Raw genomic sequence first — 288,358 nt, 5'->3', positions numbered from 1 at the left:
CTGAAGAGAAGTGATGACAAGCATTGATAATACAAAGCTAACAGGCTAAAGCTAGAATATTTTACCTTGTTAGGAAGTCTCAAAGGATTATGAGTTAAGTATCAAAAACAATATGAATTTCACATATTTCAGCACTTCAACAGCTGCTGTACAGATTTCACAAAAAAATCAGCTACATCCTACACACTGTTGATAGTAAGTGTGGACTAAATGTAGTGACTTAAAAATAACCTTTACTGAACCAAAAATTCTATCTACTGCACCCTTAGTCTATTTCCAGAGTCAGGGGAGTGTCATTTCTTATCATAAAAAAATAATAAATCTGAACTCAAATACTGTTTTGGAAATCCATCATTCAGTTCCAATATTTTTAGTTAGTATATCTGTTATAATACAATACAACAACAAGGCAAAGAAATGTTAAAGTTATTAAATAGTTATTAAATTGTGCATGTTAGTTTTACAGGTAAAGCAACACTTTTTGTGAGATTAATAGTTAAAATTACAAAATCAGTTTTTTCTTATATGAACTAAAATGATAGCTTTTTCCTAGTAAGTTTTTAGGGGTAAAAACCGTTTGGTGAAATAAATCTTATTTTCCATGTTCCAGTATTTATTCTTTATTTTATTTTCCGGTATGCAGTTTTTCAAAATAGTTTAGATTACTTAGACATAATACTTTAGAATTTGTATTTAGTTAGTTAGAGAAATCATTAGATCTACTGATGTGTTTTTTATAATTTTTATACTTTTTATACTTCTACTTCAGTGGCAATCAAAGTAGAAGAAGTTTTTGTCAATCAAAAAAAAAGTGGTAAAAAAAAAGAGGGAGGGGAGGGGGAAAAAAAAAAAAAAAAGCAACAAGCTGGTCAGAAATTAACCTAACAAAAAGGAAACATTTTCTACTGAGATAACACAAGCTCAGTTTTACAAGTCATCCTGATTTTCGCTGAGGTAGAGTTATTTTTCTTTGTAGAGGCTTGTATGATGTTGTGTTTTGAATTTTTGATGAAAATAATGCTGGTAACACATAAGGTTTTTGGTTGTTGCACAGCAGTGCTCACACAGCATCAAGTACTTTTTTGTTTCTCATGCTGCACCACCAGTTAGGAAGCTGGGGGTGCACAAGTAGCTGCGAGGCGACACAGAAAGGACAGCTGACCCAAACTGGCCAGAGGGACATCCCATACCATATAGCATCATGCTCAGCAATAAAACTGGGATAAAGAAGGACAGAGAATGTTTTAAGTGATGACTTTTGTCTTCCAGAGAAACCACTAGGCTTGATGAGCCTGGCTTTCCTGGAAATGGTTGAATATTTGCCTGCCTGTGAAAGGCGTGAAATTCCATGCTTTGATTTGCTTGTGTGTGCAGATTTCTCTTTACACAGTAAACTGTTTTTACCTCAACCTACAAGTTTTCTCACTTTTACTATTTTCTCTCCCATCCCACTAGGGTGGGATAAGTGAGTGGCTATGTGGTGCTGAGCTGCCTACCAGGATTAAACCACAACAAAAGTGGAAATCAAGATATAGTAACATTTGAAGCAGCCAGTATATTTGGAAACTGTATGAGGGTCATGGTATTCATGCAAATATGCAAATACAGTGACTAGAATGAGTGGTTGTCTTGGTTTCAGATAGGATAGAGTTAATTTTCCTCCTCGTAGCTGGTATGGTACTCTGTTTTGGATTTAGGATGAGAATAATGTTGATAACACACTAATGTTTTAATTGTAGTAGAGCAGTACTTACAACAGGAACACCTGCAGTACACTGATGACATCATCGTATGGGGTGACACAGCAGAAGAAGTTTGTGAGAAAGGAAAGAAAATAATCCAAATGCTTCTGAAGGATAGTTCTGACATAAAATAAAGTCAAAGGACCTGCAAAGGAGATCCAGTTATTAAGAATAAAATGGCAAGATGGATGTCATCAAATCCCAATGGATGTGATCAACAAAAGAACAGCTATGTCTCTACCAACTAGCAAAAAACAAACAAACAAACAAACAAAAAGAACTTTCTTAGGTGTCATGAGTTTTTGGAGAATGTACATTCCAAATTACAGTCTGATTGTAAACCCACTCTATCGAATAACCTGTAAGAAGAACAATTTCAAATGGGGCCCCAAGCAATGACAAGCCTTTGAACAACTTAAACAGGAGATGGTTCATGTAGTAGACTTACGCCAATCAGAGTAGGGCAAGATGTAAAGAATGTGCTCTGCACTGCAGCTGGGGAGATTGGCCCCACTTGGAGCCTCTGGCAGAAAGAGCCTGGGGAAACTCGAGGTCAGTCCCTAGAGTTTAGGATTTGGGGACACAGAGGATCTGAGGCCCACTACACACCAACCAAAAAAGTTATTGGAAGCATACGAAGGGTTTTGATCTGCTTCAGAAGTGGTTGGGACTGAAGCACAGCTCCTCCTGGCACCCCAACTGCTGATGCTGGGCTGGATGTTTAAAGGAAGGACCCCTTTTACACATCATGCAACTAATGCTATGTGGAGTAATTGGGTTGTACTGATTACTCAGTGGACTCAAATAGGAAACTCCAGTAGCCCAGGAAGCTTGGAAGTGATTGTGGATTGGCCAGAAGGCAAATAATTTTGGGGTATCACCAGAGGAGGAGGTGACACGTACTGAAGAAGCCCCACTGTATAACAAGCTACCAGAAAATGAGAAGCAATATGCCCTGCTCACTGATGGGTCGTGTTTTGGGTCGTTTATGGGAAAGTATCAGAGGTGGAAGGCTGCTGTGTTACAAGCTGCAGAAACTGCTGAAGGAGAAGGTGAATCGAGTCAGTTTGCAGAAGTGAAAGCCATCCCGACGGCTTTAGATATTGCTGAACCAGAAAAGTGGACAGTTCTCTATCTCTATACTGATTCATAGTAACAGTTGACCTGTGGGTATGGTTATAGCAATAGAAGCAGAGCAACTGGCAGTGCACAGGCAAACACATCTGTGCTGCTGCATTGTGTTAAGATATTGCCACCTGGGTAGAGAACCTGGTTGTAAAAGTACATCATAAAGATGCTCATGTACCCGAGTCGGGCCACTGAACATCAAAACAACCAGCAGGTAGATCACGTGGCTAAGACTGAAATGGCTCAGGTGGATCTGGACTGGCAACATAAGGGTGAAATATTTATAGCTCGATGCACCCATGACACCTTAGGCCATCAAGGTAACATATAGATGGGCTCATGACCTAGGGGTGGACCTGACCATGGACACTGTTGAACAGGTTATTCACGACTGTGAAACATGTGCTGCAATCAAGCAAGCCAAGCAGTTAAAGCCTCTCTGGTATGGAGGATGATGGCTGAAATGTCAATATGGGGAGGCCTGGCAAATTGATTATATCACACTCCCTCAACCTGCAACAACAAGTGCCACATACTTACAATGGTGGAAGCAACCACCGGATGGCTGGAAACTTATCCTGTGTCCCTAATGCGCAGAACACTCTCCTGGGCCTTGAAAAGCAAGTCCTATGGTGACATGGCACCCCAGAAAGAATTGAGTCAGACAATGGGACTCATTTCCAAAACAACCTCATAGACACTTGGGCCAAAGAGCATCGTATTGAGTGGGTGTATCACATCCCCTGTCGTGCACCAGCCTCTGTGAAAATTGAGCTATACAATGGACTGCTAAAGACTACAGTGAAGGTAATGGGTGCTGGAGCATTCAGACATTGGGGTACACATTTAGCAAAGGCTACCTGGTTAGTCAACACAAGGTGATCTGTCATCCGAGACAAACCTGCCCAATCAAACTTGTTACGTACTGTAGATGGGGATAAAGTCCCTGCAGCGCACGTAAAAAAAAAAAAAAAAAAAAAAAAAAAAAAAAAACATGCTGAGGAAGGCATTCTGGGCTGTTCCTGCCTCAGGCAAAGGCAAATCCATTCATGGGATTGCTTTTGCTCAGGGACCTGGGTGCACTTGCTGTTTAATGCAGAAGAATGGTGAAGTCCAATGTGTACCTCAAAGGGATTTAATGTTGTTTGAGAATAGCCCATGATTTGAATTGTACTACATTAATTACTATACAATACTGTATGTCTTCACTACTATGATTGCTATATGTCTGTTGTGGTTTAGCCCGGCTGGCAGCCAAACACCACACAGCCGTTCGCTCACCCTCCCCCCTCCCTCTCCGGGATGGGGGAGAGAAACGGGAAAGTGAAGCCTGTGAGTTGAGATAAGGACAGTTTATTAAGACAGGGAAAATAATAACAATAATAATAATAATAATAATAATAATAATAATAGTAATAATGTGTACAAAGTGATGCACAATGCAATTGCTGACCACCCGTTGACCGATGCCCAGCCTATCCCCGAGCAGCCGGCCCCCCCACCCCGGCTAGCCACCCCTATATATTGTTCAGCATGACGTCAGATGGTATGGAATACCCCTTTGGCCAGTTTGGGTCAGCTGTCCTGGGTCTGTCCCCTCCCAGCTCCTGCTGCACCCCCAGCCTGCTCGCTAGCAGGACAGAGCGAGAAGCTGAAAAGTCCTTGGCTTGGTGTAAGCATTGCTCTACAACAATTAAAACATCGGCATGTTATCAGCGCTCTTCTCATCCTAATCCAAAACATAGCACCCTGCCAGCTACTAGGAGGAAAATTAACTCTGTCCTACCTGAAACCAGGACAATGTCCTATTAATGGTATCACAGTAACAGCCATGCAGATAATGACAAATGAATTTTGATAGAATTGGACAAGCATAGAGATGTGACGATGTGTGTGCTTCAACGTGTGATGATCCAACATCACACACCATCTCTTCTGCCCTGAAAGACTGTCTGTTGTGACAGATGGAGCCCAAAGTCAGTCACAGACTAAACAAACATTTTATATACATACATGAAAGGTGGTGATTAATTGGGATATATTGGAAAATATGGGACCTGAACATGACAAAAATGGTATGGAATGGGGTGGATATTGTCCTGGTTTTGGCTAGGATAGAGTTAATTTTCTTCCTAGTAGCTGGTATGGTGCTCTGTTTTGGATTTAGGATGAGAAGAATGTTGGTAACACGTTTTAATGATGATAACATGTTTTAATTGTTGTAGAGCAGTGCTTACAGTAAGCCAAGGACTTTTGAGCTTCTCACACCACCCTGCCAGTGAGGAGATTGGGGGTGCATGAAGAGTTGGAGAGGACAGAACCGGGACAGCTGACCCAAACTGGCCAAAGGGGTATTCCATACCATATGACATCATGTTGAACGATTAATATGGGGGGGCTGGCTGGGGTGGGTGGAACCACTGCTCAGGGATGGGATGGACATCATTCAGCAAGTGGTGAGCAATTGCATTGTGTATCATTTGTTTTCTACACATCATTAGTAGTACTATTATCACTATTACTATTTTCTTTCTTTTCTGTCCTAGTAAATTGTCTTTATCTCAACAAACAAGCTTTTACTTTTTTTCTGATTCTCTCCCTGTCCCACTTTCTGGGGGAGGGTGAGTGAATGTCTATGTGGTGCTTAGCTGCCTGACAGGTTAAACCACAACAGTGCCCATAAAAATACATCGCTAAAATGTTTTGGAAATGTTAAAAGTGTTGGTTTTGTTTGTTTGTTTGTTTGTTTGTTTTTGTTTTTGGTGTTTTTTGTTTGTTTTTGGTAGTGGTATGGTGTTTTTTGTTTGATGGTCTGTTTTGTTGTTGTGTTTTGTTTTTTTGTTTGTCTGTTTTTCATAGCACAGATGGAGCTATAATGTCCCTCTTTCCATCTCACCTCTGTCTGGAGCAAGGACATTATCAGAGGAGGCTGAAGGGAGGCCTCATGGCGGCCTACAGATTCCTCACGAGGGCGGAGCGGAGGGGCAGGCACTGATCTCTGCTCTCCAGTGACCAGCAACAGGACACAAGACAACAGTATGGAGCTGTACCCGGAGAGGGGAGGTTCGGCCCAGATATCAGGAAAAGGTTCTTCACTGAGAGGGTGGTTGGGCACTGGAACAGACTCTCCAGGGAAGTGGTCATGGCACCAAGCCTGACAGAGTTCAAGAAGTATTTGGACAGCAATCTCACACATATGGTCTGATTTTGGGGTGATCTTGTGCAGAGCCACGAGTTGGGCTTGATGATTCTTGTGGGTCCCTCCCTTCCAACTCAGGATATTCTCTGATTCTATGATTAGAAAATGCATGGACACTCAGCCATGATCCATTCCTTAATCCAGTGTTCATACTGGTGGACATAGTCCTCCAAAACCTTCTTTCTTCTTTTTTTCTTTTTTTTTTTTTTTTTGACAAATTATAATTAAAGTCTGCTAAATTGATATTAACAGAGATAGCTTTAACAAACAGTTCTACCAATTATCGGTTGCATTGAAGTCCCTAACATTTGATCTTAGTCTCATACAATAAACACACCTTTTACTAACATCTGTTTATGGAACTAAAGTTGCCACACCTGGTTCTCTGACAGATACATGATAACAGAGAGAATGCCAGTGAAAGACTTTTCACATACTGATATGGATGAAGTCTGGGGCCATATGGATCTAAACCCAAATGTTGTGAGTAAGGATGGAAGTAACTGATCACAGAGATTCAAAATTCTCCGCTTCACCCAGCTTTTTTCTTTCTGTCAGCTATGCTGTATATTTAGACTTTAATCACATTTTAATAATTTGTTATACATATATCTTTTGAATCACTACCTTAATTTACTTTTTTTTTTTTTGAGGAGTATTTAATAACTCTAGGTTGTTTTTTTTTGACGTCTACTATTTCACACCTCTTATACAGAGTTGTTTCTGCCTCCAACTTTTTCTTTTAATTTGTTTTTAGAAAATTAAAAAAAAAAAAAAGTTTGTGATACCCCTCAAGATGTATGCTTTCTCTCAATATAATGTTATTAATAAATTACTTACACCACATAACCATTGAATTGGTTGGAACTCCGGAAAAATTTTGGCTTTAACTAAGTATGAACAGATTGCAGCATTAAATACTGTCATGTGGAGGTACATATTATTATTTTTTAAAACTTTATCTAGTACAGTATTAGCCTGGACTATCTAACACCTTCTAAGGAAGTGCTTGGGCATGGACAGTGTTTAGACTTGTTGGGCTTTGTGGGTCCGGAACCATATCCACAGAGTTTGTATGTTGTTTCCTTGTTCTGGGAAGTAGAAGAGTACAGCCATGTCATGCCAGTTGACCTTAGGCATGACCCACTTAAGTTGACTGGTATAGAGGTTGCTCATAAATCTATGCAATGCCAGAGGTAGGAAGATTTACCTGAGGGATTTTCATTTTGACCCATTTTCAATTCTTGGTGCAAGATCTACCCGTGGTATACTGGGTACCAAAAACAGGAGACGACATTCCAAAAGCAGCTTCTTCACTACCAAGTAGAAGGGAATAAATGCATTTTCTCATTATGATTACTGTGAGCTTTAGGTCTTATAGCTTTCCAAATCCAAAGAACATAGACATTCATGAACATTTTCATTAGACCTTGAAAAGATCCTGGAAAGAGGTGTGAAATCAGTATTACAATTTGAGTACACCATTAATCCTAAATAAGGTCTCTTATGACAGCCTTTTAGGATATTTATAGAAATTTAGTAGTAATTCAAATGAGGTCCAGCAGATAAAAGGATATGTCTTAAATCCCTTTAAAGTCTGTAAAAAGTCATATATAAATCTTAGGATTGTAGGATAATTCAGATTGGAATGACCTCAGGAGGTTATTAAACCCCAACTTCTACTAAAAGTAGAGTCAGTTTGAAGTCAAACCAGACTACTCAGGTAACTTAAATGAGAATTATTTCGGACTTGTTTCTCAGTTCTGTTCCTCTCCATTTCCAGAAACATTTAAAATGGTCTCGAAGCAAGAAAAAATTTTTCCATTTACTGAAAGCATTATGGTGTTTTTTTTGTTTGTTTGTTTTGTTTTGTTTTGTTTTTTAAATAAGTCGTTCTAAATAGAACAGAATAGAATAGTTTCATTTAGAAGGGACCTACAAAGGCAATCTAGTCCAACTGTCAAGGGCTGACCCAAAGTTGAAACATATAACTAAAAGCATTATCCAAATGTGCCTTGAACACTGTCAGGCATGGGCTACCAACCACCTCTCTAGAAACCCTGTTCCAGTGTCAAACTACTCCCTCGGTAGAGAAGTTTTGCCTAAAGTCCAGTCTGAACCTCCCCTGCCACAGGTTTGAGCTGTTGCCACATGCTCTGTCACTTTATACCAGGGAGAAAAGGTGAGCACCTCCTACTCCATTTCACTTCCTCAGGAATTTGTAGATAGCAATGAGGTCACCCTTCAACTCCCTTTTCTCCAACCGTAACAAACCCAGTGGCCTCAGCTGCTCCTCGGAGGACATGTCTTCCAGCCCTTTAACCAGCTTTGTTTCCTTCCTCTGGACACATTCAAGTATCTTAGTAACCGTTTTTGTGTTGTGGAGCCCGGAACTGCACATAATACTCCAGGTGAAGCCACACCAATGCTGAATATAGTGGGATAATCACTCCTTTTGACTGGCTGGCTATGCTGTGCTTAATGCACTCCAGAATACGGTTTACACTCTGGCCCACCAGGGCACATTGCTGACTCATGACCTCATCTTGCTATTAACATACTCCGAAAAGCCTTTTTTGTTACCTGGTGCATCACTGGCCAGTTTTAAATCTAGCTGAGCTTTGGCTTTTCAGGTTTTCTTCCTGCACACATGAACTGCAGCTCTTTAATCTTCCTATGCTTAGAGAGATTATCCACTTTCTTTTTCTGCCTGAGTTCCTGGAAGAATTCACTGTTCTGCCAAGGTGCTCTTCTGCCCCACTTTCACGACTTAGAACACAATGGTGTTGACTGCTTCTGTGTTTTTAAAAGATAGTTCTTAAAAAGTAATATTTTAACCTGATACTCCTGCTATTTTAACCTAAATTAAAAGCAAAATTATATCTGAAATACAAAAGCAAATTTCAGCTGCAAGGTTCATTCTCGTTGTCATTACGCTATGTTTTCTAAATCCAAATTAATTTATTTTCAGTCTCAACCACTTATTGGAGTGTCACAATTTTGATATGTTTATGGTCTTATCTCTTAGGGATATATTAATTAAAAAAAAAAAAAAGTAAATAATTTTCAAACAAGAAAAGAGATCTAGAGGAAATCTCAACCTACTTGGTTGGGGTACTTGGTACTAGCACTTCAATAACTGAAAGATAGATTAAAAATATACAACGAAAGACTAATTCTGAATATCTTCTTGGATACATGGAATACAGCCAGAATCCTTTCAGAGACATGTGGCTCCATCCTCGAAATGTATTGTGCACTGCTGTCAAGGACAACTGGAGATTCTGTATTATTTGCAAATATGTATTTTTACTTGTAATGGAAAAAAAAAAAAAACATATCAAGAAACTGTGATTCAAATAAAATCTTTTGATTTTTCACATAAAGCTTCAGCTTTAATAGTATTATCTTGTGATATTGTTCTTTTAGATATATATGTATATATTTATATAAAATATAGATAAATATATAGTATTTCTATATCCATATATATCTATAAATATATATTCATATATATATAAATAGATATATATATTGTTTTATTTTTTCTAAAAAGTTTAGTCCTGTTTTGTGTGGATTTAGGCAGATCCAATAGGGCTGCAAAGTCAAACTGGACATTGATTTTCAACATCATTCTTAGAATCACCTGCACTCTATGATGGGCTTTCTGACTGGAAGATGCTCAAGAAAGTTGTGTAGAAGCCAAAACTAATGATAAAATCCAATGTGGAGTAAACCCTTGAAGGTAAAATTTAGAAAAAAATATTCCTTTAATCTTCCACTGGCCTCAACCAAAAGGTTCTTGTTCAGATTGGAAATAAAAGCTATTTACCACAAACCATTATGAACACATTTTTTGAGCTTTCTGCGGGCAATAGAAGTTTATTCAGCAGAATCATGATATATCACAGATGCTGTTTATTCTGTAAATGTAAGAAGATTCGGGAACAGCAAAATAATATATCTTTGATATTATTTCAGTACAACAGAATAATCTTGAGGATCTTGACAGGAGTTTAAAAGATTATTTAAATCCAATAACATTATTTAATGACATAATATTCAATTCAATACTCAGTAATATTTAATTCGATGGTTAATGTCATAGAAATTAAAAACAGTGTCCCAGTACAGGTTTTAAAGATGAGTAAACTCAGGCAAATCAAGGCTAAGAGATTTGCCCCAAATCACACAGCAAAGTAATGGGAGGGTAAAAATATAAAATAAAATAAAATAAAATAACAAAATAAAATTAAAATTAAATTAAATTAAATTAAATTAAATTAAAAGTCCCAAATCTGAATTACCACTTCAACTGTGTTATAATCAATTGGATTAACTTAAAAGGAACTTTTTTAGGGTTGAAAAAGGAAAAAGCTCATTTTGAGCCACACTGTCTCTAGAGAAAATACACAAAAATTTTCTCTTTCTCGCCCTCAAGATCTAACACAAAAACAGCAGAAGTACAGGAGCCCTGAGTTCACTGTACAGGCTGATCTCTTTGGGCAGCCACAGATTACCTCTAACAAACCAAAATGGACCAAAGAGCATAGCATATTAGTGACCACTCTTTTCCTCTATCTTCTTTCGTTCTTGTGCTCACCCAAGACCAGCACTCAGTAAAAAAGATTTTAAGGTACAGTTTGATACAGACAAAAGCGAATAATTATTTACCTTGTTATTTACCTGCTATTGGTAGTTGCATGAGACTACTGAAGTTTGCAGAACTTCATGGCTCAAGACAACTACATTCACTGTAGACATTAGCTAATCTCTCAGTCATGCCATTTTTGTGTATGTGGCAGAGGGGTCAGAATTAGATGATCTTTAAAGGTTCCCTCCAACACAAACCATTCTGTGATTTTATGTCCCTGTTGTAGCTTCCCTGCTATGCATTTTGTTTGTCATCACAAGTACAATAGAACATGGCAGTGAATAATCTGTCCTGAGTTTATAAAAAAATCTGTGGGACTCCCCTGCTGGCTAAGGAACAGGAGATCTTCAGATATAGCTTTATTTTGCTGCCACAGATTTCCTCCAAGATGCTGTGCACTCAGCTATGGATACTTTCAAAGTATGGATAAGGAATTTATTTTTCCTGTAATACAAATTATCATCCTCCTTATGTCAGAGGTACACAGAAATCTTCCCCAGAAATGAGAAGGCTGTCTTGTAGCCCACCATGTATGAATTTTTGCAGCAAGAAGGCAAGGTCAAGGCAGCACGGAACAAAGTGGTTTGGGCTTGAAGGCACTAGGAAGGCACGGTAAAGGCACTGTGTACTAGCATTAATTACTATGGTTCTGGTCATCATACAGTCTGCAGGGAAGACTTGAATGAGGTCCTTCGTTTCCCTGCCAGGGAAGCCAGTTGTCTCACTCATGAGTAGAATCTGAATGTCAGCTGACATATCAGAATATGGGTGACTGGGGCTTGGGTTTGAAAGAAAACTGGAACGTCCATTAGTATAAATATAGAGCAGCTGTGCAATCAGTTGTAGGGTAGGTTAAATTCACTATAAAAATAGCAATTGTGTAAGTTTCTGCAATTTTATCTCCCTATCTCCCTCCTTTTCGTACTGAAATAAGAAAAGGTCTGAAGAATACACCAAAACGCAAACTCCCAGAGCAACTGCTTAAACTGAAATATAAGGTTCACTGGGTAGAAAAGGCAAATAATTTGTGTATGACTGGATCTTTCAAGGCAAATTGCAGATATTTTCTTTGAGGAAGAAAAATCTCAAAGAAAAGTATTGAAATAAAATTAATGAGATTAAGCTGCTGAAAAAACAGTGGTATTTAAAACACTGTTGAAATAAAAGTTCAGCCATAATAAATGAAAGAATAATTTCTTATGTTTATGTCTTATAGTTTGCATCTGTTTCTGTCTAATTGAGTAGATTAAAAAATATATCATTGTGTTTAGAAGCTCAGCAAAAATTTTAGGATAGCTGTGTAAAAGCAGGTTCATCTTTTGGCTGCTTAACCTAAAACATAGTTAAAAAACAACCATTCCTCAAGCTGTGCATATGCATTTCTAACCCATTCACAAGCATTCATAAATTGGAGTGAATGAAAATAACACAGAAGACCTCTCATGTTTTCAACTTCAACAGGATTTTTGGAAAAGTGACAGGGAATTATTCCATCACAGACCAAAAGAATATTCACCAGGAAAAGATTCTTCTGCTTTCTTTCTCCTCACAAACACTGTTATATATCAACTTTTATTACGTTATATTCCTAGGGTTACCAATTCATCCAGAATTTAGGTCTCATAATCACAAGTTTCATCAGCCTTAAAGCTAGCAAATGAGTTAACGTTTTATAAGAGAAACATTATTTACATATTCACATTTTTATTTATTTTATTTTTAATAATGGACTGGATGATGTCATGAAAACTGCACTGTTGAGACTAATCATATCTTGGCAGGAGTATAAGATAAAGATGTCTCAGCAATACTTATTAATATTTTGAATGACTATTCTCCATAGCTAAAATGTTGAAAATGTGAAGGCTGAATTTATAAGTAGAAATACAAAGGAAAAACATATATACTCCTTTAATATAAATCAATATTTTTGACAGATGACTTGGAATTGTTACTAATTAAAGTTTCCCCAGTGAAGGCAGCATACTCCAGATGGATGTAAGTTCAGATGGAAAAGAAACAAATAAAAGAGGATTGCAATAGGATGCTTCAGAAAGGTAATTACATAAACTTTGTGAGCTGAAAGCCAAATCAGATGATATAACATCATCCAATACTAGCAGCTCTTAGCACCTAACTCCAAAGTGTCAGCTGTGAAATAAACTTTACAGTCTAATTTTCCTTCTCTCTTTTTTTCTTTTTCTTTCTCTTTCTCTTTTTCTTTTTCTTTCTCTTTTTCTATTTCTTTTTCTTTTTCTTTTTCTTTTTCTTTTTCTTTTTCTTTTTCTTTTTCTTTTTCTTTTTCTTTTTCTTTTTCTTTTTCTTTTTCTTTTTCTTTTTTTTCTTTTTTTTTTTTTTTTTTGATACTAACACTTCATCTACCACCTCTAATAAAAGGATAACTCTTCAAACAAAGCACAAGGTATGACTAAGCCCAGTATTACTGCTAGTGACAGTGGCTCATCTGCAAAATTGGATCCAGATCAGAAAAGAGCAATGGGGTCTTTACAACTCAAAGGAATACAATGGCATTGCAGCGGGATAGGATGACTGAATGACTGACTGTCTCTGGCATCATTACCAGCTGGTACAAAGAAGGGTGTGGTCCCTGATAGGTCTAGTTCTAGGATGTTGATTTCTGGGCCTTATTCTGCTTTGAGGTGATCAAAATGATTTTCAAAACTGTTTTCCACCTTTACTTTCTGTCATAATTTTTACTTTACCACTTCTTTACTGAGCAGGATGTAGTGATCTTACTGCAATAGTAAAAAATATATATATATATATAATAATAATCGATATAAGCAAATTAATGAATTGCTAGTTTAGAAACTTAGAGTAAATAATAAATATTAAAAAAAAAAAAACCTATCCTACGTTAGTATTATCCTCATGTTCTCATATATCAAATCCAACAGTATTTCTAAAGAAAATGAAGAGCATATAATGTTTGCTGGTGTTAATATCACTGTAATACACTTTTAAATTTATCCACTTGTACTTTGGCCACTAGATTGTTAAAACTGCACCAAAGCTAATAGTAAACTCTTGTAACATACACAAGGAGGTTGTTTCTGTTCCAAAGTCATAGAGTCTGCCTAATTTTCATGAGAAGTGTCTGGTGCTGGCTGTATTTGTAAATAAAGTACTGTGGTAGCATTTCATTCTTACCAAATTTGGAAATTACAGTGTTTCTTCCTGCAGAGTGACTAGGGCTGCTCAGGTAAGAAGCAATCCACTCTTATGAAGTGATTTCCCCTTATAAAGTCATTTAATAGTGTTGAAAAAGATAGTGGTATCCATCACTATGTGGATTAAAACCAGCTATTTCTAAGTTTTCTTTTCATTCAGGTTAGAAAAGAACACCTTTAGACATTCTTGTTTTCATTAGCTAGGAGAAGTCTGTTTACTGCCAGCCAACCTTACAGTAACTATGCTACATTTGTCAAACCCAACCTTAATCTCTTATTCAATGGCTATTCCAGAAACGTACTCATATCTCTTACAGTGGCATGAAGAAAATCTAATCCATGATGATGGGAATTAATGTGAAGTATGAGAAAGTTCAGTACATTAGCTATAAGGAACAACAAAATAAAGTATTTTACAGTGGTGTGTCGCTAGTAACTAAAATTAATGGTTGATGTAAATAGTTGTGTCAATAGCTGGTGTATCTATATCACTAAAGAGACACAAGAAGTAGCACTACGAATATCAAATTTTTGTAAATTTTTCAAAATGTCATCTACAAAGAAGTTGATGATGGGCAATACCACTGTTTCTTTTTAGTACAGGTGTCATTAGTGTTTTGAGTTCACTGTCATTGTGCAGGTGCACTGAAATGTGTACAGTACACCTTCAGTATGACACTCCAACACCATACAACTTGCTTCCACAGCACCAGTATTTGAAAGGATATAGCTTCTAGACATGGACGGTTTTCTGTTTTAGAGTAGATTCTGTTTCTCTCACTGGCATAGCATGATAAAGGACATGTGTGACTCCATCACGCCTGACCGCCTTTCTTAAAATATACAGAAATGTAGTGGCATCCTGGGGGGGGGGGGGGGGGGGGGGGGGGGGGGGTGGTGTCAATAAATTGGCAAAGAGTAATTTAAGTATTGACTTATTTGGACAAAGTGTCTAGAATTGCATCCACAACGTAAGCACATCCAAAACTAATAAAAACCCTGCTCTAATAGGTAGCTGTGAGGATTTGCACTGTCTGGTTTAACATACTTTGATTTTTTTCTTGTTGCAGCTCTGAAGCTCCAATCTTTTTCCTGTTGCAGTTCTGAAGCCCAAGAAGAGATTTTGCCTTCAAAATCCCTACAGTCTCACTCCCTTAGCTAGAGAACAACATACTTTGTCCCTAGAGAAGTCCCTGCCTGCAGCATTATATATTGCACAGTGCAGAACACATCATTGGCAATGGATGATCATAATAAAGGCATTTGACTTGTGAATGTGGCAGCTAGATAGGTAAAAAACTGACTCTGCCGGGAAAAGGGCAAATTCCAAAATGTTCTGTGTTAAACTTTCTGGCTGTGTAGGTTGACCAGCCTGCAGATCCCACATACGCTTGAGCCAGAAGGCTCTGATGAATGAGAATTTGGGAGCAAGCTTGAGGGGGAAAGAATGAAGTGTTTTCAAAAGTATTCCAGATGGCTTAGGATCTACAAGACAAATCATTTTGAAAGTCAGAGTAGTCAGGTGAAAATCCCCCACAACCCTCTTACTGCTGGAGACATAGTTATGTGTGCATATATACACATTTACTCTACATCTTTGGCATTGTTGCTCATTGTTCACATTGAGAAATACTTTTTTCTTAATATTATGCATAATAATGAATGAGACACAGCTATGTTACTGACTGAGCTTTGAATTGAAAACTGACAGGTGTGCTCATGTGGGACAATACAAATTCTAAAGGCAAGAGAAAAGGACAATGAAGTTAGGAACAAAAAGGAGAAATACTTATAAAAAAAATAATTGAGGTCAGATTGGGGTCTGCTTAACTTTACATTCACCTTTATAAAGAACATTCTAGCCATAGGCAGAATAGTATTTGTAACACTGATACCTCACCTCTCCTCTTAGAGTTATCCTTTAGAGGGATGTGTAAAAAATATATAAAGCAACTGAGCAGCATCTCTGTAAACTGTTGTCTTGAAAAGTAAATAAATAAAAAAACAGAGTTTAAATATATTATGAAAGGCACTGTGACCCAGTAAAAATGGAAACTAGAGGTGAAATCCACAACATAGAATTGGATCTCTGCATCTGAGTTAGTGCATCTTGAGTTCACTAATAATTTGTGGGGAGAATCAGACAATTGGAATAAGTTGTTCCTTCTTAAAATAAAATCAATGTTGCCCTGTGTAGCTTGTTTGTTTGCTTAACTGTTGATAAAGATAGTCTTATGGACCAACTAAGAGCCAAAATAGGAAAGACAAATCTTTAAATACATCTTTAAATTCATTTGAAGAACAAGACCTCAATTATTACAGGAGTGAATGACAAAAAAAAGCTGAAAGCTAGGAAAACATGAATGAATGGCAAAGCTGAACACATAAGCCTGAAACAACATACCTAGTACGAGAAGCAAACAAACAATAAATCAGTGAATTTAGAGAAATTTATTTGAAATATGACAAATTTAGTCTAACTGTATTTTGGGTTATATTTGTTACTGTTGAGGTAAGGTTATAGCACTTTCTCAATGTGTTTTGCTGGTTTTTTTTTTGTTTGATTTTTGTTGTTGTTGTTGTTTTACATTTGAGATGTGTTTTTTTATGTGTTAAGCCAATTCTTGTGTCCATGTGCAAAATAAGATGAAGTTTGGCTTTTTTCAGTGTTTGAAATTGCCTTGTTTTTTCTTATATCTACAGAGCTATTCCAACACAGGTTTTCTAAGGACTCCTCTACAACCTTAAAACAGGAAGAAGGATCACAGGTAGAAAAGTGACTAAGTAGAACAAAAAAAAAAAAATCAAATGCAAAATTAAGCATTACAGAAATCTGTTCACAGTCAGAACACCATAAGAAAGGGATATTACTGATGTATTTTAAATAAATTATTCTAAAAACTCAAAAGGGATAGAGCAGATATATGGAAAGACATCTGTTTACATGGAAATTTAAATTTAGATTTTGATCACAGAATCACAGAATTGTAGGGGTTGGAAGGGACCTCAAAAGATCATCAGGTCCAACCCCCCTGCCAAAGCAGGCTCCTTAGAGCAGGCTGCCCAGGTAGGCGTCCAGACAGGCCTTGAATATCTCCAGAGAAGGAGACTCCACAACCTCCCTGGGCAGCCTGTTCCAGTGCTCCGTCACTCTCACCGTAAAGAAGTTCTTTCTCATGTTGGTGCGGAACTTCCTGTGCTCCATCTTGTGGCCATTGCCCTTTGTCCTGTCCCCACAAACCACTGAAAAGAGGTTGGCCAAATCCCTCTGTCTCCCACACCTCAGGTATTTATACACATTGATGAGATCCCCTCTCAGTCTCCTTTTCTCCAGGCTGAACAGACCCAGGTCTCTCAGCCTTTCTTCACAGGGAAGATGCTCCAGGCCCTGTATCATCTTTGTGGCCCTCCGCTGGACTCTTTCCAGGAGACCCCTATCTTTTTTGTACTGGGGAGCCCAGAACTGGACACAGTACTCCAGGTGAGGCCTGACCAGGGCAGAGTAGAGGGGGAGGATCACCTCCCTTGACCTGCTGGCCACGTTCCTTTTAATGCACGCCAGGATCCCATTGGCCCTCTTGGCCACGAGGGCACACTGCTGGCTCATGGTCAACCTGTCGTCCACCAGGACCCCCAGGTCCTTCTCCTCAGAGCTCCTCGCCAGCAGGTCATCCCCCAGCCTGTACTGATACGTCCGGTTGTTCCTTCCCAGGTGCAGGACTCTACACTTGCTCTTATTAAACCTAATTTGGTTTCTTCCTGCCCATCTCTCCAGCTAGTCCAGGTCTCGCTGAATGGCAGCACAGCCTTCTGGCATGTCAGCCACTCAGCTTTGTGTCATCGGCGTATTTGCTGAGGGCAGACACTATTCCCTCATCAAGGTCGTCGATGAAGATGTTGAACAAGACTGGACCCAGCACCGACCCCTGGGGAACACTGCTAGTCACAGGTCTCCACCCGGACTCTGCGCCACCGATCACCACCCTCTGAGCTCAGCCAGTCAGCCAGTTCTCAACCCACCTTACTGTCCACTCCTCTATCCCACGCTTTCTCAGCTTTGCTAGCAGGATGTCATGGGAGACAGTATCGAAAGCCTTGCTAAAGTCAAGGTAGATGACATCCACTGCTCTCCCCCCATCTACCAAGCTGGTGATGCCATCATAGAAGGCAACGAGGTTGGTCGAACACGACTTCGCCTTGGTGAATCCATGCTGACTACTCCTCATAACATTCTTCTCTTCCAATTGCTTGGAGATGGCATCCAGAACAAACTGTTCCAACACCTTTCCAGGGACAGAGGTGAGACTGACTGGCCTATAGTTTCCCGGATCCTCCTTCTTGCCCTTCTTGAAGACCGGAGTGACAATGGCTATCCTCCAGTCTTCAGGCACCTCTCCTGTTCTCCAGGACCTTTCAAAGATGATAGAGAGCGGTTCGGCGATCACCTCTGCCAACTCCCTTAGCACACGTGGATGCATCCCATCGGGACCCATGGATTTGTGTGCGTTGAGCCCACTCAGACGCTCCTGAACCACTCTCTCGTCAACCAGGGGGGAGCCCTCCATTTCCCAGACCCTTTCTCCTCCCGCCAGGGTCGAGGAGTCCCGGGGCGGGAGTCCTTGAAGCAAAGACTGAAGCAAAGAAAGCATTCGGTATCTCCGCCTTCTCGGCATCTCCCGTTACCAGGACACCCCCCTCATTCAGCAAGGGACCCACATTATCCCTAGTCTTCCTTTTACTGTTTACATACTTAAAATAACCCTTCTTATTATCTTTTATCTCTTTTGCGAGCCTCATCTCTAGGTGGGCTTTAGCCTTCCTCATCGCATCCCTGCAGGCCCTAACAACACTTCTATACTCCTCCCAAGAGGACAGGCCCTTTTTCCACATTTCATAGACCTTCCTCTTCCTTTTGATCTTATCGATGAGCTCCTTGCTCATCCATGCAGGTTTCCTGCCCCCCTTCCCCGATTTCCTACTCTTAGGGATGCACCGATGCTTGGAGGAAGTGCTGTTTAAATGTTGCCCAGCTCTCACAAGCACCCTTGCCTTCTAGCAACCTAGCCCATGAGATACTCCCAAGCAGGTCCCAGAAGAGGTCAAAGTTGGCTCTCTGAAATTCCAGGGTAGCAATCTGGCTTTTAGCCTTACTTCTTCCACCAAGTTCCATCTTGAACTCCACCATCTCATGGTCGCTGCATCCCAAGCTGCCCCCAACCTTCACATCCCTAACAAGCCCATCCCTGTTGGTAAGGACAAGGTCCAGAAGCACCCCCCGCCTCATCAGCTCCTCCACCACCTGCGTCAGAAAATTGTCTTCAACGCATTGTACGAACCGTTTGGACTGCGCGTGCCTGGCCGAGTTGCTTACTCAACAGATGTCTGGACAATTGAAGTCCCCTATGAGACCAGCACCCATGATCATGAGGCTACTACCAGCTGCTTGTAGAAGGCCTCATCGACCTCCTCTTCCTGATCTGGTGACCTGTAGTACACCCCCACAACAGTGTCCCCCATACCAGCCCACCCCTTAATTCTCACCCACAAGCTCTCCACTTGTCCTTCACCCTCCCCCAGGTGGAGCTGGGTACACTCTAATTGCTCCCTCACATAAATGGCAACCCCACCTCCCCCACTTCCCCAGCCTGTCTTTCCTAAAAAGGACATAGCCCTCCATGACAGCGTTCCAGTTATGCGAGCTGTCCCACCACGTCTCTGTGATTGCAACGAGATCGTGGCCCTGCGACCGAACACAGATCTCGAGCTCATCCTGTTTATTTCCCATGCTCCGCGCATTGGTATACAGGCACTTTAGGGAAGCAGCAGGCACAGTTACCCCTGGAGGGATGCAAGAAGAAGATTCTGGATGGGGTATCGGGATCATTACCTTCTCTTGAGGAGCCCTCAGACAATCCTGTGGGACAACTCAGAGGTTTTTCCCTACTATCTTCAACAGTGACAGCAGTGACAACTTCCCCCAGCCCTTCTCTGTCACTTTTAGCTCCCCTCCCTTCCCCTGTCGAATCTAGTTTAAATCAATCCTAGTTATATATATATAACTATATATATAGTTATATTGTTATATAACTAGGATATATTTTATATATATATATATATATATAACTATATACCTAGTTTGATATATGATTGCTATGAACTTTACATGTAAGGACTACTTTTCAAAAGTTAAATCCAAGTTGAATAATTCTTACTGACCAGAAGAATCTGTATGTGATACAGTGATGCACATGAAAGTGAACAATGGAAAACAAAGAGGTACTTGGGGGAAAACTGGACAAGCCCTCAAACAAGGCTATCTTTGTTGGCAAAGTACAGACAAGAGCACTTAGCAGGCACGCATTTGTGTGTGCTTTTTTATATAAATGCTTGAAAGGAAAGCATAATCTAAGAGTGGATATGCCATACTAAATCCTTTATTAACTCTCCTAGGTAATAACAACCTTAATGTTTCACACAAGCAGATACCTTTCAGACTCATGCAGGGAAATAGGCTTTCCTGCATCACATCATCCATCACAGTCCATATCTATCAGATGATAAATTGCTCTCACCAAAAGGGCTTCTATTGTTGATTAAATGTGTGATGTGCATATTACAGCAGTTTGTAGTATTTAAAAGCGAGAAATGGTATGTTTTCTGGTTTCTTTCCTCATTCTCTTTAGAAATAATGAACCTATTCTTGAAGTACTATTTTCTACCTTCATTTTGAATCCTCAAAGATACTGTGCCAGCTTCTCTAGCCAGTTACATTATAGTAGCAAATTGAGGTTGCTGTCACAGTGACACAGAGGACAGAAATCTAGTAAAGAGTAGGAAGCTATCTTTCAAAAGTCAAAAGGTCCTATGATTTATAGCAATACAAGATATGTCCTTACAGAAACTAACTTTGCTTTTCAGGTGCCTTTTTCTAACAAGATGAAACTAAAAAGCATAAAGGTGAAATTGAGTTAAAGATTAATTCTTTATGCAAATGCCACATTTTACTTTCAAATTCATAAGTACAATTATCCATCATGTTCCAGAAAAAAAAAAAAAAAAAAGTGGTGATAACTGAAAAAGCAGATAATGGATAAGTACTATAGCGGACCAATTATAGTGAATGCTAAAAATTACTTCTTTACAAACTCATTCTCAGCCCCTTCTGTTCTTTTGATTTATGTGTCATATGACTTTTTAATCTCTAGATTTTTATTTTATTTATTTATTTATTTTAAATACTGCACTAAAAAGCTTACATTTAATGGTTGGGAATAGACTTGGCTTTCTTTCTGTACAAGGCAGATCGTATCTTCCCCAAAGAATTTTTTATGGTAGTTCTTTGCAAAAGATATTGCTTGCCCTCTGTGGATACCTACAACCTAACATGTTCATCCATATTAGTCTTGATGCTATACAAGAAGATTCTCATTAAAGGTACAGGCAGTAACTGTTTGCTTTTTCCTCCAAACGTAGTACCAATGACACAACATATCCAAACTATCTAGCAAAATTATGATATTTTTGTGAAGTTAAAAGAGAAAGAGATGAAGGAAAGATTTTGGTTGAAAGGATGAGTAGTATCTTTCAAAACCTGCTGGAACAAACAACTGTCTTAACCTGTTTTAGTGCAGAACTTACAGAAGCATATAAAGTTAACATCATGTACTAAAATCCAGTACTGAGGTCAAAAGGCTGAGCTACAATCAAGTTTAAAACAGCTGACCATATAAAACAAGGCTCCACATATCTTTGCTAATATGTCTTTCTACACACTAGTTGTAAGAACATCTTACAAAGTTCTAAAGAATTTCTTTTTCCCTTTTAAATACATTTAATTAACAATTCTAAAGAATTTCTTTTTCCCTTTTAAATACATTTAATTAACAAAATTTAAAATTAGAACTTATTGTATAGATATGGTCACAGATATGTCTTCCGGTTTCCTACTAAAAAGAAAGAAAAATATTCCAAGTTAATTAATGGCATGTGTGTTATGTCCTGTGTATTTTACCAAGTTATCTTCTCATATGACCTAGCATATCATGAGGAAAAGTGTTTTCATTCTTATACTTCATTCACCTTCTGACATTAGTAAGAATATCCTTACTGTTCCTTTATGACTATCTGCAACATATCCTCAGACTATAGAATTTAAAATGATTGCAGAAAGAGGAGGCTTCACATCAAGGCTCTCTGGGTCTGTTGTCAATGCCTTCCCATAGTAGATAGACACAAGTTTCTCAAGATCTCACTCCTACAGCACAGTCTGCCCACTGCACCAGCAGTTATTACTGAAGCAGTCCTTACAACTAGGTTAGTGTATTCACAAAACCAGCAGACATCTAGGTGGTCTAAATTTCCCTGCTTGAACAAGGAGGTTGAACCAAATGGCCTCCAAAGGTTCCTTCCATTCTCAACTATTTTCTCATTCTGTGATTCAGAGATCTGTTATGTGAGTATTCACCAGGAGCAAAGGTTTCAGATAAAAACAAAGTTTAAAAGCTATCATTGTTTTCTGTGAAAAATGTCTGTCTGTTTTGTTTGTTTGTTTTTTTAAGGTCACAAGCAATGCCTTTCATGAGAATTCTATGGAAAGGAGGAAAAAAAAAAGAAAAAAAACACTAATATAATTAGAACAAGAAATATTTTATTGAGTAGATGATTTTGTAATGGCCTTTCTATTCTTGAATGGAGTTATAACCCACAATCATCAAAACATTTCCATTAAGAAGAGTAGTAGATTTCAGTGATTTCAGTTACAAGTGAGAAATATCTACAGTTTGTAATGGTCAAAAGTTATGATTATATGTCTGAGCAAATCAGAACTCTTAAAACAAAAACAGAAACAAAACAAAACAAAACAAAAATCTCATTACATCTGGACAAAGTGGGATACATTTTTGACTGAGTTGTTGTGAAGAACACTGCCTCTTTAACATTCTAGGGCAAACTTTCTAATTATTCAGAAGAGTGATATTAACTAGGTAGAGTCCAAGTCATACAAGTTACATGATGTCACTATGGCATTAAAGTTCCCTATCGTGTTCTTGGCATGATTCTGAACTTCTCTGTTCTTTCCTTTTGCAACTTCTCATGAATTATCATGCAGGTATAGGCAGCATCTGATTAAGAAAAAAAAAAAAAAACAGTGTAATCACAGAGTCATTGAGTCACAGTCACAGAGTGGTTAAGGTTGGAAAGAACCTCTGGAGATCATTTAGTCCAATCCCCCTGCTCAAGCAGGGTCACCCAGAACACATTGCACGGGATGGCATCCCGGCAGGTTTTGAATATCTCCAGAGAAGAAGACTCCACAGCATCTCTGGGCAATCTGTTTCAGTGCTCTATCATCCCCACAGTAAACAAATGTTTCCTCATATTCAGATGTAACTTCCTGTGTTTTAGTGTGTGTCCATCCTATCCTATCACCATTATATGCTGTGTAGGCTTTTTTAATGTACATATTGAAATCTAGAGAAAAAGCAAAACCAATTCAGGACAGGGAAGTTGCAGCTAGAGAGAAAACATATCACATACTCATTTGGTGCAATATTCTCTATACACAGTGTAGTACTTATTTATATTTTCAGTGCTGAAAAGATTTAAAGGCCAGTCAGTGCAAAGAAACCCATTTGCTTTATGTCTAAAATATTTTGAATGTTTACAGTTGTACCATGAAAGCAGGTGCATCTGTAATTATATTATGACTCTTTTTCTACCTTCTTAGGATTTATTTTGATGAGTAAAAATTATTATTTCATAATTAAGTAGTGTAGGGGAAACAACAACAAAAATCTTATGAAAATAATTTCTAACATCACAGAGAAATCTCTATATGACAATATTTGAAAAAACTAATTTTCAATACAAATATTCAGTATTTCTTATTCTGCTTGCTTTCTCTCTATTGTGTTACTGAAAGCTTGCAAGTAGTGAGAAAGAGGAAGGAAAAATTAAAATCAATAAACCAGAAATTAATGCATGACTCTTTCACTCTTCCGTTTCTTAGTGAGATCTGATTTCAGAATTAAGAACATTTCTGTCAATTAATTGTTTCATTAGATGTCTTGACCAGCTCTGTCACTTATATAGCCTTATACACTACTTTCCAAAAATATATATAGGACAGGTCCTTTGGTCAAAAAGCTCAAAATCAAGCAAGTAAAGGATGTACAATAGCTGTCCTGCCAGCACTATATTTCACTAATTAGGGAGACCCAAGAATTAGACTACACTGAAGATGGGAGAAGTCAGAAGTAATCACTGGCATTGACTTTGGTAGAGACTCCATCAAAATGCTCTCACTGGGAATCACACATACTACATCACACCAAGGTTTTAAGACTTACATCTGGGTTAATCTTGATATGCAGTATTGCTCTTTGAAGCCATAGGGGCTCTGAAAAGTCAAAAGCACTCTTTGAAAGAGCCATTAGGGCTCTATTAAACAAGAAACTAACAGAGAGAGATGTAATAATAATTTGTTGTTGTTGTTGTTGTGATTTTTTTCTTTCTTTTTATTTTTGGGTGGCTTTTTGTTGTTGTTTTCCCTTGACATCTTTGTTTCAGAATGTTTTCAGGTAACACTATCTAGTAAATACAATATTGAAAAAACATGAAGGAAAGGAAGAAAAAAAAAAAAGCTTCTGACCTTTTTCTAGTATTTAATGCTGTTGCAAATGAAAAAGGTGAACTAGTTCCAGATAACAGTTCCAGAAACTGTTCTCTCATATAAAAGCAGCTTTGGGGGGCGGGGGAGAAGGGGAGGGGGGGAAGGTGAGGGGGGTGGTGTTTGTTTGTTTGTTTTGTTTCAATGAAATAGCTGGGAACTAAGTATTATTTTTTTTCCAAATAAATAGCGGAAACCCTCTTGTAAAGGGGTGTTGTGGGGAACTGGATGGCTTTTAAATACTGTCTGAATAGCTGAATCATTATCTTGGTTGCTAATGGTTGATAAGTCAGTTCTACAATCCTCATAGAAGAAAAACAGAAAAGAAGATAATTCACTTCTGAACCCACCCCTCCTACTTAAACTCTGAAAATAAAGCTGAGTTTTAGAAGTGACGTCTTTCCTGTTCTCTTGTGGGATAGAATAGGAAAGGAGAGGGAGAGAGAAAGACATGCAACAGTCTACAAAAGGCATCTGTCTTTCTCAAATTGTGATTGTAGTGGCCTTGTGTGTTTTAGCCTGGCATTAGCCTATCATCCTGTTTGCTATATGGATTATGCTTTTATAGTACCATGAAGTCTCAGCGTTGCCCCTACTTAATATTATGAGTCTCCTACACCCTTTCACTTCCACTCTCTTTCCTAAAGTGATATACCTGTTTATAACACTAGGATTGTCCTGGTTTCAGTTAGGACAGAGTTAATTTTCCTCCTAGTAGCTGGTAAGGTGCTATGTTTTGGATTAGGATGAGAAGAGCGCTGATAACATGCTGATGTTTTAGTTGTTGTGGAGCAGTGCTTACACCACGCCAAGGACTTTTCAGCTTCTCACTCTGTCCTGCTAGCAAGCAGGCTAGGGATGCAGCAGGAGCTGGGAGGGGAAGGTTACAGAAAGGTTTTCAAATTATTTATATCTCATCAACTCTTTTTCCCATCTTTGTAAATAAGGTCAGTTCTAGACATACTAATTTACAGTCTGAGTCTAAGAACAGAGATTTATTTGTTTTAAATAATCTGAACTCTCTTTCCAGTCAAACAATAGTGTTTATTTTAGGTCTCAATGCCTTTTTCTGCTAACACCGAAAGCACATTTATACAAACCAATGTTTCAAAATAATATGGAGACTACCCTTCAGTGCTGGAGGGAAAGTCCCCCAGTGCTGATGGGAAAGGCCTTCTTTTGGAAATAATCTGATTCCTAAGTGATATGTTTCCCTGAGAACTGATAAGAAATTCCTCCCAATTAATACTTATCACTGCTTTAGATGGCAGTGCAGGGTGAGGGAAAGATAATATCATCTTGGAGCTCGAAACTCCTCATTTTGAGGTTAACCGTGATAAACTCTTAACAAAAAGTTAGTTTTGAGTAAAAGCTGAACTGTTCACTGCTATAAGACATTTTTAATGAGCTAACTGTTCACTGCTATAAGAATTTTGAAATCATAAGTTGAAAAAGAAGTAAAATTTTCACTGCTATGCAAACTTAAACAGAAAATGTCACCATAAATAGCTAGGTTTTAAGCTTCTCTTGGGCTCCAGCTGCCTACAGCTCTGCCCTGCTCGGCCATGGCCCTTGCCCAGACAGGCCCGTGCACTGGCACATGTCCTGGCCCAGCCTCTGCCCAGCCCTGTCCCCAGGCAGGTATATAGTGACAGAGAGCTGGGGCTGCCCAGGTGCCCGTCTGCCTGCTCCTGTGGTAGAGCCTCCTTCCAGGGTGGTAGGACGTGACGGGCCGCCAGGGCACCTGAGCCCTGCCATTGGGAGCCCCTGATGCTACCGGTCCTAAGGAGTCTTAGCCCCTTCCGGGCCTTGGCAGTGAGATATGTATTCCTGCTATGTCCAATATGCAGGATGAATCAATAGAAACTAATAGGAAATTTCAGGTCTTCTTTATATATGATCCAAAGAGGAAAATAGATATTTTTCTTACATTTGTGAGCAACCATACCAGTTGAATAGAAGGAGACAGTTTTAAAGAGAATTGGAATCTCCAGAAAATCTTCCATCCGTCTGAAGAGCCACATGACAGTTAAAAGAGCAAATGTAGGCCTTCCTATTTTTCAATTTTTGTCCCTAGTACATCCCAGAAGTTTTTTCCTTGATTTTAGCTGTCATTTTTGCTGTAATCAGTTCTTTATTTTTATATAAGAACACAGATCATTTTGATGGCATGAAATTTTTTACAGAATAATCCAGTGGGTATTATTTGTGAATAATATCCTATATTCATGACAGTGAAAGATCAGGACTTCACTTATAAACTGATACCCCCAAACCCAAGCAACCAAAAAAAATCATTCTTTGAAAATTTTATTTTCATTCTTTGAAATAGACGAGTCTGAATGTAATGCTTCATGGACACAATGGGTACAACAAAATACCCATTCATATTTTTAACATTCCTAATGAGTAGAATCTTCTGCATTAACCTTTCCCCATCACTGGCTTGAAAAGCTATCTAAACTAGGCCAGGGAAGAAGTACAGAGTTTAGCTTCAAATCTCTGGTGAACTATTTCAAGGAGTGCTAATTATAATGCAATAGTGAGAGCAGGAGCTGCTCATTGCTGCTGAAGCTCAAGTCAGCATTTGTAAATGGTTCACTCTGTCTATCTGCTGTCTATCTGCACTACAAAGATCTCCCTTTTAATGTACTAAAGTCTAACAGATAACAAATGTCTTACTCTTTTCTTACATTAACTGTTAAATGCATGTAGTCCTGTTTGCTTTGTCCACACAGCTAGTTTAAAAGGCACTCCATATTCTCATTATAGCTGCATGAATACCTGATTCATCAACATGAAGGGAAACACAAAAACAAATGTTCCTACAGACACCTAGGAATACTCTATCCCTACAACATCATTAACCAACCACATCATTGGTCTGGTTCAGATTTCTGTCTCCTTTCTTTCTACATCCCTATTTTTATGTCTCTCACATATACTGTTGATTCAAGTTAAAAGACAGATTAAAATTGTTTATTTTATATATGATTTGCTCCCAAGAAATAAAAGATTCATTTAACTTTTAAAGGTATCTGAAAAAATTAACCGTGGAGTCCAAGTTCAATAAGGCTTAGTTAAAAGGAAAACTAATTACTGAAGATTTTATAGTTAATGGCAATAACATCAAAAGTATCATTCTAGAGGAGCTAGAAAGGAAAAAAAAAAAAAAAGGCATGCTGATCTTTAGGCAGTATCGCTCAATGACTAAGTGTTGTTTGATATTCATTAAATGGGGAGGTAGCTTATAATCTTTAACTGATGAATGATTAAACAAACACTGAAGTGGTAGATTAAATTTAGGATGATTGGAAAAACTTTTAACCAGAGGCAAGTCAAATCACTAGAAAGTAAATTGAATGATCTTGGGGAAAAAAATTACTTGAATTGTCATTATATAAGGGATTTCATTAATCTGTTTGTTCTTGGCTTTGTTTTACACATATTATTTTTCTGTCAAAATATGATGTATTAAATAACAGTCATCTGTAAAATATTATGGAATAAAATAATTTAAAGTTTACTCTAGTGTTGCTTTCATTAGCTGCTAGACAGAAATGAACAATCTCTGTTATCTTCTTAAAAGTCATTGGTCACCACAGATACTTTGTGAGTTTCTCTTATATATGTCCCAAGTTACCTGGCAAACATATAGAGTCTTTATGAGAAGGAATGACTGCAGAGTTTTGATTGCCATGGTTATTATGCTTTTAGTACAACATTCTCCTGGGATATAGAAGAAGAGGTCCTTAGTTGCCAAACTTCAATATAGGTTTATGACATGCATCATAACATAATTCATAATGTTGAAGAAGAAAAAAAAATAGGGGGTAGGGGGAGCTATGTGTATGATGGCTGAATGAAAGAAGTTTGAAGGTATACATCCCTTAAAAGTATGAAGAGAAAAGAACTAAGAATAAAATTGAGATTTCAGAAGTTCCTGATTTTGACCTATTTTCATTAAATCCTTTATTTGTAATCTCAATGGGAATAAAAGAAAAACAATATTGAGCACTTAAGAGTACCGTATGGTAAGTGGCATGGAGAAAACAGTCAATGTAGAAAACGTCTGTCTTTTCTAATCAAATATTGAATATTGAATAAAACTGTCTGATTTCAGGTTTAAAACAAGAAAAAGTATGATTTCTTCATACAATAAAAAGTTACATTTATAGCACGGGATGTTGAGGAAGCAAATTCTTTATGACTGGACAAACTCATGGCAGAAAATCCATGACTACTAAACAAAACACCTCTCTCTTCAAACTCTCTCCAGTCATATTCTGGCAGACTGAAAATTAAGAATCAGAGATGATTTGAATTCTCACAGTCAGAAATATGAAGGAACTTCTACTCTCTGTGTCCATAAAATTTAAGTTGATTGAAGACTTAGGGAAAAAAAAAAAAAAAAAAAAGACTTTATCCTATTCTTTTCAAATAATCTATTCTGGAACACAGTAGGTTTTTGTGGCCTCAAAGACTGATCTTTCTATTTATGCTTTAAGAGTATCCATCAGAAAGTAGTTCTGCCCCAGACATGTAATAATAATGTAATTAAAATGGCTAGTGCCCTTGTAATACACATCATGTAATTCACGTTTTAATTTTATGATCGCATATTTTATCTGATACAACCTGGCCAAGAGAATATAATTACACCATCAATACAATTTCCACTTAGGCCTTTGAACTTGCAAGAAGGAGAATGATCTAGATGTGCTCGTATTAGGATACGTATTTAAAATAGCATAGTGAACTAATAGAATCAGATGAACTAAAGAAAGTGCATGTGTTGGGAAGTTTTACTATGCTGATATAACTATAGATAAACGACTAACTTCAGATGTTACTGAAGATGTGCAGTTGTTAAAGGAGTCAAAATTTCATCTGGGATGAATTTTCTGATGAATCAGTTTGGTTTTTTTTTTTTAATTTAAAACATTTCTTCAAAACAAAATCAATTATGAAAATCTTCTGTAGGAGTACAGGCAGCATTGATTCCAAGGTCTTCCTAGTTTCATGCCAACTCATATGCCAAAGAGGAAGAACTAGCCAATTCTGCTAAATAGAAAAGGACTGATCCATGACCCTAAAATCAAGTGTCAAGAACTGATTTTCATCCATGTTCGTTAAATCTAGTCTTGTGTAAAGCAAATTGGCCATGTTTGTACTGCAAAGCACTCTGCCTTGAATCTTCCTTTGGCCCTTTGTGCTATATCTGAGAAAATTATTTATTTTGTGAAAATGTGGGGGGGGGTCTGTGAGTTGCTTGAATGTACAAAGATGTTGAGAGAAATCATGAGTACTGTTCAAGGGTGAAAAAGGCAAGACTGGTGACATTTTCTTGGTATTGCCTTGTGAGATCTGTGTCAGGGCCATGACTGTGTCATTTGGTTCTGCAACTCTTCCCCTCTCCTCAGTTTCTGTCTGCCTGTGCTAAGGACAGCTCTGCAACAGTTCAGCTGAGTAACCTGGGATCAAAGTGCTGGGAAGCTGTCAGAATACAAGCCTTGGAGGCCTGTGTCATTGGTGTTTGCCTTAGCAAACATCAATTCTATCAGTCTCCCTTCATAAAACAGATATTCCAGAGATCTGATTATTTTCATGGCCCTCCACTGGACCTACTCTAAGAGGACTATGTCTCTCTTGTGCTCGGGCCTCAGAGATGGACACAGCACTCCAGATGGGGTCTCATGAGAGCAGAGTAGAGGGAGAGAATCACCTCCCTCCACTTTGACTTCAAGAGGGTTCCCTTGACTTCACGGGCTCCCTCTTCAAGCATGTCAGCGTCCCTCTGGATGGCATCCCTTCCCTTTAGAATACCAGCTGCACTGGTCAGCTCAGTGTTGGCTTGGTGAACTCAGAAATCAACATCTATTTTAAACATCACACCTTTTTAGGTAGTAAAGTAAAAATAACAGTAGTGTAAGTACCAGTAAATTATCACATCCCAGGTACCTTAGTGTCATTAAAAGCCATTCTGTGAGGGATACTGTTTGCAGTAGATGGGAAGTACTTGAAATTTGACAAGGGGAAGTGCTGCCTTTCAACCTTTGCTCAGGCTATAACTTTTTGTAGAATGAACCTACTGTTTACTGCTGGTTCTGAGTCAATATTGTATTCCTCTGTGGTTAATTAGCTGGTTGTAGATGTATACTCCAGGACTAAGCAAGTCTGCAGAAGTAGATGGAGAAAAACCTGTGGCTCTCAAATCTGAAGGCCAAAATGAGGTTCATTCACAATTTTATTATTCTACTGTATCTGTTCGATTTTTTTCACTGTGAATCATGTATGACAGTAGAGGATTTCTCTGTTTAAGAACAACCAGCTATGTGGTATGAAGAATTTTGACCTGTTCATGAAAATTTTAGCACAAATAAATAGTGTCACAGTACCAGTGAGAGGCCAGGAGATACAGGCCATTTCTGGCATAGATTTTTATTATTCATAATTTATTTGTGAAACAATGTTTCCTTCTCAAATAAGAAAAAAACTTTATAGCTGGTTATTTCAGAGGCCCCACAAAAGAATTGTGAAAAACTCCTCAGGTTTCCAGTTTTCCAGAACAATTTTTATTCTATGTGGTGAATGCCTTTTGGTTCAGAATAATGCCAGTGTCAAATATTAGAAGTTCTAGAGTTTAGGAAATTGTTGTTCCGTGCTCTGATAAACTATGCCTAAAAGAAAAAAAAAAAAAAAAAAAAGAAAAAAAGACTATGAGAAACAACTAGTCTTACCACAATTCTCTATAACAACTAATACTTTTGAGTATTTCATTTGACTTTGAAAATTACAGTTTCTCAGGAAGAGATGGGCCATGTATACCAGGATTTCTCTTTATCATGTGATGTGTAAACTTCTCCAGTTCCCCCACAACTGAAACAACTAAAATAATTTATCTCTTAGTTACAAAGTTTCAAACAAAGAGCATAAAAGATGCGGTACAGGGATCTTCTGTATTGTTCTTCTGTGTTCAATTAAACACAGTTTCAAGATCCATTAAATATTTTTCAACCCTATTGATTTCTTGTTCCACCTCATTCCCCCTTCCCCCCTCCTCCCCCCCCCCTTCCTCCCCCCCCAGTAGAGTTGTAGACAATTTCAAAAGTTCTGTATATAAATTGCATTACATTTATAGATTTGCTTCTCTCAATGACTTTTTGTGAAATCCTTTGAAATAGCCTATACAAAACTTAGATTTTAAACCACTGAATATCAAGCCAATATTCACAGGAGACAATGGTAATGTACTCCATAAACATCTTTTTACAGATTTTGCTGCTTTCCTGAGAATGGGACCTTTCACATAAAAATAAATTCTCACACCCTTTGGCTGTGGAAATAGCCTTCATTTCCTAAATCAATAGATTTCTGTCTTGTTCACTCTGCAGTCAAGACAGACCAAGCAATGTAACACCTACAGAGGTGTGAATGTCTTTCATCTGAATAGGATCTTAACTTCAAAGTCAGTCTTTGACTCTTTAAATGCATATGGCTCAATTTTCTGTTTGTTACAAACTGCAGACAGTGACCAAAATCACAGTTTAGCTTCCAGTTATTCTTGTTCCAGCAGCAGTAAACCTCATACAGCTCACTTCCCAATGTACTTGCAGGGAACCACAGGTGGCAGGTCCTGGTACAGTCTTGTCACCTCGATAAGCAGCCAAGGGAGCAGTTTTCTGCACAGCTTGTGCTGCAACTGCAGTATGGCCAATTTGGAAGAGAGAGAGTGAGCTCCTTCCACCTCTGTGCTGTGCAGTTCTGTTGAAGGAATTACAGCCTTGCTAGGTACACAAGACAATTCAACAAATAGATTTCAGTTGGTCAAACCTGTTTTTTTTTTTACACACAGCATCTGTCACACACACAGGATATTATGCAAGCTTACTTAAAACAAATAACAACGTGTATTTTATAGTTTTGCACAGGTGAGTGGATACTGAACCTAACTAAACTGTATGCAAATGAATTTAGCCCTTCATTCTGTACAGTTCTTAATCACAGCCATTATTATAAGCATATTTTCAGTGTTTGAGACTCACTGACCTCTCATGGAAAGAATTGACAAGCACTCAATACCAGGAAACAACCTGCCCCTCATGAATTATAATGATAAACATCCTCCACTCTACCATGGTGGAAACATTGATCAAAATATTTTTGCTTATGTTTCACACTTAAGATAAACATCATTTGTATTGGTTTTCCTGTAAAAGAAGAGAGGCTATATTGACAGACATGTGAGTGTCTAATATTATTGGAAGACATTTTTGAAAGTATACTATGCACTTAAGATTTTTAATGTAAAAATGCTTGAGACAAAACTAAGTGTAGTATTAAAACTGTAAGGTAAGTATCTGAGAACACTGTAAAATACAATAAAGCTGAAGTTGTCACCTGGATTACAAGTGATGCAGATAAGTATCTGAACTGTGATGCAACACCTCAAAATTTAGCTTATGCTTATTCTGTATGAGTGCTTAGGTCCCCTTTATTCCCATTTTCCAGGACTGTTCACATCTTGTGGATCTTAAATTCTTCAGGCATCACAGATTAACCTATAGTTCCCTTAACAAGTGACCCAGGCAGATACAGGGGAGTGCACCCCACTCAGAAGAAAGGCATTTACCTCCACATTGCCATCCACATAAGTCAGTTTTAATAAAGCCTGTCAGAGATGTCTGAGAGGTTAGATGTTGTTAAATATTTCCCATACAGGATGTGGGAAATATGAGCACAGTTTTGTTCAGCCTCACGAGCACGTAATCCCGAAGGACCACCGGTCTGTGGACTATTCTTAGAAAAGTTGTCAAGAGTGATCTTTTGGTCAGGATAGACATTTTTGTAACTATGAAACGTGCTATGTGCTTTTCAACTTTTTCAGATTTTACATAGCAAAAGCAGTATAAAGCAATGTAAAGAAACCTTAGAGTAGGACTACAACTTTTTTTTTTTTTTTTAAATGTGTGGCTTAAATAAAAGTCCATATTTCTCATATCATATTTTTGGGTGGTTTCTTAACATCACTACCAAGCAGTCTAAGAAAGTCCTCAAAGGATAACACCTACTAACTAAACTCATTAGCTTGATTAGCCATGGTTACAAGCCATTTCAAGAAATAGTCCTTGCATAGAGAATGTAGAGATTAGGAGAACAAGGTTGTAGGCGAACAAAGTTGTATGAATACAAACTGATACTCACAGAATATAGGCATAAATCTTCATCAAAAAAATAAATTCTCCAAAATTTTGTGCCTGTGAATTAACCATGGTGGCAGAAAAAGCATTCTTCCAATTAACGATCTGAACAGATTGAGACTTTGCATATGTAAAACTTAGTATCAAATATTGTGTCCCATGATAGTAACAGAAATCACCTTCACATAAAATTATGCTTTCAACTATATGAAGGTATTTTTTGTTTCAAGTACTTCATTGTAGATGCCTGCTTTTTTTTTTTTTTTTTTTCTGAAAAATAGCTTTTGCTACTGTGGTGGGTTGACTGGAGCTGACTGGCAGATGCTCTCTCATTCCCCCTCCTCAACAGGAGGGGAGGAGAGAATAGGATGAAAAAGCTCATGGGTTGAGACAAAGACAGGGAGGTCACATACGAGTTACCATAATGGGCAAAAGAGGCTCAGCTTGGGGAAAAATAATTGAATTGAATTGAATTGAATTTATTGCCAGTTAAATGTAGAGTAGGTTGGCAAAAAAAAAAAAAAAAAAAAAAAAGATAAAACTAAGAACATCTTCCCTCCACACCCCTTCTTCCCCTTCCCAGGCTCAGCTTGATGAGCCCATCATTTATCATTGCCAGCTCCTCTGCCTCCTCCCACAATAAGGGGTGTGGAGAGGTGTCAGTCCATAGCTGCTCCTCTCTGCTGCTCCTTCCTCCCCACTTCCCCTTACTCCAGCATGGGCTCCTCTCCATGAGCCACGGTTGCTGCCAGCATCATGATCCTGCACATGCCCTCCATGAGCTGCAGCTTCCTTCAGGGTACATCAACCTGCACTGGTATGGGGTCTTCCACAGGGTGCCGGGGGACAGCCTGCTTCACCAGGGGCCTCTCCACAGGCCACAGGGGAACTTCTGCTCTGGCACCTGGAGCACCTCCTGCCCTCCTTCTGCACTGAGCTTGGTGTCTGCAGGGCTGGTTCTCTCACTTTGCTTCCCTGCACACCTCTCTCTCACACATTGCCACACTGTTTTTTTGCCCTTTCTCAAATGGGTTTCCCCTAAGTGCCCCAGGGTGGCTGCCAGGCCCAGCTGGGCCCTGCAATGGGGTCACTGGAGCCATCTGGAACCAGCTATGTCCTGCACAGGGCAGCTCCAGCCTCACCTCACAGAGGCACTACCCTGCTGCCAACACCTGGGCATCTGCACTCCATACAGTTACGAAAGCATCTGATGCCTCCTTCTTGAAAAACAGAAGATAGTTTCTAATGAACATTTTTACTTCTTCAGTAAAAAAAAAAAAAAAAAAAAAATCCCCCCAAAAAGTGAGTTGTTTTCACACTACAGTAAAACTGTAAAACTTTTCTCCTTCCTTTCATTCTAATGCTCCCAAGATTTTTTTTTTTTTTACCATTTGTGAAAATAAAAAGCAGATATGTCTATGTCAGTGATTAAAATAACCATAAAATTATGACTTTAAAATCCTATGCATTCTATTCTGTATTCTGCAAATGTTTCTAATTAGCTTGCTGGCTAAAGCGATAAGGTATTTATTAACAAAAGATAGGATTTTCTGCTGCTTTGTTTTCCTATTTTTGAAGTCAAATTCTTTGGAACAGTGACAGACATAAATAGATGTAGGGCATAATCATAAGCACAAATATCATAGTCATTGGAATACGTGGATGTCAAAATGTATATGAATTTTAATAAAATTCACAGAAGAAAAAGCCATTAGATGTGGTTATATGGAAGGATGCCACCTCTGATTTTATCTGCAGACATCATAATTCTAATAGCACATAACATTTTTTTTTTTCCTCTCAGCACAAGAATAATTAATAGATTAGGACTAAATAGAAAATGAAGAGTACCTCGTGGTCTCTTTATTCCTGTAACACCTATAACTCCAAAAGTAAGCCATCTTTATAAGACTTAGCTCAGGTACACAGTGTTTTGCCATCTGTGTAATTAATACAACTAATTTCAATTAGAGAACGGCCACAAAAATAACTCCATTCTCAGGAATGGGAAGGAGGAAGAGCAAAGCATAAGGAACAGACAAGCAGAGACTAATGAAAACTGAAATTTAGAAATGGGAAGTTATTCACCCATATATCTCCTCCTATGCCAAGTGCTGTATTTCAGACTGGTTTTTAAGGTGAAGAGCTGCAGTAGTTGACCTTGAAAACCTGAAGAAAAGTAACATCAGTTTTCCCTTCAACCAGTGCCAGATAGGATTAGTTCCTAATTGCAGATAAAGTGAGGATGTTCTCTTGGCTGCAATATTTGCAGTGAGCCATTTATTTGGGAAGAGATTATATTATTTGTTCTGTGTTTAGTGCTTCTCAAAGAGTGTACAGAAGAACTGTAGTCTATAAATAAAGCCACTTCAGTAACAACATGGCTAATTAATAGCAATCCATTTTGTCATTTATACTATATAAAATTAAACTTTTCTTTCATGAGCCAGATGCCCTGTTCTGTAATCACTCAGAGCAAAAGGGTTTTACACTTTTAAACTTCAATGCCTAAGTTCCAGATGATCACCCTTGTATGACTTCAACATCTGTGCACTCCAACTGGTTTCAAATGCCTTTTTAAAAATGTTGTGGATTTTGTTGTTGTTGTTAATGTTGTTGTTTCTTAACTGTAGTTATTTGATTGGAGTTGTTGAGGAAATTTAGCAGCAAGCTTATGCTGCTAGTTTTAGTTCCACTTTACATTAAAAGTAGCCTCCTTGTTCATTCAAGCAAACCTGCACCACTAGATTGATTATAAATTGGATTCATGACAGTAGTTGCTGTTTTACTGGCAATGTAGAAGAGCTAGAAAGGCACAAAGGGCAAGATTTACAAAGTGGACTTAGATGTGTAGTTGTCTTGTTAGCTGCCAGTGGCAATCACAAAATCCAACTTATCTGCCACCAACAGTCCTAAATATCTGTTCAAGCAGCAAATGACTGAACAGATTTTATGCTTAATATACAGTGAAGTTTGAGAGTGATTTACAAAACAGCCATTCTTATTATTTCACTTACCTACACACTCTGATTCAGTAGGCATGCTCAGAGTTTCTGACTGCATAAGTGTGGTGGTTTTTACCTTGCTGGGTAGCTGAACTCCACCACAACCACTCTCTCACTCCTCCTCTTTAGGAGAAGAGGAGAAGAAGTATGCTGGAAAGAAAAAAAAAAAAAAACTCATGGTTTGAGATAAGAGTAATTTAATTAAATGCAAAAGGAAGAAGGAGAAAAAAAAAACACACACACACACAAAAAGCCACATGGAAGCATGGAGACAGAGAAAATAAGTTACTCTCTACTTCCCATCAACGACCGATGTTTGACCATGTCCCAGGAAGCAGGGCCTCAATATGCATAGCAGTTGTTTGGGAGGACAGACATCTTCATAACGAGAGCCCCCCTCTCCTTCCCCTTTTCCACCTTTTACTGCTGAGTGTGACATCATAGAGCATGGAATATCCCTTAGGTTTGTTTAGGTCAGCTTCTCTGGTGATGTCCCCTCCCCACCTCTTGCCCACCCCCAGCCTGCTGGCGCTTGGGAGGTTGGAGGGAGTTCTGATGCTGTGCCAGCACTGCTCAGCAATAGACACAACACTGGTGTGACACCAGTGCTGTTCTAGCTACAAGTGCACAGCGCTGTATGTGCTGCTGCAGGGAAAGTTAACTCCATCCCAGCCAGACCCAGCACAATGAGTAATGCCAAGAAACTATGTCTCAGTAAGTAATTAGGAACTGTATATGAAATATGGAAGATCAGATGAAATTCCTTTAATCTTGAGTAAGAATTTGTTCAGTTTCCTCCTCAACCTTCCTTGTAGGTAAGGTAGCATAGGCAGCAAGTTATTTCTTCCTACTCTGGTCTGCTTCACGTATGTTAAAACACTTGTTTCACTAGAAAATAACGACGACTCCATGGACATATGTGTAGAATGATCACCAGAGCTCTAGTTCCTCATTAACATCCTCATCACTGCAGAGAAGTTTAACAAGAGAGACTTTCCCACACTATAATATGACTCAAAGAGACACCTAGAGTCAACTAATGCATGAAAGCATGCTTCACACAGCTGAAATTAAGATTAAGATTAATAGACTATGGGAAAACAAATGTTATTTAGGAAAAACATCTGGCACAACTATCTAGTGTCCAAAGAAGGAATACTGTTATGCAGCCAGAAAGACTTCTCTCTCAGCTACACACCTAGTTACCAGAGTAATAAGACTTTGTCCATGGTGTTTCTTAGTAGTCAGTTTAGTTGACTCCCTAGGGTGTTTACTGATTTACTTGAGTGTCATATCTAGGTCTCTGCCTCATAAAGCACGTATACCTACGCATTTACGGACCTTGTACTTGTATTCTTATAGATATATCATCAGGGCCCTGAGAGTGCTACCAGGCCCCACTGCCCCTGCCCAGCCTCTTCTGATCCCCTCCCTCTTCCCACAGGACCAAAAGCTGTTACAGCCCAGTCCTGGACTGTCAGTCCCTGCCTCAACTGTGTGCCTGGCATGGTGGTCTCCAGCCCTGTCTATAACCCTGCCTCCTGGAAGGACCTTGGCTCTACTCAGCAGGTAGCTTATCTCCTGGATGGACCCTCAGACAGACACCTCCTTTTGTCCCAAGCTCGAGTCCAAGGCTGCCCCAAGCCCTAGCTCATCACTTGCCATGCCTGGAACTGTTGAGGGTCTCATCGTCAGCACTGCCCACCCTGTGCAGGCCCTGGGAGGCTGTCCTCTCAGAGAGGGCAGAGCTGTGATGGGGTCACCCCCGGTTGGCTTATATAGTCCACGAGCTTAATTCACAGTTTTGTATTTGACTAAGTACATGAGCATGATATTGTGGTAGTAACCTAAGACTAAATTCCTGCTGGAAGTATAGATCCAGCTGCCTCCTGAGTAGTAAGTCTAACAAAGTTCTTTAGAGAGGTCAAAACAAACCCAAGTGAACCCAAGCTTGGGGATAGAGAGTAACTGGAAGCAGTTGTTTGATCTCCAAATGAGATTGGAGAATAGCTTATGGGAACAATTCACCTATAGAGAGTATGTCTACAAACCCTCATGTGGAAGAAAAGTAAGCAGAAGACTTAGTCTTGAACCGACAGAGAAAAGCTTGGTCTTCAAAGGGGATTTTTTGCATATTTCTGAAACATATTTCTAAAAGGTAGAAAGTTATAGGCTACTCTTAGAGTATATGGAAAAGTGTCTGTTATAATCCCTTACTTCTTAGGTATCTAAGTGTGAAACCAAAAGTTTTAAAGAAATCACTGACAACCAAAATTATCTTTCCAACCTTTTTTCACTGTAAAGAGCATTTTTGCACAAAATTTGTATAAACATTAATTTTGAACTCTATTTTGAATGTGGAGCTACATATCCATGGCCTGGGTTTCAGGGATTATGAGCCCTGTGCTAACATCAAGAACCATAGAGCCACAATGAGTTTCCTTTTCTTTGGATAGCTGTCACTGAAGCTTAGCAGCCAATTTGGAAAACATCTTGCTTTTTGTTTGGTTGGTTTTGAGTTATGTCATGTATGACATTAAAAGAGCTCTCTTGACATAATAAATTGTTTTGACCATTTTGACCTACTGCATATATATTTCATGAATGGTGCAGTCTTTACAATAAAGGCAGAACTGACTGTTAGACAGCAGCTGCTTCCTCTATAAAGTATTTGTTTGTCCCTTGAATAAATGATTTAAATCAAGATATTCACTGAATGACGCAACAACAATCTCACAAACTCCGTAGCAATCTCACTCAAATGACTGGAAGTATCAGAAAACACCTAGATAGAAAAATATTACCTGTGGGCTACAGTTTCAGATGTACTCAGGTATATGCCCAAGTATCAAGTTTCTACTGCACTGCCTGTAATTAGTGCCACCTGCTTCTGCTTAGAGTCATGTTTCTGCTGGCAGACATGCAAAGTCAGTGCTGCATTCAGCATCAATAAGCTGCTCAGTGATCAGCTCAACATGAAGCATAGAGGATCCTCCAAAGCACTTTTGCTGGAGTGACCTAAATCAATAGCAGGTATTGAATACATCTCAAGACAGAGCCATCCTAAAGGACTGCTGAACAGCCAATTGGGTTACCACAGAAAAAGTTAAATATCTAAAATAGTCTATGTACTGTTTTGGAGCTTAGAAGGAAACACAGCCATATAATTGTAAAAACAAGGAAAGATTCCTGCCTAACAGGAGCTAGACATGTAGCACTGTCTGCAGGAGACCCACAGCAAAACAACCCAAAACTCCCTCATCTGCACTCGCAGAATGGAGGGGGACCAATAGCACCAGAGAGTGGAAGCTGGCAACAGCAAGGACCACCAGGAGGAAGAGTTTTCCCCCAAAGCCTGAGGTACCCTTACAGAACCGCTTCACCCCTCTACTGACTGAAAAGAAAAGACCTGTTGCAGGGGGAGTGGGGCTGAGTAAGACAGTTGTGCTCCCTGCACGACAACCAGTCCAAATAAGAAAAGGGAATGGGTGATAGTGGTAGGTGACTCGCTTCTGAGAGGTATGGAGGCACCTATCTACTGACCTGATCCACTCCCAAGAGAAGTTTGCTGCTTACTGGAAGGCCCACATCAGGGATGTCATGAAGAGACTACAAAGCTTTGTAAAGTCTAACGACTATTATCCACAGCTGTTGTTTCACATAATGCAGCCAGGAGCAGTCTGAGGAATATCAAGAGATATTACAGAGCCCTGGGAGCAGCAGTAAAAGACTCAGGAGTGCAGGTAGTTTTTTTCATCAGTCCTCCCAGTCAAAGGGAAGGGGATTGAAAGTGTCAAGCAGGGGTTCAGCTACTTACACCACGGTACTTGCTTTGAGAAACCTGGTCCACTGGGGACTGCTAGGGTCCTTCTGCCAGAGAAGGGGAAGAGCATCTTTGGTCATAGGCTTGCCAAGCTGGTAAAGAGGGCTTTAAACTAGAGTTGCCAGGGAAGGGGAACTTCAACCCATCTTGTTCATCCCAGTTTGATGCCAGTGTCAGTGATGGATGCCTAGAGCCTGAAGAAAGGTCATGGGTCAGCAGGAGAGTTCTACAATACCAAGGGTAAGGTAAGGTGGGCCAGGGCAATCCCTAGCACAAATACTAGCTGGGCAGAGAATGGACTGAGAGCAGCCCTGATGAGAAAGATTTGGGGATGTCACTTGATGAGAAGCTCAATATGAGCCAGCAATGTGTGTTTGCAGATCAGAAACCAACTGTATCCTGGGCTGCTGTATTGGGTCTACGTGGCAAGGTTTTGGTAGTGGGGGGCTGCAGGGGTGGCCTCTGTGAGAAGAATCCAGGAGCTGTCCCGTGTTTGATAAGGGCCAGTTTCAGCCAGCTCCAAAAGGTCCTGAAACTGCCCAGAGCCAGGCCAGTAAGTGACGTTGTTTGTGCCTCTGTGAGAGCAGAGTTAAGAAAGGGAAAAAAACTTCTGCACAACAGCATCTGGGAGACTGAGGAGTGAGAAACAGCCTTGCAGATACCAAGGTCAGTGCAGAAGGAGGGCAGGAGGTGGTTCAGGTGCTGGAGCAGAATTTCCCCTGTGGCCTGTGGAGAGGACCATGGTGAAGCAGTTTTTCCCCCTGCAGCCCATGGAGTATCAGGGCACCTCTCCTGTGAAGACAGGCTGACGGAGTTGGGGTTGTTCAGCCTGAGGAAGAGAAGGCTCCAGGGAGACCTCAGAGCGGCTTTCCAGTACCTAAAGGGGGCCTACAAGAAAGCAGGAGAGGGACTCTTTATCAGGGAATCTAGTGGTGGGACAAAGGGGTAATGGCTTTAAACTAAAAGAGGGTAGATTTAGATTAGATATAACGAAGAAATTCTTTACTCTGAGGGTGGTGAGGCCCTGGATCAGGCAGCCCAGGGAAGCTGTGAATACCCCATTCCTGGAAGTGTTCAAGGCCAGGTTGGATGGGGCTTTGAGCAACCTGGTCTAGAGGAAGGTGTTCCTGCCCATGTCAGGGGGGCTGGAATTGTATGATCTTTAAGGTCCCTTCCAATTGAAACCATTCTATGATTCTGTGGTTCTGTGCTATGAAAGGTCTGTTCTTTCCTGCAGCTCAGCACTGCCTTGCCTAAGGCAGGTCCCTCTTCAGTCATCTTCTGAAAAGTCTTGGCTACAATATGTACCTTGCAGCAGCAAGGCACTCAGGAACTGGGCATTGGAAAGCCAAAATGCCTTTAAAGACCTGGACTGACAATATTATTTCCCTTAAATTTCTTGCTTTCTTCAGATATGCAGTTCAGTGTATTCTGGATTTCATCTGGGAGCATAGGAAATTTCCATGTCCTTTGAAGTATCTGATGTCTGATACCTTTGATACAAATGCCCTAAAATGTTTCATAAATACACTTGATGACTTCCATTATGACTTCCATTTGTCATAAATTGCACTCAGCTTGACAAATGGAATAGCTGCTTATTCAAAATGTTTTAAAAGTCACTATCATTCTACTTGGTTTTGCAATTAAGACACGTATACAGATCTTTTGTTTCAAAGCTATTCCCTTACTACTCAAATATGAAACTTTTTAATGTATATTCTGATATTAAACCATACTCCTGGACATTGTGTCCTTCTAGTTAGGTAAAGGGAACAGAGTGGTCATTTTTCATATGTATTGCTATTTGTTTGAAGATCTCCTGGAAGTTTCCAGGCAATAAAGAAACCAATGAGCCTTATTTTCTGACAGATCCACAGGTTTAGGGGCTTTGCTTTTTTAAAAGAAAGGCTTGTCCTTTGATTTAAAAAAAAAAATATATATATAATCATACTTTTTTTCTACTCTATTCTGAATACTGATTCCAATATATGCGATGAAGAATTCAGATGGGACAGAAACTCGCAAATTGCTAAAATGTTTCATTTAAACCTTGTATTTTAACAGAGCACTCCTTAAAGATATTCAGGAACTGCTGGCCAACCTATAGCTACACCATATTATGAACCATTGTAGAAGGCAGGGAAAGGTTTAGGAGTTGCTATACACTAATAAAGTCATGGGATGCACAAGTTTCCAGAAAGGATATGGACCAGAAAGAAATGCTGGTCTCCAAGGAAGTCTTAAAATAGTCTTAAGTTACCAGATGTCCTCCATGAATCCTGGATGTTTAAAACTCCTCTAGGAGTCTATTTTGTTTGGTTGTTTGTTTTTTAAACTGTGAACCGGTTCAATTACTGTGAAGAAAGCCCTTGGGTTGCTAACTATCTGATAATGATACTACCTACCTGATAGGTCATTCTTTGTTTCTGGGCTTTTTATCCCATCCTCAGTGTATGGTATGGTGAGATAATTATCTCTGTTAAAAATTATTTGCAGTATTGACAATCACAAATTGAGAAACAGTTTGCCTCAAAACTGGATGCAAATATATTAGTTTAAAGAGACAGAAAATACCAAAAGAGGGAGTGGAGGAGTGGCAAATTTGACCAGGCACCATTCAGTTGTTAATGCTGTATTAAATAGCACTCTCAGGTATTAAATTCTGGCAACCAAAGTGTGTATGTGTAAGTTAATTGTGATCTTTAATGTGAACAAATATAAACTAGACAAGGCCTAAGTTCAAAAATAGATCATTGATATCTATCTTGAGCTGGCAGAAAATGGCATCTGTAAATCTTGTATTTCAGTTGACTTAGCATGATACCTTTCTTAGTATCAAAATAAAATGAGCTTTGTGTGCTACTTGGCTTTTTAGGCATTTGGACATTTTTTTCCCCTGGTTTTATTTTGTCCCCAGAAAAAAAAAAATAATAATAATATTGTGTCTGTGAGTGTCTCCATATGAATTAAGTCAGACTGAAAGAACAAATCAAGGACTTTGAAACAGCAGCAGTCTCTCCTGAAAATGACAGGACCTGGGGACATATAACTCTCTAAAGACATACAGTCATCTTTAAGCACTGCACAAAATTCTTTGATGATTGTTCACTGCAGTTATATACTTGATATGATGACTAAAAGGAATGATTTGGTGAATGGAAGAATAGACTTGCTAAATAGAATGATAATGTCAGAAAATCATAAATTCTAAGACAGAACATCTAAAATTGACTAGAAAGTTATTTGGCATGCTTCCTAGTACCATAGGATATATTAAGGAAATTAAAACAGAGAGGGTAATTCATAAAATAGGGTGGGAATTTAAAACAAAAATCACTGAATGGTTTGGATGCTTGATAGTGTGAAATCAACATAAATTATTTAAACACAGGAACTGCACCAAACCTTTCAAATTTAGGGGTCTGTTGTGGGTGTTTCCAGAGCATTAAATAAAACTTTACCTTCTCAATAAATTGAAATATTACTAGAGCTGCATTTATTATCTGTATGTTTTCACTTCCACGTGATTATACTCTTTAAAGCAAAATAACAAACAGGACAATTTGCTGTGTCAAGACAATGAAGTCTTAATGTCCAATTTTTTATTTATTTATTTATTTATTTATTGGTGTAAGGTATAGCAATCTTTACTAATGTTAATAGCCAGCTTAGAGGCTTAAAATAAGCATGCACCCTAAGGATATGCATTAAAGAGCAAACTCATGCATTTTTTACCCTGAAGAAAGTACTAGGTTTGTGGGTCACTGATTCAGTGAAACTGAGATAGAAGCAGATGACCTGAACATCAACTCTTGCAATAGTTAGAGAGTGAGGTTAAAGGGGACCTCTACAACACTATTATATACAAAATGATTTAAGAAAATTCTGCTTCCTGAAGCTGTTGGCATTCAATGACTCTCCCATACCAGGGCATTCTTCCTTCCTGAAAAGCTGGAGTTTTAGTCTCTAGGAATGGCTCAGACCTACTTCTTTTTTTTTTTTTTTTTTTAAAATTACTTCTGCCTGAAGGCTGGTTAAAAAGTCTAACAAGAGGGAACAACTTCCACATTGCTGCCAAAAATATTAATTGACTATTTATGGCTGAAGTGAGCAATGGGGCCTTCATGTCCCGGGCGTGCTTCCCACAGCACTCTGCTGTTTCTGGGGGCAAGAGCAGTGTTTTATTCACAAGTGTTTCCAGACTTCTTCAGGTTCCAGTGAGGATAAAGTTAAAAGCATTTCTTTTTGCCCCCTTTCCACTTGGGAAATTGACATTTCTTCCTTTGTCCATTAACTTCTTCAAGTTTCTGAAAATATGACCACAAGCTCTCCTCCCATTCCCTTATGGCCTCACATCATATGTGAGAAAAGATGTTGGTGGCCTTGGGAGATATTCCTTCCTTAATAACTCTGCTGCAGGGGCAGAAAGGTAACAAATAAAATGCAGATCTAGCCATAACTGTTTTAGGTTCCTAGAGCCTCTAAATCAAGACACATAATGATCTGGGCAATGCTTTTTAAGTAAAATGAAAATTGGCCACTTACTCATTATTATCTTCAGTTCTTCAGAGGGGAAAAATGGCAGGAAAATGAGTGAAACAAAACCTTGCTGTCTTTTTCTGATCACGGCATCATGATACCAGGAGTGCTAATTTACCTTCTCACAGTAAAAAAAAAAAAAAAAAAAAAAAAAAAGGTTCAGGTAGCATTTCAGAAGTCCTCATCTCAGAAGATCTCTCTGAAGAACTGCTAGAACTGAGAATCGTAAGTCCTGGAGTACAGTCATCAGGTAATTAGTTATTGACAGAGCTTTTTACACTGGAAAAGGTGAAACTCTGATGGTTATGAAGAATTGAAGGAATAGTCTTGGATAACTATAAAATAAAAGAGAAAAAAAAATAATAATAAAAACTAAATAGTTCATTCTGGTAGTTCCAAAACACTGTTTTTCATTTGTGTAGAAATGAAATGACTTTGATGAATAGAAGCATCCCTAAGAAATCTAATTAGGCAATCTAGTCTCATCTTTCCTCCTCACCTAATTCAGAACAAGTCTTTTGACCAATTTTTCTCCTTGTCTCAATGATTTCTTTTAGTATTAGTCTGTTAACTATTTTATATGAAGTAAACCAGTTTCAAAGTAAGATATGCAAAGAATTCAGTATCTCTTGCAGCCCAACTGGTAATTGCTGCAAGGAAGCAGAAGGCTTGAGAAACTGAGGCAGAAATGTCGGATTTGTACTGTCTTCAATATCCCATTTTAATAAGGTAACTATTTGGTTGAAATTGGAAAGAGAAATCAGCTCCATATTTCTAGACTAGCGTGGGATCTATACCATTAAAACTTAGATCTAAACTTTTGATGGTGCTAGAAACGCCTGAAAAAAATAAATGAGACGTACAACATTACCTTTAAAATTAGCTGATGATCAAGAAACAAAGTTTGCAGTCAACCTGAATTGGCCCTTTTTTCTCTTTCATTCTCATTAAGACTTTCTGAAAAATTTACCACAAATGTAACTTATATCACCAGAGTCACCATTCTTGTTTCATAGAGAAAAAAAAAATAAAATCCATTATTTTCCTTTAAACGTTTGACATATTTTAAATCTGACATTTTTAGATCAATTTTATTAAATATTGATATCCTTTTAATTTGTTTTACCATTGGAAAGTTCAAACCAATAGGCCTTATATTTGGACTAGAAAATAGTGAATCTTATGGTCCTTCTCAGTTTCTTTAAGTAGTGAATTCCATTATTTTATTCTAAGCTCCAAAATTATGATGACTCACTGTCTTTCTCATGTGGTTAGGTAGTTAAATTCTGAAGGTCAGAGTAACCCAGGCCTTGCTCAGTCAGAGGCTGGAAAACACTAGATGAAACATTAAATGTGACTCAGTGTTCCTTCTATCAGGAGTTAGTGCCAAGAGCAAAACGGTGGGTGTAGGTACTTACTGTGTTCAGGCTTCAGTAATCTTCATCATGATAATTAATTCATGAGCTAAGGAAGGTATATATGATTAAGGTCATTTCATCACCAAACAACCAGTGAAAAGTCTCTTAGTTCTGGTGTTTGAGTATAGGTTGCTATTTATAACTCTAGGTTCAGAGGGGGTCCTAGAAACTAAAGGCTGTTTTGATGATTTGTGCAACATGTCTTCAGATGAAGAAGCAAATATGATGGAAAGCTCCCTAGGGGCTTTATTCTGCCTGCAGGCCTAACCTCTGTCTTACCTGGATTTAGTTTCAATTAACTCTTCGTCAGCTATGTGCTGATCTCAGTCAGGCACCAGACCAATCAGCAGCCTTCATAATCTCTGACAAATAAACCAGTCTTTCTTTCATATTTGGTTGCTAATGGTGAATATCCTGATTCAGCATTATTTTGCATTTTTGCAGTTATTTATGTTCCATCTCAGTGTCTATGGAAAGGTGCTTTCTCTAATTTGAACATATTTGCTTTTTTTTGTTGTTTGTTTGTTTTCCAGTCACAGTGAATGGATCTCTAGACATTTGATTTATATGTTTTTATGGTCTACATTGGTTTACTTTCTGCCTTTCTTTAGGTTCGCTAGGCAACTTCTAAATCAGTGTATCCCCAAGACATGTAAATCATTTATTACCTGTACAGTCAGCAACTAAATCTATATTTATTATTGTAAAAAGATTTGTCCCAGGTGACTAACTTAAATGCAATCATAAAAAAGTGTTTATCCAGAACAAGGTACTTCTTAGAGTTTATTTGAAACCTGCCTGGAGCGGACCTGACACAAGGAAGTTCTTTAAATGTTTCCTCTAGCCATGAACTGATATTAAAATACATTTCATTTATTATCATCTGAAAGCCAGATTCTGCTTTACTATTGTATGGTTGTTTGGTATGTCAGAAACTGTGATAAAAGGTACTGGCTAGGTAGAAGCTATCTGCCAAGTTATTCAGCATCTTATTCAAGAGTGTGATGATGAGACAGACAAAAAAAAAAAAAATAAAGCCTATTATTCTGATAAGGAGGGCTTCTAAGGGCACCTTGGTGATCCAGACTTATTCCCATTGCTTAATGGAGTGGAGCTTAATGGAGAACCTAAAAAGGTATTCATAGCGAAGGAGAGAGTTATATCTCAGAAATTACCTCAGAAGTCCTTGAATACACCGTAGGAATATCCTAAAAAAACTAAGTGGTATCCAGTTTCTCCTTACATATCAAGTATGATCCAGGGAAGTTTTTGAGCTAGTTGCAGAGGCCTATCATACAGAAGTCAGTCCTTAGAAAAGTCAGAATAGAAGACGGAAATAACATCTCTCCATCCAACACCTTATTTTAGTATGTAGTCTAAGGTATTTCTTCCCTCCAAACAATATGTCCTTTTCTCTATACTCATTGTATAAGTCAACTTATTACTATCATAGTACACTACATTGTACTATCAAACTAGTATTGCAATAATTGCAATTATTATATATAAATAATTGCATATATATAAATAATTGCAATAATTGCAAAAATGCTAATGAATTCCAAGTGTATTTGTTATGGCTGGAAATAAAAATTTTCTCCTCCTTAGGTATTGCAGAAGAAAAGATTGTGAACTAAGTTCTTTGTTGGCTTTTAACATAATAGTGAGGATATAAGGAAAACCTATAGCAAGCACTGAATTTTATGGATTGTCTCAGAATTCATGCAGACCAGGTGACACCTTGGATGCCTGGAGAAGGTGCCTTGAGGAGGATCCCCACTGATATCCTATTAAACAGTCATTTTCTAAGTAGCCTATAATGATTTAATGCACTTCTATTTTAAGGGGAAAGAAAGAATCAGTAAAGCTTCAAGTTGTATGTTCCTTGTTACAATTATAGTGTTCTCATAAGCAAGGAGGAAAAAATAAAATTAAATAAAAACAAGGATTCTATTACTAAAAGTTGCAGAGCAGAAACTAGCTACTGAAGAACTATGGATATAGTTTCTTTTCTAGACTTGGTAGTGTTCAGTATTTTCATTAATTATCAGGACAGTGGAACAAAGTGATGACAAAATGTTAAAGTGACATTGATCAGGCAGGGAACTCAGGCCCTTTGGAAGACAACCTCAGAATGCAAAATTATCTCTGCAGTTTTCCACGATCACCAGTTGTAAAGTCCTGACATTAATGGTAACACAAAATGGACAGAACTTAGTAGGCAGCCAAGCAAACAAGAGCAAGATTGCACCAAGAGGTAGCTCACGAGCACTAGTTGCAATTGAAAGGCCTCTGCTGGGTATTAGACGTTCATTTCACAACAACACTTAGGAAAAATTTAGAGTAGTTAGAAAGAATTGAAATGAGACAATCAAAATCATAAAAAAAAAAATAGAAAATTCAGATGTGAGGACAGGTTAAAGGTATTTTGCCTTTGATTAGTTTAGAGAAGACAGCAATTGAATCTTCCAATATAAAAGGTTGCTATTAATGAGTGATCAATAGTTTTTTATGTCCCCTGAGTGCCGCACATTAAGTATTCAACTTAATTTCCAGCAATGGAAATTTTGAATAGATCAGAAAACACACTTCTAACTATAAGGATAGTTAAAAGTCAGAACAGTCTGTTTAATGGGCTGCAGAAACAGTATAATTTCAAGCTTTAAAAGAAGACATACCAGCTTCTGTCAGAAACAGTCTGGCTGTATTTTTGTTGTCTCAAAAAAAAAAGGTCTTTTTTTTTTTTTTTGTTCTCCATCCCTTTGTTTTAACATTTTTAGAAGATTTGTACTTAGCAGGTAACATTTGCTTTTATGTTTAAGGTTGATTTTCCACAAGCCCATGATGATTTTTCAGGATAGAAACATCACATCCAGTTTATCCAATAATCTGGAAGCTATTAGGCTTATAGAAAATTCCTATTTTACTCACCTGTTCTTGATAATGCAGTATTCATGAAGCCAATGTTGTAAACCAGGTTTCTACTATGGGTAATCACTAAAACACAGAAAGATTCTAAACAAAAAAATAGTAAAGTAAAGCATAAAAATGATAAAGAAAAATAAATTGTAGAAAAGAAGGCAGAAATTACTAATTACAACATTTATTGATCAGGGTACAGGTTTCAACAGAAAGAATGAATGGGTAAACTATGATTTTGTAATATTAGAAGCAGTGAATCTTAATGTAAAAACAATACAGGAATTAGTGCAAAAGCTTTAGAAAAAAATAAAATAAAAAAAATAAAACCCCTATAAAAACTGAAGAGTGAAAGATTTTGAAACACGACCTGAGGATGAGTTATGATGTAGCCGAAATGTCATGTGGCTAGAAAGTTATCAACAGAAGCTAAAGTCCATGTCCAAGAAAGAAACAAAGAAGTTTTAGAACAGAATACAATTCTATATTAAATCATGAGTCATGCTGAAGACACAGGAAGAAGATGCAGAGAGAGAAGAAATTATATTTGAGTTTTACATGATGAAAGGACCAAGACAATACAGTACCAGAAGGAAAGAAAAAAAAAATTTAAAAAGTTCTTACAAATGCAGGAGAACAGCAGAAGACAGAAGACTATGCCCCAAGATAAAGCAGGAGATCAGAGCTTCATGGCCACAGAAAAAGAATATGCCATATCCACCTGTTGGAAACAGTTTATCAATGTATTGCTTATACTGAAGTGAATAGGAATTGAGCAACAAAACTTCCCAATATCAGCTTAGTTGCACAATAAGAAAACTCAGCTGATCTTGTTAGTTCAGGAGAGTTAATATTATTATTTTGTCCCAGAAAATGTCCATGCTGCCTCTTTTATTTTCTACCAGAGAAATGAAATAATTTCATTAGCTAGTTTACTTTTGACTGTGGTTTGAATATTTTTCACTTATTTCTATTTTTTAAATGAAATTTGAGCTCATTTTTTGAGCTCAACTTTTCTTATTTTGCAATAAAAATTGCATGGAAAATAACAGAGATTGGACTTATTTACTTAACTATATTTTGTTGAAATGCAGTCTCTGTGATATTTTCTTCTCAGACAGATAACTGCTTGTTTAAGTTTCTGTGCTATCACAGACCCAACTTTCATTTTATCATGTCACTACTATTGCATTTTAAGGAACTGTATCTAAGTTTTAGCATCCATCATTCTTTTATTGTTTTGGAAAAGAAACTATATACAGAGTCTAAATTTTCACTTCATCACGAGGAAAACAGAACAAACTTAATAAAGAAACATGATCCTCTGAGACAGCTACTACAATCTGCAGAAGAGAAGGAAACTAAGCAAAATATATATATACAACTACCTTTGTGTGTCCAACGTGAAAATCACAGTATATTTCTACATAAGAAAAGTGCTCAGCATTCTCTGGAACATGAAATGTCTTCAGTTAAGCAGCAAAAAATCTAATTGCTTTTGAGTTTTAAAAAACTTGTTTTCTGCAGAAATACTTACACTTTTCCCAATAAAAAGTCTTATAAAAAGTCCACAAGGGCACCTGCAATGGAGCACAGCTTTTAATCTATACAAGCTGAGTTCATCATTTTAACTTGATGTTAGAAGAGTATCACCAAGTTATACAAGCTCAGGTCCAGGCAATAATTTAAACCTCTTTGAAACAAATAAAAATCAACTGGAAAAGTGTAATAGCATATCAGTCCCATTGTTGCTTTTTTATATATAGGTGTCTTCTGTCAACCTGAATTTTAATCTTTCCATGTTCTGAATATTTCCATTTTATAATTTAATACCACTGAAATTCAATATGTAAATGAAAGGTTTTAGCCACAGGAGAAAAGATGAAGCCAGTCAAATGGGGACTTAAAGCTTCAGGGAAAGAACCAGAAAGATTACACTTCATGCTTCTATAGGGCCTTACATGTTCAAAGTGCTGTATGAACATTCATTAGTGGAAAAAATCTCCTTTCATCCTCCCATGCTAATTAGTGATAGAAGTAGCAAAATGTTAGTAGTGCTAATGTGCATATACACTGTACAATATTGTACTCTACCATGTATTAATTAGCATGAGAGTAAGAGAGAAAACTTTTACTGGAAATATTCCAGGAGAGCACAAGCAGCAGGAGAGAAAAAACTGTTCCAAATTATTTTTCTTTTATATCTTGTTACCTTCAAGTAAAATAAGTAAATCTAAAGAAAATAGAAGATCTGAATAGAAAATAGGAGAAAATATGCAATGTTCTGATTTTGGTTTGTTCTTTTTATTTAGTTGGTTAATTTATTGTCATAATGAAAAGGGGAGTTTTTTTTTTTTTTTTTTTTTTTAACGATGAGTCCTCATACATCCTCATTCACCTTGTTTCCTGTATTCAAAGTAACCATCAGAGTAACCGTCTGCTGTTTGAACCTCAGTTAAATATTATTGGTAAGTCATCTTCCGTTATAACCCTGTTTGTTCCCCATAGAGAGCTTGTAATTCACACAAATTGAGCACTGTGACTTTCTCAGATGCTGTGCAGGGTGAAGATCTCTAAAATGTTTCCTGGATTCTCTCTCTTCCTTGAAGCAGTCATTAACTGGAATTTTAATGTGATTTTCCACTGCTTTTTTTTACTTTAGATTATATTTTCAAAACAGAAAAATATTTTTGTTTGAACCATTGTTTCCCAGTAATTTACTTTATCAATGAGAAATGAAAAAATTTGTAGTACTTTTAAGAATAATTTCTGTTCATTTCCATGATTAAAATCTTATTTTCTGATTTGTTTTGTTTTGTTTTGTTTTTTCCCCATTCTACTGGTAATTTATGAGGAAGAAAAATGGAACTACATTCTGGTGGAGTGAAGGTAAATAAGGCTTCTTTTTTTCCTATAGGTATATAAAGCTAAAGTTTAATGTTAGAGTTTTTTTGTTTTGTTTTGTTTTGTTTTTCAAATTCTACCAGAAAAGCTCAGTTTAAATACTTAAAAAAAAAAAAAAACAACAAATTATCAGTGCTCAAGGTAAATATTCTAAATAATACCAAATATTTTGTTTCAAAGCAAGCATCTTCATTAAATAAAAATATCAGTTTCTGTACATCAGTCTTATATCCTTCAAAACCACGTGCAGAAGAAACAGATAAATTTTTAAGTAAAGTGAATGTTTAATCCAATAGGAGGTGGCCTTTTTCCCCACCATCTTCTCTGAGGTTTGAAATCTTTATCATATGGGATACTATTAAAAATGTAACTCACATCAGGTTCTGAAGTTTTTACTCACATGCGGAAGGACAAAATATTCTAGCAAAAGTCAGAGAAGAATGCAGCCATGTGGAAAATCTTATTATCACATATGATTTAAAAAAACATGGACAAGGACTTAATAAAATAGGGTAATAATTTGTTTGTTCACCCACAGATGCAAGGGTATACCTAACATTACAAATTGATTCCGTGAACTAATATACTGCAGATATTAGTTATGCATATTTTTTCTCACTGATTTGTCAGAAGGCTTCCTCTCTCTGACAAAGTAACTTTTCCACCCCTCCCCTCCCTTCCCCTCCCTTCCCTTCCCCTCTCTCCCTCTCCCTCTCCCTCTCCTACTTCTCTCTCCCTCTCCCTCTTCCTCTCACTCTATTTCCATAGTAATTCAATATCAAAAAGGTTAATTGTTGTTAACTGGATTGGTACATTTTTTTTCCATAACTAGCTCATAATCCATCATCATCAGCTATCCAAACAACATAAATATGTGGTATATATTGGACAACTGAAGAGGTAACAAGCACACTTAGTGACTAAAGCCCCAGTATGTATATATAATATTATACAAACAATTGATAAATAGTAGTTATCACTAATAATGGATCAATATATCCACGCATTTTAAATAACTGAGTTTAGGATGAACGTCTCTGTTCTGTAATGAGTCTCCAGAACATGGAGATAGCACTGGTAGTTTTCTAGGATTTTTTTCTTTTTTTCCTGCTAATTATCTGTCTTTCCCAAGGGACCCAAAAATTCATCTCCAATGTAGAAAAATATTGGATTACATAGCAGAACAATATGATGAATTTAAAATGTAATTTTCAGCTTTCTATCACACAATAGCATGCACAATTTTCCTTCACTTGATAGAAAAAAAAAAAAAAGTTCCTGTAGGGATACATTTAGACTTGCAGGTGGCAAATATTGAAACATGTTTGAATGCAGAAGAAAAATTTCAATTCCAAAAAAAAAAAAAAGCTCCCCCCCCCCCAAATACTCTTCATAAGTCTTTTTTTTCTATATAAGTACTTGAAATTTTGAATTATTTCTGAGCATATTTTATTCTGAGAGTTTTAAAACTAATTATAACCCTCTAAACTCTCAGGTTTTAAAAGTGTTGCTGAATTTTCTGCTTGCAAAATGTACTGGAATAATGCACTGAGCTATTCTACTACTGTAGCAGAGTCATATTTTGTACACAAGTAATATTATTTATTTACAACATTTCAGTCACTATGTCAACAGTGAACTTTGGAGACAGGAAGACAGCAAAACAAGCAGATGAACATATTTAGAGGACATAATCTTCATTTATATCATATATCACACATTCACTTGTATCTTATTGATATTGCTAGTAAGACAAATATCCAAATCATTCTCTTGAGACCCCACCTAGAGTACTGTGTTCAGCTCTGGGGACTGCAACACAAGAGAGACCTTTATTAGAGCAGGTCCAGAGGAGTACTACAAGGATAATCATAGAATCATGGAATCATAGAATCGTAGAATCATAAAGGCTGGAAAAGACCTCCAATATCATCTGGTCCGACTGTCCCCCAACCACCAATATTATGCACTAAACCATGCCCCTAAGTACCACATCCAGTCTTTCCTTAAACACCCCCAGGGACAGGGACTCCACTCTTTCTGAGAAGAAATGTCTCCTACTTTCCAACCTAAACCTCCCCTGGTGCAACTTGAGGCCATTTCATCTAGTCTTATTGCTAGTTATCTACGAGAACAGGCCAACCCCCCAGCTCCCCACACCTTCCTTTCAGGTAGTTGTAGAGAGCAATAAGGTCTCCCCTGAGCTTCCTCTTCTCCAGACTAAACAACCCCAGTTCCTTCAGCTGTTCCTCACAGGACTTGTGTTCCAGGCCCTTCACCAGCTTTATAGCCCTTCTCTGGACATGTTCCAGGGCCTTGATGTCATTCTGGTTGTGAAGGGCCCAAAACTGAACACAGTACTTGAGGTGCATCCTCACCAGAGCAGAGTACAGGGGGACGATCACCTCCCTGTTCCTGATGGCTACACTATTCCTGATACAAGCCAGGATGACGTTGGCCTTCTTGGCCACGTGAGCACACCGCTGGCTCACATTCAGGTGAGTGTCAACCAACACTTCCAGATCCCTCTCTTCTGCACAGCTTTCAAGCCAGTCTGCCCCAAGGCTGTAGCATTCCAAGGAGCTCTTGTGACCATTATCAGAGGGCTGGAGTACCTCCTGTATGAAGATAGGCTGAGGGAGTTGGGGGTTGTTCATCCTGGAGAAGGCTCCAGAGAGGCCTAAGAGCAGCCTTCCTGTACCTAAAGGGGACCTACAGGAATGCTGGGGATGGACTCTTTGTCAGGGAGTGTAGTGACAGGACAAGGGGTAACAGTTTTAAACTACAAGAGAGTAGTTTTAAATTACGTATTTGGAAGAAATTCTTTACCATGAGGGTGGTGAGGTACTGGAACAGGTTACCCAGAGAAGCTGTGGATGCCCCATCCTTGTAAGTGTTCAAGGCCAGGTTGGATGGGGCTTTGAGCAACCTGGACTAGTGGGAGGGGTCTTTAAGGTCCCTTCCAACCCAAATCACTCTGTGATTCTATGATTTTAAGACTTTCTTAAATGAAAGAGAACATTTAAACTTTTCAGATCGAAATTAGGTGAAACACTGAAGATTTCTTCCTTGTTCGTATGTTTAAATGAGATTAATGTACAATGTAACTCTGTTGTGGAGATTGTTTGTTTGTTTCATTTTTTTGTACTTTAATAACATTTTCTCAAAACTATGTAATAATAAAATAGATGTATTTTGTTCTCTGGCATCTTCAGAGAGGTTTATTTAAATATATATCTATATACATATACTGTGAAAACATGGATACTCTTTTAAGAAGATTCAGGAGACACATATAAGACCTCAGGACCTCATGTTACCATCAGTCTTACTGCCTGAAGTCTTAAAAACTGGAAATTTATATTTTTAAGGTGGTGTTACTTTCATTGCTTCCACATTGGCTTTGTTTAGACTACAATGCTTTTTCTACATGGATTATTCTCTAAAATCCTAGAGTTAAAAAAAAAATACAAGGCATGGGTAAACAGAACAGATGACATCTAAAACAAGTATCACCCATAACAAATAGTCTGACAGGATATCTACTGTATAATAATATCATAAAAATCCACACATTTTTTTCTAAGAAAGTTATTGAGATCTGGTAACATCATCCTGTGGATCTCCACATCTGGAATAATGTCAGTGAAAAAAATAATATATATATATATATAGAGAGAGAGAGAGAGAGAGAGAGAGAGAGAGAGAGAGAGAGAAATCACTGGTGTATTTTCTATTACTGGAGAGGTTAGCTAGCAGTAACTTTACTCCAATTCTGTGCTGTGCATTGTGCCAGAGTTTTTCTGTTCTATTTATTAAGCTGGTGACACAGGCAATGTTAACTATGGAATGGCAATTCTGTTTGCAATTAAAGCTGTTTTTTCCAGTCTGAAAAGCCAAGCTGAGAAAGTGGCGGCACACTGGTCATCTCTCAGTAATCTTCCATCCAAACTTCCAAGATGAATGCAAGGGACAAGGGGAACTTTTCAACTAAGAGTCATTGAACACACTGCTGAAATTGAAAAGCAGATTCTGTTCAGGATAGGTCTTATAATCACCTTTTAAGCTGGGATCTGGCAGGTCCAAAATCCTGAGGTTTAACTAAAGAGCAGTGGTGATGAAAAACACTCGTAAAGGTAGTGATGGGGATGGGGGGCACTCAAAAGAACAAGGACACAAAGGTCTTGCCAACAAAATATTTCATATCTTTATATCATGTTTCTATGTCCTGTCATACCATATGCAACTCTGCAGAGAAATAAGACATTGCTCAGGACCCACTCAAGCCATCCATTTCAAGCAGGAACAGTACTTTATTTAGATTTGTAGAAAACATGTAAATAAAGATATTTGGATGACATCTAGCACATTCCATGGTCCAAAGGCAAGGTCCACTGGACATATTCAACAGGTGGAGCTGATGTTGGCAATACAAGCATGCAATCAGCCCAGCATTTTACCATCTGCCCTGATATGAACAGCTGAAACATAAAGGTCTAATCACAACAACAACAAAATCCTTCCTGCTTTTCTTATATTTTGCTCTTTCTTCAGAAGACCAGTTCTTTCATGTACTGTTGAAACCCAACCTCACTGCAGTTCATTACTACTTACATCTTTATTAGTAATTTATATCTGACTGAGGTACAGTCTGAAGTAAAGACATATGAACATCCATCCCATCCTGTGGTTAGCTTGCTTTCAAGCATGGCTGTAGTTTGTTCCAGATAACCATCTCCTGAACCCTGTTCAAGAGATAGAACAAGCCAGGGACACTTTCTAATCGGCAAACAGTAGATCCTGTGGTAAGACATGAGTTTAGTTGAACAGATATAAACTGTATTGTACAAGGACCACAAAACAGAATGTGGTGGCTTGTGATAATCTGTTGCAACTATAGGAAGGTGTGTGTTTTTTCTTTTCCCCCCAAAAAAAAGATTATGAATCCCCTTCTAATAAGAGGATTGTGTGTTACATTTAGCTGTGCAGTAACTAAATTTCGAAGTCATTACTAACCATTTCAATTCTGTTCCAAACAGTTCTATGTCATGCTTGAAAATTTGCTTTAAGTCTTCCAAAGAACCTCCAAATACTACATAATGGTGTCTTATTCCTACCCCCCCACCCCCCCATGAGCCATCCCACCATCAATATTATATATAACATTTGTACAATACCTACAGAAACTGCTTACATGGAAATTTAATACTATGACAGTATCATATTTTTAACTATGTTTTACTATAATTTTGCTGCTGGAAACCTCAGAGGAATGGTATCACTGTGAGATGGTGCAGCTCCTTGTGGAACATCACTGACCTCTCTTTGAAACTTCACTTTGAGGACTTCTGTGTTAAGTGACCACCAGGAGCATAATTAACAATTTCACTTAGTAGTACTCTCCTAATCTGAAAGCCAAATCAGATTTGTATTCCAATGTAATGCTTCCAAAACAATATATCAAAGTGAAATATTCCTTGGTCATCTTCCAGTGAGCTGCTAACTGCTAGTTGCCTCCGAAAAGTGGAAATCAGCATCAGAGAACTCTCAATGGAGGGAAAAAAAAAACGATAACAACAACAAACAGAAATACCATAGCTCATGGTCTGTGAGGATATTTTCTCTACTTATCTACACTTACCTTTCTTTCTTACTGTATCAAAGCTATTTTCAAATGTTTTAAAGAATGGTCAAAGAACTAGAGAGAGATGAAGATCCCCTGAATCTAACAATTCACTATTTTTCAGTGACCTCTAGACCTTAGTCCTCAAAAAAAATCATGTTAAGATCAACAGACTAGATTCACCAGGTGTTGATTTGGCAGTACTACATCATTTCACACCAACTGACATCTGTTGCATTACATTTTGCGAAGTGTTGCTATAAAGTTTGGTTGCACATTAGTCCTAATGTTGAATAGGCAGTTTTTCGTCCTGTATAACAAACTGTTATCTGCTTGTATTTTTCTTTTTTTCTTACATAATAGCTGGGCAAATCAGAAACTGCATCTGCTCTATCATTTAGCAACAGCTTTTGAATTTGCTACAGTCCCTAGAGGATTTGGGGTCTTCTAAACTAATCAAGGATTTATGAGACATAAATACTATACTATGTCTCTGTTATTATCTGTCTTTATTATTATCTGTCTGTGACAGATGACATTTTTCCCCACTAATGATCCTGGCTAGTCTAAGAATTGAAGAACATTGCTGGATGAAAAATAGATATTGTAATAAATTGCCTGAAGGGAGTTATACCAAAGAGAGAAATTAGGGAGGATATTCTCCATGCGCGGTCATACAACTGTAAATTATACATGTGCTTAGGTATTGTGATTTTGATGGTTCATTTTTTTTGAATATTATTTGGATCTCAATTAATATGAAAATATACATATATTATTAACTTTGTTAATTGCACTGAATACCATGTTGTGCAGAATATCTAAGGAAAAATAGGAAAGGAAAGGAAATAAGGAAAAAAATAAAGAGTTTAAATTAATAATAATTAAGGAAAACAAAACAAAACAAAAACAAACAAACAAAAAACCACTGGCATGAATGAGGTTGCAGTGGTTTATATCAACTGAGAATCTACCACAGAACTGAGATGCAGCTAATGGTTGTGAAGTGCAGTTCCTTTGGTAAATCATAGAAGAAAAAATGTGATATTTTAGGAGCAATATAGTAAGAGACAACTTATGCATGCATGACATTAATGGCATAAGACTTTAAGCTTTGAAGTATTGCTTTTCCCTGCTTCCATACCAATGCATTTTTATTTTTATTTTTATTTTATTTTACTGATGTCTTAGATGGGTATCTGTTCTTTCATCTCCTTTATTTATGTAAGATGTTTTTTTCCTTTTTCTCCTTTACACATTTTGTTTGTTCGCCTTGATATTTTTAGGGTCTGCACATTTATACTGGCAATAGGTTTTGTTTGTTAGGATGAGTCATGCCCACCCTCTTTCATATAAGTGCACAAGCAGAACAGAAATGTCCTTTATATCTTCAGAGCAGGAAGGCATTCTTTTGGTAGCATGCAATTTCTTTCACCTTACAGAGCCCTTATCACAGGTGTACAATAAACAAGAGCTACTTTTGACTCCTGTACAGGTGGGTTTTGTTTGGTTTTGTTTCATTTTGTTAATCCCAAAGGAGACTGTCTTTAGGCTCATGATTATTTATGACCTCTGGACTAATGCTGTTAAAACTGTTGGGTTCTTTAATGTGTAGGAAAATATATACTTATTTAATCTTATATATTTATTCCTTCCTTCTCAGACTGAGACATGTTAATATTCAGTACATGACCATACATTGTTTTATAGACATTGTGTTATATATCTTCACTGGGAAATTTACCTTTCAGGATTTTTGGAATAGCATGGAATTTTTTATTTTTTTATTTTTATTTTTTATTTATATTTTATTTATATTTTATTTATTTATTTTTTTTGCTTTTCTTTTTATAGATATATTTATAAATAAAACTTCATGTTAAAATTGTAGCTATTTACTAGAACTAGAAAATTGAACTAGAAAGCATAAAGGATATTTTTAATTATATTTGGATAATTAAATCAGCATAACCACAGTAAACATAGCTTTTGTTTTTTTATTTTATTATTATTATTTTTTTTTAATTTCAGTCCTGGTCACAACATTTAAGATAAAATTTTTGTTCCACTTTCCGCTCCCACACTTCACTCAATTTTTCTTCTTAAATTGGATTAAAATCTCTTGAGTGGAAGTAATTACCTTGATTCTTTGAAAAGGTCTCTGAAATAGAGTGGAAGAAACTATATTCATGCTTATCTGTCCTTTGTTGTGAAATCTGCAAATCATTTTTCAGAGAGGATATGAAAAGAGGAGGAGGAGATGAGGAGGGAAACAAACAAAAATGTCAGAGAATATACATATACTTCTATCTGTATTTTATTTTATCTTATTTTTTACCTTCATGGTCACAACACCAAAACTATAATTACTTTAAATTTTCTGTAATTTGCAATCTTTTAGTTTTAGTTTTTAGTCCTTGTAGTTTATATACACTGCTGTTTGTGAGGTAAACTCACAAGGACACCATCCTCAGCTAGTGTAAATCACCACAACCACACAGTGGAAGTACAAAGTTTGGAAAAAATTATGTTTTGAATGTTCACTGTCCCAGGCATATACTGAAATCACAGGCATACACTGAAATGTAGCTTACAGCCTTCTTATCATCTCCAGATTTTTCCATTGGTTTTAACTGAACTGAAGAGTCCAAACTCACATAAATTGTGTATGGAAAGATCAAGAGAGAGAGATGTTGAAGGAAAGGCAAATGTATAAAGCATATGCATCAGTTCAATGCACTAAAGTGATGTGATGAATACTTTATAAGACTAATTTATAAGTGTGTCCAGACTCCCTCAGTGTGCATTGCTTAAGTTCAAAGTTTGCACATCCTGCATGGCACATTCAGTTTGGATGAACATTTTGAAGTGTTTAGTCTCATACCTAGTGATGGAATGTGCTCCTCATGGACATTTTGCAAAGTAAATGAACCCACATGGTAAGGTACACAAAAAAAATCTTTCTATAATCTTCCAAACTGTGTTGGTTCATTTCCTTCACTTCTCCTTCTCTTTGTTTATAATCCTAATACATAAAACAAAATGAAACAAAACAAAGTCCACTTGGTAACAATATTACTACTAATTCACTTGAAAAAGTTGCAGATCTCATGTACAGCTAATGTAGGGCAAAATAGAGTAACTCAGTTATGATGACTACATCAGATTATCTATTGCAATGTTTACCTCCATTGCCTTTATGAATCATCATCTCCTGCACAGTAAGAAGGAAAATGGAGATGAGTTACATTCTTCAATAAGTGACAATGAGAGCATTTATCTGTATTGCAGAGTGACACCTCCAAAAGCATACCTTAAATACAGCTCCCATAGAAATGGCATATTCTACCCTCAGAGGAAGCTATGCTTCCTCATCCACAAATTGCCCCAACAAAAAGCATAACTGGTGCTTGAAAACATACAGGTACAAAACCTTAAGCAGGCATGAAATTCTTAAGTGAACTGGTTATATTAATTTTCAGAACAAAAAGAATTAACTATATGTTGAGAAGGATTCTTGACTTCTCAAGCAATGGTTAGCTGATTCATAACTATTGTCTTTACAAATGCAGAAAATTAATAAAGTTAAGGACAGAAAATATAATGAAAAACTCTCACAAGTCTTTGAGGCTGCACCCAACACCTGACTTTATCTCTAGACAAGTGGTGAAGATAAAAAGGACCATGAAAACTAAGAGACTATCAATAAAGGTAAGTAACATGTTTACAAAAACATGATCCGCCTCACTAACAATACATTCTATAAACAAGAACAGCCAACAAAAGTTTTCTCTTTTATGCATTGAAGAATATATTGTCCTAAATCTTTCCAAATCCAATACGCTCTTAAAATTTATTTTAGATGTTCTTTTTCTCCTCTCCTCTCCTCTCCTCCCCTCTCCTCTCCACTCCTCCTTCTCTAAACTTGGACCTATTGAAAAATTACTTTAATTTAACTTTCTACTCAAATTACTTTCCAAAGTTTTCATGCCTTAGTTAAGGATTTGCTGTAAATTCTGCCAGGAATTTTTTATCTTAGGAAAACCCCAAACAACAATTTATCTTTTTTACATTATTAAAAAGTTTAACAGTTTTTTTGATTGTTTGTTTTTTTTGTTGTTGTTTTTATTTGTTAGTTTTTTGTCTATTTGCACAATATGTTCAACCAGATTTGGCTATATAGTACCTTTTCTAGGGAGGTATCAAAGAATTAAAGGTTTAATGGCCTGAAGATTATAATCTCAACCTCATGTAATTAAAATACATAAATATATTTAGTTGTTGATCTGCATTGTTTCTTTCATAAAGCATATGGATATTTACCCAGACAAAATAAATAAATACATGAATCAGATCAAAGATGATGAATTTCCTGGATCATTTAAAGAATGCAAACATGATAGCTATACCAGCTGCTGTATCTTTTAATAATAACATAGATCTTTCTTGGCTCTTTCTTCACTTTTTTTTTTTTTTTTTTAAATGAATAGCATTCCAATACAGATGTGTGTAGTTACTTAGGAAATGTGACATGATACTCTGGTCAGGTGATTTTAATCACAGAATCACCGTCTAGCTAACACAGATTTAATTGAAGGTTTAGCTAAATGAGCAGTACCAGAATATATATCCTTCACTAGCAAGGGTGAACCTACAGTCAGTATAGCTGTGATGCTCTAAGAGTATAAGAAAAGTAATTTTTGTGGGGAAAGAAATAACAGACAAGAGGTAAACATAAGGAGATTTGTTACCAAATTAATGTTGTGATTATGAGTACCAAAAGCCTGTGCAGAGGTACTATTTTTGATGGTAGTTTTTGGCTATTTTTTGTATGCTATGAGAATATAGAACTAAGATGCTAAAGCTCAAACAGAGCAAAGGCGTGGATTGGGCCCTCATGCCTGTGTAGAGTAATGTGATTGCCAACATACAGCTTCAGATCTCAGTTCTGTCTCAGCCTTGGGAGCTGACAATAGTGAAGACCCTGTAATCGTTTTGGACCTATGAAAATTCAAAGTAACTACAAATTCAGGCATCTGAAAAACTGTAGATCTGAGAATATCCCCTAGAAAAGGTTGTACTTTCTGTTTCTAGTATTGAGGGAAGTAACAATACTTCCTGTTTCCTCAAGGTGAGGATAAAAATCATGCAGCAGAATGTTTTGAAGTTCTTAGCTCTTTGGAGGAGAATGGCTTTTTCTGTAGAACAATTATGCTACACTATTAGCACAATATATAGATTAAAATACATGAGGCAGGTACATATTCAAGGACATAGCATATGCATGATGGAGTAAAAGACAAAAGTCACTGTAACACAAAGAACTTAGTAAAGGTGAGCCTCTTAAAATCTTTCAGATCTGGGGGATGTGGGGAGGAAGGCCTATTTTATAACAAAAGGTCACTTCAGTATAGCAGTTTACAGCTGTTATGTTAAGTAATCTGTTTTGCCCTCTGTATTTCTTTCATACTTTCCATTCAATGTCTTTAGCACTGAAAAACAAGTAAAAGGAAATGTTTTTACATTGGAATGTTGAACAACTGGGTTTCCATTCTTTTTCTGACAAAAATATATATTGTATGCAAAAATAGATCTATTATTAACACATATATTTATACAGTGTGCACATGTATACATATATGGAATATTTATGTTGAATTACGAAATAGCTAAAATAATGATATATTAACTTGATTAATAAGAATATGACACGGTAAATTTTATAAAGTTTAAAAACCGTACACACGATTCAACAAACTTTTAAATATTATTTCATAGTTAGATATTTCCCCCCTCACATCAACTCGGATGACCATCTAGTGCATTTTTTTAAATTATACATACTTTAGAAGAAATAAATGGATGTAAGAATACTTTTAAAAGCAAAATAAGAAAATTCTCCCTTGAATCCCTGTCTTCCACGTCAGTCACACTTTGCTATTTTTGTTAGTATCCGATTAAAAGCAACTACAAGAGGGTTAATGTTTTCATGGAGCTTTATGTCAGTGCTCCCATGTGATCACTATGGGGGTGACCCTTTCATTTACTTATTTACTTTATAATTTCTTTCTTCAAACTGATTTTTTTTTTTTTTTCCTGGGAGAGGGGAAGCTGATGGTTATATTATGATGTTTTCAGCATTTTTGCAGGCAAGGACATTTCTGCAATTTCATCTTGAATAAAGGGAGAAAAAAAAAAGGAAGAAATAACATAAAAAGTCTTTCTCAAGGTATTTCCTGAGATATTTTACATGTTATAGTTTACTATCCTAAGAATTTTAAAGCTGAATCTAATTTGGAAAATGGAAATAGTATTTTATAGGGAAAATTTCACAATACAGCCATGTCTGTTTCTCATAAAGAATGATGGCTGTCCAGGTAGATATGCTATTCTTTTAAAAATTGATTAATTGCTTTTGAGATTAATCAGAATATCTGATACTAAATATGCATGAAAGAGTACGTCTGGCTGTTTTTTTATTACTGACTTCACTTAGCAGACCTGGACATGATTAAGAAGGCTGTTTCAACTCCATGTTTTAATGGGATGAAAGACCGGGAAATATTTCCAGCAAGGACTAAACAGCCCCTGAAGCACATTTTCACAGATTATAATACAAAGTAAAATTAATTTAATCTTCTGATCTGACCTCTTTCTTGACATCAAATGAAGTATTTCCCTGAATTAGTTCTTGCATGAATTAAGCATATATTTTAGGGAAAAAACAATAAATCTTTCTCATTCTGATTTTAACACTTCAGGAAATAGTGGATTTAATAGATTGATTGGCAAGTTGTCCTAGCAACAGCATGCAGTTCACACATACCGGTTTTATAATCTTTATTTTTCTAGTTTCAAATTTAAGTCTTCTGTGTTATGAAAACCCTGGTAAACTGAACACCTTATGGGATGCAGGGGAAGAACATTTGGGGCAACACAAGTTTCATCATGGGATGTATAGGGCAGGAACAAAAAAAAAAAAAAACAGGTGGGAAAATACAGGAGTATAAAAAGCTGTCTGGTTGTTTCACCTGTATAACTATACCCTTCTCCTGATCAGCACAATCTGTACTATTTTATTGCTATATTGCATTTACTGATTATTGTTGAGGGATTCTCTTCTGTGTATATTTGCATATGGGGTCCTGGTTGCCAGCAGCTGGGCTAGGACCATGGTCCAGAGCACCTGCGTGCCAAGTGAGTGAAACCACATGCCAGCCCCAGAGAGGGACCTCAGACGACAGGGACCTGTGTGTCTGTGGGGCCAGCAGCTGGTGCAAGTACGGGTGTGCAGTTGAGTAAACAGCAAGCTGGATGAGGCAGCAGCCTCAGGGGTTCGTTTTTCCACATGCTGGGGAGACTGGGACCCAGGGTAGCTACTGGGCAGAGTGAGTGTATGAGCCCAGCCGATCCATGTGGCACGTTTGTGTGTGTGTGTGTGTGTGTGTATTCTCAGAGGCCAACATCCATCCTGCTCAGCCAGAGAGGAACAGGATTAGTCCATTGGTGCTGTTCACATTGATGTGAGTGCTCTGTCCATCTGTGCTGTCTGTGGCTGGCGATTTATACACAGTGTATACCTGTGCTCTGTCTGTGTGTGCCTGTTGGGAACAAGCTCAGCCTCACAAATGATTGGACCCAAGGGCATAGAGCTGCTGTGCAACCTCACTAAGATTTTGCAACTCTTATCAGGTATGTCTACTGCTCCACTGGAAACTCATTTCCTGCAAACCCATCCAATGCGAACCCAAGTCTTCTCAGAGCCATGACTTTACAGGACAAAGCTCTCCATACTGTGGGAATGAAGTGTATTCACAAATACTTTGCTGAGAGATAGTAACATGGATATTTTTCTGGATGAGTATTCATTCATCTGCTTACACCTGCCCTTTCCCTCCTTCAGCAATTTGTGTATCATTTGAAGACTGTATCAGTAATTATTTTTCCCCAAGACATTCATAACTGTGTTAAGTAGCTCAGAGCCAAAAATTGATCCCTGTGAATTAATTTCCATATGCACTTAACAGTGAATCTTGTTTTTAATTACACTGACATATTTTTAATAGACTTTATGTACACTGTGCATTTTTTTATTGTTTTCCTTATTTATCAAGACTCTGTGCCATATCAAGGCAGTGATAGAAATCCAAGAATATTACACCAATGGTACTTTTATAAGTCAAAATTTTATATGTCAAAAAATCAAACCAAAACTCAAGTTACTTTGACAAGATCTGTTATACAGAAACCTGTGTTAATTTGCTTTAATTAAATTACTCTCTTTTAATTCTTTGTAAGTTGAGTCCCATATTAAGTGCTTCAGTATTTTTCTTCAGGCTGATTTTAAGATGACAGGCTTAATATTAAATGGATTATTCTATTTGTTTTTTAAATATTGGCACTACATTCATTTTTCTTACAGATGTTTCCTGAATGTCCTCCATGTTTCAATACTTCTGAAAATCAACCTTGACAGTGTAGAGAACTCCTCTGACACTTTCGTTATAAGTCTTTGATGCAAATTGCATGGGCATGCTGATGGTCCATCCAAGTGAAAGGAGAAAGAGCTTAGCATTCTTTAGGGTAACTTTGGTAATGGATTTTTTTTTTTAATCAACTATGTTGATTTTAAAAAGACTGTATTATCTGGATATTTTGCAAGAGAGAACAGAAATAATGAAATAATATTTTTACTTTGACAAATGACTATTATTGTGAATTCATTATAATTTATTTTATTCCATGTACAAACACAAAGCAGCCATGACCCAAGCATACAATCAGCCACATATTTTCCTCTTTGATTTGCTATCCTGGAAATTTTGGATCCATGATGTAGGACAGTGTGTCAGGCATCTCCACCATGATGGGCCAGAAGGCCTCCTCAAGGTTCGCAGTCCCCCTAGCCCACAGCTAACACATAGCAGAGAAAGGCACAGAAATGTTAATTTCACTAAGCAGCTAAAGGGATGTAATTGCATTCAGCTCATTAATTATTTCTTTACTTTTACATTCTGGTTGGTCAAATGTGCACTAGAACAAAACTGAAAAAGTGCTGAATCTACGAACAAAATCTACTCAGCGGACACTAACTTTTTTTTCTCGCCACCTTAGAACTGAAGTATGCATTACTGCTACTTACAGAGTGGAAAGACAGCTCAACTGCATTGATTCCAGTTACCCTGACTGTATGTAGGCAAAGTAATACTAGTTATTATTCTGAGATGCGAATTTCTTATTGTGTTGATCAGAGGAAGTACACATACTAATCCCAAGTGATTAAGCTGCATATTTGAAATGATAAAAGAGGGATAAAGAAAAAGGGGATAAAAGAGAAGAGACAGACAGGGACTTACGTGTATTCTAGATTTAGAAGCTATTTTTTGTTTGCTATCTTCCAATAAATAAAAAATATTAAAATATGCATTTTCCTTTTTAATTTTATAGATTAGAGGATTCACTTTATGTTAGTTTTTAATCTTAACCAGAAATTTGTCTTTGTAAAATTTACAGCTATTATTAAAAGATTAGATGATTTGGAATGTGGGTAAAATACATCATTTGGTCAAATTTGACTGTTTCCTTTCAATGGTAACTAAGTTGTGCAGTTACAGTTACAATATTCCTGATAGCAATGATCTTATAAACAACCTAATTACAAACTGTTTACTAAAATATTATATAATAATATTCAAGCAAAATCCATCTAAAAATTCAAATGCATCACTAAGATTTTCACAGTATTTCAAATCCCTTTTTCTATTCAGATTTTTAAGTTTTTAATTTCTATGTATACAGAATTGGTATGTCTGTGTTTTGTGACTAATTGCATCTGCAAAACTCATGTCTGCTGATTGTTTAAACCTGTCATCAGTTGTGCAATCAGATAACTAGAGGAGTTAAATAACCAGTTTACACGCAATTCCAAAACACTGCAGGTATAAGAGGGGAAAAAAATATATAATGTTATCATTAATGAGCTATTACCAAAGTCTGTGGCTGTGCTTTGGACTTCTAAAACAGGTATAATTCTGTAACAGTGACAATTCTTACTTCAAATATTTTGGATGCTTAGGCAGTTCTGTTTGTCTGGTGCAAAGAACTCTGTGCACTGAAAGTGGCTATTGATACCAAAGAGGATTCTGAATGATGTGATGTTTGAATTGTCATCTGTTCTCTCTGTTGACTGTCTGACCATGAATTATATGAATATTTTGCTTGTGGTTGTTGATATCTTTTTCTTGCCTTTCCCTTAGGAGAACATGACTAATGGCAGTTGTTTTATGATGTAGAAGCTCTTTTAGGATATGCTGTTCAAGATATTAACCCTGACTGCACATGGTAAGTGGCCCACACAATAGGCTAACTTCGTATTTCCAGGAGCCCCTATATATTAGTTTAAATTTTCAACATCAAAAGCAATTTGTGTTCAGATCACTAGGTATAACAGTGACAGCATGCTGTGCTCTAAACATAAAACTCTGAGGATGAGAAGAAAAGAAAGATCTAGGTGGTGTTTCCCCAAGGACTTGCTGATTTGGTGACAAATTTTACCTTTTGACTGATACATCTCAGGCTGTTTTTCATTTAATTTAATTTAGCAGAACACACATTTTCCCTTTTCATATTTCAAATGGCTTGTGTTTTCCCTGGATACCTTTTATGTCAGAATCTCATACCAAAGATAAGGTCTCTGTTTAATGCATAAGTGCAAAAAATTTGGCTATTTGGAATTCTTTGAATCTTAAGTTTTGAAGGATTTTTGTCAGATGTTTTGTCAGATACTCAGAATATAATTCTGTCCCATGTTTGTTTTTGTCCCAAGTCTCATGTCTGGGTTGGAAAGGACCTTAAAGACCATCTAATTCCAACCCCCTTGCCATGGGCAGGGACACCTTCCACTAGATCAGATTGCTCAAAGCCCAGTGGATATTTTTTTATCCAAAATACTTTTGGATATTTAACTCCCCAAATGTCCAAAACAGATAATAGTAATAAATTTTTACTTTTTATTTAGTTAGAAACCTCACAGATTGGAAAGAAAAATCAGCAAGAATATATATATATATGTGTGTGTGTGTATAAATTATCACGGTAGGACACTTATTTAGATAAGCATCTACACCTTTAAAGACAGCATTTACCTTAATACTTTCAATGTAAACCTAAGAGATCTGAAAACTGCTGTCGCAGGAATGATACTTCAGGTGGAACCCAGAAGCAAAGACGGCATTTAATCACTAGTATGAGAGTCACATATATATATTGACAACTTCTTACCCTCAAAGAAGAATTCATATGAGCCATAGTGTTCCATCATGTCAAAAATATTGATCTACCGTTAGGAATTTAAAACATAGTTTTTATTTAACTTCTCCATTTAACTTCTAATACGTGTTAAAAACAAATGTGTTTATATGGCGGGGGGAGGGAAGAAGAAGGTAACGGGAGAGAGGGAGATGGGCTAAAAGGAAATTGCTTGGATGTACTCATTTGATGTATAGCACATGTAACAGAGGATTTTATGAGCTGCAATTACCTGTACGTCTCATGAGAGATATTCTTCTTTTGTTCTAGCCATCTGTCCTGGTTTCAGGTAGGACAGAGTTAATTTTCCTCCTAGTAGCTGGCAGGGTGCTATGTTTTGGATTAGGATGAGAAGAGCGCTGATAACATGCTGATGTTTTAATTGTTGTAGAGCAATGCTTACACCAAGCCAAGGACTTTTCAGCTTCTCGCTCTGTCCTGCTAGCGAGCAGGCTGGGGGTGCAGCAGGAGCTGGGAGGGGACAGACCCAGGACAGCTGACCCAAACTGGCCAAAGGGGTATTCCATACCATCTGACGTCATGCTGAACAATATATAGGGGTGGCTAGCCGGGGTGGGGGGGCCGGCTGCTCGGGGATAGGCTGGGCATCGGTCAGCGGGTGGTGAGCAATTGCATTGTGCATCACTTTGTACACATTATTACTATTATTATTATTATTATTATTATTATTATTATTGTTATTATTTTCCCTGTCTTAATAAACTGTCCTTATCTCAACTCACAGGCTTCACTTTCCCGTTTCTCTCCCCCATCCCGGAGAGGGAGGGGGGAGGGTGAGCGAACGGCTGTGTGGTGTTTGGCTGCCAGCCGGGCTAAACCACAACACCATCACAGTCAAACGTGAAATGTGTGGCACCCTTTTAGTCTTAACACTACCACTGAACCAGGTAGGAAGATCGTATCATGAATTGTCATAAAACATTATACTCTGCATTATTATTATTACATTTTATCTACAATTGTACAAACAATGATATAGTTCACATTAATTTATACTATTGACGTATTGATAAAATTTACCTAGTGTCATGGCACAAAGTTAATTGGACATTTAGCTATAGACCAAATTCGGTGCAAGCAATGGCAGAAGTTTTCCAGGTTAACTCAACCCTCCTGGAGTCAGAGGTTTGTCCATTCTCTAATGTTCCCTTACTGGGGCTTAAAAACAGCATATATGAGACAGATTCTGATGTAATCTGTAGTGATGTAGTCACTTCTGATGTGACTACTTTGTTCTGCTGCTATTTAGCTTCTATTAAAAACAAAAAACAAACAAACACAAACTAATACTCTTGTGAAATAGACATCTGAATGAGAACCAACAAGGCCAATATAGGGTTAATCTAAGGAAGGATGTAATCAGAAAAGTTTCCAAATATTTGAACTAAGAATGCAGGCACTTGTACAAGAATCATAGCTAGACCAGAACAAATAATAATAGTCCCAGATGGGTGGTCCCAATAACATTTGTGAGAGGTTATCTCAGATACTCAGTATATAAATCACTCAGAGATCCACTCTCCCACATGCGTAGTCTTTGCTGTGGTCATTATAGCAATTAAAAGCTGATATAATGCATGTCCAGATTATCTACAGAATAACTAGATAATAACTGACATTCCCGTAGAAGCATAGAGGTAGACCTAGTTGTAAAGCTTAGGCTAGAAGTGAGGTAAATATCAATGCAGTTAGTTTGCTCTGAAAATAAAATAAAGCTGCTAGATGATAGATGCTGTTATTTGCTAAACAATCAGATTCCATAGTCTTCATCTGGTTCAGTATCACTGGAAAAGGGAATAGAAAAACCTCCCTGTGGGGTGCTAATACGAAGTGTTCAGTCTTTTAACCAGTCTCTCTCTTTAAAGCAGAATTTATGGTGATAAGGTTTTACCTCCATTTCCTGGGAAGGTTGGTAACCTAATCAAATGTCATTTGAGAAACATCCTGTATTTTTAAAGCTCATGGAATCTCAGCTAGGAAGGAGAAATGCCGATTAGATCTCGTAGTTATAAATATCTTCCATGTCTGAAGTGATGATTAGCTTGACTGAGAAGGATTGGCATTAACTCAATGGGCAGGGCAGAGTTCCTTGCTCCCTTCCTCTCTTTTTCTTTCCATTTCTGTTTTATTTCTCATTTTGACCTCTGGATCAGTATTTGCTGTGGTTTAACCTGGCAGGCAGCTAAGCACCACACAGCCATTTATTTGCTCACTCCCCCCAACCCTCAGTAGGATGTGGGAGAGAATAGGGAAAAGAGGGGAAAAAAAAGAGAGGGGGGGGTGAGAGAGAAGGTAAAACTGTCTAAAAAAGGTAAAGACAGTTTAGTAGGACAGAAAAGAAGGGAAAATAAATAATAATTATGATAAAAGTTTGTACAAGACATGTGATGCACAATGCAATTGTCCATTACCTGCTGACTGATGCCCAGACAGACCCTGAGCAGTTATGTTTAGCAACAGGCAAGGATTGAACACTGGGAATAAGTTCTTTACTGTGTGGGTGACTGACCTCCAGAGGTCCTGTCCAGGCCATACTATTCAGTGGTTCTGTGAACATGTAGATGTAGTAGGATTTCGTTGCATCTTGACTTTGCCAAAAGACATCTTCCCTTTCTGGGAGCGCATTCAGTACTGTGAATGAATTCAGCATGAGCCTGTCACTTTGAACCGCCTTGGAGAAAAGCAGTCATCTTAATCTCCCAACTGATGAAGTCTGTTACTAGGAGGAAGAAGATGAGTCAGTATCCCAGCTGATGCTAAAGATTCAGTCTTCAGAAGGATTACAGCAAGGTCTTCAATATGCTTTCTTTCAGATCTGTCATAATAGATGAAGCTAGTAAAGAACAGCTTTATGAGACTGACACATTGACACAAGAGTATAAACCTGCAGTTTATTTTATTATTTCATTATTTTAATTAACAGAATCTTACTGAAGTCAGAGGGAACAAGACACGGACTTTCGCCGTAAGGAAGAACTTTACTGAAGAAAGTGAGTGCTTTTTGTCTTGTAGAGCTAGTAGATTTTGCTGTTAGGTTTTCTTCAGCAAGGTTTCACGTGGATGTGAACTTCACTAAAGATAAAGCACCCCTCCCTTCTGTGTTTACAGGGAGCATTTCCTATCAGGTACAGCAATGGTTTTAAGAAGTGCACAAATAACAGCTGTGCACCAGCTCCTTTCATCCAGATGTCAAAAAGTCATTCTAAAAAGAGCTTTGCATACCGCTTGTAATACAGTTGAGTCTTTACTAGAAAATCAGAGCTGAAAGGACCTATGCCCCCTACACAATTTCACAAACCACCTCCCTTCAACCATAACCAGAAAATATTAATTTGATCAGATAGGCATAGAATGTTTTTAGTAGATTCTAGACAAATAAATTCACTTCCAGCCACAAATTTAACTTACATATACACCCTATAAATTTGATAAAATCATTACTAATCAGAGTTATATAACATAGGCTAAAGAAATATGACAGGATGAAATTATATGATTAATGAATTCCCTTACAGTAAGATTTGATTCAGAAAGGGGGGAAAAAAAATCCACCATATTTTGCTGCCTCATGTTGCACTGAAAAATAATCACTTTCCTAATGTTTTTGGTCCAAAGAAAATGAATGCCATAGGTTTTACAATGTTTCAAACGCAGCCATCAATAAGAACAATGTCGAGGGCCATAATCAGTAAGTTTACAAGGCTGCAGTCATAAGCCATCTGGAAATACATTTTGATTTAATCAGCTTTCCCATTTTTCAGGTAAAATAGAACACTTTTGGATCATATTCAAGCAATGAAGATACAGTAATAAAATGGCTTAGTAAGGTTTGCACAGTCTTCACAATTTTAATTCAAGATGGTATTTTAGCAAAGATTAACATTTGTTTTACCCCATCTTGTGTACTCCATTCCTCCCACTTTTTTGATATGGCAATGAAAACCGTTCTCTCCCTGCTTAGGACTGGTTTATGAAATCCATGTCTCTGTGGATACTCTGCAGCAAGTTAAATGAGCGAAATATGCCTATGTGATAAAACTAATTTTTGCTGAAATTACATTCTGCTACAGCAAAAATACATTTCACAAGGTATAACACTATGGAATGATCTTCAGCATTTTATGAAAAGGGAAAAAAAAATTATTTTATATTATTTATTTTTTTCTAGTGTAGCATTTCATCTTTCTTGATCATAATTGCCCTGGTCCAGTGCTTGAGGTATTGAGTATCTAACAAAACTGAGCATCTGGCTAACTAAACAGCATGAGAAGCTGCAGCTGGGACAACCACCGAGAATTGGATTCAGGTTTGTACAGTCATGTCACAGAGATGCTTGTTTGCATTTCTAGTAATGTATAAAGATAATTCTTTACAAGTGAAACCTAAATGTGTTTCACGTATTTTTGCTTACCTTTAAAGTCCATGTGCCTTAGATAAAGCTGTGGGAACAGAGATAAAATTTGTGTATCTGAAATACTGAGGATGTTTGTTATGCCAAAGCAATACTTTCATTAACAGATACAATAACTCTTCCTCTTCCTCTTTGTCTCAGGCACTTCCTCTTGGAGAGTCAAAGGAAGCTCAAAATGGTTGACCCATATGTATATGTATCCGTGTATCCTTCCTCTTGTCTATGTACAGTTCTATCCTGCCTTTGCAAAAAGTCATTAGAAATCAAACTATTTTGTGGAAATACCATATATACATTATTTGCTAAACAAGCTGCATCTTTGCATGACTGAGTGTGTTTTTCTATGTCATAGCTCTACACGGTCCCACTAAACAGTTCCTAGAAGAATTTCACAGAATGTACGACGGCGATATGGTCAAGGAACCTCTAGTTTGAAGTCTAATTCTTCGATTTTATCACATTTGAATGTAATTCAGCATTTTATTTACCTGCAGTCATACAGTGATTTGGATTGGATAATGTTACTATTAGGCACGTTGCCCACATTTAGTTATACAGATAGTGGTAACCAATTACATTACTAGCAAGACATCAAGAAGATACAGTGGAAACTACTTTGTCAAATCTACAGGGACTTAATTAAACCTCTGTACTCCAACTTCTGCAGTCCTCTAAATGAGGAGGAGTTGCTGGCTATGTAGTTATTGCTCTATGTGAAATAAGGAGTAAATGAAAACACAACAACGTACTTTTTAAATTAACCAGAATATTACATAGGAAAGACAGTTAAAATCTTTTCAAATATCCCTTTCTGCAGGAAAATTGCTCTGGTTACCATACGGATATTGTTGACATTGAAGAAATGATGAATTCACTCCGTCAATATGTAGTTTGAGGTAAAGATAATGGAGAACAATGGTATGACGCAGTTTCTTTCAGATGTCTTCAGGCTGATGACATATTCTTCCATTTCCCAGTTGTTCAAGCAGTTCAAAATTTCAAAGTCAAAACTGAAACAGTTTCCCACGGTTTACCAGCATCCGAACTAAGGCATTTATTGATATATTTCTATATTTACTTGTGTTCTGATGTTCATCAAATACTATTTATGAATAGTCCAGAATCTTCTTTGATTCTCTATTTCAACTCTTCCATTTTCTTTGGACTGTGGTTCTAAGAAACATACTTCAGAAACTTGCCTCTTATCTCTCTCAGTACCTCATATCACAATGTCTTTGAAAATGTTTTTGACCTGGGTTTTGATTCTGTTAATGCTAAGATCATAGAATCATAGAATCAGAGAATATCCCGAGTTGGAAGGGACCCATAAGGATCATCAGGTCCAACTCCTGGCACCACACAGGTCTACCCAAAAGTTTAGACCATGTGACTAAGTGCACAGTCCAATCGCTTCTTAAATTCAGACAGGCTTGGTGCAGTGACTACTTTGCTGGGGAGCCTGTTCCAGTGTGCGACCACCCTCTCGGTGAAGAACCTCTTCCTGATGTCCAGCCTAAACTTCCCCTGCCTCAGCTTAACACCGTTCCTGCGGGTCCTGTCACTGGTGATAACAGAGAATAGATCACCTGCCTCTCCACTCCCCCTTGCGAGGAAGTTGTAGACTGCGATGAGGTCCCCCCTCAGCCTCCTCTTCTCCAGGCTGAACAGGCCCAGTGACCTCAGCCACTCTTCATATGTCTTCCCCTATAGGCCCTTCACCATCTTTGTTGCCCTCCTCTGGACACTCTCCAACAGCTTAATGTCCTTTTTGTACTGTGGTGCCCAGAACTGCACACAGTACTCGAGGTGAGGCCGCACCAGTGCAGAGTAGAGTGGGACAATCACTTCCCTCGACCGACTAGCACTGTTGTGCTTGATGCATCCCAGGATATGGTTGGCCGTCCTGGCTGTCAGGGCACACTGCTGGTTCACATTCAGCTTGCTGTCAACCACAATGCCCAGGTCTCTCCCTGCAGGGCTGCCCTCTATCGTCTCATCACCTAGTCTGTACATATAGCCAGGGTTGCCCTGTCCCAGGTGCAGGACCCGGCACTTGCTTTTGTTAAACTTCATGCTGTTGGTGATTGTCCAGATCTCTCTGCAAGGCCTTTCCACCCTCATCCGAGTCCACAACTCCTCCAAGTTTGGTGTCGTCGGCAAATTTGCTCAAAACACCTTCTAGTCCTACATCCAAATCATTTATAAAAACATTGAAGAGGACTGGCCCTAAAATGGAGCCTTGAGGGACCCCACTAGTGACCATCCGCCAGCCAGATGTGGCCCCATTTACCACAACCCTTTGAGCCCTGCGTGTCAGCCAATTACTCACCCACAGATTTTCCCTCCACAGTTACTGCTTTTACATTTCTCCTAAAGACTCTTCTGTCTCCTTTTCATTCACTTCATTGGTATCTTTGGTTCTAGATGGTTTACACCATGGATTGCTTCCTTGTCTCTAGTTCCTTTCTTCTAACACTTTATTTTTCTCCACTATTTTTTGAATCAATCATATTCACAATTATCCTCCTAATATTTGGCTTCACATTCCTGTTTCATGCTGCAGATATTCTGAGGAAAAGGCTGCAAAAAAAGGTGAGAGTTGAAATGATTTCTCCCTGCTGAGGCCACGTGGGACTGAGAGAAGTGCCAACATCTTAATATGATAGTTTAGAGCCCATAGGTCAAAGGACTGAAGAACAGGAGACTAACATCCTTTCTCAACATATGTTGCTACACCCTGCCCTCTAAAATCAATTTTTTATAGCACAGAACTACCTGGTGAGGACACAGCCTCCAGCACACTCAGCCTCATCATACTTATACCTGCTGAGGTAGGTTCCTCAGCACTCAGAAGTTCTGGAATGTGCTTTACTTCAAATTCTCTTCCTCCTCCTGTTCTCCGCTTTAATAAGGAAATTAAACCTACAATTTGTGAAACAATGGCCGAAGGGAAAGTTAACATAATGTGTTGATGACAGTCATGCTTCCCTTGGGACAGAGTGTACTGAGAGAATTCCTTTTTCCTCTATTCCAGTCTTTCCACTTATTTCAACTACCTTGGCAAAAATCTGTTCTATTCCCCTAAATGCAAAACACAAAGTTCGGTGAAATTTTGAAGTGGAAAATTAGAAACATGTAAATTGATTTTTTTTTTTCATGTGGCTCAGAATTGTACTGCCTAAGTAGTGTTCTTGGTGTCCAAATTTATCAAGATTAAAAAAAAAAAAGTGAATTTCTCTATCATTAACAAATATCTGCAGCATGTAATATGTAGTACAACAAAATCTCAAGCTTCGTTCCATTAAAGGTACAGATGAATCTTAACACTGTGGAAAATGGTTTAATTTCTTCTTAATAAATACGAAGTTTCTTGCAACTCAACTTTTTCTGATTTATCTAGTTTGGCTTTTACTGAAGACAATTTTTTGGAATATATGCAACATGAATTTGATTCTGGGCAGAGGTTCGTATGGTTAAACTACAGCATTCTTTAGAAAGAAATCTAATCCAAGCGAGGAATGAACATCTCAGCTTTTTCTGATCTTTATTTGTACAAGGCAAGTGCCAACCTTCACAGACATCAGATTGCATTAGAACAGGAATAGTTTCTGAAGGCAATGAATTTTCACCTCAATATATTCAATGAAACTCCTGTTTATCTTTGCAACCTGAAAATCCTGTTAGGATGAATCCCATCAGAGGTCCAGTACAATGTAAAATGTAGTTCACTTGTGATGCAGAAAGGAGTTCAAGTTGCAGTAGAACGCCTCATAGATCACTAGCATTTTCTTTTTCCTTTTCATTTTTACTTTTTTTATTTTCATTGTTAAATTTGGCTCCATCTTGCTGTATTTATCTTATTTACAAATGGCAAAAACTTGGTCAGGAAGTTTTGCCTTTATTCCTTGGAGGCTGGAATTCTCAGGATATGGCTAAAGCACGTTATACATTAAGAATAAATGTATTCTTAAAATTAAGCTGGTGCTTATTTTCTATGCTTAATGAAAATAAATTAAGCATATACTTAAGTATTTGTTGGGATTGAAGTCTGCTTGCTGAGTTAGAGGATAGATTTTTTTTTTTGGATTAGTTTTTAACAGTCCTCTTAATACAAAACACAGATGGAGCATTCAAATGTCCTGATTGCTCACATGCCCTCATGATCTGTAGCCAGGATCTGGTATGGATTTTTTTTAGTTTAGTCAAAACAGGACTTCATCTGTAAAGCACCAGATGGAAGGAAGGGAAAGGATCCAAGTTTTTATTTTTTTATTTTTTTTTTCCTGAACAGATGTTGTTGAGATGATTGAGCTACACAGCCACAAATTGAACCAAAAGTGGATAAAGAAATACATACAAACATATGTTGATATTTGGTATATGGTTCATGACTACAGTCATCTATCGCTGCCATGAATATCCACCACTTATATGATGGAGATGACGAGATTTTTGAGATTACTATTCCTGAACAATTTAATTGTGTGTACACAGTCAAGAGAAAAGCTAACGATACTTCAATAACCATGAGCACAGGACCAAGAAACCGGTCAAGAGCAAGCAGTAAATTATGTGGAATAGAATTTTAATAAAAGGAAGGGAAGGTGATCACATGTGGCTGAGATTCAGAGATTGCAGTTTGGGGCAATAATCTCATTGAAAAACGTCAAGTGGGATATTTAAATGCACAGAAAAATAATTGTGTGGGACGCGATTTACTCTTGAGTTAGGAAGTGAAAGTTTTCTAAATTCTCCACATATGATGAACTTATAAAAATAGGATCGCAGAGTCTACTGATCTCATGATTACTTCTCCTCGTAAAGTAATTCTAATTTTGTGGTGTTTTATATTTATTATTCTCTGCATCTTATAAATAAATAAATAAATAAAAAGATTTGATAGTAGTTCCTTTGAGGTAAACTGCAAATGAGATATATTTCATTTTTATTTATTATTTTTTTTTGTAAAACTCTACAGTTAAATTAACTATATGACAAACTTTCAAAAAACTACTAATTACAGCTTATTAAAGCTTGTTCTACGTAGTAACTTCCCTGTTAGAATTCAGTGATTATGAACGAAGGGGATCCCATCAGGCACCTGTTTTACACTTGAAAGCTCAGAATTATTGCTCTACAGTAATACTTTGTGTTATATAACATAAATAAATGAAGGAAATATATAGCAATATTTCTGTTATCTTGCCTGGAAAGACCAGAAATGGAATTTTTAATTTGGATGGGGTGGTTTGTTGTCACTATGTAAGTATCCATGGGCTTAAAGAAATTATATAATATGTAAAGTATCTACATTGAAATAGTATTTACCCTTTTTTAAAACAATGCTTCCAGATCTTTGAATGAAAAGAATTAAACTTCAAAATTTTATGCTATATGTATTAAAAAACTTCTTCTAGTACCATCTAGCTCATATTTGACTGACTATATGGAATAAAATTATCTTCATTTTTTTTTGAGTTATGAACAGACCACAGCAACAGAAAATTTTAACAGTCTGTGAAAAGAAGTAAAAGTAATTTATGTATTTATTTATTTATTTGTTAATTTTGGAGGAAAAAAAACATAAGGAAAGTCATGCTAAATACTGAAGCACTGAAGCATCAATGAGTCATTTATTTTTGTTCGTGGACAAAAAACTTTCTAACTAAAACAGTGAACACCAAAAATGCCTAGAAAAGGTTTTGTGAGGAAGACTGCAGATAAACAGATGATATTTAAAAAAAAAAAAAAAAGTTCAAATTTTCTTATTTGACCAACTTCATATACATTGATTTTATGGGGACAGATATTTTACCAGGATTTTTGGAGTACTTTATGGACAATCAATCAGAAAATTATTTTTAAATGCTATAATTTATTTTATAAAAGTAATAAACCCACACACTACAGCTTTCTTTGAACAATGAAAAGTAAAAGACATTGCTTCCATCTTGGCATGTATGTACTTTTGGATTCCACCAAAACCTCTCTATGTCTAGCAATTTCTTAAGAGTTCCTACCTTTGCCTTGACAAGATTCCAGAAACAAAGGTAAGAGGGAAAGATGACAACATAAAAATTTTGTGGAAATTATAGTAGCCAGGAAAATCAATTTTAAGTATTTAAATCAACCCAAAGTACAATTTCTTTATTTTAAAAATAGATTTCAAGACTGTCTCTAGCAAACACACCTAAAAAAGGACTCAAGAAAGAGCAGAAAAGTAAGGATGGCCTAGAGAAAGCTATTTGGGTATGAAGGAGTTAGAAGCCCTAACTTTATCAGCATTAAAACAAGGAGATTGGATGAATTCATTTCAGAAGTATGAAAGGGAAGGGTACATGGCAACATGGAAAATAAGAAGAATATAAGGAAAGAAGGAAGATGCAAAGCACTTTGCTTAAAAAGTCGGACCATATAACCTTGTATACCTCTAGCAGGCATGTAACATGCCCAAAAAAAGATAATCAGAGAATTACAGAATAATGGAGGTTGTAAGGGATCTCTGGAAGTCATCTCATTAAACCTCCAAGGAGAAAAAAAAATACAGAAAGTACAAGGAAATCCTCGGAAATAACTACAAAAAATGACAAGAGGATACAAAGGGGAATAGACAGGCAACTACAGGATGAGGAAATGGATAAACATGTTGATAGCGATAAATGTATCAAAAACAATGTAATGGGATAGAAGCCAATCCAGAACAGATTTCTGGTTAAGAGCTAAACAGTAAGCCATTCAAGGAGAAACAGGAGAAACAGAACAAGAAGCTTCCAATGTAGTTACCATAAATTGTCTAAATAGTTTCATAATATTCCCAGAAAACATTATGATCTACAGAGAACAAGGCTGGATTCACTTCACAAGATGAAATGCTCCTTTAATTTAGCATTTATCATGAGAGCAAGTAATATTCCAGTCAATTTTCAAAGGTTGGAAGACTTGGAGTCAACAGGATTTTTGTGTTCTAGCTTTAAGAAAGAGAGACAAAGCAAAACACTTATAAAACCTTAACAAGATTTAATTCCACTTTTGTGAACTCCAGTCAAGCTTATGTGCATAAACACTAGGCATTAATCATATGCTGGTAAGCCAAAGAGTTCTGGTTTGAAGTCCTCCATGGAGTTCAGCAGTAGAGTTGCCTCCTTTTTAAGATCTGGATTTAAATTTTCATCTGGTATCATAACCACTTGCATTCCTGCTGCCAGTGCTCCTTTGACTCCTAGTGGTGAATCTTCAAACACAAGACACTGAGAAACAAAGGGGTGAGGGGAAAGAAGTGAAAAAATAATGTTATTACAAACTTTGTATATTCTATTTTAAAAAAAGAAAATGATACTGAATAAAAATTGGTAGGAAAGTGAACTTCAATTTGTAGCCTAGACATCCCTAATCAGAACAAGGGTAAACCTAGCAACTAGAACATCTGCATGGTAATTAATTTTAAATTCATTTCAATTTAAAAAGGCATCTACACGCATACTTAAATCCCAACAACTGGTTATCCAGATGCTCCTAAGCGAATCCTTTTCTGGTAATAGGTTTAAGCACAAGCTTAAAGTAAAGTGTGTGCTTAAATACCTTTATAAGCAGGCAACATAACTCTATAACTTTATAACCTGTAAAATTGCAAAAGTACTGCTTTCACTTGCAGGTGTGACATTTCTTATGCATATGAGAGTGGAGAAGACTACAGTACCCAGGTCAATATTAGGACCCTAGGTAAGTAAGACAGAAGTTATGTGACAAAAGAGTGCTCTTGAATTCATGTTCTAGTTTCTTAGTTCCAAAGCAATGCTGACAAAGAAAATCTGCAATTATATTGGACTGTTACTCTTAGAGAAGAGGCAGTATAGTCAGGTAAAAGTTCCATATCTTAAAATAGTCAAAATCATTCAAGATTGCAGTACGGAATCAAAGTTGTTAAAAATAATGAATACATTGTATGTGTAAATTTTGCAGTTTAACAGTACAATATTCAATAATAAATATATAACACAGTATTTTGAAAATTGAAATGCTATACTATTTTTTTAAAAAATTCAACTCTTCTTCAGTGTTTCAGCATTTCATACTAATCTGGTTAAATTACTGTTAGTTTTGATTATTGTTTTTTTTTTTCTGAAAAAAGCAAGCACTTAAAATCTAGTATTTTGTAAGCCAATCTAAAAGTACCTTTCACCGTTTTGTTTTGATTACTACATCAACTGTAAAAATAGAAATGTTGTAAAAAAAAATAACCAAAGTAACAGAAATGAACCATCCTACCTCTTTATACCATGCATATGGTATGCATTATCTATGTAGGTAAACATATATAAAATACACAAAGACTGGAAAAACTTTGAAGAAAACAACCAAAGGTATATTCTTAGGGAAACAAATTACACATATTTATTGGAAAATAATATCTATGGTTGATTTAAGGAAAAAATCATGAGCTCAGTCAACTACTTAATAAACTTCCACAGTTATAATAGTAAAATTCATTCAAAGTAAATATAACAAAGATACAATCCCACCTTCAGTAGTGTTTGTTTTGCCTAATTCATGGTTCATTAAGAAAAATTAGAAAGCTACTTCAACACCTGACTTAGAATTAGACTTTGACCCATACTCCTTCTTATCCCTCCCACTGCTGCAGTAATTTTATAGGGTTATCTGTTTAGATCTCAAAAATATAAATATATACGAATAACTGAAGTGATGAAAAGTTTGCCCTTTCAACTTTTTTGCATATATCTGAATAATACTTCAGCTTTTGCAATTGGCCAGTGTATCACTTAATAGAACTTTTCCATACCTTGTGGCTAGGGTACATTTCAGGAAAACCTAAACATTTTCCAGACATGAAATATCACATTGAAGAATTGAAGTAATTGAATTAAATTGAAATATGTTTACATATTTTAAATTGTGTTACAATGGCAGAGTCATCTTTATTTTTTTTTAATTGGTAATTAGTAACACTGAACATAAAGTTTTTCCTTTCAACAAAAGTTGTAAGAAAGACAGCATTAAGCATGCAAGGTAAGATAATCCAATAGTTTTGCAGTAGTATTAGCTGAGGACCATAGTAAGTACATGAAATAGGCCAAATGACTTTAACACCATTTAAAACACACTTAAAACAATTTCACAAACACACACATTTCAACTGGATTGTCAACATTCATACAAAGTCAGGTGGATCATCTAGTCTGAACTTCTGTATAATAGACAACAATTCTTCTGGAGTTCATTCCTGTATAAAATAGAGCATCTCTTCTTGATGTTAAGTGGTCCTGAGTTTGAATTTTTGGTCATGGACAATACAAAGCAACCTTTAGTGTCCAAGCATCCAAGAATTCTGACCTATGCTGACATACGGTTTCTAACAGTTCTGCAATTTAGACTGCATCTATTATCAATATTATTAGCAGCGCTACTACTAATAATACAAAAATCACTGTCATAAGTAATTTCAGTAATTCAATACAGACTTTGGGATGATAAGTACAATGTTCCCTACACTCTTCAGACATTGCAACTCTGCCTTATCATAAATTCCTCTCTCATCCATTAGGCTCTTCTCTGTAGTCATTACCAAAGTATCAAATCCCTTCCTACATAATCAGGATGGTTTTCTTATCCTTTTCTTCACAATACAATAGATTGTGGCAACTAATACTTGCTGGGTGAGAGCAATGAATTACTAAACTTAATTTAACTTTTGACTGAATCCAGATTTGGTGCACTGGGAGAACATACATCAGTACACTGCATCTTTTAGGCTCCTTAAAACATTCTTTGACCAGAAAAGATTAAAGATGCACGAAGTTTAGCTGTTCTGGCTGTGCTCTCACAAAACCAAGCTGCAACCTCTAAAAACTTTTTTATGATCAAAGAAAACATTTTTGCAAGACATATTAAATAGATGCACTATATATATCTATATTGCATATCTATGACCTGTAACCAGAGACTGGAATAGAAAAAAGGAAGCAAACCCTTTCTGCTTCCTTTTCTTTTTAAAATATTTGTCCTCGCCCATCAAGATGTCAGCAACTATTTGGAGTCAGTGACGGAAAAGCAAAATGTGCCTTCTACCTTGCTTTTCATAAAGCAAACCTTAACTAATGAATTTCAATGAGCCAATGGAACCAAACCAATCTCTCTTGTGTTAATTTCCTTTATACAGTCTCTAAATTCCTTCTTTTCCTACTCCAGTTTGATCAATGTGATATTTTTAACTGTTGATCAGTATTTGTACTACAAATATGTAATCCTGGAACAACTGTTGTTAGGACTGAAGTACAGTTCTGCCTAAAGGTTTTCTTCTTAAGAACAGATTAGCTTGTGACCTCAAGCACACTATGCATTCTCAAACAGTAAACGAAGCCCTGACAGGCTCTCCGTTTTGAAGACTAAGCTTAAATGTTGCACAGAACAGCATTATCAAGGCTTTTCAGAAACTTTCTAATCCAGTCCATACAAAGAAATATACTTCACTGCTCTGACTTGAAAGACCTAATTGACTTCCATGATGTCAGTAAGCTTAGTGTATGAGAGGAGACGATGATTATGGAACGCAATATGCATAATGAAAAGCTTAACTAATTCCCTGGAACTAGAAGCAATTAAAACTCTTAATTACCAAAGAAACCAGGCAAATGACCCATAATTATAGTGGCTTTAATGTTACAGGAAATAAGTGTACTAGGTCTTCCTCCTGTCCTCCTTGCTACTGACACTTATTGTCAACAGCACAGCAACATTTTTAATGGATGACGGAAGGTTTGCAGAGGTCATGTACAAAATGGATGTGTTAACTTTGCTGTACAGAGATGTTATAAACTGCTCACTGTCCTGGCCCACCCACATACTAAATTTAGAGATATGAAAGCAGCCAAGTTCTTCCCCATTTTGCATAAATATTGCAACATCAGCATCACTCCAACTGAGACAGATGAGATTTATACAGACCTCAGCTGAGATTCTGGCTCCTTTTCTGCATTATTTCTATAACTTGTGTCACTGATCAATACTACTGCTATGACATTTCTCAAAAGGTCATACTAATATTGGACAGTTTTCACTTTGGAATGAACTAGATACTTTAAAAAGTAAAGTACTAAAGCACACTAATTTATATTTCACTCTGTAGATCTAGAGTAAAGAAGAATGAATCACTTAACCTAAGAAAGAAATATTAAAATCACTGCAGCACCTCATTACCTCATATGCCTAGATGAAATTTAAGAATATAAGAAAACAACTGCTAGTTAGGCCTTTGGAATGCACAGCAGGTCCTGTCCAACCTATGTACTGTAAAATGGATGGAATAATTATATAGCTAACAGGGATATCCTTAAGTGTTAATACGATTAGTGATAACCAAAAAGTCTGGAAGGATAGAAGATTAAAATCAGTTTTGAAATTAAGATTTTGGAAAGCCTGTGTGTATAATATACGTGGGAAGTGCTTAGCGAACACATAACCTTGATCACCTATGACATTATTGTATCAATTCTAAAATAGAATTACAGATGAGACTAAAGATGGCATAATTTATAGACATATAACATTTTTTTGCAAATTAAACACTACCATCTACTGTTTTATAAAGAAAGAATGAAAAAAAAAACCTCTTAAAAATGGTAAATAAAGCCTAAAATTATTTTATATTTTGTTAGAATATAACAATATAATATAACTCCTGTTGAATCAAAACAAAAAGCATAAACAGTGGAATTCTGAGGTTTCAGATAGGAGTTCTAAAGAGGGCTGGTCAGACCTTTGAGAAGTTATCCCTACATTCATTCTCCAGCTTCTGAATAGGATCAGTCTCTTTCTGTGCTTGGTGAGAAGGAACAGTAGAAGATTATTGTATTTCCTTTATTCAAATGAGGCAGAGGTACTTGGTATCAGAATGCAATATATTATGTTTGAGGCTTCTTATGGATCACAAACGATACTTCTGTAATTTCACTGGTTATCAGCATTGATTTTTCTCCATGATCAAATCAACAGCATAAAAGCACGACACATTATTTGTAAAATTTGCACTCTGGAAACATTTAGCAGCCTTAAACATTAATTTATGTATACATGCACAATACAGTCTTCTATAAACATTTAAGGTTTAATTAAAATTCCATTGTATCATTAAAAAAAACAACTATTAACCTCAGTGGGCATCAAAGTCAGCCCCAAAACAGGCCTTGGGAAGAAATCCCCCAACTGCAGCTAGCCCACACTGCTTTCAGAAGTATTTTGTTCATCTCTGCTAACTTGAAGATGATCAGGCCTTTCATTCCTACCAATAATTTGTTCTGTTGAATGCCAAATACTTTCTTCAAAGAAGACAGTTCATAATCTGTGTCTATAATTAAAAACTAAGTAGCATCTATGAAATTATTAGTCTGAAGGATTATACTACTGTCATTCTGTTTCTGTTTTGTTCAACAACTTTTATCTCCTTTTCTTACTGACTCTTTTTTTTCAGATTTCCAGTGCAATTCCGCTACTGACCAACTGTTGCTAGTGTGAGTGATGTAGGAATTTTCAAGAACCATAATGTAATTCAGAATGCAATGCAGACCCATCTACATCCCTTACAAAATGTTGGGAGGCTGAAAAGATGCTGTTTATCATTTATGGTTGGTGGTGAAAATTCACAAAAAGAGAGAGGAAATACCAACACCTTCACCAACATATTACAACAGAACTGGTGGGCTATTATTTAGGAAACTTGGCTTTCAATTTTTCTTACTCTTTGATATACAAAGTACCTAGGAACAAGGGGAAATGTATTTCTGGGTGACCTATTTACCAGCAGACTTACTTAAACATTATTGAATAAATGCATTTTAAGCAGCCACAGTATTTGCAATTTTGGCCTCCTACTGTGTTAACCTTCTAAAGAATTAACAAAAAAATAAGAAAATTACTTGATTAATGTTTTGCTCCTGATCTTTGGACTTACACTTTTTCCAGAAATCATTGGGAAGTCTCAGCAGCAACAACGAATTACACTTCATTTTATTTGAAGGACGTGTGCCAATTTGACCAGCCAGGGATAACAGAGTCATATTAAATATGCTATGTAAGAAAGACATGCAGCTTATAGCCCCCCAAAGTCAGTTCTATTAAGAAAAATAAGCCAAGATGTTTTTAAGTGATAAAACAAATGAACAAACAAGCTGGAAAGTTATAATCAAATAAATTAAGAGCCAGTGTATCTGGAATACTAACTATCAGCCACCATTCTGTATGATTCATATTAAGAACTGTTTGGAAATTATATGCACACTTGCTTTTTAATTCAGACTTTTAACTCACTAGTGTTAGTACCATGCAGGTCAGTACAAAAATCAACTTGTTTACTAGAAGGCTTACAAGTTAAAACTAAAAATCAATAGTAGGATTTAAACAAAACCACCACCACAACAAAGGATTACATCTGCACATTACTAGGTAACTCTGCATTTCCAGCTCTCGCAAAAATGCCACTCCACATTTAAGCACATATCAGCAGCTACTGCCTCCCAAACCAGTTCAGAGGAAGTTATCTTAAGGTGGGCCAGAAGGCGTAAAACAGTTTGGATGGGGTAGAACGAGAAGAAATTTTAAATATCTTGCTTGTTTTCAAGACTCAATCAAGTGAAAGAAAGTGCCTCTGTGAGTGACAGTTGGATCCAGACACAGCGGCTCTGTGAAGCAAGGAGAAGGTCACATTTACATGCGGGGTTATTCTGATCATTCCGGATGGCTGGAGCATTCTTTTTATAGAGGATTGTGTGTTTAGAGGACAGCACACTGGGAACTTTGTATGGCAATTGTGTTACAGGCCTCAGGAAATTCCCAGGCGTTTCTGAAACAGTGTCCCAATTATCCCAGCAGCAGAAATCTAACTCAATCAACTGCAACTTGGATTAGCAATAGAAGAGTATTGTTCTTTTATTTTATGGAGGACACAAGGCAAATACTCAAGATGCTCTCTACTGAAGCTACTCATACAGCGTAATATGTTGGTTTTGTTTGCTTGTTTGTTTTAATGTCACTTATCTCTAAAAGTAGCCTGAAAATGGAATTTTGTGCAATGAAATAGTTAATCTGTGCTGCCTTTCCTTCCACACAGAAGTATATTTACTAAAACCACCAACTTTCTTGACAGGTAACATGCAACACATGCGTGTAACTGCATCTCAAATGCAAAGCTCAGAGTCATAGAATCATTTACACTGGAAGGGATCTCTTGAGGCTGTTCAGTCACGGTTCCTGCTCAAAGCACGTCCTGCTAGAGCAGGCTGCTCAGGGGGTTGACTGGTTGAGCGCTGAGAGCCTCCAAGGATGGAGACTCCACATACTTTCTGGGCAATCTGTTCCCCATTTCCCCACCCTATGGTGAAAATCGTTTTCCTAGTATATAGTGCAAACTTCCCATGTTCCAGCTTGTGCCTGTTGCCCACTGTACTATCACTCTGCAGTCTTGCCCCAACTCGAGCAAATATGTCAGAGATATAAACCAGGTACATTCAATGGAGAAGTCATTTTGACAAATCCAAATTCTAAGTCTCAAGCTGAAACTGGAAGCAGGTATCAAAAGTATTTCCTGAATAAATGCAACGACCTTTTGTCCCAGTGAATGCCTACAAACTCATGGCTGCTGCACAGCAAGCTGCTAATGGCAGCTACCCGGCCTGTTTCTGTACCTGGACAACACCACTTGCCTACAATAAACCTAGCAGGAGCTGCAGCAGGCAGCATTGAGCAATCCGATTTTTTCAAGGTAAATACTTCTTGGCATTAATTTATTCTCATTCCATAATTTCTCCTTGATCGGTGTTATCTTCCTGCAGAGAAAGACCAGCTTGCATACTGAAATGTACCTTCACGCTATTTAATTATCATCTATAAAGTTTAATAACATTGACAGAAGTGTTAATGACAGATGTTTACCACATACACTTCAGGCATAAAGTCATTTTCTAATTTATTCAATAAAGAAAGGAAGTGTGAGAAGAGGTATTCACCATTCACCTTTAAGCAGGTTTTCACTGGGAGTGAAAAAAAGTCATGGAAAAGGTCTTTTTTAAAAAAAAAATCAGAACAACCTTTGCATTGAACCATACACTATGCAGTGCCACTGGTCTAGAGTGACTTGGCGAAATGTACCTTTGTTACATTTTAGTTCTTCATAATTGGGAAAAACAACTCTCTTTCAAATTTCAAACAGCTGCAAGTTACCCTTCAGAGAATATTTCAGCCTAATAGCATAAAGCTTCAACCATGAAGCCACAAACTAGTACCTTTAAATAAACTAAACAAAACTTCAATGATAACTACATACACATCTCAACTACAGGAAGCAAATACTTACATTAAAAATGGCAATTGTCTGTTCTGAATATATATTTTCGAAGACAAAGGTGGACAATAAAGTACAAAAATAAAACGAGTTAGAAAAATATTAACTCCTAATTTGTTGAATTCCAGTAAACATCTGAATTTAACCTTAAAGACCTTCTGTTGGAAATTGGATTTTTTAACTTTTTGAAGAAAAAATGAAGCCAAGTTTTAATGACATTGCCTGGAAGAATAACATGATAGCACTGCCTTCACAACAAACAAGAGAATGAAACCAGGAAATCAAAAGTTGTTGTTGGTTTTTTGTTGTTGTTGTTGTTGTTTGTTTTTTCTCTAGCACAAACAAAAACAAGAAACAACTCCTAAAGTCTTAATGCAGTATGTTGGAGAGAGTCACACCTCACAAGAGGGACAAAGAAATAGAAGAAACAGAGAAAAGGAGTAAACTTAAGATAATTAGCACTAGGAAAATCCCTTAGAATCTCAAATAAACACACTATGTTGAAAAAGGAATAAATTAGCATCAAACAGAGGTATAAATATGTCAAGCTTCATCTTTGGAAACAATAGTATGAACTGACTCGGGGTCATCTGGGGGATGTTTGCTAAAACAGAATTATTTTAGTGTTCTCTTTTAAACTCATTGATATTCTAACTACTACTTCCACTAAAATATGAACTTGCAAATAGTAATAATATTAACAGTATTTTTTTTATTAAAAAATAGTCTGTTACCTCTATGCAAAGGATAATATACGCTTCAGTTAAACTTATTTCTACCATACAAAATTAAATTTCACGTACATGTTGAAGACAAAAGCAAAGGTGAACACGTTAGACAATATTTTCTTATTCTGGTTCCTAACCTGTTCCAAAGAGGTAGTTCTAAAAGTAGCTGAGTCAAACTAATGGTTTGTTGCCAATGAAAGGTAGAAATGTTCCTTCCTTCTCTATTTTAATCTCTTGGTAATAACCAGGACGTTTGCATCTGTTTCCAAGTGATGAATGTTGTGCCTGTATGCCCTACTCCACATGAACTCTGTACCCTTACAGAGAATTACTTTCATGTTAAGCTCATGAACTTGAGAACAACCACATATCTGGGAGGGAATAGGAAGACTGAAGTGGAATGCAAGTCATGCTTTTTGGGCTGTGTTTAACTCACAGAGAGGTTCATCATATCCTTCCAAACCAGTCCTGGCATGCCTTCCATTTGCCTAAAGCACTCCATATGTGTAAAAGCACAAAACAACTGTATGAAATTTTGCAGAACCTGCTCTTTCAACACAAGCCCAACTCTAGGTATGGTATTACGGTTACAAAAGTCACAATTCCAGAATTCATTTTGCCATAGCAATCTAAAAATATCACATCTGAAATGAAATGCCACATTGCATTGATAATCAGATTTATTTAAGCAACTGCCCTCAAGATGTTTTCTCAACCTCTTAGTTAGCAAAGCTGTTCTGATTGTGCAGGCAAACAAAGCTCAGAACACTCTGAACTCAAAATTTCTTAGCACATATTCTCTATCTGAGAAACTATTCCTGTGTGCTAAATACAGTATTTTGAAAAAACAAACAAAACAAAACAAAAAACAACCAACAATAAAAAACATGAAAATTGCACAGCAAGATCCACTGGATCAATATAGTTATTATTGGGAAAAATGTACTAGTCATAGAAGAGTTATAAAGAAAAAGTCAAAATAAATTTTTAAGGGTTCAGTAGAGAAATAGCATCATTCACATTAATCTCTACCTTGTTTTTATCAGCTTACTTTGTTTATTTTAGAGAAGCAATAATTACCCAGGTATTTCAAGCTATGAGAACTGTAAGATGCAAAACTAATGAATATCAAGCAGTCTCATGTGAATCAATCTTCCAAACAGACTAGTTCTCTGTTTTTTTAATACTGTAAACTCCAAGTTCAGATGTTTCTATAAATATGAAAATTAATCCACTCTTAAAAAAAATTAACATGTAGAAAACTATTTCACAGAACCATAGAATGGTTTGGGTTGGAAGGGGCCTTAAAGACCATCTAGTTCCAACCCCCCTGCCATGGGCAGGGACACCTCCCACCAGACCAGGTTGCCCAAAGCCCCATTCAGCCTGGCCTTAAACACTGCCAGGGATGGGGCATCCACAGCTTCTCTGGGTAACCTGTTCTATTTAAGTCTTAATCTTGTATTGCAATATATTTCAAAATACTTAGAATCATAGAATCATAGAATATCCTGAGTTGGAAGGGACCCATAAGGATCATCAAGTCTTCTGTCAAACTTCCCTAATAATATAATCTAGCTATTTAAAATACTGCATAGACACATTTTTAAATACATTCACAATCCATAGTTATCAATCAGTGCCTGTTTTTCTATTAAACTAGTTCTATCATGTAAAAGAATACTACTTGCTGTCTAAACCAGTGGCTATCAGTACTTATTTTGACTCAAGCGTGCTTAAGGGCAGGATAACAGGTCATTTTCAGTGAAAGGAATAATAGACATAAGAAGTAAGTGAACCTTGCAGAAAAAAAAATAAATAGAAGAACATGCTTCTTTAACTCTGTGTGTGCATGCATGTGTATAAATATATGGTCTATAGAATATCTCTACAGTCTTTATACATATTTGGCATAAGGCTTATTCAATTTAATATATATTAGATCAGTAATTGACACAGCAATGACATTGGCTTGACACTAACATTAGTTTGGGAATACTAACCACTATGTTTGTCACACACCTTCTACTGTAAGTTAACTTCTTTTTGGTAATCATTTTTTTCAAAGAAGTAAGTTTATTGTTATCTGGTTTTTCATGATTTTTTTTTCATATCATTTTTATTTAAGAATCTGCTCACCTGTATACTTCAATCAGAAACAACATCCAGAATAAAACCTGACAGATGGCAGACTAATTTAAAAGGGAAACTACCACCTATCTGTCTGTAAATTGACCTCTCATGGGCAAAGTCCTCAAAACACTGTGACAGGCCATATGTTTTAGTGAAAACTACTTGCTCATCCAAAACAATAATGATTTTATATTGAAAGCAAGAATCACTAGTTAATGAATCAACTGATCTGAAGTATCCTACGTTTGCTGACCCTTAACAGTTTGAGCGAGCCTTTGGAAAAGACGTGAGGGTTAACTTATCAATCCATTTGTCTGTAATTGCTGAAATTGAAACACATGGAGAAAATAAACACATGCAACATATACCTCACGCAGACTAACAGAGAATCACAGAATGGCTGAGGTTGGAAGGGAGCTCTGGAGCTCATCTGGTCCAGCCCCCCTGCTCAAGATGAGTCACCTGAAGCTGGCTGACCAGGACCATGTCCAGGCAGCTTTTGAAGATCTCCAAGGTAGGAGACTCCACACCCTCTCTGGGCAACCTGTGCCAGCGCTCCGCCACCTGCACAGCACAGAAGTGCTGCCTGATGTTCAGACTGAACCTCCTGTGTTCCTGTTTGTGCCCACTGCCTCTTGTCCTGGCACTGGGCGCCTCTGAGCTGAGCCTGGCTCTGCCCTCTCAGCACCCTCCCTTCAGGTCCCTCCTGAGCCTTCTCTTTTCCAGGCTGAACAGTCCCAGCTCTCTCAGCCTTTCTCCATAGGAGATATGATCCAGTCCCTTCATCATCTTTGTGGCCTTATGTTGGACTCTCTCCAGTATGCCCATGTCTGTCCTGTACTGGGGAGCCTAGGATGGGACACGGGACTCCAGGACAGTGCTGAGTAGAGGGGAAGGCTCACCTCCCTCAGCCTGCTGGCAGCACTCCTCCTAATGCAGCTCAGGATACTACCAGCCTTCTTCCCACAAAGCTTTGTTACTGGCTCCTGGTCATCTTGGTGTCCACCAGCTATCAAGAATATATATTTTTTGAGAGTATGGGATGAATTTACTTTTCTTTCCTGTTCAGAAATGTACAGCCACACTCACTGGTATAAAGACAGATGGCACTGAAAAGGAACTTCTAAATTTAAAGGTTTGAATTACAAATGTGCAAAAAATACAGTCAAAACATATAGCTAAGTGACTGTTAGAGAACCTAGGATGAGAAGACAGAACATTCCATTAGGAAATGTCTCAATCACCCCAGCACTAATATACACACTTATTTACACACTTTGCATTTCTTCACACTTAAGTCAAAGGTAAATTCTGTACAAATGCTTGCAGTCAACTTACAAACAAGCACCTCCAAGAGAGTTTATGTACGTATAACATACTTATATTTTGGGGGAGAAAAAAGCTAAGAAAGATAAATACTCTGTAAGCACAACCCCCCACCCCCACCACACTTTCAAAAATCAAATCACGTGTATTTATATGTTAGCAAGACTACCATAGCATACCACAAACAGTGATTTTACATTGTTCTAACCACCACAACACATGACCTGAAAGAAACTGCCTCTATTACAGCAACACAAGCAGTTCTGAAATAGACGCTGCCACATGTATTGCCACAAATTCTTCTGGATAAATTGACAGGCAGATAAGTGGTATGAGCAGCATTTTGCTGATAACTTGGAAGCTTCAGCTCCTAGACAGCATACAAGGATTCCCTGGGGAAACCAGACTGCAGCAGGTATGTCAAGGTGACAAAGTATCACTGCCACACAATCCATTGAAAGTTATGTTCTGGTGACCAAGTAAAAAGTGCTGTGACTACAAAAAAAAAAAAAAAAAAAAAAAGGAGGACAGGCTGTCAGTTGAAGAAGTGAAAGACAAGTAGTGTTTTCTCTATATAATATTTTTAAAATTTGCATTATGATTTCAACTACTTCTAGTGAGATACAGGTAAGATTCATTACTGAATACACATGATTTATAAATCAGATGGTAAATATAATGTCTGAACAGTGAGGACTGAAATTTCTCTTCCATACAGATTGCCTTGGGGATATATGTTCTGGGTTTTCAGGTCTTGAAGGTGTAGCTAAACACATCTGGTTTTGTATTCCTAAAATGTTTTTCAGTCCTAATGTTAGCAAGGAAAACAATGTAAGAAAGTCATTAAAGTTTCTGTTTTCTCCACTGATCCTGCATTTGTAGATAAAAATGTTTCAATACTTTCAAAGCCATAAAGAACAGCTTCCTATTTGACAAGTAAAGTAGTAGTGTAACAAGTAGTTCTATGGAATACAGAGATAATGGGTTAAAACAAGAAAGAAACAATTACTCTATCTAAAATTACATTTCTAATATTCTCAGCCATGTAATTTTAACTTTGTTACCAAAATAAACGTGAAGAAAATCTTACAGTATCAAGTGACACTTTGTCATTTAGAGTTTCTTCAGATTTCCAGCATCTTGCATTTGGATGGAGAGCAAAGATGTTGCGCATGACACCCTAACTGCTTTCTCAATCAGATATTCATGTGCTAAGCAGTGGCAGTTTTATCTTTCCAAATCCACATAGAGCAATGCCAACGAAAGCTCTTCGCTCCCATGTGTTCTCCCATTTCCCTATCAACTAAAGTCTTTATCCCTGCTTTGGGTGCCTTCATAACTCTCCTCCTTGGAGAAAAGGAACATAATTTAGGCAGACAGTTTTTAATTAATAAAAACCCTCCCTTCCAACTCTTCTGTGGTTACAATACATTATGCCACTAGCAAGTCCAAAGAGCATTTATGGAGCATTAATGGTTAAAATTCACAAATATGTTTCTACAGAGAGAAATCTGTACATGTTCATATACACAAATACATATATATACGCACACAAATATAGACTTTAGGTTATGCAATAAAATGCTTGCCTTTGCACACAGAAAGGAGCATGGTAGGAGTGACGATGGCAGGTGGGGAAGCCTGAATCCCACCTTGCCCCAGCTCCTCCCAGGCCCATTAGAGGAGACATTAGTCCACTGGAGGCTCATCCCCAGGCATCCTGACAGGAGCAGGGAGGCTGAAAGGCAGGAGAGCCCAGCAGAGGCAGTGGAGCTCCTGACCCAGTCCTGGGGCCAGGCAAGACCCCCATAAGGTGCCACTGGGAGAAGCACTCCCTGGGCAGACGTGGGCAAGTGACAGCCATGGGTCAGGATGCCATGTGGGAAAAGTGCATGAAAGGGGACAGCGGTGTGTGCAGGGGACGGTCAGTTGGTGTGCCTGGCCGTGCCTGCACTGGCCAGCACAGCCTCTCCTGCCTCCTCAGTAAACTCCTTTTCTCTTGTTTTTTCCTGGTCCAGGGCTCCCTATTCAGTGTTTGTGTGTAGATTTCAGTGCCGTCCCTGCCAAGAGACCCAGGGGTCTGAGGCCTGCGTGCCCATGGTGTGGCACCTGGAGCGAGCAGGCATGCAGGAGAGCACTAGAGAACAGCACACCAGATGGGTCAGCAAGTCAGCAAGGTGGCACACGGGCCTGGCACATCTCCAGGGGCCATCTGGGAGACCCACCTGTGTGTGTGTGTGAGGGACTCTCTGCAGCAGGCAACAGGGAGGCACAAGGACCCAGGCCCACTGTACAGATTGCATCTAAACCCAGCTACTGGAGGGATATGTCCATGGTGTGGGTGAGAGAAGGAGAAAGGCAAAGACAGAGAGAAGATTTGCACTGGAGGCTGGACTGGAGCTCTGACACTGCAGGCTTATCCGTCCAGGTGCCAGCAACCAGGATTTAGGGCCAGCTCAGTGCCTAAATTCAGCTGCTGGAGGGAGTGTGATCCATATTGCATATATGTATATATTTTGCACTTTCTGATCAGCCAGAGAGGGGAACAGGATGAGACTGTTGGTAATTTTTGAGTTTGTGTAAGTACTGGGTGTTTCTGTAGTGATGTTTTATGGGGCTGGCACAGGTGTGTGTGTTCATGTCTATTGTATATGCGCATGTGCTTGTGCTACTGCAGGAAATATATGCTCAGCCTCGCTGCTGGTTCGATGTGGAGCCATGGAGCTATGGCAGCCTTCCTTCTATCGGGATGCTGGATTTGACACATTTATTACATGCATTTACATATGTAGCATATAGTTTAAAATCCATAAGAATCCACAAGATCAACACAGATGTAGGTTTGAAAATGTAGATTTACGTTGTCTAAAATTCATAAGCTTATTGATACTAGCAAAAGCTTTTGAAGTCAACAGGTTTGGCACTTCACTGTCTGCACCATAAACACATATACTTGTTGAAAAATCGCACCATTTTATGTTCTTCCTAATTAAGGTGATTTTTGTTTGTGATCTCCATAAAAAAAAAAGAGGCAAATGGTGCGGAAGACCCATTAATAAAGGCACTTGCAAATAAATGAGAATACTGAGCTCTTTGCTGTATTTTTAAAGAAATACAAAAAAAGGTGTTTGGTTGGTTGGTTTGTTTTTGTCAGGCAGCACAAGCTTTTAATATCTCTAGTCATTCAGACCTTCGATTGAGATTTATTAACCTGTCAAACAAAAACAATTTTACAACATATACAATTGTAGTTCATTTCAGAACATTTACTGTTCTGTAAACAGAAAATCCAGATTTTCCTTAAGCAATCTGTTCCTTTTCTTCTCCTTGAAGTGAGAAGGAAGACATGTTAGAGAAAGAAATTGTAAATGAAGCAGAAGCACAAAGAAGTAATCATGAACCTATATATGTTAAGGTATTTAAACAGATTAATATTTGAAATTAAAACAAACGTTTGCAGTGACTACCTCAAAAAGAAACACAAACAAAAACAAACAAACAAGAAAACCTTTGTTGTCAATAACTTACATCTAACAAAACAGAGGCAAAGAAATGAGAAACTGTTCGAATTAATATCTAAATATCAGAATACTTAAAGGAGGATGGCCTCTGCCCAGGAGATGATGTAGAAGACCCCCATGTTTAGACAATACTGATGGGTGTGGAAGAGGAAACAGAACAGGGCCACAGCTCGTTGTTCACTTTGTGTATTTTGTGCTATGAAATTCCATAACCATGAGACAAAGCTAAAAGAAGTGTCAGGTTTCTCAGTGCTCTCCAAATACTTAAACACAGAACAAAACACCACCACCAAGGAAATCTAAATAACTGTGGAAGGTCACTTGGCTCATAATTTAAGTTAATCTGTTGAGCAGAAGCTTGAGTACAAAATTCCATTGCAGTATTGTATTACAATCCTCAAATACTCAAGAACGTATTTGAAAAGTTAATCAGTCATTAAAATTACACAAGAAGAAAACTGAAGGACAATGACAAACTTCAGAAAGTCCAGCGAGGGGCCTCCATGACAGGTTGGGGATGTAGTACTTGCCATATGAGGCAACAATGATGGAGAACCAGGTTTGTTCAGCCCAGAGAAAGAGAGGGCTTCAAGAGGAGCTACCAGCAGCTGCCCCATCTCTCTGAGGACATTTCTGAGAAGATGGAGACAGGCTCTTTACCAAGGTGCACGGTATGAATGTGAGATGATGGTGATAAACAGAAATAGGAGAGGTTCTGACTAGATATAAGAGGAAAAAAAAGCCACAGCAAGGATTAAGCACTGGAAAATGTTGACCAGAGAAGCTGTGTAATCTTCGCTTTTGGAAGTTTTCAAGACATGACTGGACAAGCCTGGAGTAACCTGGTCTGAATTCAGTATTGACCTACTATCAGAGGCATGGACTAGTTACTTTGCAAGGTGTCTTCAAACTATAATGACTCTAGTTAATACAATGTATTAAGTATCCTTCCACATTCCTCTGCTTAAGTTTTCAGCCCCTCAGAGAATTAAGATTTTTCCTAGAATATTATCAGTACACTTGATACTGGCCTCTCGTATCTGCTGCATATTAGAGCAAATATTACCTAAGAGAAGGCCTGCTTGCCAGACTGAAGGGAAATGTTTTGTTTCTTGTACACTCAATTTCCTGGCATCTCTGCAATACAAAGGAAAATCAATACATATCTGAATGAGTGAAAGATTTTTCTAGTATAGTCCTACCAGAAACTATGATGATTCCATGTTAATATAATCAATATTATCTTTAGACATCTTTTGGTCTCTTAGTCTATGTTTTGACTATGAGGAAATCCCATTTCCTGAGTCAGGGGGTGGGAAAGCAGTGACAGTAATGTGATGTTCCTGGATGGGAACAAATAGAGCAAGAGTTGATTCAACAGAACTGCAATAGAAAATATGGGAGAAGACAATGCAGATCTACTGTAGATCTACTATACCAAGGAAACTAGGATGGAACAGTTCAAATAGCTTTGGCAAATGTTTAGAAAGGTGTGGGTTTATTAAAAGACTGAAATGGGACTAAAATACCTACATGGAACATCTACACCTGAACTGCTTATCTAGTCCACCCTTATGTAGGGAAATGTGTGATCCTAGGGAATGGATTACTGTTGTTTGAGAATAGGGCCTAATCTGGCAGTTTGGCAGAGGGGAGGCAGCGAGAGCTCCATTCCCCCTGATCCAAATAGTGAGGCTGAGCATGTATTCCCAGTAGGCACACACGAACACAAACATACACATCTGGTCACACAGATCAACAGCTACACTCAGCACTCCTATGAACAGAAACACCAACAGCCTCATCCTATTACCTTCTCTCACAGCTCAGGATAAATTTCTGGTAGTGGGCATATGCATATATATACACAGTGTGGACCCTCCAGTTGCTGGGCTCAGACACTATCTAGCAGCTGCTCCTGGATCCCTGTCTCTGCAAATGCTTGCTGTGGTGATTTCACACCAATAGTTGGTGAAGTTCTACCACACCGCTCTCTCACTCCCCATCCTCAAAGGGAGAGAGGGAAAAATATTACTTTAAAAAAAAAAAAAAAAAGATTGTGGTTTGAGATAATGACAGGGAGATCACTCACCAGTTACCATCAGGGGCAGAACAGACTTAGCATTACAGAGATTAATGTAATTTATTGCCAAATATCAACAGACTAGAGCAGCAAGAACTAAAACCAAAAAATTTCCCTCCTCCCCATCCACCCTCTTCTACCTCCATGACCTTAGCAGTGTAGGTGAATGGGGGCTGCGGTCAGTCCCTAACGTTTCACCTCCGCCGCTCCTTCACGGTCACTCTCTGCCCCGGCTCCACGTGGGGTCCCTCCCACGGGATGCCGTCCTTCCCAAACTGATCCTGCGGGGGCTGCCCACAGGCAGCAGCTCTTCAAGAACTGCTCCAATATGGGTCCGTACCATGGGTTCATCCATCATGAGCAAACTGCTCCAGCATGGGTCCCCCATGGGCAGCAGCTCCCCTCAGACTCCCTGCTCCTGTGTGGGCTCCTCTCCACGGGCCACAGAGGAACTTCTGCTGCGTGCCTGGAGTACCTCCTGCCCTCTTGCTGTGCTGACCTTGGGGGCTGTGGACTGTTTCTCTCCCACGTTCTCACTCTTCTCTCCCAGCTGCTGTCACACAGCAGTTTTTTTTTTTTTTTCCTTTCTTCAATCTGCTCTCCCAGAGGCCCACCCAGCGTCGCTCCCTGGCTTGGCTCTGGCCAGCAGCAGGTCCCTTTTGGAGCTGGCTGGAGCTGGCTCTGGTCTGACATGGGGCAGCTGCTGGGCTCTGCTCACAGAAGCCACCCTTGCAACCTTCTGTTACCCTCCACAGAAGCCCAACACACTTGCTCCTGGTCAGAAAAAACCCCAAGGTTTTAGTCCCAACTCCAGCTGCTGATACTGACTGTCCAAACACACAAATGCGTGCACACACAAACTTCTAAGTCTTGCCCTTAAAGATCCTGAGGCCCCACAATCTCTTTGGTGGTTCATTGGGACTACCTGTTCCATCTGGTCGTACCCCTGGAGACACGTACTCATATCTGGCTCCCAGGCCACTTCACCTATCTATGGACTCATCCAGCTTGCTCTTCACAAGCGCTCAGACACTCACGTGCACACCCGCACTCACTCCAGCCTCTGGCTCCACAGACACACAGCCCCTATGACCAGAGGTCCTTTTCTGGGATGGGCGTGTGGTTTCACTCACTTGGGTCTCTCCAACCAAGGGCACTTGGCATACAAGTGCTCTGGCCCACAGTCCCAGACCAGCTGATGGTACCCAGAGCCATGCTTGCTGGGGTTGCTGGCACTCAGATCTCCTTACACGCACACAGAGACTAGAGTCTACTCTCTATAGGAGCTAGGAAAATAATTAATCAACAAAATTTACAATTATAATAGGGCATGGCCAGATAAGTATACTAATCACTATACTACCTACACAACAAGCATTTTTAACCCCCTACCCTTTCATTTTTCCACATTTGTTCCTCCCCATATCACCTGGATTCATCCTTCTCCATACCTTCTGTTCTCCTATACATCCCATAGTAAATCTTGGACAATCTATAGAGGTTCTTCCCCTCCATCCAGTAATATGTCCCATACCCCAGGCAGCTACTCCCTCTGTGCATGAAAGATGCACCTGCAGCTGAGGCTTTCCTGGGACAGCCTTGGAAAAGCCCAGACAGTGTGCCCCTACAAGTCCTTAATCTGGGTTCTTGTCCACCTTTGGGTCCTTGTGCTCCTCTGGTCTTGTGGAGACGGGCCTCTGATGGACTCAGGGCTCCTATGATGGGCTAGGAAGTTGGCTGACAGGGTGTGATTTGGGATCCCCCACCTGGCGTTGCCTTTCTGTGCTCTTTCCTGGGTCTGCAGTTGAGCTTTTATCAGATAACTGGACAAATGCATCCTGGGGTAGTTATTCCTTATGGTCCATCCAATTCTATCCAAGTTTCTGTATCACATGCTGCTTGATTCCTAACGTGCAAGACCAGGAATCCAAGCAGTTTCTTTCACAGGTCTTTATAACTAAGTCCTTGCATACTATATACTATGCTAAATATAGAAATCAACAGGAGAAAGAGATGCTCAAATCAGACATCCTATTTTTTTTCTTTCCTTTCCATGCTGCTATTATTCCAATGTTCAGTCTGATCCTAAAGCAATACAGCACAGCATGTCACAAGCATTATTATGTCTTCGTACCGCAGAGTAACCGAAATCCTTTTATTAAAATACAGCATTCTGTGATGGATTTCTTCATCCTTGGAGTGACATTGAGCCTGAAGCTCTTACTAGCAATCACTTTACACAAAGCCAGATCACATACTCAACTGTAAGTTGAGAAGCTAAGGAGTCAATTTACAGATTTTTTAAAAATGGTGTGAAAGCTGGTGAGACTGAATTGCTCCTGCAAAGAATGGATATATGTGAAAATTTGAGAGAAGCTAGGCTAAAAATATTTTTTGAGTAATTGACTTTTCAAACTTTTTATTCACTCTTCATTAATATTTTATCATTAAAACAGAATCAGTCCCTTAAAACAGAGAAACAAGAAGATAGTTATTCAACTGAATATTAATCACTGTAAGGAAATTTAAGGCTTTCATATACTAACACCATAGCTGTAAAGAATAGCTGTAGATAGGCTTAAAACAAAGTATCAGTAAAAGTCTTCCACCAGCTTACTCAAAGATCAGACATACCTGACCTTCAACTGCTTGTTACGATGATATGAAAAAATAAAAATAAAAGTGACAGGAGAGAGAAAGAAATGTAATAAATTGTCCAAATGTCTTGGACTTACTAGTTAAGGCAAGGCAGAATAGAAGATGGAACTCTGACATCAGTATTTCTTGAGAAAACCTTTCTGCTTTGAGAGACATGCCAAAGCACACATTTGCAGCTGGCTCTTCTTTCCACTATCTTCATGAGATTTTTTATTTAGAAGTGTAACATCCTAAATGTTTTAAGAGCTTCTGCTGTAATGTTAGCCCTGTCACATTATCTACCAATCCTCCTGAGAAAGAATGCTTAGCCTCAAAGAAGTCAATGCTTTTACTATTTCACCATATACATCATTAACTTACCTAGTGTTTCTTGACTCTTCATCTACACTCCCTAAAAATGTTTGGGAAATCATTAAGGACAGACGGGCTACTGCACACTATTAACTCTTCATAATTTATAATGAAGCTATCTAGAATATAGATTACTTAATGCAGTCACAAATTCAAGTTTTCATTTTCACCTTCATGGCCCTATGTTATCTTACTCACAATTACTGTATGTCTTGCTTTTATCTCCTTCTACTCCCTAGCCATCCTCTATCTTTTCACTTAATTGTGAAAACCTCTTTCTCCTACTTCCAGCTGTGTACCTTATATCATGTTGACCTCTGTGTCGTGTACAATCTCCATGCATACATTCTTCAGCCTTCTTCAGCAGTATCTTTAAAAATACTCTCTTTCAGAAATCATTGGTACATTCTCTTCTTCCTGCCCTTCCTATTGCTGAACTATTAACTGAAATTTGTCTTGCTTAAACCACTTTTCCTCCTAGCTGGACCAGGGCAGCAGAGAATACATCTGAAAGCCAATGCAGAACTGGCTGATTCAGTTCTTAACTCTGGTCAAAATGACCTGTGTTAACTCCTTAACCCTGAGGAAAATTGAGGGACAATACTTGCTCGTCATCTAAAACAGGAACTTGAAAACTTGTTCACTAAAAAAATCCATAGTGTTCATAAAACAAATGTCAATCACTGTATTGTGTGTGGCAGGGAGTGAGTAGCTACAAGGTATGTCTGTACTTCTTGTAGTACTACATGGTTATATCATAGCACTTTGCCACTTGTCCAGGTCAGACTTCTTATCTATCATCCAGCCTACATGCATTTGATTTCCTTTCTTCCCCAGGGGTTAGTGCGTACTTAAAGATCAATATGATGTACACAGTGAGCAGCCATAGCACACACTTATCAGGAAACTTGGAGCATTTCAGGTATAGTAATGGTCATAGTATGAGAGAGTCATAGCACTATTGCTGACTCCTGGAACACCTGACTGTAGGTCTCAGTCAACCAGACCTCAAACATCTGCTCCATACAATATAATTCTTCATGGAAACTAAAAAAAATCTGCAAGCACTGCTTTTGCTGAAGCTTAAGAAAAGACACATCTTCTCAATGAAAAATTTTTGACTGAAAAATTAAAAATTCACAACTGGATGCAGTCTTCAAAGGATATATCATAGCTAGTTTTAAAGCTGTAAATGCATTCTACCTAAAATACACAATCATTCTTTGTCAAATAAAAGGTTCTGTTGGCCTTCTCTTGGGAAAACTGCATTATTGAAAGTGCAAAGCAATAAGATATGTTACGTACTATTACACTTTTTGCCCATGGCACTTTTTTTTGAATTGGTAATATTTTGAGTCTGTAAGAACTCTGAAGCTCAGGACAACAGGTTGAAATCTTTTGCTTCTGCTCTTCAGTCTGAAGCTGCAGAATGCAGTAATACGTTCTGGAGACAGAAACTGAATGGACTACTCTGACCAGACCATCTATTCAGGAGAAAAAGGACAATTTCCTAACAGAGGAAAACATTTTCTGTAAATTACAACATTTTCAGTAATGGATGAAATCTCATCTGCTAGTTAGCAAGACCCTGGTGCTCTGAAGCAACTTAACTATCAAGTAATAAAGTTACTAATATTAAAAAAACATTTCTTATAAAATGCTACTATTATAGAAAGTAATTGTATACACATTTTAAAAGAATTCTGGTGTTACCTGCGGAATTATGAACTAGTAAGCCATGCCTGCATAGTTAGTAAAATATGATGATGATGACACAAGGTTATGTAGGTTAGCTAGGATGAGAAATGACTGTAAGAAACTTAAGAGTGACATGGTGCTCCACTGGGCAGGCAAATGGCAAATGAAATAAAATGGTCAAGAAATCTAAGTAATACACATTAGCTGGAAAGAAATAAATCACATGCACATCTTGAACATGTACTGGACATCACTGTAGACAGTTCAATGAAACATCAGTGCGTGATAATAATAAGTATACAAGATGCTAAAAAAAAAAGGAGGGTAAATAATATGGGTGATAGTGTATATATTCATATACATATACAGAATCATAGAATTGTTAAGGTTGGAAAAGACCTGCAAAGTCATCTGGTCCAACCATCACCCTACCACCAATATCACCCACCCACTAAACCATGTCCCTAAGCACCATGTCCAGTCTTTCCTTTAACAACCCCAGAGATGGTGATTCCACCACCTCCCTGGGCAACCTGTTTCAATGCCTGACTATTCCTTCTAAGAAATGTCTCCTAATTTCCAACCTGAACCTCCCCTGGTGCAACTTGAGGCCATTTCCTCTCACCAGTTATCTGTGAGAAGAGGCTGATCCCCAGCTCCCCACCACTTCCTTGCAGGTAGTTGTAGAGAGCAATAAGGTCTCCCCTGAGCTTCCTCTTCTCCAGACTAAACAACCCCAGTGCCCTGAGCCGCTCCTCATAAGACTTGTGTTCCAGACCCTTCACCAGCTTCATAGCCCTTCTCTGGATATGTTCCAGGGCCTCGATGTCCTTCTGGTACTGAGGGGCCCAAAACAGAACAGAGCACTCGACGTGCGGCCTCACCAGAGCAGAGTACAGGGGGACAATCACCTCCCTGGTCCTGCTGGCTATGCTATTCCTGATAAAAGCCAGGATGATGCTGGCCTTCTTGGCCACCTGGCACACTGCTGACACCACATATAGTGGTATCTCATCTGGAATACTCTATGTACTCTAGGCCACAGGCATTATTCTGTAATAAAATTCATTTGATAGGAAGGGTCTGTGGAAGAAATGCAATCAAAACGCTTGTGGGGAAGAAAAAACACAAACAAAAAAACACATAAGAAAACAAAGGTAACCCATTTGGATGGTGAAAGCCTGAACAAACTGTAAAGTGTTTTCATTTGAGGAGCAAGAAATAAAGAGGAATGTGACAAGTACTTATAATACTGTGGCAGATCAACCAGTTCTTATCTTTCTAACTCTAACATAAAAAGCTGACATTCAAGGAAGTTAAAGGGTGAGGAATTCAGAACAGAGCATATGCAAAAGATTTACAGAATTCATTGTCTCAGGTAGTCACCAGTATCAAGAAAATAAACAAATACTGTGAAATGGTTATTAAAAAACTTTTTTTCCTCCATTAAAAACAGCCTTAAGTTACTTGGTATGGGAATAATGGAATTTAATTAACCTTCTCTACCTAAGAGAGGATTATTATTAAGCCTCTGGTATTATCTGTCATCAGAGATGGTACAGAACACAATGGACTCTGAATCTGAGCAGGAAGTGCAATTCCAATGTTTAGCACTGTTTTGACAATAAAGAAAAGTTATCCTTTGTGGAACGGGAGGACAGAATTTCTACCACTACTTGGAATTGTTTGCTACTTTAAATCAGAACTACTTCAGGTCTGCTTGGACCATTTCTGTCTTGGCTTTGAATCATGCTATTACTCTAAGATAAAGAGATGCTGGAATGGAAGTGTTAAACATGCTCTTTTAGCTGATGAACCTGTCACTTCTTCAGCGCTTCCATGTGCTACAAGGAAGAAATCACAATAATAATAATAATCTACCACAATAATAATAATAATAATAAATCCCAAATATTGCTTTGTGGAGTACACTCTGTAATCATCTTCTAAGTGCACTTATTTTGTGATATAGCCATCAGCCTGAGCAAATACTTTGCCCTGTTTAGACTATTAATAATTTGTCAGTGTTAATTGATGGTCCTGTATGTAGGTTTTCTGCAACCATGCCAAAAAAACACTGACTCTTTACCACAGAACAGAATACGCAGAATCCTGCGAAAAATACCACCTCTCAGAACTACATCTCAACAAAGAGCAAGAAAGTAACTTAAACAAAAAATAAAAGAACCAAATAGATGAACCCTCCCCCGCCTTAGTGCATTAAAACAACACATGCTTAGACCTTAGTCTTTCAAAGGTTTCCAGAGGTCTCCCCATGATAATAATTTTCAAAGAAGCAACCAAAAAATACTGCTAACAATGCAATTCCTTGTTTCAGTCTTCATTCTTTGTTCCAAAACTGTGAAAAAGCATTGTTACAACAAGCTCTGGGATGATTACAAAGGTAACCTGGGACACGGAGAGGATCAGCGCACTAGATCTTTTTCAAAGAGGATTTATTCATGCTTACTATAATGCAAGAGACATTAAAAAACATTTTTGTGAAAATTCTTGTTAATTAAAATCCAATTATTCAATGACTGCTCTTTTTGGCATCTCCAGAAAATGCCCAAGGTCTTGAAAGAAAGAAAAGATAACTCAGTGAGCAATTTATCATAAAAGAAGGATTCCCCCCCCCCTTTTTTTTTTTTAACTTCTTACCATGCATAATTAATATGTGATAATACCCATAATGAGTTCCCTAAAACAATTAGTAATGCATCTTCAGTGACCTGCTGATCTGAACATAATGCTTTTAGGATTTGGAGGTGTACCAGTCTCTTTGTGCTTACACACTCACCTCACATAGAAGCAAAGAAGGCTGCAGAACATAATTTATTATTCTGCATCACATTTCATCAAGTCCCTTAGCAGCTACTTGATACATTATTGAGACAAATGCAAGGAAAAAAAATATTCCTGCATCCCCACCCCCCAAGTAGGGTACCCCGAAGACTAAGAACCAATTATAATCTTTCTTTCTTCTTCCAGTTAGACACATTAAGAGAAAGTAAACTTTGACCAGGTTATTTTTTGTATGGAATTTCAATGACTTTTTTCATCTCCATAAGACAAATACATCCATAAATAAACATACAGTGCAGTAACAAGGGCAATGTCTGGAACACTTAAGAGCTAAATTACTTTCAAGCCATGCAACATCTCATTTTTCTTCCACAAATATATAATGAAGACTGCCAGCTTGGGGGAGGGGGATGGAGGGGCACACGCATGCATATACAAGCACACACGCCTCAGGAGCAGAGGGAGGAAAAAAATTAACTGCATGACCTGAGAGCCTGATAATTGACACAAACAAACAACAACAAGAAGAACAGCTTCAAAACTGTCTCCTTCCTTTAATTGTCTTGTAAATATAAAATAAAGGCCTATTATGGACTTAGGGAAAAGGTGCATGTATACAACAGATCTTCAGAAGTCCTGCATTGTTAGGTACAGTGAAATATCTAGTGTTTCTAGTATCTATCTTTGTATAGCCACATCCATTACACTTACGAAGCTGGAAGATGAGGTTCGTAATCACAGACTTCATCTTCTAGCCTGGGAGAGGCAAATAAGGGCTACATGGTTAGACTATTTAGAAGCTAAGGAAGGTGAAGGATTCAGACAATAGACTGTCCAGCACCATACTGCAAGAAAAGTACATTCCACTAGACTGCTGTGACCTTTGCACCCCAAGTTGGAATACTACTAAAGGCTTAAAAGACGGAGATTTTAATACAGAAAAACCTACACTATTCAATACCTATTTAAATTGCCTTCCTTCTGACACCATAATTTGTAGACAAGATGAGCATTATTTTTTTTTTAAATCAGAGATAAGACTGAAATTGGTCTTTTGTTTGTTTATTGCCTTTTTTGATTACCAGATACCGGTTTTAGAATTAATGTCCACCCCACCAGGGAGATATCAACACAATTTACAAGAAGAAAGCAGTGTGAGGGATTGGGAGAAAATAAAAGTTTCAGGACTAAACTTTTGCTAAATTTACTGTATGACCCAAATGTTTCCAATTCAGGTGGAAACAGTTAAAGACCTGCTGCTCCACCTGGACTGTCACAAGTCCATGGGGCCAGATGGGATCTACCCAAGGGTGCTGCCGGAGTTGGCAGATGTGATTGCTGGGCCACTTTCCATCATCTATCAGCGGTCATGGTCATCTGGAGAGGTCCCAGATGGCTGGAGACTTACTAATGTGATGCCAACAATAAGAAGGGCTGTAAGGAGGACCTGAGGAACTATAGGCCTGTCAGCCTGACCTCGGTGCCAGGAAAAGTGATGGAACAGGTCCATCTTGAATGAAACCACATAGCATATGAAGGACAGCCAGGGGATCAGGCCTAGTCAGCATGGGTTCATGAAAGGCAAGTGCTGCCTGACCAAACACATCTCCTTCTATGACCAGGTGACCCACCTGGTGGATGAGGGAAAGCCTGTTGATGGAGTCTACCTAGACTTCAGCAAGGCCTTTGACAGTCTCCCACAGTATTCTCCTGGAGAAGCTGGCAGTTCATGGCTTGGACAGGTACACTCTGCTGGATAAAAAACTGGCTGGACAGCCAGGCCCAGAAAGTAGTGGTGAATGGAGTGAAATCCAGCTGGTGACCGGTCACCAGTGGCGTCCCCCAGGGGTCGGTGTTGGGGAACAACACTGACCCCTGGGAAACATCCTCTTTAATATCTTTATTGATTATTTGGATGAGGGAATTGAGTGAACCCTCAGTAAGCTTGCAGACGACACCGAGTTGGTGGGAAGTGTTGATCTGCCAGAGGGTGGGAAGGCCCTGCAGAGGGACCAGGACAGGTTGGAGCAATGGGCAGAGGCCAATGGGATGAGGTTCAACATGACTAAGTGCCAGGTCCTGCACTTTAGTCACAACAACCCCATGCAACACTACAGGCTTGGGGCAGATTAGCTGGAAAGCTGTGCAGAGGAAACGGATCCGAAGGTATTGGTTGATGCTCGCCTGAACATGAGCCGGCTGTGCGCCCAGGTGACCAAGAAGGCCAATGGCATCCTGGCTTGTATCAGGAATAGTGTAGCCAGCAGGACCAGGGAGTTTGTGAACATATGAGAAAACAGAGATGATTTCAGTGGATCTTCCCGAGAATGGGAGGATTACATGTTTCTAAAAGATTATAGGAAAAATAGTGAATTACACATGTGCCTAGAGCCTGTGATAAATAGAATAAGGAGTAAGTTTTAATGGAGAATCTTTCTTTAATGTTTTTAAGGGAAAATGCAGGACTTCATGATGAAGAAGTTGTTACATATGTATCATTTCTACTAATCAAACTTTACTAACATCCAGTAACTTCTCTTGTATCTCACTCACTGATATTCAATGCTACCTTATAGGCTGAGTTCATGCTACAAAATTCATAGCTAAGCTAAGAAACATGCAATAGGCTGGCTAAAGTTAAAAGGTGATTTTGTGCCCGCACACTTCTAGTTCTGGCCACCAAGTATTAGACACATTTGCTTTTTAGAGTGCTTGGAGATATGCTCAAATGTATTATTTATTCACAATTCATTCCTTTGAATTTCTAGAGTGTCTGAAAACAACAGCTTTTCCAACAGGGAAAAAAAATAAAATCATCCTGTTTATTATTTTGCACTGTCCCATAATAGCAGGAATTCAAGAGCTATGTCAGCAACGCATCCTAAGTACTGGAATCACACCTTGCTCAAATGCAGTCTAGAAATGTCTTCAGACCCACTGCAGAGCAAGAAAAGTAAAAGCTTTATGAATTAAGGAAAAAGTTTTAGTCAAGAACCTTCCGGAGAAAACAACAGCTGGTGTATACTGTGGTAACCAGGACAGTTCCCAGGGAAACCTATGAACTGGAAGTCTGAACTCATCAGGTTGAACAGTGTTCAAAAGGCTATTTTTCCCATTTTTTTTGAGGAAATATTCTATACTGTGGACAAGATAAGGGCAACCCTCTCCTCTGGTCTGCTTCAGAAGAAACCTTTAGTCCCAAGTTGCTACTAAATTGTCTATGGAGCCAATTTTTCTTCATGTTCTAGGAGTGAGACCTGGAACAACTTTTCCAATTATGCTTTGCAAAAGATTAACTGGAAGGGATGTATAGTTCCTGACAAACAGACATTGGCTGCTCAGATGATGCAATTTTAGACATGTTTCTCAAAAAAAAACTATAAAGTTAGAAAGGGAGACTCCTAACGTGTTTGGCACCTCACCTTGGTTAGAAGGCAGGCAAGTGAAAATATCTGGATCTCAAGTCAACTGATATACCCTTTCAGTTTCCATTTACTATCATCACTTAAGGGTATATCTGCATGGAACAACCAAACTAATTTGGATACACAAATACAATGACATACTTCATCCATCTCCCAGTCACCCTACATAAACTAACAGTAAAATCTGTCATACGTAATCTTAAATTGTCAAGGGAGTGAACTCCGCTTTTGCTGTAAACCTGAGTCAACAAAGTTACAGCGTTTCCAAGCCCTCATGCAGAGGTTGGTGGATTTACAGCCTTGAAACAGTTACCCAGTAGACCCACCATGGTCCAGGGGTGCCATCCCCACCACACAATACACCTTCCAAGGGAGGGTTTTCTCTGCTTCACATGGAAGTTGGCCACTATACAGCACAGGATAAAAGGATAAGGGGGATATTGAGAAAGCAAAACCTTGCGTGTAAGAGACTCCAAAGGAGAACTCTGAGAATATTGTGAGGAAACAACCTCTGAAAAAGCACAACAAGTAAACACACGCACTAGAAATACCCATAAGGTTAGAATCTAGCCACCCCATACCTTCAACAAGGGTATACTAACTGCCTCGCTATGCAGGAATCGGCATCAACAAATCAGATGACACAGGCTCTAACTCATTAACAGCTTCATCTGAATTCATTAATGAATGGTAACTACATCAGTACAGACAAGAAAGTCAAAGAGCTTCAGAAGAAAAGGCCCAAATTCTGCCTTTTACTCAAAAATGTACCAGCAGCTTGAAAGGGTAGTGGAATGAGTAGTGGAACAACATTCTCCCCTCTTACTCCACAAGTGGCCGCTGGCACAAGCAGCATTTGCTTCTGTACAGCACGCAACGCACATTGAACAATGGTCATCTACTACAAATGCCACTTCATTTGTGCCACTGACTGCAGCTTAATGCTTTGAAAATTGGGTGTACTATGACCATTATAATCACAGGTTCTATCACTGGAAAAAGCACATACTTAGCAATATGCTAAAATAACTGATAAAAAGTGAGTCCAAGGAGACAAGACAGCAGAGTATGGGTATGTCACAATAGTTTAAAGCGTATGAAAGTGTTTTAGATGAGGAAAAACTGGTAATGTAGGCCTATTCAAAGAAAGGTCTAGAGCCAAGGTTAAAGAGACAGCTATTCATGTACATTTGAACTACGTTGAAAAATGTCCATGTATTTTTGCATTTAAAGCTTTTGTTAGTTCTAAAATAAAATGTCTGATTTGCAAATTGTAAACATTCAAGAAAAAGTAAATGCCAATTTATTTAAAAAATGGAAAAGGGGCAGATTATGATGACTAAATTACATGACTTCAACAGCAGGTATCCCAATTTACAGCTCAATACACCATCTAGAATGACTGTTCGTGCCTTTGTAATTTCTGTACCTTACTTAGAGTTCTCCTAATAAATTCAATCTCCAGCTATACATAAGAAATAACAAAAACACCACTAATAAAATAACTAGTTATCTGAAAACCATAATGACTGAAATACATATACTACATGCACACAGTAGAAATGGTGAAGTTAATGGAAAAATAAAGGAGAAAAATTTAAATAATAATCATTTTTTTAAAAAAATCATAGAATCACAGAATGGTTAGGGTTGGAAGGGACCTTGAAGACCATCTAATTCCACCCCCCCCTGCCACGGGCAGGGACACCTCCCACTAGATCAGATTGCTCAAAGCCCCATCCAATCTGGTCTTAAACACTTCCAGGGATGGGGCACCCACAGCTTCTCTGGGCAACCTGTTCCAGTGCCTCATAACTTCCATTGTAAAAAAATCCAAATATCTAATCTAAATCTACCTTCTTGTAGTTTAAAGCCATTACCCCTTGTCCTATTACTATACTCCCTGACAAAGAGTCCTTTTTCAGCTTTCTTGTAGGCCTGCTTTAAGTACTGAAAGGGTGCAATGAGGTCTCTCTGGAAGCCTTCTCTTATTCAGGCTGAACAACCCCAGCTCTCTCAGCCTGTCTTTGTAGGAGAGGTGCTCCAGCCCTTTGATCATCTTTGTGGCCCTCCTCTGAACTCATTCTAATATGTCCATGTCCTTTATTGTGCTGGGGGCCCGAGAGCTGAATGCAAAACTCCAGGTGCAGTCTCACGAGAGCAGAGCAGAGGGGGAGAATCAACTCCCTTGACCTGCTGGCCACACTTCTTTTGGTGAAGCCCAGGATATGGTTGGCTTTCTGGGCTGCAAGTGCACATTGCTGGCTCATCACATTGAGCTTCTCATCAACCAACACCAAGTCCTTTTCCTCCATCCATTCTCTACACAGTTCATATTTGTGCTTGGGATCATCCCAGCCCAGGTGCAGGACCTTGCATTTGGCCTTGCTGAACATCATGGAGTTCGTATAGGCCCACCTCTCCAGGTCCCTCTTGATAGCATCCCATCCCTCCAGCATGTCAACCACCCCACACAGCTTGGTGTCCTTGGCAAACTTGCTGAGGGTGCACTCAATCCCAGTGTTATGTCAACAACAAAGATGTTAAATAGCGCCAGTCCCAATACCAAGCCTTGAGAGGAACACCTCTTGTTACTGATCTCCACCTGGACACTGAGCCATTGACTGCCAATTCTTTGAGTGTAACCATCCAGACAAATGCTTACCCACAGAGTGGTCCACCCTCATCCACAGAGATGGTATATCTTATATGTAGCTTATAGCATCGGGGACAGTGTCAAATGCTTTGCAGAAGTCCAGGCAGATGATGTCAGCTGCACTTCCCCTACCCACCAATGCTGTAATCCCATTGTAGAAGGCTACCAGATTTATCAGGCACAGTCTGCCCTTAGTGAAGCCATGTTGACTTCACTGATGAAAGGATAAGAAATAAAATTTTGGTTTTTAACATACTTTTACACAAGCTCAGAGTAGTGGTGGTCACATTAAGTGCCTCATCAGTCTTCTAACCCTTTATTTTCCTTGTACAATATAGACTAATATTACAACATGGTCTCAGTGTTCAGAATTTCCATTACTTTCTCACCACATCTTTTGTAGGAAAAAATTTCTCTTTGAACTTCTTTTTTCTATGACACAAAGAGTCCACTGAGACTCATAACTTCTAATGTCATTTAATTTTTAATGATCTCTCACTAGATTTGGTACAGAGATTATTCATAACTGTGGGATCAATTAATTAATTAGAAATGGAATAGACCGCAAAGAAATACAGTATTTTAAATTAATACAAAGATTTAAATCATTTGGAATTTTTTAAATAGAACAGGCTGATTCTTCATAAGAGAGTTATGACCACTTACCTTACTCCAATATTTTCTTCTTTTTAATGGAAGGATACGAATGGTATTTGTTTGTTTTTAACTGCACTGCTTTTATTTTACAGAAGAAGTACACGCGAAACTACCAAAGTATTGAGAAGAAAGGCCTTAACCCTCCACATCTTGAAGCACGTAAATAATTAATTCATGTATTTTAATGACATGAATATATTGAAAGTATGTTTAAATGTTTGCATGAGAATGTCTGAAGTTCTCTGAGCTAGAGCCATATTTGAAATATATTTAATAGCATAAAATTTGTTACCATGAAACAAAATTTCCTCAAGATAGCACTGAAAACTTACAGTTGATATATTTTATGTATACATAAACAGCAATAGAAAGTTTTTTAAACCTTGTTTTTTAAAGTATGCTCATTAAAAACAAAGATTAATAGTCTAATATTTATAAATTCCAAAAGCATGTTTTTAAATAATTTAAGTCCTTTAATTCAAACTGGAACAAAACCCATCATTTATCGAAAACACTTTTGTTTCCTTACTTTTTTTCAGGTCAAGTTGGTGAACTGTATAGCTAAATTTACCAAGTTTCAGAATACTGTCATCAATTAAATTCTGCTTTTGCAGCACATTCTAAAGGTTCCTTTAAAAGGGATTTCCTTTGTAAAAATCTGAATCATAGCAAAATACTAAATAACTAATTCTAAGACAATTTGAACTAACTTGTTTTCCAAATTATGTTCATATGAGGGTGGGAAAATAATGATGATAAAAAAACTTTTCTTTTTGTGTGTGTGTGTAAATAATTGTCTAAATAAAATATATGAAAAGGAACACAATGTTGGGAACAGTGTGGCCTGAAATCTCTACAATATTCAAGCACAAATTGTTTCTCAGGCTACATATGCACAGCTCCATCTGGTTTGGACACAAGTTTCATTTGTGTATTTGAAAGCAGAATTTAGCATGTATTAAAATAAAACAAAAACTTGCATTTAGTAAAAGACAAAAACACTAGTATTTAACTGCAGATCATATTCTGATTACCTGACAGTTTTAGTTAATAACTTATATGACTATGTGTCATGTGTGCTAATAGTGTTATAAGTTTATATAAAACTTCATGTATCAAAAACCAGTAAGGCTTAGGCTGAATTTGCAGTGTGTATCTTGTTTGAAATTTCTGTTCTCACCATTATGCTTATTAAATCCCTAGTTAACTAAAGAATGAAAAAAAAAAAAAAAAGGCCAAAATTTAAGAAATTCCCAGATGGACAACTTTGACCCCCCTTCAGTTATACTACAGTAGCCATCATATGCATTTTTATCTGATTTTAGAACTGCCTCCTTATAGAAGGCTGTCCGAGGCTGATATATCACTACAGCTAAGTTATGGATTTGGTCTTCTACAGCTATGTTGTATTTTTGGCTTGGATTATTAGTGCAGTTTTGAAGTATGTCTCCTGACAGTCCTCAGTGGGTATGTGATGTGTTTCACTGAACAGTTTTTGTGTGTACTAGATTGTTTTAGTGGGAAGCTAACTGGAAATTCTCTCCAAGTACATATTAAATGATCTCCAAGCCTTGCGTGTGGGGTTGGTATTTTATTTTTTTTGTATTGTTTTGGTTTTTGTTTTAATGATTTTATCTCTTAAAATTATGATCATCTTGTGACTTTTCTGAAATAGAGACACAAACTAAGAGCATTGGGAAAGCTGTCCCTCTAGATATTAGGCTCCTCACATGTGCAGATGGCTAAACTGGGAGGAGCTGTTGACTCCGTTAAGAGCAGAGAAATCATGACAATTTAGAGGTCCTGGCAATCATCAACAATATAAAGTTTAACAAAACCAAGTGATGGATTCTGCACCTGGGATGGGGTAACCCTGGCTATACATACAGACTAGGGGACAAAAGGTTGGCGAGCAGCCCTGTAGAAAGGGATCTGGGGGTTCTGGCTGGTGGCAAGTTGAACGTGAGCCAGCAGTGTGCCCTGGAAGCCAAACAGGCTAGCTATTGCCTGGGGTGCAACACACACAGCATTGCTAGCCGGTCAAGGGCAGGGATTATCCCACCCTGCTCTGTGCTGGTACACCTTCACTTCAAGTACTGTGTGCAGTTTTGGGTTCCACAGTATAAAATGGACATAAAACTATTAAAGAGCTTCCAAAGGAGGGCAACAAAGATGGTGAAGAGGACAAGACATATGAGCAGCAGCTGAGGTCCCTTGGTTTGTTCAGCCCAGAGCAGAGCAGGCTGAGGGGAGACCTCATAGCGGCCTGCAGCTCCCTCATGAGGGGAGCAGAGGGGCAGGCGCTGAGCTCTGCTCTCTGGGGACAGCGACAGGACCCGAGGGAACGGCATGGAGCTGGGACAGGGGAGGGTCAGCCTGAGTGTTAGGAAAAGGTTCTGCACCCAGAGGGTGGTCGGGCACTGGGACAGGCTCCCCAGGGAAGTGATCACAGAACCGAGGCTGCCAGAGTTCAAGGAGCATTTGGACAACGCTATGAGACAGATGGTCTCATTTTTGGGTGCTCCTGTGTGGAGCTAGGAGTTGGACGCAATGACCCTTTTGGGTCCCTTTCAACTTAGGATATTTCTATGATTCTATGAATAATGTTTAATTTGTCACTACCACAACTGACATTACATTTCCTTACCTGTCCTTCAGATATGACACCAAATATGTCCTGTCTTTATATCAATTCTCAATACCTTTTGCTCTTTTACTTTCAGAATTATAGAACATCTTACACCAACATCTCCATCCAACTGAAACGTATACAATAAGCACCTTTGTCATCCTGTTTCACAAAAAGAGATGCCACACAGCATTACAGGAGCATAACTTGATCTTATATGCTCTGGACATACAGTTAAAGAAGAGAGAATAATTTTCTAGGAAAGCAACATTAAGCTGTGGTTTCAGGGTAGAGCAAGAGAACTACAAAAACAGTGTAACAAAACTTTGCTACATGTTTTAAACTCACCTCTCACTTTCTCCAAAATCCTGTGTTATTGCTTCCCAATATTTGCTCTCAGGTAAGCATTAATATATTCTAAATACATAACTACTGGACTCTGTTGTAGATTTACAGCCTTGCTACTCAGATTCTGCAGCATTCTGCAGCATTTGGAATATACCATACAAGGCCTACACACACAAAAACCTAACATATCCACACAGTCGTCATCTGCATGAATATGGTCAAGTATGTTGGGGATAATTTTTTCAAGTTGATACATACACAGAATGACAAGAGGACTTGCAAGAGAAAAAAAAAAAGATAGATGGTTAACACTGTTCATATTATGCTACATTCACTGCAACATATTTCACCAATTCCCACACAGCAAAAATACCATTTGGGCTCCGGATGAGAATTTAAAGCATGAAAGGCTGAGGAATCCTAGCTAATTGTTCCATATATATTTGTGTACACATTTCTTGTCAACAACCCTACTGAGAAATCAGTAATCACAGTCTAACCCACTTAAAGTTGTTTCTTAAAAATTAGTATCTAATGCATTTTTCTGCGGTAATGAAACTCCTAAACTTCAGAATTTATGTTTCATCAGGATAGACAAGAAGTGAAAAAAAATATTTTAAGAAGAATGGCAATTTAGTTTGAAATATAAGTGAACACATCACTTTAACTGACTACCAATTTATCTTTCAGATATTCTCCCTACAGATTTCTATTTCAAAATTAAGTCTGGAAAGTTATATATGAGAGAGAATCTACACATCTCAACTACTTGGGAAAGATTGCTCAAACTGATCGGTTTTAAATCAGAAAAAAAAATGTATATGATCTCAAAGATTTAGAATACAAGAGGAAAGAGATGGCTTAGAAAAATATATACCCTCTTTACAAAGAAGTGTATTTAATGTTTAGATACTTAAAAGGTAAATCAGCCACGAAAATATGAAAAGCAAACTGATCTATGTTTAAATAACTGTTTCTAAACTTTGAGTAGTGAAGTTATGCTTGCAGATTTATGCAGAGAGAGAAAAATCATTAAACTTTCCTATTACTACACAGGACCATGCAGTAAATCAGAGCAATCTGCATTACAAACTTCATATACACTGAAAGGAAAAAACGCTTCCCAACAACCTCTAGCTTAAACAATATAAACATCGAAAAAAAAAAAAAAGTTGCTGACTTTTCAAATGTTTGTATTAAATCTTAACCTAAACATTTATCATAGTCAATCAATAAATAAAAATTGAAATGTAGCCTGGACAGTATACCCCTAACTTTTCAGTTCATTTATTACCTCCACTCCTTACCTTCTCTGGAGCTGCAGGAGGGTGAAATCTCTTTGCACAAACTAGAAAACCATCAGGCTGTGGTTTGCCACTCTTCACCTCAGGGTCATCTCCCAACACAATATGATGAAAAAGACCAAAGAAGTCTTTGTGTCTGGCTGTTTTCACCTGGAATGTCACTTCAGCTGAGCTAGTGGCAACAGCTATGGGTATGTTGTGCTTGTGTAAATGCCGGATCAGCTTATCAACCCCTGCAAGACAAATACATATGTACATTATATATATATATGTATATATGCATATACATAGGTATATGTATTAATATTTTTACTTAATTACAACACATTTGGCAATACTTCAACAATGTTGTCATACTGAATATAACATTCTACTTTGATCATTTAAGTGTCAAAGAGAATTCTTGTTATGTCTGAAATGTTCTTGCTCCATGCAAAGATCATGGAATATTCCTCAAGGTATATATTTATTCTGTCATCACGATGCTTTTCTCAAAATATGCCAAAAATTACTTGAATATCATTGCATCTGTATACCCATCCCAATCTAATTCAGTAAGGTCCTCAACATTATATATGTTCATTATTTCAAATTCTCTGTAAGTGGAAGAAAAACACACAGGGAAACACTTTCTTTTCACATATATACCTGGAGTTATGTTCCTAGAAAACAAACAAAAATACATAGATATATAGATGGATGGACCAAGGTCAAAAAATATGCTCTTCTCACTGACTGGTATAGTCTTTAATTTCTGAATCAGGTAACCAACTGGCTTAAACCACTCCCTAAGAGTGCTCGGTTTCTCTTCAGCAATTACTAGATAAAGTAACTGGGCAGAATAGAGGAGTTGTCAATCACAGTTGTTAATACCAGAGCTTTATCTATTGACGCTGTGAACCCAGAGTAATGAACACCTTGAACATAATAGGTAGAACCTTCAATCTGATCCAATCTTCCAGTGAAGGTTAATGTAGGGAAAAGTGGAAACATGGCAGCCTGTGTAAGAAGGAAACACACTTCATTATTCAGTACAGATTTTGAGTTTCTTGTGCAAAGGTTTCCATGTTTCTTCACAGCAGCATTCTGAATGCAGATTACCTCTCTTCCGATAACTAATTTTCTTCAGTCCCACAGCTTCAGCTCATCTGTCAGTGTATGTTTACTCTAAATTTCAATTGGAGGTAGCCAGCCACAGAAAAGCACTGTTGCTGAAAGGTCGTTTCTTCAGGGTTCTCCCTTATATTCCCTCAGCACTTCTCATGATTCCAGTGTGTAAATATGCGTGTGTGCATGTTTACTTTCTCTTTTTGACTGTCCTACCTAAAAGGGAGCTAGAATGCAGCTGCCCCTAACACTTTCAGAGAGCAAAGATTTACATTACTCAGAAAATGCACTTTAAAAATGTCTTTAAAATGATTACTTGGATATGTGTAAACAGCAAGATAGATTAGAAAAAAATAAATATACAATGGGAAAATCAGCTGTGCGGAAAAAAAATAAACTGCATATGGAAGAATAACTTGAATAACTTAGCAAGATGAAGACAGTAGCAGTAGAAAAATATTTTCATTCAGTGTTTGTTATTTCTTTGGAAAAAGCTATATATCAACAAAATCCATTTTTGTTTGAGTCAATTACCACCAATATAGCTCTAGACAGTTACCACCACATTGAATTACTAATATGATTACTGTACTAATTCAGCACATAATTGTTTATTAGGAAGATATCTTTTTTAGTATCTTCCTTTTGCCTTTTTTTCAGATGGGGAAATGGGGAAATGATTTAAAGATACAGAAGAAGCTTCCACTGGCACATACTTTGTTGCTAAATTCACCTATAGCTACAAAGAATTTTCAAATGAAGACTTCAGTTACCTCAAAAACAACCAATCAAAAATGCAATGTCTCTGAAGAAGTATGACGGACGTTCCTGTGAACTCACTAACTTCTAACTTACTTACTACCATGCAAGTATCAAGGTCCATCCACCACAGAAGGACCCACCTGCTAGGCTTCTTCAGACCATCCTCTACCCCTCCCGCTGAAAGTTCAGCCACGTGGAGCAATTCATTTTTTTCTTTTAGCCTTCAAGCAGTCATTGATTAAAAAAAATAACAACAACAAAAAAAAGAAAGAACAAAAGAAATAAGGTTCCCCATTTTTCCAGCATGAGGATATATTCTTGATGTACTACATACACAATCACAAACCTAGAGAGCACAGCATAATTTCCTTCAAGAAATCATAACAAGATCAGGAACATATATCTTACTTTGTTATACTTTATTTCCAAATGTACTCTTTTCGTTTTAAATCATCAAACAGGTAAATAATGTTTCTTTCCTCTATCCCTAATAAGTTCTAAAACAGACACAGAAGCTTACTACACTTCATATGCAATAGTTACACACTGATGGCTATTGGAAAGAAATTAGGTAAAAAGAATTCTAAGCTAAATTTAGGTACGGAAGCAAAAAAGGAGGATCAACTTTAAACATCAGCATGTTTAAAAACAGATTAATCACAAATGTCAATGAAGTTAGCAACTCTGAGGGAGAAAAAAAATAAAACCTAAACCAACAGAAAGGAGTGATTTCTCCTGAGACCACAAACACATTCTGAAAAAAAAGAGATAAATACTTTTTTTTCTGAAAGTTGCAACATATAGAATGTATAAATTATTTTATTTTATTTTTGAAGGAAATATTATTCCTCCGCTAGTCTCCCAACGTGCTCTTCATTCTCTTTAGAGTCTGCTGAAACCACAGTAACAACTAACACATTGGATCAACTGAGAAACTTAAATTAAGACTTACCCTGAACAACAACAAAATCCTTGGGCTAACTCGCATTTTCCTTTTCAGTGACCAATACAAACGTAGTGCAAAAGTTCAGGAAACCAAAAAACGCTACATTAAAATGGTTTGTCTAAAATAGTTCCTTTACTAATTATTTATGTGCTGTTACAACATTGTATTCTACATGATTTTGTTTCCCCTCACAGATTCACAGAATGGCTGAGCTTGGAAGGGAGCTCTGGAGCTCATCTGGTCCAGCCCCCCTGCTCAAGCTGAGTCACCTGAAGCTGGCTGACCAGGACCACAGCCAGGCAGCTTTTGAAGATCTCCAGGGAGGAAGACTCCACAACCTCTATCTGGGCAACCTCAACCCACACAGCAAAGAAGTGTTTCCCGATGTTCAGACAGAACCTGTTTGTGCCCACTGTCTCTTGTCCTGGCACTGGGCACCACTGAGCCCAGCCTGGCTCTATTCTCTCAGCATCCTCCCTTCAGGTATTCATACTCATTGATGAGATCCCCCCAAGCCTCCTATTCTCCAGACTGAGCAGTCCCAGCTCTCTCAGCCTCTCCTCACAGGAGACATGCACCAGTCCCTTGTTCAACTTGATAGCCCTACACTGGGCTGTTTCCAGTATGTCTCTTGTACTGGGAGCCCCAGAACTGGACACAGCACTCCAGGTGTGGCCTCACCAAGCTGAGTAGAGGGGGAGGATCACCTCTCTTCACCTGCTGGCAATACTTGGCCTAATGCAGCCAAGAATACTGTTAGCCTTCTTAGTAGCAAGGGCACATTGCTGACTCATGTCCAACTTGCCCTTTTCTGTCACCCTGCTTTCCAGCTGGGTGGCCACTGGTGCCTGGGGTTGTTCCTCCCCAGGTGTAGGACTCTGCATTTCTACTCGTTGAACTTCACGGGATTCTTGTCAACCCACCTCTCCAGCTTGTTGGGGTCCCTCTGAATGGCAGCATGGCCCTCTGGTGAATCAGCCAGACCCTCCAGTTCCGTATCATCTGAGGGTGCACTCTACCCCATCATCCAGATTGTTAATGAAGGTGTTAAACAGGACTGGACCCAGTACTAACCCCTGGGGTATTCTACTTGTTGCTGGCCTCCAACTAGACTTTGCACCACTGACCACTACCCTCCAGGCTTGGCTGTCCAGCCAACCTTTTCAATCCACCTCATTATCTGCTCATCCAGCCCATACTTCAACAGCATCTCCACGAGGACCTTATGGAGGACAGTGTCAAAGGCCTTACATGAAGCCCAGGAAGGCAATACGCACTGCCCTCTCATTTTCAGTTATCTCCTCTTTTTCGTTATCACATTTTATACTAAAATGGCATTATTCATTATGAAGCGAAAATTAATAATACATTTGTAATACCTGTAACCTAACTCAATTTGATGGAAAACAAAGTAAACTTTGATTTTCCTTTTAGTTTTATACAAATGTGACCTCTGTTTCATACAAGATATTTCAAAATGGTGAATGACATACACATTTTTGCTAGACTTTATTCAGCATACTTCCAAATTGCCCTATCATCCCCTTTTCCTCTGTTTGTCTACCACTGAACAGAACACTGTTCTTAAAACGCATCACTACTGGAGTTTCAGAGTGAAACCTATTTCCTGTGGAATGCCTCCAGACAAATATGGAGATAATATAAAACTGTTCTATTTTTTTCCTAGTACAAATTTCCAACCAAACTTCTGTCTTATAAAAAAAATTATATATTTTTTTCTCTTTTCTTGAAGTGAAGTTTGTATGAATGTGTTATAGTAGACTGTAAGAATGTTTTTTGAGATAGAAAGGAAAATAATGTCCATCACAAACAGGGCAAATGTATGAGATGGGGAAAACGATTATTTATTCCACTTCAGCAGTGAACCATAATTTGTTTCCTCTGTTCACCAGTTGAATGTTTTCTATTGTTCATACTTCTGCCTGCAGTCTATTCACTTGAAACCATAACTACACCATCAGGCAGACAATCGCACACTAAGCTCTGCCAGTACCTTAACCTGAAAATCCCCTTTTTGATGGTCTTCTTGGCATGGTCTAAATCCTACAGTCTTGTGGCTTCAGGAATACAGCTGGCTTGTATACAGCAAGCAGAGTGCAAGAACAGTACCACATAAATACTAGGCCTATAGGGACAATCCCACCGTCTTTTCTAAGTGTCTATTACAATCCTAAAAAGATGAACATTAACTATGTATGACAAAACCCCTAAAAAATTTATGGAAGTCCCCGAGGCCTTCTCTTAAACAAAAGCATGGGCTGTATACAGGATCACAAGAAGCTAGTATAATAAAATTCACAAGGTAGCTGTTAAGCTTCAAAATTAGATCTCAAATAAACAAACAGTGGCATTTTCAGGGGCAAATCCTTTCATGAACATCACCATGTACCACACCTCCCGTTCATCTTCCTTGCGTGCCTCCTATGTACTAATTACATATAAACACTAATTAACAGTATTTTAACTATTATGCAATCCCCTGCTGTAATTCTGGAGCTTGTCTATGCTATGTAGTCCATGCTAATATAACTATTTTTGCAAAGTCTTCTAGCTAAGATGCAGCATATTCTGCAGAAGAAACAAGGCTACAGAGTTGTATTGTTTAGAGAACACTGTCTTGATCAACAGACTTTTGCCCTGTGCACTGAAATTTTTGTTGGAAAAGGTATAATGGTCACCATGCACTTTCTTCACATGGCTTGCCAACAAATTATGAGCCCAAATACAACTTTACTCTCTTTTTGTAGACTTTCAGCACTCCCTCTAAGATGATCTTTGATACACCTATCACAGTGTTGCTCCTCATTCTCTGTTCCAGAGACAGAGTTAGCTTTCTACTCACACTAACAGCATGAGAGCAGAGGACACCTGACCTCAGGGTCACCAAAACCAAGGCAGCTCAGAGACCCAGATTCATGTCTACAACATATTACACAAAACAAGTAGTCTGTGAGGCTTCAGTAAGTATTTTGAAAGAAAAGATTTACTGCTGATAAAATGGATAAAGGAAACAAAAGTGCACCATGCATTGTGTAAATTAACTATGTACATGCATTATGCATGTCTTGTATGATTTATGTCCAGTTGTGCACAAATGGAAATCTTAAGGATAAATATAGCATCTCTATGAAAAGACTGTTCCTCTTTTTCAAAATCATTCGCAGTTACTACACTGAATGTAATATCAGACCCAACTTTAAGCTCTTCAAGATTTCATCACTCTTTTTAATCAAAGAAAAGCTAACGTTGCCACTCAGGGCTTTGTCAAGTTGATTGGATTTCTAGCCAATTCAATGACAATCTTTTAAGATCATAAAAGCAATTCTATGGTAAAAACCTCAGCAGCATCAAAACACAAAAAGCACCCAAAGAGAAAAAATATCTTACTGAGAACAATAAGAAGCTGTCTGTTCATCTAAGTAAAAAAAATATATATTTTTTAAAATTAGTTTGTATGTAGTCTGGTGTGCTACAACAGCTCCAAGCCCATCAGAACAGCACTATTCATTATCTGCACATGTTCTCAATCCTCAACTGAATTTAGCATTGCTGCTGTGATGGTGATAAAGTGACGGAGGTGGGGCTATCCACTACTTGGTGTAATTGCCATGAATCTCATGAGACTGTGGAAATATCTCTCTCACATCCACCTGTTTCTTTTTTGTTCTGAGATATCATTTAAAAAATGCTATTTGTAATAGTACATTATTCTTTCACTGAGCTACAAAACTAGAGATGGAAACTAATAACCTACTCCCAAACTGGAAGTTAGTTGGCTATTAATAAAGAATTCTATCTTCTCATCTTATTGCTCTCTAAAGAGTGCCAAAGATTCTTCTGTTGGCATAGAGTCTACCTGTTCACCAAGCCAGTTAACCTTGCCATAGTCTGGACATCCTGATGCATATATAGCTATGGAAAAAAAAAATAAGTTCTAAATTTTACATAATTCAAAACTTCTGGCAACTGTGTTGATAACTTCCTGGTGAAAGCATTTTTGGGTTGCAATTCTTCAGGACTTACTGCAATGGAGAAATGTTTGAAACCTACCAAATAGACTGGATCATTCCCAGTTTGCAGCTAATTGATGGACCTCCATGGGTTACAGGCTCCCTGAGACCAGCATGGACTCACCAGAGTTTCCTACCATTAAAATAATAGCAAGGAAAAGAAAAAACAGACTTCCTACCATGTTGTATAACCGTTAAGGGCACAAACATTAATCAAGGAAACAACAGCTAAGCAAACTAGACTGCTGGTTGAATGGAACTGCTCAAGAAAAAAAAGATGTAAGGCTTTAAAATAAGTTGTCACTGGAACTTGTATTTCTTTCTTTCTCTTTTTGTAATTTCTGACTGGCTTGATTCGGTACTAAAACTTAGCTATGAAATTACTTCCTCATGCTTGCAAAAGACAGTCAACCATAACTGAACATGAAAATGGTTTCCATATCGTGTTCTGCACTGGCCGAACAGGAACTGCAAACAAGAAATCCCAGCTATCAGGAAGATGATCCAGTAGTGGAAAACTTCTGAAAGGAGCACAAAATCCTTAAGCATCTGTACCTTGTCATGGTGATGAGCCAAAAAGTGCAGACTGCTATGAAATAATGGCATTAATTTCATACCTGTGACATGAGTATAATAGCTATTGGCAGCTGGGTAACTTTGAGTTAGATTTTTCTGGCTGTGTATATACTCTGGGTTTGTGCTAAGCCCCAGTACACCTATACATGACATGTATAGGCAAATGTACATATGCATGGTTTTCTTCTGTTCCACTTGTCATTCCTTCTGATGATCTACTTCACGGCAATGCAGTACCACATTTGCAGAAACAGAAAGTCTGCTATGTTACTCTTGCAGATAACAATGTCTGCACTCTGACAGCAATATTTAGAAAAGCAGCACAAGCAGCAGCCCTGTCATTTTGTCAGCACTGTCTTGAATTAATTCCTTGCCACACTAAATCAAAACTAGCTTACCCTAAGATTCTTTCAGAACCAAAAATAACAATGAAAAACTCTCAAATACTTACTGGAAAAGTCCCTATTAGAAATGGATACATCTTCTTCATAAATTAACTTTGTACTTGACCACAGCTTGATGTATTGAAGCTTGCCAGTCAAGTTCAGCCATACTGAAATCTTCCAGCTTGCACTTTCATCCACTAATGTCTCTTAAAACCGTTATACAGTGGCATGGCTTTGATACACACTGTCAGGCAAAACTACCATACCATCCTTAACCATGGCTGACATATCTGTCACTTACTTGATCTGAGAATTAAAAGAGTTGTACTACTGGCACAAACGTGTGCATAGCTCATTCTATGGCCAGAAACAAGTGCTGCTTTCCTTGAGTTACTTTTTCAAATATTTTTCTCATCATTTAGCACTGTTCTCCATCAATTCAAATTTAAATATTATTTCTTGGAAAAGCTGTAGAAATGGATTGAAAATAGAACCTCACCTACCTATTAACTGCCAAAAAATGGTCATGTCAGAGTCATCTTTTACCATTGTTAAATATCATGACAATTAACTTTCACTTTTGTGTATTTACCTAGAACAACATGAAACACCAGTTTAGTCAGAGAACTTTGTAAGCACAAGACGTCACCACAGCTTTACATCTTTTACAACAGCTGCATTAAGTTCATTCTTAATTAAAGAACATTAAGAGACTGTATAAACCTCCAAAGATTACATAAATATCCTCACAAGATATGAAAAGACATGATAAAAGTATCAGATTAAAAAAATCTGGTTATCAGATTGAAGCACAGGTTAGTCCTTAAATAAAACAAATAGCAAGTAGCTAGTGCCATTTCTTTTTAGATTACTGTCATTAACCTGTCTTTCTCAAAATTCATGGCAATTCAGCTTTTATCTCATATAATGCTACCAAGTACAAATGTTATTACTTCACCGACCAAGGCTGCCTTTGCTCCCCACAGTGGCCAGTAAGCATAAAGTATTTAAGTTCACATCAATTCTGCTTCAGAAAATTGCCTGAAGAGAGTTATCACATATATTTAGTTAAACTGAAAGGATAACCATTTGAACAATTCTGGTTATGATAAAAACATTCTTATGCTTGTCCCAGTAAGAATTTTGGTTGTTTTGCCTATAATAGTCTAGCTTCAGTGAGCCCAGAATTCACTTTTCCAAGTCAGGAATGGTGCAAAACTTAATGTTTCCTTTGGCTAATCTGTTCCATCATCTCTCTGCATCTCTTTTCAAGCCAGCTCACCCACGTTATCAAAGTCCTCAGCAGACACGGAATATCTACTTAATGGCATCTACTACTCGTGCTGCTCCATTACCGTGACTCTTCTTTGAGCCTTCTAACACTTCCATCACCAATCTGTCCATCTGGCATATTCTAAGCCCGGACTAAAATGTTTTGTTTGTCTTACAAACAATATATGTGCAAAGTTAGTCCCAGAAGTTTGACATGAAAAATGAAAACCAAATCCCTCCATCTTTCTTGCTTTCCTAGAGAGTTTAACTAGGCTTACAGTGTTAGCTGGATCTATAAGAGAGAAAGGTGCAATTTCAAAAATCTTGGATATAAAATGGATCAGCGAGATATATACATAAATTGGCTGCTCAAGAGTCTGAAGTGTTTAAAGCTACCAAATTATACCTTTTATTCTTGATTCTTTTTATTTGTTCCTAACATAACATGTATTTTTAACATTCAGCCTCTTAATGCATTATAAAACTAGGTATAAAAAGGCATCTAAAAATTAAAACATTATCATTAATGTGCTGTAGCAAACAAACATGCATCTAAGAGAAAAAAAATCCAAAAGTTGGACTTGTTTTACTGACATGCAGTTATCTCACTTTAAAATATATACAGATATATTTTATTTCTCCCTCTTTCCCATTCTTTTCCTCCATAAATTTTTGACATTTGCTCCAGGATGTTTAACATTGTACAAAAAGTTAACAGCAATTCCAGCTTTTAGTATTCCTTCTCTTATATGACTGAGGATTTTTCTCTAAGCATTACACATGTAAATGTAAGAGAATATAAAAGTATGAATTTTATCTGTGGTGTGAATTCATCCTCTTGCCTATATTGAGCCACTCATTTTGGCTTCCTGCACAACCACTGGTAAAAGACAAGTATCTTCAGGAAGTGGTTAAACTTACCTGTCAGGATAACCTGAGGAACCCTCCCTCTCCATTGAGGCACAGCTGGCTCAGATGCCATGCTTAAGTTTCAATGTTCACATTAGGAGAGATGAATCTCACCTGAAAAAACCCATTGACACATACATTTGCCTGTACACCAAGAAGTATGTTTGTGCTTAAAGTCGGCTTATGCACACAGCCAGAGAAAACTAGAGTTACACAGCTGCCAACAACTATTCTAAAGAATATCTAGTTTACAAAACAGAATTTGTATATATTTACGTAGTTTTTTTTCTTCTTTTCTTTAAAACACATAGAAAACAGCTGTTCTTCAAGTAAACAAGAAAAAATACTCAGTACCCTTTAACCCGAAGGTAGATTAAAAAATTCTGCCTTGGTTAGCATTTACATAATTCCACAAGCAGTTTATAAATACTGAAAAGAAACATACCTGGCATCAATTCAGCAGTAGGGAATATCTTCTCCTGCTTCATTTTACTTTCATGTAATAACTCTTCTTTGGTTATTGGCAGATCTAGAACATCTCGAATAATCTGTGCCCCTTCTAGTGCTTTTTTACCCATGACCAATGATTTCACGTCCCAGGTATACTTCTTTCCAAAACGCCCACAGATCTCTTCAAATACCACTGTATAGAGACGCTCAGTATCTGCCAAAAAACGATAATAAAAAAGATTACAAACACATGCAGCCAGCTTACAAAGAGGAAGGCATAAATGGTCACACAGCAACCTGCCAGAAACAAGAGGGCATATCCAAATGGACAAAATTGCCTCTCTTTACTCACAAAGGGGAAGGCAGACTTCAAAGATCACCTCAGAGGTACCTGGGTTTTTCAAGCTGTCACACCTGAGTTCAGGAAAGGTTTCTGAGGGTCACAACAAAGAACTATCTGGACCTGTTCTTCCATCAACTTTCTTTCCCACTGGCACTCTACTATACAGGTCAGCAGGCAGTGTCTTAATTAAAATACTCTTTATTCTTTGTATAACAAGAAAAGAAGGGAAGGAAATCTGGTACTCAGGGATGTCATTACATATTCCATGTAAATTGAAAAGAAATTAATTAACTATTTAAGAGTGTCTATGAACGGAAGCTTCAGAGTGCCTTCAAAAGACACCACAGTCATTATTACAGTGTTGCTGGCACTTCTGCATTTACATGTGATTACTGAAGCAGAACACCCCCACTTGTATTTCCAGAGGGGTTCTGGCAAGAGTAAACTTCAGGCTGAGTTTTGCCAGTGAAATTATCAGTTTCACTGTGAAAGGTGCTTTTGGTTTCCAAACTCATTTGTTTTTAAAAAATGTCAGCAAACAATCCTTTCTGTCTTCCCACAAAACAAATCATTGAAAAAGAAGGTCAATAACATTTAATTTAAAACCAAATGGAGGAAGAAAAGTCCTTTCAACTCTTGGTTTCACTTCAGCAAAGATCCTGAACAGTGGCTTTTCTACCAGTCTGTTTATCTTTTTGAGTGGTCTCCCTTTGATACAAAGCAACTGTTGGTAACCATCCTTTAATTTCCTTCTCATGCCTTTCTTTGCTTTCTGTGTCTCTAAAGGTATGCTTATTGTTATTATCACTTAAACAATGAAAGGCAAAAGCAACAAAAGAAAGGAACTGCACTTATGAGATTTGTTTAGAGAGATCAGAGACTTCACTTGTCTCCATGTCCTTTGCCATGTAAAAAATACTATAATAGGGAAAATAAAATAGTGAAATTATTCATGAGCACATTGACTTACTTTCTGAATATATAACAAGTAGGCAACAGCATTTGAATTATAAGCTTTAACATAGATACTATGAAAAGGTATACTACTACTGAAGAAAGAAAAGCAGAGCCGATGACTACAATACACCCGAAGACCTTCCCCTGCAGTCTGACAAAATGCTCACTGCTTAACCATAGTAATCTGCTTCTCCCGAGATCAGCAGATGGTTCCGATCTGGAATGAAATGAGAAACATCATCGCACCTATCATTGTGTGAGCACACAACAGTGCAGAAGACACGCTCTGCCACCTGCCAGAACACTCCCTTCCATTTCCCCTTCAGGAGGGATGCTGAGCCAAAGTAGCAGCAAGAGAACTAACACACCTGCCTGGGATGCTTAACAGAGCAGCGAACATTTCACAAAAACCTCTTCACTTAAAAATGAGAGAAAAATAATAACAGCACCTATACAAGTGTATGCAAATGCTTCTCAAACAGCTACACCTACGGAAAAGTTAGGAGTAACCTGGAGAGCCATGAAATGCACGTGAAATGTACCACTACATCATTCTGTATCAGAAGAGACACAAATGACTTGGCTTTGAAAAGTGCTAGGCCGGCTAGCACCAGGAAGGAAAAAAAAAACAACTGCTTCCTTGACACTGCCAGGTGGTACTCTTAGCAAGCTGAGATGGTGAGTTTAGAATATAATATTTAAAAATTCACAGTTCTCTCTTTCCTTTCTTTTGATGCATTGATTTTTCTTCACCAGGTGAAGGACAAAACTCTGACCCTAAATTGAAAATTGAAACTGAAAATTAATCCTCATCCTATTAAGCAATATATAACAAACTAAGCAGAAATAAAACAAAACAAGGAATTGAAAAAAAAAAAGTAGAACATGAAAATTTTCCTATAGATTTGTGCAATAATTACATTAACCTAATTTGAAAGTGAATGACTCAACTGTATAGCTACTTAATTTAATAGCCTCCTGCATTTTAAATATCAGATACCAGACTTGTGAACTGAATTCTTTTTCTTCTAAAAGAAAGGCTTAACACTGTCCAGATTGCTGACCTAAAAATAATGTTATGCAATGTTACAGTTTGCAGACTGAAGAGCACTCATGACCAGCTTGGAGTCAAATATATTAAAATAATTAATTATTATCCTAATTGTATTGTGTTAGAATGTAGTTCTCTCAATGCTAATCAAAATGTTAAATAAAAATAACCAAACCCTGGCCAACACACAAATAATCAGTGAATATATTTAATTTAAATGTGAGTTAGTCTCACATATTGCTCATGTGCTTAAAGCAACGTAAATGCTCAAACAAGCAGATTCTCAGAAAGACTTTTATTCCCTTTCCTTATTTTACTTGCTCAAACAGACATGTTCCACTACAGCACATGAATAAAAACTGAAATCTGGAAAAAGGAAACCACATTCACACTCACACACACACTGCTTAATCGCCAATCAGAATCTGAGGAAACCACTTCTGGAAAAGACACAGTTCCTGCATACATTTAACAGATAATGACAAACAATCTTTTTGATTGAGGAAAGCAAAATCTGTATGTCCACCTTATAAATAGACAGCAGTAACTAAACACTAAATACCAATACAAATTCAAGACTTCCCATTCCCATTCAAACAGAGGAACATCAAAAAACTGGTTAACAAAATGTGAGACAACACTACAGAGGACAGGCAGGTTCTTCAGGGATCCTTGGCAGAATGAAGACTGGCCACAGGGTTGTGGCTATAATTAGAGATTTATTATTATGTAAAAATAAATTAGCAATCAGAGAATTATTGTCTACAATTTCTAGCTCTTAATGTAGCATATAGTTACACAGAATTTCCAGGGTTCTCATCGACACAGGGTTTTCAGTCACCAGGATGGACCCTCTACAGATCAGGTCAACTTCTTATCAACCAGTGTGTGACAATCATAAGTGAGACTCAGAGTTTTCGTGAAAGATCACAAGTCACTCATTCAGTCCTCGGAGGCAGAAGACGATGGTGGAGGCCACTGAGATCACAGGTTTTGCTGCCTAGCAGCAGTTCTGGTCTAAGTCCCACTCAGTGCTTGTAGCTGTTTGTATTTACAGCCAGTGCTCCCTGTGCTGTCACATTTCCCTGTTCCAGGACAGGTCTCACCACATCCTGGTGACCCAGCAGTTGGGTATTGATAATATTGATGGGCTTCACCACCCTGTCAATGGGTGTCCCCCACGCTCTCTTGGTGACCCAACATCTGGGTCTTGATATCGCTAATGCCCTTAGCACCCTGACAGTGGGTGTCCTCACAGCCTGGGGCCAGAGAAGGGGAGAGGGAAGGTGGCAGGGGTATACATTAACAGACTGCTTACATATTGTGGATATTTGCTTTATTGCTGGTTATGCTAACCATCCTGCCAAGGGTCAGGAGCAGGGGGTACCAGTCACATGAACACAAGGTAGTCCAGTTTCTTCCCCCACTGTAACAAAAAATAATCCATTACATGTCTGATTAATCAGAGTTCAAGTACAGAAAGCAATCATAATTTCAAATTACTGCAAATCTGCAATACAATTAGAAATCTAATGCACACAGACAGATATAAAACATCGATAAAATAAAACAACCAAGAGGAATTAGAAGTTCAATTAAAGTGCCTACTAGTATCTTAGACACCTTAATTTGTCCAAAACATCCACACACCTGATATTAAAAAAGGAACATTGGCAAGACTCGCACCTGACTAAAAGAGCAACTGGAGGCTTAGCCAGATGCCTACAGCATCCCAAATGGTAGCAAACATACGCATTTAAGCAAGTGAATCTGGCCCCAACTGCTAGCTCCCATCAGGAATATTTGTTGAGAAAACAGCAGGACACACGTGGCAGTAGTCTGTTCCAACAGAAGGTAGAAAAATTGAGACTTCTTAGGCCCTGCAACTTGCAGTAAATGTATAACCTCAGCTTTATTCTCTTCTGCTTTTCAAAATACTTTTCATCTTTCCATTTCTCATCCCTTGGTGTACCTTTTACAGGACATCATCAGCATGACTTACTGTCCATCCACTTGCTGCATTTCACTGGGAATGAGTGACATTCATTCCCTAGCCACATATCATCTCGTAGTCATTTTTATAGCAATCTTTCCTATACAGAAAGCACAGGCAGCCCCACTGGTGCTGTTTACAGTGTGTAAGAGCCGATCACAATAAATACAAATAAGGTGACAAGAATGACGGAGGCACTGGATTGCTCAGCTTGTGATCCGGCATAGAAATATGCTGGCACACATTCAGAAAAGCCTACAGGTCACTTGGCAGCAGACCACAGAGCAACACTTGAGTGTACGATCTGTTCACATCACTGCAGGTCAGAATTAGAAGTGCAGATCTACCTAGGTTAGGGGTATAGCAGTCATCAATCAATTCAGTACCTAAACCGCAGCTTTATCGACTGCTTACCTACAGAAGAAGATGGCTTAAGACACAAGATTACGACTTCATGTCATGGTTTAGCCCTGGCAGGCAGCTCAGCACCACACAGCCACTCACTCACTCCCCAGGTGGGACAGAGGAAAGAACTGGACAAGTGAGAGAACTCCTGGGTTGAGATAAGGACAGCTTACTAGGTAAAGCAAAAGCCACACACGCAAGCAAGGCAAGACAAGGAACTCATTCGCTACTTCCCATTGGCAGGCAGGGGTTCAGCCACTTCCAGAAAAGCAGGGCTCAGCATATCTAATGGTTTCTTGGGAAGGCAAACGCCATCACTCCCATTGTCCCTTCCTTCCTCCTCCTTTACCACAGCTTTTATTGCTGAGCATGTCGCCATATGGTAAGGGACATCTCTCTGGCCAGTCTGGGTCAGCTGTCCTGGCTGTGCCCCCCCAGCTCCTGGTGCACCCCAGCCTCCTCGCTGGAAGGACAGCAAGAGAAGCTGAAAAGGCCTTGGCTCTGTGGAAGCACTGCTCTCCAAAAAAAAAAACAAACACTGGTGTGTTATCAAAACTATTTTAATGACAAATCCAAAACACAGAATCATATGAGCCCCTATGAAGAAAATTAATTCTATCCCAGCTAAAACCATGACACTTCATGAATGAATAAGGAACTTGATTTTTTTATATGCCTTCTGAATTTATGCAAATAATTTTATTATAAATCTAAAATAATCTCTAATTTATCAAGGAGATGTGGCTATTATGCATAAAAGCTCATCTTAGGCATTGGTTCTGAATTCTTCTTTGAGTAACTAAGCCCATCTTTGCACTGAATTTCCCTAATGAAATATACCTATGATTAATAGGTATATTAGACACCATGAGTCTAAATAGAATTTTAGTTATATGAACTTGATATTTTCTAGTAAGACAAAATCCAATTCTGGACATATAAACTTTACAAGATTTTTATTTTGATGGGGATAGAGAGATGGTAAGGGAAAGGGAAAATTTTAATTTCAACAAAAGGTTTCTTAGGTCCATAGTTGTGAAGCAGATTTTTTTCCTATGTAGAAGAGAACCATCTTCAGTATTCAGTTTAGGCAAATTTAAACACAAACAGTCATTTTTATCATGATTTTGGCCCGGGAATAAGAAAATCTCCTGAGATTTTGTCACCACCAATACTGAATGAACACACAAATTACTAGGATTTTGTATTCCTATCAGTCTTTCACAATATTCCTTTAAACCCCACAGGATATGTATGCAACAATGTAAGAAGCTATACAAATTACTAAAATGCTTGGTTGTGGTACAAGAGAGAAATATAATTATACACCAGAATATAATTATAGAAGTGGAAGTTTTTACTGTGCTTTTTGCAACTCAGTGACATTTAGCACGGTGCAAAGTTTTAACTTGCAAACAAATCTATGCAATTGTTGAAATGTGGAAAAACAGCATTCGAAAGAGCATTAGATGTTTCTTCTACTCGTGGAGTTATAGGAATAATACATGTTTATATTTTCTCTCATTTCTGAATTTAAACATAACACAGTCTTTGGTGTGTTTCTTCTCCCGCTATATCAGTGGAAGTGGGAAAGAACACAAGATTTAAACACAGTAATGGCAAAAACAAAATAGTGACAGATTTCCCAAAAGAAAGACCAATTCTGTCAAGTCTTGTCAATTATCACATGCAGAACTTATACAACAGCCCTCCAAGTTTCATGTGCCCCTACTCTGACATCTGCAAATCCATGAACTCACAATCACCCCCTCCTTCTCTCTCCAGCCTATGAAAGGTGCAGCTGATCAGCTCACTGACCAGTTGTGTCAAGTCTGTCAGACCCAGGAACATAACAAATGCTTCAGCACTGCACAAAAGCCAGGAAGGGGTGTCTCTGGGTAATGCTCTGTGCTCCATAGAGATTCATCATCAAGTCCGCTGCTCTGCAGCACCTCTCCCCACAGGCAGCACATGCTCTTTGCTTGTTTGATCACACAAGTGAACCAGTTCTTGAAAAGTCCATTTAACTAAGGATACAAGTATTTCCAAATGGTATGTCACAAAATTTAGGAGATGCCACTACCACAGTAAAACTTACCACAAACCTTGCAAGACCCACTGGTGTTTTTGATAAACAAGAAAAAAAAAAAAAAAAAAAGAAAAAAAAAAGCCTGGAAAACCAATGGCCTTTGAACAGCAAACTTGGAATGGAATAAGGCATCTTTTCTTAAACCAAAAAATAATTCAAGATATTATTATCCACAAAAAGTTTATCAATTACAGCTCCATCTTGAAAAATTGAGAAGGAAAGACTTATTATGTCAGACTGGTAAAATATAGAAATTCAACAGCATTATAAAAGCCAGTCACTGAAGGAGCAATAGACTATTCCACTGAATAAAGCACGGTGCATAATTTATTCCCCATTCTTTTTCTATCCTTTACCATTTCTTTCAGTAGGAATCTGAGCCTTTCCCCTTAAGACTTCAGCAGTCAAACAAGAAAGACAAAAATAGCATTAACGATGCAAAAAAAACACCCATCAGACCACTATACAACTGACACTAGAACAGATCTGAAGCTGCAGAACTGAGCTTAATCCACCCAGAGCCACTGAATAATTAGATGAAAGCTCCTGAGTTAGCAAAACAATCAGGAAGAGGGAAAAGGAGAATTTAAAGATTTTTTTTCTTTTTAAATAAACAATCTTTAGTAGACTTCTAGCCTGCATTTTGTGGCAAGAGGTCAGTCTTGCAGTTCCCTCCCAACACCTTTCCATTCACCCTTGCATTACTGTGAAAGCTACTTTAAAAATGCAAGAACTACAGCAATTCCTGACGCCTAAAAGGAGAAAAAACAGCAGTTTAACAGCTGACCTTAAAATCACTTACAGCAGTTTAGCAAGAGCAGGGATGAGGAAGGCAGGCAACAGAAATTACTTTTTGCACAATAGCCCAACTGTTACAGCACTGTCCAGAAAATGAGATTCAGCCTTTCAGTCTATCCTTAGGATCTAAGCCTACTTCCCTAACATCCCATGAGATTTTTTTGTTATATATGATACACACAGACACACACAAAACTGATGGGGGGGAAGGAGGTGTTTTAAAGGCATCAGCTGCCTTTAAAACAGTAAAACAGGTAAGTGATAGCCAGTGAATCCAAATCAACCTGGAGCCTGTTGACTTAAGGGCTCATCAAAAGGATATGGGCTGAATCCCCTTAGCAAAGAGGGCCTCCTATGGACGTGAGGAACAGAAATGCTCTATTCTTCGCTGCATTCCTTCCAAATGAGCTTGCTTATGAAGACAAATGAAGTTACATTTACCAGCTTACAGGGACACCCATTTCAGTTGCTGTCACAGAAGGAAACAAACACGGCTTCTCCGCATGCCCAGCCAACCGATTTGAGCTGCGCCTCCATCTTGTGGCAGGCGGTGTTGGTGTCCCCAGCCAGCAGGCTGAACTCAAACACAGCCTGACCCACCAAACCAGTCAAAGGAAACCCTACTGCAGGATTTGTGTCCAATACATTTGGGCTGACCTACTTGCATAAAAAGTACTGAGTAAGTTCATCTTATAATTACATGGAATTTAAGGAAGGTAAAACCTACATTAAAATAACTAGCAAGCACCAAATAATGTCTGCTTCAAAATCAGAAGCTAGCTGTAAGGAACAACTTATTCAGTAAACCACTTTACATGACTGATAAACCATAACTTCTGAAAGATAAAGAAAAAATAGTGACTATAATTGCTGAAAATTAAAATTACCACTCCAATTTGAGTAATGATTTGCAAATCATTATATCTTTGATTAGCACTTAGAAAAAAAAAATCAGTGAAATGATCCATTATTCATTTTAGTAGGACACAGGCAGAAGTCTGCTTTGGAGTTTTAATTTTTGCAAATCTTTCTTATTTATGTTGTACTGAATATTAATGTAAGTACACTCCAGGATATATGAATATGCTACACAGTGATTACTTCACTAAGTCCAGAGAAACACACTGCCACTGGCTAACTCACTCAAAGCACTGTCAGTCTCCTTGCGCTTCTCTGATATGAGACGTTCTACCACAAATTCAAGTTATTGCTAACAGGCTTAAAAGGAAAGTAAGTTTAGTGTCCAAAAAATAATGGCTGCATAGAAATGTTCCCAAACAAGCATCACATATTTGCGCCTCTGGGCTTTTACTGCTGGGAGAATTCTTCCATGGCAGCTACAGAGGAAGCCAATTTCTCATTTTGTATGCAAGGAAACAACTTCTGTGGGGCGGGGAAGAAGCTTCTGAACAAATTCAAAATGCTCTTAGGTTGCATTAATAAAGCAGATATCTTAACACTATCTTGTTTTCACATATGCACCTTACTCTTCTTAATGCCACAGGGAACTGAAAGAAACAGTTCAAGAATAAGCCATGCAAATACTTTTCTGATGCAGAGCTGTAAAAAACAAACAAACAAACAAACAAAAAAACAACAGTCCACCAGCAATACAGCGTAGCACATGAGAAAGTAAAGACAAGTTGGTACTTCAGTTCTGGTAAATGAGGGAACCCCATCTGAAATAGCTGGCAATATATACGACTTAATTAAAAACTTTCCAAACTACATTTACTAAACATCAATTATGTGACAACACCTAATTAGTTTAAAAGGAGAAAAGCTATTGATTCATCGAAACTGACTAATTTGCTCTCGGGCATTCATGCAGGCCCTTAACCACCTAAAAACCCCACCTATGTGCACAGCAGTTGACAAAGTGCCTTCACTGGCCTGCTCACTAGGGTGAAACCTGTGGCTGGCAAAGACTCAGCTTTTCAACGTGTGTATGAGAAGGCTGACCTGGGTAAGAGTTACACTGCCATTAGCATTTGAGCGACTAAATGGGGCAACAGTGTTATGCAAGGGCTATTTCATCCAGAAGAGCAACCACCAGCAGCTCCTGGAAGAATGGCTTACACCATGCTTAGAGGGAACTCGGCTGCTCGCCACGGGGGTCTCTCTTCTTCTCGATAGATTGCTGACATGCAGCAACAGCTCATTGACTTGAGGAAAGCAAAACAGGGTTTAAAAAGCTGTTCTGAAATGAGATGCTCCAAGGCACTCGGATAAAACTACCACCCAAGGTAGATGAAAGCAAAAGGGTCACTATGTTACTGAAGTCAGCAGAAAAATAACCAAATCTATCTACTTAATTATTATGTACTTCCTCCAGGAAAAGTTACAACATAACCTTCCCTGAACAAACAATCCAGAAATGATCTGTTTATCCTGCAACCTAAAAGCACACAACAATGGAAAAAGAAAAGTCTTCAAGACAGGGGAAAAGAATCAGAAAATGTTATCCCTCCCTACAAGATAAAAAATAAAACGACCAAAACAAAAATTATCTTCAGTACACCACAGTTGTCTCCAAATATTGATTTCCTTATTATCAAAAAGCTTTTGCTTGCCCAGGAGACTACGTATATATGAAGACTCAGGCGAGCTGGGAATTCAACTTGTTTGACTTCCAGTGTTACATCTCTCTAAATCACTCTCTGGAATATAGCCCCAAAAGCCAATTTCCTAAATAGTGGAAACATTTCAAAAGACAGAGTGACTTTAATAGAAAAGAAAAATATTTTTCCAGTGTGGCCTTGAACAATGTTCTAAACTTAATTGCAGCAGTGTGTCAAAAACATACTGCCACAAGGGATGTGTAAAGGACTATAGATTAATAAAGCTAATCTCTTCCTTCCACTCAGGAGTGGCTAAAAAATTTGAAGTAAATCTGCTGATAGAGTAATTTCTCTGTGGAGGTAACATTTAAGAGGAAAAAACAAACATCATCACTGTGCTTGATTTTCCATGAGAGGCTGTTTGATCTTGGCTGTCTGCCTACTGTCTGGAGGACAGTTTCAGAAATAGTGCATGACCTGATCACAGGATCTCCTTAATACCTGTATGCTAAGAACTCCTAACCCCAACTAGAAGCATTAACACAAAAACATTCGGACCTTTGAGATTCATGTGGCAGGTGTGATAGAGCAAAATGAAAATTATTGTTTTATGAGCTGTAACCACCGTTTGAAAACTGCAGATGAAACCTCAAAATCATGGTATAGATACCAGTTTAAGGTTCTCCCAACACCACCTAAGTATGGACACGGCAAGCCACCGTGGCCCCCTGAAGTCGTATGACCACAACCATCATCTCCCACGTCAGAGGCTGAGGCTGAGACTGGGGTCTTTCTCACAAAGCGCTGACAGACCCCATGTGGTGACAGCACGAGTTTTCCCCCTTTCCCTTCCCCAGACTGCACAGGAGGCAAGAGGTGGGCCCTAGCAGACTGTCCCAGGTCAGCGGGCAGCCCAGGGCAGGACCACACAAAGTTTAACAGTGGCCTGCCACGACGGATGGCACGGATCAGCTCTTCTTGTTTCCTAACACCATGGACAGAAGCAGTTACAAAAAAAAGCAGTTTGGCCAGAAAGGCTTTTAACAACTACGCCCCACTGAGGGCGAGGTACCAAAATGCCATGACGTTTCTGAGCTTCCTGAGCTCAAACGCTGTCGGCTCCCCAGCCCATGCCGAGGACACACCACATGACAAGAGGAACTCTTCCCACTCTCAAGAAACAAAGCCTTTCTGCCGCTCAGCTGCAGTACGACAGCATCAGTACCAGGCCTCTCTATGACTATTCCCCACTAAATTGGCACCTGTAGAGTTCAGTATGCAATAACAGTTGTTTAATAGGATTCCCTTCATTTTCTTCATGAATATTCACACAGTAACTCTCAGGACAGCCCAAGCCCTGCTGCTCAAGAGCTGTAGTTTTCTTCCCGATACATATTTGAAATTTGCTGAAAATCTTAAGCCTCTCTGTATGAATGAAGTCTACGTAGTAATACTAGTATACACTAACAGTAACAATATAGAATATGTTAGCCCCTACTAACTGGAAAACCTTGTAAGCATATTTTCAGTCAGAGGTTGGTTGTGAAAACTGTTGCAGTAGGTTATGTGATCTGCCCAAGACCTCTACCTCCCATCATAAAAAGTCTCCGCTTAAAATGGCAAATGCAGACTGATCAGGAAGACTGAACAACAAAAGCAAATACGAGGCATCTACTGCAGTTCCTGTGAGACACAGAGGAGACGTTTCAAAATTATATATTCAATGCAAATTACCTGTGAAATGGATTAAAACTAGCTCAGTTTGAAACCACCCCAGGGATCTCCATTTGGGAAAGAAAGGAAAAAAAAAAAAAAAAAAGCATCAATCTTCCTCCACCATACACAAAAATAATTTTATTTCAGTAGAAGTGCTACAGAAACTTAAAATTTGGCACACATCAGGTACTTAAACATGGATGTACTGGACACAGTCCCAACTTCCAAGTAAAATATTTTAACTTTTAAATCTTTTCTCAGAGTGGCATTTCCTGGCAGAGAAGATGTGATTGAGAACAGATTCTCTTCTCAAGTCCTGTTTTTGGATCAAACTAGGCCAGTATTATGACACTTTATGGCATATATTCAGAGACGTGGTTTAATGGTGGACTTGGCAGTGCTAAGTTAAAGTTTGGACTAGATGATCTTAGAGGTCTTTTCCTACCTAAATGATTCTCTGATTCTACATTATGCTAACTGTAAACCAGAATTAGGTCTTCAAACGCTAAAATCCATTTAACCTAAACTCTTCTATCATTTGTTTAAAACATGAAAAAAATATTTATTATTAGGAATGTTTTATTAAAAGGCATAAAACTTGTTCATGCTACAATCTTGAAAGAGCACAGTGATTACAAAATGTTGCAGACAGAGAACCTCACTAACAGACCCAATTTACACAAGGACTACAGGAGAAATATAAAGCTGGAAGAAGACTCTCTGACAGTAGCTGTTAAGGTTATATTTCAACTATCTCAAAGGGGGAGAGGCTGCATCTTACTTTCCTAGAGAGTGGTTCTGGGCATAATGGAAATGTTATGTTATGACTCTGTTTTGAGAATGTGACAGCTTAGAGTTACAAAAATCACAGCTGTGTATCCTGCTAAATGAAATAAAAAATACGTGTTCAGAGACTCAAACAGTGCAAGAAACTTTAGTCCCTCATTTCATTCTTCCATGTGATTAAAGTGCTAAAAATAAAAACATATTATGGACTGTACTAGTCGTCATTCCATTTTCACTCAATCTTTCTTCCCTTCTACCTCAGTTCTGCAAGCAGAGCTCAAAGTTTATATCTTGATTCACAAGCAGCTTCACCCTCCCGTGGCTGATATTTAATAAGCCTGATGCAGGAGTTATTTCATTGGGGTGTGCTTAGTCCTACTGCAGCAACACTTACAGACGACAGGCTGACAAAGTACATACTCAGTAAATATGTAAGAGTAGCATTTTTACTTTCCTTCCAAAAGCAGCCCCAATTTCCTTCCCTCTAACTAAAAACAAAAGAAAAAAAAAACACCACCAACAACAAAAGAAAAACAAACAAACAAACAAAAAACACCACCAAAAACAATGTCTTTCTCTCACTGCTCAAAATTAAGAACAAATCTACCAAAATCAATTATGTTACAATGGTACAAGCAAGAAACAATCAAGGTCACTGTTTCTACATACAAATACCTTAAATAAGGTATGCATTTCCAACTCCATAGTAACTAACCTGAAATTAGATTTACAAAAAGAGAATCCATTGCTCCACAGCAACAATTTGCTATCAGTTTGCTTGTAAATAAGAAGATTGTTTCTAAAGGTGCATTGCAGGCAGCTAAATAGAAAATGGTGAGAATTTTAAGGAAATGCAGAAAAAAAAAATTAGTCTCTTTGATGAACAGGTGTGGTAAAAATAACTGCTAGAAGTCATTAATATAAGAATCACCTATGCAATTTTGTTCCATTCTGTCCTAAAGAAATAGTGCTTTTATTTTTCAATTCTAATGACAAGAATGAAATGAAGTTCTCCATAGTTTCTTGTTATTACAAGAAATCACTTTTGTTCAAAAAAAAAAAAAAAGAACCTTTTTTTTTTATATTCGTCTTCTCTATCTGCATGGGAAGTAATTTTCAAATAACACAGTTGGAAAACAGCTTTCCAGTTGTATTTTAATTTCTTATTAGAATATAGAACAGTTCCAATAAAGATCTCATGTCTCCAAGCCTGAGTCCTGCAGACATGTAAGATATGCTTAAATAGAAGCAAGTTATCAGGCCAGGATATATATTTACTATCACTTAGCTATCCAGGCTTTACCATTTATGTGCCTAGACCCCACACCAAACATGAGAAGTAAGCCTCCTTAGCTTTACCTGGAGATAAAGTGCGCTGGCAGTTACTGTGGAATAGCTAGCATGTGCTGAGTCCTAAATAGCTCCAGATTTCCTCCAAAATTCTGTCAATTGTTTGTTTTGATTGTTTTTCTAAACACCAAACAATGGATCATTCATCTCTTAAAGGTCTTCAGAAGAGGAATGCAAGAAACAATGCTTTACTTTTTGGCTTTCTACTCTGAAGGGTATGTATTTTAAATATATAGTAACTATGAAAGTGTTCAGGAACAGCAGTATTCAGCTGCATCCAAACAGATCCAACACAAAATCTAGAATGAAGCAGAAGCTACTTACATCTGAATATGAAATAACTCTAGAAAATGCCATGCTTAACAGACACTGTTCATTTTATCTTCCCTGAGCTCATTCTGGTAATCTTCTCCTGGTTAATCTAAAATTGAGCTTATAAACAGCAAAATAAAAAGTGTCTATTCCATTTACCAGATACACTGAACTGAGCCACTGGAACTTAAATGACTTTTAGACAAAAATATGAGTCCTAAAGGAATTTGACCCACTATGTTTTGAAACTATATGAAGCACAACTGCATGTCCTAGACATACAAAGTTGCATATCTAGCCAAATGGGGTGACTTTCATGCTTCCTGAATGTAAGGTAAAAGAATTAGAAGGTATACACGTTGCCATAATAATAAAACAGCTGGTCACCAAAGGCCTTTATATTCTAAAAAGAGGCAAATACCCTAAAGGCCATTTCTAACCATCTCTGGATAGTAGTTTTCAAACAGACTGAAAAAAACAAAAATGAAAATCTGCTATTCCGTCCACAAGCTGAAAAGCCTTTTTTGTTGTTATTTGTCTGAAGAACAAATCCAACTATTAAAATAAATTTACAGAATCTAATTGTATGAAGTGTTGCAATCAAAGAAAACAGAGCTGAATGCTGTTAAACATTTCTGCAGTGCACAGTCTGAAAAGCAAAAAGCAGTTTTAGTCACTAAAGCTTGGAGAGGTTTTCTTTTCTTTTGTTAGGTTGACATATTTCATGGTGGCACTGCTACAGGTCTGTCAGCCTGTTATCACTTCTGCTACGAACCTTTATCTTCTAGAGCTTTAAAACTGTTCCAGTAAAAAATAAATAAAAAGAGATGATACAAACATTAAAGTTATTTCCTTAAGGCAAGAGATTTCTTCTGACAGTGCCATTTACCTTCTTATAATTATCATTAATTCTAGAAAATTTATCACGTGTTGAGAGCTCTGCTCCCTCCACGGACTGTCAGAGAAGCTAGACTCAATCCTGAACTGGAAATGGGAAGCAGTTATATTGTCACTACAGAAGCCATCAAAATGCATCACCATCAGTCTGCGCAACCATTTCCTTGGTAGTCTACAAATGCCTCAAAGGCCCTGTTATAGACAATTCAAGTGGGTAATACGTTTTTCAAACTTAGACTACCATTAAGTATGTTTAAACAATATTTTAATCACTGATCTTTGGGAACTATTTTATTGAATATTTGATTCATGTTTCTGGGTCTATACTATCAATACAAAATTTTCACGGTGTGGAAAAAAGAAAATTCAGTATTTTTCTGATTTTAATTCTTTTGAGATATATCTAGGAATAAGGTTAGAACATCAATAGAATATAATTTCTTGTACATACATATAGAATACAAAGCAGAGAACTGAAGCTCACAATTTCAGTATGCAAGATACTACAAGAAGTGCATGTGAAAGGTAAGCTAAATCTCTACTGAAGAGGACACAGAGGAAAAAAACATTCTGCTTTCCTTTTCTCAACATATAAATACAGAAATGTTTGGGTCAAAAAGCAACATTTGTTTTAGTCCCATGAAAGGTGCATGAAGGAAGAAAATGTGAATCTATTCCATGTTATAACTACAGTATTAGAAATGGGCATGGATAAACAGAGGAATAAATTCCATGGTTTTGCTGTAAAACTTAGAATATGGATTTCCTTTTTCCCTGTTAGCAGAAAGTGATAAGAACACATAGACTTTTCTCAATTAATTGGGGTGATGAGAAGGGAAGAGAGTCAAAAAAAAAAAACATGCTAACACAGTTTAATCATCTTTCACAATTGCTGGGGGTGTGTGGGGATGTAGAAACATTTGTGTAGAGGGCAGCTTTAACTAGAATAATGCCGACAGGCACCAGGTGCACAGATTCTGAAATGTGAACTCTTAAAGCCAAGAACTATGCCTAGGGAAAACCAAGGAGTAGTTAATTTATAGCATCATACAGCCCAGTTTTATTGTTAACTCATACTTATGGAAAGAGACTTCTTCATATAAATTTTGACATATTTTTAAGGCATTTTTCTTTGCAACTTCAGAGTTACTGGAAAGCGACTCATTATCTTAACAGTTACTGTAAGTGGAAGATACCCTCTCCTTTGCATACATACAACACATGCACGAAAAGACATTCCCTGTATCTCTAGAGCTTTACCTAGGCACTGTAGATTTTTGTAGAGCACTGCAAATTTCAAAACTAGAAGCACACTATTTGAAATATTCTGAATTTATAGGGAAGAACTCTTCTGTGTTGTTAACACTGCCATTAATACCTACCGTTACACCTGTAGGTCCGATTTTGGAACTCACAGGCTACTTCTGAACCCTGAGACCAAGAAGCACTCAGGACACATGCCAAGTCTTGCCCCGGAATATGTGTAGACTACCTCCTCTCTCCACCACCCTGCTTTCCAGGAAAAAAAGGCCTGCACAGCAGTCATGGTGCTACAGCAGATTCCAGTAAGCTCTCCCATCAGGGCAATTCAGAGTTTTAACCTACCCCTCTAGAACTTAAAGCTTCATTTTTTCCCTTGGTCTTCGACAGCATTTCCCAGTGAGCAGGCTAATTACCTGCTCTGTATCAAGTTCCAAAAGATGGGCAGGGAAAAGTTCAGTTCCTTTTTGAAAAAGGCGAAGTCAGCATAAACAGTAAATTATGCACAGTCAACGGTGAATCAAATATTTGAACAAACTAGATTTTACAACAGTGTACAATTTGCAACCAACTGCCACATAAAAATGTGAGAGTTCTAGAACACACAAACAGAGACATGCTAGAATAACAGTGCTACTCTACTTCTTGCTCTTTATTCTTAGATGTCTTCATCCATGGAAAATAAAGAAGCTTAAATTAAAAACGGGAGGAAGATAAATACCACAAAAATATGATCTACAACTGTAATAACAATGCAAGTTATTACACAGTGGAGTAGCAATTAGATATGTTACAATACCTTAGTGGCCTAAATATTTTCATTTTCCTGAGCTATGTTTCCCAGGAAATATTGTTTTTAATTTTTAAAGACTAGAAATTTATTGCACTGCAGTACACTCTTTGCAGCTCCACCTTCCCTGAGCCAAAAAGCAAAGGACTTTTTGTTAGTCCAATGTAATGCCACAGAGAGGATTAAGTCCTAGCATAAAAAGATCCATCATTTCACGTGGTGTAATTTCTTGCAGCAATGGCCTTGTATCAGAAGTTAGGTAAATCTACAGTCATTCATGAGCTTACTCTCCCACCCTGAAGAGACAGGAAAGTCAAGGGAGCTTTCTCTATGTAAATTACAATAACATTCATCCATTTAAAAAGTCTTGACCATACAACAATTTATTAAAATGAAATTGTATCTCAGTTTATTTGTGGTTTACCTTAAATCCATTACTTTCTCCCACCTTACTGGTACACTATAATCCCTTTTTTTTTAATTAAATGCACGTTATTTTTTATTCCATTCTTCTCCCAGTATTACTGCAATGTATTTTCTTTTTCCTTAGAGATGTTCATGAATGAACACTACCAGTGTCAAATTCATAACACATCCCAGTCTAAGAAAGACACTTCCTCTGACAACTGCTCAGTAATCATATAAGGGTCTATAGTTCAAATATGTGGCAGTTTACATTACAGCAGATAAAACAGAACACAGCTTCAAAGACAGTGTCCAAAAAGATGCCCTGACACGAGCATGCAATCGCACTGCATGGCCATGCTGTGAAAGAGAACATGAACAAACTGGTATTTATGCAGAGCAGATGATCAATGCCCAGGAGCGAACAAGAGCTGCTTGGCAGCAAACCCAGTCAGTTCAGCACCCGCAAGCAAAGGGCGAGCACATATCCTCAGAGAGCAAAGGTTACACAGGGGCTGCTGGAACTATTAAACCAGGTTGGAGAGCGAGTATTAATGAGCTGGGAGAAGGAGGTACTGTGTAACACTGTACATACGACACAGTGATAAAGGTCGTGAGTAAATTCCTACAGACGTTACACAGAAAGACTTGGCTGACAAATAATAAAGTGGGCTTTCTTTTCAGTTGTCTTGTGTTATCCTCACAAGAAGAACCACTCAATAAGCACAGCAGAGGGAAAACTAGCAGCAGAGGAAAAAAGTAATATATGCAGTGATGATACATAACTGGTGCCCAAAGGAAAGCTTTCAAGAGACGTCTGCTACAAGTTATTTGATGACTTTAAAAAAAAACTTAATACGCCTCGAAAGAGAATGAGGAAGAAAAATAAGAGACAAACATTCCTTACTGGTTACTGAAGAAAAGGAAGTCAAAAATGACATAAATAAAAAAGGACGGTTATTTCCCACCTCCGTGCTGAAAAATATCTTGATAAAGGTTAGTAGTAGTACCTCAATGAACTCTGGGTAGGAACACTGGTTTTATTATTGTTTTTATTATTAACATCATCATCAATATGGGGGAAGGAAAGGAAAAATCAAGGTCAGGAATCTCTGCCAGAATCATTATAAGATACAAAAATGTTCTTGGTTCAGTGCTGCTCAGTAGTGTTGTGAAAGAAATTATGATCAATACAGAGAGGTACAGAAACACAGAACTAAATCAGCAACAAGTACTAGCAGGCTCTATACTGTCCAGATGAAAATTAGTTGTCCATAATTAAAGCAATAGATACCAAGTCTGCAAGGAGATGATATTTAGCATAACTGCTTTTGTGTTTTTAGTTAACATAGTTTCCTCATCTCTAAAAGAGCAATGATCATCTTGTGAGAATGAACATTACCATTGTAAGTCTGTTGCCAATTTAAACAAAAGATAACAAATTGTTTAAAATAATAACAAACACTCCCCCCAAACAACAACAACAACAAAAACCTTTATCAAATAGTCAAGAATAAGACTGCCTCTTGGAGGAATATACCAATATAACTCAAGAGCAGAATTTGGCTGGTTCATTGTTCTGCAGAGATAAATTAAGGTGTCCCTACGAATTCCAAGCCAACTTAATCAAGGCTATGCCGATGAACCGCAACTAGTTGGAACAAGAGCTGCAGAGCTGGGCCCACGATGGCATCTCATGTAGCTGCTGCCAGTACACAGAACAACAAATCTAGGGCTGTTAATGTCTTTTCTCCTCAAGTAAAAAGAAAACTGGAATATGGCAGCTGGAAATAGTGTTATTGAAAGGGAAAATTCTATGCACCTTTTCTTCAAGTGAAATTATGTTCCCTTTATAGCACCTTATTATTTACATTCAAAGCAAAATAATTGGAATTTTATATACCAAACAGCTTATGTAGCCAACAATATAAAACCTTATCACCTACAAACACATTCCAAAATCTGCATTAAGGCACAGGAGGAGACTACTTTTTGTAAATGGTCAAACTGCTGTGTGCATCTTTAAAATCACTAAACAGAACCTTTAGACTCTCAGCAGCTTCACAACATACCTCTCCACTTGCTAAAGGCCCTCTGTGACAACTGGATGTGTGTCACATTATTAACATTGGAAATTCGAAATCCCTTGGGATTTATGTATTTAACATATATTTTTTTTCCTTTTAAAACCAAATGCTTCGGGTCTGCTGCAACTAATACATAAATAAGCATCAGAACAGTACTGAATTTGTGTGTAATTTATGTGCAAAATTAAAATCAAATCATGAATCTTTCAGCTTGAGAGCGTTCTGCTTAATTCCCCAGGGAGGAAAAAAAAAAAAGATCATTGCTAATGCTGCTCAACACATGTTGAAATGCAGTAACCAGTACAGAAATGAAAAAAAAAAAAAGAAAAGAAGAAAAAAACAAGCTATTCAACAGATTCTGGACTGAGTTCCGATTCTGGATTAGTCTTACCACAATCAACAGACAGACATGGGGATGGACAATTTTCAAATCAATCATGGGAATAATAAAAGTTAGACACTACGATAGTACATTTGTTATGCCTTTGCCAAAATTCTCCTCATCATTAAATGAAAATGTTAGCTTTCAAGCACATGACAAATCTTATTTGCTCTATTTATGGTTAGCTAATTCTCAATGAGGAGCTGTTCTATGCATCTCCATAATTTGCTCAGGAACCATATAAGAAATATCTTAATCTAACAATATCCTTAATCACTTTGTTTTTGCAACAAGATGACAAACAGAATATAAAGGGAAGACAGTATTTTTGTTTCCTTCTTTGTTCCCAAACTCAGATGGAAATGGAGAATGGCAAAAAAGTAAGTTTCCACCACCTAGAAGCAGAAAATAGGCTTACAAGATTGCCAGTTTATAGCCCAAGAAGATTAATTCCTGCACTTAAGCCATAATAGAAGACAATCTAGAGAGGGCTGATGTTTAGTTGAATTGGTGCTATTTGTTCTGATGCAGAAGAAATAGAAAGCTGTTTTAACCTCCCATTCACACTGTAAAATAAAAGACAGCATGCACATAAGCAAACTCCAGCATGGAACTCTTACCAGTTTTCCTGTAACAGCAATCTCCTAGGCAACTTGTGCAATGAAATGAAAGTAAGAGTAAATTTCTGACTTCTGACCTTGTGACAATGGGCAGATAACACTGGAGAGACAGAAAACATGCCAAAACTCTTGTGGATCTCACAACACTACAATGAATTTAACTGCAAGTCTATTTCCTACAGATGAGAGATTCCCTGTATGACTAGCAGCGCATGAATTGTTAAGAAGTGGCACATGAGAATCTAGTCATCTTCTCCACACTAATGAGACAGCAGCTGCAAAAGCAGAAAACTTCTGATTCTTGTTGCCTGAACTACTCCTTACCCTTCTACAAATGGTCACAACAAGCAGAACAGCTGTGCCTGTATGGTACATCATGACTTTCAGTTATGCTGAATGTATCTTGCAAAACTAAGTTGGAACTGGAAACTCACAAACATTGCCCAATTTTTCAAGAACAACAAGAAAGACGACCCTGGTAATTACAGGCCTGTCAGTCCCACTTCAGTGCCTGGTAAAATTATGGGGAAGATTATTCTGGGAGTTACTATAAAACACTTGAGAAACAACACAGTCATTGGCCATAGCCAACAAGGGTTCATGAGGGGAAAGTCCTGCTTAAAAAAATAATTTTCTTTTATGACAAGGTTATCTACCTAACTGACCAAGGGAAGCCAGTTGATGTACTCTTTTTAGATTACAGCAAAGCTTTTGGTACTGTTTCTCACAGTACCCTTCTGGACAAAATGTCCAGCACACAGCTAGATAAATGCATGCTAGGACAGGTGAACAATAGGCTGACAGGTAGGGCTCAAAGGGATATGGTAAACAGGGTTACATCAGGCTGGTGGCCACTTACTAATCGGGTTCTGCAGGGCCCCATTTTAAGGCCAGTTCTCTTTAATGTTTTCATAAATGTCTTGGATGCAAGATTTGGAGGTATACTGGATAAGTTTGCAGACAACACCAAATTGGAAGGAGCTGTTGACTGCATCAAGGGTAGAAATGTCTTGCAGAGAAATCATGACAAATTAGAGGACTGGGCAATCACCAACAATATAAAGCTCAACAAGAGCATGTGCTGGATTCTGCACTTGGGATGGGGCAACCCTGGCTATCTGTATAGCCACAGACAAGAGGCTGTCGAGCAGCCCTGCAGAAAGGGATCTGTGGGTTTTGGTCGACAGCAAGTTGAACATGAGCCAGCAGTGTACCCTGGAAGCCAGGAGGGCCAGTACTCTGGGTTGCATCAGCCATGGCATGGGTAGGCAGTAGCGGGAAGTCCTGCTCTGCTCTGTGCTAGTGCAGCCTCAACTGGAGTACTGTGTGCAGTTTGGGGCACTACAGTATAAAAAGGACATAAAACTATTAGCATCCAAAGGAGGGCAAAAAAAAGATGGTGAAGGGTCTGGAGGGCAAGACATATGAGGAACAGCTGACGCCCCTTGATGTGTTCAGCCCAGAGCAGAGCAGGCTGAGGGGAGGCCTCATGGCGGCCTGCAGCTTCCTCACGAGGGGAGCGGAGGGGCAGGCGCTGAGCTCTGCTCTCTGGGGACAGCGACAGGACCCGAGGGAACGGCATGGAGCTGGGACAGGGGAGGGTCAGGCTGGGTGTTAGGAAAAGGTTCTTCACCCAGAGGACAGTCAGGCACTGGGACAGTCTCCCTGGGGCAGTGGTCACAGCACTGAGCCTGCCGAAGTTCAAGGAGCATTTGGACAACGCTCTCAGACAGATGGTCTTATTTTTGGGTGGCCCTCTAAAGCCAGGAGTTGGACCTGATGATCCTCATGGGTCCCTTCCAACTCAGGATGTTTTTTGATTCCAGAAAATGACACATTGAAAATCTGAGAAAATTTTAGGCAAGTAGCTACTCTGGACAGACGTTTTAAGCATATACAATTCTGTCTCAATGCAAAGAATTCGGCTAGATCTTGAATGGAAATCTAGGAACCTTTCAGTCCCACAGTGCCACTGTGGGCAAGCCTTCACTTGGCAGAACCCAAGACAAAATGTCTGAGACGCACTTAGAGGGTTTGGCCGAGGGGCAAGTCAGGTTCTCACCAGCTTGACAGCATGGAGATATAAAGGTCCCTGACACGGACCCCTCATGTCTAGCTGTATAGGTATCTACAAGCAGTGCTTCCTGTTTCACAAAGGTTTTATGAAAACAAGCATCCATTATTGACCTTCTGCTAACAAAATTTTACTTCAAACTATGAAATAGGAAATAATGCTACATCGTTTTCTAATTTATTGGTTTTTAAACTCCACATAGAACCCAATTCCTCAAGGCACAGAAACATTTGTTTAACTTAAATTAGGCACACAACCTAATGAAGGGACTATTTCCTCACCTGATCATTAGTGCCCTACATGCCTGTGCTCACAAAGCATATTTGGTGTCGGCTGTCCACAACAGCGTTTTGGAGTATAGTGTCAGGGCGTGTTTGTATGTTTCCACATGTAGGGAGGAAGAGAGGGCAGTAGCTTCAGAGGCAAGAGAACAGAATCATCTCTACGATGTATGAGACGCGATCCTTGTAAACATGTCTTTTGGAAGCTGCTACAATTCTGCCAGTGTACATCATACATTAAAACAGCTTGTGGTTTTAGTTGTTGTTGTTTGTTTGTTTGTTTAGAATTAAGTCAATTTTATATTTAAACTCAAGAAAAATATTTATCAAATATTCAAAGTTGTTGGCCAGTGATTAAAACAGTTCCAATAACAATTCCAAAAATGTACTTCTATTGTCACCAAATAAATGAGATACCATGTTTGTTACTTTTCTTGTCATTTTCTTTTTCCTTTATATTTGAACATCAATATAATATAATACAATAAAATATAATACAATTTTACTAAGAGAAAAAAAACATAAAAATTCATTTTCAGCTACTGAGGTCAGATAATTGTACCAGTCAGCTGAAAAACTAACAGGATGAAATGTGGGGGTGGAAAAATTTGGTAGAACCCTTTAACAAACCAGGCACTCCATTTTGAGAAATACCAAATGTAACATTATCATTTTGAGCCACTGAATGATGCCACTTGGCACAGAAAAGCTATTGTCTGTAATTATATAACAAGAACACTTGTCACAGCTCAAAAGACAATATATGCATTAAGGAATATAGATCCTAGAGGGCATTACCCTAGTTGTATATTTTGTACAAAACCAATCGATTTTTCTTCTCTATCTTCAGCATTGGTTTTGTATGTTTTTAGAATATGCTAAAATTACAGGATTGGATAGTAAACAGTTGTCCTGGTTTCAGGTAGGACAGAGTTAATTTTCCTCCTAGTAGCTGGCAGGGTGCTATGTTTTGGATTAGAATGAGAAGAGCGCTGATAACACGCTGATGTTTTAATTGTTGTAGAGCAGTGCTTACACCAAGCCAAGGACTTTTCAGCTTCTCGCTCTGTCCTGCTAGCGAGCAGGCTGGGGGTGCAGCAGGAGCTGGGAGGGGACAGAGCCACGACAGCTGACCCAAACTGGCCAAAGGGGTATTCCATACCATCTGACGTCATGCTGAACAATATATAGGGGTGGCTAGCCGGGGTGGAGGGGGGGGCCGGCTGCTCGGGGATAGGCTGGGCATTGGTCAACGGGTGGTGAGCAATTGCATTGTGCATCACTTATTTCGTACACATTATTACTATTAATACTATTATTATTATTATTATTATTATTGTTATTCTTTTCCCTGTCTTAATAAACTGTCTTTATCTCAACTCACAGACTTCACTTTCCCAATTCTCTCCACCATCCCGGAGAGGGAGGGGGGAGGGTGAGCGAACGGCTGTGTGGTGTTTGGCTGCCAGCCGGGCTAAACCACAACAACAGTACAACTATATCACAAGTATTTAATTAGGTATCAAAGATCTCTAACTTCTGGGGTTTTTTTATTATTACTCTTTTTTATTTTAGCCAGCTAACTCTGTTCAGTATGTGTCAGATAAGCACATGCACAAGGAGGTTTAATGGTTTTAATTATAGTACATACTAGCAGTTAGAGCAGTAGTCTTCTGTAGGAAAAGACTAAAGCACTGCAAGACAAAACCTACTATGCAAGTTCTGAGCATTTATTGTTAGGATTCAAAATCCTTTGCTGTAGGAAAGCAAGTAGCAATTTTACACTACAAAAGTGTTAGTTAAAAAAATAAAAACATAAAGGTACAGCAGTGCACCAAAAATTAAAATTTTGTTATTTCTCTTCCTCTGGGGTTATACTATACAGTGAAGTGAGCACCACTTTTAAACTACATAAGTCAATCTTCGTGCATATGTATAATACAGCAGGATGTAACTGTACTATACTAGTACTAAGACAGACTATTATTCTATTACAGCTCACGCGCTGCTGGAGATTCCTACAAAAAAAAAAGTCCTTGGATTAATTTTACCTACTCAGTAACAAGATGTCTACAGGTGCTGTTCACATATTTTATTTACTAAATGACAGGGTTATTTTCCAATGTTTGAATTTCCTGGCAACAGCAACTGGAACGATGAAAAAAAAAAGAATAAAAATTCATCCAGCAGCTCAGAGAAAGTAATCCAAAAAGAGAAAACTGCTGAAGAAGGGACCACATTGGTTGTAAGTGCTGAAAGATAGGATGTTAGATAATACTTGAAATAATTACACAGAAGGACTCCAAAATGACAGGATGCAGTACTTCCACTGGCAGTCCACAGGCAACAACCGCCCCGTTGAAGGTAAGTTGATGTAGCAAGGTGGGACTCAAGGACAACTTAATCAGAGTCAATTACCTTAAAGAGATGGGGGGAGTTAAAGTCACAGAAGATCAGATTCAGCGACAGTAGACCTCGCTTTAGCCACATAAAGTACATGGATGCAGGCTCTACAGTGTAACACTGGGACTGTTTCCAACGTCAAGAACTTAGTGTCTCAGACCTCATTTAAAGATTTTACGATCACAGTTATGAAATATTTATGGACATCTTGCATTTCTTCTTCTGTTATACTTTTAACCAGAAGCAAGTCTGTCAGCTATAGAAAGTAAGTTCACGGAACATTGCATTACATCAATTTAATGTTCAATTTTTCATCGTACATAGATCAATTAATATTTGTTTTACAGAACTGAAAAGGTTTAAGTGAAAACTTCCAAACCAGACACATTTTCACACACTAGTTCAGAGCAAAAAGCAATACCTAAAGCTTCAGATTCTGAAAAAGGCAACCTGTTATGAAAGTACATTAAAAAGTTACAAAAATGTAGTTTTAGGCATCCATTGCTGAAAATTTTGGTTTGCTCTTTATGCAAGAAAGTTACACAAGAAAGCCTACTGAAAAGAGTACTTATAGGCTGAAACATACAAGTCCTCTCAAAGGAGGTTTATGTTATGAAAATCATCAAGGTGGTGTCCCTTTTATAGCTCTGGAAGACACTTCAGAGTATTTTCAGTTTAATTTTACACACAATTATGGCTTTCTTCATAGCTGAAAGATTACTGAAATACAACACATTCTTTCTATGCAGCTTTGGAAGAGATTGCATCTGTATTGTAGTATAAGAATAACCAGGGGACCAGAAACACAAAACAAAAAATACTTTATCAGTTCAAAGGATGCCCCATTTATATCGATAAAAATAAATTTTAACATCACGCATATACTCTTCAACCAGAAAGTGACAAGTATTTATCTGGAATTGTACTTTAAAACAGACAGATTTAGTAATGGCAAGGAGTACGTTTATACCTTGAGTGTCTCAATCTTGGCAAACTTAGGGCTGAGAACTATGGAACTTTTATAATTACTTTCCCAGCAGGAGGTACAATTCATAATCTAGAGCATTTTTAATGCTTCTTGACTGCATGAACCCCAGGAGTTTGCAGAACCAAACATGATTCAAGAACTTTCTTTTTCCCCGTTTGAAATATTACAGAAATGTAATTTCTAATTACAGACAGGGTAGTATCCGAGAAGAATGTCTTTAGTTCCTAGAATAGCACCCAAAGCTAACGCACCTATCCTGTGAGTACCCATATATAATAAATTCACTTAAAACTGATACAGAAAATTTATGTATCCATATCCTCAAGGCCTAAATATTCATAATGCTTACCTAGACTGTCCTTCTCAGGTGAGTACTGCGTGAAGGTGATTTTCAAATTACACTAGAAAACAGCAGTGCCTAAAAAAAACCTTTCCTGAAGCTCCTAAGTAAGAATTAAATTAAAATAATTGGTTCTGGATAAAACAACACGCCCCCAGGCTATTAGAGATCCCAGTAGTTATACTGCAAATGAAACTGAAACAACTCATCTTAATCACTGTTTTGCACAATGTATTGAGACTGCTGATGAAGCAAACTGAAAGAAACCAAAGGCTCTAAATGCTTTTAACTATTCCTGGTAATGGGAGCAAACCCATTTCTGGTTTAAACAATGATATCCTAATGGCCCTCACTCTGTTGTAGATGTGAAGGAAGGCAAAGATGACATTTACTGAAAACAGAATAATCCTGTAGGAAGTGTAGGAAGGAAAAAAAACGGACATTTCTTGGAAACAGAACTCATTAGACTTCACAGAAGTCTTTTTAGAGACTGCAACAATTTGAGTTTTGCTGAAGGAAGGCACATACATCAAGTTAACACTTTTTAGAATTCCCCGACATCTACAGCTGCTTCCTGTGCCATGATATATAATGGACTGTTTCAAAAACTGAGTCACATACAAAAATATAGCATTACTCTACAGGAAGCATGCAGCATGAGCCCCTGATTCAGCAAATAGTTAAGAGCAAACCTAAAGGTTCCTCTAGCCACAGTGTCTACCCAAACCCCAAGATCCAATCTAACTGCAGCACAAGGCTGACAGATTTCAGGCTATCACTGTAAGGATAAAAAAGTGCCTACTAATACAAAAAAAAAATATTGGGAGGTGATTGTGTGAATGGTTTCTAGGTTTATGCTGCAGCCAGCAACTGCTTTAAGTATTTCACACCTGAAAGATGCTCCCACGTGCCTTGCACAGCAAAAGCAGCCCCTCAGAAGTGTGGAATTGCTGCTGACAGTCGACCCCACAAGTCCAACCCCACAGCCATGCGCACCCTCAGCGCCCCGTCCCCTCCTCCCCAAGCAGGAAGCCTGCTGTGCACATCCTCAGGCGTGACCCCAATTGACCTCACCTCTCTCCCAGCAGCCATCTTTAGAGCGCCCTTCCTAACATCAAGCCCAAATCTTTTAACTCAGCCGAAAAATGCCCACAAAAGGCAGGGGGTGGCGGGGAGGAGGAGAAAGAAAAAAAAATCGTTTCCTGTTGCTTTAATCCCTTTAGTCAGACTTAAGTAACGTCGCCCAGGGCGCGCTGGCCGGGTGCCTGGTTGTGGAGGCAGGCAGCGAGAGGCCGCCGGGGACAGGCCGGCGGCTCGGCCTCGCTCCCCCGGCCGGGAGGCGCCGGGGTCGGGGGGCGGCGCGTCGGGGGCTTCCCGTGGGGGCTGCCCGCCGCCACCTCCGGCCTCTTGCAGCGCCGGCGGCGGAGAGGGGCCGGGCGGCTGTGGGGGAGAGGGGGCGAAAGCTACACACCCAGCAGCAGACCGTCCATGTCAAAGATGAGGTGGGTGACCGGCCGCAGCGCGGCGGAGGAGGAGGAGGAGGAGGAAGCAGACATGGCGAGGCCACGGCAGCCGAAACCCGTGCGGTGGGGCTGGTGGTGGTGGCGCAAGCGCGGTCCGCCGCGGCAGCCGGAGCCCGGCGGCAGCGGTGCCGCCGAGACGGGACGGGCGGAGAAGGCGCGGCCGCTTTGCTGTTACTGGTTCTTTTAGAGAGAGAAAGTCCGTTTCTCTGCTAGGCCTCTTCGTGTGTGGGACTTTTTGGGTTTTAAATCCCATTCGGTGCTGCTTGTCGGAGAAGCTGGAGGGTTGCTCTCGTTTTGATGTTTTAGATGGTTTTCCCTCAAAGTTTTGTGTGCCAACGTAGAGATTCACAAGGGTACAATTACTGCTGGACCTTAATACGAGCTGTAAATGGAAGTCTTAAAATCTGTATATAACTGTTTGTGAGGAAGGAGTGAAGTAGTAGTGGGTTTATCTTGAGAGCTGTTGAGTGTGAGGCTAGTTACTTGGTTTGTTTTCTGAAGTGGCTGAAGTTCAAGAAACAAATCATTGCTCCTCAGAAGAAGGAAATGCTTCCAACATACAGCACCAACTGGTTTTGACTGGTTAGTTGTGGGGGAAGAAAGCAACTTTCCTCATTGGCCGTTCCATATTTATTTTTCCATGCAGGTAGCTCACTCTTTGTCATCAAGATCATCGGTTACAGGTCGAGACCCTGGTTGTACAAGCAGACATGATGGCAGCCACCTCATGCTCCCAAGGTGCCATACTGACCTGAAGGCCTATGCTGCTTTGGGACTCTGTGCCAAAGCGGCGGTGGAAAGGAAACCCTCACTTTTCCTGTAGGTAGGCCTCTCAGCAGTTCATTTTCTCTGACAGCCCCCTTAATTGCAGCTGTCAATATTTCACCATTTTAGCAAGTCAATGGTGTTTTTCAAACTCTTATCTGTAGATGTCATGCAGTGATATTTTAATTTTAATTTAGCTTCCTTTACACATCTTACGTATCCCCTAAAAGAACCCTTACCCTACGTTTGTAAGAAATACCCAAGACACAGCCTCATACCTCCTTCTGTCTTAGAAATGAGAGGAGAGATAAAATATCTTTGGCATTTCTTACCTTTTTAATAATAAAATTTCTCTTTTGAGCAAAGTTTTTTGAGTCTTGGGTTTGTTTTTTCTTTGTTTGTTTTTAACATGTCTCATTTTGAAATGGTTGTCTGTTAATACTGCTTTTAGGCCTGCATTGGCTATGAAAAGCTGCGTGCAATGCCTTAAGTGTGTTTTCAAAATGTCTTGCATGGTCATGATGTGCGTCTATTAGTTCTTCTGTTGGGGTAAGAAAATTGGTCCTGTACTTCCAGATGGAATTTTAATTTGTAAACCTACAATGTGGGTGTTAAGAATAATGCCCACAGCTATTTTGCTTCTCTTATAAATACTGTGCAACAGCTTGATCTTAAAACGTTTTTTCAGATAGCAAATGTGTTAGTAGTTGAGTTAACTGAGAACAGAGCCAAGAATTAAAAGAAAACCCAAGCCCTAAATACATTATGTCCAAAAAAGCGTTAATAAGGAGAAGTCATGATGGTTATTTTAATACTGGTATTCTGTTACTCTAAGAAGGAATGAGTTTCTGCTTTAAGAGCATAAGCTGTTGTGGCAAAAGTTTCTAGAGGGTGAGTAATGAGGTTGTATAGCAGTTGTACCTGAGGTGGATTCCTTTGCTTTCTACTTATAAAATCTAAATCTACATCAATCTATGTCTTTCTTTAATTGTATTTGTTGGCATAGTAATGCCTGTACTTGTTAACAAGAAAAAGCTACAGTAATTTATCTTGACTAACCCTTTCAGAGAAAAGCATAAGTAGTTCACAACTTCAACTCCCCCTCAAAAAAGGGAAAATATTTAATATTTTTAGCATGTAGACCACCAGTTCACATCATGAAACACCAGGCTCGTACAAAACTTCTGAACATTTAAAGTGCAAAGGAATTTGAAAGACAGCTATTTTAAAAAGAAAAAAACAGTCCACCAAATGAAAGTATGCTACTCATGAACCTTTTTAGGGTTAAGTGGTCTGTGTTACAAATCTTACGGTTCACATTTCAAGATAGTCAGGTTAGCTGACGTGATGATGACCTCAATTTACTTTGCTTTACTCTGGCTCATCAGTGATAATCAACATAATGTTAGCTTATTTGATTCTTTAAAGCTACATTCAAACAGAGGAAAATCTTTGTGATATAGACAGACTGTTTAGATTTATTCAGCGTGACTAAGTCTTCGTACTAACAGAATGAAATGTGATGAAAATCCAAGCAGAACTTTTAATGCATGGTGAACCATAGTTTGCTAGATGCGCAAATAAATGAAAATGTTGATCCAAGTTTTATTTGAGCTGTCTTTGCCTCAAACATCTTATAGGTAGTATTTTGTGGTTTGTTGTTTCCTTCTTTTTTAAAGAAGGAGTAAAAGGTTGAGAATTACACAATTGGCTATTTTGTTCACTACTTTTTTAAATCACTTTCCAAGTGAAAGTAACATTAAAATAACTTTTGAGATGCGGAAAGCATAGTGCGGTGGAAGCATAATAACCATGAAAACTAACAGTTAATTATTTGTCTATTAACCTGATACCCCTTACTGAGAAGGGTGAACTGGGGTTACTGAGGCATAATGATTCAAGTAAGCTTGAGTCCTGCAAAGTCTGAAGAACACAGCTTCATATACATTTTTAATGCGTTTAACTTTCTATTTATGCACATACCAAACCAGACAAATAAATCTTTGCTGAATTTTACTTTTTAAGGTATTATGTGGTATGTATACATGCTAGATGTCCAGGTTTTTAAAAGATTGTAAATTAGTTGTCTATAGGTAGTCCTTCTACTCCCAAGCACGTCTATTTTCTTTGGCTTTGTGATAATGTTAAAGTTGCTTTGGCTTTATTGTTCTTGAATCTGAAATAAGGGGAAAACATTCAGATGCCTGTCCATGCAGTTCTTAAGTATACAGTACAATATTTCACATACACAGTCCACATAACCTTTCTTAACCTTTCCATGTTTTATTTTTCTTTACCTTGAGGCTAAAAAGTTTTCTGCATTGCTGAAACTTAGCTGTTAAGTTCTATTCCTGGAAAGTAAAAGCTTCAGAATATGTTTTAAGTGTTTTCTTGGGTAATACACTTGACAAAATTGCAATTTCCTCTTTCATTACTTCATACTGTTCTTGAAACATGGATTCACTTACAGTATATTTATAGCATTGATAGGAGCATCATGCACTATGTGTTTCATGCTGAAATGACTGACTTTATTTTTCTTGTTCTGCAGGCACCTTGGCAAAGAGGATAAACAGATTATAATCCATTTTGGTTTGAATATTAAAAAAGAATCTAGAGACATGAATAAATCCAGTAATTTAAAAGCTTTCAGAATGATTTACATGAGCAGCTTTTAAAACCGCTATTACTAACAAATTACTTGGAATGACTTGGAGTTAAATGTTATTCAATTCAAGTATTACCTGAGATTCATAACACTTGATATAGTTGAGCCTATAAGCCCTCAGAAAATGGAACTCCTCCCAGTGCTGGATGTCACCACACAAGAGCTTTTCACCTTAAGAATGTAAATTAAACTAATTTTACTGGGTTTGCTCCTGTTTTTATAGTTGAAAAAGGGAAATGATCCTAGGTCTTAAGACAATGAAACAGGGGCATACATCTGTTCTAAGTCATATTATATTTGTACGCATATATTTATAATCAACAAAAAAAGTCAAAGAAGTATATCCTCATATATTAAAAGCATGAGTATTCTTATAGCCAAGCATATAGGGGGAGAAGAGCCATCCATTTTCTGGATTTTGATATCTGGCACCAATTACAAGGGAGTTAGTTACAAAGGCAAGAAAGATGATGTCTTACACTTAAGGAGAACAAAGTGATAAAGAAGATACATGTTGGAAATCTATAAATTTAAATGAGGGACCATAATAAGGTTTTTAAGCAGCAATGAAGGGTGAAATTCCAGAAGAGCCAACCAAGCACACATAAAGGAACAAGATATCTAAGATACTTTTAGGTGTCAATTTTTATACTTATTGATGGGAATTCACAACAGAATGAACAGATTCAGAAGCTGGGAAATGAAAATTTAATGTCATGCTTCAGGATCATTTGTTGTTTCCATTAAAGTCAGAGAATAATTTTTGCTCCTTTATATTACGTGGCCCATGATTTAGCCTTTTAACATAATTTTTGGTCTTTCAGTAAAATAATGTCTGCATATGGGCAAAATGTGCAAATAATTAAGTGTCATTGTCACTGAAATCCTAGATATTTAATGGGTGGGTCCTGCTTAGCCTTGAACTATCAGAAGGATTAAGGCAGAAGAGAACGCGTACCAACATAAAGTTCGAACTGTTGTATCTTCTGATTTTCCAATGAGTTAAGGGCATTTTTTCTTATTTATCTAACTTTACATTATTGCAGGAGCCTAAAACACTGTGCTTTTGGTTTTCTTTGTCTGCATGTGAATTTTATGGCTATATTTTTTCATTTTACTGCAGTTCGATTGCTACAGGTGATAGGAAAAAAATGTATTGCCACACAGAACATGTATTCCATCAACCCTCCTGAGCAAAACATCTATCACTTGGTTGTCTGGAATAAGCTGGAACTATATGCATACACCCTTTCAGTGGTCCCTTTCAGTTCTAAGTTCCTAAGTTCAACATCATCAAAGGTTGAGGGAGAATGAACTGTGTTTTCTGGGTCATAAGCTTTCTGATGCACTGATCTGTCATGTTCCAGATTCAGGTTTTATATGTGTGTACCCCACTCAGCATGCAACAAGCAGGAGAGTTGAATCTCCACAGGTTGTTCTTGTATTCTGAGTGCACACCCTTATGATTTTGTATCTACGCAGAAGACAAAAATGAGCTAGCTGACACTCAGCCAAGAACGCCTACGTGTTCAGGGGTAAACAGTCAACCTAGGTAGAACAGGAGAATGTTGGAGGCCAGCTGTTGTACTACGGTACACAGCATTTCTTTTTCTGAAGTGATTTTACTGGTCTAAGTATCTAGATCTATCTAGACAGAATCCATAAAACCATTCTGGACCATGTGAAGGAGCAACTCTCATCGAGGAATTGAAATGGTGGGAAGGGAAGGGGTAGTGTCAAGCAAGTTAGCCAGCTCCTTGAGTTGGTATTGAAGCTGAGCTATATAAAATATATCTGCTGTTCTTGGCTAGGGGAGTCGCAACTTTTTTTTTAGTTGCAGGAGTTAGCATACAGCCCAACGAAGTCATAATTCCATGTTGGGAATGCCTCTTTTTCCTCTGAAGCTACTGCCCTCTCTTCCTCCCTACATGTGGAAACATACAAACACGCCCTGACACTATACTCCAAAACGCTGTTGTGGACAGCCGACACCAAATATGCTTTGTGAGCACAGGCATGTAGGGCACTAATGATCAGGTGAGGAAATAGTCCCTTCATTAGGTTGTGTGCCTAATTTAAGTTAAACAAATGTTTCTGTGCCTTGAGGAATTGGGTTCTATGTGGAGTTTAAAAACCAATAAATTAGAAAACGATGTAGCATTATTTCCTATTTCATAGTTTGAAGTAAAATTTTGTTAGCAGAAGGTCAATAATGGATGCTTGTTTTCATAAAACCTTTGTGAAACAGGAAGCACTGCTTGTAGATACCTATACAGCTAGACATGAGGGGTCCGTGTCAGGGACCTTTATATCTCCATGCTGTCAAGCTGGTGAGAACCTGACTTGCCCCTCGGCCAAACCCTCTAAGTGCATCTCAGACATTTTGTCTTGGGTTCTGCCAAGTGAAGGCTTGCCCACAGTGGCACTGTGGGACTGGAAGGTTCCTAGATTTCCATTCAAGATCTAGCCGAATTCTTTGCATTGAGACAGAATTGTATATGCTTAAAACGTCTGTCCAGAGTAGCCATTTGCCTAAAATTTTCTCAGATTTTCAATGTGTCATTTTCTGGAATCAAAAAACATCCTGAGTTGGAAGGGACCCATGAGGATCATCAGGTCCAACTCCTGGCTTTAGAGGGCCACCCAAAAATAAGACCATCTGTCTGAGAGCGTTGTCCAAATGCTCCTTGAACTTCGGCAGGCTCAGTGCTGTGACCACTGCCCCAGGGAGACTGTCCCAGTGCCTGACTGTCCTCTGGGTGAAGAACCTTTTCCTAACACCCAGCCTGACCCTCCCCTGTCCCAGCTCCATGCCGTTCCCTCGGGTCCTGTCGCTGTCCCCAGAGAGCAGAGCTCAGCGCCTGCCCCTCCGCTCCCCTCGTGAGGAAGCTGCAGGCCGCCATGAGGCCTCCCCTCAGCCTGCTCTGCTCTGGGCTGAACACATCAAGGGGCGTCAGCTGTTCCTCATATGTCTATGCCCTCCAGACCCTTCACCATTTTTGTTGCCCTACTTAGCCCATTGTCATTCTGTTCTTTTCTGGAGGATTTAACAAACTTCATCCCTTTAACCTTTCCTCGTAAATTATTCTTTCTGAAGCTTTTAGCATTTTGATTGCTCTTCAGGATTCTAGTTTTTCTGTATCATTAGAAGTCCAGCACTTAGATAGGTCAAGTTTTGCAACCATGGGTTTTAGAAGTGAAAAATAGAAAGGTCGCCTTCCACTAATAGGCTGCCTTCTTAGATCCAGATACAGAATTCCTTTGAATTAACACAGGAATTGAATTACCGTTTCTGCCGTAATTTTATTTTGTTCACTAATGAATGATTTGTAATTCTCAGGAATATTTGTTACTACTGCTTCTTAGTTAGGCTGTTCCCCATTTTGATCTCAGTCAAATGCTTTGACTAATCCTTTTTCCATCTTGTATCTTTGACCCTGTGCTCTCCAATGCAGAGTTTATCATGGCAGCAAATAAATAAATAAATAAATAAATTAGCACCAGGGGATTCTTTGACAAGAAGAAAAGTCTGTAGGAACTGTAGTTCACATGAAGAAAAATATTGTAGAAATTGAAAGATGAAGAGAGAGAGCAGGTGCTGGAGCCTTTCTTTATGACACAGGGAGGCTATTTTGAGGCCAATCAAGTTTTCAGCTAACTGCTCTATGAATGTTACTGCAGATGTAGTTTACCCAAAATAATCTGTGGTCTTTTATTATGACCAAGTTTATATATATTTTAGAAAAGCAGGAGGGAGAGATCATTAAAGAATGTTCATGATCAAACCATTGATGCCATTATGATCAGTGGGCAGAATGGATTCTAAAACATGTTATTTATTTTACACATTTTAGTGCAAATATAGTTCAGAATTAAAGCAAATTTATTATATCATTACAGTCTTTATTTAGACTGTATATTTCCTGCTGTTTCTTTCATTATTTGCTGTTTCCTTTCAAAAGCTAAAAACCTTTGTTTTCACTTACTCAATTTAAAATTTTCTTCATGGATCACTTTTAGCTTAATTCTCATTAAGAATATTTGCTATTATACTTCACTGAAAGCGATCAGTGGCAACATGTCTACCCCATGAAGAATTTAATATGTCTTCATAGAGTTTTAAAGATTTTTCTGCATGTATTTTAAGTATGAGAAATGATTATCTTGCCAGCCTGATGAGGCAGCTACCTGAAAGAAAGTGTATTACAGAATGAACTGTTGTATCACCGTTTCAGAAATGATGCGTGTATCATTTAGACTAGTGGCTGCTACAAGCAATAGGTAATGGGTATTATATTATATTAATGACCAGCTTTGACAACCTGACTCCATACTCTTTTTATAGTTTTTAAATTATCTTTCTTTTTTAGGCCAATAATTATGCCCTCATCGGGCAAAAGTAGGCTAACGCAATTTTCCAAAGGCTATTAACAAGACTTGTAATATTAAGATGGCTGTATATCCCGATTAAGTAGGATGTGCCACCCAGACAGTAGCCACCTTGAGTTGCAGTGATGAAATGAGGTAGGGTTAGGCTGTATTCTTGAGTTGCAGAGCTCTGAGGAGTCTATGTGCTTCAGGAAGCATAGAGCTTCTCTCAGTAGATGGCACTGTTGTCACTGATTCTTTACCTGCATCTTCTGGGGTGGAATCCACACTATCTGCATTTTAAAGTGGGTAGAAATTAAGTAAACCCTTGCCTGCTTGCAGTTTTCAGTTGTTTCATTTAGTTGGGTGTTTGCTGCTTCTTGAAAGACCTGACAAAGGGTGGGGATCTACACATTCATCTGCTTTTTCCAACTTGTCCAGGTAATATGATAAAATAAGTTGTCTAGTATATTCAGTGAAATATATTTTCCTGTCTGTTTAAGCCCTCAGTTTTTTAAGGGTCTTGTTCTATGTGTGACTTGAGGTAACCTAGACAAGTATTTCATAGTCAGAAACTGTGTCTACAGTGACTACAAAACCTGAATCATAGAATCACAGAATGGTTTGGGTTGGAAGGGACTTCTAAAGATCATCTGGCTCCAGCACCCCTGCCAAAAACAGGAAAACGTTATACTGGATCATGTTGCCCAAAGTACCATCCAACTTGACATTGAGTACTTCTCAGGATGGGGCATCCACAACCTCTTTATACAATCATTTCCAGTGCTTAACCACCCTTACAATTTTTTTTCTTTATAATATTATAATATTAATTTAAATCTAGCCTCTTTCAGTTTGAAACCAGGAAAAGTCTTTCACCATCTTTTCCATAAGCCCCATTTATGTATTGAAGGCCTTCAGTAAGGTCTCTGTTGCCGTCTATTTTCTAGGTTAAACAACCCCAGCTCTCTCAGCCTGTCTTCATAAGAGAGGTGCTTCAACCCTTGGATCATCTTCATGGTCCTTCTCTAAACGCGTTCTAATAAGTCAATGCCTTTCTTGTACTGGGAGCCCCAGAGCTAGATTCAGTACTTCCAGGTGGGGTCCCATGAGGATAGAGTAAAGGGGGAGAATTTCTTCCCTTGACCTGCTGGCAACACTTCTGTTTGTGTAGTCTAGGATACAGTCTTTATTCTTACATGACACAGCCAGTATGTTCTACTAGTTGAACTCCTGTCTCTAACTCTTAACTAAAGTTAAGCACAAACATGAAAAGAAAATGCCAAAATCATTAGAACACATCGCTGAGTGTCATACATAAAAGCTGTTGTGACATCCTCAGAACTGCACAAAGTTGTGTGCAATCCACAAGTTTCAGAAATTCTTTTTATATAAAGATTCTCCTACAGTCCTTCAGGATAACTACATGGTTATAAAATTTCTCGAGTAAAACTTATTACTGGTGTTCTCAAACTGATCCAAAGACTGAATGGATCAAAGTATTTTTCACTGTTTTTAACTGAAGATTTGCTGCGCAATGAATACCCTTTTGCAACCAGTCACTAGGAAAAGTAGAACTGTATCTTTTCATTCTAGATGTCTATGACTTTCAAAACTATCTTCTAAAATTAGCTATGTTCCTTGGATTTTACCATGAAAGAAAAAATAATGCAGAGATAAGAGACGTTTACAGAAAATCTCCCTTTGTCCAATTTTTAGTTCTGTTATTGGTGTTTTTCATTTGAATCCCTGTTAAAAATTAGTTGGTATTAATAGATTTATGTCAGTAAAAGCATTTAAATGTGCACCATCATTCAACCAGTCTAACACAGGAGTGATCTTTATCGTGCTTTGTTTTCACAAAGATGTACTTTCCCTAGTAAATGAACACTTAGTCTTGTTTAAGTTTGAACCTAATCTTTTAAAACATTGGTAGAGATTTTTTGATGAACTGAGTCAAAAGGTCTGGCTCACTGCAGCTCTTCCCTGACACTAGATCCAAATGCTCTGTCCTTGCACTAGATTCCAATAAATCCAGTCAGGGATCTTTTCATAAAACATTGTTTCAATTTGATTTCTCCCAGTCATTTAGTTAGCTTCAGTATTTTGCCTTAAAAAAAAAAAAAATTGTATTTAGAATGCAAGGTCTGTAAATTCAGGTGCTTCGTTGGCAGTGGTTGTCTCATGTCTTTGGACATCTGTCCTTCTCTTCCTGATAAAATTTCCTTGTTAAAAATAAATAGATTGGGGTAGGTGGAGAAGGATAATACATAAACTAACTACCACTTTTCACAGCTAAATGAATGATTTTTCATATTAGCGTTCTTGGGCTTCCTGTGAGTAGTCATTTTCTGGGATCACATATTGTTTCTAAAAGAATGCATGGTAAGCAGAACAGGATGGCTGAGGAGTACAGTATTTATGTGCAGAGAATTTCTTAATAGCACCCCAGTGGAAGAGCTTGAAAATCACTGATCTGAAATTATGCTTATAAAGGTGTTTTAATACTTTTTTTTTTAAACATTGCTACATAGGTATTCTCCAGAAATGTTTACCATGTGTACAGAAGGCAGAAACATACCTGCTATTCTTGCATATGATGCTTTGGTGGTTTTACCTTGAACTCCACCACAACCGCTCTCACACTCCTCCTCCTTAGAAGAAGAGGGGAAGAAGACAGTATGCTGGGGAAAAAAATAATTAAAAAAAAAAAAATCATGGGTTGAGATAAGGATAATTGAATTAAGGAAAAGGAAGAGGGAAAAAAAAAGCCGCGCAGAAGCACAGAGAGAGAGAAAAGAAATTACTAAGAAATTACTCTCTACTTCCCATCAACGACCGATGTTTGGCCATGTCCCAGGAAGCAGGGCCTCAATATGCGTAGCAGCTGTTTGGGAGGACAGACGAGAGCCCCCCTCTCCTTCCCCTTTCCCACTTTCATTGCTGAGTGTGATGTCATAGGGCATGGAATATCCCTTAGGTTTGTTTAGGTCAGCTGCCCTGGTGGTGTCCCTTCCCCACCTCTTGCCCACCCCCAGCCTGCTGGCTCTTGGGAGGTTGGAGGGAGTCCTGATGCTGTGCCAGCACTGCTCAGCAATAGACACAACACTGGTGTGATACCACTGCTGTTCTAGCTACAAGTGCAGAGCACAGTGCTGTATGGGCTGCTGCAGGGAAAGTTAACTCCATCCCAGCCAGACAGTACAGATGCAATGTCAGTAGCATTTGAAAAGCCTGACAGAAAGTCTTCAGCAACAAGTTAAAATGGGTTCTTGGTTAGGCCTGTGTGTATATGCATTATGAAAACACATTGAAATTGTTCCCTACTAGTGAAGTAGTTTCTTACCAAAAAGCAGCATAGGTGTTGTATAACAAGACATTATAATTTTTCAGTGTTGTCCTTTTTTCTCCCCCTCCACCCTTGTGTTTCAGTTCACGTGACTGGACTTTGCACCCATTTACCAATAAAAAGAGAACAGACATCTTGTGTGTGAAAACTAGAGGCAGAAACAGAAACCATTCCGTGCTGCAAGGTAAAATGCCCCTTCCACTCCCACGTCTGTCATATATATATATTTTTCATTGTAAACTTTGAGTTCATCTATAGTTGGAGCTCATATTCTTTCACAGCTCAAAGCAAATTCTTCATGACAGGAAATTAGCAATTATGTGAAGTAATAACATGCAGTGTTGTCTTTTCCTCATTAGCTTAATGCAATGTATTTTATATAAGAAAGAAAAAGGAATACTAATACTGTCTTTTCTTGTCTGTAAGGTACTATCAAATATAATGGCAAATTATTTTTCAACAAAATGCACTTCATTATTTCAGTGGAGTGGAACATTTCCTGCCTAGAGTGGGTTAAAAAGAATATGAGCTTTACTTGAATTGTGAAAGCATTTTGACTGAAAAATAAAGTAGGGTCCTTGTGAACTAGAACATATTCCAGCAGTACAACAGTGGATTTTTTCTTACCACTTAAGCTCTAGTTGTTTAAAAAGTAATGTTAAAAGTGTATGTAATTTTGATTACAGACTCTGTTTCAGGATCCAGTGGAAATAAATTGTTAAATAGTTTTGGAGGTGGCTAGGTTTTGAAATAAGCTTGTAGTTCTGAAATGACCTTGGTTTATGTGCATTATAATCTCACAAAATCTCTGATTCAAATGTGGAAATGTTTAAGACTTAACTATAACTTTTTAAGTGATAGTAAATCTAATCTCTCCCTTTGTAATCTCATACACATCCAACCTGCTAACTGAGGGTAAACACAGTTACTAAGAAGACAGTATGCATAAGAAGAACCACTGAGATAGAGAGGATGACAAAGAATGATAGAGAAAGAAAGAAGGTAAGGAAAATTTCATAGCTTCTGAGTAGGTTGTGCCTGCCAGGTTTCTACAGAAGGACTACATGTGGGCAGGCACTTGAGATGAGAAGGAAGGAAGATGAAAGAGGAGAAGCCCATTTAACCAAAACACATGTTGTGCAGAATCTGACCACATGTATTGCTTGCTATGCAGTATTGCAATGACTCATTAATAATACGGGTTCTATACGTCCTGTTTTCTCACAAACATATTTTCTGCTTCCGCCCTTAGGGTACTCTCCAGGTGGACTTCAGGAAGTGTGGTCCTGTGTCTGGGTGTTCAGTCCCTGTCAGACCAGCAGCTGAGGCTGTTCTAATACCTGGAGAGCCACAGTAGCCAATAGGAAGCACTGCATACTGCTGCCCAGTGGAAGGGCGTACGTGGTGGGGAGAGAAAAGTTGTGGAGACGGCAAGCGGGGAGGAGCAGCAGCATCAAGAGTAGTAATGGTAGAGTGCCAGTGGTAATAGCAGTGCCTGGGCAAGCAAAATTGGAGGATTCAAGCAGCTGCATTCAAAAGGTATTCAGTCTCAGTATGTATCAATGGCACAGTAATATTGGGTTCTTGAGTGGGAAGGGATTTGGAGAAATAAGGACATGGTTTAGGAAGTAGGATTGCAGAATAGTTACCTTGATTTTGTAAAAGGTTTTGGGGACGAAGAGGAATGAAAGCAAATTAGTTTAGGGTGAGAAGAAGGATTGGAGAAGTCAGAACATTTGAGATGGTTTGCTGAGAAGTGCTTAATAGGAATTGTGGCTGTGGCACTTTGGGCTGCGCAGATGTGAGTGTGAACTGCTTCAGATTCAGTATGATAATGGCCTTGGATTTTTTGCTTCCTTGACAACTGTTTGAAATTAAAAGGCAACAGTGTAAAGATGTCTTGTTCTTTTTTTTTTTTTTTTTTTTTTCTGCCATGCCAAAGAATCAGTTGATTAGCCACACTCAGAAGGAAATCTTAGGGCCCAGAGCTCACACACCTGTTTTTCTCTGACATCGTCCTAAACTAACCAGACTGGTGTTTGCATGCTAACGTGCTTTCTTCCAGAATCCCTCGTGTTACAAAATGTGCTTAATTAGAAGTATTAGAAGTCTAAATCAGTAAATTAGAATGCTACTTCTTAGGTTTGTGTGTGTGTGTGTAACTTTTACATACCACACTTCTGACAGAACTGGCAGCTATGATGAAGAAAATAAGAAGCTGATAGATATGGATTAGTCATTTACAAAAGTTAGTCTTAGGAAGAGTCACATCTCCAGTTCATATCAATTATTATAATAGACAACTGAATATGTTGTCTATTATAGTAGTTGTCTAATAGTAACAGTAAAATACTAGTCCTGAAAAATGCATGTTGGACAAAGTATTATATGTTCTTTTTCACTGATAAACAGAATCCATCCTTTAAAAACAAAACTATGCATCATTTCTATGCAGAGTGCAGAAAATGTCCTTACTTATAAAAACTTACTTACAGACATTCTGATATGATTAAAAAAGTATGTTGTTCATTTCAAACATACTTGCAGCATGCTCCAGTGCAGGCCAGAAGATAATGAGACCCCTGGAGCTATTATTGAGAAACTGTTCAAATGTTAAAAGAAAGTTAATACTGATGTACCACAAGAAAATGAAAAAAAAATGCCCATTTGGATAACTTTTTATATTTCTTTATGGTCTTAAAATGTCATACAAAATAAGGTGAAAATGAAGTGAATTAATATAGTCTTGAGCTAATGATCATTTTCATTCAGTCTGTTGTGTTGGGATTTTGCCTCTTAGGTCATATGTGTAAAGGGATGATGTTCTGTTTTAATTTTAAAGTTTTCTACCGTCTTTATGAAAGAGGGAATAAAATTCAGAGAAAATGGGAGAAAGAATGGGGAGGGGAGGAAGGAGCAAGAATTTACTTGGGGGGGACACAGAAGAAATCTTGATACTTTATGGCTTACATGACTTTTCATCCTATATTACTGAAATACAATATATATATTTCTATGCTGTTTGATCAAGATTTTTTTTAAAGTCAGACTTTCAGAAACCACTTAGCTTCTTCTAGTATTATAAGCAGATATTTTTAGCTGTAGAATTATTTAGTATTTCAGATATCCTTGTTTTTAAGACATTAATTCTAACTGTTGCCTAATCCGATATTTAAAGTGTCCATCAGATATTTTGCCAAGCCAAGTATATTCACAAGGTTTGTTTATTTATTTATTTATTTATTTATTTATTTTTATTTTATTTTATTTTATTTTTCTTGATGGGGGACTAAGTCAGCTGCTCTTTTGCTTCTGAAATTAGTAAAGGTTTAAATCTTTAAGGTCTGGAAAAAAAGTTGACTAATATATATAAATTATTTTATTAATGTCTTTGCCACTTGGCTTGCACGTTTTTTAGGAGAAGAAACTGATCTATGTAGCTTGCAATCAGGCTGCTATATAACAACTATCCAGCTCATAATTCTTCTTTTCCTAATTGCACAGGTCTTCTTTCAAGGATAAATATATTCCTAGTTTAAGACTTCCTAACTTCATGATCTTTACCTTTTGTTTCTAAATCTGTTTTCCAATACTAGTATTTAATTTTAAAGCTGTTCAGTATTTACAATGAATAATGCTGCTGGAGTATCTCTGTATTAGAGCTGGTTAGAAAGTGGCTTGCCATCTTACTAGTTTTTTATTATTTTTTTTTATGTTTCTGAAGTTGTTTTTTTTTTTTTTTTGTCACCATGGCAGAATAAAAATAATGAATGAATAATTCTGATCTCTTTGTTCTAATTCTGCATTAGGTCATAAAAACTTGGGGGTTTGGGCTGATCTTTTAGGCCTGCTCAAAATAACATAGTAAAAATATCTCCCTGCCCAAAAGAACGACAGAATAGGTTTGGTTTCACCTTGTAAATGCTAAATAGACCTTTTTTTTCTAAGTGTAAAAATAAAAAAGAACAATTTCATTTTTAATTTGTGACATACTTTTTTTTTTCTGTATTATATTTTTATTTTATTTTACTAGAAAGTATACCATCAAAAAAATTCCAAACAGTTTTTCTAGAGACATATTCATGACTATTTGCAGAATGAGGATACATCAGTCCCTTAATATTTGTTCTATTACAGAAATAAAAACACATAATTTCTGAATTAGTTTTGTGACCAAAGTAACAAAAAAATAGGTTTTCCTTTGTCCTAGAAATTTAAGAGAATAATTTTGGTCATCAATAAGGTGTTGCACTTAACCTTTTCTTCATACTTCTCACTTGTGCAAATGAAGAGAAAGGAAAAGCTATTTTTTAATGTCATGAGCCTCCTGCTCACCAGAAACACCATACATCAGCTGATCTCAGACAGATTTATTTTTAATTTAAAAAGCTTTGCCATTTCTATCTCTGGTAAAAGGCTTGCTTTTGTAATCTGAATGGATTGAATCATAGGAAAGAAAATTTTAGTTATCAAAAATTTGCCTTTGGATCTATTTATTAATTTAATTGGAGTATGGGGAAACAAAAAAGAAGGAAAAACATTTAAACACTTAGGGAAAATACTTTCCTTCCACTTTCCCTGGCTCATCCTCACTTCAGATTCTTCTCCTCCCCCTTTCTAGTCTTCTTCGCTCCAGACACTTCTCCCCTTCCCTTGTTGCAGGTTGCACCCAGTCCCTTCAGAGAGGCAGTGGGTGGTGCAGGAGGATGACGCTGGTGCATAGCATTTTCTTTCTGCCACTCCGTGTTTCTCACTCTTTTCCTAAGATCTGATGTGGGTTCTCCATGGGTTGTGGACCCTTTGGGCCTGTACCTGCTCGGGCATAATAGAGCATCTCCTATTGCTCTGACCGTGTTGTTCCCTCCTCCTCCTCCTCCTCTCTCCTCTCCCCATTCTTTCCCTGTTTTCTCCCCCTCAGTATTTATTGTCCTTAAATATGTTTCCCAGAGGCACCACTGTGGCTGATGGGCTCAGCTGTGTCCCACAGTGAGGACCGTGTTTCAGAGCTGGCTGGAGCTGGGGCAGCCCTTATTCACTTCTCACAGAGGCCACCCTGCAGCCCCTCCGCCCCACCAAAACATGTCCACCTAGACACAACCATTTCTTCTTGATTACTGTAGATACCTCTTAATACAGTAGTGATTAGTCTTTGCAATAGGACGGATTGAACAATAGAGAAATGCAAGGGCTGGTTACAGTATGCTTTTCACCATCAAACGATCAACATATCTATATCTATATATTATATGACAGGTGCACTGCTGTTTTCCTTCCTCCTACACCTGACATGACACAACGAGCATGTGCACCACCATGGCCAGAATGAGCACATCCCCCATAGTGTGACGGGGGGTAGAGGGACACGTGTGATACTTGGGCATGGGGTAGTTGTATCCCAGTGACATGACTAAAAGGTATCCTTTCCACATGAATCGCTGGACAGTGCCCATGCACAATCACACACTTGTTCTTGTCATATGTCAGGAGCTAAGGTGTTTTATTCTTCTGTGACAAGGACCTTGTGAAAGAAGGTAATCAGCTCTAGCAGTGGCTGGCTGGTCACAGGCTGCTTTGGTTTTCCCATGCCTGTGTAGCATGAAGGCAAGAAGGCAGCACGGAGGAGGCCATGAACCACAATCAGGTAACACTCACAGTCATTTGGTTGGTCACCTCTGACAACAGCTTCCTTGAAATATCATCTGGCTCAGGTAACAGCAGGGAATGTAATTTCTGTTCTGTCAGAAGTCTGTCAGAGATACAGTTTATTTGTCTGATCACACTCATGATTGTAACTTAAATACAGGGCCAGCTATAGCTGACTTTATTCAGAGATTAAATTACCAGTATTTTATAAAATAATCCTTGCTGTTGGATGTAATTACTCATATCAATTTTATTTATTTATTTATTTTTAATTGAGAGTAATGAAAGAATAGGGTGTTTAAGAATATTCATCAGATTACTATACACTCTGGGAAGGAAAACTAGTTACATGCCTCCCTTGGAGAAAAATTTTGCAGCTAAAACTCATGAATTGTCCCTAGTTCCATATTTCAGTGGTATTACACAGAGTAAGAAACTGTTACACCAATAAGGTTGGTAGAGCACATTATATTAATGGAAGAGTATAGTGGTTGTTTATTACACAAAGGTGGTTTTTTTGTTATTTTTTTTTCCCCTTGTATTTTGTAGTGAGTGCACACAGGAAACCCACTATCAAGGTGAGATTAATTTTATGTAACTTCGTTCCGTTCATATACATCTAGTCTAAATTAGGTGTTTAGGCTCTCTTTCTACTTTGAGGAAAAAGATCATGAACATCGCTTTCAACATTTCATTTTACCAATCTTAAGAAGAGTTGACTCATCCTCTTAAGGTGCCTGTCTCTTCCTATTAATTAGAGAGGAAGCCTAGATAATTAACTCAGACTAAATGCATAACTTTAAGATGAATAAATTCAGATGGATTGGTTTGCACCATAAGTGCCTAGTTGGTATGCACCATCTAGACATTCAACTTCTACACAGGTAAAATTACATTGCCTGAATGCTGCCTTTTTTCAGTTTTTATATCTGGTACAATAAGCTGTGTTAAGACTCCTTGAGTACTGTCATAATGCAAGCATAAATAACAATAGAGCTGTTTTAAAAATAATAATCTTACACTTTGAGAACAAATTTATGCAAATACAGATTCTCTTTTTTTTAAATAGAACATCATTTTGGAAACAGTATAACATACTGGATCATTTTATTGATGTGCTACTTGCTAACTGTATGTAGCAAAGAAAAATTAACTGGCCATTTCACATCAATTTCTGTAGTAAACCATTTTGACTAGAAAAGTGGTTGTAGATAGAGGGAAGTGCAGTAATATTATGTTATAAAATCCAAAGCTTTGATCTTGACAGACTCCAGAGGATGCCAATGAGTAACTCAGGAAGGGGTTGACCATTTATCTTACTGTCCCTCCAAACAATTACATCGGGACTTACATACCAACCTTCAGATCTGTGCACTGTCCATGTAAAGGCAGTGAACTGGTGGATTTTACTGTCTTAGTCCAGTATTATGTGTGTTATTTTTTGTCCTTATCAAACATTTTTGGACTATGAATGTGAATGAAATTTGACCAATTTGGCTGTGCTTAGGTAAAGATGAAGAGACTAACCAGTCAATGAGGTAATGCTTATGGTTTTTGTGTTAATCCAATTCAAATGGACATAACCAAATTCTTCTGTTAATTCTGCTTGTGAAACTCACAATTTTATAGAACTGTACAATCTTTATCTGCTCACTTATTGAAAAAAAAAAGTATAAAGTTTTTGTCACACGTTCTTCTTTCTCATGTCCATTTGGCACTCCTGTAAAAGGCAGTATTGAAACAGCCATTTCACATATCATCTAGCTCTGGTATATACTAAAAACCTGATTCAACAGCTTTCAAAACTATTCATTAAGCTAGATAACATGAATGGGTTTTAGTTAAGCCCTTGAAGTATGTAAGCAAGTGTCATATTACACTGGTTAATGTAGCATTATAAAGTCCTTATTCTAATAGGCATACATGTAAAAATAGATTTTAATAATAGTGTATGTCAACAGCTTTGCATATTTTGTCATTATCATGTAATATATATTGACGCTGATATGGATTTCAAAAAGGAAGCCCTCTCATCTCTCTTACCTTTCTGTTCCATCAAAATGTAATGGTATTGTATTATATATTTAAGCTAAACATGAAACACATGCTGAGAAACATTGACCTAAAATCCTTTTGAAGTGGTGAACTGCAAAACCAGAACAGAGATCTTTCTTTCATACATGCTCACACATCTTAATAATGTGCAATTACTGAACCAGAAAGATTTCTTTTAGTTTTTTAGAACACTTGTCTATGGGAAATGGCATGATACTGTCATTAGTAGTTATTCATGATTAACCTTTAAAAAAAAAATCTCTCAGGATGGTGGATAACTGACAAATAGGATGACTACCTGTGTGGTCATATGATTCTCCTTTATTATACTGTTGACCAGAGCCCAGAGTTAAAACTAAATTTCTAATGACTAGTTGGCTAACAAAAGGAATGTTGTTAAACATTAATCATGGTAGAGAGTATATGCTCTAATGTGCATATTTTAATTATACAGTCTGGGCTTTTTTTTTAAATTACAAATAAAATAATTGTACAAATAAATTGTACAAATAAAATAATTTTATCTTCCATTCAGGTAACAATTTACTACCAGGAATAATGTTTATTGATGCTGACATTAAGTTCTGTAATTTAGTTGAGATTAAACTAGTAAATCCTTGAGAGATCATTTTTAAAAGATACCTAAACTTAGATCTGATGAAGGCTTTGTGGCTTTGTCTAGATTTGATTCAGACCCAATTAATAGTCATGCTTGAACAAGAAATATATTTGTTTATTCTTATGTTTTTCCAAGTTCATATTAGGTGAAATTTCTGTTAGCTTTTACTAATTTACAGATTTTCATTTCTGTACATTACGTACAAAAAAAAAAAAAAACAATAATATCTGAGGCTAAGTTAATAGGATGTCATAACTGACTTTTTGCATGGTCTTGTGTGTTGCACATGGTCATGTGTGTTGCAGATGCAAAGTAGTGTTTGTTTGTATAAATTAATTTACATTAGGACAGGCCAAAAGGGTATAGTTTTACTTTTCTTGTCAATGTCTTATGACATAAAAGATGCAACAGATTATGGCTGGCTTGTAAGAGAGGAATTAACTGAGGCATTTGAATGAATCTTAAACTAATAACAGAAAGTTATTAATAGTATATAATACTATTATTTGTTAAAATTTAAAGAATTTTTCTTTTGTTTCTCTTGAAGCTGAGGAATTTTCTCTGTAGATTTTTAGAGTTCTCTTTTAGAATTTTAGAGGAGGCAGGGTCATCTTCTAATTTGTTTACAGTGTAGTTGTTATGACACTTAGGGAAGTTTTTGGAGCTCTGGCATTCAGTTAAGTAAGGTAAAATCATTTTTTTGCATACTGCTTAAAGATAGCACAGCATTTTTTAATGAGGTGAATATCTTTAAATCTTGCTTATTTCATCAGAAAATACTATACCTTCAAGAATAAAGTATATTAAGAATTTTCTCAAAGGGTTCTGTGATATTAAAAGAGTACTTTAGAGATAAATCGCTTAATCAGGCTACATAAAAATGCTGCGATGATTTGGTTGGGAAGAGGAGTTTGAAAGATTTTCATATAATCGTTCTTGTAAGAGATGCAGGATAAGGATGAAACAGTGAGCCATATCTTCAGCCAATTGTCTTGAAAAAAAGACAAGTCTTCAGTTTCTCTATGATATGCCAACGTTTTTTTTTAAGAAAACTGGAACTTAAAAGATGTGTTCAATAAATCCATATGAAATATCAATAAATAATGGATAATATCTATTATTTGTTTTCATCCATTGGTTCTTAAACATTTATTATTTTTTTAAACAAAAATACAAATAAAAATATGTATTAGAATCCGAATAATGTAATTTGAAGATTTGTAGAAAAAGTAGGATATGTGTGTATATACTGACATACATGTGCAGACGTGTATGTGGACACATCTATGTATGCATGTATGGATGTTTACATGCAGTAATTAAATTATTGTAGATTGAAACAGCATGTGTGAAATCCAAATTCTTATATGACTTTCAATATAGGAAATAAAGCACCTTTTTGAATTACACAATTTAGCAGCCACCTTGGTAAAACGGGAGGTACTATTAGTCCTATTATACCCTGGGGAAATGAAGCAGAGATTCAAAATTGCACTTATGTGTCCTATACGCAATTAAGCAATAATGTTGACACATGAATCTAGAATATAAAGCCTTCAAAGCTGAAGCCTAATGAAGCAACATATAAAGAATGTTGTGGAAGTCAAAAAAGCAAATTGGTTCAATTAAAAACAAAAAGTGCAAGAAATGCTAATTGGTTCTAAATGGATTAAAATAAATTCATGAAAAAACATCCACAGAGGCCTACTGAATCCCTGTTTTGGACAGGAGAGTATTCTCCTGTCCAAAATACCATAAATACTGACTTCCAAAAGCTAGTAGGCTACATTACTAGAAGAATATACTTGCCAAGTTTCTTGTGTTCTTTCTGTAAACATTTGTATTGGCAGATGTTGGAGAACAAATACAAGGATAGTTGAAAGCTTCATCTGATTTGGTGTAATCATTCTCTCTCTGTTTGGCTTACTTTTCACTGTTGTGTGACACAGATGTACCTCTGCATTCTCAGAACTCCATTCTTATCATATCTCTGCTCCATATTTCTTTGTTGTGGTCTGTTCCACTCAATTTCATCCATCCATTTTTTCTTGCTTCTCATGCACATCCCTTCAACATGCATGCAAGTCTGCTGTGGAGAGACTACATCAGAGAAATAACAGTTGTTTGTATTTTTTTTTCTGTTTCCTTGTTGATTTCACTTCACTATCAGGTGGAAGCGAACAGTCCAAAGTGTGAGAGCCTCTACAGATACTCCTTCAGGATAAATTTTCTATTCTAAAATATTCTGTGAAGATGCTATATAAAATATACAGCTGGAGATATTAAAGTTTGACCTTAAAAGTGATTAATTTTCTTATGTATTTCAGTGAATAAGCTATTATCCTACTGATTTTAGTTTCTACCCCAGATTTGAGATCTCTTTAAAATTCAGGTAAATAGTAGTTAGTTCAGTTCTAAAATATTTCACTATTTAATTCTGGAAAATAAAATACAGCTGCTACTCTGGCTTCTAACAGTAACTCTGCTCTGTAAAAGGAAAATTATTTTTTTCTGTTCATTGGTGACTAAAGACCCCATACATACTCAAAAATACCCCTCTCCATAGCTCCGTACCTTCCAATTAACACACGGGATGTTTTGTTTATATCAGCTGAATTAAACTTTGGAATTACTATTTGTAATACTTACAAAACCGTCTAGCTTGGTGCCTGTAAAATGATGGTTTTATTAGTGGCAGGAGTGTATATTTCTAGATTTTATTCAGACAACGTGAAGCCTACTGCAGTACTGAGGGCACTTTCTGTGAAGTAAATGTGCAGGTCCTGTGAATGTCTGTGTGACTCTGTGTAAAAGTGTCACCAACATACACATTACCCTTTCCAATGTCCCTAGCAGTCTGAACAGCAGGAACGTAAGATTCTTACTTAGGTTGTTCATATGATCAGTGTGTTAGGTGTTAACTTACAGCACATGGGACGCAAGTCACATGTGTTTATCCTTTAAGGGAAGAAAGGTATACCTACAGCACAGGTTAAAAGTGCACTGCAGAAGGTGCTACACTGTTTCCTTAGTATGGTAACTTGAGGAAGAGTTGGGTTAGATGCATCCAGCCAAGCAGAACTGTGTTTAGTGTTTTAAAGTTTGTTTGTGTATTTTCCATGTCTGAGAGAACATAGATTGTGTCCCATGAAATGAACCATCTAATGTTCAGCTGCTGTGAGGATCTTTAGGTGTGGTCAGCTAAGTCTAAACCCCAAGCACTGGCATCAAAGTGAGGTCGATGGGTTTTAAAGTGTACCGTATGCAGTTAAAAATAGCTAATGTACTTATTAGTGTTTTACCTGTGTGTGAACAGGCAAGAAAAGAGTTTAAATCATATTTGCACCTATACTGTCTCACAGAAGGGCAATATTGGGAACCTGAAGTCTAGTTCATCCCCAGTATCTTGATCTCTTCTCATTTTTGTCAGTCCCAAGTCTTCTCTGTGGACTTGGAGCCTCTTTCCAACAAGTTCCTTTCTTCTTCTTTAATCATAGCTTCTCAGCTTTTTCATCCCACATATTCCTACTTCTCACACCTCTTTTCCTCAGTTTCTTTGTCTATCCATTGTTGTAATATCCCTTCCAGCTTCTTAAACCTTCTAACATTTCTCCTTATTTCAAACCGTAATTCTCATTCCAGCTGGGTCTCAAGTTTCCTTCCTTGCTTTTTATTCAAGTCAGAGCAAGCTCTACGAGTTCTGACTACTTTGTCTTTACGGATACTTTTACCCACCACACCTCGCTGATTTATGAATCTGACTCCCTTGATGTCTAGTTTCTTTGTACAGGCTCTTCCAGTTCTGGCTTCTTTATCTTCTCTCCAGTTACTTTTATCTGCCATAACTCACTGATTTACAACTTTTTCTTTCTTGACCTGCTGTCCCCATTCTCTCTGGAAATTCTTGTTTCTAGTTCCTTTTTTCACTCTCGCTTTCAAATTTCTACCCCAACAGAACCTGGAAGGTTTCTTCCAGTTTCAATTCTGTCCCAGCGTAATCCAGTGTGCAGGTGGGACTCATGCCTCATTTGTGTTTGAAAAAGGCTGCCTGAATCCAGAAAAGATAGCAGTATTACTAGGGGCAAAAGAGAGTCTCAGTTCTCTTTTAATGGTTATACCTGCCATAGTCCATCAGAGCCTGAGGCACTCAAGTTCAGCCAGGGCATAGTTAATGCAGTTTAAAGCAGAGATTTGACAAGTCCCTATTTAGGTAAAGTAGTATTCATAGCACGCACATCTACAAATAAACTGTGCTCTTACCGTAAAAGAATATAATTGTATGTAGCACTGTGTACAGTACAGTAGTCTTCCTGTTTGAAGTTGGATAAAGCATGAGCTTTGTTTGTAGAACAATGTGATATGATATCAAATATTTTTACATAATTTTACTATAGGCCCTGATGTTTATGAATATTTTTTTTTCTGAAACATTCCTTTCAGTAACTTGGTAGTGCATCTCTTTATCCCCTTTGCTATAATATTTCTTTCTGTCAAGAAACCGGAGCTGAATTTTTTCCCCTTATTGAAGAAAAATTCAGTCACTTCAGTAGTAAAATTGAGGAACTTTTTTTCTGCAGTGAACCTTGCAAATTTTGTTTCTAAATGATTTCAGTTTCTGTGTTACTCAAATCACATTTATACCTAAAGGAAAAAAAAAAACTTATTTGCTGTGATTTATTGCTGTAGTGCATCTGTGTACACAAAAGTACTATCAGTGAGTTTGTAACTACTTCTTTCTTTGTTTATTTATTATTTATTTATTTATTTAAAAGCTTCATCTTTGTAAAGATTTGGAAGGAGTGATGAGCTGTATATTAAAAGATACATTTTTGATTTTAAAAAATATGAGAGAGAAAATAATGTTAAAAATCTCTTAAGAAAAAGAAGCCAAATAAAAATAGAGAATCTAATTATTTTTTTCCCTATTGAATTCATGGCAATAATAGGACTGCATTAGATTAACAGTCTAATTTTAAAAAGAAAAGTTCTATATATGTTATGTTTTCCTCCTGTTCTTGTACACCAGGAAGAAGATGAGACTCCTTTTATTTCTAACAGTTAGCCAGTATGCCATAAATAGTGTCCATACCTACAGTGTTTCAAATCCCAATGTCGTTTTACTGATGGCTGATGATCTCGGTATTGGAGACCTGGGATGTTATGGAAACAGAACCTTAAGGTATGATGATATGTCTGAGGGGAGTCATAGCTTTATATTTAATTCTTTCTAAGTATTTGTAAATTAAAAGAAAAAAAATGGGAAAAAAAAAACCAACAGAGATTGTAATAGGTAGTTTATAAGTTTCAAAAGTTAATAACCTTTCCACAGAATAGAATATTCAACCTGTGTTCTTTTTTTTTTTTTTAATTTAATAAAACAAAAAGACTTAGCTGATGCATTCACCCTGCTGAAAAGTTGCATCATAAACAGAATATAGCAAGCAACTGTGGTGGTTTCACGCTGATGGTTTGTTAAGCTCCACCACATGGCTTTCTTACTCCCACTCCACAAAAGGACAGGGAAGAAAATATGAAAAAAGGCTCATGAGTTGAGATAAGGACAGGGAGATCACTCAACAATTACCATCATGGGCAAAACAGACTTAGCATAAAAGAGATTAATATAATTTATTGCCTATCACTAGCGCACTAGAGCAGTGAGAAACTAAAAGCAAAACACCTACCCCCCATCCACCTTATTCTCTGTCCTCCCCCCAAGAGGTGCAGTGGAAAGGGGAATGGGAGCTGTGGTCAGTCCCTAATGCTTCATCTCCGCTGCTCCTTCACGGTCACTCTCTGCCCCTGCCCCATGTGGAGTCCCTCCCACGGGATGCCATCCTGCCCGAACTGATCCTGCAGGGGCCGCCCACAGGCAGCAGCTCTTCAAGAACTGCTCCAACATGGGTCCATACCATGGGGTCCATCCGTCAGCAACAGGCCATGTATGACATTGAATAGGTCTCCACCAAATAAAATAAAGGTACTTTTCTTAAATATTACACATATCCTGGAGACACTTTAACGTAAGTGTGGTTATGCCACTCTGAATATCACATTAAAATTTCAATGCAAAAAGATTTCAGTTCTTTCTAGCTGTCCTAGATCAGTAGGTCAGCAGCTAAAATCTTAATTCATAAGTAGTATGCAATTAAATACACATTTTAATATTTCTGTGTAATATCGTGTCATAACATTTAGTTTAACTGGTCAAATTTTTATCAGGTTTATTTTTTTTTATTTTTATTTATCATTTTATTTTGCACCAAATGAAAAAGTATTTGCCAGGCATGCAATTTTAAAAGGTTTTAAAGGTTTCAAAGTGCTTAATTGCTTTTCTCTTTTCCTTTTTATTTTTTTTTTTACGGTAACCACTTTTTTTTTTCCAGTCTATGGGTTGAAATTATGCCTTTTGTTAGGTTCTTGTATGACATCTTAAATTGTTAAATCACAAAGATTAAGAGAAAGAGAAGACATAGTTCTAATATGCAAGAAGAATTCTTGCCAAATTTTGCTTGCTGGCATTCATAAAAAAATCTTTCATGTTAATAGGACTAATGATGACATTTCTCTTAACCACATTTACAGTAGCATAAAAATTCACAAATATACAAAATTCCAATTCTACATCTTACTAATATCATTGTTCTTTTCCTCAGGGTGCTGATCAGTCCATTTAATCTATGGGAAAAAGCTGACCTATTTTAGTTATTTATACATAAATAGAGCTATAAATGAAAACTAATTTATGTTTTAGTAGAATAATGACCATGCATTTAGAAGGAATTACAAATGTGTAAGTGTATATGTGCCTATATAATTTTAAACACCTATGGAAAAGTAAAATAATTATTCCTTTTGTATATATCACTGTTGTGGTGTTGTTACCCAGTTGGACAGCTGAGGACCACCACAACCACTCTCTCACTCCCCTTCCACAAAGGGAAAGGGGGAGAAAATACAATGGAAAGGGCTCAAGGGTTGAGATACGGACAGGGAGAACACTCACTAGTTATTGTCACAGGGAAAACAGACCCAGCACAGGGAGATTCGTGTAATTTACTACCTACTACTAACAAGCTAGAGCAGTGGGAAACTAAAAACAAACTAATAAACACTTTCCCTCCAACCACCCTCTTCTACCTCCTCCCCCCAGGCAGCGCAGGGGAACGGGGAATGGGGGCTGCGGTCAGTCCCTAACACTTCAGCTCCGCCACTCCCTCACAGTCACTCTCTGCCCCTGCTCCACGTGGGGTCCTTCCCACGGGATGCCGTCCTTCCCGAACTGAGCCTGTGGGGGCTGCCCACAGGCAGTAGCTCTTCAAGAACTGCTCCCACATGGCTCCGTACCACAGGATCCATCCCCCAGGAGCAAACTGCTCCAGCATGGGTCCCCCACAGGCGGCAGCTCCCCCCAGACCCCCTGCTCCTGCGTGGGCTCCTCTCCACGGGCTGCAGCTCTGGCCCGGGGCCTGCTCCTGCGGGGGCTCTCCATGGGCCGCAGCCTCCTCCAGGCCACATCCACCTGCTCCACCGGGGGCTCCTCCACGGGCTGCAGCGTGGAGATCTGCTCCGTGTGGAACCCATGGGCTGCAGGGGGACAGCCTGCTCCACCAGGGGCCTCTCCACAGGCCGCAGGGGAACTGCTGCTGCGTGCCTGGAGCACCTCCTGCCCTCCTGCTGCACTGACCTTGCGGGCTGCAAGACTGTTTATCTCACATGTTCTCACTCCTCACTCTCCTAGCTGCTGTTGCACAGCAGTTTTTTTTGTTTGTTTTAGTTCGTTTGTTTTTTCACTTTCTTAAATCTGCTCTCCCAGAAGCCCACCCAGCGTTGCTCCCTGGCTCGGCTCTGGTCAGCAGCAGGTCCCTTTTGCAGCCGGCTGAAGCTGGCTCTTGTCTGACATGGGGCAGCTGCTGGGCTCTGCTCACAGTGGCCATTCCTGCAGCTCCCCTGCTACCAAAACCTTGCCATGTAAAACCAGTATGGAAACCCAATGTGAGTAGGTACAGAAAAGCAAAATAAAATCAACTATTTTAAAAATTATTTGGCACAAATATGAATTAACCATGTTTTGAAGCACTCTTGTGATTTGAAATGACCTTCTCACTATCTGATTGGAAATTAAGTGCTGATTTTTTTTTCTTCATTTATCTTTGTGCTGTAGTCATTTAAATTCATTAAACCCAATGTTAATATACTTGATTAATTCAGCAGTGTTACCCAGTATGATCCTTACTACAAACCTGGATATGATGGTTGTTTAAAAAGCACAAGTTTTGTCTAGTTGCTGTGTTTCAGTGGTGCAAAATGAAGCTTTTACCAAGTTAAAAAAAAGCCTTCAGACTACAAGTACCATCCTGTCATGTGTTAAATACTCTTGTTTCTGTTGAAGTTTGTTGGAAGTGAAAACTTCTCGTAAGGCAAACTAATCAAAAAGAACTCATGTTACATTTTCTAGGTTTAAAAAAGGAAAAGAGTACATACAATGCTGTTGTTTGGATCACTCCATGCCCAAGGATCAAAACAGTTCAAATACTAAACTCTCTGATGTGATAGTTCAGAATTACATCTTTGGAGTATGAAGAAATTGCATCATACTGCTTGCTATCTATATGTGACATTACTGATAGCAAAGATTCTGTTGGAAAATTAATGTTTCTGACTGTATCCAAGCTTAAATGATGAAGGGACTAGTGTTCCTTGAGATCATGGTCATTAGTCTAGTAGGTCAGGGACCTACCAGAACATGCTGCAGCTCCTGGCCACTCTGCATTTGTAGTTTTCTTCCTGTAGAATTAAGGGCATAGATTTATTCCTGCAGCAACCAGCTTTGATCTGCTTGTTGAGCCAGGTCACAGACAAGGCAGATATGGAAAACTGCCTTGCAGATACGGAAACTTGGATGTTCTCCTGGATCTAATATTACAGACTTAATCTGTAAACATCATTAATATAGAGTCTAATACTGAGTCATGACCATTTGAATCTCTCTTAATATAAGATAACACCACATACCCAAAAACTTTGCTGGGGAAAGGGAGAAACACCACTAAATAGGAAATAAGGAAGCACAACTTCTCTTCAGCGTCTCCCTCCCTATTGCAGAAGCAGAAAGGCCATATAACAGAGTTACAATCATGGTTCAAGGAATGAATTAAAAAGGCTTGAAATACATGTCCACGTGTCACAGTATAGTACTGACCACAAACAGCAGGTGAAAGAGGGGGGAAAAAGATTTTTGGCATAATGCCATGGTGTCTTAGTTTGGTGTTGACAGCCAGTATAAAATTATTTGATATGGTATTGCAAGACCACCATGGTTTTGATAATTTGAATACAATAGTCTTAGCTTGATTTTCCTGGTAGTTTTTGCCTCAGATGCCTTGATCTCACCATGCCCATTTCCAAATAATCATATCTGTGTATTCTCTCTCTTTTTTTTTTTCTTTTTTTTTTTCTTTTTTTTTTTTTTTCCTAGAACCCCTTATATTGACAGGCTAGCAAAGGAAGGAGTGACACTTACTCAGCATATAGCAGCATCCCCGCTGTGTACTCCAAGCAGGGCAGCTTTCCTGACAGGGAGATATCCTATCAGATCAGGTAAAATTTGAATATTTTATTTATATGTATAATATTTTATTCGAGTAAACAGTGTGCTTTTTTCCCTGGCCTTTTTTTCTGTCTTTACCAGGTTAGGTACTCATTTCAGTGCCTAATCAAGCTCAGCAAAGTTGGTCAACATTTGAAATCTTACCTAATGGGAAATCATCTCACTTCTGAAGACTTCACACAACCATATAGCTTTTTATCGAGAAAAAGATTTTTTTTTAAATCCTGAGGAAAAAATCAGATTGTGGTTATTCAATGGAAGGAGCAACCAATTCCATTGACTTCATCCTCTGTCCAAAGACTGTGAGCTCTTTGCCTGCTCAGTTATGTTTAGGCGTCTCCTAGGGTGTTGGTGGCAGCTGAGTGTTGAACATTACAGAGATGAGTTTAACAAGACACAAGGGAAGAAACCAGTTTAAATTTTCCTGCTGCAATATTTCTGTTTGTATGAAACCTTTTGGTTTAGACTAATAGGTTATGGGAAGAAAAAAAAAGTAAAAAAAAAGTTGGTTTGTTAAAATATTCCACAAACCCTTAAAACTGGGAATAAAGCAAAAAAATCTCCCTTCTTTCTAAGTATTTTTGTTACATTTCTTCCATATCTTCCCATACACATTGTTAAGTATCCTATGAATACATGTAACTTCTATTACTTTTAAAACCAAAGCCCGTTTGAGACAATATAGAACCAGTCTGTTTATTTTAGTGTGCTGGGACTGAGCCCCTCAGTGCTTAGCCATGCAGCTTTAACATTCCCTCAACATCATTTTTAGCAAGGATCATTATACATTAATCAGATCACTTGTTCATTAGTGATAAAACATCCTGTCCTTGCTTCTGGGAATGAAAGCAAAGCAAGACTCTGGAGCCTACTTGATACGTTCATGTTCATTCAAATCAAGTAACAAGCTTCTGCAAAAGTGCCAGCTAATATAACTTGCTAAATTTTCCATTACATTCAGCTGCAAAAGAAAATTTTATATACCTGTTACAGCTATATTGCTATTAATATTTACTGTAGGTAAAGCCACAGGTCACCTTCCATTATGATCCTTGTTATTACTTATGAAAAATTAGCATTTGAACTGATTTTTTTTCCTTAACTGATCTGTTCTCAGCCATACTAATCATTTCCATGTATGTGGAAAATTGAACTTCGTCTTAAATTATGAAATTGCTAAATACAGACTGTTTTCAAATACCAGTGAAGAACTAGTACAGAATTATTGTAGAAGGTACTAGAATCACAGCATGGAAAAAGAAGACAGAAATGTAAAACTCGTAAAACTACAGAAGAATATTCCAAAATGTAGTATTTGATGAGATGCAAGCTCAGAGAAAAGTCTTGGTGAAAAAAAAAATAAAAATGGTTCAGTACTTTGCTTCTTGTAAGTTAAAGGAATTATATTGATTTCAGTTATGAAAGATCAAAGTACACCTTGAAATGAAGTATAGATATGTATAGCTTACTAAAGCTGCCTAAACCGTGATCAATAAAACTGACTTTGCCGTCTGCGATGAAAAACTGTAGTCAGCATTTGAAAGGTAGATTGAGATCTCTTTAATAAACTAGTCTAACAAGTCTTTTTTTCTTCTAACCACAATGGATACCTGAGGGAAGATTCTGGTTGTCTACATCAGTCATGTAACTTTGGCACTGTAATCATCCAAGTTGCATAATTCAGACTTCCCGAAGATACATCTGCACAGATTTGCATAGATACCTTGTGTTCTGTCTGTCTGTACTCTGAGCCAACTCCCATCTGGAATCCTAGTGATCTAATTTTCATGAACCTGAGCTCTCAAGTTCCTCATCGTGAGAACAGCCTGTAAACTCAGGTTTGTGTTTCTCAGACTCACAGTGTATAGAAATTACTGTGCTTTATTTAGATGTTGGACTAGCTGATGCCTGATGCAGCTTTAATGCACTCAGGACTGTATTGACTAATCATGTGTGTTCGTGCACTGGTTCGTGGAGCACTGGTCCTTTCCCATCAAAGCTGAGTGTCCTAGCTGAGTCCAGAGTCAGACTCTCTTCCTCTTTTCTGACCTCATGATATTTATGTGCCTAGCTGTAAAACTGCCCTCCTTCAACTGACTTCTCTCAAATAAACTTAAGATCATGTAGAAAAACACATATGAGGAAAGTGGGAGTTTTGGGAGTAGAATTTGGGAGTACTATCGCTTAGTCCTCAGCTCCAATCCTTTTCCTGTGTACACGAAAAATAAGTTATGCTAGCTCAACTTCTTCCAGTTATTTTATACTTTAGAATACCTACAGAAAGGCTTGCAGCTCTTTATGTGATGGCTGCCCCCACAGTTACACCCAGAGTATTTTCTTTTTCTCCACTTTTCAATTTCTGGTGAAAATACAGGAAAGACTTTACTCACTAAATGGATGATAGTGTCTCCCACTTGCATTTCACAATGACTGCTAGTAACATGTCATTTAAGTGATAGCACTTAAAGCAAAAATGTGCATGCAGAAAGAATGAATGAAAAAACTGTTTCACTCTATCATCTAAGTCTCATTCATTTTCATTATATTTAGGAATGGCTGCCTTCTCACGAGTTGGTGTCTTCTTATTTTCTGCTTCTTCTGGGGGACTTCCTTCTGAAGAAATAACATTTTCAAAACTCCTGAAGCAAAGAGGTTACGCAACAGCTCTAATAGGTAAGATTGCATAAATACACAACGTTTTTTTCATTCATTTGAATCAAAAGAACATTATTTTTCCATATAGACTATTAAAGGTCTGCATTATTATTTTTTTTCTCCACAGCATAATAAGAAGTTTACATTTCTAACACAAAATTGAGCACATTGCCATGTGTATTCAAAACTCTAATAATTTTTCTTGTATTTTTTCCTAATTTTGCCACTGGCTTATTCCACATTGCTTACATTTTAGCAGATTTTTGTGAAATACAGTTAATATTACATAATGAACATATCTTTACTGGAATTGCCTGGAAATAGTTGGTTAGAGAACATCATGAAGGAATGTTACTACATTCGTATAGAAGATGGACGTGCCCAGTGTGATTTTTGAAAGCATCAAAAGCTTGTAATTTGGGGGGTAATTTTTGTTTAAAACTCTGACTGTTTAGCAAGGCTAGCCATTCATGCCAGTATTTTAAAAATATCAATATTATGTAGACAATTCAATGTTGATGTTCCTAACTAAAAATCCTACTTAGCTATTGTTGTGGTTTAGCCCGGCTGGCAGCCAAACACCACACAGCCGTTCACTCACCCTCCCCCCTCCCTCTCCGGGATGGGGGAGAGAAACGGGAAAGTGAAGCCTGTGAGTTGAGATAAGGACAGTTTATTAAGACAGGGAAAATAATAACAATAACAATAATAATAATAATAATAATAATAATAATAGTAATAATGTGTACAAAGTGATGCACAATGCAATTGCTCACCACCCGTTGACCGATGCCCAGCCTATCCCCGAGCAGCCGGCCCCCCCACCCCGGCTAGCCACCCCTATATATTGTTCAGCATGACGTCAGATGGTATGGAATACCCCTTTGGCCAGTTTGGGTCAGCTGTCCTGGGTCTGTCCCCTCCCAGCTCCTGCTGCACCCCCAGCCTGCTCGCTAGCAGGACAAAGCGAGAAGCTGAAAAGTCCTTGGCTTGGTGTAAGCATTGCTCTACAACAATTAAAACATCGGCATGTTATCAGCGCTCTTCTCATCCTAATCCAAAACATAGCACCCTGCCAGCTACTAGGAGGAAAATTAACTCTGTCCTACCTGAAACCAGGACAGATATACTCTAGTCTTAGAAGGTATAAAATACCTTCATGTCCTGACAGATTCAAAACAGAAAAACAGAATATCTTAACAGAAATATAATTAGTGCATGTATATTTGAACCATAGTAGAAAAAATATATATATTTTGTCGTGTTCATGATGGAGTTAACTCCTATTGATCCATACTCAATTAAAGACTGAAAAAAAAAACATTTTTACAGTTGTAACAAGCACTGTAATGCAACTCATTTGGGGGTGCTGACCTAGTTAATGTTCTTTTTTTAACTACTGTCACTGCAATATGACAGCTTGCCACTTAGACCTCCAGAAGTTATCTCCATGATGTTTAACGAACAGTTCTTCCAAGTGGCCTGAATGTTAGCTATGAAACCATAAGATGTAATATTACCACACCCTTAGAGTATAATGAACACTTCCAAAAAATCAAGAAGAGTATTAAAATTAAGGATAAGCATATGTAAATGACAAAAAGAAAAGATATGTACATATGAAGACTAGATAGGCAGACTCTGATTCCCAACCAGCCCATTTTCTTTCTCTGCTGGCATTCTTATCACATCGTTTTATTCTAGGTCAGGGAGTCTTTGCTTTGTTCAGTCTAACTCAGCGGTTCCTAAACAATTAATTGTCAAATCCTGCTCTAGTGATGGATTGGCATAAGGATAATTTCAAGCCTTTCTATTCCTCAGACCTTTGCCATCACTTCTTTTTTTTTTTTTCACCAAGTTTCTCTCCTCTTTACTCTCTAAGGATGTTTTTTTCCCTCTCTAAAGGCATTTTCCTTTCTATTATTAATTTTTTTCCTGCTCTGAATATGTTTCCTCATGCTTGATACATCCCTAAATATATTTTAGCTATAAATCTATTTTATGTGTACTCTTTTTTACCTCATTGCTTTTCCCCTGTGACACACAGAAGGTGACATCCAATAGATCTGGCAGGAGCAGACGAATTCAGAAGATCTGCAACAAAACCAAGTTTTCTCAAAAAGTGCAGATACATTGAATTTCTACTATCTCACCAGTTAAGGATCCTGGATAGTAACAAGAAATTATTATGTTTGTGGGAAATAGCTACTCATAATCCAAAAATTGCACTGAAAGTAGATGGGTATTGTTTTAACTACTGCTATAAATACATTGATAATGTTTTATCTACAGCTATACATAATTACAATTGTTATTCAATGTGTTGTCTAGCATCCAAAGAAATTTAGAATCCACCTATATAGCTTATCTTCAAAGTTAAAACGTTAATTGATAAATTGGGTTTTGTACCTTTCCTCCAGAATGAGATGTTGTAATATTTGGACACACTATCACAGTAGTGAGAAATACAAGACTGTCTGAACCTATTCAGTAGAATTAATGGAGCTGTTTTGTTTTTAACAGAGCAACTTAAAATCTTATCATATTGATAATGTATGCATGTGTACTTTATATTATCACTACTGCTATGTATTTAATTTAAATACATTTATTTGAGCATATAAAAAATTTTGTTTGCATCTTGGTCTGCATCTTGTATCTTATCATTTATCTGAAGAGCACAAAACTGTCCAAGAAGAAAGACTACCAGCATATACAACTCAGTCTTCAGACTGTTCTTTTCAACTGTCTGAGGGAAAAGTAGAGGGAAAACATGGATTATTGCATCCTGCCCAGCGTTCTGGATTCTGAGTAGTTCTGATAACTGAGTTCCAGATGAGGTTTCTTAACTGAAAAGGACTTCCTCTCATGTCTATTTGTCTTTCATTGCATTACCTGTGCTCTGCAGATGTGTTAATAGTGACAGAAGGTGAGTGAAAAAAGCATAGGTCTCAAACAAGTAAGGTACTCATAATGTGCAATTAGCAGCATAAATTTCTCTCAGAAGCTTGGTAGAATCTGTTGAAATTTGTCTAATGCTTGTCTGAAACTTCCAAACTATGCAGCTTGACTTTAGGAGAGATGTGAGAACATTGTAACAAGGATGGCAAAGATGATAAATGAAGTCAAAGAAGCAAAATAAATGTATTGTGGACCCAATTATCACTTGCTTTTTCAGAGTAGCATGGGACCTATCAAAATACTCAAATCAAATCAGCCTTTTAAAAATGGCAATTGTGTCCTTCAGTCACAATTGCTAGTATAACTTGAACATGTGCTTTCATTTCAGGCCCAGCTAGTCTGCTCTCTCCTTTGTTTATCTTAAGTTGCTTCTAAGCAAAGCTTTTTCTGAAGCATAAGCTCATCTTGATATTGAAGAATTTGTTGTGCTTGCTAAAAACCTTTTGGTAAAAATAGGTCCTATATTATATTGTCCCCCGTCCTTAATGTGTTGTTGCAAGATTCTTCTGTCCCGGCTTGCAATGTCTAGTTTTATTGAGCTCCAGTTTAAACAAGATTATTTGTATCATAATAAATGACCTTGAAAATGTATTTTATTTGTTTAGGTTTCTATCTCATATTTTTTTCCCTACTTATAGGTGCTTTGAATTTGACAAATAAAAGCAGGAAATTAAAAATTAAAATCTTTAAGACTTTCTGTACGTTCATGTTTGCAAGCCACTGTATTTATTTTATTCATCCAACCTTGTGAGAATAGTTTGATGCTGAACTTGCTAGACATCTGGCTTTACAATTATTTCATAAAGACAGTTAGGTAAATTTCTGATGATGAGTGAACTTTGGCAAATGTCATTCCCATGCCATACCTTAGTTTTGCCATTTGTGAAAGAGAAATAATGATACTGAGCCCACGTGCTGTATACTGATTAAAAAAATCAGAACTAAACCTCATGTTCACCCTCTTTGATACTGCTGACCCTTCATTTGTCACTGTCAAAGGTAGAAGTGCTGCTCTTTAGGCCCAGGAGATGCCCAGAACTGCCCGCATCAAAACTCTTTTCTTATAAATGCATAAGAGCTTTTGCTGGGATGGTTAGGGAAAGGGGAGATTTCTGTATGTGCTTTATTTCTTTCACATATTTTCTACCAAGCGTATCTAGAAGTAGGGTTGAGGGCTTACTGGGTTTGGGTTTTTTAGTTCTTCCAATATCACATGCTCTGACTTAACACTGCACATATTTAATTATTTAAATTAGAAAGAATAGATAAAATTTGGCCCAGCAATATAAATTATCTATTTTATCGAAGGTGATACTGAAAGTTTTGTCAAATATTCAACACATTTTGTTGCTGATACCAGAGCATTGCTATAACCATAAGGTATAGTTAGAAGCATAACTGAATTCAAATTTTTCTCTGTTTTGCATTAGAATTTAAATAACAGCTACGAAACAGTTAGGTCCATTGTGTTAATCAATGCATAAGCATATGGTAAGGGGTTGTACTTGAGTCACAGAATGAATTATCTAAATACTTATTTTAATCAGCATGAACACAGATTATGCCACTATAATGAGAATCAAACTCACTATTTACTTGTGTCAGTGTCCAGTATTATTGCAGAATTAGAATAATTTCCTAATGAGACAAACTGCTGTGAGAGGCAGTATTTGCTGGCAATTTACTCGTTACCATTTTTTTCATATATGAAAGTGTGCGTATATATATATATATATATATATATGGTGAGGGAGAATACAATTTCAGAGACTTTGCAATCATTTACATAGTAAATGTCTTGGTAATTTCATTATTCTTGTTTTATTTCCTATGTTACTGTTTGTTTGTTTGTTTGTTTTTAAGTGAATGACTTGCCAGATAAATTTCAGAAAAGATATTTCATAGCTCCACATTGGCTCTTCCTCAGAAAACAGCAGCCACTACAAAACACTATTTTCTTATGACTACTTAACTACACATGCACAAAGGCTTCATTTTCAAAGCTGTGTTAGAGCTCTGTTGCTCTTCAGTGACCTGCTAGCCCACTCAGAATTTAATGGTCTCCATCAGGAGCTCTGCCAAATTATTTCTAACTAAAAAGAAGAGCGGACGTGAAACAGTCTTTGATGAGTCTTCTATAACCTAAGAAAGGTTATATAGAAAATAGGGATCCACACAATAAATGCTGGGTCTGGGGAGGTGAGGGTATCAGTCAGATAGTGACAGTTTCATATTTGGAGTAGCACACATTGTAAGTTTGATGATTTAACTACAGAAATGCTCCCTGTCCTCCTCTCTTTATAGGAAAATGGCATCTTGGGATGAACTGTGAAAGCAGTAATGACTTCTGTCACCACCCCCTCAGTCATGGATTTGATTACTTTTATGGGCTCACCGTGACCAATCTTAGAGACTGCAAACCTGGCCAAGGCAGCGTATTTTTAAAAGGGGTTCAGAAATACCTTGTCATCCCAGTCCAAATCCTTGGAGTCACCCTGGTCTCTTTGGCAGTAGTGCATTATGTTGGCCTCCTCAAAGTACCTTTCCAAGCACTGGGCTACTGCCTGTTAATAACAGCTATTTCACTTGTGGTTTTGATTTTTTTCTTTTATCATTTTCGACACCTGAACTGCTTCTTAATGAGGGACCATCAGATTATCCAGCAGCCATTATCCTATGAGAATCTTACTCAGAGATTGACAACAGAAGCTGTACAGTTTATAGGAAGGTGGGTTTCTAACTGTGTTACGAGCTAATGCTGGCATTTTACAATGACAGTGCTTCCTAAAAAATAGAATATGTGAACTAGTGGGCAAGAGGAATATGCCATGATATATTATCATTTTTTTCTTTAAAGGATGACTGAAGTTAATCTTTTTTAGTGAAAGTGACTGTTTCCCAACGGATAGTATGTATGCGTGGGGTAAAAACATCACTTCCTGCTTTGTCTCCATCTCTGTGGTTTTATTGTTAGGTATGTCATTATTTTCTCTATAAAAATTAAAAACTATCAATGTTTATGTGTTTCAGAAAAAATGTTTTAAAATACCTATTAAATTTTTAACATTTTTTAGGACTTTAAATCTTTGGAATTTCATCTAAACAAGAATATGAAAAGAATTTTGCAATGTGACATTATTATATGAAAGCGCGATGCAGAGTTGTAATTTATGAGTTTTCTGGAATAAGAAACTGCTCTTCATCCCTGATTTAGTGCATGCATTAAATGATGAAAACTACATACCCAGTAGTAACTGTGAATACATTCACATGGTATTATTGCTGAATTAAAATTTATACCAATTAATTAGGGGCTATTTTTTTCTAGATTTAATGACTGCATGCAGTAGTCATCAAGACTGATAGCAAGAGAAAATGCTTATCTGATATCTTGATCTCTTACTGCAATTTTTCTTTCATTTCTCTCATTATAAATATTTGATTTGGCCATCTCTACTCATGATACCAAAATAAAATGTTTTTTTAATCAAATTTCTTTAAGTAAGTCTTCACGACAATCAACATTATCATGAGTATTTATAATTAAACTAAAGCATCATTATTTCCTCTTGTCAATGGTGATAAAGATACCTTCTCATCTACATTCTAACTAATTTAACAGTTAAATACTTTGTTCACTACAGAAGCACACAAGCACATGCGCACACCCTTTTGGAAATTTTTGAGAGGTTATTTGCTTAGTGACCAAGCATTTGATGATTTAAAATGTCTTTTGAGCACATTAACTATATGTGGGCAAATTCTCCCTTTGTTTATAAGTGTATAATGTTTCTATAGTCATTCATAATGTTTTGGACATCTCTGAATTGTTCAATGATTTCAGTGTAATGTCAATAAAATGATAGCCCCAAAACAGGTGAGTTCAAGATTGGGAATGAATGCTAGAATACTATTACACTGGTAATAACTCTAGTAAAAGTAATAACTCTAATAAAAGTAACTATTAATTTTATTAATTTTCATAATGCATACAGTGTTATTGTGTAACTTAGTGTTTAGAGCCAGCAAAACAACATAAGATCTGAGTCAGCATAGCTCTGTTGACTCAGCTGGAGGTTGAGGTTTTACATTATCTGTGCACTTGGCCCCAGTTCTCAGAGTACTTTCCAGACATCAGTTGTGTAAAATTGAAGTGAAGGTTAATAGCATATATTGGTAATTTACAATAAACTTCATTACAGGAATGTTGCAATTATATTGAGAATTATAACCCAGACAATTTAGAGTCCATGTTAAATTAAAAAATACCCAAATATATTAAGGTATTGAAAAGCAATTTGGGCATCCAAGCAATCTTAACTGTGCCCTGTAGTGACTTCACATGCAAAGTATATGGCCATAAAACTTGCTCCTGGGGAAAAGAGTAATTAGATTAATATACAGTGAACTGATCTGCCCCATGTAATAGTGTGAGCAACAAAATCAATATTTGCTTTGACACACTGGTTCTGACAGTTTATACCTGTCAACTCCAGTGCACCAGCAGACCATTGCTTTTGTGACTAATCTTCTGACTTTGGCTGTTTGTATGGGAATGGCAGTCAAGAAGCAACCAGGTTGTAACAGCAGACAGACAGACAGCAGTCAAAAGCAAAGGACCACCATGTTTTTGGGAGCTATGGTTGCTCCACGTTATTCTTGCAGTTCCACTTCTTTCTGTGAGCAAACCTCTTTTAGCCACTTATTCAGCTCAGCACTTGATTTGTCATACAGGCTTCTTTTGTTTCAGTAATATGATAAGTAGCAATTTCAGTCCTGTACAGCAGTAACCTATGTGCACAAGTATACTATAGTTTAAAGAATCATGAATTTGAAGAATTGAGTCATCCACTTTTTCTGGTTCTTAATACATTCTATCATCCAACTAAAACTCATCAACTCTTATGCATGTTTTAATTGGTTAATTATCTTTATAATGAATATGTGATGAAGTTCCCATCATCAGCAGCACTTGTACTTCCTCTGTGGCCTTTCTATAATTTATACATATATGTAGTTATGTGTATAACAAATACAGCATACAGCATAAAACATATATTTTATCCACGTAAGTTTATTATAGCTATTACCTATATAACCTTTGCAAGTTCTTCAGAGCTCAGGCAATGGATTTCCTGACATTCTCTTTCTTTGCTAGTTATTTCTGTCATACTGCTGGCTGTATGACTTCTTAACATACATATAATCATTAATTTGTTATTTTTCAATCCTTCTTAGAATTTCTTTACAGCATATGCACTGTTATACTTACTTTTCTTTGGTCCGTTTTTTGGAAAGCTGATATTGTATTTGTTCTTCCTTAGTCTAGTATATGTGTATTACTATTTTTTTTTGCTCCTAGGTAGACTGAAAGATAGCAAATGCAATATTTAATGCTCAAAAATGATACTGCAGAAGAACATATGCAATTACATGTGTTGGATCTAGAGAAAACAAATACAAATTTAGTTGCTCACCCTAACTGTAGAGGGCAGGTCAGCTCACTGTATGTTAACACTAATTACTTTTTCCCATGAGCAAGTGTGTGTACATATTTTAAACCTATCTGAATACTCTCTAGACATTGCAGTATATCTGAAAATCAAATGGATGCTAATTATTTAATTTTAAGTTTTATGTGGTTGTCACTCATGTCTCTTCAACATGTCCTTTAATAGATGACCGGTTGCACCAACAATCCAAATGAGAAAATGCCAGAGACCTGTTTTTAGCATCTTAGATGCTAGCAAGACAAAAATACCATATTATGTTACAGAATCTCTCTCTAACAAATTCAGATAGCTGATTGCAATTAATAATATTTTGTTTTTTAAAATCCTAATGAAGTCTAAGTTCTGGAAAAAGCATTTACACTATAAGTTTATAATTGAAAACTATGGTGAAGACGTTATTGAGCAATTTTCATGCAGATTTACTTTTTTCCATCACAGATTACATAGCCATAATATTCAAAAGTTTGTGATGCCAGTTAATACTTTTTTTATTTAGTTATTAGCTATTCTATTTCAGTGCTTGAAACACTGTTACAAAACATATGTAGATTTATTTTCATCTACTCTAGCAGACTGTCTTTTAGAGTTTTTCCATGCATCACTAGGTGTTAAGATTAGGCAGTTGGCAGGTTGTACTGAAGTTAGAGTTCTGAAATCAACCAAATTTTAACAAAGTACAGTGTTTGCCTTGTTCAGGAAAAGCCAAGTACTCTGCTTTCATAGTCAGCTGCTGTGAATCATAGTACCTTCACTGGTACACTGGTATAAGGTCTGTAGTAGTCTAATGGGTTAAAAATGTGTATACTTTGTGATGAAATTTGAGGATGATTTCACATCTAGCAAAAAAACATTGTTCAGAAAGATCGTACTTGTCCATCATATTAAAGGTTAATGTAGAATTTAATGTGAACAATTAGAATGGAGCACTGTCATGCCATGTTCCCACCTAGTTTCCAGTATTGAGTCATGCTGGAAATATCCCTTTGATTTGACAACCACCGGCCAGCAATCCTGACCTTCTCCTGCTGCTCTACTGCAGTGGTCTTGGATGGATATCAGCGCTCAGGAAATCAAACAGAAGGAATTTTCAAATGAGTTTTTCCTTTACCCAAGACATTTTCAGTGGAGCAAATACTTAGAGCAAAACAGCAGGAAAAAGTTAAGGACTTGTATGTGAAGGGCAACTTCTGATTAGATGTAATTTGTTCTTTCATCCACTTTAAAGCTGTTTTTTTACAGCTCAAGCCTGAACTAAATCTTTGAGTCATGTAAAATCTCCTCACCCTAAATAAGAAGAATGTAGTACTATACAATGCAGAGGAGTCAAGATCAGTTAAGTATACATTAAAGAATGTCATATATCAGATGCATGTAATCTTTCTGGCTACTCAGTAAATTGAAAAGACTGTGTGATTTGTGTTAGGATAAAAATTGCTTGGTAGGTTTGGGTAAGTGAGCCTGAGATCTTTTGAAACTGAAGTTCCCTGTGTTTGAAGTGTGTAAAATAGTGGCAATACATTTTTGAAAGAGCTGTTTATTGAAGTGGTTCGGGAGAGAGAAGCTGTTAATGTCAAATTTCTCTCCTACCTACTAGCTGATATTGTCATTCCGTTTTCAAGGTCACAGTAAAAGTAGTCTGTTATAATTCTCCTCAAGGAGTTTTGGCAGGAGATAAATAGCTGCCTGTGATCTTTTATAGGATATTAATAGGTGAGACTTCTCCACCTGACAGCAAGCTGTCAATCAAAACCTGTCAATTTGGGTTGCAAAGAAGAGAATGATTTAGTGCCTTTCTATATCAATCATTGATTAGATGCCTCTTCATGAAAGTTTGATCTTTGTATGAGTTCCATAAAAATAATAATAATAAAAAAAAGAATTATTATCTCTTGAAAATAGCATTTGATACTCTCCTTTAGCAATACAGATATGAAGTATGCATTATCTCTGTGACATTAGAACAAGACAGTTTTCATGAAAAGTGAATTGTGCATGTACTATTATGAGTACAAAGTATATTTTTATGGTATTTTACCCTAGGATTATGCATTACTGTAAATTCAGTGAACAGTGTGTCAGGAAAAAACTGAAGATAATCTCATGCAGTAACAAATGCATGGTTGTAGAAAAATAAATCAGCTGCCTTGCAGAAATGTTCTTTAATAAAAGGTCAGTGTTATATTTATATACATATTAAATATTAAATTTATAAGTATACATATTTTTGACTTGAAATGCTGACATTTTTGGTCTTTTTAATTGACTCAGAAGTCTCCTGTATTATTTGTTGCTACAGTGGTGAAAGGTTTCCATGTATATCAAGTAGCAACAAATACAATCTCATGTTAAATGTATCTTTTATGAAAAATACTTGCTTTTCTTTATTTTTATGAATCTGTGCTTTATAATTGTTCATGTTTACCAATATTAAGATAATACAGGATATATGGACAAGTATATGAAGGGAATTCAAATATTCTTTTTTTTTCCCCATTTTTCACATGAAAAATATTCTATTTATTCTGTGATTGCTTGGTCTTTTTTCTTTTTGAAAAGTAGAAACTTTTTATGGAAGAAAAATTCAAGTCAGAAATACAGCTATCAAGTGAGTAATCGGGATAAAATTTTCCTGTTTTGTGTTTACTCACTGCTGCCTTTGCCAGTAAAAAAAAGAAAGTTTTAACCATGCAACTTGCACAAAAATAGATCCAACCAATGAGAGGAAAAATGGATCATAAATGTACTATATTAATCCTGCTTAATTTTTCTTGAGAGTCAAGTATTGATGTCATGTCAATCTCTTTTATTAAAAGACTTTGTTTTCAGGTTCTTGATGGCTAGAAGTTTATTTTTTTTTCACTTTAAAGAAACAGTTTGCACATGCATATCTGTATTGTTCTTCCATCCCTTTAAAAGATGTATGAATCAACTGCATGAGGAAATATATAGTTTCTCTTTGATGTTGACATGAATAACATGTATTATCCACCACAAAGGTGGCAAGGGAAAAAATGGTCAATAAAACCAAAAATACTCTGTAATTAGCTGTGTGCCTTAAGGTGAGATCCAGACAAGTTTTCTGGATAGTGCTCTTGTCATTCAACTGAAATTTACAGTATGTGTAATGTACAACAAATGCCGTTAGAGCATATAGCAGTAAATTCAGCTAGTACTGCACACTTTTAAGTAAAGTTCTATAAATAATGCATAAGGAAATGTTCTTATTTGAGCTTTGCTTTCACAGCCTGCTGGAACCGATCATAAATATCATGTTGACAGATCACATGAACAGCAAAATTTACAGAGAGTCTATTTATTGCACCTTTTTTTTGTCTCAGTTCAAGAAGTAGGCTGAAAACAATGGAGACTGTTCATTCAACAATGGACTGTTCATTACTGTGACAGGAAAATATTTCTTTATATTAGTGTGCATTTTAAGATTATTTATGCCTTGATAAAGCATATACAAATGTGACATATTTGTAGTGTTATGTGCCGATTGTATGCATGCAAACACCACTGTAAATGACAGAAGATTTTGTCATAAATCTTAGTGAGAGGACCGAGAGAGAAAAGGAGAAAAAGTGCTAGTATACTTGTTTTGGCACAGTCAGTAATACTATGGTGTGCTTAGCCCTGCTCCTCATAATAGTCTATTTAGTTGATCTATGTACTTGTAAAATGAACAGAGATGCTTGTAGCCAGAACCTGCTAGGTTCCTGGTTTTAAGTAAGTCCTCTTTCAACATATATAGCAAACTAATTGGTTAAATTTTACTGTTTATTTTTGCTTTCAATTCGGTGTGCACTTAAGAGTGTGCACACACACTTTGTGTGTGTGTATGTGTGTGCATGTGTGTGATCAAGATTATCCTATGATCAGTTACTTTATCCTATGTTTTTTCCTCTTCTTTATCCTCCTCTTTATCCTATTCCTTTTCCTCTTTTTGAGCTCTAGGGCTGAAAAGTTTCTGCTTAGAACTTTTTATTATAAAATACACTAAAAATATTTTTGTTATTTGCTTTTGTCGTTGTTTTGTTTTTCTCCAGGAACACTGATACGCCGTTTCTTCTTCTCCTGTCTTATCTTCATGTCCATACAGCTCTATATGCTTCAAACATGTTTAGAGGAAAAAGCAAGCATGGTTTATATGGAGATGCAGTGGAGGAAATGGACTGGAGCGTAGGTATGTTGCATGTGCTTCTAACATTAATGAAGGTAATTCATTCATGTCCACCAAACACAGACTTTTGCAATTTGGATGTCTGTAATATATGTGACATACTTGCTCCTTACACTTGGGGGAAAGAAACAGTCATTTAAGAAGCACAATAATCTGAGCTCTTGTGGTATCTACTATGTGATCAAAAGTGTCCTAAAAATGCCTACTCTTTTCTTTGACTATAAAGGTAGCCTGTATGGACTTAGGATATATATATATATATACCTTAACTGTGGACATTTAAGGTAGAGTGAGTTGAGTCCAACCCATGAGCTTATGGAGGCCTGCTGGCCTCTGCAGGTATGATACTAATAACAAAATATTCTCAAATTAAATGACTGCAATATTCACTATTAACAACTATTTCACTATTTAATTATTTAACTACTATATTTAACTATTAAAAAAAGCTCGTTATTTTTGGCAAGTTCTCTCAATCTATGAAATCACTCAGGTGAGGTTCAATTATCTTCATGGAGAACAGTAAAAATAATGTTCTCTCTGAGGCTTGAGAGCAGTCAATCATTACATCTTTCAGCAGGCTTCCCTTATCTTTAGACATATCAAAATGACTCTGATTCGAGTTGTGAGAACAACTAACACTTCATATTTGAAAATAATTGTTTTGGAAAAGAGCAGTACTAGGAGCCAAAGAGCAGCTTACATTCCTCCTTCCCACATAGCCCAAGTTCATTCTGTTCTTAGTACAACCCAGTGCAAAGTGGCTATCTTCAGAAATTCAGCGTTGACACATACGTATTTTTAAACTATGCAAGCATGTATGGTAAAACCTTGTGTATATTTCTTTGCATGAAGAGTTTCAGCTGCAGAACAAGAGTTCTTGTTTACAGGGGACAAAAGACTGCACAGTACATTTAGTGATTTGTAATGTATTTAGTGCAGTGTTTGGAAAAACGAACAAATGGGGAAAAGCCTTGTGAAAAACTGTGACACACATAAAAGGAAGGGCTTTCAGTGTGGGGGACTGAGTAGAAAAAAAATATTTTGTTTGTCTGATTTTGTATAGAGAAAGTAGATTTAATTCAAGTTGTGTTACACACCAAATCTATCACTTCTGTCAGTGGCCACCAGCATTTAGTAAGTCCAGTGCTTGCACTGGATAAATGTATGCAAGTGTCCTGGCATTTCTGTTTGCACCTGCACTGTAATAAACCACTGACCATTAGCTGTTTTCACTGTCTTGTTTTGATTTTTCTATTTCTTTTTCTTTTCCAATGTAGTAAGATTGTTCCAGCTTAATTGATTGTTTACTGCTGTCACTGGGTTTTGTTGCCTCCTTCAGGAGAGTAGCTCTGGGGTTTAAACAAGTTGGAAACCAAGGCAGCCGCCATGCCGCTCTTTGAGACTATCTAATGATGCAGAGGTAGTAACAGATTGCAAGTCACTTCTCTGTTCCAGGATGACCACAGGCTTTTAGGAGATGTGTCAAACAAACTGTCAAACAGCAGGGCACTAACATATTTAAAAAGCTTGGGATAAATCAGAGATAAAAATCTAGTAGCAATAGCGTAAGAATTGTGAACATGCTCAATCGAGGAGAAACATGAGTTTCTTTATGTGTTGTCCTTTATAATTCATTACAGGAGCATCAGGGCCAGAGGGGCTAGTTTAATCAGGAAACAGATCCTCAGCTGTCATAAACTAGTGTACAAATATCAAATTTTGTCTCAGCTGAGGGTCTTGCTACTTGGTGTGGCTTATGTCTTGTAAGACTCCTCTGTTGACAGATTGCATATTGGCTCCAGGAGGGAGCAAATGTGTTTAGTTCCTCTGTTACTTTCTCCTCCATTATTAAAATGATGCAAAACAGTTATGTCTGACATTTCCAAAGGAGACTGAAGGAATAATATAGTCTTTTTTTTTTTTTTCATTTGAAGGGAGCACTTATTTCCATTAACCTCCACTGAAAATTCCAGTCTTAATGAATCAACTATGTCAGACAAAGTAGATTTATTCACTGTACTACTGATGCCAGTAACCAGTGTTTTCTTGGAGTGCCTCTTAAGATGTTACTAGGAAAGTCAAACAAAATTGCTTGGAAAAGCTGAAAAAGTGAAAACTATAAGTTTTCTACAAAGAAAGATTTTATCATTTGTTGAACAGAAATGAGTATTTATGTATAGAGAAATGTAATTTGCAAAAGGAACAGGAAAAAATATCCCAGATATAACAATATGCTACAAAATCCTTGCATTAAAGACAACACAATCATAAGAAGAAGAAAATGAATGTATCGAAAACTGCACTATAGTATAACATCAAAAAAGTTTACACTTCCCAGGAAAAAAAATATAAAAAACCACCAACCTCAATTCAATTCTAAAAGAAACTTCCAATGTATAATCTTTTTTGAGTGGCAAATACCAATCCTTTGAGGATGACTAAAATGAAAAAAAAAAAAAAAAGAGAGAACAGAGCAAAAGTTATGATTGTCAGATACCAGTGAAGAAAAAGTTAGGTCAAATTGGACCATGAAATTAAATAGACACCAGTAAATAGTGTCCCTGATTTGAGAGAGCAACTAGAATCCAAAAGAAGGCTTTAGCTGCCATTTAGAAGAGGAAAAGCAACATCTTTTCTAAAAGTAAGACAGAGTAGTCCACTTGGACTGAGAATCCTAAATAAAAGACAATTCTCCCTTTTTATTTGTTTATTTATTTAAAATCAGTTATATAATTGGACACTAATTCAATTAATCTCCATGCTAGAAGAAAAAAAAAAAACACTTTAAAAAAATGAATAAAATACTCCATTGAATGTTTCATGTTTTTGACTAGTTAAACCAGTATTGAAGGGTATAATTACAGTCCACGTCAAAAATACTAAATACAAAAGTATCTGAATAAGCTTTGAGACCACATATTTCTACTGCTTTTGCATACTGATATGTGTTTAACAGAATGCAATGTTTAAAGCATTCACAGTTACAATGTCACTGCATGTGACATGCCTTAGAGAGTTATCCTCAGGCTAATAACATTAATTTTGTTTCAATGTAGGCTAAGCACCTTATTAATGCCATTAATTATAATTCATATGAGAGCAGATGAAATAATCTTGCAGTCTAAAATGGAAAAAGAAATGATGAATGAATGAATTGAATATTATCCTTTTCTTCCTTCCTCCCTTCCTTCATTCCTTCATTCCTGATTAAGTATAGGAAGAGAAATTGATATTTTCAGAAATTACTTTTTGCTGTAAATTGCATTACACTAATTTAATCCAAAACAGATCACTGCAAAGAGTTTTGGAGCCCCCTATAGACTTGCATGCAAGCTGTGTGAAGACACACTAATTCAACACCGTTTTTGGAAAAGGTTGTTTATTATTTTGTTAATGGTAGTAAGACTACTAACCAGTTCTTAACCCTTTGTGGAACAATCACAGCTGAATGGTTCAAATGTAAAAACGTCCCAGAAGTTGTAGTCTGGCACACACTGGGTATCTTTATTATGAGAATGCCCTGCAAGCTGGAAAAACTTAACTGCCTCTCTGCCGTGGTCTTCTGTTGTGTATTAGGATCAAGTTATGTCAAGAAAATGTTACCATCTGATGTTAGTTAATTTGAAGAAAATGAGTAGGAATAAATCCCAATGTATCTTAGTTTTATTTTAAACTTGTCTTTGAAATATCTTAAAAGGTTTGGTAGAATTCTATATCGATAGAGTAGTTCCATAGCTCCCCAGCACAAGAGAGAGAGAGAGCTACTGGAGAAAGTCTAGCAAAGGGCCACAAAGATGATTACAGGAGTGGAGCAACTCTCCTGTGAGGTAAGGGCGAGAGAGCTGGGATTGTTCAGCTTGTAGAAGAGGAGGCTCAGGGGGGATCTCATCAATGTCTTTAAATACCTGAAGGGAGAATGCAAGATAGATGGAGCCACTCTTTTCAGTGATGCCTAGTGACAGGACAAGAGGCAATGGGCACTGGAATACAGGAGGTTCCTGCTGAACATCAGAAAACAGTTTCGCTGTGTGGGTGATGGAGCTGGAAGAAGTTGCCAAGTTCTGAATATCCTGAGATACTCAGAAGCCACCTGTATGTGGTCCTGGGCAAACAGCTCTAGGTGACCCAGTCTGAGTGGGGTGTTGGATCAGATGACCTTCAGACATCCCTTCCAACCTCAGCTATTCTGTAATGCTGTGAGATGTTCAAGAGAAGGAAAAAAATATATCATTTAAAGTCAATGCATATTTTGAAACTGAATTAAAAATAACTTTTAAAAGTCAGTCTAGAAGAACCAAGGAACTTTTCACTAAAAATAAAGCAAGAATACAACAGAAGCAAGATATGACATGTTATTATAGTGATGACAGGTTTTGAAGATGCTAATGATATCTTAAATAGGCTTTCCTTGCCTAAATAGCAGTGTTTTCTTGCTATGTCTAATGTTGGACAAGGAAAAAATAATCTGTGAAATCTAGAACGGAAATTGTAACCCCTAGCTCTTTTAAATGAAATCAGGAAAATATTACAATCTCACTACATTGCAATAACCAGAGTTATTTAGAGTTGAATTTCTGCTGGTATAATTCATAGAAACATCAGTCTTCAGAAACTTTCATTACTGTAGGCTTTATGTAAGGTGAACCATAGCATGCTGATCGTCTCCAATAGAATAAGTTTAAATAAAGATGTCAAAAAACTGTTAGGAAAAAAAAAAAGTGAGATTTCACTTTCTTAGTGAAAGAAATAGAGATTGAAGAGTAATCTCACATTTGGATTATATTGCCAGTCCATTTTAGAGCTGAACAAAGTAAATATTTTGATTCAAACCCTCTTTGTGGATAAATACAAAGCAGGGACTTCAAAAATAAATAATATTTAAAACGAACTGCAGATGAGGAAGCAATGATCTATGTGCTATGTGCTTTTTCTTTAAAGTAAGTTTTGCTTTTTGTAGAAATAGGTAAAATAATACTGCATTAAATTTTTCTCTTTTTTCTCTGATTTTGTAGTGTTGTATATAATCTGACTTCCTGTTTAAAAAAAGACTTCAGTAATACATTTAGTTCTTTTCCACTGACTCACCAAATTTCTTTGATTGAAATTTATAACCTAGAAAGATGTCTATACTTGATTTGCACATACAGAGGGGAGGATACTGTGCCATTGCTTCCCTTGATAGCTCATTTGTTTCTTTCTTTCTGTTTTCTTTTCATCACAGTTAGAAAATAGTGATGGCAAATGTAGGAGCCACATGGGACTCACTTGGTAGCAGAGATGACCATGAATATTTTAAACTCTTGGTTTTTCTTCTAGTTGTCTGGGAGACTTCATGCCATTTTTTTCAGAGAGCTGTTCAAGCCAGTCTAAGCATTCACCATTTTCAAAGCATCTTTTTAAATTCCTGAGCTTGATCCTCAGAAGAACTCCACTGACTTAGTTTCATTCAAACCAGTCATTGGTATAACCCAAGGTAGATCGCTCAGAAGGCAAAAGTAATTCTGTGGAATTTAGTAACCTGTTTTCTTGGCTGAATAACCAGTGTGGAGGTCTTAACCCTAACATCTGTATTGTTGTGCCGGATGATTGTTTTGATTTCACTGAGAGCACTATGCCTAATTTTTAAACTAATAGTACACATGTCATTAAAACGTTGGATATCTGAATAACTTTTACCAGAGGAACATGAATTACTTGCCAAAGCATTTGTGATACTCTGCAACAGAACTGTGTGGGGTGATATGTGGCCTATAATAAAGTACAACAGGACAGAAGTAAAGTATACTACATTGAGAAAGGCCAGGTAGGTTACAATCTAGTAGGATTAACTGAAGGTCAGACCACTTTTCACGCTGTTCTTCCTTGATTGACCTGTTATCATAATAAGAATTGGTTATAAATTTGTGTCTTCACACAGAAATTTCAAAGAGAAAGGGAGGGGCAAAAGCCCAAACAAGTCAACTCTAGATCTTTGTAGAAACATCTAATTTACTTTTTTAGTAATTACATTTCACAGTGCTGCAAAACAGATTATGTCAATACATATATGCAGGATTCGGTCATGACTCTTAATTTCTGCAGTGCCTAAAAACTAATATGATAAAAACTAAATGCGTATGTCTTTTATCTGATTAATGTGTCTGTGTTTAAATAGTTAATACACGATTTATGTGGATTGATCATTGCCTCTACTGTTGATTTCTGTTAAACTCTGGAGTAAAGTAAATCAAGGGTCTAAGTGGAAACCATTCCAATCTAGTATAAGCAATTTTTAATGACTCCTATGTTTTCTCAGACCCCATTGTTTTAGTAATAGATGGAAGGAAATTGTTTCCAGAAACAATTTGAAAGCTACTTTGGAAAACTGTAAAGTATTTCGGAGACAGAAAACTGAAATATGCCCACAACGAATTTAGTAAAATACAGTCTAAATTTTACAGCCAAAGAATTCTTGAGATGCTGAAACATGTTACAGTTTCTTAGTTTTTATATGCCTTCATAATAGCATGTGGTGTATCTTCAATTTCTTAGTAAAAGCATTTTCCTTCTCATTTTAAAATAGTTATTTTAGGCTTACAACCCAGCAGCTCTTACACTTGACTTATTTTTTTAATTACAAAGTAATTAAAATATCAATTGTAATATTTATTTCAAGTTATTTTGCACTGAAATTTTATTCCTAGATGATTTTTTTACTATGCTTTCCTATATTGAGTAGTAACTTTTATCCTCCTGGGAAACAGGCATAGTATTGGCAAGCTTCAGCTGAAATCTATGTCTCTTCTTTTACAGAAAATTGTTAATGTTCCTTACTGTGAGTTCACGCAGCTTTATTTTGCTATAAAATGCTTATGTGTTTTCAGCTCCTATTTAGAAAAGTTGGGTTGCTACTCACTTAGTATCAATCCAGAAACGTATGCTAAATCTGACAAGTCTAAATTAAGCTAAAAAAAAAGGTAAACAAAAAAAAAAAAAGGATAAATAAATAAATAAATTCCCATTGCATTGGGAAAACAACGAAGGAACTATCCACATTTTTTTTCAGAAAAATATCTTGTACCAGAGATTGTTGCAGAGATAAGCCTAATTTGTAATTGCTTTTCACCTGTTGTAGTCATTCATAACAGTGCAAAGTCAATTTAAAAGATAATAAACGCAGAATGATACCACAGTATTAGAGACGATGGATAATCACACTTAGATTGTTTTATCCAGCTATGATGAATGTGACATTATCTTAGCTGAGCCTGAAAACCTGGAAGTTAAAAATCTGGAGAGTGATGCCTGGTGCAGATATCATGTTCCTTGATTTTGTTTTCCTGAATTGATACTGGTATATGCCACAAGTCACAAGGTTTATTTTTAAGTTGTTTTGGTTATCGTGAAAGATGTTCAGCCAGCAATTTTAGGAATAAGGTATGAAGTCAATTCAGGTACTTTACGAGTAGAAGAACATTCTCCCACCCTGTTCTTCCATCCTGCTATTACCCTAACATTAAGAGGCTGTTTTTTCAGCTAATATAGTAGTTAAGTTCTTGAAGCACATTCAGTCTTTAGGTCAGATCTGGGAAAATTGTCAATAAGGGTGCAGATTAAAAGACATTTGTAATTCTGCCTTTTATGATGTGAATGCTTTCCAGTTACGATCTGGGCTAAAACCCAAACTCACTTCATATGTCACTAAGCAGTAATGACTTTTAGTCACTACTGAACAGGACTGAATTTAAGAGGTGAGTAAGTGATGAACGGCTCACATTTCCACCATGATAAGCTTCCTGAGCTATCTAGTCCTCCTTAAGAACAGTTTCCTGTTTCTATATTACATCTTTGTACACAGCAAAGCTCCTTGCAACATTATTTACAAGATTACAAAGCACATCTTAAGCAGCCATTCCTATAGCATTTTTAATCATTCAAGTTTAAATAATATCTTAGTAATGCATATCCCATGATGGAAAACTTCAGTGCGTGTAACGCAGCTTGTGGTAGTAGCACTATGTTGTTCAAAATTTGCTGCTAACAGGTGAACAGATTTCGTTTGCATCTGATATCACTCAATTTATCAGCAAAAAATGTATTAATGTATTATTCGTTTAACTTATTTTACTTTACAAAAATGTAACTGTATCATTTTCAAGATTTTAAATTTTTTTCTATTAGTTTTGAACCTCTGAAAATTGGGCCTAATACAAAAAGAGTGAAATGACATTTCATATTATGATCAAAATGCTCTAATCAGAAAAAAAAAAAATTGCTTTTGAGATAGGCAAATTTCCATTGGTAAGAGAAAGCTCAAAGCTTATTTCAGGTAACCTAGGGATAAGAGAATCCCATACTATGAGGATATGAAATTCTGTAATAAAATGAGCTACCAAACTTTTGTATAACCTTTCACCTTAAAGTTTAATTGCACATATAAATGGTATGGGTTTTTTGCTCCTTGCTTTAGGTGGGTGGGGAAAATCATTATAAGTAGGATTAAGAACAGAGTAAAGGTTTAAGCAAAAACTAACCTGTAGGAATTTAACAACTTCTATCTATACCTGGATGAAGGTTGCACATAAAAAGGCAGTGCTGAAAAGAAGTGAGAAATGAGGAAATTGAATGGGGCTAACTTTAGCCAAATTGTAGATAATCTCCAAAATACAGACTAGGAACACAGTTTAATGGAAGATAGTAAAGATTTTGTTGATAATTTGACTCTGCATAACAACCTTTTTAGCATCGCTACTTGAAGCTGCTAAGAGGAATTGCGTTTGCCCTGTCCTAGAGAAACACCACAGGAGTATAACAAGTCAGTCATCCAGAGCACGGGATCGGGATGGCAGAGGTGGACACTATTTACAGCTTCCTTTGCCTGCTTTGGAGAATGTGTCCCTCTTGTGAACCTGAAACCTTCAGTACTGACTTATGAACATGATTTTACTATCCTTTTTCTTCAACACTTGGATATGGAAAGCAATATCTGTCTAGTTATTTATAGAGCATGCAATCACGGTTTTCATAAAGAATGCAGTTGAGCTAGTAGGTGAAGGCTGTTGCTGGTATAACTTACATCTCAATGAAAGAGGCCTAAATGTGAAATAAAGGAGCAGAGAAACTAAAAGCAAGAATTTTTAATCTGAGCATTTAAACCTTCCCATCCACACCCTTCCCTTGTACCTTCAGATAGTTTTTTAGTGGATTACCCAGTACCTCAATATAACTGATAGAGTCCAGGAATAACTATTAAACATTCATACAAACACAGAAAAGGCACAAAATAATAGTAATAATAATAATAATTATTATTATTATTAGGCTAATAATGTCCAGTACTCCAAGATGGGAAAAATCAATCCTCCTATGCTTGTGTCTTATGATGCAATTTTTAACATATGGGTTGCATGCCATTTCTTTTCCCTTTGGAACCCTGTCTCATCATCACAGTGTACCTTCTTAATGAACAGCTATTCAACAGTAGGTGTATTCCTCATTGTTAAATATGAATTATCATGTTTTATTTAACACACACTATTGAAGTTCTGTTTTGAAGACAGATTTCTTTGACTTCTCTCATCTTTTCTGTGGCATCACATCACTAGAGCATATAACAGATTCACAAATAAGAATTTTCACAAAGTCTTTGTAAGATAGGGAGATCTCATTAATCTGTTCTACAGATGAACATCTGAAGCACAAAGATGGTGTTCAGATTTACCAACTGGGGAAGAGTTTTGTTGCCAGTAACCCACTAATCCAGCTCTGGATCTATAGTAAAGCATTAGGACTTCCACTCAGCTGGTATAGTAGTGGAAGAGAGGAGAAAACAAGTCATTTGCACTTCCCAGGCTTGATCCATGTTGGAGCTGGGAAAAGATTAGAATGTGCACCTTGCCTCGGGAATACAGAATTTCTTCTGATCATGGGGAATGAGTTTTGTCGTTGTTTTTTTTGTTTGTTTTTTAAAGGTAACTAACTATCTTCATCAAGATATAAACTACAATTACGCGAACAATTTCTGTGATGATACAGGAAACGTCTTGCAGCCTTTTACCCTTTATTCATAGCTGGCTGCATCTCATTTAACTGAGAATATAATTTTTATTTTCTTTAAAAAAAGAAAAATCAAGACTGACCATGTGCATTTCTGTTTCAGTGGTGATGCTGATAAGCCCAGATGTTCTTTTAAAATCATGACTGCTATCTTTTGGAGAGAGAGATGAATTTTTTTTCATGCTTCTTTTGAAATGTACTAGTTATTTTGAGACCATACTATTAAAAAAGAGGGGAACTGACTCTCTGGGTTACAATAATCATATAATAAGACTTAGGACAATATCAATTCTTGGGAGTTGGGTGGTTCAGCTTGGAGAAGAGAAGGCTCTGGAGAGACCTTATAGCAACCTTCCAATACCTAAAGGGGGCCTACGGGAAAGCTGGGGAGGGACTCTTTGTCAGGGGGTGTAGGGATAGGACAAAGGGGAATGCCTTTAAACTGAAACAGGGTAAACTTATACTAGATATAAGGAAGAACTTATTGTGAGGATAGTGAGGCTGGAACAGGTTGCCCAGAGAGTGGTGATTGCCCCATCCTTGGAAGTGTTTGAGGCCAGGCTGGATGGGGCTTTGATCAACCTGATCTAGTGGGAAGTGTCCCTGCAGGGGGGTCGGAACTTCAGGCTTCAAGGTCCTTTCCAATCCAAACCATTCTGTGATTCTGTGACTATTCATTGGCAGTCTGGTTCCTATTAGTGAAATCCCATGAACCTGAAATTTCTTTTCAAACTGCTGAATCACAAGACTCAAATTCCTAGTATTAATAAGCTCTTTTTGATGAGGTTAGTAGAACTGCCTTTTTATTGACTATGTTTATTTTTTTCCAATAATACATTTAACTGCTAAAACAACAACACTAAGTAATGAGCAGGCTGGTAATACTACCAAAGATCATTATTCTTTTAGAAAGAAATTGTGTATTTTGTATTGCAGAAAATTGTGGATTTGGGGGGATGGTTTTGGTTTGGTTTGGTTTGGTTTATATTTTTGTTTGTTTCTTTCTTTGTTTTTTCACTGCACCAGCAGATATTTAATGGAGTTTTTAAAGTTAGGGAAAGCACTAGAGTAATGATGCTGTGATTAGTGAAGGACAGGTTACCAAGGTGATAACTTTGGTCTTCTCCAGCTTTTTCCCCCACTACTTGATTGTAAAATCATAGAATCATACAATCATTCAGGTTGGAAAAGACATCTAAGTTCATGTAGTCCAACCTTAATAAAGCATTTATGTTTCATTTCAGGCTTAAGAAAAAAATTATACTGAATGCTTATTATAGTTTCTTACTTTTTTGTTGTTGATGTTGTTGGTTTTTGTCTTTTTTTTAATGCTATTGTGGGTTTGTGTTTTTTGTTTTGTTTTGTTTTGCATATTTCATTTAGTTTAGTCAAGTTTTTTGTTTCGTTTTGTTTTGTTTTTACTATTTTAAAAGCTTTATTTTTGTTTTCTCTTTATTTTAGCTTACTTCTTGTATTTTGTATACACATGTTTCTCTTTTTAAATCATTCCCCCTCCCTACCCAGCAATGGAAATTTTGTGTGTGACATATCCTAATGAAAAAGCATGGTGTAGCAACCCTGAGAAAACCCAGCAGATTTTATGTTTGAGTAGTAAGCTCAATATCCAAAGGAACACCTGACCCCTAAGGGCTGAATTGTTTTCTCGAGATGATAGAAGAGAAACTCCAGGATAATCAAATCCCTACCTTGGACCAGCATGAAGTTGTATTCAACAGCTTTAGTGCATCTCACAGCTTTTTGCTACCAAAAGAGGAGAGGCAGAGCACCCTTCCCTAACCAGCTTCCAAGGAAAGCATAGCAAGGTTGAAGAGAAGAAAAAGAGGAGAAGCATCTTCTTCTTGCAGCAACCGTCCTTTTAAAAACCTGCTGGATGGACCATTTTTGTGTTATGACAATAAAAGATTTAGGTTCCTAGGTTTTAGTTTAGTGGCAGAGTTCTTTGTGTGTTAGCAATTGATTTAACTTCAATTTCTAAATCAGACTGGAATTTTAAAACAAAGCAGGCAAGCAAGGAATAATACAAATGTAAACGTGCTTTAATCTTAAAGAAAAGAGTGACCTAGCCCAGAAAAGCAATATGATTTTTTTTTCTTCCTGCAAAGCCAAATATAACTTAATCCCAGGTGTTTGCAATAAATGAGTAGCTTAGAGTGTCTCTCCCTATTTCTAGCAAAGTAATGGAAAGTGCTATTTTTGGCAACGTGAAATGTATAACTGTGTGTTTAGTGTATGGCTGTGTGAAAGGTATCAAAGTTCACTTTTCTAATCCAGAGTAGAGTTGATTTTGGCATCACCAAACAGTAGACACATCAAGCAAGTAAAAATATTTTTTTTTCTTTATTTATGATATGAATAAATATAATTTGTCTTTGTTAAATCATCATATCATACTGGAACTTTCAGAATCATTTAATGTGTAATATTAAAAACTATAAGGAGCCTTTGGTTTTTTTTTTCAGGTGAACATTTTAAAACGTTCTGAGGCTCCTTAACTCTGAATTTTGTAAATCTGAAGTTAGTTTCTATTGTGAGCTAAGAAAATCTATGATTGCTCACAAGTTGTGTCAATAAGAAGCCTTTAATAAAAAAAAACTTGCAATTGGGGTTAAATAGTAAATAGCATTTTCTTTAGAAAAGAAACAAGGTAAATAGCATTTTCTTTAGAAAAGAAACAAGAGGTAAAATAATATAAAATATTTTGAGAGTATCGGGGTTTTGATAAATGAGGTTTGGAAATAGAAGTTTTCTTTTTATAAATGTCTTTGCATGCATAATTGAGTTACTTCAGGGGTAGTCGGGAAATGGCTATTAACAACATGTGTATGGTAGGTCTGTTAGCATCTCTGAAGATGAGACTTTATTCCCTTTTGGTAGATTCTTTTCTTTCCCTAGATGTCAAATGTGATAATGACCCATCCACTAGTATGCATACAGAAATATGGTTATGATACAGTGGTCTAAAAATAGAGTATTAACACCAAGTTCCTCTCTCCCATGTTGATATGAAAAGTCCCATTGAAATAAGTAGTCAGGGTAAAATTTATATATTTCCATATCTACTATACTGGTTTTGTCTTCCTTTAAAGAAATTTCTACCTCCCATATGTGAGAGATGCACTTTCATCTAAGGTTAGAATCTGGCCTTTTTTGTCAGCTTCTCATAAGTCACAAGCAGATAATTTATTCTTTTGTTATTATTATTTATTTATTTGTGGTTCCTCTTTTCTAGTTCTCCCAATGGATTGTTAGAGAAGATCACACTGTTTCCCCCACACGCTTGGCTGCTTTTCATTACTTGGCATCTCTTGCAATGATCAGTCTCTATTGATAGTAGCTTATCAGAATATCATTATTTAAGCAGTTTTGGAAAGACTAGGCTTTAAGAAAGAGGATAAAAGCTGTAATACAATTGAGATTAAAAGGGAGATATCAATTTGACTGTCTTTAATATTACATCTCCTTTATGAAGGTGTATTTTTTTAGATGAGCTAACAGAACTTTTTTTTAATTTAAATTAACCTTTCTTTTTATACATAAATATTGCTCAGTTCCATGCAACTTATGTATTAGTTATCCTTCCCCAAGAGTTGAAGAAGGCATCTTTCTAAATACAAAGAGAATGAGATTAAATGAAGAATATCAGGATCTTCATGTAACAATATGTGTTTCTAGTTGGCAGATATCCAGGTCCTCCAAACTGTTTTATTTTGTTTTATTTCATTTAAAGAGGTTTTTTTTAGGGATTTGGTTGGAAAACAAGAAACTGTTCACTCCAGTAAGCAAGAAGACCTGCAAAATCCTGAAAAATATCTGTTCCTTTTAATCATGCTGAAGTAGGTTTTCTGTTTGTGTAGAATTATGTAACTGCCTTAAGTCAGTGGAACTGGGCTGATATGAAGTCAACAACCATGGTATGGAAAGGTTGTGGTTGTTGACAAAAATGTCATCACAACCTTTCAAACAAATTGTATTTACTAGGGATTTGGTTTTAATAAAAGGAAAAAAAAAAGTGAAAACCTTGTAATAGAAGAAGCATATATTTTGTTTCATAGCTTAACCACACTGTCAGAAAGGTAGTAAACAAACAGTGCACCTTTCTAATATGTGTAAGACATTGTTAAGTATGTTGCTACCAACAGCTGGCAAGGAAAAAGAGGAAAGCAGAGGTGGCTGCCAGCAACTCACAGGCAGGGAGCAATTACATTCAAATGTCAAATGTCCATTAGCAGAAATTTAGAGAGAAAACCAAAGCCAAAGGTAAGGATGATGTCTGTGCAGCTGAAAGTGGGATGAAATGTCCCATCTGTCTCTTGAAGTCTTGACTGGGGCCAAAGTGCCCAACATTATAAAAAGACATGGTTCAGGGTAGAGTTAAATATAATACAAGTTCCTTTGTATCTACCACAACACATCCTACAGGACAAACTGAACATCCTCAGCATGGTATTAAGAGCGGAGTGCTACTACAATGGCTTTTTTACCCAGTATAATTTTTAATAAGGCACAAAATTGGCAGGTGTCCTTAAAAAAAAGTCCTTGAAACATTTCTATGGAATATTATCCTAACTGTTCTTGCCAATTTAGAGCTGAGATAATCGAGCCCCATATCCCAGATTTCTCAGTCAATTTCAACTTTTGTTTGGTTCTGCTGTAGTTCATCAACCGGCAGTTGCAATAACCTCCAGGTGCTTCTCATAAAAAGTAAATGACCGATTTAAACAGGTAAAGAGAGCTTTGAGGTCTGTCTCAACAGAAAATGTTAGAGAATAATATCCCATTTATTTCACAGAACATAAGCTGACTTTCTGATGTGACATTCAGTTATTTCCCTTGTTCTTTATTAACCTTAGGAATACACAGTAAGGGAATAGGAAGCAATCGTTTTAAGCAGGAGACACTGGTGTAATAAATATGTGATCTGGAAACATGTATGCAAATGTTCTGCCCTACTGTTGTGGTATTTAATTGTTGAGTCTAGCTAAGGATAATCAGTTCCTAAGTACAGCTAGCTATGCTTCTCTGATACCTTTGAGGGCAGGAATCTACTTGCTGTTGTGTACTTCTCCTGTTCCTATATACAGCTTCCATAGGTTTGATGTTACAGGGTAAGAAAGATCTAGTCCTTTAAAAATATATACATTAATAGGGAGGGACCGACCCTGTTCCTGCCTCTCCATCCATAGGAATACTACCATTCCAATACGTAAAAAATAAGCTGTTTGGGACCTTCCATTGGATGGTTGCCATCTATGCCTTGGAGAGTTTACCTTGGCCATAACTCTCCTTTACCCAGATTTGCAGTTAGATTAATTTGTGCCTTGTATCTGTGTTAATATTTCAACTCATACATGGTGTTGCTATGTGAATGATCCTTCCTCATTCTGGATTTAACTTTCATATTTATCCTAAAAAATGTATCTTACTGTGATCCAGGTATACAAAGCAAAGCCCTTTCAGAAATACGTCTCGCATGCACACTGGAAAGTCTCCTAACTCTTATTTTTTTAATTTTCCAATGCAAATGACACCTAGTGTTTGTATAGAGAAAAGGCAAAGAAGTAGGCATTTATATAGAGAAAAGGCAAAGAATTGGGCTTGATGATCTCAAGGCTCTCATTCCACCATGTTTTGGGGGCATTGAATGCATCTTGGCCTAAGCAGAGACCTCATGTTGTTCCAAACCAATTTAAGATGAGACTGACATATTTTTTTTTCCCAGGCATTAGACCAGAAAAAGGCACATTTTTTTTCTTGTAGATATGTTCTGTATGCTATTTAATACTACTGAAACGTTAACAGAAGCTCTTTCCTAATAGGCTGAAATATTTTTTTCAAGAGCACTTAGATGAATTAAGGAATCAATGTCCTATTTCATAAACCAGTGAACAGTCTTTTGAGCTAACCATCTTTTATCAATGAGGGTGACCAGAAAAATTATTTCTCTTCCCTTCTGACAGTATCCTCAGAAATTTAAATCAGTATAAATACTGGCATATTGAACATGTACACACAAACACGCACACGCACACACACAGAGAGAGAGATAATTATTTTGAAAAAAAAAAAAAAGAATCATAAAGATTTGTGACCTTAAATTTACTTGATCCTCCCCCCTCCCAAAGTTCAGAATGTCATCTACGGAAGACAGATTGGAGTTTACATTCTATGGTGGAAAATTATGTTGAGAACGGTTTTCACAGTCAGGCTTTCTTTCTTGTTGGTATTAACATTGTCTGTACAGAGATTCATTCACAGCTCGTGTGGTTTAGAGATGGTGATTACACAGTAGGCTTCAAGTTTCTAGTCTTACTTAGCAGGCAGTAAAGGCACCAAGTTGCCCAAATGCAGTTTGAGAAGTGAACTGGCAAACGTGCAAATGTGCATGGTGATGTAGGAAGAAAAAAAAAAAAAGATATCATGTTGAGGGGGGAGGAGAGGGAGAGGGGGTGAGAAGAAGGGAAGAATCTTCTGTTTTGTGGGTGAATTAATGCACAGGTGCCTTCATGTAAGATTGGAATTCAACTACTAAAATCAGAAAGCTTGGAAATTAAAAAAATTAGTATTTCATGACAAATGCTAATTTGATCTTGATAAAAATACTATTTGCCTTGTGGTGTATGATTTCTAAGTCCAGTTCCCAAATTCAGCAAAGATTAAAAAGTTTGTCTGCTGAAAGACAATAAATGTGTAGGCTCTAATATCAACCAATTTTATGTCAGTTCCAGTTCTGTTTGATAAAAAATATAAAAATGAAACAAAGACACTGACGTATACCTTTTTCTTTTCTTTTTCAAAAAGGTGCAGAGTATTAAATTTGGTGTTAAATTACTTGCCCTGTTTTAAATTCTTGATACTTTAATCTGACAAATTTTTGGCATTATGCATTTGGATTTAAGAATATACACATACTCAGTTTAAAACTGACTTTGACGTTAATAAAAGTTTAAACATTTGAAAATACAGAGAAGTGTTTCTTTTATCACTCCTCAATTATTGACTCAATCACCATCAGCATTTATTGGAATAATCAAATAGTGGAAGCTTTAACTTCACCTGACAGTCTTAATTCAAAAATGAATAGTATCCTTTGGTTGTCATTGCAGATTGCCTAGGTCTTACGCAAAGAAATCTTTTCCAAAATTTGAAAGAAAACCCAGGAGACCTTGGAGCAGGGAAATAGACAGTGTCTTTTGCATTATGCATTTAAGTTGTATGTGTGAAATGGCATCTTATTCTCAGATGTGTGCAGAATAAAGATGCAAAATGCAGTTATCATAGCTGTCCTGTAAAATGTAAATGTGATGGACCCCCTAAAATTGCATGACCATCTCTCATATTTTAGCATTTTAATCAGGCTAAAAATAAGATTTACATTAGCCTTATGTAGAACAGATGTAAGTTCTAAAATTGAATTTCAAGCAATGCATTTATTAGCTAATTTAAGTATTAATAACCAAATACTTATACTTTTGACCTTCAATAATCCCCCAAACTTTATCACTAGTGTTGTAGTACTGCTGTAACTATGAAACCCTTGCTATACTGCATTGTCAATATTGCAGCTGTACTTATAGATCTTCCCAGCCTCCATAACCACATCTTAACTCTGAGCTTTCTTATCCACTTGTGTTTCTATAAATGCAAAGGATCATTCTGACTTTCCCATTTACAAAGTAAGTTGAACCCTACGTGAATAAGAAAATAAGTGATGTGGTACTCATCTCTTGGGAAAATGTATCTTATGCTAATTATAAGTCAAAAAATTGGTTGATTTATTCATAGTTGCTAAGCAGTACATGCCTGATCTGTTGTGCACTATGCTGAAAATTTATCCTGAGGGTCTGAAAGACACATTATACTTATAAGACTGTATAAACAGTCACAAGCCACAATTACAAGGCAATCCAAATCCAAACACGAAGCAAATTTGTACTGGTAGTTTAGCTGACCCCACACCAGATAACTTGCTACTTTTCTAGAAGATGGCCCTTCTCTGAGCCCTTAAACTGATTATTCTTGTCTCAGCCTGTGTCTAGTGGAATCTGAGAGAGAAGGTTTTGATATTCTACAGACTACCTGGACCTAACCACTACTGATTTGAATGGTAATTTACCCTACACTATAGATAGTTGAATCTGAGGCAATTGCCTCACCTTCCCCCATTGTGAAAAGAATTCAGAATGTTTCAGAATAGAAGGAGACTGGTGGAGTGAAATAGTTACTGATGAGAGCTCAATGTCCAGAGACTTATCAGCACATTGGAAGAGAAAGGAAATTTACTACTTCAGACCAGATCTATTGTGGTCCTATAGATTGAATGTCTCAGCAATAGCGCCTTAGGTGTAGTCTTGGAATCCTTCCTTGCATTTAGTTAATTTGAAAGAATGCAGGTCACAGAATCAGAGAGCTTTTCTATGCAAACAGAAGTATATTAAGCGGTGATGAATAGATTTACAACAAACGTGCATTCCTGATCGTAATTAAAACACTGATACAGATGTGCTTTTTCAGAATCAGATGGTAGTTGTTTGGCATAATGTCCTGTAGACATTGAAGATCCAGCTAACCAGTAGTATTAGGAACTTGACATATTATAGACTCCAGCTTTGTACTTTGAAGAAGACTGCATTGTAAGGACTGTTTCTATCGCATAACTTCAAAAATAACAATAGCAAAGTGAGACTGGTTCAAGATTTTCTGCTGAATCTAAACTCTTTTTTTTTTTTTTTTTTCAGGAATTATATGTATTGCAATTAGTTCTGTATTTTCTTTTTGTTCTAGTCAGTTATATTAGCTATTATTCACTCTCACCTTTGAGATTCATATGTTAATGCTCCCTCTATACAGAATCACAAGTCGTCTTAGGTGGGTGTGTTCTATTGATGGGCTAGATAATGTTCCATAATATCATCTATTGCATCAACCCAGAATTCCCACTTTCTAGTGGTTGTATTCTAGCTCTGAATGTTAAACAAATTTCATGCAGGCTTTATGTACTGTTCACCATATGTGCAACAATGTCTTGTTTTGCTGTCAGTGATTTTATTGTTTTCCATCTTTACCTCAAGCGTTGTGCTCAATGAGTAGGTCTGAAAGTCATAATTACTTCCCCACTGCAAAGACAAACTGATTTACATATTTATCAAGGGGAAACTGGATGGCTGTAAGCATACCACAGAAACATTTCCATATTTATAACCTGAAATGTACAAAAGCTAAAATTAAGATATGGATGTCTTGGTCTTAGTTACTAAGCTGACTTTTATACAAAGGTTTTAGTCAGTGTATTTTGTAATCAGATTGGTCCATTAAAGAATGAAGTCTCTTTTTTCATCGTACAAAATCAACATAGAGATTAAAATGTTTGTTAACTTATGAATGATGTTTTGCAGATATTGCAACATTAAGTCTTCATAAGGTGAAAGTCTTTGAATCTGGAAGAGATGATGAAGTGGAATTACCTAAATTTAATTTCTGTACCAGGCATAAGATCCCAAGAAGTTTAATATGTTAAAAGCTATATAACTGAATGACATCAATATCTGTTCTGGGAGGAATATGGGCTTCCAGATACTTATGCATGTTGGGGTAATTTGTAGAAGGTTATGCATGTATTCAAAGCACTCCTAGCTTGCCATTCACAGAGGTAAGCCACTTCATCAGTCTACAAGTTAGTTGTGATTGTGATCAGTGATGGTTTTGAAAGGAAGCATTAGTATTAGAAGGGAATTCTGAAATATAAACTAAATGAAAAAATCTGCCTCTTGTAGGCAGAGATGTGATGGCTGATCTTCCTAGATTAGTCTTTGTCCAATAATTGTCTCAAATTTACTATAACCTTCTTGGCATGACAGAGTCATGTGAAAATCTGCTGGAGTGGGATAAGATGTTCTATTTACAAAAATTTCCTTTACCATCAACTATGTTGTCCTGAGACATGCTTAACCCTCATTCTGAATCCTGTTGTTTCTTTGAATCAGGCATACTGCTTTAAAGCTTTCCTAATGAGTGGAGAGACCGTTTTTTCCTAATGCTTAGATTACACAGAGGTATTCTATATTCTAGAGATTATTTTTTTTAATGTAATTTCAACAAGACTAAATTATTTCAAATTAATACTGATAATTCTTCTGTCCTATTGACTTCAAATGACAGTAAGCTAATTTATGAAGCAAATACATTTTTCATATGCTTGCTTGACTAAACCTTTGAACAGATTTCCAAATCATTAATGCATTGTTAAACACCGTATTGTTTTTCAGTGTTTGTACCTTGTTTTCAAACGAATAGTCATTGTTTATAAACCCTATAACCTAATGTACATGAGTACCGTGGGAGTCTTACATGGTTCAGAACTCCAGAAATTAATTTCAGCATTAGATAGGCTGGTTCAGCTACCGTTTATGCTGTGTTAGACAAGTTGAATAGCGTCATGGCACTTGCAGTTTCCTACTAATGAGCAGAGTCAATTGCTCTTATCGCTTTCACGTGGCTATCACTCCAGTGAAATTGGCATTTTCGCTTTAAGAATGAAACAGCTCTATAATTTAACATAGCTTGAAGCAAGAGTGGAGAATAGAATGTAGAGAGCTGTCCTCAGTATATTTTGGAGGAAGTTTTACTTAAATTTTGGATCGTTAGCATATTAACTGAAACAAGCAACATCTTAATGCTGTCCTTAGTCTATTTTGTATCTTAAAATATAGAAATGAAAGAATGGTGTCCAATGATATAATGCCTTTGTCTGCTCCAATGTTAGCCACCTGAGCTGGAGTATGTATTCCTGGAATGGCAATGGGAGGAAAAAGTTGCACTTAAATTATAGTTGTTCAATAAATTCAGAAATTATGCAGTTCCTTCAGTGTTCAATTGATTTTGTTGTTTGGAATGTTGTCTTTCAAAATCTGTTCTGTTCAAAGCAGGAAAGTGTAAACAGTGGTATTCGCAGCGATCAGTACAGCTGTTAGCTTTTTAGAACAGTACTTTCAAGTCAGTCTTTTTGATCAAGAATTTTTCAATTTTTATTAATAATTCATACATTGGGGATATTAAACCATCATTGCTTAAACTGAGTTATAGTTTTCCCAGTGTTTTGAGTTATTTATCCTATAGTTTCGTATTCTGGATAATCTCTTTACTTCTACAAACTCTTTTTACATTTGTATTTTGTTCTGCAACTAGCAATGGGATTCAAAAGATAGGCTAAGCCAGCAGAAGCCCTATTGTAATTCAAGAGTACATGATGTATGATACACATCCAGTCATATTTTATGTGTGAAGCAATACAGTTTTACCATCTTCTCTTACTCAGACCTCATTTATCTGTTCACCACACTCATAAAAATGTTACTCACATAGTTGCATTTCTAGCACTTCGGGTAGGATTCATCTTACTTTCCTTGATCAATAATATGAAGGCATTTACTTTTGAGCTAGTTGCCTGTCTTCTCTTTTTTAGGCATGGGGTGAAAAAAAAAAGGCCTTTTTGCAGTTGTGATTCACCTCTTACAAAGTTAGGCAGCTAAAATAGGCAAAGTGAAAATCCACCTTTTTTATTAAGTGAAATTATCCGGGAATGTTTATCAGTCTTAGCTTAATTCTAAAGTCTCAGTGAAATATACAGAAATTATACAAGTGGAATAGTAAGAGTTAGAGTCAATAAAGACATAAGAAAGCAGTAAAGGTTGTATTTTGCTTACTTTATACTATTTGCTTTCAAAAATTGATACAATATATGACAGTATGTCAAAGATATCTGTTCACAGAGCATTTTTCCTCTGGTTACCATTTAGAAATGCTAATAAGCAAATGTATTGTATGTGTCAACAGTAACTATATCATTCAAGTGCATTTAAATGTGTCTTTATCTCATGGTAGCACACACTTTATTGCTTATTTATTCTAGAAGGTGTCAGTGTTCAAGATGAAAACAGAAACTGAAGTTTTGCTTCATTTCTGTCAGTGCATTGTGAGCGCCATTTTCTGACAATAGTGTGGTATTTGAATTGTCAATATTTGTCCACCTGTTCTGAACGATGTTGCTAAATTAAGTTGTCATTTTAGCATTTAGTAATTAACCCTGATTTAGCTGATCCTTCTTCTGTATAAAAATCCAAGTGAAGTAAATGGAAGTTCTGCCACAGAGTTCAAGAAGCTTTGGATGAGGTTTTTTATAGGTTTTGTCTTTTGTTTTTGTTTCTGTTTTCAGGCCAAGTCAAGCTCCTCAGCCTTGTTATGGGAACAAAAAAAAATCATAATGATGATTGTTTTATTTATTTAATTAATTGCGATAATGAGAACATTTTCATTCTCATTTTTCCCAGATTAATTAGGAAACCAGAATTTCCATTATTGAATGACAGCAGGTGTCTCTGATCACCAGAGATCATTTAATGTGATGTACTCCGAGTGGAATTCTTGTTTTATTTTCATTTTGCTTAATTTACAGGATGAATTTGAAAATCCAATTTCATCAAGGAAAACTGTAGGTAAAAAAAAATGCATTTGCTCATTTCATTGCACATTTCTTACTTTGTGCAACCCCATTTGTTGTTACTGTCATGGAATCATAGAATCACAGGTTGATACAGGTTGGAAGGGAATTCTGAAGGTCATATGGCCAAATACCTGCACATAATGTCCTAATTTATCTATGTGCACCACTTTTTTTCTTCATTGCCACCTTTCCAAGGGATGTTATTATTACTTAGCAAGTACAACCTCCAAATGATCTGAGAAGCTAATGGAAGATTGCCTCTTTCTTTCCTGGCACTAAGTCCACCTGCTAAGCAAATAAATGACTTGTCAGATGGATCTGCATGATTTTCCCTCAACCCACCAACTTTAAAATGTCAGCCTTTGTAAAAGATTTTCCTCAGCTCTGTGGGGAAATTTCAGCTACCATGAGGTTTCAGAACATGCATAATCAAATTCTCCTACTCTTACATTTCTTCTTTGCTCCCAGTTTACAAACACGATCAACAGGTATTTAACTGCTGATGTTACTTTATTCATGGCCCTGTCCTTTGAGCTGATAAGAAATTGAGACACTCAACCTTTTTAACAAGGCAATTTTAGAATGCTGCAACATTAAAAACCAAGTGATTAGAAATTAGGTGAGACAACTATTCCTTATCCAGAGGAAGAGAAGACAACAGAACTGATGTTCTGAAAATAGTTAGCAAAGGCTCTATTTCAAAGTTCTTATCTCATTCTCTTTGACATAGTAATTGAGCATCCGCTGATGAACTAATTCTTAGTGGACAGGTGGACAAATCAAAATTAACATTCAAATTGGACCATACTTGGATGTTTAAGTAAAAGGGATAAAGAGAAAATGGTAGTAAAGACAGAATTATCTTTATATGCTCTGGAATCCCTGAAGGACAAGGTTTAAGCTCATTTGCAGGCTGATGTGAAGTATATTCTTATACTTTGGTCAGTTTCCAGGACCAATAATTTTAGATTCCTAATCAGTATAAAATTCACTGTAGCAAGTTTGAAAGAGTGGCTTCACTCTCATTCATAGAGAAGCTCTTTTTAAAAAAAAATCAATCTAAATAGGTTTAAATGTAATTTAACTGTGCTAAGGTAGTGTAAGAAGCCCTTTGTGTAAATGAAATGCGAGCCCACAGTCCCTTGGAGTTTCAGAACATACCCATGGATTGGATTCTTCTTTTAAATATGTGCACGTCTGTGTGTTTATTACCCTGTACATTATGAGTTTAGTCGATGTCTACTCTTGTATGACAACACATTAATGACTAATTAGTAGAGTAGCTAATGAAACCATGTCACCAGCAGAGGCATTCCATACATTAACTTGGTTTTTTTTGTTTGTTTTTAGAATGTCTTATTCTAGCATTCACACTGAGGTTTTTGCCATGCTGCCTCTATAGGTTGCTAGGCAGCACAGCTTTACCCCAAAATGGTTAGCTCTGTTCTGCATGCTGAGACTCTTTCAGATATCCTCGGTGGTTTGAATCTTCTTGCTGTGGGGTTTCCTTGATTGAGAGCAACTGCTTCCAAAGGTCACTGGCTCTCTGTGGATCAGCCCTTTTTTTTTTCTGAAGTGCACAAATCTTCTCATTTTATACTTCAAGAATCCCTGCTGCAATCAAACCGTAGTCTTGACTGCAATGGGCCTTGTGTAATTGACCCCTACTGTATACTGCATGTTGCCAATTGCTATGTATAATAATGTTTTTATGGTAACGATCTTGAAAAAGCATAAAGACAAAAATGTTTGTGCTTGCCAAGGTTAATGAAAAAAGCTTCCCAAAGACATTAAATGTGTTTGTTTGCTTCTAGGGCAGATTCTGGATGTGCTGGAAAAGTATAATCTGAGAAATAAAACTCTTGTATACTTTTCATCTGATCAAGGAGCTCACACTGAAGAAATCTCAAGTTCTGGAGAAGTCCATGGAGGTTACAATGGTATATATAAAGGTGAACATTCTCTGATTTTTTTAAAAACTGTTTCAGAAAATATTTCCTTGGTTTTGTTCCAAAACTGCAATATACTCTAGGGTCAAAAAGTTCAAAATTCAATTTTTAAATAATAAAAAATTGCTCATAACTGTCATACTAAATCCAAACATAGGCAACAAATATAAGGGGCTTACTTGTCAAATACATCAGCTCAACCAGAATGCATGCTTAGCCAGAGCTCTGAGTTTTAACACTATAAAATGTACTCTTGGACTAGCCATAAATCCAACTTTGGAAAGATGTTTGTTCATAGTATTATACTGTCATGGCTGGAGAGCAGCATAGAAAAAAAAAAAAAAAAAAAAAGATGGTTTGTGAGCCATCAGGAACCTTAAATGGCAGCTAAATGCAACAGGGTGAGTGAGATCACACAAAGAGAGGATACAGAGAAGATGGGAGAACCAGCACTGTGTTCATTACAGAAAATGTAGAAAAAGAGAGTTAAGTTAGAAAAGAAAAATGAGTAGTTGGATTTAGTTTGGGATCGGCAAGTTCCACAACATCCAGAGAAGGGTAAGATTTCAACAAACAAAGTCTGAATTAAGGAAAAAAGTTTTGAAAATAATGCATACTATTGAGCTGAAGACTGATTTGGAAACAGAGAGACTTCTGTTAGAAGGAGAGTTATATTCTTTTAGTCTCGAGAAAATTAATACTCCAAATTCTGTTTGTTCTGTGAAGGACTAAAATGTGTTTAAAGTCTGCAATACACTTTCTCCCTGTGATATCACCCAACAATACTGAAAGATACTGTTTATTACAATATAGTGATCATGTAGAAAGAAAAATTCTAGCTTAGCAAACAGCCTTTCTCATTTTGTCCATTCTGATATCCCTGACCTTTGGTCAGCAGGAATGTAATATACCACTGGATACTTTTGAGAATGTGGTTCCAGCATGGAGATGAACAAAATTATTGTCAGCAATGTGTTTTTGAGACAGGCAGAACAAGAAGAGTCAGTAGGATGAGAGAAAGAAGGATGCAGTGATGGAGTAATTGTTTGGTAGCATGGTTATAACTTTCAGACAGGGACTGGTTATAACTTTCAGTCAGGGACTGCTCATAATCAAAGACAGATTGACAACAAGGATTACCTGTGACAAAGTAAAGAAAACAGTATTTTCCAGTGTGCAAGTTGTGGACACATAGCATTAAGAAATTGAACATTAAAATGGCTTTAATAATCTTCAATCTCATTGAAATATGAAAGAAATGCTTAGTTTTGTTATTTTTAATGAAATGCAGTGAATATTCTGTCCTGTTACCAGAGGAAAGGTCCCTTTATTCTTTCACTGGGAAGTGACTGTGTAATTTGTTTTCCCTTCATATTTCAGGGGACAAGACCAAAGAAACCCAGCAGTTTTTGGAAATTGACTTGCCAACCTTGCCACTTTTAATTGTGAGGAGAAAGAAGCAAATTGCCTTTAGGTGTGATTAAAAAAAAAAAAAAGTCTTGCAGAACTATAAAGTCACGGAATAGTTGAGACTAGAAGGCACCTCTCAAAGTTTCTAGTCTTACCTCCTGCAGAGGAGGGCCAGCTGGAGAAGGTTGCTCAGGGCTCTGTCCAGTCAAGGAGTCAAGGTTTGAAAATCTTCAATGATGAGGCTTCCAGAGCCCCTCTGGGCAACTTGCCCCAGTAAATACTGGAGCAGCCTCACCATAAAAATTCTTTTTCTTATGTTTTAAATGAAATTGCCTTTGTTTCAGTCTGTGCCCATTGCTTCTTGTCCTGTCACCGGGCACCACTAAAAAGCACTTGGCTTCTTCATCTTTACTCAGGTAAATCCAGGTAATATACATGGATAAGAACCCTCCCGAGCCTTCTCTTCTCCAGCCTGAGCAGACCCAGCTCTCTCAGCCCCTCCTTGCATGTTGGAAGATTATATGGAAACCATCTAGCCATTTTCATGACCCACCTTTGAACTCCATGTCCATGTCTCTTTGATACTGCTGAGTCCTGCCCTGGACCGAGCACTCCAGGTGCGTCTCACCAGAGCGGAGCAGAGGGAAGGGATCAATCTGCTGGCAATGTTCTTCCTAAGGCAGACACAGATGTTGTTGGCATTCTTTGCCACAAGGGCATATTGCTGGCTCATGTTCAGCTAGTCGTACACCAGAACCCTAGGGTCTTTCTCTGCAAAGATGCTTTCCAGACAGTCAGTCCCCAGCCTGTTGTGGTGCAAGAGGTTATTCCTCCACAGATGCAGACTTGACGTGTCCCTTTGCTGAACTTCATGAGGTTCCTGTCAGCCCATTTCTCCAGCCTGTCATGGTCCCTCCGAATAGCTGCATGAGCCTCTCTGGGTGAATCAGTTTTGTATTGTCTGCAAAACTGCAAAAAGGAAGAAAGAAAGAAATACACTGTAAGCAATAACAATACAGTAAGGTTTTTAAGTGAGAAGACTCCACTGCTTTTAGTCAGCAGGTATCTTTCTGAGAAATGGCCCTTAGATTTAAGAGAGCTACAAAGGAATTGCTGCCCAAGCAAAACAAGTAATGCCAAAGTCATGAGGTTACAGACTATCAAATGGGTCCCCTTGGGCTAACACCAGAGTGAAATCTGTCTTAAACATTAGCACTTAGGCCTTACATAGTGCTTTAAGTAATTAAGGAACCATATGGTTACATATCTGTAGCTGTAGGCACAGCCTGAGGTGTTTTAGAAGCTCTAAAAAATATTTGCCTTCCAGGATGCCAGACATAAGACATAGGATAAATGACAAGGAGAAAGAAAGAACACAAATACACTGGGGAATATGCCTTCCTGAGGAACATTTTGATTGAATAGTCTTTTCTATTAAGCTTTGCAAAATTTTGTGTTCATACTTAGAGAGTGGGGAGCAATTTGAAATAGATCTTACCTGAATTAATAAAAATCTGTTTGATAGGGTTACCTGGGGAATGATAGAGCTTTTTATTTTTAAAATGAATTGTAGTGTGGTTTACAGTTGCCTCTTATGCTATGCTGGCAAGTACTGTAATAAATGATGGGAAAGAAAATAATCACTATATAAGAAAAAATAATTATTGGATAAGAGACATTTTTAACAAAATAAAAATAAATTAAAAGACCTATGCAATCAACTGAATGTACATTTACAGTTTTAAAATACAGTTAATCCTGTTTTATTTTCCACTCTCTCCATCTCTGTATCAGTCCTCAATTTAACATGTATATTAAGCATCATTTGCAAAAGGACAGAAGTGAAAATGATAAATTGACCGCATAATTAGCAATTTTCGTACATAAGGATTTATTCATATTAATAGTCTGTACAGTGAGGTGTGTTAAAGCTCTGTACATCTCTGGTGGATTTAATAAAAATCAGATCTGTGAAGTCCGTAAATCTCAGGCCCTGATGTAACAGTATACCTAAAAAAAAAAAGGAAAAAAGGGCAATATTTATGCTACTTGTGCTCATGTATACGTGCACTAGGAATTTGCTTCATTTGCAAAACTGGGAGACATGCATGTCCTTTCTCCCTGTCTGCTAGACAATCTCAGTCACTTACCTTTTTGTATATGAGTTCTTTATGAATGTGAATATGAATCAAGCCACTTAACCCTCTTGTCAGAGCTGGAGCAGTATACTCAGCAATAATTGGTTCTGCCCTAAATCAAAAACTCTCTACAGCTCTCCACAAATTGTACTCACTAATTTGTCTTGTTATCCAGCCAAATCAGTACCAATAATAAAATTTAAGAGGAGTTTGGAGAGTTAGGCTTGCACTGCAAGACTGAATGCCAAAAAAAGGAGACATTGAGAGCTTTATTAGTCTGGATTCTGACTGTGGAACAGTCACCATAAATTTGGATATCCCTTGAAATCAGAAAACAAAGCTAATATAGTGTTTAACCAGTTGTTGTCAATATACAGTCTGGCTTTTCCTTTTCTTAGAAGACATGCATATATATACAGAAGTGATGGATTAAAACAGTGGCCCCTCTTTCCAGTTTCCTTTTTCTGACAGTCAAGATCAGAAGCTTCAGAGGAAGATGCAGGAGCTGTGGTAAATAAAGAAGATCCCTAAGAAAATCTCCTAATCTGTAGTATGACCTTGGTCACAAATCTTGACAATTTAGTTTCGACAAAGGCTTTTAGCATTATGCATTTAGCATAATTTTTCACCATATAAATATGAAGGTCCACTTTGAGTTGTTCTAAATTCTCAGCCTAAATTCTTTAGCAATTAAATCTATAGTATAGAAGACAGTGCTTTCACTTGCTGCAGATTTCATTGAACATATCCTTGAAGTTTTATATTATTTCCTCTTTGTTAAAGGAGGAATAACTTATTTATATCTTCCTCACCTTGCCTTTGTTTTCTATATTTTTGTTGTCCCTCTTTCACCTTATTAGCGCATTCATAAAATAGTTGTCTGGTCAGTCTCTCATCAGTCTTACCTGATGAGTTTTCCCTTGCCCCTAATTTCCTGTTCATTTTCTTATATGAAATATTTCTAATTGGCAATATATCCTCTTAAAATGGCTTGACAAGTTTTGCCTTTCGGTGTTTGCCATGAATATCGCTTTCCAGTTATATACTTCAATTTTTATGTTATCAACTTCATTCTATTTCCGATCTGTTGTCTTCGTACCTTATTGATTACAGATGTGCTTTAAACTTCAGTCTTTGCATAGGTCCTTTTTTTCTTAAGTATAAAAATTAAGTTTATATTATGAATAACTAAGAACATAGACTCTACTTCAGTTATTTTTCCTCTAATGTCCATTACACTGAATATATTTATACAGAATTTGAACTTGCATCTTGTTTCCTCTTGGTGTGAAGTCCATTATCTTTTCTTCTGAATTTGATCAACCTATGATACTCTGTGTCATACTTAGTTTTCATGTCTCTCTCCACTTCCAAAATTGAAGTAATTTTATTAAAATAACAAGGGACTTAGTAAAGAGTTGAATCAAGGTATCTTACTATTGACTTTTTTTCAGGTGTCATAGGCTGCTTGTTTTATCTCTTTGTTTTCTGTCTGTTGGGCACATTTTGATTCATGACAACCTTTTGTCTCCTAACCCATGATTAATATTCCAGAAACTTTTCCTGAAAGTTCCTGACAAAGATCTTTCAAAGGTTTAAACGTAGATACAGCCTCTATAGCAAAAACAATGGCTATTTTAGAAAGAGTTTCTTCCCAGCAGCTCAAGATCTTCTTGCCTGAACTCCTGAAGGACTCTTGGGTGCACACATGGTAATATACTTTTTCCTAGCTACTTAATAGTTTTAAATGATCAGTTTAGATCTCTTAGAAGTATATTAGTTCCTGTGAACCTGTTGGACCAATAGGTCCTTTAGCAATATTATTTCTTTTGGAAGCTTCTAGTTGATGATACATGGTACATGATGCATGACAAAAACAGTGTTTCTTAGACCTTAGTCCCTCACATTTTAAATCACAACTATTACAGATTTGTGAGAGCTAAACAAAGACCAGAAGAATCCATTCTCTAATATTTTTATTGAAATGTGTACAATTTCATACACTACAGTGGCCAGTTCTTTCAGCAATGTTTCTTGAAGTTATTAGTAAACCTTTTCCTTTCTGTAATTCACAGAGAAATCAAACTGACCCTTACTTTGGCCTCAGGAACTATGCTAACGCATATTTAGCAATATTAGTCAGTTTCACTTTTGACTTTAATGAAAGCAGGCATTGACCTTTGCTTCCAATGTACTGTATTTTTATATTTTCTGAAGTGATCCAAATTTTTTAAATAATGCAGCCATCTTGTAAATTTGACTGAAGCAGAAAACATCCTGAGAAAGAAGTTCATTTATTTAGAAGAAAGATTGAAATGATAATATGTGCACATGAGCTATGTCTATTAGCTTCAGCTGTATAAGAATACTTCAGGTTGAAAATTAACCAAAGAAGTATACAGAAAGAATAAAAAATCAGTATAATAATGAGTGGGCTTGCCATTGAAAACAAATTACTGTTTGGTAGTTTTGTAAGATAAACAATCATAACCAGCTTTGATTGTCAATATTTACAGGCAATTAATTTCCTTGTATTTTTCACTCATTCGGGAGAATAAATAGGTTTGCGAGGCTTTGTTTTTATAAGAAAATAAGAAGGAAGGAAAGGGTAGTATAGTTATAATCCAAGTGATCTAAAGAAGTTAATTTAAATAGTTTTCATTATTTATCGTTTAAAATACTAGTAGTGTTATACCACAGAATTTTCCTTTATGTATTATCTTTTGTACAAGCTCTATTCCCAGAGTTAAACAGCAGTCAATTTAAACTAGAGGGGGGGAAAAAATGAAAAAATGAAAAAAAAAAAAAAAGATATTTTTATAGCTAAGATTTTAAATGAGGTTAAAATGGAAATTTGAGATCGTGTTTTGGATGACCACAGAGAGTTATGTCTGTACTTTGTCTACTCCTGCAATTTTCATGAGAAGGTGAGCATAGGCTGTTGTTCAATGTAACACTGAAGCGTGCAACTATTCAGAAAGCATAGATAGCTAAGCATGGGGTGCTTTATGCTGTTTAAAAAACATTTTTAGAAGAACTTAAGGGAGCAAAAATAAAATACAACTACTCTGCTTAGAGTTTGCCAGGCACACAGACTACTAAGTTACTGCTTCTTCTCTTTTTTCAGTGTTTTTGACTCCAAGCAAAATACAAAACTAATGAGTCAGATTTTGAAATATCAAGAGATTTTTTTATTACATAATGACCTTTTGTAGAATTTTTATTTTTCTTCTAATATTTTATCTGTTTGGATGTTTGCTTCATGTTTCAAGCATTAGTGTGAAACCTTGATTTATTTTTTAAGGAAAAAAATGCAGCTAGCTTGAACAATGTTTGACAGTGAGAGTTTTAATGACAATGCATGTCAAATTATTCATACTCACTTCATGGGATTAATCAGCTCTAGTAATGTCACTAAACACAGTTCTAGTAAAGATGCAAACCATGTGGACATAGATAATAGAAGACAGTCTTCCTCTGTGATCTGTCATTCCTGCCCTAGTTCCCTGCTATTCCTCTATCTTCCTGCTATTCCTCTAACTTCCTGCTGTCTCCTCCAGAGATACCAAAAAATTATGCTCCAATTAGTCTTTTGAAAGGAAAACAACAGTCACTTCTTCATAGAAATAAGCAAGGAGATGGCCCTGCTGTGGAGTCCATTTTGCTTTTTGTATCTCACAGCAGGGTAGTAGTGATCCCTTTGTGCTTGGGTAATGTGGAAGTTTTCTGTCACTGTTCTGTAATGATTCAGGAAAATTGTACTATGAACTTAGGAACTCTGAAAGTGATTCAATATCTAGGGTTTAAAAGTTGCAGCATATGTGGGAAAGGGATTCAGCACTTACTCTGAAATTGTTCCAGATTACACAAGACAGAGATCAAAGCAACAGTAATGAGAATTTATTTAAACAATCCAATCTACACAGTGCTGTTTCTAGCTTCAGGCCAGATGTAAGGAAATAAGAGGAATTCACCACTGAAAGCGACCTATAGTAGTAGATCAGCTCCCAGAGTTTTCTACCTGTCCATATTGTCTGGCCAACAAGCTGTTGCAATGTTTACACAGAACGAGGATACTACTCATAAACTACATCATCTCCCTGGGATAATTTTTCACTGAGAAGGATATTGATCTTTTTAGTAAATTAATCTTTTTAAAATAATTTTATATCCTTATGCTTTTCCTGGACTGATATTCAGACTTAATTATTCAAGCTCAGCATCATTTTCTGTGATTCATAACTCATTTGGGTTATTAACCTTGACACTTTTCCTACTGGGTATAATTCACACCTAAATTTTTAAGTGCTAATGACTGTTGTACATAGATAGGCAGAGATATCTTTTATACAGAAGATGTACACAGTCTCTTGACATCTATCTGGTTTTTGAACTAACACTATTAACACAGAGTTGGTATAATGTTGGGTGACCACTTCCTGCTGCTAGATGGTGGAGATTTTAAACCTCACCAAATAACACCTGTATAAACATAAATCTATATTATCTTTAGATATTTATTTTGTAAATCAGATATTTGCAATAATTTAAACAAAAGCAATCCTTGTATCTCATTTATAACTTTTAGAATAGGTGTCCATGTGCTTTATAGTGAAAATGGAATTGCATTTGATGCAATGACAGGAGTCAATATTTAAGGGTGCTCTAAAAGATGGATAGTCATGTTGAGATCTGAACTTGCGCCATTTCCCAAAAACAGCTTAAGCAAAGATTGTTGTTTGAAGTAATGTATATTAGAAAGTTTAAATTTTCTAGTGTCAGACTAGATAGTTAATTATGTGTTCCTACCTATTCAATATTATGAATTCTGATAAAACCCATGGAAAAAAAGTGTGCAGTAATGTGGTATAACAGAATCACGAGCTAAAAATTTTTCAGCCACAAGACTATATCTAGATAAGTAAAGATCTATGCAAAAGGTAGTTTTCTCGCTTGAAGTAGCCACTTATCCTATTTATGGACAGTGAAAAACTTGTAGGGAAAAAAAGGTAGATTCTAAATCCCCCAAAGCAGAAATAGAAAAGTTCACGGAGAAGTCAAAACAGCATGTATGGAAAGACGTGGGCTTGACACTAAAGGTGTTAAAATCCATGTGGTGCATAGAAAGTCTAAGAGGCTGAGGAGACAACTGTTCAAGTACTTCACTGTGATATGTTGTTCTTTCATTTATATATTTATTTATTTTTACTTGAAATGTGAGACACAGGAAATACAGGCTCATGATATTTGAACTATAAATTGCTACTGGATTCTGTGAGTGGCATGAGTTCAATACGCATATTCCACTGCTTTCAGTTATTTCTATTATTGTATAGAACAGCCTCAATTTAGATATAAGTGCTTGGCCCAGACCATGCTTAACCACATCCCAAACCCATTCATTCACTAGAAATATTTTTTTCAAAGTTTTATTCATTTTAAAGATGAACATGTTTCACAGAGAAGTTGTGGATGCCCCATCCCTGGAAGTGTTTAAGACCAGGTTGGATGGGGCTTTAAGCAACCTGGTTTAGTGGGATGTGTACCTGCCCATGGCAAGGGGATTGGAACTAGATGGGCTTTAAGGTCCCTTCCAACTCAAACCATGCTATGACTCTATAATTCTACTTGTGATAGCTTTTCATAGAGTTGTGACAATCGTATTTTAAATAACAGCATAGATATCATCACAGAATAAACACATTGCCCTTCTCCAAAGATGTCTGGATGACTCAGTAGTGTTGGATAGTGTAGAAGCAAAGGAAAGGTCTGCGAAGTAATGTTACGATTAGTCGATAATGCATTTGATGTTTAGATGGTTTAGAGGTAGAAAAGGTTCTCACAGCATCCTGAGAACTACCATCATTGTAACAAATTTCTTACTAGTGCATTTAATTAGACAATTCAGTAACATAGTTAAATTGGTACTTTCTTCTACGTAAAGTTGTTAAGCACCATTTTTAATGAAATATATATTTTCTGGGTTTATCCCTCAGAGCTCTAGTCATACCTCAATTTATTTTTGATTCTTATTTTTAGTTGCATCTGCATGTATCTGTGACACATGATCTAGACCAAATTGTCTACAAGAATTCCTGCAAGATGCCTTTTTATCTCTTACAACTATTGTTTAATTTTGTTTTTAAATTGAACACATTTTATAAATTCTGTCTAATGTATATTAGTAGGTTTACTATAATAAAGATAATAATTGTAGGTAGAAAATCTAGGTCAGTAAATCTAGCAAATTTTAAAAATGTACTTTTAATCAAAAGCTTCTAGCTAGATAGCATGTTTATTATTTGAAAATTGTATCTTGCAGTTTTTTTCTGTGCCTTTGTGTGTGTGTGTGTGTGTTTTGTTTTGTTTTGTTTTTCCTAAGAAGAAATTGTTCTCTTATCAAACAACACTTTCATTTTCAGGTGGAAAATCAACAAACTGGGAAGGAGGTATTCGTGTGCCTGGGCTTCTCCGTTGGCCTGGATTGATACCAGCTGGTACCTATATGGACGAGCCAACAAGTAACATGGATATATTTCCTACCATTGTCAAACTTGCTGGGGCACAGTTACCCTATGACAGGTAAACTCTGAACTTATCTCTGTTCTATAGAAAATCTCATGTGCATTTTGTACATTCTGGTGATAACTCTTAGGACAGAAGTAAGAATGAAAAGAAAAACTAGATTGTAAGTACTTTTTTTTTTTTGTAATTACATTTCATGTTGGCATTCTGATATACTTTACAAAAAACATTGTATGTAAACATTGTATGTAAAAGCAGTTTGGCCAGCAGAACAGCTTTTTTGTGCTACTTTATCCCAGTTCATTTAGTGGGCTTCTTTTGTTCATGTTAAATGAAAACTTGAAGTCCCTTCTCCTTACTGTTCCTCTTCATCAGTCCTTACTCTATGCTTTCTCATATCCCTTAGCCTAATACCAAAATTGTTGAAGTTAAAGGGAATTGTGTAACTAGAAGACAGAAAAAACAAACAAACAAACAAACAAAAAACTCATAAAGCTGGGCACCAGAGAGGGGGTCGGCCATTGGCAATGTGAACAGCAATTAAGACATACATTTACACTGTCATTCTTCAGCAGTTCTTTAACAATTCTTTACTGTAAATAAATGCAAAATAAAAATAAAAATGCTTGAAACCTGCCATTTCGTAAACAGCTAGGTATTAACTGAGGCTGAACTCAGTATCAAGCGCTAATTACTGACCCTTACTTTCTCTGTTAACAGTTTTTGTTTTTTATTTTTTCTGATATCATTTGTAAAGATCAGCTCTGTGGCTAGTTCAGAGCATGGTCATGCAAACAGTTATGTCATCTGATGTGATAAGCCTGCAGGGAAGGGAACAAGCATCAGGCAACTACAGAGTGAGAGAATACCACCAAAAGCAACATACCATCAAGTCGCAGCCTAGAATTATTTACTAAAAGCAAAAATGAATTTATCAGAAAAGGCTCTGTTCTACGTGAATGAAGATGGTAGAAACAAGACCTGCAAGTGTAAATTATTTTTAATTTTATGAGTTAAACCTTGGCCTGCTTAGTATAGCAAAACAAATCAAAAAGCTACCCTTTTCTTACAATTTATTGTTCTCTACTAAATGAGTGAAAATAATCTATCACAGAGTTTAGCAGCCTGATGAAAAAAAAAAAAAAACACTAGGCTTATAAAATTAATAAGTTTTACTGACACTTGCACATCCCAATGTTTTATCTTATTCAGGAGATACATAGTCTCATCAGCAAGGTGCCTCCATCTAAACTCTGTTGCCATCCGAGTCCAATATGTGGAGAAACCCACTGCTACACTTAGTCTTTGTACACATCTCCCATGCACAAACAGCTTTTGAGTACAAAGAATCCAGAATCCACATGGAGAAGACCAGTCGTGAGCAGAGACACTCTGCTAATGATGATTCATGGAGATTCTGCAGGAAATGGCAGGGCAGGACATGTGTAAGGAATGAGAAATTAGTCTTTCACTGAGACATCCCCTACAAGCAGTAACTCTGTCGAACCTAAGCAGTTTAAACTATCCTTACTGAGGGCAGATCTTATGCACTTCATTTTCATATTCCTTGGATGAAGACTAAGCACTGATGTTTTATTTTGATCTCTTTGCTAGAAATCCCAATATATTTGTGTAACTTCCACTTTCAAGTTTCTCCTCACTGATTCTTCTTCTGTGTAGACTATATGCCATAATTATTGTTTCATGGTAGGTCTGAGTGAGATGCTATGGACTAGCTTGAATCATACATAGAATACATACCTACATATACAGAATCATCTAGGTTGGCAAAGACCTTCAAGATCATCTAGTCCAACCATCAGCCTGACCTTTCTAGTCCCATCACTACACCACATCCCTCAGTGCCACATCCACACATCTCCTAAATACCCACAGGGATGGGGACTGCCCAAGGCAGCCCATTCCAGCGCTTGACAGTGGGGCCATCCTATTCCTTCAATGTATTCTTCCTGAAAAATATGAGAAATTACTCCAACTAGGATTCAGTCACTGGGAGGGAGCAAGTTAAAGGGGGATGGAGGAAGTGCTCCTTGTAAAAGAAGAAAGATAGGTCATCAGAAAGAAAAGGCTTAGGTATGCCCCTAAAACAAATAGATATGGCTATATGAGAGTACTGTTGACATATTACTGGAGACAACCTTTTCCCCATCAAAAGTCTGTAGAACAGAATGTATGCAATAGACATACAGACGTCCTACACTCAGCTTGACGATGATCAAGCTTGCAGGGGCAAAAGTCAGGAAAGAAAACATGACAGATTGAAAGTGAGAAAGATCCTCATTCAACAGACCCCACAGCCAGGGTTGCATCCAGAAAGCAGAGTTGGACAACACTGCTTTACAAATAACAGTCTCGTTTCCTAATACTGTCTCATAGTAATTACACTAATGTGAAACAGGTTTTACATAGTAATGGAAATTGACAAATAGACACTTAGGGGTTTAAAAGTTTCAAAAATGTTTTTACAAGATGCTGCTCAAAATACTTAAAAAGCAATTACCTGATGATCTGTATGCCAGCAGAAATTAGCATCCTATGAAACTTTTTGTAAAACTTGTAATTCACACCATGTCAAAAATGCAGATTGTGATTTCTCCCCCATCAACTGATTCCAGCTATTTGATGGCTTCGTATACGGAAACATTTAAATGACTTGCTTATTATATAACACCATTTCAATGTAAATTGACTTACTCCTTCAAAACATTATCAAAATTGTCCAGCAGCAGATAGAGAATTTATATATATATATGTATGCATGTGTGTGTAGTTGATAAACACATATTTAAACATAGTTCATTTTCAACTTTAAAATTACTAGTTCTGTGTTAAATTCTAGCATGCATAATTTATTAGACAGAGTTCTTGCCATTACTTCTGGGGATGCAAACACAGCACAGCAGAGATTTTTCTGATCTTAGAGTTACTTCAGCCAGACTGCTTCCAAGCAACTTGAGCAGGTATATGCATTTATACCTGGAGGACTGTGTTCTAGCAATTCACTCACATATGTCTGATTACATTCTCAGCAAGAAAAGAGAAAAGTGGGATGAGGAAGCAACCACTCCTAATGGCAAAATATAAAATTAATGTTTCCTTAAATAATGTAAAAACCAAAGGGGAAGAGCACCTGAACAGTTTTTTTTTTCCAAATTGATCAACTGGAAGTGACCATTCAGATCATAAGATGTAGATTTATTGTTTTAAGAAGTGGAAATGCAGAGTTATATTTTTCAGAAAGGGGAGTTTTGGTTTATTCTGACTTTGAAATGCTTTCTTACTCAGAATTATTGATGGACATGATCTGATGCCCTTACTTCAAGGAAAAGTTACCCGATCCAAGCATGAATTTCTCTTCCATTACTGTAATGCATATTTAAATGCAGTACGCTGGCATCCAGGAAATAGTAAGTAAACTTGTGTGTTCAAACTTTAACTATTTCATATAATTTTTATTGCAGCTTGAAAAGAATCAGGAAAAAAAAGAAAAAAAAAACTCGTACTAAAGTAACAAATAAGTTGTTTAAAACATCTCTCCATTTTCCTTCCGTTTCACTTTTTCTAGAACACACCTATTCACAGAGCCATTTTACTGTTTGACATTAGTTTGTTGCTATGTATTAATGTTACATATCAAGACAACAGAGTTATCTATAGCACCTGAAGTTGAAACTTATCTGAAAGACAGTCTGTTTAGTAGTCAACGTTAACTGTTACACCTTCCTAAAAATGTACAGGTAATAGCATGGTTTGTTGAGTAACAGCACAAGTATGACACCAACCTGTCTATTTTTGAGATAGCAAAGTACAGAACTATCACTCTGATAGTATATATACCATCATATCAGAGATATCAGATAATATATACTATCATTAGTATAGACTAGTCAAAGTCAAAATTATACCATAGATTATTCAGTAATATAGGAGACCTTTTCAGACTTTTTTTTGAACTGAATAAATCCAATTGGTAGTCTAAAGAAGAAAGCATTGCCCACTGATCTGCTCCTTTTTAACCAACAGCTTACTGTTTCTGGTAGTAACTTCCACATTAATCAAATGCTTCTCTTTCCATAAAAATCTCTGGGATGAATGAAGTTGAACATGTTTTTCTCATTTCAGCTGACACTCAAAGTGATGACTTATGTTACAGTTTAAAAATGATGATTTGAAACAAGCTTTTGATGTAGCATTTTTGGCTTTAAGTACTTTGGGAAAGGACTTAATACTTAATTTGCAAACTTAAAATTAGTTGGAAACTTGGTCTTTTTGGTCATCTGCAGGCTCACTCTCTGCCTTAGCCTTTTAACTTGGAGAAATTAAAATATTACTTATAACAGTCATTTACCAGACCATTTTGTGTCTTGAGGTTGTGTGAAATTATTCTGCTTCGTTAGGAGAGAAGTAGGTAGAGCTGCTTGCAGGCAGAGAAGATTTTTGTCTCACTAAAACACCTTTGCAAAATAAAGTACCCTTTGCCTGAGCAACGGGTCAACTTGGTTATTTACTGAAGGGAAATTTAATGGGAAAAGAAGGGGAGCAATGATGAGGGACTTGTCTATTATATTTACTGAGTGGCAACAATGTACATTGTGATTTTCCCTTTATCCTTCTTCTAGAGCAAGAAAAAAACTAAAGCCCATTCATACTCTGGCAATAACATTTTCATAACACTGGGCTGATTTCTGTATGGAAGTGTATTTGAAATGCCACCTTGTCAGCCTGCTATACAGTGTGAGAGTAGGCAACAGCTAAATATTCATCTCCGCTCTCTTTTGTATCAGTCCCCTGGGAGTGCTCAATGTCTGCTTCAGTCTTGTTCAATCATATCTTCAGAAATGCCTTTTCCACGTAGACAATACAATCATGTTTGTAAATATATTTGTTGCAGTCAGCTAAAGTTTTGCCCCTGTTTATCTCTTTCCTATGTTTTATTGCTGTATAGAGATAAATATACTTTCATTACAGCTCTATGCACCTGATACTATCAGCATTGCTGTAAGTACTCGTGGAAAAATGAGTATAGTTGGTTTTTCTTCCGATATCTCAGCAGCTCTGTATGAAGCAACTGATAAGTTCAAAGTGTATTATATTACTAGTTAGTGTATTATTGTCCTCTAGCCTCCCCCCACAGCTCTTTACAGCTAATCGCAGAGTCCATTCACAGGAACTATTTCTGCTACTATGAAATGATATTATATTTTAGTATATGAAAATGAACAGAAAGTAGAAATACAATACAATGCACTTTTTTTTTCCCCTGGAGAAGCCATTATTTCAATCATTTAATTCAAACCATTGCAGAGCTTTTCCCAAGCAGCAAAGAACTAAATTAGAAGTATCCTATGGCAACAGTTCATTCCCTATACTTAGGAACACATCCAAAAAAAAGTAGATGAGGTCACCTTCATTAAAGACAGGCTGGAGAAGTGAACAATTTTCACTTAAACTCAGAATGCTAGTATGATTACTTGCAAGGACATAAGGCTTCAAGGTTTAGGTAGATCTAATTACCATTCCTAAATAACATGTACCCCGTGCCTCACATAATTTATGGCCTCAATAAGTACCACATTCATCCATAAACACATATAATTTCCAGTATCCAGAAATGTCTGTAGGATCTCTCATCTTATAATTGCCAATGACTGTAGTCAAGCCAATAGCACTCAATTCACAGAGGATCACCAGAAACAGATTCTTAATATTAAGGACACTCTTGAAGGCAATTCCTTATATAAGAAAAAAAAAAAAAAGAAAAAGAAAATTTGTGAGAAAAACATCATCAGGAATCATTGTGCAGTGCATTGTACATTCTGTGCAGTGTAAATTGTCTTTTAAGCCGGGAAAGATTTGTGGTGTCTTTGATCTGTATTCCCCAGATAGTTAACTATATTGATTTCTGCTACTTTGGAATTGTGTAAAAACATTCTACCTATAGATTATGCCTGTACATATGGGCCAAATGCTGACCAGCTCTGCCTCTCAATAGGTCTGAAGTCTCTCAAAAGGCTTAGTCGAAGACACTGTGATCATGTGGAATTAATAACCCCAACTGTGTTCTGTGTCTTCTGCACTGGTGTGGTGATGGGCCCCTGTTAGAAGGACCCAACCATCTGATCATAGAATCATAGAATGTCCTGGGTTGAAAAGGACCTTAAAGATCATCTAGTTTCAACCCCGCCATATTCTGGGCAGGATTGCCAACCACTAGAGCAGGCTGCCCAGAGCTGCATCCAGCCTGGCCTTGAATGCCTCCAGGCATGGGGCATCCTCAACCTCTCTGGGCAACCTGTTCCAGTACCTCACCACCCTCTGAGTGAAAAACTTTCTCCTTATTTCTAACCTAAATCTCCCGTCTTAGTTTAAAACCATTCTCCCTTGTCCTATCACTATCAACACATGTAAACGGGCATTCTCCCTCCTGTTTATACGCTCCCTTCAAGTACTGGAAGGCCGCAATGAGGTCTCCCTGGAGCCTTCTCTTCTCCAAGCTAAACAAGCCCAGTTCCCTCAACCTTTCTTCGTAGGAGAGGTGCTCCAGCCCTCTGATCATCATCTGACTACATTATAGACTGCTATTCCCTTCTTCATCAAATGTGTAATTTCTACCAATTTTAAAGATGCTTTTTTTCTTTTTTTTGAAGCACAAAACAGCAACATAGAAAAGAAAGCTTACAACTTCTAAGGAAAATATTATTTATTTATTAACTAAAGCACAATCCATTCTAAATAAATGGAAAAAGTGCATATATTACGTATATGCACCTATTAAGGCATATATTCTTATATTTCTTGCTATATTTCTTTTCTATGAAGTTTTAGTCTATATGACAGACTCAGTTTGTATATTTCATTTTTTTTCCTTAGATACTCAAAGTGTAGGTTTAGCTTTGACCCTAAGGAAAAATTGAGAGGGGAGCAAAAGTTCTGCATAGTCAATTGGTCCCTTGTTGCCTCCATCACTCTACAGTTCCTTTAATAACTTTATCTTTGACATTGTTAGATTTCCATTGTGTACTTCACTAGAAAAATGAAAAATAGGCTTTGGTTTAATTTTTAAATCTTAGGCTATACAATATGAAACAGACAAATTTGGTGTAGCTGAAATGTATAGTACTTGCACACCTTTCCTTTGCTAACATACCTTCAAAGTCTGACTAAGCAGGTGTGCTTCTCACATCACTCAGGGAAGGTCAGAAACTTCAAAGTGAACAGATAACCATTGCTGAATATTTTACATCTATATGTTTAGAAGCTAAGCATTCCTCATAACCAAATCAATGCTCATCTTCATGAAAACATGTTAGTTGAGTCAGTTACAGCATTCATTCCCCTTCATCAGTCCTCTGAAGGAGCATTAGATTATGTGTGCTAAATAATGCTCTTCTCAACCGACACTTCAAAATTTAAGCCTTATTCTTTCTAGAGAGATGTCAGAAAAAAAATAAAAAATCTCTCCCTTTCTTCTGCTCTCCTTCTGTCTCAGCCACGGAAAACAGACTAACAGCATTTTCTTCTTCATCTCTCTTTGATTCACTTGCATTTTGCCTGATACTGAAAAATAATATACATTCTTCTTGACATTCGGAATTAAAAAAGGAATGAAATATCTGGCAATTTTCGTTGCTCATGACTCATATTTCTCTCATAGACACGTGTATGCTGACACTTGCTATCAGTGCCTTGAAAACAAATAAGACATATAGTCCTAGTTCTTGGAGTATGACTTCCTGTTATGTTGAATCCTTTGAAACCAATTTAATTGATCAGTTATGTATACAGAATGGAAGACACGTTCAAACAGTGTCAGCAAAGTACTGTGATTTCCCATTATCAATGCATATTCTCCATGGTTTCCTGGAGTACCATATAAGTACTAATATACAAAAGCAGCATCTGTGAAAATATAAAATAAAATAAAATTAGCTTTTCTTTCTGCCTACTCTGATGATTAAATAGGTTTAAACATTTACATTTAAAACAAACCAGGTGTAGCTTCTGCCTTGATTTTAAGTTGAGCCACCCAGAGTTTCATATAGCACTCTGTTAGTTGCGCATGTCAGATTATGCTTTGGCCTAATTTAACTCTGATCACATGTTCTTCTGCTTGTGCAAGAAGACTAGTACTTGTGTACTTGCTAAAGTTATAATTTAGCATAACTGCACACTAAAAAAAAATAAAAAAAAATCAAGAGCTCTGTCTCCAGAACATTAGTGGCATATGAATCAGTACTATTAAAAATGCATTGCTATGACAACTTAATTATAAGGAGAGAATTCATCAGATAGAGAGTGAATCTACAGTTGAATGGAACTATTGCATCTTTCAGACTCCTCTGATTGTGGGCAAAATTTTAATTTGATAAGGAGGAAATATATTGTAACCCTTCATAATAAACATTGAAAAACCTAATGCACTACAGTTTGTATTAGAAAGAAATAATAAAATTCACAGTATTTTGGTACTACCAATAAAAATGCAATAATACTTCTGATAAATGCTACAGTGGCTGTACTAGCAGCACTTTACATTTTCTATTTCAAAATGGATTTCATTATTCAGTAGAAACTTTTTATTCTAAGAAAAGGAGGAATAAAAAATGTAATACATGTTTTTGTTTTTATAAAAATGTTTAGTGAGTTGTGTAAGGTTAATTAAAAAAACTTCTGTACTAGGAAGTGATTTAAAAATGCCATTTAAGAATTATTTGCTTCCATATTCTAAAACTGTCATTCAGTAAACAAAAGAAAAGGAAACTTATTATGGCAAGTTCATTTGAAACAAGTAGACCATTGAATCAAACTAGTGCAAATATAATATCTTTTAAAGACAGTAGAATTTCACTGAAAAACTTCAGTTTACATGAAGAAAAAAAAATGTATCAACTAGTGAGGCAATGATGGCCAGTATTATCTGTTATTAAAATACAGTATTAAAAATGTCTGTCTATACAAAATAAATTATGAAATAAAAGTAGTTAGAGTCTCCTACAAAGGACAAAATAACCCATTCACAAATGTCAACATGAGGTATACCAGCAATCATCAGGAAGGCTTTAAAGCTGTCAGAGGATAAATCCTCAGCATTATTTGATAATCTGATAAGATAAAAGTAAATGGTGGTATCCATTATCATCTGTTATTTTAGCCAAAGATTTTTACTGAAATAGAATGTTTAATATAGGATACTAGCAAGTAAAGGTTTGGCTCTGAATTTTGAAGCTTGTATTACCTCCTTGAAAGTGCAGTAACCTCAGTTCAGAGGTGGATCTTCACTGCTGTTCAGTTTAAGGAAAGCATAATTCATTTTAAAAGCCATTGGTCAAGTGGTGAAAATGTGTCAGAACATTACTTTTGAAAGAAAAGTTCCTAAATGGCACATCTCAAACTAGCTTGTGAGCATAGCTTTCTGGACTTCAGAATAGAAATTTTCCACTTTGCCTCACTTAAAAAGCAAGATACATTTCAATTAGTGTTCATTCTGAGTTTCTTGTATCTTGGAATCTACTACAGTTACTGAAAATAGCTCAATCAAATTCACCATTCAGGGATTCTTTCTATGTTATTATAGAATTCATAGCTATTGTGATTTCTAGCTTCTGCAATGTCCTCCAGCATCCAGTTTTCCACTGTATTTCATGACAGGTATTTTTTTCTTCAGATAGGGGTGAGGAAATATTCCTAGTCATGCATTTAACCTCTTCTGTAGAATCAGCAGTTACAGGTCAATATATATATATATATATATATATATATATATATTCTTTTTTGCAGTTTTCTGACAGGATATGTTGGAGAAATTTATGGAACAGCTTTTTTTTTTAAAGAGTTTCATCCAGGTTCCACATGACTGGAAATGTTAAAGTCATAATAAAGAGAGAACATAGCAGGAAAGATCTGCTCAGAAGGACTATTTTAAAACAACTTCTGGTTGCAACAGGTATTGCCTATCTTGTGAGATGGCATTGAAATAAGACTGATTTCTGAATAAATGAGAGTAAGAGGAATACCTAGCACTTTTCCCTTCCTTTTGAAAGGAGTATGATATTCATACTTAAGGGGTAGTAGGGGTTATGGTTAAACAGTTAAAAACTGTAAAACGAATTCATATGCTTAAAGAAACAATATTATAAACAGAACATTGCCATGAGAGAGCGCATGGGAGACAGAGTCTAGAAGACACTGAAAAATGGGAAACTAGCTATGAAGCTCTATAGACCCAATCTGAAATTCTTTCTACAATGAAGTTCTCAGTACTAGGGTATGTGAGACTGGTACTTGTCTGTAGCAAGTGGAAATGAATTTGGAAACAGTGCAATCAATATACTTATGTTTAAAAATGCTCTCCGTATCTTGTTCAGCCCTCTTAGAGCATTTGAGAAACATAACCATTCAGACATCCACCATGTAAATTAGCAATTCTGTTTTCTCTAAAATAGAAAGCATTCGAGATATCTCTAAATATTTGGTGCTTTAGAGATATTATTTAATAGTTGTTCTACTTTCCCTAATATGAACAAGAAATTTCAATTCATACGTTCTCTGAAGCTTCATAAGTGGGTTTCTGTACTGTGTTTATGTGGCAAGGGTTTGGTACCAGGGGGCTACAGGGGTGGCCCCTGTGGGCAGAGCCCAGCAGCTGCCCCATGTCAGACCAGAGCAAGCTCCAGTTGGCTCCAAAGGGACCTGCTGCTGGCCAGAGCTGAGCCAGGGAGTGACACTGGGTGGACCTCTGGGAGAGCAGATTTAAGAATGAAAAAAAAAAAACAAACAAACTGCTGCACAACAGCAACTGGGAGAGAGGAGTGAGACTATGGTAGCGAACCAGCCCTGCAGCCCCCAAAGTCAGTGCAGCAGGAGAGCAGGAGGTGCTCCAGGCAGGCAGCAGCAGTTCCCCTGCGGCCTGTGGAGAGGCCCCTGGTGGAGCAGGCTGTCCCCCTGCAGCCCATGGGTCCCACATGGAGCAGATCTCCACGCTGCAGCCCGTGGAGGAGCCCCGGTGGAGCAGGTGGATGTGGCCTGGAGGAGGCTGCGGCCCATGGAGAGCCCCCGCAGGAGCAGGCCCTGGGCCGGAGCTGCAGCCCGTGGAGAGGAGCCCACGCGGGAGCACGGGGTCTGGAGGGAGCTGCCGCCCGTGGGGGACGCGTGCTGGAGCAGTTTGCTCCTGGGGGATGGACCCCGTGGTACAGAGCCATGTGGGAGCAGTTCTGGAAGAGCTGCTGCCTGTGGTCAGCACCCGCAGGCTCAGTTCGGGCAGGACAGCATGCCGTGGGAGGGACCGCACATGGAGCAGGGGCAGGGAGTGACTGTGAAGGAGTGGTGGAGATGAAGCATTAGGGACTGACCGCAGCCCCCATTCCCCGTTCCCCTGCGCCACATGGGGGGAGGTCCTTATTTCAACCCTTAAGCCCTTTCCACTGTATTTTCTCCCCTTTTTCCTTTGAGGAGGGAGAGTGAGAGAGTGGTTGTGGTGAAGTTCAGCTGCCCAGCAGGGTAAAACCACCACAGTTTCCCATCCTCTTTCTCATTACTTTCAAAGTAATTGGAGGGAGATCTGTTCATTGTGTTTTTTGTCATGTAGTGAATGAATGCTGCACAATAGCTTCTGTCAGGTGTGGTTGTCATACCCAGTAGACCCATTTGCAGAACCTGTACCCTTGCTTAGGGTTTTTCCTATTCTTTTACTTGCTTCTGTGAGGAAGCATTTATGGTTTACTTGCCTTCTTTGTGGTGAACAAGAGACTTACAGGATGCCATTTAACATACTTGCTGATCAACAATTCACATTGACCCTGAGAATGCCAGCATTTATAGTTACATGCTTTCATTGCTTAACAATTTAAAGGAACATAAATTTAATAGAAGATTGATCCAGAAAGTGATCATCTCCCTTTGCACAACATCTTCAGAATGAGAGATAATAATACCATGTGACTATAACTGTTGTCAAGGAAACATTTTGTTGTCTTACAATGAAATACCTTTTTTTAGCCAAATCATATCACACCAACCTCCTACCTTTTCTCGGAAAAGAGCAGATAGGAAAGGATGAGAAAGAAATAATAAACATTTGAAGGTGTAAGATTTTTCTATTGTCACAGAGATTTTTGCTTTCTAACTAGAAAGAATAGACTTATTTAGTCATAGTAAATTTGATGCAGGAACACTTTTGTCTAAGAGAGCTATTCCCCAAGTGAAAGACCATGGTAAATGTCCTTTGACTTTGACATTATACACAGAGACTTTCTCTCAGTGATTGTATCATAGCACTTCTTCTTCATATAAAAATAGCAACCATAACATACTCGTCTATTGAATCTAAGATATCCTGACCTAAATTAGTAATGTTCTTAGTGAACAGAGAAAGGTTGACAGGTTTCAGTGATCGTATAAAGGCAAAGACATTTAAAGTAGCTAATTCAGTATTATTTAAACTTTAGCATGAATGGCTTGCTGTCAGATACTGTGTCATGCACTTATGACAGTAAAAAGGAAAAAAAGAAGGATCTTACAGATATTTTTTTTGTATGCTCTACAGCTAACACTTCAATAGAAAAAGGATCTGTTAGAACAGTTTTCTGATAATTTTTGATCTATTTAGAAATTTAGCAGGAGTAAAAACAAATATAAATAATAACAACTGCATAAGAGTAGCTAAAAATGTGCTCCAACTTTCAAAAATGAATTTCAGCTTACCAAGTAACATAAAAAGTGGGTCTTCAACAATTTCTGGAGCATTACACTTCCAAAAATATCTTCTGTTCAGTATTGGATTTGAGCCTGCAGCATTCTGCGTGTTACATACAGAACATAGCGCTGATTCATCCTAATTTAAAAATCAGATTCAAATGGCATATATTGTCTTAGGCAATGTTCTTCAAGGGAAGTAGTTAATGCATGCACAACCCGCGTAGAGTATTCTATGTGGCACAAACTGTGCCATCCTATTACACCTAGAAAAGTAAGCAAAGTGTTGGTTTATTAGAGAAATTCTCAGTAAACCATACAAGACCATGAAACACAGAAAAAAATATCACAGATGAAAACAGTGGATTCTCAGAGTGTACGTGCATGGGGACAATATTATGCTGGAGGCCAGTGTGCACCTGTGGACAATGTGCTTGTTTCCTGTGTTCATTGTAGGTGTTTCTGAATGTAAGTCCTCATCAGTACTTTGGAAAACCGACACAACAAGGAATCTCCAATAATCAGTGTAAACACACTAAGTTTGAAAAAAGCTCATGTCCCAGTACAAACAGTGACCATCCTGTTGATGAAATCAACAACTTTATATTTGGTCTCAAATTATTAGAGGACAGATAATGCATTACATTTTTCGAGTATATTTTGTAAAGGCATCTGAAATTCCCTAAACTAAAAGGAAGAGAAAAACTAGGAAATAGCTTTTCATTTGTTTCTTATGGTTGGTAGAGGAAATTTATAGAAGGGTTTATGTAAAAGCTGTTTGAAACAGAAAGAAAATTCTTTCCGCTCATAATTTTTGCCAAGTTGTTTCAATTAGTAGAAATGTAAACTCTATGAAATAGTATAGAAGTTTCTACCAAGAGTTTGTGACATTTTGCAAAATATATTCATTATTCAAAATTTAACCCAATGATTTATTGAAAATAATTCCTCCACTTCAGTTCAGTCATAAACTATTCAGCAGAATAGTAAATGTAATGCATTCATTTCTATTGACTCTGGTCTCCTAGATGTGGGACTGTAATGCAAACTTATGATGCTCACTCGTCTTCAACATTTGCATTTTAAAGAAAATAGGTTTCTAGCATTCTAGGAGGGTGGAAGTTAAGAATCATGTTACAGTCACAAATTTAAAAGCCAAGACCATAAAAAAGAGCATACAGATCATGACACTTTAGTACTTAGAATGAGGACTACTGCAATGAGTCAAAAAGGCTGAGTCTTTTAGTATTAGGAAATGTTAGTCTTCCTTAAGATAATTTCATCATTACAAAGCGTGTGCTAATCTTTCTTTTACTACCTGTCATCTGTCTGTGATATATTAATTTTTAAATAGTATGATATCACAGAAGCAAGCTTCTGAGTTTCACTTGATCAGCAACAGGACAGTACAGTCTTCAAGATTAACTTAATTGAATTATCTGGGCCCTCTTCAGTGTCACAGCAGCACTGTGAGAGGTCATCACAGAGGTCATATGGTGTAGAGGCCATCCAATACCTTTCACATACATACATTTCACTGTACATCAAGCTCTGATACATCCATATCGTCTTGTGGAGAAAGAAGCTCAGAACTAAAAGCATTATGGTTACCTTAGCATTCATACACTTGATAGCAAGCCTGGTTTGCCAGAAAAGCTTTCTAGTTTGTGTTCAGCAGTATCTTGACATATTGTGCTGCTTCTGATTCCTAACCAAATGTAATTCTGTAATTTAGTCCTTCCTGACAGAATTGTCATTTGGGAACATTTGGATTTTATTTTATTTTGATTTTATTTTTTTTCTGAACAAAGTCCCCCACCAAAAATTGCAAACTCGACATAATTAATATCTTCCTTAAGCTGTCACTGTTGATTAATCATTTGGTGAAGCTGCTAAAACAATGCCATAATACTTATACACCAGGTAAATACACAAAGGGAATAATAAAGTATAAATAAGTAATAAAGGAATAAAGAATAAATGGTCTCACAAAAATTAGCTTGTACAAGAATATGAGATGCTAGAAATATAGAAAATGCTAGAAATGCTAGATAAGAAATTGTGAGTAAAGAAATCTAGCTGAGTTCAGAATTACTTACTCATTTCTCCAAAAATGTATCTCAGCGCTGTTTGGTGTTTTTTTGTTGGTTTTTTTTTTTTTTTTGAATACATTTTTCCCCAGTTCTAGCATGCTGTGAAAAACATGAAAATTAGGACTGATTAGTTCCTCATGGCCACAGTGTCCTATAATTGCAAATCCTTTAGTCCAGCTAGTGTCTAGGGTTTGTTGCTGTTGTTCTTTTTTTCCTGCAGATGGTCATGGAAGCACTTTCATATCCTTTGTTTAGCTCTCAAATTATTCCAACATTCAGCCTAGCTGACGGGGATTCATTACAACTACATTACTGTTGCTTTTTTGTTATATAGGTAGTTATGTTATATTAAGGGAAAATGCAATTCCTGCCTATAGTATGTAGACTGTGGATATTAAGGGATTTATATAAAGTTGAATTTGTTGTAGCATTTCCTTCCCTGCTTTATGGAGCATACCTAACTCAGAAGCTAAAATAATACTTTTAGCATGAAAGCTCCTCCCATTTTTTTTTATCTGAAGACTGCACTCAATGCACTATATGAAATCAGGTTTTTATTGTTTTATTTCTCAATGCCTAATCCCCAAACTTAACTTTGATTCAAAACTATTATATACAAGTTTAAATTTATTAGTTGTACCTATAAAGAACAATACTGTCAGTTCTGTAATACTTAGTGATAAATTGCTTGTAGTATTTATAGTTGACAATAATTTTTGGATTCTGAAAAAAGTGCACTTGCTACTAAAGCCAATTTTCAGCTGTAGCCAGAGGCTCTAAGAGCATATATCTTTATGATTCAGAAGCAACTGTAGCCCATGAGTGTTTGGATCAGTATTGGAAAAACTAAACTTAAACAAAACTTTTTTTTAAGAAAAAAAGTTTAATTGGTAAGGGCTATTTGTATGTATGCTGTGGAGGCATGAGCTTATGCATAAGCATGAAGGTAAACACATTTCTTCTCAGAAATAGTAGTCAGGCATTGGAAGGGGTGGAGTCACCATCCCTGGGGGTGTTCAAGGAAAGGTTGGACGTGGTGCTTAGGAACATGGGTGATGGTTGTACCAGATGATCTTGAAGGTCTTTTCCAACCTTAATGATTCTATGATTCTATAATTCTATGATATGCTTCACAGAAGTGAAGAAGTATTGAAATGCTCTCTAGGAAAAGAGTTTTGCCACAAAAGCTTGTAATTTTCTAAAAAAAAAAAAAAAAATCATTTGGAAGAATTCAGCCTAACAGATCTGGTCAGCATAAGACCTGAACTAGAATCAAGCAAATGAGGGATAGAAGACGGTGGGCCTGTTTTGTCATGCTTAAGTGTAGGGTTTGAATGGCTTTTCTTATTCTTTTTTCCATTTTTCTTAATCAAATAAAAGTAGAAAGCACACAGAATTCTGTTTAGAGTCCTATTTGCAGTTGTCAATTTAAACTTTGAAAGAAAATTTAGAGACTACAGAATATTTTAGGCTTCATTCTCTATTTTTTTCTCTCTAGTTTGAAAAAAAAAAGGTTAGTAATCAGATGCATTCTTTATTCTTTATTTGTAGAAAATGGATTATGATACTTGACTCATGGATTATATTAAAATGAAAAACATTAGGAAAACGGATTACGATACTTGAAATACTTGGATTATGATATTCAGGTATACCAAAATTACAATATTTACAGGTTTTATACAAATTAAATTGTTCTAATGAATGTCATGCTTTGACAATTTACAGGTTTATGCTTCAAAAAATCTTGCAAAGTGCATTAATAGGTTTATCTTAGCACAACTGTAAGTCCTGAATACAAATGTCCCCATCTATTTTCACAGTCAACAGAAATGAAATCTATTACTGGATAGAACAGAAACTGAGAATTGCAACAGAAATTGTACGAAAATACAGGTTGTTTATTCATCTGCTTCAGTTCATTCAGCTCTGCCCTAGCAGGTCTGCTAGATCATTTAGAAGTTCTGGTGATCTCAGGAATACCAAATAGCTCCAAATACCAGGACTCTGTAGTAGCAACAAAAACTTGACCTAGAACACCATGCAGGTGTTCACAAGGTTTCTGAAATGATCAAGAAAAGGTGCTGCTAAATGCTTTAACTAGATTTTGGAACTTGATACTAAATAAATTTTACACTGCCTGTAGCTCCTGAACATTATCAAAGGCCTCTTTTTTCCCCCTTTTCATATGCCAAAATGCTTCAGGTCTCCATGTAGGAAGTGTTTTAATTTGTGCTGGAGCTTTTAAATAGAGTTATGACATACTGATTTTTGGAAAAAAAAAAAAGAAAGAAAAAAAAACATAAATAGTACTAAATTCTGAGAAGTATCTTTGAATGTTTAACAACTAGCAGGTTGAGGTAAAAAAAAAAAAGAAATGGTACTACTTATATTTCACAAAGTATTTTTAATGGTGGTCCTTCAAAGCATTTAATCCAACTGTAAATTGGTAACTGAGAAGTGTTCACATTTTGAAGACAGAAATAAACAAAAGCAACATACTGCTCTGTGAGAAAAATAATTATTTGAATGCTGCAAAGGATTATTCCATTGGTGATTAATTCTCAAAGTTAGGATATGGCAAATGATTAGAACTAAAAAAAGGCAGTACCCACATGCGCAACTGCCTGACTATTCTCTACCAAGTAGTTCTTCGTATTGTAAGACATGATTAATCTTTGTACAAGTTAGTACTACTTTCATAGGGAAGAGTTATGGCCATGGCAAGAAAGAGGCAGCAAGCAGCAGGCAGGCAACGCTTGGCTGAGCCAGTTGATGCACTCTCTGCCTAGACATACAAGAAAAAGTGCTCACAAAGATTGTACTTTGTCTTTCCTTATCAGTTTCAATATTTTTTTTTCCATTTGTGGATTAATTGACCTCAGATATATCCTCACCCCCATTTGTTGTTAGATTCTGTATTTCGGTTTGTTATGTATTCTGAAAAGGTGTATGAGAACACACTGTGTCTCAGGCACGGAGGGGATCACATTTAGCAAGGCTTAAAGTATCCATGTTCTTTGGTCATCCAAGGACTTACATGGCTGTGCAATATTCTATATAGGTGCATTTTACTCCTCTTCTGGTAAGTTTTGTTCTCTTCTTGCAGAGATGGTTGTGGAAGCAGACAGCCTTTTTTACATTTAGTTTTTGGTTCTTTTTATGCTAGATAGACAAGAAGAAAGTTGTGGTCCAAAATTAAAACTAGACAAACCTGTGAGAATCAGCAAGACGGGAAAAACCTTTAAAGTGTAGGTAGGGATTTTGGTGATAGGAAATTTGTTTACGAAGTCTATCTGCTTGGCCTGACTTCATTTTGAATGCAGTTTGACTGGGAGATTTCCTAATTTCTAATTCTAGCTGAAATTCAGGTTCCTTTTCATGTTTACATGCCCTAAATGTGAAGACCTTGAATTAGAATACCGACCCAGTATTAAGAAAGAAATAGAGTTTAAGCTTGGGCATATTCATTGTGAATGCCAGCCTATTAGAAACATCTTTGGAAATGTAAGAGAAAGTTCAACAACCATGTAAACATTGCCTGGATTCCCATATTTTAATTAGTTACTAAACTTGTTGTGGTAAATGTCTGTCAATTCTCTTTTGGAAAATGGCATAGAAGAAGGAGCCATGGTAGTGAATACAATAGGAAAACATTTCCTAGTGTTCTCTATTATCCTTACTATTGTCACAGATCTTTAGAGAGTATTTTGGCAAAGAAACTAGCTACAATCGAGAGATGCAAACTGAGTTTGTAGAGCTATGAATTAAAAATTGAATGTAAGATTCAAAAGCCCAAAAAAAAAGCCTACCAGTATGCAGATGTTTGTATTTCACAATATCCTTTGAGTGCTCTTATCACTCTTAACTACAGTGGGGAGGGAGGGCATATATAAAATTTATATCTTGTCATGTAATGCCAAAAGCATTTTCAGTTGTCTGGAGGAAGTACAATGTGTAACTGAATGACTTTTGACAGCAAGCTGTTATTTGTTCTATTTATTGATATTACTTCCTAAAATAAGGGGTTAAGGCCATTAACCTAAGCCATAATCTATTGGAGCATATTCTTAGGCTAGCAAAAAGAAGATGAAAATGTTTTCATGAGACTGTCTTTGTTTAACTCAACTTTGTAACTGTCTTGTGTAACAGAGCCTGGACGTCATAGTGGTGCAATAAATAATAAATGTTGGATTAAAATTGTGACATAAGCGCCCTCTTCAAAGACACTCTGAGCCAAGCTAGAATTACTACATTGAATAGTAGTTAGTTTAAACTAGGAGAGCAAGCCAAAGAGAAGAAACACTCTCTCTGACACCTCACTGACAGCTGAGGTTTACCTACCCTCCTACAACTGTTTCAAGAGACTGGAGGAAAAAACAATCAGAAAGCATTTTGCCATGGGAAAAAAAGAAATCCTTCATGCATAAAGAATGAAGGTCAGTGGCTGGAGTTTCCCAGGTCCCTTGCTGCTTTTTTCTGGTGTGAACTCACTCCAGAGCTGATTACATCTCTCAGCTGAGCTGAGTAAGATAGTAAGACTATGCTGCTGAATCTCTCCAGGGGGCCCAAGTTCATGCACCACATAGTTCAAAAACACCTGGAGTTACCTGGGTATCGTGCATATGTCCATGAATATACCAGAAGAAAAGGCAACAAGATTTTACTGGTGGTAACTTGGGAAACGGAGGAATTTATGCTTAGAGTTAGATGATGTTGCTAAGCAGACATTAGTTTAATCTTCAGCAAGATAGGATCTGAATGCCAAACAGTGTTTTTTTCTGCAATGTAGAGTTGTCCAGTGTACAGGACTTTTGTTTTAAGAAAACGGCTTCAGATTCTCTAATAATAATAATTTACTCAACTTTTTGCATATTTTGTTTTCAAAAGTAGTTTGAAGTATGGAATTTAATGGGAGTTTAAGAGCATATGTAGATCCTTCATTAAACAATTAGTTGAACACACATGTAGCTTCAGTCACGGATTGCATTGCACATTGCTAAATTTAAGCATGAGGTTAGTATTTGAATCCTTAAGCTAAGATATAAATACTTTGTTAAACTGAAGGCAAACAAGGTGAAAACATCCTCTCAATAAATTCACAGGAATTTAAATATTTGCTTCAGTGGACCATAACTCTAAAAAAGATGTAGAAATGGAATTTAGAACAGTCAACGCAATGAGGAATGGGGGCAATCCAAATGAACTCTGAGACCTGTGCCAAAATCTTTATTTAAACTCCAGCAAAAGTTGGTGGAGGATGTGTATTTGAAAAAGTTACTAGATAAAACAGTAAGTGAAAGGAATGTGCCAACAAAATGTCTTTTTTTTGTCTTCTGCAATAAAGGAAATGAATGATAGTAGCACAAAAGTTACAATAGAATACACCATCCATCAAGAAAGCTCTAAAAAATACATTGTAGGGAACAATCATGCAGTGGCAGGGGAATGAATTAGATGACAAAAATAAAATTCATTTGAAATACCTGAAATGAGCTTTTGTTCTTATTTGCTAGAGCTGGAACAGAAGAAACTGCATATATTAAAATAAGAAAAGTATTGCCATCACATAAGCAGAGTCAATTCATATGTACTTTAGCTTGTGACCATTTCAGAGGTCACTCAACAATTCTTAAGGATGAGTGAGACATTACAAAATAAATAATAAAAATAATAATAAGAAGAAGAATAAAGTATACCGTAGTAATTTTTATGAAAAAGGAAGTTTTGTGTGTGGTATTTTGTTTTGTTTTGTTTTTCTGTTTGATTGCTTGGTGTTTTGTTATTGTTAATTTTTAAGAAAAAAAAATCTACAAACCTCTCTCTGTATTTTCTGGCCACCTCAGTTAAATATGTAGACTTTACATATACTTGAGGGGAGGAGATGTTCAGCCCACTATCTATGAGCACTTTGGGATCTTTCACAAGCAGCAACACCTTGTAAATAGATATTTGCTCTTAGGAAGCGAAACTGAAGACGGACTATAGAATTCTGGAGAGATGGGAGTTTTGATTCTCTAACTTGGGGTGATGTCTTACTCTGAAAGTGACTCCAGCAGGAAGACTGCAACAGCAGTGCTTTTCACCAGAACCTCTATGATGTGTAAGAAAGCAAATCTGCTCAGTACCTTTGATTTCTGCTTGGCTATTTTTTGCTTGACAGACAGTTAAGGAGCAAAGATGTAGCTTCTTATTCAAGTCGTAAGAGTGGTAGGCAATAATTACATAAAGAACTGAAAGGAAAGAAAAATAACCATATCTTCTTAAAAACATAATTCATTGTGATGAGGGAAACAAAACGTATTTCAAGAAAGTTGTTCCTCGAAGAATGAAAATTTACAGGTAATTGTAGTGTGGATGACCATGGAACAAGGTTGGTCAGGCAGCAGCTGGAGCTGGGCTGCTGCTTAGAGGGACAGGACAGGAACTGTAAGGGACTCCAGCACTGGAAGTGCCCCCACTGGCAGCGCGCAGCAGGTCTTGCAGCACCTGTGCAGAGTGAGCAGAGCTGAGTGCTGATAATAGGGTCTGTCACTATCCCTAGTGAAGTGATGACCCAGGTTCAGGGTCTAAGCATGGAGTCCAGTCAGGAGCAGGAATAGATGGGAATGGAGACAGCTATAAGAAAGGCCACAACTTTGGGCCATCCAGAGATGGGACTGGGGAGTAGCACTCTTACAATAACACTTGGGCAGGGACTGATGGCCTCAGACTGAGACAAAATGGGGATCCTGGGCTATGTGTAGGGTTCATGAATGGGGGTCCAGCATAGGACTGGGCAGGGTCATTAAGGCTTGTTAGTGCCCTCAGGGCTCTGGATTTTTAGCAAATTTTGAGGATGGTGCTGACAAGTAAGTGTAAACTTCTACATCTGAGCTAACCTGAGCTAATCACTCTCTTCAAAAGGGAAATGAGCAGAATCATTCTCACCCTAAAGCAGAATTCTAACAAAGGTAAGGAGCAGATGACTAACAGCGGCAACTAGATTTCATAAAGATTTCCACCTTGCAGAGATCCAAAATGAGGTGAGATGACCAGATTGTCAAATTACATACTATATAGGAGTATAGTAATGCGCAGTAAATCCTACTAAGTACCATGACTATAAAATTAGAAGTGTCTTGCTACGTTTTTTGCAATGTGAAAAACACAAATATTTTGCTAACTGTCAGGAATGACACTGTTTGAGTCTTTTGAAGTTGACTGGGAATTTCGAGATCACGTAATTTAATTAGTGTAGTTTTTCTTTTAAACCAGCAGAGGTTCAAATAAAAATATGTTATAAAAATATAAGTTTAAAAATATGTAATAAATAAAATAGATAGGTTAGACTGTGTAGTAAAATACGAAGAGTGAATTAGTTTTGTATAACTGAACAGCATTTTATCCAGACATTAGTGTCATGAAAGATCTGACATGAGTGGTCAGAAAAGAAAAGGACAGAATAGATACAGATCCTGGTTTGAGTTACGTGGGCATAACACTCTTTAAAATCCAATTAAGAAAGTGCCACTTGCTTCTCATGTTCAATTTTCCTTTTAACACAAAACTAAAATATTCATTTACATTGGCTGTTAGCTATCAAATCTCTGAGAGGTTTCTTATTATTATTCTTTCTTAGAAGTAAATGCTGTTGCTGGTTGGGGTAGCTCTTACTGTGGAGGCATAGGGGTCCTTCCCCACAATTACTTTATAAACCTCAGTAAGACACATTAAACTTCTTTGTCATCAGATTTCATCTGAATAGCAGCATGCAATGCCAATGTAATCTATTAGAGAAATCATATAGAAACTTGTAACAGTAAGTAACAAGTTTCCATAGATACATAGGCATATCTTTTACTGATTATAGTCTGCAGCAAAGTTTTTGCTTGAAATTCCTCAACAGTGGAAGTCCATTGCTGCAGTGGAAGTCCATTCCTGTTCTGTTTTGAGGGTCACCATCCATGAAAAACATTAAAGTGTCAGCATGATGTGGATTTATATCTGTTCTCCACTGGTTCAGCTACACAGTCTCATGAAGGATTTAAACAGCAACAAGTATCTGAATTAAAATAGCAAGGCTGTGGCAGAAATTCACTTTTCCTTCAGGATAACTCACAAGTCTTCAGTTCACTTAAAACACATTTTTGTTGGACAAAGAGTATCCCCTTTCTCGTCTCTGAACTGTATCCTTTTACCCTGTTTTCATCCTTTTCCCATCTATTTATTTCCCTTTCTCTCTCCATTTCTGTACTCCTAGTCTTGCTTACAGTAAATCTCCTTTTGATCCTCTTAATAGATCTTTATGTGTGTCTTTTCGTTCTGCAGCTGCAGAAATTGTAATAAACTCTGACCTTCATGAGGATTTCCCTGACATTTGCCCTTTCTGTTTCTTTGCTTCACAAGTCCATCCATTTTCCTTTTTTTTTTTTTTAATCACAGAATGGATGGGGTTGGGGGACCAATGGAGTGAGGATGGAAGGGACCTCTGAAGATAATCTATTCCAACCCCCCTGCCGAGCAGGATCACCTAGAGCACATTACGCAGGATGGCATCCAGGCAGGTTTTGAATATCTCCAGAGAAGGAGACCCCACAACCTCTCTGGACAACCTGTCCCAGTGCTCTGTCACCCTCACAGTAAAGAAGTGCCCCTCCTATTCAGCCGGAACCTCCTGTGCTTCAGTTTGTGCCCATTGTCTCTCGTCCTGTTGCTGGGCACAACTGAAAAGAGAGCAGCTCCATCCTCTCGACATCCTCCCCTCAGATATTTATATACATTAATGAGGTCTCAATAACGTTCTTTTGGGTTTATTTTTTTGCTCCTGATTTTATTCTTTGATGTTATCAAAAGACACACTTTTTTTTTGAATTGTGTCAAACATCTGAAACTTCATCTGATGAAGTTCATTATGATATTTTAATCTCCTTGATTATTGAAGTTACTTTGTTTCCCCTGCTTCCTAACTTGTTTTGTAAGCATCAACTTCACTCCTTATTTGCCCCCTTGTGGTTTTGTTTGTTTGTTTGTTTGTTTTCCACTGCATGATCTTACATGGAGGCACCAAAATCAAGGAAAACCTCCAAAAATCCCAAATGATCTCCCAAATCCTTAGTTTGTTTTCAGTAATTCAACCACAAGAGGTGGAGGAAGCAGAGCAAACATCATGTCATTTACCTAACCTACCTGAGTAACTGTTTTAATTTGCTATCTTGAGCATCACATCAGAGCAGCTGCAGATGAATTTTGGTGATGCAGTAGGGGTGTATTACTTGGTAAGTGTGAAATAACATAACAGCTGAAGGGGAGAAGAGCATTTCTAGTTTAAACACAAACCACAAAACTAATTATATCAAGCTCAAGAAACTTGACCTAATCAACAGATACACATTTCTGGTACCAATATTTTAGGTAAGAAAGTGTTTCCTTTGACAAACATGACAAATCCTTTACATTATTTTCTTCTCTTGGCTCTGCTGTGTGAAAAGAACAGCAGAATTACCGTGAAGCTATATGGAAAGCCTGTTCATATACTGGGATGTGGGGGGCACTCAGGTGGATCCCCTGAGGGGGGAAGTGGCAGTCCAGACAGGTGACTGCGTGGAGCTCTGGAATCTGGAGACCCACCTGGGTCCTGAGAGAAGACAGGGCAGTCATGGGTGCAGGTGTGCCCTGCTTAAGGAACTCCTCGAGCAGGTGGCTGGGCTGCAGCGAGAAATCGGGGCTCCTGAGAGTCTCTGAGGGTTACAGATAGGAGGTGTCAACCTGCCCCTGCTGATGCCCAGCAGCCCCCTCCTGAGTCCCTGCAAGGGGTAGTAGCTGACCCAGCCGATCACATGCAGGACAGAGAGCTTGACCGCCCACAAGAGAAAAGGGGCTGGACCCTCATCTCAGCTCGAAGCAGAAAGAGACGTTTGCCCCCAACACCCACGGTGCCACCAACCCCCACAGTGTCCCTGGGTAATAGATTTGAGGCTCTCAGGGAAGAAAAGGAAGAGGTTGAGGGTCTGGACAGTAGTCCGAACCTGGGAAGCAACCCTGAGAAGCGTGTCAAGACTGGGGGAAATACTGAGCATAGGGATCGGGGCCGGATGGAGCACTGCATCACAACCAGTGGCACAAAAAAAAGAGCGGAGAGTCTTAGTGATCGGAGACTCCTTGCTGAGTGGCACTGAGGCTCCCATTTGTTGCCCAGATAACCTATCCAGAGAGGTGTGCTGTCTTCCTGAGGCACGTGTCAGAGACATTAGGAGGGCTCTGCCACAGCTCATTAAACTGGAGGACTACTATCCTCTTGTCATTCAGGTTGGATCCCGGGCAGCTGCAACTAGAAAAAGGAGGAATATTAAAACGGACTTTGCATCCCTGGGAAGGTTGTTGAACGGGTTGGGGGTGCACGTAGTGTTCTCCTCTGTCCTCCCACTGGGTGACCAGGACCCAGAAAGAAGGAGAAGGACGGGACAGGTGAACGACTGGCTGAGGAGGTGGTGTCTGGACCAAGGATTTGGGTATTTCAATTTTGGGCAGTCCTTTGAGAAGCCAGGTATGTGGGCTGCTGACCGACTCCAACTCAGCAAGTGGGGCACAAGTGTGTTTGGGAGCAAGCTCTCTGGGCTGATTACCAGGGCTTTAAGTTAGGTGTTTTTTTTTGATGGGGGAAGGGAGGGGAGCTAAAAGTGACAGAGAAGGGCTGGGGGAAGTTGTCACTGCTGTCACTGTTGAAGATAGTAGGGAAAAACCTCTGAGTTGTCCCACAGGATTGTCTGAGGGCTCCTCAAGAGAAGGTAATGATCCCGATACCCCATCCAGAATCTTCTTCTTGCATCCCTCCAGGGGTAACTGTGCCTGCTGCTTCCCTAAAGTGCCTGTATACCAATGCGCGGAGCATGGGAAATAAACAGGATGAGCTCGAGATCTGTGTTCGGTCGCAGGGCCACGATCTCGTTGCAATCACAGAGACGTGGTGGGACAGCTCGCATGACTGGAACGCTGTCATGGAGGGCTATGTCCTTTTTAGGAAAGACAGGCTGGGGAAGTGGGGGAGGTGGGGTTGCCATTTATGTGAGGGAGCAATTAGAGTGTACCCAGCTCCACCTGGGGGAGGGTGAAGGACAAGTGGAGAGCTTGTGGGTGAGAATTAAGGGGTGGGCTGGTATGGGGGACACTGTTGTGGGGGTGTACTACAGGTCACCAGATCAGGAAGAGGAGGTCGATGAGGCCTTCTACAAGCAGCTGGTAGTAGCCTCATGATCACGGGTGCTGGTCTCATAGGGGACTTCAATTGTCCAGACATCTGTTGAGTAAGCAACTCGGCCAGGCACGCGCAGTCCAAACGGTTCGTACAATGCGTTGAAGACAATTTTCTGACGCAGGTGGTGGAGGAGCTGATGAGGCGGGGGGTGCTTCTGGACCTTGTCCTTACCAACAGGGATGGGCTTGTTAGGGATGTGAAGGTTGGGGGCAGCTTGGGATGCAGCGACCATGAGATGGTGGAGTTCAAGACGGAACTTGGTGGAAGAAGTAAGGCTAAAAGCCGGATTGCTACCCTGGAATTTCAGAGAGCCAACTTTGACCTCTTCTGGGACCTGCTTGGGAGTATCTCATGGGCTAGGTTGCTAGAAGGCAAGGGTGCTTGTGAGAGCTGGGCAACATTTAAACAGCACTTCCTCCAAGCATCGGTGCATCCCTAAGAGTAGGAAATCGGGGATGGGGGGCAGGAAACCTGCATGGATGAGCAAGGAGCTCATCGATAAGATCAAAAGGAAGAGGAAGGTCTATGAAATGTGGAAAAAGGGCCTGTCCTCTTGGGAGGAGTATAGAAGTGTTGTCAGGGCCTGCAGGGACGCGATGAGGAAGGCTAAAGCCCACCTAGAGATGAGGCTCGCAAAAGAGATAAAAGATAATAAGAAGGGTTATTTTAAGTATGTAAACAGTAAAAGGAAGACTAGGGATAATGTGGGTCCCTTGCTGAATGAGGGGGGTGTCCTGGTAACGGGAGATGCCGAGAAGGCGGAGATACCGAATGCTTTCTTTGCTTCAGTCTTTGCTTCAAGGACTCCCGCCCCGGGACTCCTCGACCCTGGCGGGAGGAGAAAGGGTCTGGGAAATGGAGGGCTCCCCCCTGGTTGACGAGAGAGTGGTTAAGGAGCGTCTGAGTGGGCTCAACGCACACAAATCCATGGGTCCCGATGGGATGCATCCACGTGTGCTAAGGGAGTTGGCAGAGGTGATCGCCGAACCGCTCTCTATCATCTTTGAAAGGTCCTGGAGAACAGGAGAGGTGCCTGAAGACTGGAGGATAGCCAATGTCACTCCGGTCTTCAAGAAGGGCAAGAAGGAGGATCCGGGAAACTACAGGCCAGTCAGTCTCACCTCTGTCCCTGGAAAGGTGTTGGAACAGTTTGTTCTGGATGCCATCTCCAAGCAACTGGAAGAGAAGAAGGTTATGAGGAGTAGTCAGCATGGATTCACCAAGGGGAAGTCGTGTTCGACCAACCTCGTTGCCTTCTATGATGGCATCACCAGCTTGGTAGATGGGGGGAGAGCAGTGGATGTCATCTACCTTGACTTTAGCAAGGCTTTCGATACTGTCTCCCATGACATCCTGCTAGCAAAGCTGAGAAAGCGTGGGATAGAGGAGTGGACAGTGAGGTGGGTTGAGAACTGGCTGACTGGCCGAGCTCAGAGGGTGGTGATCGGTGGCGCAGAGTCCGGGTGGAGACCTGTAACCAGCGGTGATCCCCAGGGGTCGGTGCTGGGTTCGGTCTTGTTCGACATCTTCATCGACAACCTTGATGAGGGAATAGTGTCTGCCCTCAGCAAATACGCCGATGACACAAAGCTGGGAGGAGTGGCTGACATGCCAGAAGGCTGTGCTGCCATTCAGCGAGACCTGGAGAGATGGGCAGGAAGAAACCGAATGAGGTTTAATAAGAGCAAGTATAGAGTCCTGCACCTGGGAAGGAACAACCGGACATATCAGTACAGGCTGGGGGACGACCTGCTGGCGAGGAGCTCTGAGGAGAGGGACCTGGGGGTCCTGGTGGACGACAGGTTGACCATGAGCCGGCAGTGTGCCCTCGTGGCCAAGAGGGCCAATGGGATCCTGGCGTGCATTAAAAGGAGCGTGGCCAGCAGGTCAAGGGAGGTGATCCTCCCCCTCTACTCTGCCCTGGTCAGGCCTCACCTGGAGTACTGTGTCCAGTTCTGGGCTGCCCGGTACAAAAAAGACAGGGATCTCCTGGAAAGAGTCCAGCGGAGGGCCACAAAGATGATACAGGGCCTGGAGCATCTTCCCTGTGAAGAAAGGCTGAGAGACCTGGGTCTGTTCAGCCTGGAGAAAAGGAGACTGAGAGGGGATCTCATCAATGTGTGTAAATACCTGAGGTGTGGGAGACAGAGGGATTTGGCCAACCTCTTTTCAGTGGTTTGTGGGGACAGGACAAGGGGCAATGGCCATAAGATGGAGCACAGGAAGTTCCGCACCAACATGAGAAAGAACTTCTTCACAGTGAGGGTGACAGAGCACTGGAACAGGCTGCCCAGGGAGGTTGTGGAGTCTCCTTCTCTGGAGATATTCAAGGCCCGTCTGGATGCCTACCTGGGCAGCCTGCTCTAAGGAACCTACTTTGGCAGGGGGGTTGGACCTAATGATCTTTCGAGGTTCCTTCCAACCCCTTCAATTCTGTGATTCTGTGATTCGATTCCCAACTTACTCTAGAGAGAAAGACAAATAAAGGGGATGTAGTGGTTTTACCCTGCTGGTCAGCTGAACACCACAACCACTTGCTCACTCCCCTTCCTCAAAGGGAAAGAGGGAGAAAATACAATGGAAAGGGATTAAGGGTTGAAATAAGGACAGGGAGAGCCCTCAAAAATTAGCATCACAGACAAAACAGACTCAACACTGGGAGATTAATAGAATTTGTTGCCTACTAATAACAGGCTAGAGCAGTGGGAAACAAAAAGCAAGCTAATAAACACCTTCCCTCCAACCACCCTCTTCTACCTCCTCCCCCCATGCGGCGCAGGGGAACGGGGAATGGGGGCTGCGGTCAGTCCCTAACGCTTCATCTCCACCACTCCTTCACAGTCACTCCCTGCCCCTGCTCCACGTAGGGTCCTTCCCACGGGATGCCGTCCTTCCCGAACTGAGCCTGCAGGGGCTGCCCACAGGCAGCAGCTCTTCAGGAACTGCTCCCACATGGCTCTGTACCACGGGGTCCATCCCCCAGGAGCAAACTGCTCCAGCACGGGTCCCCCACGGGCAGCAGCTCCCTCCAGACCCCGTGCTCCCGCGTGGGCTCCTCTCCACGGGCTGCAGCTCCGGCCCGGGGCCTGCTCCTGCGGGGGCTCTCCATGGGCCGCAGCCTCCTCCAGGCCACATCCACCTGCTCCACCGGGGCTCCTCCACAGGCTGCAGCGTGGAGATCTGCTCTGCCATGGGACCCATGGGCTGCAGGGGGACAGCCTGCTCCACCAGGGGCCTCTCCCTGCACAGGCCGCAGGGGAACTGCTGCTGCGTGCCTGGAGCACCTCCTGCTCTCCTGCTGCACTGACCTTGGGGGCTGCAGGGCTGGTTCTCACTCCTCTCTCTCCCAGCTGCTGTTGTGCAGCAGTTGTTTTTTTTCCTTCTTTTTTTCTGCTCTCCTAGAGGCCCACCCAGCGTTACTCCCTGGCTCAGCTCTGGCCAGTGGTGGGTCCCTTTTGGAGCTGGCTGGATCTGGCTCTGATCTGACATGAGGCAGCTGCTGGGCTCTGCTCACAGAGACCACCCCTGCAGCCCACCTGCTACCAAGCCCTTGCAACATCAACCTAATACAGGGGAAAAATGAATTATATTTTTCCTTTAAAAAAAAAAAACTGTATTTAATATTTACATTATTTCTATTCATAATGAGAGCATAAACCTAACGTTTCTGCTTGCAAAGGTGTACTTTTTGGAACAAGTCTTTTTTCTGTAGCTTGTGTTTGGTTTCTGAGAATGCGGAATCCCAGGCTAGATTCCTAGCTGTGCCACTAGAAATTTCAGCATCTCAGTTTCTTTTTCATCACGTTAAAGAGACACTGTTCACTTTTAGTAATTATGCATTATTTCTGTTTTTAAATAACATAATTAAAGTACAAGTAAATTTAAAGTTTTACCGAAGTGAAAATTAATTTATTTTCCAATGATTCTGAGTTCTGGCTAGGCCAATGCTAATCAGAAATACTTTTGGACTTATTCGTGTCTTTTTTTTTTTTTTTTTTTTTTTTTGCATGAAGTTTTTGAAGTTTCTATGATTTTTAAAATACTTCAGTTTCTTGCACAACAAGTGCTTAAAATGTGAAAATTTGACCTGCGAGTTAATATAAACTCTTAAGAGGCGGGGACAATAAAGGAATATTGGGGAAATACAATATCCAAAACAAACTATTTCAAATCATGTTGAAAGTATGGTTGCATAGGCTTGTTATGAAAAGAATTGTTTTAAGAGACTTAACTAGACCAGACTCTAAAAATGAGCTATTCTCTTTTTCTCTCTTTCTTTTTCTTTTTCTTTACACTTCCCTTTCTCCTTGTTTAAATTACAAACTAAGGAGGAGGAATGGTTGCAGCTTGGAAAGCACAAGCCAAACCTTCTGTACACCAATCCAGTGAACCATTCCTCATGAAAAAAAAAAAATCTCAGAATTACAGACTTTGATTATTTGATTACTTTATGTGACTGAACAGAGTTCACTCACCGGAATGATTTTATATTAATTGATCGACAGAGCTGAAGTAACCTGTCCTCAAAATAATTCTGAGCTCTCTTCATTTAACTCCTATATAATATGTTATTAAAATGAATTCATTCCATTTACAGGCCCAGGAGACCCTTCTTTCGTCTTGTTTTTAATAGTAAGGATATTTTAGCAAATTATACCACTTCAGAAGGGTAAAGCCTGTTTTTCACTATGCCACATGTCTGCCTTTCTTATTCTGGGAAGTAGGAGAGGGTCAAGGTTGTTTACCTTTTCCATCACTTATAGTCATCTGGAGAACAGTTGAAGCTCTCTGCATCCATTTGCACACTGCCAAGGACAAGAAAATATTCCCATTGCTTTCCTAAAACCAGGCTTCTCTTCAGACTCAAGCATTCATGCTGACTGTAGAGCTGTGAAATGAGGTTTGACTTTTGCAGAGAAGTCCACACTGGCTGACTGCTGAATTTCTCTGAAAAATCTTAATCTTGAACATTTCCATATGAAAATAGGTAATAGACAGCTTCTAGAAATTTTTATAGGAATAAATGTATATAATAGTCCCTGCTGGTTGTCTTTAACAGAATATCTTGTGGTTTTGGTGGTTAGATTTAATTCAGGATTTTTGGTGACGGAGAGGGTCAACTGCATTTATTGTACATGCGCTCAGTAATCATATTTTACACAGATTTCTAGTAGGCATCTGTTTTCCATTCCCTAAATGCAGGCTCATAACAAGCTTAGTCAAACAGGTTTACATTTTTCTTTGACCCTTTTCTTTCTATTTAAAGATTAAACTCATTATCAATTTTCAGATTAATGATTTGGAATATTTCTGTGCATTCTGTGTATCAAAGGTTTTTTAGATATCCAAATTTTTAAAGATTTTTAAAAATGTCTGGAGAGACATCTATGAAGAAATTCTTGGAGATGGTTTTGTTTAGTTCAAACTTGTTTGAAAATATTTGCAGTAGTTGCTTAGAATTTCCTTTACATCTTTGTCTCGTGTGTTTGACTCAGTATCAGGAAAATAGCTGTCTGAATCTTGCATATCTGTTCATTTCAATCAAGATGATTGCATCCACTTTATGTCAGAGAGGAGTGATTGTCCTCAATTTATTTTCTATTAACAAAATGCATTTTTTGAAGGACAGAAAGGACAAAAGGCAAAACACCATTCTGAATAGATTTCTCTTTAATTTTTGTCATCCTTGGCAAAGTGGCTATGCTTTGTTACATTCTTAAGTGTGTTACACTCTTGTTTCTTAGCTATGTCTATTACTGACTCCAGTGGAAAACCAGTACATGCAAATCACCACTCTTTTTCTCAGAAACAATGAAACAGACCACTAATTTTGTTAGTGCCAACATTATCTTCTGTCTTCAGCATGACATCAACTACTGTTTAGATGAATTGAAAATTATATGGACAATTCAACAAGTGAATAGACCCTTGAACCAAATTTTTATCAAGTGTCAAGATTATATGCATCAGATTACTATGGGTGGAATCCTTTTTTCTTTCCAGGGCAAAATGTATTCTTCAGTGTTCCTCTACTAACTAGGACTTCCAAAGATGAGGTATGATATTGCATTCACACTTCCTTTTTTAGCAACATAATTTCTGTGCCCATTTGGGAGTTTCTTTAACAAGTGAAAAAACCTCTATAAATGATCTGTCATTCTTTCTGAAGATGATAACGAAGACTTCAGGAAGATAATTCTTTGTCAGCTTCTACCATTCAGCTAATAATCTTGACTCAGAACAGAATTCAGTGGACCCTGTGTAGTGGGTTTACATGGCAAGGTTTTGGTAGCAGAGGGCCATAGGGGTGGCTTCTGTGAGAAGAATCTAGAAGCTGCCCCATGTTTGGTAAGGGCCCCACTGCTGACCAGAGCTGAGCCAATAAGTTATGTTGCTTTGTGCCTCTGTGAGAGCAGATTTAAGACAGGGGAAAAAAAACACTGCAACACACAGCAGCTGGGAGAGTGAGAGGAGTGAGGAACAGCCTTGCAGGCACCAAGGTCAATGAAGAAGGAGGGGGAGAGGTGCTCCAGGCGCCAGAGCAGAAGTCCCCTGCGGCCTGTGGTGAGGACCATGGTGAAGCAGGCTGTCCCCCTGCAGCCCATGGAGTACCACTGTGGAGCAGGGTTCCATGCTGCAGCCCGTGGAGGAGACCACGGTGGAGCAGGTAGACCTGCACCGACGGAGACTGTGGCCTGTGGAAGACCCCTGCCGGAGCAGATTCCAGGCTGGACCTGTAGCCCGGGGAGAGGAGACCACGCAGGAGCAGGTGACCTGGCAGGAGCTGCCGCCTGTGGGGGATCCAGGTTGGAGCAGTTTGCTCCTGAGGGATGGACCCCATGGTATGGACCCATATCTGGAGCAGTTTGCTCCTGAGAGATGGACCCCATGGTACGGACCCATATCTGGAGCAGTTCTTGAAGAGCTGCTGCCTGTGGGCAGCCCACGCCGGATCAGTTCACCAAGGACTGCATCCCGTGGGAGGGACCCCACAGCACAGGGGATGAGAGTGACCGAGAAGGAGCGGCGGCGAAGAAGCGCTATAGACTGACCATAACCCCCATTCCCCTGTTCCCCTGTGCCGCTTGGAGGGAGGAGGTGGAAGAGGGTGGATGGGGGGGGGGGGAAGGTGCTTTTGGTTTCTTTCCTTTGTTTCTCGCTTCTCTAGCTTGCTAGTAATAGGCAATAAATCTTACTATCTCCCTATGCTGAGTCTGTTTTGCCCGTCACAATAATTACTGCGTGATCTCCTCGTCCTTATCTCAACCCTTGAGACCTTTTCATCATATTTTCTCCCCATTCCTCTTTCAGGAGGGGGAGTGAGAGAGCAGTTGTGGTGGAGCTCGGCCACACACCCGAGTAAAACCACCACACCCTGGTTCCACTGAATAGGACAGCACTTGCTCACCGGCTCATTCAAGAATTCACTCGTGACTTGGCTTCATTTCATCAGCCTGAGCATGGGTTTACCGTGTCTTGTATTATTGCTCCAGTAATGTTCAGTATGATTATTAGATGTCTACCACTGTGCAATCCTTTCAGATTTAGTGGATACTTAGCATTGCAGTTTCTATCCTTAAGATTTTAAAATCACCACTGTTAATGTGTAGGGTTTTTTTCATGTTTTTACCACAAATACTTTATGTTCTGCACAGTTCTTTATGCAAGCCTTTTCTATCAACAACCAATTCTTATAAATTAACATTATGTCTTTGATTATCACTCAGTTATTTTCCACCTACACTGGGACATAATGTGCTGTCTTTTAACTGATGTAACAATGTAACATTGTAAGATACCCAGATACAAGTATCTAAAAATTAAAAAAATCACTGAAAGAGTAAAGTTACAAAATTTTGAACTCAAATAGCAGATTTTTATTAGCTGTTTGAGGAATGCACATATTCATAAAAATAATACGTTTTCTTTATAGTAACCAAATAGTAGTCTCCATATGACATACATAGTTCTACAAGAACTTAGCAACCAAAATCTTGTTAAAATTGTTAAATATTTGAAGAGCTGAATAAATACACATGTGATATCTACCTTATATAAGATTAGTAGAGAATCTTGCACTTCTAAATTACTCTAAAGATATAAAAAGCAGGAAGAAAGGAATCAATCTAGCAGTAACAACAGTTATCTGAAGAATATCGTTTTCAAGTGAGTTGCGACTTTCATCTGTTACTCTGTAGAAATGTTGAAAAGCCGCCTTAAGATAGAACGTGAGAGCTCACCATGGCTACAGAGCACACAAAATGCGGGAAAAGTCTGTGGGCAATTTACATTTGTATGTAGCACTATGCCCAAAGGGTTATGCTCAAGTGCCTCTGAAGTCAAGGAGAGACCAGCTCCCCAACTTACAGTGAAGAACAGACTTGTTTAACTTGTCCTTCTCTTGAAAGATGAAACAAAATAATATGAACAAAGGCAATGACAATATTGGCAAACCTAGATCTATCTGTTGCAGATTAAATACAGTAAAAATAATGTTCAGGGAATAACACAGCAATAGCTTCTATTCACTTCAAGAAGTCCTTATCAGAAAATAGGATATAGCCATCAGTTATTAAGCACAGTGCTACTACTATAACAGAAATGACATCCATATCCACTGTGTCACGTCATCTTAGAAATATATCTTACCGAGAGCTTTTATTTAATCTTATGGCTGCTACCTGTCTGTTGGAACTGTGGTTGTCTGTATGAGTCTGAGAGGATAAATAGATCCTACAGATAAATAGATAAAACAGAAGAGCAGTCTGTTTAGGAGATCAAACTCTTAGCAATTGTGTTCATACCAGGCTTACTTGAACTAATTGCAACCTATTTTAATTTGAGACTGTTTATATGTACACTTTCTGTGGCTTTTATTTTTCTACATGTGCAAAGTGGTATTTGGAGGGCTGAATAGGTGAAATTGTTGGGCAATTCACTGAGCTGGAGAACTGCAGGAAAATATAGATGCTGAATAAAGTAGCTGTGAAACACTGGGACAGGGTCTCAATGGGTTCTGCAGACTTTGGGCTTGCCTGTTGTGTTTTGGAAGTGATCTGATATACTGACTGCGGGGGAGCCCTGACAATTTTACTACTAGGTTCACTGAAGAAGAGAGATATCTTTATATGAAAAGAGAGTTTACTATCCAGATGGTTTGCAGAACAAAGGCATTGTTAATTACTGAGAGATTAATTTGATCCTTGTAGTTAGCCCTCTGACAAAATGAGATTCTATATCAGCTGAGAGATACTGGGAGAGAACTCTCCCTTTTTAATATCCAGCCTTATGCAGCTCATCAGCTTTACCGATTAGAAGTCTGACAGTTCTTTATGTATCGTAGTATATTACACTGGATGCTTCACAGCCACAGCGACTGACAGATATGCTTTAGTTTTTATAATGCTTAGGAAATGGGTGGTTAAAATCTGCTCTGGTGTTCCTCCAGCACCACATGAAGTTCCAGACCCTCTGAAGCATCGCTGGAGTGCAACAGATGATCATTGCACACTAACAGCCTTGCTCTCCCAGAGCTCAGTGGTTTGCGTAGTATAAGCTTGATTTACATAGCAGCACAGCTGATAACCATCAGCTCTTGGAAAAACTAGCAATGCAGTTCAGACATGATATGATGTCACACACATGGCTGTCTCAAACCCCACACATGTTTTTTGCAACATGACAAATGCTCTGGATGTAAGCAAACCTGAAGAAATCTTTATTCTGCAGGGGAATCATAGAATCGCTCAGGTTGGAAGGATCAACCTGATCATCCAGTTCCAACCGCCCTGCCATGGGCAGGGATGCCACCCACTAGATCAGGTTGCCCAGGGCCTCATCTAACCTGGTCTTGGAACAAAAATCATGGTACAGTTTCCTCATTTTTTCTTTTCCCCATATCTTTATACTTACCTATATGAGCTGCTTGTAATTCAGAATCCCCATGCAGAATTTATATTGCTGTGTGCAAGCCCTTGAAATGGCCCTGTGCTACAATGTCCAATACCAAAAAAAATTGGCTGAAAATTTCTTTTCAATGTCTTTCAGCAGAAGTGTACAATCAAAGATAGATGTATGATAAGACAGCCTGACCTCAGAGTTCTCATGTGCATGGCCTTACTGGAATTTCTTTTAGTTGACATTTTAATAGCTATATATTTTTTTCTGCTTTTCTAACAAGGTGTTATAGTGCTCTGAACTGAATTTTCAGATGGGATAAATATTGTATGGTCTACAGAGGCACACAGAGAACTGATTAATAATGCCCTTTGGCTTTTTCTGTTCTTCATTGTCCAACTTGACAATTAAACAATTTAAAGAGCCTGAAGAAATGCTTAGTATAGAATCATATACCTTCCCAGAATGTAAATTTTAAATCTCAATAATTGAGAGGCGTATTTCTGCTCTGGGCAGTGTTCTGTGCCTAAGTTCAAAGAAATTTGAGGGGGAGCTTTAGATTTTGTTTGTTCATTTTAATTCTGAGAAAACAGCAAAGAATTCAAATATCAAACCAATATTTTAAAATGTTATTGGAGAAGGAGATGAGGAATGCTCCCGTCCTGTTCTTTCCCGTCCTGTCCCTCCTCCACAGTATGACTGAGCCATTGCTGCTGTTGCAGCCAGAGCCCTCGGTGCCTTTTAAAGCTTGTCATGTCCTATTGTCTGTGCCAGCAGGGTGCTCTCTGCCTTTAGAGCTGCTTCCTCTGTGCTGACTCCTGAGCAGCATTCACAGGTTTCTCCCAGTCTGTGTATGATAACAGTCACTGTTGACCCTGATTTAAGTGCAGACTAAGTGAACTGGAAGTCTCCAGATTCAGTCATTGAATTGGTTCCTAAAGGTAAAGTTCCTTCAGTGTGAAAAATGCTGTGGTATAGAAGAAGCTGTAAAGAATCATAGAATCACAGAATCACAGAACAGCTTGGGTTGGAAGGGACCTTAAAGATCATCCAGTTCCAACTCCCCTGCTGTAGGCAGGGATGCCACCCACTAGATCAGGTTTCCCAGAGCCTCGTCCAACCTGGTCTTGAACACTTCCAGGGGTGGGGCATCAACAGCTTCTCTGGGCAGCCTGTGCCAGTGCCTCACCACCCTATGAGTAAAGAATTTCCTCCTAACATCTAATCTAAATCTCCTCTCTTTTAGTTTAAAACCATTCCCCCTTATCCTATCACTACCTACCCAAGCAAAAAGTTGTTCTCCTTTTTTATAAGCCCCCTTTAAGTACTCAAAGGTCGCTATAAAGTCTCCCCAGAGCCTTCTCTTCTCCAGGCTGAACATCCCCAGCTCTCTCAGCCTTTCGTCATAGGAGAGGTGCTCCAGCCCTCTGATTATCTTCACAGCCCACTGTCTTTTAAAGTCATGCCATAGACAGGAACTGCAACCTGTGACTCTTTAATCCACTGAGATGTTTCTTTCTTTAAACCTGTTTTTATCTTTAAACATTGACTATGATTTAGTTACAGCAAGTCATGTAACAGTTCATCTGTCCCCTTGCAACATTTTCTAGTGCCTTCCATTCTGGTGAATTGGTGAATTGATTAATGAGTATTGATTACTGCAGTGCATATAAATTCTTGACAGGTTGTTACTAGAGTAACAAGCTTTCTGTGGACTTAACAATATTCAACAGAATACCGAAAAGAGTTTTTGCCCAGTTTAAAAAGGTGATACAAAAATGGTTTCAGCAATAGGGCGCTTAGCAAAGTAAATTACTGATATCTATTTGTGATATCTGTATACACTCAAATGGACAGGTAGTCAGACATTGTAGCCCTCAGCTGTTTACTATCCTGCCTTTGTTAATAATAAAGTACAGATTTTGTTCCTGATTAATTACTCCCTGGTTTTCTTCTGGAGAACTGTATGCTTCCTTGACTGGGAAGGACTGTGTGCTTCCCTGGAAATGCCTGTCTGTTCCTGTCTGCCCTGCCTGTCTGTTCTGTCATGCTCAAGGAAAATAATAGCCATTTCTTGCTTAATTCTTTCTTAAGTATTTGCAGGTTCTCCAGGGTGCCTTCTGTTCAAGAGTGCTTCTTGAAGGAATGGACTGATATCTGCTAGTTCTTTATCCAGGAATTTATTAGTATTTCAAATAGTGAAAATAGTGAATAAAGTTACACTATTGCAGAAAGTTCAATGTCTATACACAGCAAATTAAACTAAGTGAAAATGACCTATCTGGAAGATGTTTGGTTCCCATTTTACAAAGCCAAGGTTCACCTAAGAATTGAGCTACTGTAATAGCTTTTTTTTTTTTTTGAAAAAAAGTCATCTAGAGGCCTAAGACATGAATTTAGGATCCATTATACCAGTTCATGTCATCACATTTAATAAAATGAGAATCTCTGTCTTAACGTGTTTGGGGAGTATGCGTATGGCAGAGGGTACTGGGATAATGCAACAGGGAGATGAAGGGAGAAAAAGATAAAAATGAAATTATTTTTATTAGCAAAATGAGAAGCATTCATAGCTCAATCATGTCTGGATGTAGTCAAGTGAAAAAGGTAAATTTTAATATGTCTAAAAGAAGACAGTGCAATGTCTTAGTAAATATTTATGCAGATCTTAGTACTGTTTACTTAAAAAAGTGTTCTTTTAAGACTTCTTTTATTTAGTTCATTAGAATTCTTCCGAGGGAATTAAATAATTATTATAATTTCATAAATATATGTAGCATGAAAATCACCATGTTTTGCTTAATTTTGTTTTGCTCATTCCCTATGTTGTGGTTTGTGTACAGATAGAGGTTGTACCAAAAGACTGATGTCCTGTGGTATAAATTAGAGTTTTGTAAGATAAGGGGACTTTCAGTTGGTCATATTATCATTGACTGTTTTGTATTTGTAAACTGCAGGTGAGTCTGTCTGGAAAGTCTTCTTCTTCACTCCAAACTTCAGTCCTGAAGACTCTAATGGTTGCTACGATTCTCATGTTTGCTTTTGCCATGGAGGATTCATCACACGCCATGATCCCCCACTGCTCTTCGATCTCTCCAGAGACCCTGAAGAGAAAGTGCCACTGACTCCAAAAACAGAGAGCCGGTTCTATGAAATACTCAGGGTCATACAGCTAGCAGTAGCTAGCCACACCAGATCACTGCAAGCTGTCCCCGACCAGCTCTCTTGGGACAACCTTCTCTGGAAGCCATGGCTTCAGCCATGTTGCTCATCTCTCTTTCAGTCTTGCTACTGTGACTATGAGTCAGAAGACAGCCTGCTGGAGGTGCATTCTGGATAAACAAGCTGCAGTTCCCTTTCAGAAACTGGAACAAGGAGAATGTCTAGGTAGTTCACTTGAACCACTGCACAAAGCCTTTAGAAGTCTTTGTTATGTAGGATGAACTGTCTTTAATACAGTGTTGCGGTAGAATTTCAGTCAAGAAAATGTGCCAAGAGAAGGAGAGCAAGACACATCTTTTCTGACTTAATAATATAAGAAATGGTATGGAGCATATGCTGCTGCCCTTATCTACAAATGTATGTATTTTCTAGATTAGATTATTTTCTAGATATTCAGCTTCAGCTTTGTTTTTACACACTGAGGAATTCACCTGTTGTTTCTGTCAATTATAACCACTAAGTGCACACTTTTCTGTCCTTTTCAGTAAGTACTATTCACTGCTATTAGGATATTTCACCAAAAAATACAAATAGAGAGATAATGCTGGAGAAGTCCATCTGTGACTATAATTTGATAACTGACAGATAGGTAAAGAACAGATTTGTAGCAGCATCTCTATCAAAAAGCATCAACGATATGAAATAATAAACAGTGCCAAAAATCTAACACTGCATGCGCCATAAAAGTATAGAGAGCTATATAGTAGAAGACCTTGGTCCGCATTAAAATGGTGCTCTCTAACTAGCACCCTACTGCATGACATCAACCTTTGTTTAGAAGAGAAACCACTTCAGGTGCACCAGGTGTGTCCTTGAGTGTGTACTATAACTCTTCAGAAATACACGCAGGCCAAATTCATACCCAAGAAAGAAAGAAAGAAAGAAGGAAGGAAAGAAGGAAAGAAAAGAAAAAAGAGAAAGAAAAAAGAAAAAAAAAAGAAAAAAAAAGGAAATCATAAATTATTTAATCCCTGATCTAGACAAACCATTATATTCATAACCCAGTTGCTAAAATGAAAGATTTGGTCCATACCTAGTATCTGAGTTTCAAATTCATACTATAATATAAAGGCACTATTTACATACCATACCTGTTCTTCCACTGATGAGTGCAGTGTGCATCACAGATAAATAACATTTGGTCTTGCTTTAAATATTTTTGCTGTTGTTTAAGCTCTCTGGATAGGATCTACCATTTTCTGACAATAAACTTGGGCTTGAACATTTAAATTTTCTCAAAGCCAGATATACCACTTTCTTGAGTTCTTAGCAAGGCCTTGGGAAATCTACAATACTTCAGGGCTAATTTCTGTATCCGTTTTTATCTGCATCTTATTCGGTCACATTTTCTATCCACTCTATAGCCAGGCAAACAGTTTTATTTGGCAGATTGTACCAGAGGAGGACATACTAGCAAAATACTAAAACAATTTGATGCCTGATAATAGAAGGAGACTTGCTCCTTATTAGAGAACACTGGTTAATTCCAACATTTTAATGTATTACAGTCTGTTTGGTGGTATTACCAAAGCATTAATGCAAAAGAGATCTCAGCTGATAATAATGCAGCAGCTTCAGTCAGCTGACATTAAGGTTGTGACCCAGTTGTTGGGAGCTGTTGAAGCCTGTCCTATAAAAATAAATTGTGGTATAAGGTATATTTCTCTCTCTGTAAAATCTATCCTTTTTTTGATTTTTCTGTTGCAGTTTCCTATCTTGGGAAATGTACTCTTTCCTTGAAGGCCTATTTTTGATGTTTCACCTTGTGTTTATGATTGTATATGCTCTGTGAGCTCTCTGTAGGTAGCAAAGTCCTATGTGTGCTGATGAAGTTAGTCAGTTCAGGTATTTCGCCAATAGCCTCTCAGGACTGTTTATATTGTATCTGGAAAGCTGTCAGATGGCCATTCATGCAGCATAATTGCCTCCCTCCTTTATTTAATCACTGAATATACAACATAAATTTAGGAAGAAAGATCCCTGCAGTTTAAATGCAAGTACTTCTCTGCAGCGTTCACAGCAGGATCCACACATCCCAAACTCCTTGTCCCTACCATGTAGCCCAAGAGCCTCTTGGTGCTGGCCCCTCCGTGCCTGCCCTGCAGCTGGTGGGCAGCCCAACCTTCAGCCAGGGTGCACAGAGAGCAGTGGGGTGGAGGATGCTCTCTCTGGGTGCCACAGCTCTCCTGTGGCTTATGCAGCCTTTGCAAGCAAATACTCCTGCTGAATTATATGGACAGAAACGTTATGTATTAGCTATGCAGCAGTAACTCTTACAAACTGTTGTTGGGTCTGTTTTGTTCCCACTCTTGTTAGGCTGTGACCTTAACAAGGACCTCAATTTACATTGTTAAGGACATCCACACCTACTTCTTTTCATCAGGAAGATGCTATGTTAGTATTATACCTTTACTTTCTGCAGGTGTGAGAATTGTTTGTTCTCTTAACACAGCAGCTGATCTGTGCTGCCTGACTGAGGTACAAAAAATGACCATTTTTCTTCTGCTCTGTTTGCTTCTTGACTGAATAGAGTCTTTCTTTTATACCCTCATTGGGTTTTGGTGATATCTCTCCAGTACTCTTTCTTAAAACCTCCACACCCCTCAAACATTTTTCTAACTATTTCTTTGCCTTTAAGTCCTCCAACTTGTATGTCGTGTTGATCACAATGGCTGTTTTGCCCTAATCAATCTGAAAGTAAAAAGTGGTCTTTCTGAAAAGGTGTGATTTTTAGAACTCCTTGATGCTGCTAACCTTCTACTTATTTAATATGTAACAAGATTAACTGTGAATTATAAAATCTAAGAAATTAAAGCACATACAAAGAACTCTGAATAATAAAAGTTATTTCTTGTTTGTGCCACAAGCTTCATATTTACCAAAGTCTAATTTAATACAGCATTTAATATTTTGACATAAGCAATAAAATCTGAACTCCATTTTTACAATTGTTCCTTCAAGAAAGATTCTATTAAGAATAGGACAGTATTTTTCATTTTCTATGGCAATGCTATTTCATTTAATGCCTAAAATAAACCTTCCCTGTATTGCAAATGTATTATATTTTCAAGTACTGTACCTTCTGTTCTGGAGATAGCATGTCAGATCATAGTAATTAAAATAGTCTTGTTTATCTGCAAAATAAAATGAGAAACACAGCATACCATTTTTATAATTACATTGCCTGTTCTAACAAGGAGGTTTTGTTTTTCACAACATTGCTGATGGGATACTCATGAATCACAATTTATTAACAAGGAAGGTTCAAGGAGAATGTGCTTCTGTTGTACTTTGAGACTGGTTTTCAATCTACCATTTAACTAGGACTGATATTTTAACATGGTGCCTGATGGTAGAGTACATCAGTTTAAAGTGGGAGTTCAGCTTCAGAGGAAAGTGTATTCCTCTAGAGAATTATTTAACAGTATCACATCCTAGTTTATCACAGAGTCCCTCTATGGCACAGAGCAAGTCATTTAACTGTGTTTCTCGAGTCCTTATCTGTGCCTAAAGGAGGATAACAGTATTTCTCTAACTGTTGGGAATACTGAAAGAACAAAAGGTGCTAAAAGTGTTGAGCTGGTAAAGGTGCACTTTCTAGTCAGTAAGTCACCCTCTCTACAAAATGTGCAGTTTAAGAGATAGAAAACTAGTCTGTATAAAGATAATACTTAACTTCAGGTTTGCAAGTAGGCTGTGTGCTCACTGTTTAACACATGTGGGGTCAAGGCCTGGAGCAGAGAGAGGAGATGGCTAAAAAAGATGTGCATTGTGGATTCAGGGAAAGATATTAGTCTCATCTTTCTAATTATGCTTATTCTCAGTCTTTCCTCTTTTAGCAGACATAGGAGACCATATGGAATTTTTTTAATATTTCTCCCTTGTTGACGGGATGTCACAGGTTCTTGGCTCTTAAAAATGGAGATGTCCTGACTTGCCTCAAATTATTGTGTCAAGAAAAAAAAAAAAAAAAAAGGAAATAGCTTTTGGAGAGAGGTGTCAGCTTGTCAGCTCACTGAAATCCAACTGAAAGTTTGCAGAGATCTTAGTGAATATGGTCCATATCCTTCACAGCTCAGTGAGAATCATCACTTGCCAGCAAGAGCTTATCTCACATTGTAGTAATGTGAGATCTGGGTGTTCAGATGTGTGGACAATGTAGAAAATTTCACTTGAGATGTCATCTAATATAGGGAAAAAATGGAGAAAGAAAGAAAAGGAGGGCAAGCATAGCTGCAAGAATGCAATGTTCTAATGTCATTTATGCTAACATATCTTACCCAACTATTTTATCAAATGAGAGAGTATGATTGCTAAGGCATCTAATACATTGGTTACACTTTGTTCAGCTGTTTCCATTAGGTGACATATATTAATTTTTTTTTTTTTAAACTTACATTAGGACATGATAATTCTGTATGTAAAACAGACACCTGCATCTTCATCATTTCTCTGTCCTCTGGCATTACCTGGACACCATTTGAAATACGTTATCAGGATCTCACTTTCAAGAAGAGTCCTTCCTGGATGAGTGCACTGCAAACAGAGAGGCCAGCAGTGTGGCAGGAGAAAAGGTTGGCATAGCAAAACTCTTCCCTGGGAACCACCAGGGAGCAAATGGCATACATAGGGTTATCTCCAGTCTGAAGACAGAGTCCTACCAATTGCCAGTGGGTTTGGGTCTTTCAGGGACTGCAGGTGACCAAGAGGAACACAGACACCTCTGTGTCTGGCTGGACTCTGCCTGTACTCTGCAGTGGTGTCCTACAGTGCCAGCCTGTCAAGTGAAAACTTGCTTGGGACTCACAGGGATGAACGACCCCATGCCCCTGAGTAAAAACACACAGCAAACTATTCTTGAATCATCATTCAGGAGGCGACATCTTAATCTGAAGCTCTGGTTCTGAGGGAGCAATAGTCATGTGTTTTGGTCCTTGGAAGACCAGGAGACCTGTGCCAAACTCCCAAGACTCAAAAGCCTTACAGGCTGCTAAAACTGCAGGTGACTTGAAGAGTACTGAAAACATTGTGACAGGTCATAGGGCTTTTCCAAAACGTTCTGGTGTTCTCGGTGGCTTTTATTCACATTAAAAGCAACAAGAATTTCATCTACACAGCAGACAAAGATTGCTACAAATTGTTATTAAGAACATCCACAGTAGCTTTAATCTCCTAGATCAGCACTCAGAGCACTGAGCTTGCACCAACAAAAGCTTCAGTGACTGAAGCTTTTTTATGCACATGGAAAGAACTGAATTCTAGCCTCTCATTGAAGCTTGCACTACACTAGCTGGCTTGATTATCCGATGGTTACATCTCTAAATGTACCTTATCAAACAGTACAGGCCTTGAATGATCTGGATTATAGGCCTTGCAAAGCTTGTACAGCATCCTCTGAATACTTAATAATAATAAACAAATAATAAATAAATAAATAAATATTAATCATGCTAGATTCCCTGGGTAGATGGTTAGTCTTATCTATAAAAGAATAGTGCCACAAGAATTTCCCTTGAAAAGGAAAACTGTATTTGAAGAGAACAGGTTCATCATACATGACCAACTCAGTTATGAAAAACAAACAAACAAACAAACAAAAAACAAAACACCCTTCTACAATATTTATTCTACATTTTTAAATAATAAAGCATTTCAGTATGGATGAGATTTTATTGTATCTGATTTATGTGGAAAAAATAGGAAGTAGTTGAAATTATAAGGCAGAGCTCTTCATTTTCACACTTATTTAAAGAGAATTTCATATGAATTTGTGTTGGGTAGCAGTATTTATTCTAAAAGATTAGAGACAAAGCATCTCAGAAGCCTTATGGACTCAGGTTGGACTACAAGAGTATAACTTTGGTTTGATATGGTAGCCATTGCTCCCAAATGAAACCAAGCTGTCAAGGGAAACAGAACAAAACAAAACAAAACAAAACAAAACAAAACAAAACAAAAACCTTTAAAAATGGATTACCTGTGCAGATAATGCAGATAGTGATAAAAGATTACTAGAAGTTTGTACCATGTGTGAGAAATTTTTTTTTTTTTAGTTGTATCTTTTGTGTAATGCCATCTCCTGTCAAAAATACAAAATAATTAGGCTTAGAAAAATGTTCTGATTAGTTTTCAATTGTCAATCTTAAAACAACATATGTAATGCATTGGGAAGCAGCTGATTAATGTCACCCATCCAGAGAACTGTTTAAGCTCTAGGGAGATTATTAGAATAGGAATTTTACATCCTAACACCGCTGTGTCTCATACATATGAAAAACACAATCATCCAGTGACATCTCATCACTCACCAGGCTTTTTTAAAAACATATTATTCTGCAAAAGGATCAGCTTGGTGCCCCTCCTTTCTTTCCTATGATATTTACTAAAAATAAAGGCAAATCCTCTTAGATACCAAGATTTATGCCACTGAATGACAACCGTCTTTGATTATCTTTCAACAAAATTCAGTTGTAAGAGGCCATCCCTAGCAGCTAGATGGCATTCTGCCCTTTCTGGAAATTAATGACAATGACAGAAGTGTTTTGCTAGAGCTCAGGCAGCAGCATTAATGTGCACTACATGAAAGTTGCAGATAATCAGTTGTGCCCACCAGTTTTTAAGCACTCAGTACCAGACTATGAAGAGGGATGCCATCTTCGCATGTTAAACCTGGGCTCAGTTTCAGATATCTCCTGTGTTTCTCCTTTTTGCTGTTGTTGTGGTTTAGCCCGGCTGGCAGCTAAACACCACACAGCCGTTCGCTCACCCTCCCCCCTCCCTCTCTGGGATGGGGGAGAAAAACGGGAAAGTGAAGCCTATGAGTTGAGATAAAGACAGTTTATTAAGACAGGAAAATAATAATAATAATAATAATAATAATAATAATAGTATTAATAATAATAATGTGTACGAAATAAGTGATGCACAATGCAATTGCTCACCACCCGTTGACCGATGCCCAGCCTATCCCCGAGCAGCCGGCCCCCCCCACCCCGGCTAGCCACCCCTATATATTGTTCAGCATGACGTCAGATGGTATGGAATACCCCTTTGGCCAGTCTGGGTCAGCTGTCCTGGGTCTGTCCCCTCCCAGCTCCTGCTGCACCCCCAGCCTGCTCACTAGCAGGACAGAGCGAGAAGCTGAAAAGTCTTTGGCTTGGTGTAAGCACTGCTCTACAACAATTAAAACATCAGTATGTTATCAGTGCTCTTCTCATCCTAATCCAAAACATAGCACCCTGCCAGCTACTAGGAGGAAAATTAACTCTGTCCTAGCTGAAACCAGGACAGCTATCCAGACCCGTTCTGGGGAATGCAGTTTTGCTTTTAAAATCTTGCTTGGCAAATTTACCTAGAACAGTATTATGAATGCAAACCCTTTTTTGGCATGAAAGGAGGTTGTTACACAGTTTGAGGTGATTGTCTGTTACAATCCAGATTCTGGCCGAAAACTGTGAAGGCCAGAGTCTGAATCTAAACGGCTGAACACCTTGATCTTACAGTGTAATGACATCCTTTCATGCAAAGAGTGGGTTTGCAACCACGACACCATCTCAGGTAAAGCTGTAGAAAGACAGCAATGCCGTAAGAGACTCCTGAGGAACTGAGCCTGACTAATGCCACAGTTTCTTTTATGTGTTGAAAGCAATGAAAAATGGAGCAGACTTTTTGCTGTTCATTGAAATCTTGCTACCATTAAACCTCTGCTGATTAGTGCAGAGATGACCAGCCCTATACAATAAACTGTGGCTTAAATGGGCCTTGTCCTTTAATCCAATTGATTCTTAGGCTGCTAAACCTTTAGATTTCCTCAAAAGAGCCTTTGTAGTTAAGTTAGCTTGGCAAAGCTGAAGGAATACATAGTCAGTAAAGAGGTAGAATAAGGGGATGCAGAGTATATTTATAAACTGGCATGCTTTGACACAAGTTAAGGGGCCCAGCCACAGGTTCTTTCCATACTGTCCAGCCTTGCAGTGATAGGAAAGAAAGTACAGAGTCCATGGACAAAAAATGGACATGGACCACCTGATCATGTGCCAAATTAAAAAAAAAAAAAAAAAAAAAAAAAGATGACTGTGGAGTTCATCAGAAAGTGCATCTCCAAACCAGTTTAGAGGACGCAAATGAGTTATCAGGAGGTTGAGGGATGAACTCAAGATTTGTGAAAGCATACAGTCTGGGAATGAAAAAAATCAGTCTTCATCTTCCTGATGAAACCACGCCACTGGGTAGCAAACAATTGTAAATAGAGGGAATCAGGAAGAGGGTAATACTCCCTAGCGGTAAGGGCACTCACCTGGGTTGTGATGACAGCTTTGCAACAAAACTTCAAGACTGATTAAGTATTTTTAATCACATGAAGTACACAGATCCCCTCCAGAGCAGAGATAGACATACCTTAGGACTACAAAGTCACTTTCTGTCTCTGTTGCTCAGTCCATGAGCTGGTGAATCTGTGAGCCTCTGCAACAGAGTGACAAAGCTTGTACAAGAAGGGCACAAGTTTGTTGTGGTTCTCCTTGCCCACCGTCTTCTTATACCCAGCCAGCTGCTTAGGGATGCTTTGTTTTAACTGCGTGTCCCATCTAGAAAAGTGTCAAGGAGGGAGGGCTCAAAAGAATTACCTGTCTTGATCTCAGTTTGAAAGAAAACCATGTTTGTGCAGGAAGAACCTCATTCTTTCATTGTCAAGAATGCTCTGAAAATAGGATCAGAGTCCTCAGACGTTGAAGGGAGAATGTATTTCCTGCATTCAGGAGGATTTAGAAGTTAGCATAGGTAGAATTGTAGTTCTTAGGCTCAGATTTATCTTATTTAATTTTATACACTCACAATGAATATATCTAGAGCTCAGCTCCATTTCTGCCTAGGAGAGAGAAAAACAAGATGTGTCTAGTCTAGCTTATATGACTCCATACAGATCAGTTATGCCTGAGAATCATCTTTTTTTTCCTTTTCACAGATTAAAAAAATAAAATAAATATGCATAGGATAACCAGCAAAGCCAGCAAAAAAACTCATTACATCTAGGTTTAGGGAACTGAATATTACTTCTGTCTCCTGAAGTCTTTAAAATCTTTTTTAAAAGTAAACATGTATGAAATTTAAATGCTTTTAAGAGTACCAAAAAGGGAGGTTTTCACAGTAAGAATTCTGCAACTAAATGTCAAAATCTTATTTTATTGCTTGCTTGTTTATTTGTTTGTTTGTTGTTGTTGTTTGTTTGTTTTTTAAAGCGACATTCAGTTCTTTTTGTCTCCACCAGGCTCTGCAAATCAGTGAAGAAAGATGCTACTGAAATTATTTTAAAGAAGTGTCATCATTATACAGGTCAAGCAATTTGTTTTTAAGGTCATATTAATCATTTTGTATGCCAGCATTTTAATTATTGTACTAGGATGAGAGATTTTAATTAGAATAGAGATTTGCCAACAGTAAATTAAAATCTTTTTCCAATTTACATTTTCTATTAACATCAATTATGATTTTGTTGAATGAACTGGGCTTGAAGAATACTGCTCAAATTCTAGAAAAATTCATGACATTTAATATACAGTTGTCAATCTCTATTATAGCGTATGTGTATGTGTTATGTTAAAAAGCCTATATTTTTATATACATATCTTATATCTTCTAGTATTTTCAGAAATACTCATTCATCAAACAAATAAATAAGGTGCTTGAATTATGCTTGAAAAATTATTTTAGTGCTCCACCTGCTAAGTCTTTTTTACAACTTGTTTCTTAAGTTAAAAATGTTTACCCTGCATTATATTTAGTACAAAACTGGTTACAACACCCTAATGGACTAAATTTCTTAATAATTTGTATTATCACAAGACCAAGTACATATCTAATAAGAATACAAACAGAAAGATCCTAGTCAAACAGGGTATTTGAACACAGGCTTGCAACTTAACTCTTTGCCATCCCACTGTGTTCAGGGACTTTGCTGAGCAAGATCCTTCACCAACAGAATATACAGACTTATTCATATGTAACATTTTACTCTTGACTGTCAATAATTTTAACTTACTCTAAAATAGACAAGTCATATACATTTTAAATGCTAGGTTTTTCCAGCCTTTCCCATTCCATACTTTCAGTCTGTGTCTGTCAGATATTTGTAAGCTTGCCTCCAGCCTTTCTCTTTGTCGGAAATATAGCTAATATTTTTTTCTGAGTTCAACAGCCAATTCCTTCTGTTACTAGGATACTGTTTACCATAAAGATCATGATGTAGAAAGTACCAGCTAAAAATAAAAAAATAACAGAACAATGAAAAGCTTTCAGAAAAGATAAATCCAAAGGCAGTGAGGGTCAACTACTATCCAGCTATAAAATGTACCTTTTTACATGGGTCAGAAGAAGTAACACTGAATCTGTTAAATTCCACTGTTAAAAACAGAGGAAAACAAATATTTAAATGACGGCTGAAAAGCATTTTTCATGCAGAGTTAGAAAACAGCTAAGCCCAGCGTTAACTACCATCACATTGGTTTATGGCTCTATAGAAAAAAAAGCACTGTTGGCAGGACAGGAAATAAACTCAAAGACAGAGAAACTGGATGTAAACATCAAATACTTGAATTAGATAAGAAACTAGTGAAAGAAAAAAAAAAAAAAAAACATGCCAGCTCTTCTGACCTTCATAAACAGAACAGAGAGGAAAACGTGATTCTGCGATTGTGTGATTCTGTGAAATTAAAAACATCTAGACCAGAATAAGAAAGCATGATTACAATTATTGCTGCTGGTTGTGCATTAGAGAGAAACATTTCTCTCTGAAATGAATAGAGAAAGGTAGTTTCCTGTCATATTTTATAATCTTGAGCTTGGATGGGAAATGACCTGTTTAATTTAGACATCTATGAAGTCTCTCTAAATGACTATTTTTCAAACACATATGTAGTGAAGAAATGTAAGTGCCTTGGAAGACTTCTAGGGGATGGTCACATTTGTGTTAACTGAGTTAAACACATAGGTGTTTTACCCCCCACACCCTACCCCATATGATGAAACAGAAGTTCTCAGGGGTAATTTCAGAGAAAAAAAGCAATACAGAAGAAGTAGTTTGGAAGTCACTGGAGATCTAGGGCAGAAGATATCCTCCAGGGTCATCAAGAGTTTTTATGGCAAATTTTTGTTTATTCCCTGCATAAAAGGAAATAAATGTTTAAATGTGATTTCATAAAAATATTTTGGTCAATGTTATAATAGATGAAGTAATTAGACAAACAAAATAAATGTTGGGGTAGATAAAATAATTTAATAAAGATGATGCCTGGCATGAAGAAATTAACCCTTACTTCACCTGCGTTCAAAATATTTTATGTTTGAACAAATGTCTTATTTTAATTTATTTCTATCTTTATCTGAATGAAAGACGTTAACAATAACAGACACAGATTTTGTGGACTCTGATCTAGGGTTTAAAAAGTAATATATATATCTGTTTGTAATTTTGGTTAAAAAACATGCATGCTTAGGGATTTGGAAATTTGCTTTGGTATGAATCCCTAAGCCAGTAATTCAGTTTTCTCATCTTTAACTCTACTCTTTGTCTACTTCCATTACCATGTAACATGATAATCCTCTGTACTGTCAAATAGTATAACTTATTGTAAAATTCTAAAGCATATTTAAACTGGAGCTTCTGAAAGGAATAGTAAGTAACATTGCTTAACAACATAAATTAGCCCTTGTTCAGTGCTGTACTACCAAAGTTAAATTGCAAACCAGTAACCAAGTATACTCAGTAAAAAAGCTAGTTCTGTTATTCCTACACTAACTATGCTGAAATCTGAAGAATAGCCCTATCCAACACTGAGGTAAACTGACATTAGCAAAACATCTGTATCTATATCTATAGCATATACTTTTAAAAATATATACATATATATTTTTGTGAATGCTATAAGCATACAGTTGCCCATTATTTTTGTGAATTATTGACACTGTCTTTACTCCAGAGTGCAGACAAGTAGCAAGATACAATATATACAAGAAACAATATATACAGAGAATGGTGCAGATTTTCTTAGATGGAAAGGACAGATGACTGTCTAAATTACTGTGTGTTTCTGTAGCTAGCAATTCCTAATTCACAGAACATAATATAGAACTTAGCAAGAAACAAGAACAAAAGTAAGTATTCCTAAACCTTTCTGAAAAATAAAATAGTGAAAAAAAAAGAGTTCAGAATTGAAGGAGCAGACTCTCAATTCTTATGCATTATTAACTGTCTTAACAAAAGTAGCATGTACATGTCAACATCCATTAAAACAATTGAAGTGTGTTAATCTATTTAAGGACTGTCTTATCATGAAGGCTACCCAAAGTAACTGGTTGTTTAGAAGAGATAATTTGCAATTTTTACTAGACTGTCTACAAGTTCCACTAATCACCTTAGATGAAAATCATGCCTAAAGATTAGAGCCCCCAACTATGGTTATTTTATCCATGTTTCAATATTCATTTACACTTGGTTTTGCCTAATTGAAATTAATTGGAATAAATGTGTGTCAAAAAGTTAAGATGTCAGTAACCTGATTTCAACAAAAATATTAATTTCAGTTTCACAGAAATGTCTCTCTGTATTTTTCTTCTGTTTTTGCCCTGTGTTCTCATTTTACAGTACACGACAACCATCATCTGCTCATAAATCCTGGTTGTGAAAGCCTGGAATACAGTAAAAAGATGATTTATTCAAATTTCATGCTAAAATAATAATTAAAAAGTCATTAATATGATAGTTGTTAAGATTAATAGCCGACCAGTTCATGGTCACGTACCATTGTCCATACTGAGTACATTGTGTGGCATGAAGATACTGACATTTGAAAGGTAGTTATAACACTTACAGAACACTTTGTCAGTTCACCACACACCACATGGCCCACAGGACTTCTGAACCATTCTCTTTCCATATAATTGTTGATTCATGAAATAAAGGACTTTGTCTGAGTGTGAAAAAAAAAAGAAAAAAAAAAAAACCTGCAATTCATTTTTATCTGGGGCCTAATGAAAGACCTAAATCTGCAACAGGGGGGCTCTTCTTATGGGGGCCCTTACTTGCTTTTATAATGCAGATGAATAATACCAGTGGTAAGGCATGTACAGGCTAGTGAAAAGGACTGCACTGTACAGGGATAATATTTCTGCTCAGCAATTTCTCTCCTCCTGCAACACAGGGAGCAGCACTCTAAAAGTTACTGAAGCAGCTGGCAGAAACATCCAGTTCTGTGATGCTAATCACAGCAGCATTTTCAATATACTTGGTCAGTTCTGCAAACCCAATAATTCAAATTCAGTAATTATTTGTGTTTGATAGAGATACTTCCCCCCCGACCCTTCCCCACCCCCACCCCCCCCCAATCCTAAAGTTCTAACTAAGATTAATCCAGAAGAATTTTTCAAGTTTGTATCTTACTTTCTCAGATTCTTACCCAGCCATGAGCAATGCAGATGATTGATGTATCTTGATGTGCTTTTGTCATTGTCAGTTTGATTGGACAGAAAATATTCCTAAGTGCAGTATAAGAAAGGACTTTCGGCCCTCAAATGGAAGTGTAGGAGGGGGGTGAGAAAAGTGTGACAGAAAAGTTTTTTCCATGTAAAAATACCCATCAAGGTTTTTTCCTTTTAATGCCATTGCAATTTTGTTCATTTTCATCATCAACAAGAAGCAGCATTTTCTAAGGAAGAGAGGAACGCTGTTATCAACTTTAAGAATTGATTAACAAGAGATATTCAGGGTGAAAAATAGGGAAGTGGGAGAATGAGTTTCAGGAGGAAGGTTTAATCACTGCTTCAAGAGATACACCTGTGCAATTAAAACTGTATCTAAGCTCCTTAGCTGGTGGATGCCCCTAATAGAAGAACCTTAAAACAGCATTACTTTGTATAATCCTTTCCTTTCCTCTCCTTTCCTCTCCGATCAGGTGAAGCACTACTAAA

At 37.6% G+C, this 288,358-nt stretch overlaps 2 protein-coding genes across 6 annotated transcripts; one reads left to right on the top strand and one right to left on the bottom strand.

Moving 5' to 3' along the window:
- Nucleotides 1–79,355: 79,355 nt before the first annotated feature.
- Nucleotides 79,356–156,885, bottom strand: PUDP (pseudouridine 5'-phosphatase). The gene is made up of 4 exons (XM_035542099.2): nt 156,226–156,885; nt 127,862–128,080; nt 117,431–117,660; nt 79,356–81,003 (listed from the first exon to the last, which is right to left on the bottom strand). Exons 1-4 carry the CDS (start codon nt 156,308–156,310, stop codon nt 80,827–80,829), a joined length of 711 nt encoding a protein of 236 aa, XP_035397992.1. The 5' UTR covers nt 156,311–156,885; the 3' UTR covers nt 79,356–80,826.
- On the top strand, nt 155,861–276,057 carry STS (steroid sulfatase). Of its 5 annotated transcripts, none has more exons than XM_035542096.2 (14): nt 155,861–156,256; nt 156,924–157,100; nt 167,511–167,611; nt 168,680–168,966; nt 180,771–180,923; nt 185,223–185,344; nt 187,905–188,027; nt 193,275–193,698; nt 200,533–200,669; nt 225,036–225,173; nt 235,141–235,300; nt 238,550–238,671; nt 267,284–267,336; nt 274,135–276,057. In XM_035542096.2, exons 5-14 carry the CDS (start codon nt 180,778–180,780, stop codon nt 274,300–274,302), a joined length of 1,593 nt encoding a protein of 530 aa, XP_035397989.1. In that variant the 5' UTR covers nt 155,861–156,256; nt 156,924–157,100; nt 167,511–167,611; nt 168,680–168,966; nt 180,771–180,777; the 3' UTR covers nt 274,303–276,057. The 5 variants fall into 5 exon arrangements, with proteins under 5 accessions (XP_035397989.1, XP_050565256.1, XP_035397990.1 ...); XM_050709299.1 differs by lacking the exon at nt 274,135–276,057 and adding an exon at nt 267,881–268,389; XM_035542097.2 differs by lacking the exon at nt 274,135–276,057 and adding an exon at nt 267,450–268,010 and having other exon boundaries at nt 155,864–156,256.
- Nucleotides 276,058–288,358: the final 12,301 nt, after the last annotated feature.

The sequence above is a fragment of the Cygnus atratus genome, chromosome 1, assembly GCF_013377495.2.
Source record: "Cygnus atratus isolate AKBS03 ecotype Queensland, Australia chromosome 1, CAtr_DNAZoo_HiC_assembly, whole genome shotgun sequence".
NCBI classification, from domain to species: Eukaryota; Metazoa; Chordata; class Aves; order Anseriformes; family Anatidae; genus Cygnus; species Cygnus atratus.
Note: the sequence above shows the minus strand (reverse complement) of the source record. Positions and strands in the feature narration are given on the sequence as shown.

Excerpts from the sequence above, each read along its gene's own strand:
- PUDP (XM_035542099.2), bottom strand. The coding sequence starts at position 156,310 with ATGTCTGCTTCCTCCTCCTCCTCCTCCTCCGCCGCGCTGCGGCCGGTC. Across the intron at positions 128,081-156,225 it reads CATGGACGGTCTGCTGCTGG|ATACTGAGCGTCTCTATACA; the intron begins GTGTGTAGCTTT and ends GTTTTTTGGCAG. Across the intron at positions 117,661-127,861 it reads TACTGCTGAATTGATGCCAG|GGGTTGATAAGCTGATCCGG; the intron begins GTATGTTTCTTT and ends TTTGTCTTGCAG.
- STS (XM_035542095.2), top strand. The coding sequence starts at position 180,778 with ATGAGACTCCTTTTATTTCTAACAGTTAGCCAGTATGCCATAAATAGT. Across the intron at positions 185,345-187,904 it reads GAGATATCCTATCAGATCAG|GAATGGCTGCCTTCTCACGA; the intron begins GTAAAATTTGAA and ends CATTATATTTAG. Across the intron at positions 193,699-200,532 it reads GCTGTACAGTTTATAGGAAG|GAACACTGATACGCCGTTTC; the intron begins GTGGGTTTCTAA and ends GTTTTTCTCCAG.